This window comes from Leptidea sinapis, chromosome Z (assembly GCF_905404315.1).
Source record: "Leptidea sinapis chromosome Z, ilLepSina1.1, whole genome shotgun sequence".
NCBI lineage: Eukaryota > Metazoa > Arthropoda > Insecta > Lepidoptera > Pieridae > Leptidea > Leptidea sinapis.
Window position 1 is genome coordinate 15,036,023 of NC_066312.1, and position 288,358 is coordinate 15,324,380.

The 288,358-nt window shown below is 32.8% G+C and overlaps 6 protein-coding genes across 12 annotated transcripts; 2 read left to right on the forward strand and 4 right to left on the reverse strand.

Annotated features, from left to right (window-relative positions):
* Positions 1 to 28,630: 28,630 nt before the first annotated feature.
* On the reverse strand, positions 28,631 to 46,154 carry LOC126978994 (uncharacterized). Of its 3 annotated transcripts, XM_050828133.1 has the most exons (12): positions 45,999 to 46,154; positions 45,734 to 45,887; positions 42,608 to 42,727; positions 42,319 to 42,536; positions 41,881 to 42,086; positions 39,744 to 39,852; positions 38,922 to 39,142; positions 38,622 to 38,817; positions 37,778 to 37,867; positions 35,376 to 35,489; positions 34,864 to 35,055; positions 28,631 to 34,142 (listed from the first exon to the last, which is right to left on the reverse strand). In XM_050828133.1, exons 2-12 carry the CDS (start codon positions 45,806 to 45,808, stop codon positions 34,133 to 34,135), a joined length of 1,551 nt encoding a protein of 516 aa, XP_050684090.1. In that variant the 5' UTR covers positions 45,809 to 45,887; positions 45,999 to 46,154; the 3' UTR covers positions 28,631 to 34,132. The 3 variants fall into 3 exon arrangements, with proteins under 3 accessions (XP_050684090.1, XP_050684092.1, XP_050684091.1); XM_050828135.1 differs by having other exon boundaries at positions 42,608 to 42,768; positions 45,734 to 46,153; XM_050828134.1 differs by lacking the exon at positions 37,778 to 37,867 and having other exon boundaries at positions 45,734 to 46,153.
* A 2,429-nt stretch (positions 46,155 to 48,583) lies between these two features.
* LOC126978978 (deformed epidermal autoregulatory factor 1) lies at positions 48,584 to 58,572 on the forward strand. Of its 4 annotated transcripts, none has more exons than XM_050828115.1 (7): positions 48,584 to 49,353; positions 49,711 to 49,761; positions 52,361 to 52,549; positions 53,438 to 53,458; positions 53,622 to 53,839; positions 55,574 to 55,724; positions 56,820 to 58,572. In XM_050828115.1, the coding sequence occupies exons 1-7, from the start codon at positions 48,684 to 48,686 to the stop codon at positions 56,903 to 56,905; spliced, it is 1,386 nt and encodes a 461-aa protein (XP_050684072.1). In that variant the 5' UTR covers positions 48,584 to 48,683; the 3' UTR covers positions 56,906 to 58,572. The 4 variants fall into 4 exon arrangements, with proteins under 4 accessions (XP_050684072.1, XP_050684074.1, XP_050684073.1 ...); XM_050828117.1 differs by having other exon boundaries at positions 48,584 to 49,293; XM_050828116.1 differs by having other exon boundaries at positions 48,585 to 49,293; positions 49,711 to 49,767.
* A 524-nt stretch (positions 58,573 to 59,096) lies between these two features.
* LOC126978897 (laminin subunit alpha) lies at positions 59,097 to 123,626 on the reverse strand. 2 transcript variants are annotated; one of them, XM_050828018.1, is made up of 62 exons: positions 123,415 to 123,626; positions 119,098 to 119,244; positions 116,276 to 116,403; positions 114,985 to 115,093; positions 113,313 to 113,483; positions 112,666 to 112,882; positions 110,622 to 110,831; positions 109,575 to 109,768; positions 108,814 to 108,889; positions 107,323 to 107,460; positions 106,486 to 106,597; positions 105,641 to 105,816; positions 104,961 to 105,137; positions 103,859 to 103,981; positions 102,732 to 102,890; positions 102,005 to 102,258; positions 101,641 to 101,777; positions 100,845 to 100,983; positions 100,348 to 100,536; positions 99,356 to 99,718; positions 98,251 to 98,403; positions 97,960 to 98,134; positions 96,506 to 96,666; positions 96,089 to 96,248; positions 95,330 to 95,563; positions 94,798 to 94,960; positions 94,086 to 94,248; positions 92,878 to 93,000; positions 87,378 to 87,552; positions 86,384 to 86,687; positions 85,351 to 85,579; positions 84,051 to 84,178; positions 81,977 to 82,101; positions 81,407 to 81,580; positions 79,780 to 79,981; positions 79,304 to 79,383; positions 78,697 to 78,805; positions 78,321 to 78,435; positions 76,133 to 76,294; positions 75,558 to 75,777; positions 75,130 to 75,239; positions 73,687 to 73,808; positions 73,089 to 73,362; positions 72,740 to 72,901; positions 72,235 to 72,422; positions 71,769 to 71,965; positions 71,523 to 71,656; positions 71,036 to 71,233; positions 70,818 to 70,966; positions 70,078 to 70,356; positions 69,417 to 69,630; positions 68,871 to 69,194; positions 67,505 to 67,688; positions 67,119 to 67,257; positions 66,392 to 66,624; positions 65,432 to 65,524; positions 64,841 to 65,026; positions 62,805 to 62,977; positions 61,703 to 61,942; positions 60,788 to 60,949; positions 59,987 to 60,218; positions 59,097 to 59,513 (listed from the first exon to the last, which is right to left on the reverse strand). In XM_050828018.1, exons 1-62 carry the CDS (start codon positions 123,607 to 123,609, stop codon positions 59,251 to 59,253), a joined length of 11,025 nt encoding a protein of 3,674 aa, XP_050683975.1. In that variant the 5' UTR covers positions 123,610 to 123,626; the 3' UTR covers positions 59,097 to 59,250. The 2 variants fall into 2 exon arrangements, with proteins under 2 accessions (XP_050683975.1, XP_050683974.1); XM_050828017.1 differs by having other exon boundaries at positions 64,841 to 65,029.
* A 1,504-nt stretch (positions 123,627 to 125,130) lies between these two features.
* On the reverse strand, positions 125,131 to 139,579 carry LOC126978974 (transmembrane channel-like protein). Its single transcript, XM_050828110.1, has 13 exons — positions 139,563 to 139,579; positions 134,159 to 134,315; positions 133,328 to 133,499; positions 132,731 to 132,869; positions 132,414 to 132,518; positions 131,861 to 132,049; positions 131,551 to 131,783; positions 131,204 to 131,395; positions 130,885 to 131,133; positions 127,537 to 128,791; positions 126,845 to 127,441; positions 126,359 to 126,578; positions 125,131 to 125,777 (listed from the first exon to the last, which is right to left on the reverse strand). Exons 2-13 carry the CDS (start codon positions 134,232 to 134,234, stop codon positions 125,131 to 125,133), a joined length of 4,074 nt encoding a protein of 1,357 aa, XP_050684067.1. The 5' UTR covers positions 134,235 to 134,315; positions 139,563 to 139,579.
* Positions 139,580 to 148,337: 8,758 nt separating this feature from the next.
* LOC126978948 (laminin subunit gamma-1) lies at positions 148,338 to 171,259 on the forward strand. Its single transcript, XM_050828076.1, has 29 exons — positions 148,338 to 148,506; positions 154,376 to 154,494; positions 154,946 to 155,094; positions 155,171 to 155,288; positions 155,559 to 155,742; positions 156,129 to 156,334; positions 157,026 to 157,129; positions 158,094 to 158,279; positions 158,358 to 158,583; positions 159,007 to 159,221; positions 159,304 to 159,518; positions 159,651 to 160,014; positions 160,170 to 160,355; positions 161,004 to 161,201; positions 161,547 to 161,716; positions 161,953 to 162,077; positions 162,302 to 162,457; positions 163,195 to 163,315; positions 163,391 to 163,575; positions 163,706 to 163,823; positions 163,904 to 164,145; positions 164,222 to 164,426; positions 164,515 to 164,752; positions 164,868 to 165,070; positions 167,634 to 167,715; positions 168,514 to 168,602; positions 168,973 to 169,102; positions 169,189 to 169,282; positions 169,390 to 171,259. Exons 1-29 carry the CDS (start codon positions 148,342 to 148,344, stop codon positions 169,538 to 169,540), a joined length of 4,944 nt encoding a protein of 1,647 aa, XP_050684033.1. The 5' UTR covers positions 148,338 to 148,341; the 3' UTR covers positions 169,541 to 171,259.
* Positions 171,260 to 203,303: 32,044 nt separating this feature from the next.
* On the reverse strand, positions 203,304 to 262,220 carry LOC126978957 (inhibitory POU protein). The gene is made up of 4 exons (XM_050828087.1): positions 262,072 to 262,220; positions 222,365 to 222,421; positions 209,598 to 209,780; positions 203,304 to 204,286 (listed from the first exon to the last, which is right to left on the reverse strand). Exons 1-4 carry the CDS (start codon positions 262,192 to 262,194, stop codon positions 203,564 to 203,566), a joined length of 1,086 nt encoding a protein of 361 aa, XP_050684044.1. The 5' UTR covers positions 262,195 to 262,220; the 3' UTR covers positions 203,304 to 203,563.
* Between the last annotated feature and the right edge of the window lie 26,138 nt (positions 262,221 to 288,358).

Consider the following 288,358-nt stretch of genomic DNA (forward strand, 5'->3'; position numbering starts at 1 on the left):
GCAGGAGTAAATAATTTTCTTAACTCATCAATATTTATATATTTATTTATTGGAAAACAAACAGCTTAAGTTATACATAATATGTTGTAACACATAATTTATATTACACAAGCCAATAAAGTTTCCACTTAAATATAAACAAAGTAGGAGTGAACATAATACAAAATATAACGATTTGATAAACAATTAAACATAAGGCGAAAAAAGTACACAAAAATACAAATGAAACAAAATTTATCAAATTTATCGGTTGGACATATTTTAAGGATGTTTAAGATATTCTTTAATTTTTTTAGTAAATGTTCGATAGCTGCTATGAAAAATGTCAATAAGTGAATGTAATGAAGTGATAATGATAATAATTAATAATTAATAAAATAATAATAATAATTAATATAATAATAATTAATAATTCTTATGTCCAGTGACTATAATTATTATTATAAGTGTTGCATGCTCTTATAATAAAACAATTGCTAGTATAATTGGTTCTACGAACAGGGATAAAGAATGTATCTATAGAACGTGTATAACGTTTTGGATAGTTAAGTTTAATGTTACTTAAAATACGATTGGAATCATCTTTATATATATCTCGAAGCCAAACTTTATTTATAAGATTCACATTCAAATAGCTCATATGTAAGTGAAATACCTCTTCGAAATAATATATGCGCCCTACTTACACAAATAGGTATGTGGATATTTATACCTATTGGTGTGCATCGCCGCCAATCGAATAGCGGTTGAAAATTCTCATCCACTCGAATAGATCGCAATATTCTCTCCATTACTCTGCATTCTTCGAATATTTTTTGTAAAATTCACAAAGGACTTAGTCTTTTGTTGTGGCATTTGTAAGGTTCTGCGGTGTCCGTTATATTTTACAAAGACTTGTCATAAACTACTTTTTACCTTTTATGTTGTGCTGGAATATTTTTACAATATTTTAAACAGTTTTAATTTGGTACTCAAATATAACATGAAAGCAAATGATAAACAAACAGTCTGTATAATTAATTTTAGCTTACAATAGTATACTTTAAGATTTACGAAACAATTCTATACTACACAAAAGAATTCCTCCTTTTGTTAAATCTTATTTGATTTTTATACGACCTTAAAATTGTTAATGTTATTATAATTTATAGTAAATGGCAACCAAATATATATACAACTACCTGGTCTCCTCTGAAGTGTGTATATGCGTAATTTTAGCCAATATTAATGACACCATTATCACAAGCTAGCAACGAATATGTTAGAGCGTATAATATAGGACCCTAACACACATGAATTCCCGTCTATTGCATAAAGTTTATCTAGAAACACCGGTACTATTGGTATCTATGTGCATACAATGCATAAAATGGAGTCAAATATTAGATATTTGTATTGAGTAATTAAATTTTCGCAAACAAGAATTTTAAGCAAGTCAAAAAGTTTAAAAACGTGTTAATTCTTAATAAAGCTACATAAAAATATGAGCGACGTATCATTCGATTCGAACTACTAGAATAATGAATCTATTCTATTTTTAACATTTTGTGATTCAACAATCACAATCACAAACAAGTGTGAATCAACACAATTAATATTTAAGGATTTAAAAAACATGCCAAAACCTGCTCAAACCTTGGATAAATTAAATTTTATAAGAATTAACACGTTGTTAAAATTGTTGACTAACCTATTAATGTAGATGTATATATAATATTTTGTTTTCATTGAGACTATATTTCAAGTACAAAAAGCTCAATTCAAATTTAATTTAAATATTTTTTTCAAAATAGGATTTGAAACCACTTATTGAACATCAAAAAATACCACCCACCCCCTGAGAAGAACGATCACAAAAACTCAGCTGATACCTTCTTTTTTTAAATCACATTACATTATTATATTTATATTTAAATGGCCGGAGGGCTCACTCGATTATTAAATAATATCGATAATGTGATATTTATATGAATTGGGAAACGATTATTATCCTTATGTCCACGTCTGTGGACTGTTTATACGCCATCATAATCAAGAGAATCTTAAACACTCACAGTTGTGACGTTCTTCCTATTTAAGTTGCATCATTAATTTCATCCCGCACAAGCCCGAAAATAAACCTTAATCAGTTTACTCCCAGAAGACTCAATTTTGTACTTTAGCCACTTATCAAAACTATTTGTAATATCGCCGCTCTTCTGCAAAAGTCCTCGAAATTCTTGGCGTAGTATCGGAATACAGGGTCTGGAAATTGTCAATCCACGTTCGTCTAGAAAGACTAACGAACAGCAATTCATTTTTATATATAGGTATATAATCAATTAGTTTGATTTGCTTTTCTTTATTGATTTTATTTATTTGATTAGATTGATTAGATTTGCCAACAAATAAATTTATTAAAATTAATAGAAAGTAAAGGAAGATGGTATTATAAGCTTATAGAAACCTAAATGTGCTAATAATCTCAATAGATTGAAATGATTTAAAGACCAATAAAACCTATAAAGATTAAACAATCGATTTTTCATAATTTTTCATAATTATAATGGGTTAAGTAATAGTTTCTGAAAAGACCAGGGGTAAAATTTTTAGCATTCACTTTGCATATTAAAGACTTAAAATAAAAAAAAACACCCCGACATATTTCATTATTTTCACTTCAGCGTGATGATATAAACAATTTAGAGATAATTATAAAACCTTATTAATACAGAATTAACACAAATAAGTTTTAAAATTTCAAATTGGTCGCTTATTTAATGCTTTTAAAAAATGAGTTGCTCTTAAGTTTTCTCATTTTATAGTCATTAACCTAGTTTTGTCAACAAAGCCAGAAATCCTCGACATATTTACCGCATGTGAAAGTTGCATAACGTGTTACACTAACTTGCGTTTCCAACATCATTCAAAATAATAAAACAACGCATTTACAGGATGTGCTAATGGCTTTGAAATTACGCTGTCCTGAACAGCGCTGGTCATCTCAACGACAAAGATAAATTTCCACAAAAAGTACCTAAAGTTAGGTAAATCTTTAAGTTTCTTCCATTTCAGTTGTTGTATTAATTTTATGCTTTACTTTTTAGTAAATCTGTATTTGAAATTAGTTAAAATCATACTATATATGTTAGCTTGTCTTGCTACGTTAACTGAATTAAATGATTTAACGATGTTGACAATAATATCTTTTAAAGTTATCGCTTTTCCAAAAAACAAGTAAATAATGTTTAAATTAACAGTACAACCTATTAGTAGTGTCTATAGACAGTAGACGTTTACTGTGACCGTTTATTGCGTGCGAGGTTTTCGCACGGGTAAACTTGTGTTGCTATATTTTATATCCATTCATTACACTTTCATTCCATTTTGAAAGCCTTTACAGAACATGAATAAAGAACAATACATATTATTTAAAGATATAAGAGATAACACCATCATAAAAATACGTCGGACCGTAGATTACGTTCCCCTTTTGATAAACAAATTTATGTACATTCCACACGTGTTGCTTAAAACAAAAATCATTTATAAGGCTTACGACACTGTGTTTCCTCTGACGTTAAAATAAAGTACGAATGGAGGTAATCACTTACTATCAGATATCCCTTATATTTCAAGAATATTCAATTTCAAAATACAAATCCATTTCAGCACAATCTTTGTACGCTCATGTAACGTCAGTATAACTAGACTCCTATTCAATTTCAAACCGGGGAGTATCTGAAGTGTGAAACAGAATTTCGGAGTAAATCTAATCATGTGATAGTGGTGCAAATGTAGCGTTTGAAAGCTTGTTATCGTAATATTTGAACAGGGTTTCGGAAACTGGGAAGTTTGTAAGAAAGATCTTAGGTAAAATATAAGACATACCTACCCATCCAATTTTAATTTACAGGTTCACTAATAAGATGAGAACAATCTTATAAAAAGAACATGCAACATGTCAAAAAGTTTTATGGGTATCAGAGTAGAACCATTTTCAATAACTATAACCAGCTTATTGTTATTGAAAATATTTATCACTTTCGTCATAAATTTTTTCTGACTCGAAATATGTTAAGGCAATTTAAATGAACATTTCTTATTTGCGACATTAACGCAATACTGCCGTTCCGTTTAAGGTTCTATCCAGTATTCCAATAGGTATATTATAACAGAGATAAGTATTTACTTTTGTTTATTTTCACTATTCAATTCAGCTTTATATAATCAAACAGCTTTATTTAAGCTGCATTGATTTTAAACTTCTTAGAAAAGCTCTACTACAAAGTACTGCTACTACAAAGCTGTCGAATGAGCTTGAGCCATGGGTACCTTCCTTAAAGGCCGGAAACGCTCATGTGATTCCTCTGGTGTTGCAAGAGAATGTGGGCGGCGGTGATCACTTAACAACAGGTGACGATACGCTTGTTTCTCCTCTTTTCCATTAAAAAAAGCGCAAACAATAAAAAGTTTACCATCTAGCATTTCAGTAAGTAAATTAATAAGTAAAATATTATTCACTGAGTGCCAAATTAACAAAACACTTATAAAGATTATTACTATAACATGTGTGGTGCAACCATAGAATTCGTCTATACTTGCGTATATATTAACCCCCGTTCCCAATATTCAGTGGATCTCCGGTTGTGGCCTACTTGAGATAAAAATCGACTCTTGACTTTTCTATCGTCAGGTTAACTAAAATAATAATAAAAATAAAACTTTTACGCAAAATCTAATGTAGAAACATACACAATTACACGCAAAATCTAATGTTAAAACACACAGTTACAATTACACTCGTCTTAATCCTTTTAAAGTGTTATTATTTATTAAATGGAGTGCCTTATTATTTAAATGGAGGGAAACTAATTTATTACATTGCAGGAGTAAATAATTTTCTTAACTCATCAATATTTATATATTTATTTATTGGAAAACAAACAGCTTAAGTTATACATAATATGTTGTAACACATAATTTATATTACACAAGCCAATAAAGTTTCCACTTAAATATAAACAAAGTAGGAGTGAACATAATACAAAATATAACGATTTGATAAACAATTAAACATAAGGCGAAAAAAGTACACAAAAATACAAATGAAACAAAATTTATCAAATTTATCGGTTGGACATATTTTAAGGATGTTTAAGATATTCTTTAATTTTTTTAGTAAATGTTCGATAGCTGCTATGAAAAATGTCAATAAGTGAATGTAATGAAGTGATAATGATAATAATTAATAATTAATAAAATAATAATAATAATTAATATAATAATAATTAATAATTCTTATGTCCAGTGACTATAATTATTATTATAAGTGTTGCATGCTCTTATAATAAAACAATTGCTAGTATAATTGGTTCTACGAACAGGGATAAAGAATGTATCTATAGAACGTGTATAACGTTTTGGATAGTTAAGTTTAATGTTACTTAAAATACGATTGGAATCATCTTTATATATATCTCGAAGCCAAACTTTATTTATAAGATTCACATTCAAATAGCTCATATGTAAGTGAAATACCTCTTCGAAATAATATATGCGCCCTACTTACACAAATAGGTATGTGGATATTTATACCTATTGGTGTGCATCGCCGCCAATCGAATAGCGGTTGAAAATTCTCATCCACTCGAATAGATCGCAATATTCTCTCCATTACTCTGCATTCTTCGAATATTTTTTGTAAAATTCACAAAGGACTTAGTCTTTTGTTGTGGCATTTGTAAGGTTCTGCGGTGTCCGTTATATTTTACAAAGACTTGTCATAAACTACTTTTTACCTTTTATGTTGTGCTGGAATATTTTTACAATATTTTAAACAGTTTTAATTTGGTACTCAAATATAACATGAAAGCAAATGATAAACAAACAGTCTGTATAATTAATTTTAGCTTACAATAGTATACTTTAAGATTTACGAAACAATTCTATACTACACAAAAGAATTCCTCCTTTTGTTAAATCTTATTTGATTTTTATACGACCTTAAAATTGTTAATGTTATTATAATTTATAGTAAATGGCAACCAAATATATATACAACTACCTGGTCTCCTCTGAAGTGTGTATATGCGTAATTTTAGCCAATATTAATGACACCACTATCACAAGCTAGCAACGAATATGTTAGAGCGTATAATATAGGACCCTAACACACATGAATTCCCGTCTATTGCATAAAGTTTATCTAGAAACACCGGTACTATTGGTATCTATGTGCATACAATGCATAAAATGGAGTCAAATATTAGATATTTGTATTGAGTAATTAAATTTTCGCAAACAAGAATTTTAAGCAAGTCAAAAAGTTTAAAAACGTGTTAATTCTTAATAAAGCTACATAAAAATATGAGCGACGTATCATTCGATTCGAACTACTAGAATAATGAATCTATTCTATTTTTAACATTTTGTGATTCAACAATCACAATCACAAACAAGTGTGAATCAACACAATTAATATTTAAGGATTTAAAAAACATGCCAAAACCTGCTCAAACCTTGGATAAATTAAATTTTATAAGAATTAACACGTTGTTAAAATTGTTGACTAACCTATTAATGTAGATGTATATATAATATTTTGTTTTCATTGAGACTATATTTCAAGTACAAAAAGCTCAATTCAAATTTAATTTAAATATTTTTTTCAAAATAGGATTTGAAACCACTTATTGAACATCAAAAAATACCACCCACCCCCTGAGAAGAACGATCACAAAAACTCAGCTGATACCTTCTTTTTTTAAATCACATTACATTATTATATTTATATTTAAATGGCCGGAGGGCTCACTCGATTATTAAATAATATCGATAATGTGATATTTATATGAATTGGGAAACGATTATTATCCTTATGTCCACGTCTGTGGACTGTTTATACGCCATCATAATCAAGAGAATCTTAAACACTCACAGTTGTGACGTTCTTCCTATTTAAGTTGCATCATTAATTTCATCCCGCACAAGCCCGAAAATAAACCTTAATCAGTTTACTCCCAGAAGACTCAATTTTGTACTTTAGCCACTTATCAAAACTATTTGTAATATCGCCGCTCTTCTGCAAAAGTCCTCGAAATTCTTGGCGTAGTATCGGAATACAGGGTCTGGAAATTGTCAATCCACGTTCGTCTAGAAAGTAAATCCAAATTGGTTGCTAAGGCACTGGTATCATCAATAAAGCAAAACAATATTTAATTTTGATAAAATAATGTCTTAGGTTCTACAGGGTGTGCCGAACGGTGCTCTTAGCCAGTCTACTTAATATGAGATCCGAACCATATTGGAGTGCTCTGCTTCAGCTCTTGCGAGCTCATCAACCACTACTTTGCCTACGATTCCAGCATTTTCTGGAAATCTGAAAATCACTCTGTTCTTAAAGCCTGATTTTGAGTTTAGGCGGTCACTGCAGGTTTTGACTAATTTTATGTTGGCTCACATTTGCGCACTCTCATCTGTCTTCACACTGGTCTGTTGCAATCCAGTATCAAACCTGCTCGGATTAATGGAGATCCAGTACTCTAAGAACAGCTCGATGTCTTGGCGTTGCGTAGAGACTTCGTTTTAGTGGTCTTTTTTATCTCATTTATAACTGTTGTCTAATATAATACATAGGCTGCACTAAAATAATCGGGAATGGAATATTTCCACTGTTCGTGTCATATTAAAATCGATTAATTGAAAACTCCTTGGTATTAAAAATCGAATACCATTTATTTATTTAAAAAAAGATTCTCGGTCTTGTCACAAGGTCTTGTCAAACTTATTTAGTCGTTGAGAAAATGGAATTGACTCGAGAAAATTCTAAAGCGATGATTTATTATGACTTTCGACAAAAATCAGTGTGTTGACCGGATGATTTCGAAAAGCAATAAATACATTTTTAAATAGTAATGTTGTGTCACTTACTTGATTCCCGAAATTTTTTGTAGTTATATAATAGCTGTCTGACCTACGACCGATCGAATTCTACATTCACAGCAAACACTTAGAAACTTAATTGGGCGTTCCTCCATAGAGTGGTTTTCGCGGAATTTTCCACGCAATTTCTAAACAATGAATTGAATTGATCTTCCTGTCACGGTGTTTCCAGCACGATGGTACATTTCTTAACTACAGTTAAAGAATTATAAAATTGTAGCTTAATAAGAACTAAGTATAATATATAAAATTAATCAGGTAACAAACATATTACAGAATATAATAGACAATTGGATTAAGCATGTATTCATGTCTGTCGCTAGTCAGAACGTATCAATGCTTTTGGTTACTAGTATTCAATATAGAACTGGGCTCATACATTTACTCATTCAATGCAATTACTGGCGTTTGAATACTCGCTCTATTGAAATATATCAATTGAAATGAATTAAGCCTTGATTAATCAACTTAATTCTGATTGATACATCACAAAAAATCATATTTAAATTATTTTGCTGCTATTTTCTCATTTTAACAATGAAATAATTGCTATACTTTCAATAAGTCTTTAATCTTTTTGTTACTAAATTAAAACTATCTAAGCTGTCAAAGGATTTCTAATTAAGTATAAAGAATAATTGTATCATTCGATCACTGAGCTTAAAAAAAAAAAACAAAATTAGAATTCCAACAAAAGTGAAAAAACATACATGTTTTATGAATACATGTAATTGCATATCACGATAAGTTCTTTTCTGACCACGTACAGGGGAAAGAACTTAATTCTGAAAGAAATTTCCACTATAATCTAAATTTATATATAAACTGCTTCAATTAGTGTAATTAGAAAATTAATGGTTGAGCACGTCGGAGGGTGAATACAAACCGCTACTTCTTTTTAGTTAGAGTTCTTTTCGCGACTCTCCTGAGAGTTGTAATACTACATCAGCTATGTGGAACAATACACGCGACTGGATAACTTTTATGTTAAACGACTTTTGTTGACGACTTTACACAATTAGTGAGTTAGTCTGTTGGTTAGCCTGTTCATTGTAATAAATTAAAAATAAAAAGGAATACTGGAAATTTTTTGCCGAAAGGACCTACTAGCAGAATTCAAACTACATACTTAGTATAATCAAAATTATTAATCAATTTGGTAAGTAAAGTAAACCGTTACATCTTTTTTATGGAGGAGGAGGACAAAAGAGAGTACGGGTCACCTGATGTCAAGTGATCACTGTCACCCACATTTTTCTGAAACACCAGAGGAATCACGGGAGCGTTGCTGGCCTTTAAGGAAGGTGTACACGCTATTTTTAAGTTACCCATTTCGTATCGTCCTGTAACAACGCACAATGAAAGCTCATTCCACAGCTTGGTTGTACGTGGAAGAATGTTCCTTGAAAATGGCACTGTGGAGGAATGCTACACATCCAGATGGTGGGGATTATATTCTAGTTTCTACGTTGTCTTTAAAAAAAGATACGGCCATATAAGCCGCATAAAACGTACATTTCGAACCTCAAGTGAATCAAAATGTATCCCGTTGAGCTAAAACTATGAAATTTAGCAAGTAATTACAAGTAATTACTACAAGTATAGGAAAAAGTCTGAATAGATTTTTTATTATTTTATTTTAACCCTTGGTGAGCGAGTCCAACTGGCACTTGTCCGGTTATTTTTACTTACGTGACTGGACTATATGACGTTATATTAGCAATCAGCGTTGAATAGTTTATCCAGCATGTACGAGATTCGACAATTCATTTAATTTTCATTGAATCTTGCAATGTTTCAGTAGACGCCAGTTGATCAATATGTAATTGTGGTGTGTGTGGTACAGAACGACTGATTATCATGCAATGAAATAATGAATCAAGTGAATTAATTTTGGGACTATATCTTTTTGGTTTCATTTCACGTCAGCCCGGGATATTGACCCATAGAATTATCAATTCTGGATTTGTTATATTCATTATTAATCACATTACATATTTAAAGTTTAGCTATCACATATTATGCCCTTGCGTCTTTGGTGGCGCACCTAGACGCCACCACCAGAACTGGCATTTTAGCGAATATGACGAAGCATGCTTCGAGATCTAAACCAAATAAAAATTATAGAGTGCATATTTATCTCAACATTTATTTCTCACGAGTAGTTTTTGATGTCAGGTAAATCAAACGTCGCATCGGTAACAAAGGGAACGCTGTAGGAGAAGAAACGGCACAGTGTAATTCAAACTTCTTGAAGAAAGTAGAAATGATTGATAAAATTGGAGTGTTTGATTCACGCATGCTCTGCACCCATCTGAAAATCACTATAATCTTGAGGCCAAGCGTGTTTAAGCGATCACTGGTTTTGACTAATTGTGACAATGTCGAGCCTGCTTCTAGAGCTAACAGCGTTGGTTAATTATGACACTGAATTTATACTCTTTGGTTGAAGAAGCGTTTTTGATTTTATTTTTCGCACATTCCAGAATAACGTATACCTTTTGATTGATATGGAGAGCCAAAACTCTACAGGTCTGTACTGAATGTAACCCAAAGTCCTATAGATCCCACAGCCAATTTCAATTCCATTTTGGACCTATCTGTGAATTAAAGGATGATATTGTCCTTCCAGGCAGGCAGGCACAAGGCAGTTCTACAACATAATATTTGATAGTGGTGATTTGAAACCATTCGTGCCTAATATATTATCATGGTCTACATACATACATTGACAAATATATACATACAGGCAAAACGAATACAGAGCGTATAAAAAACAAAATTGACGAGGATTTGATATATAAGTAGAAAAATAAATAATTTTACATATAAAGTCTATGAAACTCAAATATAAATCTCAATAAGCAAAATTTAAACTTTGCAACCACAATTCCGTATTTCAATCACAAAAGATAATTAGTGTACTCGGTTTATTGAAATAATATTGCAATCAAAAGCTCTGAGCATGTAAATGTTGCGAGCATAAATTACATTTCAACTACGAAATACATTAACGTTGCTTTATGAAATACTTTTGCGATATGCTGCGCTATTTACCTACAATATTTTCCATGTAATATTTATATATCTATACCTACTACTAATAAATCTGTAGGCTCTGCTTGTTATTACTCTTTTATTGAAATATTGTGATTAATAAGTGTTTTATTACTCAATGATACCAAAATAATAATATATTTTTGGCTATTGATTGCTCTAATTAAACTACTTTAATATTTTTTTTTCTCCAACTACTTATTTAATTTAATAATAAATACTTAAAGTTTTACATTTGATAGAAAAAGCAAGGCGAACTTAGGTTCACTTAAATTAGGTTAGATTGTAATTAGTTACAACATATTGATCAGAAGAGAAATGGATGCTCAGGCAAAAGTTTGTTCTCGTCGTCTTATGTACGGAGCTCGCAAGGTGACATGATAATTAACTCAATATGTTTTGCAGTTTGACAAACTTGTTTGTAGCTTCGAATGTTAAAATAAATTTCAAAAAAACATCATCATATTTGTCAAAGTATGTAGCGTTATAAAGAAGATTCGTTTTGTAGTCACAAATCTTTAATATAACCAGAATAAGAACTAACTGATAATAACTAGTACTAAGAAATCAGTTCCTTGTATTCATAAATACAGTGTATAAAATAATATATTCGTACCTCGTACCAAACTTCCAAGTACACACAAGGGGTGCCAGCTTTCTTATTTATCACTCTTGTAATCCGTGCTTCACGATATTTACATGTTGAATGAAAGCGTATATTCATAGAAATTTATATGTTGTAGGCACATTGTGTATATCGAAAATGCCCCAAAATAATAATCAAATAGCACAGAATTGAATAAAGTGATAAGCAACAACTACCCCAATGGAAACGGAACCACAATTACATAGAACTTATTCTTCAAGAATTTTTAAATGAATAAATCAAATTAAAATCACTTTATTCATGTAGATCACGGAAATTGCACTTATGAATGTCAAAAAAATTAGCTACTTCGTAAAGGGTTGAGGGTTTATAAAAAATATAGGTACATGGGGCAAACTAAAAGTTTTGCACTTCTAGCTAATCGGAACTATTTGAATTTCAAATGCTATATTTTTTAAACGTTTCAACCTTCTTAATAATAAAAAACAATTGGCGGGAAATCATTTGTCAATTGTTTTTTATCACACATCAAAGTTCTACGTACGCAACGAAAATGGAATTAAGACGAAAAGATTTTAGAGCTATGGTATTTTTTTGGGAGAGAAGCACCTTGCTTGAGCACCGTGAGGCGATGGTTTGCTGGATTTGAGAGAAGTCGGGTTTTTTTACGTGACGAATTTCGTGAAAGGCGGCCTTCAACTGCCGTCAACGAAAATAGCGTGGCTACTGTTAAGCGGATAATAGAAGAAAACCCGCGGATTACCTATGAGACAATTCGAGGACTATTGGGGATTGGTATGAGCCAAATTCAGAAAATTTTACACGAAGAATTGAAAGTTCGGAAACTTTGTTGATCCCTCATGAACTGACAGCGGAACACAAGCGGGCTCGCGTGGTAGTGCTCACTGATGCTAATGAAGTACGACCACGGACATTCTAATGCTATTTATGGCATTATCCAGACAAAACGTGGATTTATTGTTTTCAACCCGAAAAAATACAGCAATCTTGTGATGGGTGTTTGAAAATGAGAACAGGCCAACAAAAGTGAGGCAGGCGAGAAACGTTACAAAATGATCGCCTTTTTTTTCTCAACTACGGGTACCATCTGCACAATTCCACTTGAAGATCAAAAGATTGTTATTGCCAAGTGGTATTCTACCATGTTTCTACCCAGGCTGTTAAAAAAAGTTCGCGAAAGACGACCAAAAAGTCGCGTTCTCCTTCATCATGACAACGCTTTTTCATACACGGCCAACAAAACTAAGTCATTTTTAGCTTCCGAAGAAGTACAACTCGTCACCCATCCTGCACATATCCCGACCTAGCACCCTTTGATATCTGTATTTTCCCCATAATCAAAGATTTGATGAGAGGTTTCACTTTTACCAGTTCCGAAGAGGCAGTGATAGCGTTCAATCCTCCTGTCTTAAAAAATGGTTCGATCGCATGAAAATGTGTTTAAACTGTAAAGGAGTGTATTTTGAAAAGTAATAAACACAATATTTTGGTAATAACATGTTGTTTTTTTAAGTTACGCAAAACTTTTAGTGTGACCTACGTATAATAATTTTTAAGAATATGAACAATAATCAAAAACAAGCAGGTTGCTTGTAGGTATATGAGATCGAGCGTACTTGCTTGTAATAAACTTTGATGTGACGTATTGTACGTCATTGTGACGTAGAGCTATTAATTAACCCTATACATGTCAGAACAAGTCTCACTATCCAGTGATTAATTCTGTCCAGTATAACCGCAACTGGTTAATCTCTGTGAGATTCGACAATCAATACATGAAATAATGAATCACCATAGCTTTGTTCGCCAAAGTTTGCAATTTCTCCCTCTCCAAGTTTGTTTCATACTACAGCTATAAGAATTTTAAAAAGAAATTTAATTTTTAAAATGAATTGCAAATATCAGTTTTACAAACGGAGTTTTGATTGTCTAAGAAAGAAATTGACTAAGAATGATTTAGCGTGATTCATCTATATATATAAAAATGAATTGCTGTTCGTTAGTCTCGCTAAAACTCGAGAACGGCTGGACCGATTTGGCTAATTTTGGTCTTGAATTATTTATGGAAGTCCAGAGGTTTAAAAGGTGAATAAATATGAAAATGCTTAGAATTAAATAAAAACAACAAATTTGTTTTTCCTTTGATGCGTACCCCGTCGAATTTATTGACGCAACGGTTTGACAGTTATGCTGTGAAACAATTTCATTACAACAACAGGGTGCATTTTTACGAAGCAATTCTTGATGTTATGAAATATTATTGACAAATTCATAAAAAAACATTATTTTATTTATTATATACAGAACAACGTCTGTCGGGTCAGCTAGTCTATATATATATAAAAATGAATTGCTGTTCGTTAGTCTCGCTAAAACTCGAGAACGGCTGGACCGATTTGGCTAATTTTGGTCTTGAATTATTTGTGGAAGTCCAGGGAAGGTTTAAAAGGTGTTCGGAATTAAATAAAAACAACAATTTTGTTTTTCCTTTGATTTGTCCCCCGTCGTCCGATATTTGTTTTGTTTGGACATATTTTCTATGAGAGAATTTACTTTAATTGACACACGGTTTGACAGTTCTGCTGTGAAACAATTCCATTACAACAACAGGGAGCATATTTTACGAAATAATTCTTGATGTTATGAAATATTGACAAATTCATAAAAAACATTATTTTATTTATTACTAGCTGATACCCCGCGACGTCGTTTGCGTACGTATTTTTACACCTTGGGTTCTATTACTGGACTTTTAGTAGGGATCCCTAATTTTTTTGAAAATGTTATATAGCCTATACACTCGGAGATAATGTAGCTTCCCAACAGTGAAACAATTATTCGAATCGGTTCAGTAGTTGCGGAGCCTATTCAATGCAAACAAACAAACAAACAATGGAATCTTTCCTCTTTATAATATTAGTATAGATATACAGAACAACATCTGTCGGGTCAACTAGTAGTTTATATAATCTAATATATAAAATTCTCATGTCGCGTGTTTGTAGTTAAACTCCTTCAAAACGGCTTGACAGATTCTCATGAAATTTTGAGTGCATATTGGGTAGGTCTGAGAATCGGAAAACATATATTTTCATCCCCCTAAATGTTAAGGGTGGTCCACGCCAATTTTTTTTTTATTTGTTTGATTATGAGTCAGCAATATAAAAAATACATACAACTTCAAATTTTCACCCATCTACGATCAACAGTTACTTTTGTATCGCGATTTTAATATCGGCATTACAACGTTTACTGGGTCAGCTAGTCTTAATATATATATTTCTTTTGTAACTGAACTATTCCTAAACGGCTGGACCGATTTTAATGAAACGTTCTGTGTGTCTTCAGGTGAATACAAGAATGGTTTAGATTCACAATTGAACTACCTACTAAACGGCTGGATGGCGATTTTGATGATTTTTTGTGTGTTCCAGTGAATTTGAGATTGGTTTAGATTCTCAATTCCGTCCATATAATATAATTCTCCTGCTCATATGTATGTTAGTGAACTTCTCCCAACGGCTGGATCGATTTTTCAAATTTAAGACGTGTGTACAGGACATCATCTGTCGGGTCCACTAGGATTATATAAAAACTAAATATTTCAACAATGGTCAAATTGCAATCATTTTCTATTTTAAATAACGTCATCATACTGATCTCAAATTACTAGAAATCGAACAACGATTGGAAGCACATAATATAGTATCTAAGTGCAGATGTAATTAAAATGAATTTTCCAATTAGTTTTCTTGTAACCTTGGTGCCTTCATTTAACAAATATACGATGCTCGCGGCAGTTAATTGTGACTTGCTTTCTAACCGAAACACTCAATAAGTCAATAGAACAGAGGGTACAAACGAATCACACCGCAAATATAAAAAGTAACCCGCTCTCGACACATAAAGTGAAATTTCGATTGCCCGGCGCAGCGCCACGTGTTCCAATATAATTAACAAAACAGTTCACCTATGTCAGGAAAGGAAAACTACCTTGTTAGTTTTATGTTTACTGACAGGGAAGAAATGTTGTGTAATGAAATAAGGAACTGTGAAATAAGACGAAATGTATCATTGTTTATAGTCTCTTTAGTTTGTTTTCTAGTAGTACACTTACCCCCTTATTCATAATGGTCTCCTAACTTAAAGCATTGCTAATTTTCACTCTGTCTTCTTCTATTGACCTAAGTCAGAATGAGAAAAAACACTCCTAAGCGGCTGTTTAAAGTTAGCGGACCATTATGAATAAGGGGGGTAGGTGTATATCATAGTAAATAAAACTGCTTATTTAGTTGATGAACTAAGTATTTTCATTTTCTTGAAATTTCATGATTATGTTTTATAAATTATGCTTCTCCAATCTTGTAATTTGAAAGATTTATTTTATAATACTTGTTGCTACTCTTCCAAAGAACGGGGCGCTTCAAATTTAGTGATCCTTATATTATGTTATTTTTAAAATAACTTTTGCATGCAGGAGCTACATGCTGTCGCAGACCACAAGACAGCAGGAATACGCAATGCGAATGAATACGCAGTCCGAATGAATTAGTAACATTATACGCTGCCTCGTGCGAGCTCGTAAATTTTTACGATGTGATGTCGCATCGCAGTTTTGCGTACAGGCTCGACGATTCTTAGTCATCTATTCAGTAATTATGAATCGAAATATAAGTTAAGAATTGTGAACAACTTGCAATAACCACAGGAAATAAAATGTTTTAATAAAAAAGATTAGTTTTAAAAATATAAGTATAGCTTATTATATTTTATAATATATAGAGGTGAGGAATATTTTTAACGTTAAAGCTTTAATACTTAATCACTTACTATAAGCATGGCACGCAGTTTCACGCCAACCATTGGCAGTACAATTAGAGCATTTTTAAATATATTACTGAGAGGTTTCACCACGCGATTTACAATAGTATTTTAAAGCGGGTTGATGACGCACCCTGAAAACTTGTGCAGTTTTTAGAATGAAGTATTTTTGGAGGGGGGGAGGGTTCTGCGGCGGTAGGTCCAAGGCTACCGCGATCCACCTGATTAGGTTATGAACGTAACAATGTCGACCAAATAGTGGCGGTATAACCACACACTTGATTGGGCGACTGAACAGAAGAGGCTTCAGCAACCTTGTGTATTAAATACCCCAGGTACAGTCGTGCAGTAAAGGGAAACTACAGCAAATAAATACTTATGACAACTACGACCGGTGTATTAAATACCCCCAGTACAGTCGTGCAGTAAAGGGAAACTACAGCAAATAAATACTTATGACAACTACGATCGGTGTATTAAATACCCCAGGTACAGTCGTGCAGTAAAGGGAAACTACAGCAAATAAATACTTATGACAACTACGACCGGTGTATTAAATACCCCCAGTACAGTCGTGCAGTAAAGGGAAACTACAGCAAATAAATACTTATGACAACTACGATCGGTGTATTAAATACCCCAGGTACAGTCGTGCAGTAAAGGGAAACTACAGCAAATAAATACTTATGACAACTACGATCGGTGTATTAAATACCCCAGGTACAGTCGTGCAGTAAAGGGAAACTACAGCAAATAAATACTTATGACAACTACGATCGGTGTATTAAATACCCCAGGTACAGTCGTGCAGTAAAGGGAAACTACAGCAAATAAATACTTATGACAACTACGATCGGTGTATTAAATACCCCCAGTACAGTCGTGCAGTAAAGGGAAACTACAGCAAATAAATACTTATGACAACTACGACCGGTGTATTAAATACCCCCAGTACAGTCGTGCAGTAAAGGGAAACTACAGCAAATAAATACTTATGACAACTACGATCGGTGTATTAAATACCCCAGGTACAGTCGTGCAGTAAAGGGAAACTACAGCAAATAAATACTTATGACAACTACGATCGGTGTATTAAATACCCCAGGTACAGTCGTGCAGTAAAGGGAAACTACAGCAAATAAATACTTATGACAACTACGACCGGTCTGTTAAGAGCGTATCGACAGATTGAAGAAATATTTTCATTGTTGTCTGCAATCGTATGAAGTTATCATCAATTAAAGCTATTATCATATTTCTGTGCATGCTAGTATCATATTCTGATCGACTCAATATTTAACTTTATTGGGATTTTTTAGCGTGGGTATATTAGTGATAAGTATCCGGTATTTTGTAATGATTTGCAAGAGAGAGTCTTCATTTCTAGTAAAAACAAAATAGTTCCTATATAAGGCCTCGATGAAGTCATCGATGATAAAAGATGGGGACCACCACCTACAAAGTTGACAGCTCTGTACTCACTTTAGGTAATATACACTGCAATATAGAATTTTGACATGAAGAATTTATTCCAAATTTGATTATTGAAAAAAAAATACCGATCGAATTGATAACCTCCTCCTTTTGGAAGTCGGTTAAAAATAAAAATAATCTAGAAGCATTCAAATTATAACAATTTTTAAAGAGAGACTTGTTACATGTTTTAATGTCATCTAATAAATCTTAAAGGTACCTTAATTCAAATTCATATTCAAATATTTTTATTTAAAAAAGGGATATGATATCACTTAATGAAAGTCAAAAACTACCAAACATTCCAAAAGGTATGCCTCACACCTGAGAAGAACGGGCGCCACAAACTCAGCGGGCTTCTTTTTTTTTCATAAAATATGGTTACAAAGTAACATCGTACAATTAAACTTATTATTTAATAGCATGAGAGCGGTTGCTCCATTCCCAATCTCTGGTTCTGGTACATTAAGAAAGTCATTTATGTTAAAGTAACCTTTACCACACAAAAGTTCTTAACAATTCCTTTGAGTTCCGTAATACATTTGTTTTAAACATTTTCTTAGCTCTTGTTGTAACTCTCTGTAGCTCCACAAAAGACTTACTAACTCGACTTAGCCGAGTAGTAGGCATTATAAGTTTATGTCTGTTCTTGGTGTTAACATTAACATTGCTGTTATTGCATGAAACGAAGATTTAAGTGCTGTCTAAAAACTATGTCGTTAATGATCAGTTCTATTCAAGATGATATAATTTTAATTAATATCTGATCTCATTATCAAAGATCAATGACAAGACAATTCGAGCATAGCTTGATTTTCTAGAATCCAGATACTTATAATACAATTAATCAGACAGAAACAGAACATTAATTAAATCTTAATTATATTATAAAGCTACTCCCAAGTGACTTGAAACTTTGTTCTATAATGAAACCTTCGATAATATTTGTAACAAAGACCTTTCCTTAGTCAAAGCAAAGATAATAAGTATTTTATGAAGCTAGGTTTAATATAAGAATGAAGGTAATTAAATCTTTGGACTTAACACAGAGTATAGATAGATACTTACGTGTAGATTTTATGATAAATCAAGGCTATATCATCAATTAATTCTGTATATTTATCTCAGTTTCTTATGTAGTTATATGACGATAAATCTTCTCTATACAATTAAACTAAAACTAAAACAATGTAGTCTACTAAAACTAAACAATACAATTTAAAGCAATCAGAAAGTTTAGTAGTGATGTCGATGTCTTGACAGATTGTGAAACCAAATAATAATTATGGAAAGAAATGGCTCGTACAAAATAAACTGCGTTCTCATTTGGATGTAGTTCCTGAAAAACGTTCGAAGCCACGAACACCACATTTTAAGGAATTCATGTTTAAAGTTTAATAAATATTAGTGTATTCCATACATGTGGGTTGGGTTACTAAGTCATGGTGTCATTTAAAGAGTGACAGTAGGGCTACCATTTTTTGTTAGTCCGTTAATATGAATCACATGACCTGTTATGTGTTATTAACTCAATTTCGACATGATTGTGGTTTGGAACGTTTTTCTGGAATTACGTCCAATTAGCAAACAGAAAAAATTAAAAGACATTCATGTTTACAAATGCCAAAGACTATCAATGGAGTAAGTATAAAAATGTATGCAGAAGATTTTTTTTATGAAAAAAAGGGACGAGACCACCGCTTAGGAGGAGTTCACTGTCAACACACGTACAGAAGAATTATATATATTAAAACTTAACATAGCATATTATATATTGAAGTATAGAACATTATTACATCCTCAGTATCTTAATATTTTAAACATTTATCACATACTAGCTGACCCGACAGACGTTGTTCTGTATATAAAATTAAATTTATTTTTTTACCTCCTGAAAAAGTTAAAAAGATATAAATTCTAGTAAGTTATTGATTTTAAATTATTCTTTCAATTTGATTTCTGAACTACGGGGGACTCATCAAAGGAAAAAAAATTGTTGTTTTTATTTAATTCCGAGCATTTTCATATTTATTCACCTCTTAAACCTTCTCTGTACTTCCACGAATAATTCAAGACCATAATTAGCCAAATCGGTCCAGCCGTTCTCGAGTTTTAGCGAGACTAACGAACAGAAATTCATTTTTATATATATATATATATATATATATATATATATACATAGATTAGTAACATAAAAATACACATTTTTAACTACTTGCAAGATGTACGAGCATGAATTACCAAATATAAATTTAATGGCCATTTTAGTTCTTTGTACGTTTCATTTAAATTTAAATACTCTGTTGAATATTATTGAAGTCACTTCAAAGCGCATTAGAACTGGCTGCTCACTTTAGTGATGGCTGACTTATTTCATTAGCTTTAGTGCACCTGGCAGCTTTCAACGTTTGACATAAATGGAAATGAATGAAGAATTTGCTATTTCATAAGTACACTCAACACATTCTTTATAACTGTAATAAAATTTAATTCTATTAGTATTATTTAAATTGTTGTAGAGCTATGATTTTATAGTTACTTTCCTGCAAGTTTATTAAAAAAAAAAAGCATAAAAAGGCATTTATTTTCTCAAAATTGGTTCCTTTAGAATTTATTTTGATGTCATTTCTTATACTACTAGATATTACTACCGCTTCGGAAACAAATGGCGCTCTGAGAGAGAAGAAGCGGCGCAAGAAACTCTCCCAACATTCTTTTTTTTGCGCTCTATTCAATAAAAATATACAATATTGTACAGTCATTTCTATCGCTATAAATTAATCACAATCTAGTCCCAGGCTGTCCGATTATTTAGATATTCAGCAGTAGAGTAATTGGATTTACGACAGAGCCATTTTTTTTATAAAACATTTAAATTTATTTATAGATTATCTATGCCTGAACAGTGGCTGAGACTTTATTGTAGAAGTGTATACATTTACCTTAAAGCTATGTATCTTATGTATATATTATTATTTCCAAAACTATTTTCATAACGCTTCTGCGTTACGATTGCGTAACTTATTTTTAGGCTTTTGTAAGAAAACCCATTTAGCATCACATTGTTATACCTCTGTCGGATAAATTTTGTTCATTTTGTTTTTGGTAACTTTTTCCGATATTTTAATAGTTATTCTGAATAAAGTCAAACTAATGAAATATCGTAACAATCGCTTTAGTGCAGTACTTTTTTTCAAAATTGTTTAACTAGCACGATTTTGGCACATTACCATAAATAGCGTAGAGTAAAAGTAGAGTTCGCAATGACAGAATCAACTAGTACACTAGTTGAAAGATAAGAATTGTTGAATTAAATTGAACCAAACTTATTTGTGGACCCCTCAGTTACTTGCTACTTTTCAACTCACTATAATATTTTCAGCTCACATATTATGTAGACTTTCTGCTAAAACCTAACGGAAGAGTATTTACAAATGTTCAGTGATTAATAATATATGTTCGATACCTGTGCCTTAGTTCGTGGCTTGTTAATTAACTGTCCGCCAATGCAGCTATAGAAATAAATTCTATGACGACGAGTTTCAATTTATATTTGCGATGTGGCATCATAATTGAAAAGAGCACACATAATGAATAACCATCGTATGTTACACCTAATTATTTCGTTCCAGTTAGGTTAACCAAATGGGAGCAGACCATGTATTAATTTAATAAAATGTGAAAATAATACAATGGTTGGATGTTTACTCAAATTTAACGTTAGGCCGTTATACACACGTTTCGCATAAATTCTCTTGCTGTTAGGCAACAGATGAAAATAGGTCAGGTTTTATTACTTTAGAGTGCGTGACAAGCTACGTCTTACACTCGCGATCTGTGTGTCAATTTGTGTTGGTGTGAGTGCATTGCTCAAAATAAAAGTTAACTGTCAACCTCTACTGTTTTCGACGTTTCCACAGCTGTCGAAGTCCATTTACGGCCGTTCAATAACCTATCTATTCTTAGTTTTACTTTACAGAGATAGACAAACCTATCCTTTATCTAACCTATCGACATAAAGAATTGTACTATAACTATATTGGACATAACTATGGATAGATAAGATCTTGTCATTAAACGGTGACAGCAATGTATCCGTAACTAGAGATACGTAATTGAAAACGGCCGTTAGACGTGTAAATGATCTAAGCAAATTCCATTTAAATAGTAATATATCGCTTATGTACGAATGCTTCTAATTTTAATCATACGATTACTATTCATACTACATATTCATCTAAGTGCAGTATGAGATAACGTACTTCTGAGTATAAGCAAAGACTATCTAATAGTACAGTATAAGCAAGTATGTACCTGAATAAAGGCAGGATCATAGGGTTGCAATATACTAGACAAATAAGGCTTGCAAGTGAGAAGAACATCTATAACGGTGAGATAGCAATAAAGAAAAAGTAAGCGAATCTATTGTTACTGTAACCAATATTGATTGACGATTCGTAAACAGTCAACCACGCTTGGCAGTAGCTCCTTAGTATTTTGAATATTAAACCACTACAAGCTGATATTGAAATATTAGCAATAAATGAGACGCAATAACAATGTGGAGCCACAAATATATGTCTGGTGTGTTCTAGACATATTATATTTGTGGCCCGACGTACATGTACACACTACCTACACAGTGTAATTGTCTTGGATTCTCAAATGACTGGAAATAGTTCACAATGATAAAATAATAAAAAAGTGTATTATCTTAAATTTTTATGTCGCGGTGTTTGTAGTTAAACTCCTTCGAAACAGCTTGACCGATTCTCATGAAATTTTGAGTGCATATTGGGTAGGTCTGAGAATCGGACATCTATTTTTCATCCCCCCAAATGTTAAGGGTGGTCCGCACATTTTTTTTAAATTTGTTTGATTATGAGTTAGCATTAAAAAATACATACAACTTCAAATTTTCACCCATCTACATTCAACAGTTACTTTTGTATCGCGATTTTAATATCGGCAAAACAACGTTTGCTGGGTCAGCTAGTTATTCTATAAATTCTAGTGTGAGCTAGTCGATCATAATTAATAAGTTACGCAAACAAAACAAAGCTTGTTTGAATTTCAAATACGGGCTGCCTATACGACTGTCAGTAGTTGCACATAGTTGTACATATTGGTAAATGTTTGATTACAACCCTATACCAATACTAAAGGCACAGTTTGCATAATATGTCTACTGTGCTAAAGGCATACAAGGCATTTATTTTCTCAAAATTGATTCCTTTAGAATTCTTTTTGATGTCATTTTTAATAACTACTAGATACTACTACCGCTTCGGAAACAAATGGCGCTCTGAGAGAGGAGAAGCGGGGCAAGAAACTCTCCCGGCATTCGTTTTTTTGCGCTCTTTTCAATAAAAATATACAATATTGTACAGTTATTTCTATCGCTATAAAATAATCACAATCTAGTCCCAGGTTGTCCGATCATTTAGATATTCAGCAGTGGAGTAATAGGATTTACGACAGAGTCATTTTTTTTGTAAAACATTTAAATTTATTTATAGATAATGCCTGAACAGTGGCTGGGACTTCATTATAGAAGTGTATACATTTACCCTTAAAGCTATTATGTATCTTATGAAGCCTACTAGAATTAGTTACAAGCAATCCCTTATTTCTAGTGTTCTAATAATGAAAATCAAATCAAAGGTTTGGAATATCAACCGTTGGCGAGCTAATTTGATACAAATATTTTGTTGCTGAACTTTGTACTATAGCATATAATTACAGTTTGAATTTTAAAGATGATTTCATTTTTCGGAATGTACTAACATCGTGAACTACCTGTTAACGTAAGTGAATAATAATAATAACTTGCGCTGCTTCATAGCTGTTTGTACTTTGTACCATACATCCAAATCATTTGATGGATCTTAGAAATTTGCATTTCGATGCAGTTTTTAATACCTTTCTTGTTTATATCCAATTAGGTCTTTGAAGTGATAACTTCATTAGGCACGTTGGGCACTTACGTGCTTTAATGACCGTAACGATAAAGATAATAAATATACATATTAATCGCGAAAACCACTGCGGTATCGCGTCCGCCTCCTCCTACCCACTTGTGTGAGCGCGAGCGACATACATTTCATGTAATTCACTCAATAGTGTGTAAGGTTATACAGTTAAAACACATCAGCTATACTGAGATTGTCGTTAGTGCTCTCTATCCCACGCCACTTTATAGGCCTGGGCCAAAATGTTCACTCAAACTTCACCAGTTAATCATATTCCATCGTGTTAGAGATATTATTAGCTGTAAGATAAATATCTGATATTATTGTGATAATAAATGTGTTACTTAATTAAGATAATAAATTGTATTTTGAGGAATTTTTTCTTCATTTTCACGTGTAGGTAACAAGTGTTTTAGATTTGCCGCCAATTCACAAAAACAAATGACAAATGAATGCAATATACTACATTAGGTTACCAAACAGTTCTAAAATTAAAATTCAAAATAAGTTTTCATTTGCAATGTTTCTAACTGGCCAATTCTAAACATGTTACCCACGTATAAGCTGTTTTCTAGAGTTATCACGAATCATCTCGAGCGCAGATTCGACGACTTCTAGTCTCCCGAACAAGTCGGATTCCGAAAAGGCTTTGGCACCATAGACCACATACATACGCTGCGGCAGATTAGGTATACAGAAGACGGAGGAGTACAACTCTTTGAGTTGTGGTTTCATCTATAGGGTCTACTTTACAATTGATAATCTGCTCAGCCCCGATATTTGCATATTAGGACATTGACTTGACATGTCGTAATTTATATCAGAAATGAGGGTTATCACTTTAAAACATAACAAATTGTTAAGATTTGCAAGATTTTCTACTAGCTTTAACCCTATTAGTTAGTGTTACACAGCTGCCATATGCAGATAATATATTCCTTGTCGTTTAGGCAGCGTTCGAATGTTTCCGTCCGACCCGTTTGACTACAAAAAAGGCTTTCTATTGGTAACAGAATTTTCAAAATTGGTTCAGTAGATCCAGAGATTACCGTCTAAAACCTTACAAACTCTAGCTCTTCATAATATTAGTATGTAGATATAAGTAGGATTGATTCATCATGATTTAAAACTAAAATAAACTTAGCAATATTACTAATATTATGGCTTTTAAACGTTTCACTACAAAACTAGTTAAGAAGTAAACAACATGCTTTATTTTGGGGGAAAATATACCCAAAGATTTCAGCACAACGCTTTAGTTACCGACACAATAAATCCCTGAAGCACCTGTTAGAGTGAAATATGACGGTAAACGAGCAACAAAGCGATTCGAACACATCCTGTAGGTACATGAAATAAATCCATCGCAAGGAATTTGTGGTTTATTTTTGTTATCGACTTTTAAAGATAATCATACTATATTTTTATGTAAGTACTGGCTCATTGCAATTTATAACCATGCCCGCAAAAATCTAAACAAACTAACATTTTAAATTTGCCTCTCAATATATTCTTGGTAATGTTATGTAGGTATGTACATAGACACATTATTGAAAATTTCAGAAACTGTCATAATCGTAATATTAACACCAGGAATAAACGTAAACTGATAAATAAAACTCTTTTCAAAAGATTTAAACGCATGTAATTAAAACTGTAGTTAACTCGAAGTTTCGGATCCTTTTCAGAGCACGTTTTAAGTGTTCTCAAATGTATTTTATTTTAATGTGCAAGACTCGCGTATAAAAAAAATACTATGTGTAACCTAAACTTATTCATCATCATCATCAGCCGAAAGACGTCCACTGCTGGACAAAGGTCTCCACCAAAGATTGAAACCAACAAATCAAGATTAAAACGACGCAGATGATTATACAAGAATAAAATGTAATTCCATTGCAAGTTAACTTTATAAAATATCTACCCGTTTTCTTGAATATAAGAAATATTTTTCAATCATACATAAAATAATGATAGAGCATAGCCATTGAATAGCTGACAAACAGCGTCTACAAAAACTTTACAGGCAATTGGGAGTAGTTTTAACGAGGCAATATCTTCTTTTTACGATGAACGATAATACCGTAACCTAGTTTGAATTAAGTTGAGACGTATTTACAGACCAATAAAATATATATTTGCGTTTACGATATTTTTGATACCTATGCGGTATTTTTTATAAAACAGAGTATAATACTAAAAAATACTTATAAATTAAATTGGAGTGTCTGTTTGTACTGTAAAACAAATTCTTCCAATTGTCGAGTCTGATTTTGACTATGCTGCAAAACGACTGGGCTATTTTACGGGACTTTCACTGGCAGATAGCTAATATTTTTAGACATAAGTATGTACGTCATTAAATAATATACCTTATATTTTTAACATTTGATAACAAGGTGCGTAAACAAGCAAAACTGATGTATTATCGACACGAGAACAGGCATTAAGTATACAATTATTGGTAATATGAGTAAAATATGTTTAAGTCAGCATATACCTTTTTTACGTGAGCCTTGGAAAAGCTTTTTTAAAAACAACTTTTTTTATTATGCGAGCATTTATTTAATTAAAATTAGTGCGAGTGTTGAGGATGGTTGCTCAGAGTGGACTGACTGGAGAGTGTGTGTCAAATAGAGGTGTATGGGATGCTGAGTAAGATGGATGGCAGAACGGATAAGAGGATTGAACTATAAGGAATGTTAATTACAGAATAAAGATATACAAGAATGACAGTCACGTAGACGAACGTCGTGTTCAGTCTGATTCATACCTATAAGATAAAGTGCTTAAATTAAAGAAGTTTTCACTTCAAAGGGTATGTGATTAAAACCACGTGACAGAAGTGAATACATACTTTTTCCCTTACTACACCAGAGGAATCACAGGAGTGATGCCGACCTTTAAGAAAAGTGTAAGCGCTTTTTTTGAAGGGACCCATGTCGTATCGTACCGAGAACACCGTACACGGAAGCTCATTCCACAGCTTTGTAATACGTGGAAGAAAGTTCCCCGAAAAACGCACTGTGGAGGAGCGCCACAATTACTATAAAACGAAAACGATTTTGTTGAGCTAAGTTTTAGGTAAGTAAAGTCTGAGCAAAGTCTAAGTACGCTCTATAGATCTCAGTCTAAGTTCTAAATCCTAATTTTATTTCATAATACTAGAGGTACCTTGTTTGAGAAATGTGTGAAACATTACCCCTTAACAGAACAACTTGACATAGCAGAGCGAGACAGCTGAGTTCCATTCAAAATCGAACAAAATAAAGTGGGATCAAAGATCAAATTAAAAGGGGATAGTTAAGGACACATCTGGTTTTATAGCACATATTGTGTGTCCGAAATTATCTCAGTAATAAAGCAGTATTATCTATATGATCGAGGATTGATACCTTTCAAGTGAGTAACTAACATAAATAATGTTGTTTTGTTATAGTCAGTAAGATTAAGTCATTTTTATTTGCGTTATCGTGTTAGATAAAATTGGTACTCACGTAGTTCTTAAACTGATCTAACACAACCAAACCTGTACCTAATCATACTTTATCAAATGCTAGGTAGTTTTTGACTTTCAATAGGTGATTCCATATCCTTTTACCACAACCGGAGTGGTTCCAATGATGAGAGTGAAAATGGCATCTCATGAAAATCTGCAATAACATAATTCAAAAGATGCGTTGCTTGCCTTTGGGTGAAAAATCCAGATCTTTCAGCTTAATATTACTCAGGGCCTAGTTTCAAGATCCACGTGAAGCTTAAATACATTCAAATAATTATTGTCTAGCAAAAGTATGACTATGGTGTATGACCACCACATGTAACAACCACCTAGTGGTTAGTATATAATATTAAACATTAGAAGGAAGGTTAGTCGAATGTATCGGTATATATAATCGGATATTAGTAAGTAAAGTAACGATACTAGATGTCATTCACTATTCACTAGGTACTATTTGTCAGTTTCAATATATGCAGATCTTTTTTGTAACACATTTTAATTTATGGATCACTAGAAGCGTCTATGTAAATACCTTATCTTCGTTTCATGTTAGTAATTTTGTCTATCACTAGATAGCATTTGTCAGAGTTCATTAATATGCCGACACACTCTTTGTTTCAAAATGCTAAATCTGTGGACCACTAGATGTCTCTATGTAAATACATCGTGTTCATTTCATGCTAGTAATATTGCCTATCACTAGATGACATTCCTTACCGTTTATTAATACGCCGACAGTCTTTGTTTCAAAATGCTTATCTGTGGACCACTAGATGTCTCTATGTAAATACATCGTGTTCATTTCATGCTAGTAATATTGCCTATCACTAGATGGCATTCGTTAGAATTCATTAATACGCCGACACAATCGGTTGCAAAATGCTTAATCTGTGGACCACTAGATGTCTCTACGCAAATATCTCAACAAATCTTTCTAAGACCACCCCCCTTCTCTTGCAACACCAGAGGAATCACAGGAGCATTTCTGGCATTTATGGAAAGTGTGCGCACTTTTTTTTGAAAATCCCCATGTCGTATCGTCCAGGAACCACCTCACAAGGAAGCTCACAGCTTGGTTGTACGTGGAAGAAAGTTCCTTGAAAACCGCACCGTGGAGGAAGAGCCCTATACACGTAAGACCTACTACTACATTTTACATTTTGATATTTTTATATGAAAACGTAGCAGCAGCCATAGCGTATAAGCTCGTAAATAATCTATATTTAAAGGTATTATTTAAATTAAACAAACATGTCTCTAGGTTAACATTTATTGAAAATGGAATGCCGAATAACGTATTCGTGGAAGATGTCTGACATACACATAATTCATTACAAGAAATAATCACTAATCCTATACCTATTGAAACATCTTAGAAGTTTGAAAGTAAACTAAATTAGTTCGGTCTAGTAAAGATCTAGTTATTCCTACATGGGGTATTAGCAATATTGTTTTCACCGGAAATTCAACTTAGTTGCTTGTAGCAACTTGTTATAAAACTGCGGAAGACAAGCATATCAGATAATTATTATCGTTATTAACTATTCATCGGATGATATGCATATCAGCAATTGGCATAGGGACGGCTTCTGGGCTGAAGTCGGTACCGGTGTCGGCGTAGGAATGTAAAGCGTGAAAATCAAGAAGCCCTAGCTAAAGAGGTCATCATATTCCAGATTCAGTTGTACGCACTTTACAAGCATACAAATGACCATTGACGGATACTGCAATAATGTGGGACAACCATGCTCACTGCATGGCACACGCAATTAAAATCCTGTAGAATAACCTCCCGACCAGTATCGGAGATAGTACTGGAGAAAATGAGGTAATTTGACTTAGAGAAAGAAATGATACTCTTTTATGGGCACCGGGGAAGAAACCCATAGAAGCATACGAATTGGCTGATAAGCTAGATAAAGAAAGCGTCTCTTCGTCGTATTCAACCGCAATCATACTTATAAAAAAAAATGGAAAATTTATATTATATATAACCTTGTTTTAAGGATTTTATTCCAAAATCCAAAGGATTGGTATCCTTAGGCAGGACTCTCATGAACGAGTAAATCGCGTGGGTAAATAGCAATTGTCCGTAGCCTAAAGCTAAAATTCATGTTGATATTTCTTACAGTTTTACTAATAGAAATTGCCTGTATTATAGGCTCTGCTATCTGCATTCAATAGATATTGGTATAAATAATATCCAAGCCCTAAAGCGAAATAGTAAAGTATTTCGCTCTGACTGAAGTGCGTGGACTAGTACCTACAGTCACCATCAGAAGTTGACCATCGTGACATCTTCTATGTTCACTTTCTACCTAAATATTTGGAGAGTAATTTTGGCATGAATTTAGAATGGGTAGGGGTTTCATGAGCTGACGACGCATGGATGAATCTAAGCACGCCATTACTCTTTATTGCTAGAGACCATTTTTTAATTTACCGACTTACAAAAGAAGGATGTCGAGAATGGACCCACATAATTAAAAAATTAAGGAAGCATCGTACAAGTACAAGTTTAAATTAATTATAAACTTAAGTTTATACGATGTTTATACAAAAATTATTGAGGCGCTAAGATATGGGAGTCAAAAGAAATAAGTTATTATAATTTATTAAAATATAAATCATCTTGCACTAACGGACCGTTTTGCGCAATTGACATCTACAGTTTTTTGACATGACAGTCCGACACCATCAAACTATTTACACCTACTGAAATCAGTAATTCAAAATAAGATTCAATAAGATTATTATCGTTTTTTGATACTAAAATAAGTAGGTTATCTTTAAAAGATTCGATACCTGCTTGAAAAATGAATGAATTGTGAATCTTCAATTATTAGATGCTGGCCAACCTTCCACATATAATATATTATCTTTTAGCAGACAGTAATTATGAATAGACATAAGATACAAATTATTCATTGAACAATAGATATTGATTAATAATTTTAGGTTATAATTTATTTTTAGCTATATCTTTTTTCTCCCACTTTTTTTGACTTACTACGATTTGCTTTTTTATTAGTTTTGTTAAGTTCTACAATTTTTTATAAGTTTCCATGATGTTCCCAAAATACGCACGTATTTTGGGACCCACTGAAAGAAGTGGCGTTATTGTGTATTTTTCTCGCTATCCTCCTTTCGCATACAAGAGGGTTACGCTACTCAATATATTGCTTACATTACTTTAAATACTACGGACAAAAGAAACACGTATTCCTATTCTAATCGACATCTACAACTACAAATATAATATTGCCTTCATTAATTATGGAAATAGGCAGGTTATAGAACTTAGTCTATCAGATTAGTTGGCCAAGTTTTGTAATAGATATTTATAATGCATATGATACCGGTAGACGTATACAATACAGCATGAGAAGTGAGATACTAACGCTATTCGAGGACGTGGTATTTGACGATCCTATATGAAGAAAAAAATCACATTAAAAATAATTATTAATTGACTACTAGTAAACTTAACCGAAAGCTAAGAAATTAATCACACGACGCATTACTCCCCGACCGGACGCACGCATTACACGCCAATCACGGGCGCGGATGTAGGGAGCGGGGAGCTGGGCGCACGGACTTGTCGGCGCTTGCGCTTAACTAACGAAAAGGTGCGGGTTTCTTCAAATGTATTCAAATTTCATTTATTTTAGGGAAAATTGTTAAAAAATTAAGAACCTTATTTTATTACATACAATATTGAGAACGAGAATCGAGGACCGAGTACTCTCTATTAATATCGTTGGTGTCTCACCAGTCATACTGTACATGAATCTTATCTAGTTATTAATAGCTTAAGAATGTTTAATCGTTTCTATTTACAAAATATATGTTTATCAAAGACTTTAAGAAGTTATTAGAGCAATGTTAATTTATACCATTATAATTAAAAAATAAGATGCTTTCATCTTACAATATTTATCGATTCACTTTATGATATGAAGCTGGATAAAATCCATAATATAATATTTTAAATTATACAACTATATATTTTATGAGATCATTGTTATCTTTAAAGATTGTAGTCTTAGAGAATAGCTATATTAGAGTAATTATTATAATTAATACTAATTCTAAAAGATGGATAAAAATAAATTCAATAATATTATTATGTATCAATATTATTAGGTTAATCAAATTTCTCTGGCGATGAACCATACCATAGAGAGATTATGACTGATGGACTGTCATCAATGGTCACGCAATAAATTACCTAATAAAAAAAATAGAGCATTTCTTTAAACTTACCTTAAATTATACACAACGTCAAATATTGCTATTCACTTATATTTTATTAATTGGCACATTTTACGCTAGCAGGGTAATCTCATTCAAGGATGATTCACAATGTACAAGTAAAGAATCAAATTGTCATAGGCTAGATAATGGCTACATAAAAATTCCGAATAAAAAAGATTGCGTTTCACAATCACTTCACTGCTATGCTTATGTACTAGATAACTTATCTGGCAGGTCAGTCTGTCAACCTCGCACTCATTAGTTCAGTTTTACGAAATGAAAATTAAAAAAAAAAACTATTTCTTATCTTATATCTTTAAACGAGCAATTCTTGTATATATATATATATATAATCTGAATCTCGGAAACGGCTCCAACGATTTTCATAAAATTAAGTATGCAGGGGATTTCGGGGGTGATAAATCGATCTAGCTAGGTTTCAATTTAAAAAAAATTGTTTTATCCATGTTTGAATGAGAAACAGCTACAATAACATTAGAATACAAAGGTAAATTTCGCCACTATATACAAGACTATTATAGCTCAGATGGGACATTGGGTGATCCGGAAAGCAGAAGACCCCGGTTCGAATCCAGATGTCCTATTAGTTTTTTTTTTGTTCAAGTTTTGTACATTCTTAAAAATCCGAGCAAGGCTCGGTCGTCCGGATATTAGGAAATAACGTATCACAGCTAGTGGCACAATTTTATCTCTAAATAGCACTTCTACCACTATTTTCACAATAAAATCCACCACCATGTAAACCGGCAGATTAATATTTTACCGTTATCAGAAACACGTGGGGCGCAAACACTAGTATTAACTGAAGCGCTTGCGTATTTCTTTGGGACTGTTTTTCATATTGTTGTGTCACACAGGGAGTGTCTACTAGTGACTGGGATCACATATGTAAACTTTTTTTCCTTTTAGCATCTAACCTTCACAATCCAATAGGAGCCATTATATAAATTGACATTATTTTGTGAAATGCTTGACACTGTCAGGCTATCCAGTACCCGGCAGAGAACTATGATATTTGCTACTAGATCCATCCGTAATTTAAATGGCGCTTGTCTGCTAAATAACACTATACATTGTGAAACGCAAATGATGTCTTTATTCGATAGATAAGTAGCCAGTAGCCTATTCGTAACTTTACTTGTACATTGTGAAACAGTCTACTAATACTACAATTATAATTAGTTACCGTTAAATAAAACTAGGAATTATGTAAACTAACAATTCAGAGAGTAAATACAAAAAAAATTAGTCTGGCCATAAATATACTGTTACAATTATTATGCTTACATTTACAATTTTGTTATATAATCTTATGATTTAAATAAATACTTTTAGAATAATTAAAACGCGTGTCCATTGTAACTGTATTTTACATTGGGTTTTTGCGTAAAAACTACATTTTTATTTTTATTTTATTTATCCTGACGTATCGTGACCTTGGCAGAGCACGTCTTCAGGGGGACAATATATCATTATGTAGTTTAGCGCAATTTTTTGCTTCAGTGGTGGTAAATGCTGTAGACATAATATAGTTCTTGGCAAAGTTTACCGACAAAGTCCTTTTTACACGAGCTGTAATCATTCGTACACGCGTTGTTATCCTCTTAAAACTATTTTATTTAAATGTGTAATACTCGCGTTAATAAAAACAAATACAATATTCTTATGATATCAAAGTAAAGTGGAATGATAAATGGAAACGAATTGGTGTGATAGCGTTATACAAAGTAGTTATGGGGCCAAATGAAATATCATTAAAATTTGGAGTACCTAAAACAATCCATAAGAATGGCAGAGAAGAATTTTCCCACAAAGTGAAGTACTGTCTGTTCTTACTGAGTACAAAAAGCTTTTTAGATGCCCATTTTGCCTTCCCTTCCAAGTGACCACGGAACTGAACTCTTTTCGAAGGTCGGGCCGAGTAAGCTGTTGAAGGAATGATCTCGAATCGAATGGAAATGAATAAGAGAGATTTTTAGTTGGTGAACGCTCAAAGTTATTTCTTCTTAGGATTAAAGTGTACTAAATTTTGCCGGCCACATTCAGAGATTCTCTCTCTTCTTCCTACTGTGGCTTCTGTGGAAGTTATTCCACAAAAGTGCCAATGTCCCGTTAAGGTAGACCCACATTCAGAGATACTGAACAGAATAGTCTGGTGCCGTTCTCGAGTTGTCTTTTTGTAATCCATGCTGTCATTTATCTCTGGTTGTATCTCACAGACCCGAACAAAACAGCGGTAAAGCTGCTATTTCACGTCAATTTTAAGTGGGAGACTGGTATTTCTCCGTGCCCAATTCGGTTGTGTCCCTTAGGACTCAGATAGCACTATCACTCCTAATTTAATGATATTTAATGTGAGAACTAATAGACCCTACGCTATAAATGTTTTACGGAATAGAGAGAAAATTGCAACAGCATTTATGGCAAGACAGATACATACAATACATGAAGATCTAGTGAACGAAGCGCAGTATTCATTTACACCACACTGAAATCAAAGGAATATAATATTATACTTGTTACAAATGACTTTTTTGTATTAAAAAAGGTACATAATATGTTATTGCACAAAGCTTGACTCAAGAGCTGTATTTATGGCTCTTTTTGATGGTTAGTGGCGGTTGATTAAACAAATTTTGTCAACACACTACTAGTTTTATTTCTTGTTATAGTTTTCATTGCACATACTTTTTACATCATCTCAGGAGTCAATGGGTGGAACCCTTACTCGTTTTGTTAGATTGAGACTGAATGAAATAACTTTAGTAAATGTATGAAGGTATTTTAGTAGGTATTACAGCCTGTCAATTATAAATTGTCATGTGGTAAAAACCGAAGAAAATAATTATTAAAATCATAATTAACTGTATCAGCATATTTAAACACAACTAAGATTCAAGCGAATTTCTCCTAATGTATTGAATACATATAGTTTTGTTCTAAGGTATTATAATATGTAGATAATATAACACACCAAAACTCCAAAAAATTTCCCCCATTTTAGCGACTTATTATTCTCGGAGTAGTGTACATTATCGACTGTCAAAATTATCAATCTAAATTTTACAGCATTTTCATATCATTTCATATAAAGTGATTTCGTGAATAATGAAGTATGAACATATATGACTTTTTAACATCTTTGATACTAATATTGTGATTCAAACATGTTTTACATAAGAAGCTACTTTAGACACTACGTTACTTACATTTTAGTTGATTTCTTATTTAATTTTTGGTATATAGAACCTTTTGCTAATCCAGCAGGCCCTTTTGCGAGGCTTGACGGGCCTCTAGCCAATGATACCGCAGAATTCGTCCGCAATTCGGGCCCCTCGGGTTTCACACTTTGACCGTTACGTAGTTTCGGATTTGGCCCATTCCACGTCATGTATTCTTCTCTGCAAATATTTAATCTTATATTAAACAGACATCGGAACGAATACAAAAACCACGCAGAAATAAATAAATGTTTTTAAGTTTGGGCATTTGATTTTCAAGACATACTTTAATCTTTTAAAAGTTTAAGGTAATAAAATATAATCATTTTAATAGCAATTGTATTTAATGTAAATGTTATTAATTATTTAAATTTCAAAAACATGGGTAATTAGTAATTATTTAGCGTTTCGAATTACATATAAGAATAACTTGTGACGTTGAAAACAGATATAATTCGACGGTGCGCGATGAGATATGCTCTTGTGATATTAAAACTTACAAAAGGATGCTGTCCTTAGGTCCTTGTCTTAACAATTGGTTTGGGCCACTGTTGGTTATTGAATACTGTGACTTGTACTTTGTCTCCACATTTTTGCTAGATTTAAGAATCGGTCTGCAACACACTTTGATGCTCAAAAATCATTAATTTGAAAAAAAAACAATATAATATATATATATATATATATATATATATATACATATATATTTAAATAAATATATTATACTCTGTTCTTCATCACTACATGCACAAATACTAATAAATACACATAATATCAAAACAGCCTATGCAACACCTACTTATGTTAAAACATATTGTTTAATATAATTAAAAACAACAATTCTTTTGGGACTAATTTAATAAAAAAAAGCATTAAAATTGCATTACGGATGGAACAAAAAACGAGGTGTCATTCTGGTAAAAATTTGAAGCAAATTGATCCGTTGACGACAACCAATTTTTTAATAGGTAGTGTTGACACCACGGTTATTTATACCCTCACTACATTTACTGAGAACACGGCCGTGCTCATCCGGGTTTAAGTGTGAAAGCCCACGGATATAATGTGAATGTTCTCCTGCAAAAACCATTCTTGGATTGTCCTGAACATGTCATGAGCATGTCATCTCATAAGAGTAGAATCTGAGCTTATGATCTAAAACAGAAAAACATGGGGTTGCAGAAAGTGCACCACACTTATATTCCATCGCTCTTGCAGCACATTATGTGTGTTGAACTTTTCGGCTGTCGTACACATAGGCCGATATTCTACATTCTTTTTTAATAAGGGACGAGACGAGCAGGACGTTCAGCTGATGGTAATTGAAACGCGCTGCCCATAACAAAGCAGTACCGCTCAGGATTCTTGAAAAACCCAAAAATTCTGAACGGCACCACAATTGCGCTCGTCACCTTGAGACATAAGATGTTAAGTCTCATTTACCCAGTAATTTCACTAGCTACGGCGCCCTTCTGACCGAAACACAATAATGTTTAAACATTACTGCTTTATATTTATATTATTTTACATTATATAGTAAATTAAAAACAAAATTGAAATAAACCATTTAAAAAACAATTACAATATTTACTCGTGTTGCTCAGGCTTTTTCAATGTATATTGACATTTACCTACATCCTTGATATACAAAAACAACTACTTGTGCACTAATCGTATTGGAGCCATCTAATATTAGAGCCAAATCAACTAAAACTCAAAAAATGGAAATGATTATTATTTGTGAATTTTATACAAAGGTTAATATAATATGATATAATAATATGATGAAATATATTTTGTTAATTACGAAAGGCAATAGCTGATATCTAGTATTGAGGACTATTCTTATACCAAAGGACTTTCCCAATAGAAAAAACAGATGCAATGACATGTATTACACGCGTACATCGATAAACTATTAAACTGTTTACAATAAATATAAAATATCAAAAAAAAATTTTTTTTTTCACCTTGATGAAAAGCTCGCTTTTAGTCCCTGGTACGAGGGTAAAGAGTGGCCGATTCTCTCCCGGCAAGACGACTTTTGTATCTCGTACCAGGGACTAGAAGCGACCTTTTTATCCAGGTGGGAAAAAAATCGTATACGCACCACGTGAGATAAGTAGTACATTGCCACCCGCAATTGTCAATATTCCGCTTGAGAATGACCTCTTTTTCTCCCAAGGTGCGTAATATAATATTATACATTACATAGTTACACATTTGTGACTAAAGCATTTTATATATAGCAAGTAATAACAAAACACACTGACAATGTTGTACCTAGTATATCATTAAAACTGAGTGAATAATATGAGCGCAATTAGTCATTCTATTTAAAGCGAATTATGAAAACTTAAAATTTGTGTGGGCAAATAAACTAAAGTTATCGGTGTGTCTTGCAATTACTACTCACTCTTTGACTTTTCGAGCAAAACACACATACAAAATCAATACAACCACATTTACAATCACTGGACATCTACAGAATATTCCTAGTAACAATATTTTTGTAGTCAAAATTAAGAATATATATTGTAATAGACGACAAGAAGCTAATTATAATGATATCAAAGGAAATCCTTAAAGGTTTAGCAGTATTTTCCTCTTCAAAAATACAAGAAGAGGATTTTTTTATTAATTCTATCGTTCGACAAGACATTATATGTATTTTAAAAATATACATTAATGTTTAAAACAAGGAATGTGTATATCATGACAAAAAATCTTTTATACAATCTGAATGAAAATATCGAATTTTACATACGTTACTGGACAACTAATGCTGTAAGTAAACAATTATAAACTAAAACAACATTTGAGTTGGGTTTTACATAATTATATATACTTAGTTAATTGTATTACGTGAACAAGTCAGCATGCAAGTGAATTGTGAACATACTTTAAGTGCTGAGTCCAAGTCTTGATACGGCGAGTGACAATCTCAGGAGGCACAGCTTTCGTCTCCAACTCCGTAGAACTCACGCACAAACTGACCGTACGGAATGTATGAGTGTAGATGATTCAAACATATGTTTATGATTTTTAAACTTTTTTTTCACTGTTATATTATAAAAATAAAATACAAATATCCAATGTTTTTTATCATAAACATGATGTCATTATTATGTCCTCATGCCCTTATTCCTGGCCTTTCAACACGATCTAGAAGCTGTAGTTCCAGAAAATACTAAATTTTAGATTCCAATGTTTATCATCAAGCTTGCATCGGGCAAGCACTCTCGGGCATATTAATTTTCGTACGAATTAAACTATGGATCGTTTCGATTTCGTACCAATTATGGAACCAAACTACTATTTCGTGTCGGCCAGAAGTCAATTGCTGTCTGCAAAGGCTTCCAGACATAAGGGTTTTAATGGTTAGTAAAAGTCAAGTATTAAAATGATTTTATTGTACATTTTGCGCAAATTAAAAGCGTATCTAGTACAAAAAATACTATCCACGCGCAAAATTCATTGTTACCGAATCATAATAAATGTATATATCATCCAGTTACATTTTTATCGTCTGCGCTACTTATATTACTGTTTTATTATTGCGAAAAATGTACAAAAGTGCATATGAGAAGCTAAAAAAGCTAAAGGTTATGTTAATGGGATTATTTTGTTATAATATAGAGTGGACTTAGTTAAAAATAATATAGTAATCCGCTACTAATTCGAATAAATATAATTCTGCTACTTAATATAGATAAATTCTCATGAGAGCTTCTCAACCAACTTACCCAAATTTTTCATTACTGTCTGGGCGTCTTGAATCCTTGTGATCAAAAGTTATAGTATTTTTTGGTAAGTTATTTTCTTGCACAACAGCTTTTAAAATTTGCTCAGCTCTCTCGTCATTGTAGTCGACACTATCCAACGCCATGATAATTACTTTTTCGGCAATCATATCAAATTTCTTTATTAGCTTTGATTTCACTAAAAATATAAATGACTCTTTTATATGTTTAACATACAGGCAGTGCTAATAAACTTGATCATGATTAAAAAAATATTTTTAAATAAATAGCAATAACACTTACAATTTTGCTTTTCTTCAGGTGTTTTTAAATTCGTTTTGGTTTCCTCTGCTGACTTGATTGATGTTTCTTTTTCCTTCTTATTTAAGTTTATTATTGTTTCTTTTTTAATAAAACCCATCGACATTAGCTCCTCACTTGCTTTTTGAACATTATTATCTTTATTTGCCAACACATCCAATATAAGAGTCTCTTCAGCTTTTTGGAAAACACTCTTGAGATATCTGGTTTAAAATACATACTTATTATAATAATACATTATTATACTAGCCCCTACACTTTAACCCCCTTATTTATAATGGTCAATGGCTAACTTTAAACAGCCGCTTAGGAGTGTTTTTTCTCATTCTGACTTAGGTCAATAGAAGAAGACAGAGCGAGAATTAGCAATGCTTTGACAGACTATTATGAATAAGGGGGATAGTCATTCCTTCTCTTAGTGCTAAGGAATACTTAGCTAAGTATACATTAATCTAGTAAGGAGAGTTTTATGCCAGAGATATCACCTGTGGTTTCCTTGGCTAAGCATATAGCTGAACTTTCATTATCGACAGGATATCAATTATCATTTGTGTTACCAGTATAATAAATAGGAATAAGACAGATTAATTTCTTAGCACATAAATTTATTCATAAACACTAATTTTTTATTATAAAAATGCTATTGCTATGAAATTAATGCTGTAGTAAGTATTAACTATTTAAGTATTGTTTAAATGACTATGAGTGCAGCTCTAAGAATACTTATTTAATGACATATTATAAAATTTAGTGTGAATCTTATTTTAAAAAACAGTTTATAGCAAAGAGTATGTAATAACTTACTTCAATTTCATTTTTGGTGATTGTTGTTTTACAGGGTGGAATTCAACTGATTTATTGGTACCAAAATAACTTGAAGCGCCAGATGATGGACGAAGTAAAAGAGGTGAACCTAAAATAAATATATACATATATCAATTCATGTTATTGTTTCTATACTGCAGCATCATAGAGATACATATATGGTTATTAATATTACATATGAAATATAAGTAACATTAACAAAGTAATTGTGTATGTAATAGGTCTGCATCTACAAATATAATATTAACAGACACTAATAAATAATCTTTCATATTAAAAAGGCATGTGTATGTCCCCTTGTGATTGCTTATTACAGTGTCTCTAAATAATTTATAAAAAGGGATAAAACCCATTTATTTTCTCAAAATTGATTCCTTTAGAATTATTTTTGATGTAATTTCTAATAACTACTAGATACTACTACCGCTTTGGAAACAAATGGCGCTCTGAGAGAGAAGAAACGGCGCAAGAAACTCTCCCAGCGTTCTTTTTTTGCGCTCTTTTCAATAAAATTATACAATATTGTACAATCATTTCTATCGCTATAAAATAATCACAATCTAGTCCCAGGCTGTCCGATCATTTAGATATTCAGCAGTTTAGTAATAGGAGTTACGACAGAGCCATTTTTTTATAAAACATTTAAATTTATTTTTAGATAATGCCTGAACAGTGGCTGGGACTTTATTATAGAAGTGTATACATTTACCCTTAAAGCTATTATGTATCTTATGAAGCCTACTAGTATTAGTTACAAGCAATTCCTTATTTCTAGTGTTATAATAATGAAAATCACTATTAAGAGCAAAAAGGTGATGATTTTCGTGAACGTATATTAAATTTTCATAAATGTACTGCGAATGAACAGTCATAATATTTTTTTTTTTTAATTTTTCTTTGAGAGACTGTCTATATAAGTTGAACCATCAGATAGTTTGATTAACAAAGATTCAATTTTTAAAATTGTTTACATAAAATTCTTCGGTGAAACATGCTCAAAATATTTTAGTAATAATAAATAGTAATTACTTTAAATAGATGTCCATAAAACTGGACATATTCTATTTCATTTTTGACTTGAGATGGCAAACTAACCTTTTTTTTTAATTGTTGCTTACTTACATGGGTCTTGTTTTTATTTGTATTGTATTTTTGTATTTTTCAAGTTTAATTACTTGATGTATGATGTTAATTGCTTATATACTTAAATGTCTCTTTAGTGAAAAGTGCTTTGTTCTTCAAAATTGTGGATTAAATGTTTCTTTTAATTTACTTAATTTGTTTTAAAATAAAAGTATCATATTTTTAACCGACTCCAAAAATGAGGAGGTTATCAATTCAATCGGTATTTTTTTTATGTATGTACACCGATTACTCTGATTATTTATGATCCGACGTACGTAATTTTTATTTTAGTTTTTATTTTATGAATATTTTTTATGAAAATATTAATTTATCTCAATGATATAAATGATTTTTGTGTACGGCTATAAAGTTAACATTCAGGTTGTTTATATATTATAATTACTAACTGACACTAAAAAGTAAAAAAAAAACTATGTTTAAAAAAATCGACTTCAAAAACTGAAAAGTATCAAATAACTAAAAATTTAATTTAATATACCTTTACCTTTAATATTAATAAAATAGTAAGAACCGACACTCGCCATGCGTGACTTTGAGAGTGATAGCTTCGTTACAGAATGAACAAAACAACCCAAGCGGACAGACACGCGTGGCCAGACAACCTTAATAATTACAATAAGTAAGCTGTTTATAGTATTAAGTTTAGGGCCTGGCACCGTCTCAAAACCTATCAATAGGTAGCACATAAATAATAGCATTTTATTAATATTAAAGGTAAAGGTGTATTTAATAAGTTTTTTAGTTATTTGATATGTTTCAATTTTTGAAGTCCGTTTTTTTAATCATAATTTTCTTTTTATGTTTTGGGATTTTCATGAAACTACTCAAAAAAATTGTTCTTTCCATATTATATAGTGCATAAGAGAAAGAAGATTGATCCTACTTAAATGAGGTATAAAATTGAGTCTATGTAAGTCTTTATTTAAATAAACGACTGTACAAAATCCAATACATGTATTTATATGTTTACCTTGAGGAGTTAAAGTTAATGTGGTGTGAGTTGATCCATGTAAAGAACCTGAAACACCTTTTGCAAGCTGCAAAGCAGAATATACTCCTAGTGCACCTTTGTGTAGACGAGCGGCTGATGGAGACATGGAGAGTGGCCCTGGCGTTGTGATTGGATGCTTCTCAACTTGCAAAGCACTTATTACAACAGCCTCACGGTTGTAGTATCTTAAGGAAAAGAAATATCATGAATGTACTACTATACACAAATAAACAATGTTATACTATACAAAAGCGTTATCATAACAGCATATATAAGAAATATAATAATAATTGTTAACTACATTATAATTTGTGGGCACTCAAGATCCTTAAGTATTAGAATAAGAATATATTTTGTACATGACTGTTTGCTGCCAAAATAAAATGTTCAAGTTGCCATATATTCATCAATACATACTTTTTGAGCAATATACGAATATGTGTTTCACTGACAGTAGGGAACATAGCACTTATTTTGGCTACCAAAGCATCCGTGTCTGAGTTGAGTGTGAGGGAGTCTTGAAATTTGTCATTTAAGTGAGAAACACGATTAGGTAGGGGACTCCCTCTTGGCGTAAAGCATAGTGCCCGACCCAACACTGGACTGTCATTAGGTGTGCAGTATGCTCTTGAATCCTGCAATAAATTAAACTTATATAATGATTTGCATTATGTAGTTTTATATCATCTATTTGTTTTTTACTTACAAGATGTGGTTTAAGTCCTTTTGGGTGAAACATCTTAGGGCTGGGCTGTGCTTGAAAAGCATGTTGTAGACGAACTGGAGAAGGAAATGGATGTACATGATACGGAGAGCCATGTGAAGTCTATTAGATCCAAATGTACAGACATGTATGGACAAAGTAGACTGTAAACAAGTGTTGAATTAAAAACCAACATCATGCTGTATTAGCAATGATGATTTTATACTATATATATCTAAAATACTGAGGTATTGAGTGTTGGTGGCGCAATGGCTCTGTGGGTTGGATCTCTTACGGGTTTGATCACTCCATATAATATCTTTTCAACTTGAATGCTTCGTAAAGTACAATATCACCTGTGAAGAAATATAAAGGCTGTGTATGAAACTAACCAAATTACACTGGAATCAAAGAAGACCTTTAGAGTCAATGTGTTTACACAAGCAAAAATGTGAAAGAAACAGTAGTTTACAGAAAATTTCCCATCAATACCTACCTATTAAACACTGAGACAATGCAGACAACAACAGTAATTGTGTGCTTACATGAAAGCTTCAGCAATGCGGGCAGTGTTAATGTTACTAGCGGAGTTTAACACATTCAGTGCGAGAGTCATATTGATGAACTAGCAGCTAGTGTGTTACAAGAACTATGTAGTTGGTAAGCGATCTACATATAGTGCGATACAAGACACTATTTTCTTGTAAGAGTGTTTTCGTTAAGTCTCTAAATTCATGAAAATCAAATATAAATGTTTTTTTATTCATTTATATAAGTAATTGTAATAAAAAATATTATAAGATTTATAGCCTATATCAAACACATACTAAAATTATCCTGTACCACACTGAAAAAATGGCTAAAACTTTTGTCCTGTATACAGGAATTAGTGAAGTTCAAGACATAATAAATAAAACAATCAATATCAATAGCCAACGGTTATATATTTTGGAAGTGTAGTAAAATAACTTATATGCTAAACATAATTATTAGGTAAGTAGGTACCCATCTAGTCCGAAAGTAATATAAAAATTAGGAATGGTTTTTGTTAAAACATTCAAGACACGGTGCTTTAGAACATTCAGCACAGCTGGTATTTACTTTTTTCACTGTTTTGTCTGCTTCACGACTGGCCATTTCTTCTCGAAGCTTCTTGTAGCAGCCAGAACACGACTTTCTGATTTGGTATTTTAATGAGAGTGTGGTATTTCTGGGCAGGTTCCTATGCCTCATCTTTGAAATTCATTTTGGTCAGTGACTTGATAATAGATTCTGTTAAATCTAACATGGTTTTTTGGAATTGTTTACAGCGTTATAAACTATCCATGCAATGAATATAAAAGTGGCAAATAATAAGCTCATCGTCAGCTTCCTGAACCATTTCGAGCCTCTTCGCAGTGAAGAATAATAAGACGTCATTTGGTCATTGTAATCAACACCTTTTTTGTTTAGATTGTACATAGAAACACAGTCTGGTTTCATTATAGCTTCTCCTGTACCTCTTCTCTTTTTACCTGTATCTATTATTTGAGCATCATGTTTTGTGTATGTTGTTAACATCATCACTGGTCTTTATCTACCCACTTTATAATCTTGACTCCTTTTCTATTCATTCCTTCCATGATGTTTCCATTTTTAATTTTCGCACTGGTAATTACTTTTGGCAGCCCTTTTCAATTCATCCGTGTTGTACCACAATACATTGTTTTCTTTTCAATCAGTTCTTCAGACAGACCGACAGATGTATAGAAATTAACAGCAATTACAATTCTGCCATTATTTTCTAATCCTTGAATTAACTTCATTACGATTTCATGAGCACGCGGTTTTCTGGTACTAACTGTAGGTAACTGTAACTGGTACTTATCCTTGGTATAAATGACAACTTAATGAGTATACCCTTCTGCGGTACACATTTTGTACAATTTAATTCCGTACTTATGAGCTTTATTTTTTATGTATTGCCTGAATTGCAATCTTCCTCCCCAAGCTACCATGCTTTCATCAATAACAAGGTATTTTCCAGGTGTCAAAACCTCTTTATTTTTTTTTTAAATCACCTCCAGAACATCCCAAACTTTATGTAATTTGTCACTTCGATCAATTTCAGTATGGCTAAAGTGCCAAAATTTAAGCATAAAAAATCTCTTGTTATTAACAATTATATGATGATGATGAATATATAATTCATTTCGATAGAATTTCTTTCTTGACCAATAACAACACAAACTAGGCACTTTGGTAAAGCCCATCGTAGTCGAAATACCCATAAATTTGCACATTTCCACATGGTTTGTAGGTACCCAACTTATAATTCTTGACCTTGACTTTAGATGTGCGTTTTTGATATGATTTTGAGCATATGTATTTGTCTCTTTTCATTTTGGTGCGAAAACTATCCTTATCAATATAAACGTCCTAATTCGTCAATAATCTAACACGAGATCCGCTTCTTGTAATGCACTGAATAACGAAATTTATTTTCTAGTGCGGTACAAGCTAAATATATCCTGTACTTCTTTTCACTATATTCTATTTCTACCCTCATCTAGCATCCTAAAAGTATAGTTAGTATTTTTTGTATTAGCAGGATATTGTATAGAAGTAGGTCTCGCACGGGGGAAAAACATATGAATCTATCTCCGCACCATATACAAGTGGTGTACAGGTCATATATATCTTGTAACACATCGAACATGTTAATATAAAATAATTTTGAATATGGTGTTTCCAATCATTAAAAAGCAAATACTAGTTGTTAGTTAGGTTACCACTCTAGTCATAAACATCTTAGGAGCCTTGCACTGTCAAAATCAGAAAAATGAGGTTGGTTAATTAAATTGCACAACAGATATATTTAATAGACACAAATATAAGATAGACAAAATAAAAGATTTTATAGAAACATATTAAGTTTAAGAATTAATCTAAATAATAATTGATTAAAATCCTCACATATGCACAGCATTGATCTTGGGTTTTTTAATGATTTTATGTTACATACTAAATTTATATTTATGTATTGTATCTAATACTACTCATATTAAAATATATAAATGCAAAATGATTTGAAAATAGTTACAATGTAATTGTAGTTATTCAATTAATTTCAGTATGTTTGCTTTTTACCTGTGGATTAATGCAATCCAAAGCTATATTGTGATGTGCAGCAACTTGTTTATGTTTGGTGCGTAGTTCTTCCATTCTGCCGACTTCTGAATTTTTATTGATTGTTTATGCGTATATTAGCGTAAAAAATACTTGCAATTGAACGTTTATTGTACTGAAACCATTTATATTATCGAAACCATTCATCAAAAAAATTATAAGAAATAAGAAAGTGCACTGTATATAAAATATTAGTAGACACGGACTTGATGATAACTCAACTCACAAAATACATACTAATGCATCAAGACTGGAACTTGTAAAAACTCAACTAACCGTGAGCCTGAAATCGAAAATCAACTCAGTAGTCACAAAATGTAGGCAATACGCAACATTGAACGTAGTGTTTAAATTCTCTTAGCAGAGAATCATAGAATAAATGGAATAGGTAGGTATATTTTACTCAACATTCTCCAAAGAATACATCACTCCACGGAGTGATTTTAATTAACAATCACTACAGAGTATCACTTCAATAAACAGTGTGTCCACTGCTATAGTTATTTTCAACAGCAAAAAATTTGGGACGAATAGAAAGCTAAATTAATACATTTATTGTTTTTTTGGATTTCATTTTCTGAAGATGATGCCATCTAAATGCTTATATTATGCCACCTATTCGTACAGTCTTCTGTAAGAGAGTCTGTTACTTGATGAAAGCTTTCCTACAGAGAAAAGTGTTCGATTTCTGTTTTGATATTTATTTTAAGATCATTAATTGTCCGCGGCTGGATTGCGAAAATTTTATCTGGGGACCCGGGTGGCCAGGAAAAGCCTCCAAAACGGGATATCAGTTTCTGGGGAAAAAATGTCTTATCACGGTAGCGCCATCTTGCTGAAACCACGTGTTCCTGTTAAAGTGTGAATATCTTTCAACGATAAGACGAAAATTAGATTTAATAACGTATACATACTGTTCCGAATTTACGGTTATTGAGGTACCATTTTGGTTCTCAAAAAAAATAGGGCCTCATTGGACCCCATTCTTTTAAATTGCGCACCGTATAGTCACTTTTGGACTGTGCAACTGTCTTTGATGTCTGATCTCATTATCTGTCATTTTGTTTGTCAACATCAACCTTCCAAATAAAAATGGGCTTTAACACTCAAGAAAATGTTGCTAAGCCGAATTGAGTAAGCATTCTTTTAGCGCATGTTTGTCGTAAAACGTAGTCGTTTTCCTTCCAAGCATGAACCACATGGATCTTGTAAGCACATTTTCTTTTTGATAGTAAAAGCACACTGTTAAATTTTTTATTTCAAGAGCTGATGCATGCTTTCGATAAGATCGCCGTGGATTTGCGATTACTGCATCACTTACTAGTTGCACGTTTTCTTGTGTTGAAACAGATGGAAAAGGTTCCATTTTTTTATATTGACGGTAGATCCTGTTTCCTGAAACTTTTTTATCCGTTTCTTAATCAAATTTATGTTTGGTGCAGCTCTTGCGTGACGGATATTGTAGTGAAAACAGAACTTGCGGCTGACTTCAGCGTACTATTTTCCACTCGTCCAATAAACTTCGATTACAAGAGCGCGATACAATGAACTTTCCCAGTGGACACCCTGTACTAAAGTAAAAGTAAAGAATATTTGATAGTACAAGTACAGATTTCTATTATTTAAATATTTTATAGGGGCTTACTTATGGCTAAGAATATGTAATATTACAAGTACGGAAGTCTCATTCCGTAAAATCAATTAAAGAAATAGGGACCCTTGCCCCCATACAATACGGTGTAATTCAGATCGCACAACGCTATTAACCTGCATTTTCATTCACCTAGAAGTGTCCTCTCTTTCCATAGCATGACACTTAGCTCTTCTGCCGACATTAGGGTTGTCTTCTTTACCTAAAACTGTACCTATCTATTGTATAAATAGTGTATGTAAGGCTAACTCTTATTAATAGCTCAGTTTTTCTTAAATAGTTTTACATAAATAGATATTATGTAATCGTAGTTTTAAATCAATATTACTGGAACGCCCCGACATAGTCATCATTTACCTTCAAAATTAGGAACTATTTAAATAGGTAGGTATCGATATACTTGCTTGAACAGAACCATGACGCGAGCTAGACTTGCATGTATGTATGTAAGTACGTAGCCCTTAGTCGCCGGTGCCTGTGCGCGTATAAGCACTTTCATATAAGAGGGCAGTGGAGTTATTATGTGCCCATTTGCGTCCAAAACCTTCTGTGTTAGCGGACAGATATAAGTTTCGACAGTGGCGTCAATTATATAATTAATCAATTGCAATGTCACGGAATTAAAATGGAAAAATATTGCTTATATGAATCAAGTCTAGATGATAACCTCAGGGATCAGTTGGTGTGCGGGTTAAGGAGTGAGATGATCTGCTAGACTTGCCGTACAACAGAGCCGTGACTTTAGCATTGTCATTAGTGGCCGCTGATCGAGACGCTCTTGAAGTTGATAAGAGAAGCACAGAATTAACGTAAGTAGTCAACAATGGAATTTTGACGGGTGTTATAGATGATAAATGGACAACATCTAGCCAGTGATTGTTCATACAAGGATTAGATATCCAGTTGGTGCCGAAAAACATTTAATGCGAGGATGTGCCCAATTAGAGAAAAATCAGTAACAGCGTTGGTGAATATAGTAGTAGTATTGTTATAAGTGTAGTTGTTGTTTAGCGCTTGCCCTTTCTATTTGTAATGACGTCACCGACGCTACTTCTGTAGTGTCTAAGTTGGTCACACGATATCGGGCTGTCAAGTCATCTGCACGCTTTTAAGACGCTAGTTTACATTCTTCATCTATGGTAACAAGAAAAGAAGTCTTGTACTTATATGCTCCTCTTTGGTGTACAAATCGCCGACGAAGGCGATGTCTCTAAAGTCTAATATCTGTGAAAGAAGCTTCGGAGTTCGGACAGCGTCGTTATGCCGGACATTACCGAAGTTACCGACGGCGATGCATTGTCGAGCGCGGCCGAGCGTGCTTCCGATCGTTCTGATGGCGGTACCGTTGCTTCAGCTAGCAGAAGGTCGACTCGCCTTAGTGATTCTTTTATCACTGTTCCTGTATCGTTACCTGTGGGTACCCTCGTGACAGGAACTACGTTTAATTTGATAACCTCTGACCAGTTGCCACATTTCAAGCCTATGCTATGTGTTGATAACGGATTTGTGTCGGGAAGTTCAATAACAGATGAAATTAAGAGTACAATTGGCACAACATCACCGCTTCTTGAAGATCAGAAAGATCAAGAATGTAATTCAAATGACAATTCGCCATTGTCAAGTAGCGGCCAGGGTCAATCATGGAACGACACGGCAAATATGCCCATACTGCCAGTGCGATGCAAAAATACGTCGGCAGAATTGCATAAGAACAAACTGGGTTCTGGTGGACGGGGTAAATGTATAAAATACAACGAGTCTTGGTATACACCTAGTGAATTTGAAGCTTTATGCGGAAGGGGGTCTAGCAAAGACTGGAAAAGATCAATAAGGTTTGGTGGAAGAAGTATACAGGCATTAATAGCAGAAGGTGTGTTGAAGCCCCATGCTACCAGCTGTACATGTGGTGCATGTTGTGATGATCAAACGGGTATGCTTTATAAAATATAAAAAGGCTTTTATAATTATTATTTATAAAACATTTGCTATTGTGTTTACATTGTGTGGTATTACTTTAAATGACAAATCATTAATTTCCATTAAGACAATAACTCACATCAGGGATGGAATTGTTTAGAATATAATTTGTAAGTTTTTTGAACTTGAACTTAAACTATGGTGCCTTAATCTGATTTTTATGTTTAACAATGCTTTGTTTGAATATTTTTATAACATATGAGACATTTATGAAATTATTAAAGTTATATTATGTATTTTATAATAATTCTATTATATAATTACTTTAATAAAAATTAAATATTTATTAAATTTTACTATTATTTTTCAGCTACAGGACCAGTCAGGCTATTCATACCATACAAAAGGAAAAAACGTGATGGTGAAGGTTTGGTTCTAAATTCATTTACTTAATGAAAATAGTTCAGTTAAATAGGGATATATGAAAAAGTATAAAATTTTACAGTAGCAAAATATATGTTTTGAATATTACAAGAAATTGTTTATTCTCTTGATATTTACATGTAGCTATTATACTAAAAATATATTTTATATAATATAATAGTCTAATATACCTAGCCATGTAATATACCTTGCCATAAATACTGAAACAAAGAAAAAATAATTTTCTATTGCAAATAACATTTACTACTCTTACTGTCTGTTAGTTTAATTCACTAGGATGCCGTAATCACTCGTCGTACCGATTTGCTGCGGCATATATTTGAGTTAATCAAGGTAAACTAAGTCTGTGTACAAAAACAAAACAAAATTAATCCAAACAAAAATGATAAAAATAATCTTTTGGAATTTGCTGCGTTATTTAAACATGAGGAATTAGCGAATTATTTGGTCACATGAGAATCTTGTGCTGATTTGCAAATTCAATAACTAAGAACCTTGCAGTTGAATCACTCTCAATTGATAGCAGTGTTACAATTAAAACTTATTGTGATTTGATCAATCAGCCCAATTTTTAATTAAATATAAATAGCGCGTGCTAATTTAGAATAATTTGTAAATCATGTTTGTTTTTAATTATAATAAATGAATCAAGTTGAAATTCAAAATTCTGTCTCAACAATAATATAGAAAATTTCGAAAGCTTTCTATGAGTTCAAATTTTTTTTTAATCGGTCCAGAAACAATTTAACACAGAAATCAATTGGAGTCACACAGTGGGAGCTCTGCTCAGCTTCACTCAATAAATATTAAACAATTTAAAATATAAAAAGCTTATTTGTGGTGGTCTACATTGGCTACAATACAGTCCTTTAAACTTTGAGGCCAGGTATCAATAGCAGCATGCACTCCTTCAATGGGGAAACTCTACACTGTCAATCATACAGACTGTTTTAGGGACTCCAATCATCATGGCATTTAGAGCAAGCCTTACTCTCTAAAACTGACCATGAATCGTAATTCAGCTGATGAAGTCCAAAATGTTTTACTAGCTTAATGACCCGGTGCCAATTTTTGCTGGAAGGACAATTTTTGCTTATTGAACATGGGGCTAAGGGTTAAGGGGATTCACTATGTTCTCAAAAATGGTATCTTGATAAACTTTTGCCAATGTTTTGATACCTTTTTCACAAAAGTATGGCTCAGTCACTTCTTGATAGCTATACCCCAAAGCATCACTGAAGTCAAATAGTGCCCACCTTGCACTCTGTCGACTAATTGAGAAGCTTCCTTAGAGCATTTAGCATAAATATGGTCTTTTTGTTTGTTAAAATGTTGCTCAATTGTAAAAAAATCTGTGACCTCCCTTTCCTTCCAGCTTCAGTATATGTATCGATTTCACCACTATAATCCTTTTTAAATTATCAGTTAAGAAATGACCAGTATGTCTCTTATAGGCTGCAAGTCTTGAGTCATCTTCTAAAATACGCAACATGGTTCTAGGTGCTATCTTCATCTTCCGAAAAATCCATAAAATCTTTTGCTTTCCTACAGGATTTCTTTGAATTCTTTCTCTAACTGCTTTGACCACCTATTTCTATCGTACCAACACTACATGGACGGCCAGATCTTATTCTGTCACAAACAGAGGAGGTCTCATAGTATCTATTAATAGGCTGGTGCACAAACATTTTACTAATACCAAGTGTAATCACACCAATTTGGTTCTCTTTATCACCATCCATTTTAATATCTGAAAATATTGTACATTTTATCGGTGCCAAAATGAGAAAAATTAAACAACAATCATATAAAAATGACAGATTACAAATTCAAATGTAATATTTTGTTTATTTTTAATTGTAACAGTATTTATGGCCAGACTAAGTAGTCTTAATAATTCTATAGTATGAAAATGGTGATTTCAATGATATGCTTTAAGAATTGAATATAATGAAATTTTTCAATTAATCAAAATATAAATACTAATTTTTATATTATATTAATATTATATATCTATAAATTAAGGAATTCACCTAAACTTGTAAAACTTAATATAACCAATATGAAACCTGTACACTGTACTGTGTGTGTTAGAGCTTGATGGATTTAATCATTACCACTCATACTCCCTTGCAACACTTAAGTGTCATACAAATGTTGCCTGCCTAATAAATGAGTGTATGTATATTTCCTTCAAAGATACCCATGTCATATGAAAAAGGCACTCTGCATAAAATGTTCTGAGCTGAAAGTGGGGTGTACCAGACCATAGACAAGAGCAATACTCCAGATTTAGCTGGTCCCTGCACCTTAAGTACAGCTTGTCTCAATTCCATGACATCTAAAATGAAGAAACAAGTTTCTTGTGGATCCATAAACAATACATGAGAAATCCCTGTGTGGTCAGTCTGCATGCTGCTACTGTACTGCATCCTCAGTACTAAATTTATCATAACACTGCATGTTTGAGATATGTATCATAATATCAGTAATACACGATGAACACCCTAGAGTCCACACAATAGAACTTTAGTTTCCTAAAAAAATACTTTCAAAATTATTTAATAACATTACAGGTGAGCCAAGTGTTGGTAATAAAAGAAAAAAAGTGAAATCTGAAAATGTAGTAGAGGAGCATGAGGTTGAAAATCACTCAAGTAATAGTAATTCAAAAGAAACTTGGCAGTCATTAGCTGATGGTCTTGAAACTAACTCAGATTATCACTTGCTAACTGAAACAGACCTTCCTGAAGATACAATCCCACGTAAGCATAGAATGTTAAAAATAAATAGGTAAAACTAAAATGTCTTCAATTAAATTAGTTCTGACGGCACTCTCTTATCACCACGGCGCCAATGAAGTGAATGTGAAGCAGTAATGTGTTAGCATTAATGTGTATCAGTCTGAAGGGCGCCATAGTTATTGAAATTATTGGGCAAATGAGATATTACATCATATTTTGTCTCAAATAATTTTAGTGCCAATCAGAATTTTTGGGTTTTTCAAGAATCCTGAGTGGCACTGCATTTTAATGGTCAGGGCGTATCCATTACTCGCCTTGTTCCTTATTGCCTTAATAAAATCTATGAGAAGGACTATGTTCCCGCCAGTAATGACTTCTACAGCATACTGCCTGCTACTGCCAATGTATTGTCCGTGTGTTGTGTATTCATCTGTTTTGTTCAGTACTAGGGTTGTTTTGTAAGTACCACTCAACATATTAACACTGTTGTGGATTGTTGATTCTGGATATCATGTATTCATTCTGTCACCGTTATTACCAAAAAAACATTATACTATGATTTTTTTGAGTAAATTACTTTTTATTAAACCATTCATTGAATTGTTACAGCTTAGAGATTAACATATTAATAAAAAAGAGTTTATATTCTTGCGGGGGCTTATATTTAATTAAACTTATTTTAACTGAATTTTATGCCATAGTATTCACTCAGCTTGATTTTAATTGAAAATCTTATAGAGTTGAATTGTACTTTGATCATATAAAATAAATATTATTATGATACTATATATAAACAGATGATTCAATGCATATATAATTTTGTAGTTGGTCAACTAAAATTGAATTGTGTGTATTTGCTCTATATGTTGTTTTAATTATTTTTCTTTTTCTTTGCATTCAATGGAATAGCTCCGGTTCTAAAGGAAATAGGTTAGTATTTTATCAACTTTATTATGCATAATTTGTATTTTGTAAAGAATTTTTTTTTCTAATTCATAATTTATTTATGAATTTAATTAGTAATTGTTTGATTACAATGAAATTCAGGAGTCTAAAGTTTAGTAATTAATCTTATGAAATAATTTAATTTTAGATGTGCCAGATACAGACTTAAATAGTATAGTAAAACGACTGGAACAAGTGAGCCAATCGCTAATAGTACTTACAAATGACGTGAGACAAATGTTTCTAAAACAGACTGGTGATATTGTGCATAGCAGGGCATCACCATCTCTTCCTGTTCATATGCACGGACAAATTGAGGCCCATCAAGCACCACTCCATGCTTCCGATGACACGGATGTAAAAAAGGTACTTAACCATTAGTTATTATTTGCGTATTCTGTGATTCAAAGAAGCATATGGGATGGTAGCAAATATAATAACCTTGTCTACTTGTATATAACATAATATAAACTCAGCGGCACAATTAACCGCCCACCCTTTTAAAGTGGAAAATTTTGATGTTATCGCAGTTGTAAATTATTGGGCATAAATAAGTCAAGTGTGAAAGAAATGTAGTGACGAAAAAATTACAAACTACCCACTTTACTTTGTTTTTTTTTACGCTTAAGTTGTGAATATGATAAATATCGAACCTCTCTCATTATCGTTATCGTTGCCATACTGCTTACATTGCTTCAGTGGCATTAAAAGTAAACAATTTTAGTTTGTTTTGGTTTCCTAACTTAAAGCTAGTGTTTGGACATCACAAACATGCCATTTGATGCTAATTCAGTGGCGAGAGCCGTCGCTCTTATCGACGAAGGGTTTAGTCAGCGTTACGTGGCGCGGAAGCTTGGTGTCGCACGTACCACCTTAAGGGATGCAGTGAAACGGTTTCGGGAAACTGGCTCTTATGAGCGAAGACCAGGACAGGGCCGAAAAAGATGCACCTCCGCTCGTGACGACCGATTTCTTGTGACCAATGTTCCTAGAAATCGGTTCACTACAGCTGTTGAGGCACGAAACCAACTTCGTGAGGTTAGCAATGTTCAAGTGAGTCAAAGAACAGTGAGAAGAAGACTAGGAGAGAATACCCTTGGAGCTTTTCGACCATCTCGAGTGCCACAATTGCTCGTAGGCCACCGGAGAGAAATGTATGTGTATGGAACAATGGAAGAATGTTATGTTTACTGACGAGACAAGAATATGCTTGCACGGTCCTGACGGTCGCCAGCGTGTATACAGACGCAAGAATGAAAGGTTTGCACCATGTACTGTTGTGGAAACAGTAGGTTACCAAGGTGGCTCTATCATGATATGGGGCGGCATTACTTACGAAGCACGCACCGACTTGGTTATCTTCGAAAGAGGTGGAATAAATGCTCAGAGGTATGTAACAGAAGTGTTGGAACCTCATGTAATGCCATTTGCTCCATTTATTGGCGAAGATTTTTTATTAATGCAGGACAACGCTCGCCCCCACGTTGCTAGAGTTGTTACCGCGTACCTGGATACCGTCGGCATTCGAAAATTAACATGACCATCACAGAGCCCAGATTTAAATCTTATTGAACACATGGGACAATTTAAAAAGACGTGTTTGAAGCCGCATACCAGCTCCAACCACCATAGATGAATTAAAACAATCCGTGATTCAGGAGTGGCAGAACATTCCACAACAACAGATCAAAGATGTCATCGACAGCATGCCAAACCGTTTGATGGAAGTTATGAGAGCTAGAGGTGGAAATACGCACTATTAGAATGCATTTATTCAGCCGATTTTTTTATTTTTAAGCCATTTCATCACATTTGTTAATTTACGGTCAAAGTGTTTTTCAGATTTTTTTATAAATAAACGTAAAAATTAAAAACAATATTATCTTTCATTTTACTTCAATATTAGGTATATTGAAGTAAATAATTATATACGTTATAAAATAACATTCACAAGTAAGGCCACAATTTTTTTTTAACCAAAATCGTAAAAAATCAAGGTGGGCGGTTAATTGTGCCGCTGAGTGTATTATATGGAAGGAAAAATTGTCATCCATTGATTTCTAAGTAAGTCTTCCAATCTGAAATAAGGTTTGTTTTCAGTGTGCTAATTGCAATCACGAAGCCATGTCCGAATGTTCCTTGTGTAGAAGAACACCATATTGTTCCGCTTTTTGCCAGAAAAAGGATTGGCCTACTCACCAAATTGAATGCCTGCGTAATGTGCCTACTCTTCAAGAGGATTCTTCACAGAGTCAGTCCATTATGCTAATTGTGGAAAGTCAGCAGCCATAGCTGTTACTTTTTTGGTTAATTTATAGTAAAATGTACCTTTTAAAAATATTTCTAAGCAATAAATGACGAAGCAATTAGAATTTAATGAAATAAAACATCAAATATTGAACATTATTAGTTGAATATATTCAACCTATGGTTATTAAATCACATACTGTAATATTTTTTTAAATATGCAGTCAATTTCGTCACACAATAATTATGGATTGGTAATTATAATTACTTTATCTCACTGATATTCTAACTATGTCTGTATTTTTATTCCCTGTTGTGATTCAAATGCAACATTGCATACAATAGACAGGGTGCGGCTGTTGTAGTTATTTTCTATGGCATACATTCTAACGAACTCTAACGAATAAATATCAAGAATTTTACACAATTTAAATATTAATCTTTTTAATACATTGTATTGCTTTATTAAGTAAGTAGTTATATTTGTACAAACAAGGAAAAGTTATTATGAATAATGTGATCAAGATATCAAAGAAAATCGGGTAAGGTCATAAATTATTTTATGTATAAACCACAAAGTAGACTTCATAAAATAGGATGTACAATTTGAAAGACATTAATTATAGTGTTTCAGTTTATTTTGGTACTTTGTACAAGTGATAGTTTTTTATTATATTCTATAGATTAAAAATAAGTGAAACCATTCATTAATACAGAGACTAAATATTTCTTGTTTTTCAAGTATGTAAACTTTACTGTTAATATCAAGAGTGAGAAGTAAATCTTTCAATTACATTTAAATGGTAAGCAATATTGATAGGCCTGTTAAATAATAAGATTTTACAAACACACAATAGTGTGGCATTGTTATATTTGTATAATTAGTATCGCTAGAAATTTAGAAATACAACAAAATATTAAATAATTTTTTTAAATTAATATTACTAATATTCATAAGAAAGGGCTAAGGCAAACAACCAAATATATTTATTGTTATTGTTACCTATTTTCATAAGTATTATAATTCCATAATTGTAAAGAAATTCTGATCATATAATATAGAAGTAATTGCAAAAGTTAACGTGTGTCTGCATTTCAGGTGCCATGAGATTCCACTCACTCGGTGGCAATCATCCACCTTTACCAATACCACTGACAACAGATGCTAGATTGACTCCCATGTAGAGAATAGGGACATATTAACGAGTAAAAATACCCACCACACCTACCTTAATATCCTATATAGGATATATAATGTACGCAATGTGATCTTACAAAAGATTTACGCCGCTGCATACAATTCCCCGAAAATTGTATTTCGAGCGGAAAATATATTGATTCGTAACAAAAAACTACTCTAGCACACAATAATTTTACATAGACAAGTGGGTATCGCGGCTAGTGCTGTGGTGTCGGAGGAAACTGGACACTGCCAGGGTAACAAACTTACTCTAGCGTGGACACAAATGAAAAGAGATAAACCTAACTAACCTCCTTCATAGGCCCAGAACCCTTATGTGGTGCCAGGGAGTCTCTTATTCGCAAATTCTTAAGAAATTAAGACAACTTTGAAACAATTGGTCATTGGAACTCGTTGCTATTTAACCTCTCTATATCTGATATGCAAACATGTCCCCCGCGTCCGCAGAAGCCACCTGTTAAGCTGTTTTGGCGCCAGACCCGACGCCGGCCACTTGAGACGCTATATCCACTTGTATTTACAATTGTCGAGGAATTATTATGCGGTTTATGTTATGGGTTGCTAGATAAACAAGCTTGGTTATGATAAACAAAAAACGTGACTTATAATAGATTCGTGCTGTGATATCGCTGCTATTTTAAAGTTGGACGAAAAATTGTGACTATTTTGATAAGCGCGTCAAAATAAAAATATTGCAATTGAATTCTTTGTATAATTTTTACTATAGTGGACACGTTATAATATGATATTATTATATCTTCATCTATCAAAAAAATATTTTTTTTAGTCTAAAAAAAACTTTCACAAAATAATGTTCCCGCTGTATGCTAGACAAAATAAGGCTAAAGCCAAATAAATACTAATATATTTGTCTTCAAAAGCGTTGCGCAGTACACCAGCTACGCAGCAACGCAGAGCCTTTTTTTTAGGAAATTTTCGGGGATTTAATGCTCTGTGAACGGCTCGATCACCTGGCGTTGCGTAGAGAAGCTTGATTATGTGTCTTCTACCGAATGTATTACGCCGAATCCCAACTTCGCACGACACACCTAAAAATAGAATATCATCCCGACGATGACATCCAGGTGAGGCTTCTACGTCCCCAAAAAGTAATAAGTCTCGCTATAGATTTAAACCTAAGTTCCTGGTACCTAAGAGCGTGTGCTCAAGCATAAATAGGCAAATTAATTATTAATATTAAACAAAAGCAATTAATTCCACGGATTTAAGTGCTTCAACACCAACTAAGGTATATTAAGCGGAATACGTTTAAGACTCGGGTTTAGCTTACTGTTTTTGGAAATATCCAAGAGCTTTTTGATCTAATTTCTACCGCGGCTATCAGGGAACTGAAACGAGATTGAAGTGTCATGGTCGTTATGATAGACATCTTCAAAAAAAAATCTTCCCAAAGAGGCTGGCAGATTGCTGTAGTTTCTACATATGCTGTAGATTTTGCAGTTACTTAAGTACAATTATTGTTGTAAGAGTTGCTATTATATGATCAAAGTTAATTTATTGTTTATTTATACTAAAAAATTGAGTCCAACGTGTACCATGTATGTAATGAAGAATTACTAGTTTAAGTTGTAAGTATTTTGTTAAGTTCACATCGGAATTGAATTCTTTTAATAAAAGAAAAAATTAAGAATTGAATTTGTTTTAATTCTTCTCAATTATAAATTATTATGATTAAAGTAAAACAAGTATATTTTGGTGTTATATAGCAATATTCGGTAAATACATACCTTTAAGTAGTTACAGCACTGTCTCACTCCCCGTGTAGGTATCGGAATCGTAAGTAGGTGCGGCGGCCTCTACAGAGTAGGCCATCCAGTAGGGAGTCACTGTGAGCTGTGATGCACGCGTGAGCTTTGATGTCACCAAATTACAGATCCGAGTGATATTTTAGAAATAGAGAAATATAAATAAAGTAAAGCATGTTAAAGGTCATTGCGATCCAAATTTAAAAAATAGCTTCCTAAAGACTTCCGTACTTGTACTATTATATATTCTTTGGTACTTTGTAGTTTATACAATTAGCGTTTAGTCATTGAGTCGTCACTCAGATATACAGTACTTAAAACACACTACAATTTTTTGACTTATGAATAAATTTACAAAAAATAACTTTAATTTTTAAATGGTTGCTGTCGTCATAAAATAAAAAACCAATACCAATTTATTATTTAATACAGCAATTATAATTCACAATTTTTGAGATTTATTTTTATTTGCACATAAACACTTCTTAATATAATGAAAAGGAGAGATTGAGGTTTAATGTATATTTTGTTGCGTTGTTAAGAAACGATATTCACACTGGAATTTAATTGTTGGGACACACACCTATGTGTGTGTTTCTTCCCGCGGCAGTGAGAGGTATCTGCACTAGTGTATCCTTCACGGTGATATTACGGATACATCCTGTGAATCCTCTGCGTGACCTGACTCCGCGAACCTTCCAAAGCGGCCGTTCGTGTCCGCCTATGTACAATGCGGAACGAGTATCCGTTGAAGCTGAGTGACCCAGACCAGCATCTGAGTAGTGGCCATCTACGCTGACAGATACTACGTGATGGGATTTAATAGCTGAAATATTATAAAAACTAATTTTTATTCGCTGGTATAATCTGAAATTTGGTTGCTCGATGAAAAACAATGATATTGCGAATATATTATTGGAGGATTCTTGTATATGAGGTAAGAAGAGATAAATCGGTATGAATTGTATTGACATTGTAATTCTCTGACCTTGTATGTATTGACGTATTAAATAAAACTACAATATTGATAATTTCTTGTAATAAATTGAGCTTAAAAAAATATTTATCAATGAAATTATATTTTGTATTTTTTTGCTCACTACACACTGCTTGCAACTAGCGAATTATTTATTACATTTACGTTACACATGCAACGCGAATTAAATTTTCCCATGTATAAAAAATACCCTATTTATAGAAATCTGGTCTTAAAAATATACATTACTTATGTTGCCCAGGGGCTATAACTATTTATTATTTTTAATATATTTGGAAAGCAATGTAATATTTTATGCTTACCGCGAATTTTATGCCATTTTCCATCGCAAAGTGAAACTTTGTTGCCCAATTTATAACTGGCATAGAAGGGGCCTTTGCCATTCTCTACGTTGACGACAACTTCATTCTCCAACAACTCGATTACCATAAAGTCTCGCTTCCCGTGGACACTCAGCAGTAGACCCGTGGTATTACGTGGTTTGATTTCCATCGAAATTGAAATTTCATATCCAACCTTAAAGCTTTCAAGTAGCTGAAAATATTATGTATATTTATAATCTGGTAAATTATATTAGCAGTAAACAGCTTACTTTATTAATGGTACTGGTAATTATTTTTGGGATAAACCAATAAGTTATCTCAAATGTTTAGTGTTAATTCCGCCAATATATATATTGGCGGAATTAACACTAAAGAAAACCTAAATCATTTGTATAATTATGGATTCCGCAAAGTAACGCCTAATTCAATAAATTTTCTCAAATGTTTGCTTTAAAATTTAAAATGTTTAAGGTTAGTTATCTATTTTATTAAAATTTTGTCAAGTCAACTTTTTGTAGCAAAAAGATAACAGTACATGTCTATTTAACCTTCATATTATCACAATGCTTTGCAAAATTTAAATAAATAATTTGTAAAAGCCTAGTTTTTCTAACAGATTGATGGCATTTATTATTATAGTGCGTGCAATGCAACGTCCTGGAAATACTTATGATTTTTGTTTGCGAAAAGAGGTTTAAATTTGCACGCCCATTGTTTCAAACTATTTTGTCGAATGTTACCATTTGTTGTTGAATCATCAAAATATATGAGACATTATACCTTCAAATAATTGCTGTGTCCATTGTGGGATGGTCCGAAGTAAACGCCGTTTTCAACATTATCAGTACAGCGAAGCGAATTCGATCTGAACATTATGTCTGTTACATGTTGTGCGTTCATCATCAATCCCTTGAGACATCCTTTGAATGGTTGGTAGAAACCCTGCGAGATATTTAAATACAAATTAAATACTAATATATACATGAGCATAGATGTATTCTACTAAAAAAATGTGAAAGAGGTAGCGCATAGTATCCGCGCTTGTTAGAGCAAGATGGGCTAGGCCATTCACATTTAATGATTGTTTCTATTCATTCTTTAAAAAATCGCGCTTTTTGGATATTTTCCTAGTAGTAGTAGATTAAGTAGACGATTGGTTACGCGTGCTTACCTATCTGGATGTAACCCACAAAATATAGAAAAACCTGCTTTATTACAAAGACGTAATTACGACTTCAATTATTTATCAGTTAAATGCAATATTTTAAAATTATAACAAAAGTTCTTTACACAAATAGATAAGAAAAATAATCAAGTTCTATCATAACAAAGAAAATAAAATTTGACGCTTGTTTTTGTGTATATTTCTTCTGTAGATTTGGATGACACAGCATCAAACATAAGCATGGCTAACATTTTAGGGATCCTATTTAAGCAATGTTCGCTTTACACCATATTATAACTAGCGAGCTTAAAAATATTATGTAAAAAGACCATTACGGAATTTAAACTTCATCATCTCAGTAGTATCATAAAATATGAGTAAAATCTTTGCTATCTTCAGCTTAATGTCAGTGCAGTATCCTCACCACTTGCCACCACATGAGGCTCTTGAAAGTTTTGCCTCCTATTAAAATAGAAAAATATATGGACGTTTGCGTAGAAGACAGTTTTTTTTCATATCAATATACTCACATTAAGGTTTTCACTGATTATATCGGTCAGATTTCCCAGTCCGCCGTAGTAATAAGGCGGTGTAAGTAAAGCGGGTGAAAAGCAAAATACGCTGGTTTCACCGATATGGTCAGAGTCAACGGTCAGCTTGCCGTGGCCCCCATTCCGGACTAGAGTGACCGTGTGCCAATCAGTGCCATTGTACGTTTGGGATGATGTCACTGTGCCGGTATCACCGCCGCAGTTGAATGCAAAATGCAGCTGAAATACATAATATGATGAATATTACTTATCTTTAATCGACATTATAAAAGAAGGTTATTAAATATCAAGTCGCATTTTTAAGTGAAAAGTGTAAATAGACTTTAAGGGATAATATTTTTAAACAAGATAACTAAAATTTTAAAATTAACATTGTCCTCTGCAACTTCGAGGCTGCTGCTAATAATAATTTTTAATTTTTTTAATACAACCTCAGGCCAATTTTGACCAATTTGGCGTTAACTATACTTTAAACCTATGTCTACCGTAATTTCGTTAGTATTCATTTCGTATCCAGATTCCTCGGGAACTCCTAAACACTTCGGAATCTAACATCAATCAAATCAAAACATCACCACGTTTATGTTTTGTAATATAATAATAATGGATAACTATATAAGAAATAACAAATAATTTTTTACGCTTTTGTTGTTTGGAAAGTTGTCTGATAGTTCAACTTAATGTCACGTTCAACATCCAAGAATACGGCAATTATTTGGCTGTATGCTCGTTTTCCCTCCTAATCCATAAAAGTATTGGTTACACTATATGTCGAACTGGCGATACTGCTGTGGGTCTACTAATCTATATATAAAAAAACCAAAATATAATAAAAAACATTGGTTAGGGGTGTGGGGTTCGAACCTACTAAACCTCTCTGGAACCAAAGCTTAAATCAGGCGTTTAAGACCGCGCGGCCAATCCGACGTGAAATCAGTTAGTAAATCAGTCAATTAATGATACAACTAAATCATTTGATTGTAATGCGACATTCGATAGATGAGCGAAAAATATTTGAGGCAATGTAATAAGTAGTTCCGACTTGGTGTAAAGTTTAAAAATGTGTTTATTAATAAATTACCTTTGCATCTTTCATATAAAGTGCGAGGAATTGATTTGGCGATCTATCAGCTTGCGCGTAGAATATCAAACCGCCATGTTGATCAAATGTTCGGAATGTTATCATGAGATCAAAGCCTTCCAATTGCCGGCCAGCCAATTTCGCATATTCTATGCGACTGTCGTTACGTGTTCCTGTATTATATATAAATAATTAGACATGATTCATTAGATTCTTTGAAATAATTTTCAAAATTTGATATCTGTATGAAATAAATATTTGACGCTCTGTTTGCTGTGAAAAAATTTCATTACAAGAAGAAACGAATTAATTATTGTAGTAATTGATCTTCTATAAATTTCGTAATTAACAAACGAAATTTTCAAATTTTGCTATGAAAATTTTGTATATATGCAATTGTTTAGGTGAAGCGAAACGCACAGGCTACTAAACATAAAACCTGTCACTTAATTAATCTGAAAGTCGAATTGCTTAAAACAAACTGAGGATTAAGTATTAATTTTTTTTTATGGAATAGGAGGACAAACGAGCGTACGGGTCACCTGGTGTTAAGTGATCACCGCCGCCCACACTCTCCTGCAACACCAGAGGAATCACAAGAGCGTTGCCGGCCTTTAAGGAAGGTGTACGCGCTTTTCTTGAAGGTACCCATGTCGTATCGTCCCGGAAACACCGCACAAGGAAGCTCATTCCACAGCTTCGTGGTACGAGGAAGAAAGCTCCTTGAAAACCGCACTGTGGAGGACCACCACACATCCAGATGGTGGGGATGATATCGTAACTTGTGGCGTGTCGTGCGAAGGTGAAATTCGGCGGCAGGAATCAGGTTGAACAGCTCTTCGGAACACTCCCCGTGATAAATGTGGTAGAAGACAGACAATGAAGCGACGTCTCTACGCAACGCCAAGTGATCCAGCCGTTCACAGAGTACTGGGTCCCCGACAATTCGAGCTGCTCTGCGTTGCACGCGGTCAAATGGATTGATACTGGGGTGCGCCAGACCAGAGATGACAGATAATAGATAATAGATTGATTTATAAAATTAAGTAACAATTCTTCATAGATATTTAATTTTATAGTTTTCTTTTAAACACGATATTATTAAGGAAATATAAGAAGGCAGTTTTCTGTCCAAACTGTACTTGAAGCATAGAGCTCTGGTACCTCAGAATGGTAGGTGTCTTCCCATTGTCGTTACAACGTTTGAAGCGAAGAGAGTACCCAGAAGATCGGACTTCTCCTTTGCCATATGGGCCAGGGAGTCATTCTTCCTGAAGTTACCCCGACTACCTTTCGACAACTCTCAGAACTTTCGTATTCCGGATAGTTGACTTGACTCGCAGATTTTGACGACGTACATAGATTTCACACGGGCGATTTGCCGCTTAAAGTATCTGGAGGCACAGTTTTATTTCCTCTTAGATCTTTGCAGTGTGGATCCTTTGTGTCCAACGCCGCAATCCGGTTGCGATACGCCTGTTGTTTGCTGTCAGCTGTTGTTGTAACAGACATATTGAACAAGAGCTGTGATCTGCCACCGATCGGTACAACAAAGCTTGGTATGACAAGATAAAGCCTCGTAGTATCATATCGGCTACTGCCATATGAAATCAGTATTTTGGTACTGACAAAAATATTGAAGTAAGATTTGATGTCTGAAAGCAATACCACAAAAAATTCTATAGCCGTAGCAGATAAGTTATTGAGGTAATAAGGTTTGAAAAAATTTGGATATAACGAAATAGTATATAATATTCTTTTTTGGAACAGTTCTTCATTTTACAATTTACTTCAGATGGTAACACCGCTAGCTTGACGTGGCTTGACATTTTTTCTTAATGTTGTTTGCACAAAATTTGATATTTTAGACGAACATAATATTAGCTACCAGGGTGTTAAAAGTATCTCTATTCTTTTATTATTTACTCATTTTGATAGTTGTGGCAATTTTTTTATTTTAAATACTCGATATTCGATCCATACCTTACGCGAAATGTTAAAAATAAAAAAAATATTGTGTCTACCAATATACTCACCAAACCTATAGCCTTCTTGTGGGTTGCCTATGTGATATTGTGGATCATAAGCCAGTAAACAGCCGGTTTCTGGTTGTGGAGGTGGCCTTGCAGTTGTTGGTGGGTTTGTGAATGGTAACCTAGTTGTTGTCTTTGGAAGCATGGTTGTCGCATTTGTTGTCTCCTCCGGTAGGTAAACCGCAGGTACTACTGCGCAAAATCGTTAAATTTATAAAATTCAAATATTATATAGTACCTAATTTAAAATAACATTCTGGTAAGAAAACATTTTTTTTGATGTACTGAAGTATTATCAATAACAGGTTTAAATTAATATGATTTCGTTTTATATTAGTGATTATCGTTTTTTAAGTATCAATACTATTAACGCTTCAAGCCTATCTGAAGACGAGGTGTGAGAAGGCTTCTTTTGAGAAGCCATGACTTTTATTGTTAGTTTTAGCTTTGAATCCATCGATTCCAATATTTGTAATAACTTATATACAGAATTGTATAGTTATTTCAAAAAAATATAAAATAAATTTATGATTCTTGCAATACGATGGGCGAAGTAATATAAACATACATGATAATGTATCACATATCACTCACCTCTCTCGGTTTGTTCGGGTTCAGGAAGTCGAACTGTGAACGTTGGTGTAGGTAGGACGTCTCCTCGAGCAGGAGATGGCCACACTGCTTGATCTATATGCGTAAAATTTAGTATTAGTTTATTTCATGCAACTAATAAGTTGTTTTTAGCAATACTATCGCTATACTTGATGATATAATATTAAAGCTTACATACTCGCATATCAATATGATTTTCTACTTTAAAGCCATGCTAATTTTCGTTATAACGCATCCCTATCACGTCTTCATACTACAAAAATCTTTGCTAAATCAAAGTTCATTTCATTAAGAGCGGATTGAAACCTCTTCTTTCTGTTTTTTATATTTTTTTAAAAAGAGTGTTTTTTATATTTGGATGTGCTGCCTGAGCCTATGTGCCTTAGCGTCAAAAGACGTCATCATTTAAATCCAGATGAAATGATCCAACTAATGGGCATATCGAAATCATGTATTCAACAGAGTTAGCTAAGACATGATGTTCTTGGTCATGTACTCGTGCTACTGAGGATCTGGCAAAACGGCACACGGGTAGATATCGTATTGAAGACAAGACATAAAGACAGGGTCGGTCTTCAAAGACTTGTGTCAAGGCTCCAGGAAGGCGACCAGCTTCTAGTAAGTGGTAAAACCGTGCATAGAAGGTTGCATGGCGTTATGATTCGAAGACGAACATGTTTTAGAAACTTCAGCTAGAAACATCCGCCCTCAACACCTTCAGGAGGGCAACTCATACCAAGCCAATCTGTTTGGCGGACTAACTCAGCTCGTTTGCATAAGGCGTAATGATTAAATATACCACAATGAACTTTTATTACCTATAGAAAAGGACAGTCAAAGATTTCAATTCATACACTATAAAAAACCTATCCGAAACCAATGCTATAAAAGTATTATTTGGGCATATGATGTGATCTGTGATTTTAATACGTGATCAATTACCTGGAGGAACTCCTCCCGTACTTATTGTAGTGCCGCATCTTCCAAAAGTGACGCTGTTATTACTGAAGGGCTCTAACAGGTTAAGCACACGTCCGTTGATAGTTGCGTCTGCAATGCAACCTTTGAAAGCCGCTTTGGAACCGACTTTTCCACCAACCACATACCCTGGCTGAACTCCACCAATGAATAAAACACCATCCAATATGTGCAACGGCGCCGGTGCAGTATCAGTGCTACAAATTTAGAATATTTTAATATTATTTTTATATTTATATAACCAAGTAATAATCGACGCAACCCATAGCCATATATCGAATTAGAAATCATTGTGTGCTTCTATAGACAAAAGTGCGTGTGTTTACGCAACTAAGGAGTTGTATTTTTCTGACAGCACAACAAAAATTGAAAAGTGTTGAATTACTTATCTAGAACGCAAATATTTTCAAACTCATGATAATTTAAAAATTGTTTTAAATACAATACTCTGATGTCTTACAGGTAACCTGTTGAAATGTATTCATAGTGTCACTTGCTAAATAAATATCTTTAATAAAGATTACACTTCACACTATACTAGATGTAGATTTATCAATAAACTTCAATATGATTTTTGTCTTAATGCGCCTTAAGAAGTTAACCTCTATGCTCACGATGTTTGGTCTCCCAATTGGTAAGGTGCTGTTATCAATGGTTGATTATAGCAAATATGTATTAACATAATTATTACCTGAAGTAGTCGAAATCATCAACAACAAGACGTAGTGCCTTAGTACTGTGTGTTACAGTTACAACGTGCCATTGTGAGTCATTGTACGTACTCAATCCTGTGTCCAATCTTTCCCTTTGACTCATAAGTACTAGACTACCTGTAGACATAATATAATAGTATGTAATATTTTGCGATTGATTATTGTAAGGCTGTGCCGTGCATATTTGTTAAATAAACAATTGTAACACTTGCAATAATAACTCAGTAAATTTTGCACTTTTACCAATCTTTATAGTCGCGAGAATGAAATTTAATTAAGCCTCGTACAGTTATATATAAACTATTGATAGCTATTAATTGTAGAACGAAAACAAAACGACATATTATTCAGATTTTTTTGATACCTTTGTTCAGGGACAACGATATGATATCTGGTGTAGTAGTAGTCTGCATCCGACTAAGGTACAGGAACAATAATCCATCTGGCATCGACGACTTAAACTTAAGTGTTAATTGTAAGTTTTCTGTCGTTATGTCCGTGAAACGTAAATAGCTATCCTCGCCGGTCAGTGAAACAAGTGATGCAAACTGAAAATTTATCATTAAAATAAGAGGGTGATATAAAATTAAGCAATCTATAACGAACACGAATTTTTATAACTATATTTTATTATTTAAAGTTAAACACAAAACTGAATACGAATCCTACACCATTGCTGGAAGAAATTCGGTACATAAAATGAGGCCTAATATAGACAAATCGACATCCGGTCATAACCATAATGTATCGCATATATTATGATATCTTCACTTAGGTATTAACTGTTATTAAAATATAAAATCACGTGAAAATCCAAATTTTTTATTTCTTTGCAAAGCTTATGTAGTGCTCCAACACAGCAGAAACTTTAGTTTAAATATAGGGCATATTTATGAGAGAAGGATGTTGTATTATGTCAATTAATAACATTACTAGACTGTTTGTACTAAGTTGTTTAATATGACGTATGTTTTGTTTGTTTTGGAAAAGAAACTAATTGTAAGTTATCCGAGTCGATTGGATTTTTGATTTCTTTGCAGTCGATACCCACAGCCTATATGGCTGTTTGCTGCATGGTGGCAGTTTAAAAATAAATGAATGCTTGTATTATATAAATTACTATTTGGTATATCATACAGCAACTCTTTCTATTTATTTCATTTAATATTTTGTAGGCAAATTTACCTTTATAGGGTTCTTAGATATAATTATTTTGAAAAAGCAATATTAGACCCCTATGCCAAAATGAAAAGATTAACGGCCATTGCCAATATACTATCTACAGATAGAGATAAATTACTATTTTCTGCTGTCAGTAATTAGCTGTCAATAATCTGAAGCTGTCCCAATATACCCGATAAGTCATTCTTATCGCCGGACGCGTGAATTGCAATTTCCATACAAACTTCTATCGCTGGTAAGCGATAGCGAGAGGTATCGTCGTCCCATTGACAGATAGCGTATACGGATAAGGTGAGTTACCGTCGATAAGTTTATTGTGACGGAAAAGTCAACGATAGTTACGATTCTTACCTCAAGAAAGAGATAGACTGAATATTGGGAACGGCCGTTAGAGTAGTAAGATCACTTATCCTGTCCCATACAAAAATCGGTTGTCAGTTCTCTTTATTCATCATATTCACTATTCACAGGATTTCATAGTTACTAAAACAGCCATTTTTGGTGTCTTTATTCCAAAGTATGTAACACAATTACGGTTGAATTATTACCTGACATCCGTATGCGATTCCCACAGACTCAACGTTGTCACTCAAGTCTATATTGATTCCATCAATGCTAATCTGCCTGATACAACCATCGAAGCCCTTATCTGTTACTTGTATAATATCCTTGTTATTACCACCAAAGTTCATTGTATCTAAGGAGAGAATTTCTTTTACTTCGGACGTCGACGTTCCCTTTATAACCTCGTTGTCGACTTTGAGTGAACATGCAGTTAAGTATCGGGCTGCATCCAGTCTGTGCCATTTTCCATCGTTGTAAGCTTTATTCGTACCAAGGATAACCATATCATCGGTATTACCGAGCGATACCTGAAATATTAATACTCCATTAATCATTATTATGAAAAATATGTATAGTTTTGCAACGAAACTATACAACAGAATAATAATAGAAATGAAGATTTCCAGTAGGACTCTTTCGCGTATCTTCAAAGAAGACGAGAATCTTGGTGCTTATGTTCAATAAACATTTTTTTTTCTAAAAGAAACTTATAGCCAGACTACTTTCACTTATACATTATAATAACGTACCTGCAAGTAGACACGTCCATCTTGCAGTTGTATAGAGAAGAAGTGTTTGTTTTCTCCCACAAGGTAGATAAGTCCATCAGGGGCGTATGTTTTGAAGAATAAGAATACTTGGTTCTTCTGCGTTCCTAAGTACCCGCGCCCTGGCATTGTCACATGAGACTTTCCATTGAATCTGTATTCTTGAGGACCCGATTGTGATGTTACCAATTTATCACTAAAAAAAAGGTTTGGAATCAATCAGTAGTTATTGAAATAATATTGAGGGAATAAAAGGTTGGCATTGATGTTAATGTTTTTTATACGTTCGTTGAAATATTTATCGTAAGTAAAAACGATAAGTGCTTGGTATGACAACTTTTTGTATAAATAATATTTTCAACAACAAGTGTTTGATTCACTTATAATTTATTAGGCTTGTGAGTCACGCGATGGTAACTGGCAATCATCACCTATCATCCATTTATATATAAAAAATAGGGAGCCCTTATGTTCGTGCGTCAATGACTGACATAATAATACAAAATATACAACTCGATAAAAGTTCGAAAAATCAAAAAGATATACATATTAGATATATTATTACAGTAGTTTAAAGAACTTTTTTTCATTTATTTCTATAACGTAATTGACTGACTTGATTATTAGATTTATCTTTACGTACCGTTGTCTGGCGCCCTTAAGATTGGCAGCGGTTATAAAATTCCATAGACCAACAGGAGAATCACCAATCATCAACTCTTCTATGTTTCCTTCAAATGCGGGGAAACTAACACCCTGCAGTGTCGCATCGGAAGGTACGCCACCAACGTACAGTTTAGACTTTTGTCGGTCTAGGTTGAAAATAGTATGCTGTCCAGGAAGTACTGCTTCCTTAACGTGAACTTTTTCAGTACCATTTTCTAGGCTTTCGCGGATAGAGAGCTTCACGTTACGCCCCACTCTAAAAATTAAATATATTAATGCTACCAATATACAACAAATACCAATGAACAAATAGTTAATATATTTTAAATTATTATACATGACAAATATGAGCATATACCTGTAAAGTAAGGTATATTATTCGTCTCTAAAAGGTAAATACATCCCAGTGTCATCGACGACATGCATCGATGGCCACTTTATACAGGTGGAAGATCGCTCGGCATCTTCGACAAGATACTGCATCTAATATCAAGGAAAGTATTCATAGGAATTTTTCGAGTTAATCCTAAGCCCCCACTGAACACCACATTAAATTATAAAATTATACCCCCACCACCTTGTGGCACTCTAAAAACGCACGAATTATAACTTCTGCCCAAGTACAGCCACTACATGGGATCAAATGCTGCTGGTTTTAATATAAAAATTCTTCATTCATAAAATAATCTGTCTCTAAACTGAATTATTTGTGCTTACCTATCAACAATTACTTGATACCATCTGTTATCCGCGACAAACTTATCGCTTCCTATTTTCGCGGGCTCTCTGCCTGATTCTGCGCTATCGCCGATATCCATAACTAAGTATGGATAGCCATTTTGTACACCAAGCACCATGAAATCATCCTACATTAAAAAAAGAGTTAAAATATTGACTTTTCATGTTGAAAAGCTTATGAATTTTATTTTACTTACAGATTTAGTTCTGCGAAGCATTGTGTCTTTAGGATTTCCAAGATAGAATAAGAATCCATTCTTTTCTTTGGTGCGGAAATAAGTAGATGCATGCGTTGATGTGGACATTTCATCCACCGTATCGGGTAATCTTGGTTGAAGAGTGGACCAGCGGTCAAAGGTTACCCCAACTGGTATACGGTTTGCTATTGTACGAGCCTACAACATGAATTTATTGTATATATTTAGCAGTGGTAACTTAAAATCAATAAATAGATATTAAATCAATAGATTTAATAACTATTTAATGTCAATATTATCTATCGAAAATCTTTGTATTTTCATACTCTTTGTCAATATTAGCTTGACCAGTATCTATTTTAGTATCCTTATATTAAAAAAAAAATCAGTGAAATTTATAACACTACAGAATGAACATGCCATATAAAAAAAATGTTAGGCTTGCTATCAAAGAATGTATTATCATCTACCATATTTTTTTACACACCTGTTCAACTAATTCACGAAGTTTCTTCAATTTTTCATCGGCTTCTTTGCGACGCTGCTCCAGACCGTCTTGTTGCATTTTTACAGTACGATACTTAGATTCAATAATCGGAGTTGCTTCTCCCATATTATTTACTGAAAACGATTTTAGGTCCTTCAATTCAATTCAAATTCATTACCCAATTTCCCTATACTTTCATATTTAGTCCCAAACCAACAATAATTGAAGTCAATCAATAATACTTACGTAAATTATCAATATTTAGGGTCATTTTCTGAGCATCATCAGCTAACTTGGGTAATGTTTGAGCCCATTCCTTGCTTGCTGCCAGGTCGCTTCCCAAGGCGGACATTATGCTTGCTGTCGACTTCACAGTTTCACCAACTTTATCTGCCTTATTGCTCTCCAATTCTAATGATGTTTGCGGCGCTTTAGGTAGAGCACTGAAATATATTTTTTTATAAGTACCTATTACAAATAGGATATGTGAATTATTGATTTCAATGACAATAAGTGTACCGTGTGGATTTCGAAATAATATAACCTTGAGAAATAGTCAAAATAATCTTAGAAATAATAATGCTCGGAATTCTAATATACGAAAAATAATATTCAAAGAAGTGAGGAAATATAAGTGAAGAAAATATTAGAAAAACGGTATAAGATACATCGAACTTGTTCTGGAGTTACTGAAAATTGTTGAAAATCTTACAGTTGTATTGCGTTATCCTCGTCATCAGCGTATGCAAGTATGTCTTGGGCATTCCTGAGCTTTTCTTCAGCTTGGGTCAAGTTCGGACGTAGCTTTTGTTCGGCCATCAAAAGGATTTTAGTGGCTCTCTCAGATAAAATGAGCGAACGATCTCGAGCTGGCACCGCTCGGTCATTCAATTCATTGTTCTGTAGTATGAAGAGTAAACATGTGTTATTTTGAAAAAAAAAATCTACTTATGTTAAACTAGTATTATAAAATGTTTCTAGACCTTATTCTGCTCTACATATTTTTATTGAAATAAAATTGAAATAAGTGTTTTTTTTTATGAAATAGAAGAACACACGGGTGATGTAAGTGATCACCTCCGTGAAACTAAAATATAAATAGCAACAGCAGTTTCTGTGATGACGGCGGCATGTTCTCTTTTGACTGCCCCCAAGATTCTGCGAACACACAATAGTGTCGTATCATATAATTTGAAATATTTAAAACAATAACTTACTATGGTGGTTGCATTCTTAACGGCATTCTCTGCATTGTCAGCTGCGAGTTTTGCGTCACCTATCTCCTGGACTATAGACGAGTAAGCAGACGCAGCGCTGTACGCATGTTGAGTGCGTGTATTGTTATTTTCTCTTTCAGCTAATGCGCGTAGACTGTCCGCCTGTTAATAAAAAAAAATGTCACCTTTAAATAACAAAATTATTTATATACGGTGTCTGAAAACGTTGTTAATGATTTGTGTGTGAATATATATTCTATATTGTACCCACAAAAAATGTATTGATTTAAATTTAGTTATTTCATTGAATTGTTTGGGACTTGAGACTCAGTAAAATATAAAAACTCACCCTACTCCTTAAATTACTTGCATGACTCAGAGCATCTTCTTTCAAGTTAATTAGTTCTGGTAAATTTTCATCCAGTTCAACAAGATTATCTGCCATGAGATCGTTAGTATTAGTAATGTCATTCAATACGTTTGAAGTATTCTGGACAAGACCACCCACAACTGCATTATAGAACGTAGCATTGTTAATATCAGTTGCGGCTTCAATGAGATCTTTCATAGCCGCGCTGTTCAATTTTGTAACAGACATCACTTTGTTTCCGAATTTAGATAACCTGTTAAATATCACATAAATAAATATACTAATTTGTCGTTTGATATTAATTAAAACTATAAATACTAAATCTACATTTTTCATTGCTAAATTGCCGAGCAATAAAATTTCCAACGCCCGTTTTTGTGCCTTATTGAATATTATTATATATATAATATTCAATTTGAATTGTTTTATTCAATTAGTCAGAATATATATTGTAAGTATGGTCATACTTTTGTCAACCATAAAAAAATCAGAATCTTAATCTTTATCATTATCATCTTTACCATCATTAGTTCTGTATATAAATAAATAGTCTTATTAAAAGCAATGACAAGTTTACCCATTCTTTTCATTCAATTTTTCAGCCTCATTTGCAGTATGTTGCGCTAAGTCTGTGTACTCTAGCATTTCGTCAAGGTTTTTCTTCAGTTCATTTGTTGCGTTCACTAATTTATCGAACTCCTAAAATCAAAGATTATATAAGATATCTCATCATGACGATACCTAATATCACTCATTTCATACTATTCATATTTGGCCAGAATAGTATATTAGTCTGTGTTTTATTTTAAGTTTATTTAAGGTCTACAAATGTACGTGAGGAATAAAAAAGCACCAGAGGAGATTTCTTTATTAATTTGTTCCCAATATTACGCTAAAATAAAAAAACAACCGAGTAACCAGATGCAAGAGTATCGAGGTTTTAGCCTCACTAGTCTGTGCTACTATATAATAAATATAACTACTATGTCCTGTCTATTGCCATTTTAGCTAAGATGCCTGCATTTTTTGTTTTACATTTAAATATACGACCTAAAAATGGACATTGCAAGTGATGGAAACGAGTGAAACTGGGAATCGAAAGAATAGACGATAAGCCGAAGAACGATGGGCATTTATCAACTATATCTAATATATAAAATTCTCGTGTCGTGGTGTTAAACTTTGAACTCCTCCGAAACGGCTTGACCGATTCTCATGAAATTTTGAGTGCATATTGGGTAGGTCTGAGAATCGGACAACATTTATTTTTCATCTCCCTAAATGTTAAGGGTGGTCCACCCGAACTTTTTTTTTAATTTTTTAAATATGTTTGATTATGAGTCAGATTAAAAAATACATACAACTTCAAATTTTCACCCATCTACGATCAACGGTTACTTTTGTATCGCGATTTTAATATCGGCAATACAACGTTTGTGGGTCAGCTAGTATTTCTATCTATACTTACTGGATTTCGGTGCATCGTGAGAGTTACCGGAAATAGTTTTGTCAGTACATTACTCTTTGTACGAAGCCCCCTTTGGGGCAATTTTAGTTTTAAGTTATTTAATTTTATTATGTACTGTCATGTATTATAATTTTATTGTATCTATATATTATTCAATTTATTGTAATGGTTTTTAAATGTCTAAAATAAATGACATATTATCATTATTATATTTATATCATTGAAGTCGCTGATAATCGATGTATGCAAACAGCGGCGAATGTGGAGAAATTAAAGAACAAATGAATGCTTTAACTGGAATAGAATCCTTCCCTTTTTATATTTTTAGTTTTATTGAACTTTTTTGTGCAGATTTGGAGAAATCACGCTAAGAATGATAAGAACAATAGCCACACTAATGGAACTCGATTAAAGAGTGGTCAAAAGTTATGCTGTAATTTTACCTCGTAATCTAAATGAGCAGAATATACCATCCATCACGTAGTGGAAGAGATTTTTTTTCTAGTTTCCCTAGAACTAAATGAATTATTATGTTTAATAATAAAAATATACCTTGACTTGTTCATTAACAGGTTCAACAAAAACATTCATTCTCTCAATTTGTTCAGTCGCATTTGAAAATGCACTCAATGACTGTTCTTCTTTCGGCTTCAAATTTTTAGCTATAAAGAAATATATACGTTAATATACTTGACACCATACACAAATATATAGTTTTATTATAAAATTTATTTACAAATACTTTCATTATTTATATTCGTAAGATATTTTAATTTGCAAACCAATCAGAAATTAAGAGTGAAAATCATAAAAATAATCTTGATATGGATTCGTATTTATCGAAGAAATAAAAATGTATTCAAAGACAGCTTGTAAATTCCGTGGAGTTAAGAAGTTATCTTTACCTATTCTTTCGTGAAATAATGTTACAAAAAAATTATTGTTATTGAACATATTAAAAAGATTTATGACATGATTACCAGCTATATCATTCCTTATTTGCGTAGCCTCTGTCAAAGCGCTGTCTACTTTAGGCTGTTGACTAAGCTCTAATCCTGTGGCAAGTTCAGAAACTTGCGCTACTATAACTTTTGCATTTTGACTGTTCTCCCTTACTAATTCCAAAACTTCATTGGAATCATCAGCTAGTTCTGCTGCTCTGTTTATTTGGTTGTCGCTATCAGTCGCCGCAAATTCGGCCTAAAAGAAAAAAACATGAATGCAATATAAATTTGAATAGATTTTTTTTTAACACCAGACGAATTACGTTGCCTACGTTGAAAAGTATAATATTGTCTATATTAATAACAAATAAAAACATACTCTATAACATAATTTCGATAACACATTGCGGGCAAGGATTGAACCGAGGACTCCGTGCTAATGTTCAACGGTTATACCTATTGCACGACCGAAGTTTAAAAAAAATATTTTATATAAATTTATCTTGTCAATTCAGATCAGATGTTGGTATGTAGAATTATGCCCTTTTAAAATTACAAATTAATTAATACGTTTTGTTGTAAAAAAACATTGTTGAAAAACTAGTACTTACGGATCGCAATAGATTTTTGGCACTGGTTTCTAAAATTTTGACAGCAGACGTAACCTCTTCCAGATCAACGCTCTTTAATTCAGCCACTTTAGGACGTAATTGTTCCGTTTGATCGGCTATGTAATTCAGCCGTTGCGTTGTGAAGAATGAATCTGCTTTATCCTGTTAAAATAAATATTTTATTAAAACTATTTTACTTCTTTCTTATTATTTTTTAGAGATTTATAATTTTTGAAGTTATACTTTTAGCGCGTTATGGAAAAATAATCAGAGAAAAATTATCGATGCGCGCGCACACCGTTACGTAAATTCGTAAACCTGACGTAAGGGGATCAACTAGCCCACACGCGTGGGTATAGAAAGTTGCGTGTAATATTATTCACGAAATTTTAAGATTTCGACGAATATAGACAAACTCAGGGTCAGAAGCGATATTAAAATATTTTAAATACGTTCAAATGAAATATGTGTTACTATACTTTGTTGATAAATGATTACTTCTCGGCATGACGCATAGGTAACAGTGAACACATTGCATGCATTCAGATTAACAGGAAATGTTCAATTCAGTATTGAGTTGTTGACTGTGATCTGATATTATTTTCTTTGCAGGCATGTTGTTACTTGGGCTTCAATTTGTAAGATGAATATTTAAGGTAACGCAAATAGATTTGATACGGTGGTACTACTGAAGTTCAAATTCATAAAATCAAAAATCATTTATTCAGTTGCGTCCGGAATTATTGACTCTACAATAGTAGGTATATATTTTCATAATCTGAAGTATAATGTACTTATACGTACTTATATGTACTTGTACGTACCACACGAAATGGTAAAGTACTCATTTCCATTCTTTGAATTCATGAAATATGTGCAGCCTCAGCTCTCTTGTTGGGTGATTCTAAATTTTCTTCCGTTGATATAAAATATACGCACGTGTTTTTGTTTATTTTTTTTTTTTGGGAAACAGGCGTGAGTCTTTATATGTAATATATTATACGTACTAAAAGACTGAGGGATGATTAACCGTTGATATAAAATAGAAATTCAAACTACTGTAGTTATGCTAATATAATTACTTTTGTACATTTTAAAATTTCATATAAGTGCCGACAATAATCAAACCATATTATTCATACCTCTGATAAATTCTTATCCCATTAAGTAAAATACAATTTAAATTTTGGTAGCTGTACCAAGCCTTTAACTTAAATGTCTACTGAAACACTATAAACAGTATGTATAAGCTGTAAAACAAATTAAAAAAAACACATTTCTTTCTAATTTAAAAAAATAATTTAATGTTATTTAAATAAACGTTATTCAACAAAATTATGCGGTACAATAATATTTTCATTGGTTGTATTTAATAATAATATTGTTGTTTCTACCGACGTAAAATGGCACGAGGAATAAAGAAACTACAACTTCTTGCGTGCGTATGTGCGTTATAAGTGTACACACTATTTTTAATAATAAATACATACATAGAATACGTATAGCGTACATATGAGAGTAGGTCCTACCGACTTGCATAATAAGGCTGACTAATGGCCCTTTCTCAATTACTTCGTAAATCGGGAGTAATGATTATAAAATGATGTTATTGTTACTCATACTTTTCAGCCAAATTAACTGTAATATTGTATAATATATTAACAGGCAGAATATAGATGTGTTTGCCTTGTCTACAGCACTGTACTTTCTTTTGGTTGCGTGGATATTATCTGTATTGAGAACACGATACTGATTATTATTTCATCAACTTTTTAAAATTGGGTGATTGTTGCCTTATGCCTATAACAAGGAGTTACATTGCCTAAACACAAGGCATGGAAACCAATAACACAACACCAATTGCAAAAATGACAAAATTCCGGGCGCTGTTCAAAATACATTTATTGTTAATTTTTTAGGTTCTACCAGTGCGTTTAAACAGATTACTGACTAAGCTAAGCTTATTTTCTGAATGGTACATTTAAGAGACGTGTTGTCTCTTAAGTAAGTAATATTAAGATTAAGTAAGATTTAGCTATCTATGGTCATGAACAATTATTATGAAATGAAATAAGCGATGGGAATTTATATACACCATAACAATAGAAATCTTTTACGACAAGTATACGGGAGTTCTTTGTAAATGTCATCAGTATATTATTCTATACTTTAAAATCAAAATACTAACCTTGAACTCGCTAGTTTCATTTGCTAACAAGTCTCGCATTTTATCCACTGAGTATAATAGAGCATCTGTGCAAGAGTCGCACTCCAAACAGCCTTCTTGTGGAATAAGAACCCATCTATTTGAGTGATGATAGAATTAATAACAGTGTTATAACAGTTAATGAATATAACGATTATTATCCACATACATGTAAAGTTAAGAGCAAAATTAGCTAATGGTAATAATATGTGATCAATGTACTCAATCTTATTAAATCCACTATTTAGTTAGTATTATTGATAAATGTTCTGATGATTACTGGGTATGTGCTAACAATCAGTTAAAGTATGGTGCACATTTACAACAAAGAAAATATCTTTAAATAATGTTGTATTACCTTTCTGGACAACGGTCACATTTCTCCCCTATTACTCCAGGTAAACATTCGCACTGACCAGTCGCATTACAAGTAAACCCAAGAGAGTAACCAGTGTTACAGTTGCAAACTGCAAGAAAAAACATTTATGACTTTAAACTTTACGGCCTTACAAATCAAAACAATCATAATTTTGCATTTTAGTAAACATAATTTGAAGGACTTCCCTTTTAAGTTCGCAAAACCTGTGTTAGAGAATGTTTTCAAATAGATATTTTACATATTATGATTGATTCATTCGAACTTGTAACGTTACCCGGGTTTATTTGCAACGCTGCTTGACATTTGGAAAACTTCAGATATGTCGGCTATATAGGTAGTCAACATTTTGCATATTATTGGTTTATTCTCAGGTACATCCTAGTGCATTTGTAAGGCCGTTAATGTATGTTTTCGTGTTTAATCCGACGTTATACATATATTCTAACAGGCCAATGAACCCACACAGGCACGTGAAGTGTGATTTGCCTTAGTTAAACCTCGGTTAATGTAATTAAAATTTAAAAATTTAAATATCAAAACAGGGGTTGTTTTAGATAAAACTTGTTTTCACATCAAAAATACATACGGTCACATCCTTCTTCTGTGTAATTCCAATAACCTGCCGCGCATTGATCGCAGTGTATTCCAGTTACACCTTTAGCGCATCTGAAATAATATATTATCTTTTGTTATTAAATTTATATAACAAATACACCACACCTCAAGCAATACAAATAAAAGTCTTTTGTTCATATAAATTAGATAAGAAGAGAAAGTAATTTTTATTATTAAAAAAATAACTGGAACTTGTTTGCCAATAAAATATTCCATTTCATAAATACAACACAAAGCTTAGAATTTTAATCTCATCTAGATTAAGTATTCATTCTAATTTAAATATTTTTTTTAAACCAAGATTACGACTTTGGTAATCAGTACTTCTTGATAGGACTGGTATTTTGACTTAGATTTGAAATTTAAACTAATGTCTCCAACCGTTTCTTTAGATACGAATGAGCAGCTCTGGAATGGCAATAGAGGATTTGTGACGGTCACCATTACCTGCATTTTCCAGTATTGTCGTCGCACTGTGCGGATTCCGAAGCCAACGCACAGTCACAAGGTGTACAGCCCTGTCCACTGCTAAGTCCGTAATAATTTGGTTCGCATTGATCGCAATAATCTCCAATAACACCGGGCCTACATACGCAGGTACCAGTCGTTGGATCGCATCGTTCCATACCAAATTCATCGCAATTGCATGCTGTAATAGAAGTTTTATTATATTGTTAAGTGTTGCAATTGAAATGCAATTTTTTATGATGAAATACCGGTGAGGGGAAATCACATAAAAGTTGACGCTATACCAGTCTCTGTCTCCAGTATCTTATATCCCATTTATGTCTAGTATCTATCTCTAATTGTGGAGTCGTCATTAATTGACGGTGAAATAATAGACGTCATTGGCTATAGGGATATCAGTATTGGATAACACATCATCTCCAAATATTATTCAGCCGTATTACGAAAATCGGCGTTGTACGAGGGATGTGTTTAATTTACGGTTCACAGAATCACCCCCTCGAAAACACTATTAAAAAATTTGAAAGCCAACACGTTACTTGATAATACACTACCAAATAGACTAATATCGTGCACGCAGTGAAGAAATTATTGTGGCAGTAGCTGAGAGTGTATGTATGGGATAACCACAAATAATCGATTCGGTGTCGTTTGCGTATTGACCTCATAAAAAATTTAACTCGTGCAAGAATTGAAGCCAATTGATCAACAAATCTATGGGCTCATGAAAACCTTGTAAAAATGAATCCAGTTTTGTTTAGTGATGAGGGACATTGCTATTACCAAGCCCGTGAAATAACGGCTTTATTGCGAGAAAATATAACGAACAATTTATTTGTGATTCAGATTGGTGAGTTGACCGCCTAGATCTTGTAACATCACCAAGATTATTCCTTTGGGACTATGTTAAATACCGTATAAAACATCTCTTATAGGAAAGGAATAATCATTAATAAATAATTGTAATGAACGTTAGCTCTGTTTACTCGTGTGTAATATGTAAGTTGTATAATATTGCCTATTTTAATTTAAATTATGTTTGACTACTTATAAAATCTTTAACTTGTAATATAAGGATTTCTTAGTATTAGATATATTATTACCTGCGTTATATTTTAATGTAGTCGTTATTATTTATTTATGTGTTTGCGGTAAACAATCTGTAAATATGTATTGTACATATTTCATACACATTCACAAAAATCTGATGAACTATTTCGATATCTAGTGTACATGTTTTCTTTTTTATCAGGTACCCACTGTGATTATATGAATATCTATAATGGCATGTAAACAGCAAAACCTCTTGTCTTCATCGGCCAAGCGACCCCTTGTTTGCGAAGCGTGGAGGACATATAAGAGGGCCGAACGCGCTTGACAAATCGTCAGCGTTATTTGCAATATTCGAAAAATATATTACAAATATATAAAATTTTAAGATGTAGTAATTTAAAGCAAGTTAAATTAAATAGTTTTTTTTCATAAACATACTTGTGACTCAGATTTCTTAGATCTAAGATGATTTAATATATTGCATCTTTGTAGAGTATAGAATATAGTGCGTGTTTGTAGCCTCTAGCTCGTATTGTATTAAATTAATTATTACCTGTGCAATTCTTCGAAAATATAGCGTCACCGAAGAATCCAGGTGCGCACAGGTTACACGCAGCTCCAGCCGTGTTGTTGACACATTTCAGGCAATCGCCTGTTATGCTGTCACAAGAGCTGGGGTCGTCGAAGTTAATGTTGCCAGAACAATTGCAAGGCTTGCAATAGTCACCTGCACGTCAATCATTCAAGTTTAATATTATATCTATATATTACTACAATATAAATATAAAAATTAACGTGTTTGTTGTACAGCACTATTTTAAAATTACCAAAATAAACTGGTATATCAGTTATCATTATAGACCAAAATTTTTTACCCAAAAATAAATTAAAAACTATGTCAAAATTTTGAAAATTATTAAACTAAATTACTATTTTAAATGTTATTCATTAAATAAAAAAAAATATTACTCAGGAATATTAGAACACATAATGCAACATTTTTAACGCCAATACTATATTAATATTTATTTAATATACATTTACATACAATTCAATTTCTGCTTCATACATATACAAGAAATAAGCGAACCATTTTCAGTTACATAAATGTAATAGATCTTACCAATGTTTTCCGGCACGCCATAGTAGCCTGCGGCACAGAATTCACATCTTGCTCCTCCATACCCAGGATTACATATACAAGAAATAAGCGAACCATTTTCACTCAAGTCACACCCGATGGCAAAACTAAAATAAATAAATCACGTTTCAAAAATGCGAAATATACTTTGATTAATATGCAACAACCAAACCAAGTAATATACTATGAAAACAACAATAGAATAAAAAAAAGTGATAATATCCGCACCATCTAGATGTGTCGTTTTATAGGAACTTTCTTCCATGTACGACCAAGCTACACAACTACAAGCAAGGAAGCGCGTACACGCGTAGAGCTGGCAACACTCTTATGATTCCTCTGGTGTTGCAAGAGAATGGGGGCGGTGATCACTTAACAATAGGTGACCCGTACCCTCGTTTCTCCTCTCTTCCGTAAAAAAATAACATACCATAATTACGACAGAATATTCAAATAATTCAGTTTACAACACAATCCATCTAGGAACTATGGATACGTACTAGGTATATTGTTATAGCCGTGATATTATATTAAAACGGTAGATTGTCAATCGACTTCATATCTTACAATTTAACGGCCTGGTATAAGTGACATTGTAATGTCACGGGTCAACGTTCACACTATCTATAGTGATACAATAACTCTAGGTATACGAGTATTACAAATGAAATAAGCAGTGTGAGATGTTTAGTTTTTTTATTTGACATCTTGGATTTCAAAAAAGATTCCAAATTCGTTCTCTGTGTCTCCAAAAAAAACTTGGAAATGATATCTATACTTTTGATATCATAATTTTTCATGGTTGCCATCTTGGACATCAAAAATAATCTCAAATTCGGTTTTCTGCGTCTCCGAGCTACTTGGAAATATCCATATTGCTGAAATCGTAATATTGCTAAGAAGCTAATCGCTAAGAACTAATTACGGTAAAAGAATCATAACTTACAAAGGAAATAAAATAACAACGAAATTCCAAATACTATACAAGACATTAAAAGTACCTACCGCATTATTTAAAAAAAAATCTATTATTATAAACAACACTACATAAATATATTAAATATAGTTCATTATAAGTAAATCTAATGAACCATTTTAATTTTATAGCTTTAAGTATTTTTAATATAAAAGTTACTAATAAGACAATTATAATGGTTAAAAAATCAGCACTATCTCAGGTAATAATAACATTCTTATTTGTACTGTTGTTCAAACCGTTAAAATTTTAGATTAATTTAACTGTTATATTAGTCGTTATCCACTACTAGTCCTTCTTATTCCGTATAAAAATAACTTATATTGATTTTGTTATATTGAGCTATTTTTATGTGCGTTCACTTTTGTAATTGTTCACTTTGTTTTGCATACATAGTCATAGTAACTTAAAGTAATATTATCTTGTATATTTATGTAAAATTCTCATGTAAGTTATTCTATGTTAAATGTAATGAGAATAAATGTCTTTAAACCCAACTTAACAAAGTACGTCCAGAAAAGCGTTAAGCCTAAAGTTTAAGTAAGCTAAGTAAGTTACTTAAGCATTCATCGCAAAAGTGACTATTATTATTATTTGTTTGATAATGCAAATAAAGAGCATGAAGGGCTCTGATTTATTATGATCAGGTGATCTACATGCATGCATCCATAATATACACAGCAGCAGAGAGGCACTATCCAATTATATTATAAACCATATTATATACCAGTGGGAGGCTCCATTGCGCAGGATGAGGGCTAGATTATGGGTACCACAACGGCGCCTATTTCTGCCGTAAAGCAGTAACGTGTAAGCATTACTGTGTTTCAATCTGAAGGTGCCGTAGCTAGTGAAATTAATGTCTCAAGTCTCTCTTAAGTCAATGTCTCTCTTAACATCTTATGTCTCAAGGTAACGAGCGCAGTTGTAGTGCCGCTCAGAATGTATGGGTTTTTCGAGAATCTTTAGCGGCATTGTATTGTAATGGGCAAGTATCAATTACCATCAGATGAACGTCCTGCTCGTCTCGTCCCATATTTTCATAAAAAAAAAATAGTTCCTATATTAAATTGTACTTACTTGTTAGAAACATACGGCATAGGGCAGGCGCATATCATACAATCGTGCGGTGTACCCACGGTCGCGTCACCATGATAGCCGAGTATACATTGTTCACAATGATCACCCATTGTATTTGCCGTACATTCCTGAAAACAATATATTTTTTATTCATACTGGTCAATTGTCGTGGAGTAGTGTTGGCCTAGCGTTTAACTATTTGGAGTCAAAAGCTTTTCTTCTTTTTGGTGGACACACCCAAAACACCGAAAAAGTTCAGAACCTAGACATAGGTACATGTCATTTGTGCGTGTTGATGCTGCTCGGATTTCACACACTTCGATAAAATAACTATTATTTCAGGTTTAGATAATTTATCGAATAAATTCCGCAGTCTTTAGGAGCCACCGTTAGCATGCGTGAGATATAAAGTTATTCATTTTGGTAGGAATAATTCACTTATAAATTGAGATTTTCCAAAAACAGTAATATTTTAATATACCAATGCAGATACAAATATTGTATTGTATATATTTAAATTAGCTTTCATTGCAATATCATTTTCATTGCACTATTACCCCAGCAAGATTTTACATAGTTGTATATGGTTTGCTTCATAACTGCCACCAAATATTCAAATACAATAGATATGAACAATTAACATTATATGAAAAAAGGAACAAATAACAATACAAATGTTAAAAAACAATAAAGAAAGAGATAAAACATGGAAGGATTAGTAAATAACTTAAAATGATAACAAACGAGGCAGCAGCGCGATACGCAAAAAGGAAAGTTCTCAGCAAACGTTCGGACACATGTTTCTAACACTGATATGACTAAGAAGATTTACTTCAAAAGGTTCGAGCGATTAGTTTAAAAAATTGCAGGTTAAGTCATATCATGTGAATATTAGCGTGTTTTAATAATAGCTATATTTAAATTCAAATATTTTTATTCAAAATACGATTGTAAATCACTTATTGAACGCCAAAAACCCATATTATGTATCAAATTAAAAAAAGTTTTGTTTTTATATAGCGGAAACTGCGTCAACTATAGTTATACGTTATTTTTGTCGTCAAATTAAAATAAGTGACTCTCAAGTTGCACTTTATTTAAAAAAAATATTGTTTTAATCTCAGAAGTCTGTAAATTATTACTTAATCTTATACAACTATACTGCATATCCAAAATATTGACTACATTTTGCATGTTCTTGGTTTATTTTTAGGCATAAGTTTATACTTAGGTATAACTTTATACCAAGTTTATTTGTAAGGCCGATAAATGTGTAATAGTAACTGCACGGATCACCTACCAAGCAAACTCCTGTATTAACATCACATTCCCTGGAGTGTCCGTTACATTGGCATGGAACACAAAAGCCTGCGTGAGGTCCTGAGCTGAGTCGGTAGTAACCCTCGGCGCATTGTTCGCACGAAAAGCCGCGGTAGGCTTTAGGACATTGGCACTCTTCTACTGACATCGCTCTTCTGTTACTACCGCCGTATTCTTCTACACCTATATCTAAGGTCACATCCATCAACCTGTTAAAATATAAACATATTATATATTGAAGAAATAAAATTAGTAATGGAAAAATAAGAAGAAAAACAAAAATAGTAGATGCACAGAAAAGAATAAGGCTCCTTAAATGGCACTGGGCAGGACATATAGGACGAAGCGCTTAGCAGAGTGGGTACCACGAGAGGAAAAAAGGGAGACCACGTTCTCTTACGTGGTCTCCTTTTCTCCTTTTTTTTCTATGGAGAGACATCTTCAACAACAGATGTGGATCCCATTGGATGCGGACGGCACGACAAAGAGATGTTTGGAAGGATTTAGGAGAGGCCTACGCTACAGAAGCGACTACTACTTTTAAATACTAATAAAATTAAACTACCACAATAACCTATTAAATTAATTAAAAATCACAAATGTATATAGTTCAAACTAGAGTTCGATGAAAAATATTAAATGTAGTAGAAAAATAAAGGCTATTTTTATTTTATTTTATATATTGAAGAAATATTTGTATTAAATGTATACTCACAAAATTAAAAAAAAAAAAAATTAAAAATAGTTCCCAAATCTTGTTATATTAAACTAACTCAACTGAATTTAAATTATTCAAACATTATCAAATTAATTAGCTTTTAAAGTCGTAAAAATGTAAAATTTGTGTATTCTCGTAAGCGTTATAAAATTATAAAAAGTGTGCACTTTGGTTCGTTTCAAATACCGGTTGCGAGATTAGTCGACCCATTAGGCTGTTATTGGTGAAAACGCAGCAGCAGAAGCAAAACGAATGCAACAGCACTATGTCATAAGATGTAATAATTATTAATTACCTTGTAGTAACAGCCTCCTGCCAATATGTAGCTCTGATGTAGATGTTTGTTATATTAACCAGAACGTTCATAAACTGATCCCGAGTGATAGTCGACCCGTCTAAGTATGTAAACTCATCTTCTGAAATTCTGACACTGTGGATCCAGTTTTCCAATGAAGGTGGCTGTTCCACACTTGTGTGTACTATGTAGCCGTTTGAGCTTTCAATGATGACATCCGCGGCTGCTATGGCATGTCCATCTTCTCGTGTTGTATAGAATATGGAATATGTGAGGTATCCACCGTACGAAGTCAGGCGTTTACCTATTAAAAATAAGTTACTAAAAAAACATAATATAATAATTTTAATTAATAGATACCGCCAGTTACGTCATCCGCGTAGACGCAGCGCAAAATCTATGCCTGCATCTAGTGTGAGAATATGTCGATTGTAGCCTATAATATGTTGTACCGACCTTAATCTTCATGCGAAATTTGAATTAAATCTATTCAGTCGTTTTTGCGTTTTGCCCGGGCATACAAACACACAAACGGAAGAACAGAACTAAAAATTAACTTAAAAAAAGTATATAGATATTTCAAAAATTCTAGATAATTTATTACAATATTTTCATGAACAAAAAGACGATCATAGATTTGTGTCTGTTTGTTTGGGCATGCTTATCTTGGTAACAGCTAACCAAGCAAAAACCAGCTTTGAAAGCGATAAAATAAACGTAAAACTTTATTGTTCATTCCGATTGATCCACAAAAAAAATTGTCACGCGTCTCCCACGAGGTAAATATAAATTAACCAACAAACGACTTTTCATGCATGATAACCTTGATCAGATGAGCTATTGATAAAAAAAGGATTTGGGTAGCCAAAAGAAGTAATTACTAATTTACTAATTCACTCAGTTAAAACTCTCCGTGACACGTTACTTAACAACAGTAAAAAATACAGACATTTTTAAATACAAAGGTTTTTTTAAGTTCTATATAATAGCTTACCTAGATAATAGTCTGGAGCTCCAAAATAAACAACTTTCTGTCCACCATCACTACTTGCCAAGTCAGCACCAATTACTGAATCGTTCAAAACAGTAGGCGCTATTGTGATTGGGAATATGTTCAAAGTACGATTGTATTCAATATTAACCAAGTACCATTCGCTCATGCCGTTGATCTACAAACAGAGTGATATAAATATAAAAAAGAAAATATCAATTCAAAATTAGCAAGCCTTACGCCTGATATTACAACTGTATTATTTTTGGCACTAAGTACACGGTTTTGAATACTTAACGAAACCTAAAAATTAAAATGTTTGTGAAAATAAGCTATTTATACATTAAATAGCCAATGAAATGTAACCATTTTATTCTATATAGTTTATTAGTTTAAATTAAGAACAACACTCCCAAATTTATGAGCTTTGGATAAATTTTTACACCTTTTAGTATCAATCAATATATTTTTGTCTTTTAAAGATGTGTAAACGATTGTCAAATCACTCACAAAAAATGTTCCCGATAGATAAAATTAATAAACTCACTATTCACTGAAACACATTATATAGGAACTAGTTAATTAAACAGAAAACAGACAGTACTTCTGCTTCCGTTACCGTAGTTAAAGCACTGTCTTTTATAAACATTAACGACTTATTATTACAGATATAAAAGGCTTTAAACTGTTTTATTTGTTAAAAAATAATATTCACTTACTAAAACCCAGTAAAACATAATGAGAAATCAATACTGAAATAATAATATACAGAATAGTATAAAGAACCGCAACTATAAATGCGAGCATTGTCGAGCGCGGTTATGCTCAGAGTGAAGTGATTGAGGTACTAAATATTAAAACAAAAACAATGTGAACGATGTTGTTGATAATACCAAAATAGATGTTGGTCATCGATGGAAAGAAACCGGCGAAACTGCTGCAACAACGCATATCGCCGGCAGCGGCCACGAAACGAATATCAATGGATACGGCATGTCTGGGCTTTTTAACTTATAAGTATACTAGCTGATCCAGCAAACGTTGTATTGCCGATATTAAAATCACGATACAAAAGTAAATACAAAAAAAAATGCAAATTTTAAGTTGTATGTATTTTTTAATGCTGAATCATAATCAAAAAAATTAAAAAAAAAATGTCAAAAAAAATTTAAATTAAAATGGGCGTGGACCACCCTTAACATTTAGGGGGATGATGTTTTCCGATTCTCAGACCTACCCAATATGCACACAAAATTTCATGAGAATCGGTCAAGCTGTTTCGAAGCAGTTTAACTACAAACACCGCGACATGAGAATTTTATATATTAGATTGATAAAAAATTGTTTTTATGTAGCGTATACTAATGTATACACTACATAAAAACAATTTTTTATATATATAATATTTTATATTTGTAGCATTAGCTAGGTATGATACTTATTATATTAAATAATATATGTATTTAGTCATACATATTTATCACATATATTATATTCAAAAATTTACGTTTTATGTTAATAATTTGGTTAATGAACAGTTATTAGAACTATGTTTGTAATGAATCGGTGTTACGAAGTTTAATCAAAATCAGCTTGGGGTCGTGTCGTTGACATGGCAGTATGTTTTACCTCAATATGTATACATATCTATATTTTATCTGATACGCACATGCTTAAAGGTATTTGATAAAATTTTCAGCCTCTGCTTTGTTTAGTATTACTTAGCGATTTTAAGCGTTTTCCACTTGTATCTTCTTATTGTTCAGAACAACAGAACACAGTCGTTTTCTTAAGCTTTTCGGCGCTTCTCTGCCATAATTTGGTATCTTATAGGTATCACTATAGAACCATAAAACATTATATTATGAGGCCATTCTTTACTGTATACAACCTCTCTATTGATTTGTAGTTTTACATTTTGTTTAGGATAACGCAAAATACCGCATCTATTCGGACATTTCATTATGACTCCTTGATGTTTATACACTTGCATACAATATAATACATGCAATGATATTAATATGATAAAATTGAGAATAATTATCACAGCTTTGTCTTTGAGACAATTTTTGGGTGTGTTTTAGTACATATGACGGTTGAAAACATAAATATCATTTGAGTTTTGATGTAACTTAATAATATTATTGCACAATATTTCCTTTCTGTGTACTTACTAAGTAGAAAGCACGTAGGCAGGGATTTGCGCATGACCTTCGGACTCTCAATGCATCTTGCTACTTATCTCAGTTGTTTTTGATTTATGTACTTACTTCCACAATATGCGTTGCAAGCTTTTACACCATAATGAATAATCAACACTTCACAAACGTACACTGGTTACAATTATAATAGGATTCTTGTTTCAAGTAATTTTTAATTCTTTTAATTTGATTCAAGTTTGCACTTTTACCACTGAACAAACCCAATTTGTCGTATCACCGCTATTCGACTAGGTACACCTTCCTGTAAGCCTCGCCTAGTATCGAATCTTGAGCTATTGACAATTCCAAGGTCATCTGGATGGCAACGCCAAAATGGGTTCGAAGAAGTTGGGCATAATAAATAGAGTACGGCAAATCTTCAGTACTCTGTGAATGACTCCATCACTTGTTACTGCGTAGAGACGTCGCTTTATTGTGTGTCTGTTAGCGTATCTATCAAAGGGAGTGTTCCGAAGAACTGTTTGACCTGATTTCTGCCGCCAAATTTTCTCCTTCTTTCTTCCACGTATGACCAAACCGCGAAATGAGCTCCCTTTTGCGGTTTTTCCGGGGCGATACGACATGGGTACCTTCAAAAAAAGAGCGTACACCTTCCTTAAAGGCTGGTAACGCTCTTGTGATTCCTCCGGTGGTTTAAGAATATGTAGGCGGTGGTCATCACTCAATATTAAGTGAACGGCACGCCCGGTAGTCCTTCTCTTCCATTAAAAATTCTTAGAAATATGTTTTAAAGCAATAGACAAAACGTTTATTTCTAATGTTTATGAGATAGGTCAATTTTTAAAAATATTGTCGGAAGTTAAAAACTTAAATATTATTATTTTATGTTTTTATGTATTTTGTGATTACTGGTTATTTATAACTTATTTATATTAATATTAGTTTAAATGGTAAATTTAATATACCCGTTATAAAACAATGGACTCCTCCATAATCACATGGGATCTAGAAAATTAGTCGTCGAAGTGTGGACTGAGGATATATATTTTAAAAATTTCACCTAAATATTAACGACATTATTTTCAACCATTTGACGTATTTTTAAATACGCTCAGGTTAGCTTAGTGTGTATATTTACGGGTGCTGCTTGTGGTACCAGGTTGACCAATAGTTAATAAATCATTGTATTTGTTGGATGCGATTACTAATTATGACAGTAATCACGATCATCATGTTCACAAAGCATCTTTACACAAACAATGAATTCAAGCTATAATGGTTGATGCATCCAATATACGATAATTCATATATATACATTATTCTTTATTACTTTTTATGAAATATTTGATATTTTTTATACATTATTCATATATTGGATGCAGCACCTTACAAACAACAAAATTATGTATATTACAGCCATTGTAAAAGACTCTATTTGTTCTATCCATTTATTCAAATTTTATTTGTATACTCTATTTGATTGAAAAGGGTGCCGTTAAGTTTCTTGTATGTTATTTTCACGAGCTCTACTTTTTCCGAACATGCTATTAAAGTATAATCAGTAATTCAAATTACTTAAATATTTTTAATGAAGCTTCAAAAGCGGTTAGTTTAAGTCTAATTGAATTATCTTTATTTGACTTTCACTTTGTTAATTTTGTGTTGATTTGAATTTGTGAACACTTATTAAGAACCGATAACGATGCCTGTCCAAATTTTTAATACCAGGATGGTTATATTAATATCAATAAAATATTTATAGTAATTGACGTCAAGCTCTGAAAGCTTTTAAGCAGTGATAATTTTTTTTTGCTACGCATACTATTGTAATTTAATATTATCGCTAAATTAGGTCTAGATATTCTAGGTCATAGTCTGATTTTCTATTTGAAATAGACGCATATCCACTATAGCTAGGGTTGCCATTTCTGAAATCTGGCAACCAGGACAAGAAGCGTGAAAACCCCGAATTTGGAGCCTAAAACCCGGACATGTCAACTTTTTTTTTAAGTTATTCCGTAAAATAAAAATAGTTTTGATTGTTGTATTCAACTTGTTATTTGTTTTCATACAATAATAAACTAAATTAAGTCTTTTGAGAAACGAAACTTATTAGTCTTACAAATTTTATTTACTTTAAATAAAAAAATAATTTCATTGCAATGTATGTTGGAGGTGACCAACATTATAATTCATACATTACTTAGTTCACTTAATTCTACTTAATATAATTAGTAAATAATTTAATAATAATAATAATTAATTTAATATAATTAAGTAGAATTAAGTGAACTAAAAGATTTCTAAAGAATTTCTAAATTATTGATATGCAGAAGGAACAGTGTAGGAGATACCAGACAGCCTTGGTGCACTCCCGCGTTCTCGGGCTTTGGGTTCGAGCAATAACCGTCGAAAACGACCTGTGTACTGCGCCCAGTGAGGAACCTGGAGGGCCACTTCCACAAACTCTCGGGAGCCCAAATGATGGAAGTTTTGAGCGAAGTGCCTTGTGTCATACCAGCCTTTGCAATATCCAGACTAACTGCCAGGCCTTCTCCCTTGCTTTCGATAGCCGCCGCTATTTGGTCGGTATACCAGAAGATCGCCTGCCGACTGACCCTGGCGAAAGCCGTACTGACGGTCGTTGATCATCTGGTGACCTTCTTGGAATGCCTAGAGCTGGTGGTTAATTATGCTCTCCGTGATTTTGGGGAGCAGGGAGGTAATAGCTATAGACCTGTAATTTGCCGGATCCGAGCTGCCTTTTTTTCCGTCTGTTCTTTTTGGATCGGATGGACAAGGGCTGACTTCCATGAGTCAGGGACTACGCCTTTTGAATATGAGTGCCCGAATAAACGCTTATAGATATACAAAATAAAATCTATTTAAAGTGTTAAGAAACTATTACGAAACTATAAACGTTTTCGGTATTTATTACTATTTTGTGATAGCCTTTAAAATATCTGCTGCTTACCTTAAAAGAAATTCATAAAAATAAATACAGTTTATATCTATGAAATTATTTTTTTTAAATCACTAACGTTCCTGTCTTCAATAAAATATTTCTATCTTAATCCACTATTTTGTGGTGTTGGAGAGTCGGTTGTTTGCGAAAATCGTGGATCGCGCCTTTACAACTTTTAAATCCGGACTACAATTGAAACCACGCCCGGACGCTCCCCGGACGCCTTCTGAACTAGGACAAATCCGGGGAAACCCAGACGAATGGCAACCCTAACTATAGCAAATGTCATGGCGACTAAAGGTCGGGGAGAGCATTGCGATATGCTATTTATAGCTGATAAGAAAATAATTAATTATTATAAAGATTTATTACTCACCTCAGCCCAGTAAAGATAAGAGCTACTGCATCTGGTTGTTTTTCCAAAACAGTAACATTTAGTACATCCGTCAGGATTGTCCAGTTGTAGATTGAAGTACTCTTCCTTGCATGTGTTGCAAGCCTGTTTAGAATTAACATTTTTCGCCTCAATGCTATGATTTATGTAAAATAAATTACGATACTATTGTAACTAACTCGAATAACTAAACTCATGAAATGTAACCGATTATATATATAAATCTGTGACCAAAATTTATAAACGATGCGGGACTCGAACTCGCAACTCGGATTGCGTCCGAGAGCTCTTACCAACTGAGCCACGCACGATTCGTAATTTTAATACCTACGGCGCCCTTCAGACCGAAACACAAGAAATGTGTACACATTACTGCTGCATAGCAGAAATAGGTACTATTGCCCATAATCTAGCCGGCATCCTGTGCAAAGGAGCCTCCCACTGATAAGTTAAAGTATAAAAGTGGAATATCAAGTCAATATCGAATATTAATTTGAAACTTTTGATAGATCGCTATTTATCTATTTAACAATAACAATAGCTTTAACCGGCGGAGATTTGACGGTTACGGTTAACAGTTAAAGTTATGACTTCATCTAAACAACTTCAAATGGTGCAACTAATTTTATGCTTAAATAAGTCACGGGTATACATATAACATAATTCTGAAATACTTATCGTTATATTATTTTATTCAATTTACACACTAAAATGACTGGACTAAAAATTTGTCGGCACTTTTTACTGGCAGATAGATAGGGTTGATACCAGCAGCAGAATCCCACCACCGGACATTACGATAAAATGCTAAATGCGTCGCATAGACACTTTGTAGAATCAATAGCCGGTTGCTGGTTTCCGGAACCAATACGACTTAGGGACCTTCAAGAACAGAGCATACTCCCACCTTGAAAGCCGGCAATGTATCTCTTGTCCTCTCGTGTTGCGGATGTCCATAGGACACTTGCCCGTTTGCTCTCTATTATATATATATATATATATAAGAGATAGCGCATGTCACAAGGAATAACTTAATATTTTAATATTAACATACAAAAATTTTATCGGTGATATTGTTAACAAAATATGATTCAGGTCAGATTAATATAAAATTAAATAAACGATTTTACTGGTTTTCTGAGGTAGAGGATTATATTATTTGAATATGTTAATTTAAAAAAAGAACTAACCTGACCCCTGACATTTTTCTTACAATAACACTGCGCCGTGTCCTGATCGCAGACGTCATCGGTCGTCCCATAAGGATCACAAGTACACGGGAAACATTCAGGAAACGCGTAGTGGCCGGGAACGCAGTGGTCGCAAATACGACCAATTACATTTTCCTTGCAACTGAGAAATATTATTTTAAACTTAATTCATTTGCACTTCACACCTTATGCTCATATTCATTTTTTTTATGAAATTAAGGCACGAGACGAACAGGACGTCAAGTTGATGGTAATTGATACTCCCTGCCCGTTAAAATCCAGTACCGCTCAGGATTATTGAAAAACCCAAAAATTCTGAGCGGCACTACCTTGACCGTCACCTTGAGACATAAGATGTTAAGTCTCATTTGCCCAGTAATTTCACTAAATATATAGGTAAATATCTGAGAAATTGTAAATTAATATAAGTGATTGTTCTTTCGTCGTACTTCTCATCTGAGGCATTCTTTTTGCAATGGGTGGTAGTTTTTGATATTCAAAAAGTGATATCACATCCTTGCTTTGAATAAAAATATCTTAATCTGAATTTAAATAAGTATAGGTACCTAATAATATGAACGAAACCCTCGCTGGGCGAGTCCACTTATCCGGTTTTTTGAAATGGAAAAGTTTAATAAACTTTGAGATCACTTTATGTAATTTTGAAATATGGTCTACATTTAAAACTCACGCGCAATTTCCATTATCAGCTTCGCATTGCAACTGGTTGTCGACAACACCTCGAGCGTTGCAATTGCAATCATCACAACCACGATGTACGTCAAAGTTGAATGTGTACGGCTTGCAACGATCGCAGTTCTCACCCTCAACGTTCTTGGGACAAATACATTCACCTAAACCATTAACAAGTTTGTTATTTTTCAAGTGATATCCCTCACTTATGGGATTAAATATACAAATTGTACCAAAATTCATGGACGATGCGGGACTAACGCGCCTTTCAGGATTCGTCTGAGCGCTCCTACGCGCATCCCGTCTAACATTGTCCAATGGACAGTTGGCTCGAAATTTCGAAATTTGTATAGTTAACAAGTTAGAATTTGATGAATTTGAAAAGGAAAGCTTTTCGAATTCAAATGAAAATAAAAAATAGCCTGTCTTTGGGAAATTCTTAGTGCAATTGTTTATTACAACTATTTAAATTTTTTAAGAAAACCATATATTGAAATATTTAAAAAATATATAATATACTGAAAACTTACCATTGTCATCGCATATTGCTGTAGATGGACAGTGGCAGGGCCTACAATTTGGGAAACCATAGAATCCTGTACGACAACTACTGCAAGTTCTACCGATAACATTGGGCTTGCAAGGACATTGGCCTCCAAACGTGTTGCATTCCAGTTCAGTGGATCCCATGAAGTCGCACAAGCATGCCAGTGCACCACTGTTGTACTCAGATGTGATTGAAAACATTGCATCGCGACAGAAACCTATAATAATGCAAATATTAGCCACAGTTTCCAGTCTCTCTTATTCCATATTCATTAGGTTCTAAATAACCTACATACACAAATCGCATGGTTCAAATTCTATGTATTTAATAGTTCACCAGTGCCGGGTATACATATCGTACATACGTACGTTTTATTGGTAGTAGTGGTCGCCCAGAGATAAAATTTTTCAGAGACCATAATTCATTTAATTTTTAAGTTTCAACTTACATAATTAAGTTTATTTGTCAAAGACTGCACCCCTATAATGTATGTGTGTGTATGTTATGTGTCATTCAAACATATTGTGTGCAATATTTATTTATAAGGCATTTTATATTGCTCTTCTGCTCCATATAAACTTTAACTGTGTTAAATTACACGTTAATCCGTTTGCGCATTTTTATAAAAAGGTATTTTTAAAGGTATTTTTATAAAAAGTTACGATATTACGAAAGTTATTATACTAAACTTTTGTTTTATGTATTAATATATAGATTAAGTTATACTGAAAAAAAATTATACCTGTTTCATTCGAGTTAATGTAATAATGATTGACAGCGCAATTCTCGATAAAATCACGTGTCGAATCCACCATATTTGCTTCTTTCAATACACTATCAACAAAGTCCTGTTTTGCTACGACAAGTACGTAGTCAAACCATACTCCCCTACTGTTATTGCCCTGAAAAGATAATTAAATTCATACATACCCGCCAAAATATATAATAGAGATCACATTTACGATAAAAGAAGCTTGAACTTGAAAGGGATGTTGAATAAAGATCAATAAACACATCAAAAAAGTGTATAACAAAACCATGGAAAAACAATTGGTGGTCTTAGTTAATATTTGAGACACGGGATGCGCGCGCTAATTTCATGAACAGGGAGACTGCTCTTTTTATAAAATATCGTTGGGTAATATCGATATATGCATACCTTAAAAGTAATTGTGAAGTTTTCGTTCATAGTAAACTGTGTATTTCCGTCCTTAAGTTTGATAAGTGATCTACATCCTGAGTTTGAAGGACAATGCTCTATTTGTAATTGTGCGTCGTAATTTTGGCCGTCTGCCACTAACACAACATCTATATTGCTTTCTGTAAATTAAAAAAGTGATTATATTAAGTAAGTCACTTACCCATTATTAATTTCATTCTAAATATTGTAAACATATATGTATACAATCAAAGATATTAACAAATGAACATCGTAATAAAAATTTCCGCAACCTAACTTGCTAAAAACTTTTCTTGATATCTAGATTTTTTTTTAAATAATAAGTACTTTTTTACGTCACAAAAAAATGCGTAGAAATAATTTAATTAAGTATGTTGTAAAGATTATATTATAGTATTACTAGCTGACCCAGCAAACGTTGTATTGCCGATATTAAAATCGCGATACAAAAGTAACTGTAGATGGGTGAAAATTTTAAGCATAATCAAACAAAAAAAAAATGTCATAAAAATTAAAAAAAAAAATATTTGGCGTGGACCACCCCTAACATTTAGGGGGATGAAAAATAGATGTTGTTCGATTCTCAGACCTACCCAATATGCACTCAAAATTTCATGAGAATCGGTCAAGCCGTTTCGAAGGAGCTTAACTACAAACACCGCGACATGAGAATTTTATATTTTAGATCTAGCATTATTGAATTTATAAAGATTATGTGGATATCATTTTTAAATGTATAATTATTATTAGAGTCCTTTGTCCACGTTCACGGTCGACTTCAATAAATTTGGATTTAACGGCACCATACGGGTATAAGTATAATACATTATTAGCACAGATTGTGCTAGGGTAATATATATATATATTTCATTTAAGATATTCTAGCAAATGCCCAATTCATTGACTATGTTTGAGAGCTACATATATCAGTGTTATAAATATCCACCCCAGTTTATAACAACGAAAGATCTCTTAAAATTAAACAAAAACAAAAAAAAATGTCTTCCAATTGTCAACAAACAAAACAGTCGAAGGGACACGCAGGAAGTAAAACTTCTTACTTGTGTTATAGTAAGTATAATTTTATTAGAGATTATGTTTACATACAATTAGAATACAGAACTGTAATACGTATTAATACAGTAATATTTTTAGTTCAGCTTAGTTTTACGTGAAATAATCATTATTCTCACCATATTATAAAAAACTGATAAATATATAGGCGAGGCGAATGGTAAACAAAATAAGAAAAATGAATAGTTAAGATTTGACTTTCAAATATAAAATGAGTTACTAGAAGTTTTTTTCAGTATCCACTCTATGTCATGCATACTTACTTTAGTATATTTGTATTATTATATTTTATCCCACACCAAAACTTTCCTGTTCCAAAATAAATTTTCTAAAGCTAAAAAATAATAGTGTTTTCTTACCCGGATTATTGGGTTGGTAATAATGTACAACAAATATATAATCGCCCGGGGCGGGAACCTTGTTTTCCAAAGTGATGGCTTCAGAATTTGCACTCAAATACACCACTACCGTAGAGTTATCCAGGATTGGAGGGCGCGTTTCCCTATCACCACCTAATCCCGATTCAATTTCGAACTAAAAATATATATACATACTTAATCCGAACATTTATAAAAAATATAAAATCTTCAATCCAATGACATAATAAACATATTGGTAACATATTAATTTATTAGATTCATAATCCTTACCTTCTTAGAGTCGACAGCTGCAGAAAAAACAGCCGGGACACATTTTTTATCCCGTCGTAAACAATATGGCCGTGGCTTTATATAATCTAAATGCCATTCACTCTCGGGTATTGCTACAATTGACTTTATACCCGCTAATGTTCCGATTTCACCCTACAATTTTAAACAATTAATTAATTATTTAGCTTGTTAAAAATATAAAATTATTCATGATATCTAAGGATTATACAGTCTACATCCTACAATATTTCCGGTATCACAGCTGATATATTAAAAAAGAAGAAACTCAGAAAAATTGAATTTATAAATAGAATGTTCCTTATTTGTGACGTCAGATCGAGCTTATACTTGGAATAATACCAATCAAAACTACAAACAACTGACAAGACGTCACGCAGCCGTTAGTAGTAGTTACACTATATTTTTATAATAGCATTCAGTCTTCATCTATACATGTAAATAAAATTGGTGTGTCTGTTTGTAATATTGAAATAATCGTGTTTTACTACATGTATATGAATATATATACGGTACACACACCAAACCTTCCAGCCAGCCTTTTCCAGCCTTTAAGGAAGGTGTACGCGCTTTTTTTGAAGGTACCCACGTCGTATCGTCACGGAAACACGGCTCAAGGAAGCTCATTCCACAGCTTTGCAGAACATGGAAGAATGTTTCTTGTAAGCCACGCTTTGGTGGACCGCCACACATTTAGATGGTGGTGATGATATCCTCATTTGTGGCGTGTCGTGGGAAGGTGGAATTTAGTGGCAGGATTTAGGTAAAACAGCTCTACAGAACCATCTCCGTGATGAATGCTATAGAGCCGTTCACAGAGTACTGAGTCCCCGACAATTTGAGCTACTCTGTGTTGCACGCGGTCAAATGGATCGAGTTCAGACTGGGGTGTGCCAGACCAGAGATGACAGCAATACTCCATATGTGTCAGGACCTGCGCTTTGTAAGGCGCTAGAATGTGGGCTGGTTTGAAGTATTGCCGTGCTTTATTTATGACACCCAGCAAACATTCAAACGATATCGAAAACGTAACAAAAAAGATATATTAGACACCGATACGGAGAACCAGTTAATTTTGAATACTTACATATAAGAAAATGACGTTGTTTGGATCTTCAACACTGAATACATTAATTTTAGACTCACTGTCTAATAAAACTTGCCGACAGGGTGATGTAAACGGACAATCATTCAAGTTAGCCATAGCGATTGACTCCGCTTTATCGCCTGATATAAACTTAATAGAGACTATGCCTTTGGGTATAAAATTATATGAATCATTGTTAATGTTCTGTAATATCGAAATAGAATTGTTGTTAGTCGGTGTTACGTATTCTATGAGGAGTACATTGTTCCCACTCGGATCGATTTTCATATTATACTGAAGTTCACTCTGGGCGCCGTTCAGGAGAGGTATCTCATTCGTAGATGCGTCATATTCTTTCAATTGCTGAAAAATAAAATATTAATTTACTTTTTGTTTTAAATTCAGACATTAAATAAATCCATTTTGTATAAAAGGTCTTCAAGGGACGACAAATCCTTTCAATACACTCGGCAATTTCTGAAAGATCTGCATGGTACATCCATATACATACAGTGCATGAGAGGCGTATAAAATATCATGGATATGCAGAAGAAACAGGGTAAAAGGTAGCACAGCTTTGGGGAGCCCCAGCGTTCACGGGCTTCGGGTTGAGCAATATCCGTCCACAACAACCAGTATGCCTGCGCCCAGTGAGGAAACTGGTGGTCCACTTGAATAAACTCCCGGGAAGCCCAAATGATGGAAGTTTGCTTAAAACCGCCCTGTGCCATCTTGGTGAAAGTCATATTTTCGGTTGTTGATTTATTAGTGACCCTCTAGGTAGACCAAAAGCTGGTAATTAAAAATTCCCTCTATGATTTAGCAAATTAAAGCAATAGGTCTGCAGTTAGCCGGACCTGAGCTTTTAGCTTTTAAAAGGGATCGGATGGACAAGGGCTTTTGAGAGTGAGTGCTAAAATATATGTATCCGCACTGGATTCAATTTCAGAAATGCAAACAAATATACAAACACGGGTTAAGAAGATACTTACCTCTATATCATTTAAATATTCACTGATAGGTGTGATTAAAGTTGTTACGTTGGCGACTGGTCTTCCGTTTAAGTTTGGGTAGGCAAAGTGGCGGCACAGGTTCTTATCTCCAACCACACAGGGCTTGTCAACAAGTTTCGTCAGTACTGTGGCTTCATAATATGCTTCAGGTATCAAAACGAAGTAATCCTAAATAAAAATATTTAAAATGAAATTATTTTTGTAAATAAATCAAAGCTCAAGTTTATAATTTCATGATGTTCCTCACAACAAAACCTTTGATTGAATTTTCGTTCACAAATATTTCGAGCATGTTTTCAGGACTTCATCATAGTTCCTTCAAGTTTTACTAGAAGACATGTTTTTTAGTAACATGAGCGACAGTAATCACTATAAATAATCACCTTAAAAATCATCGCATGCGCTTTCATTTACTCCTAAATCGTATATCGTATTATAAAAATATATTGTATGTATATTGTTTGAAAAATTCTTACTAGCATAATTTCCTTAGTAGTTTTTATGGTGACAGTCCAAATTCCAGCATTCATCACAAATGGCGCCGGTGCGTTTCCTTTTTCTAATTGAACCGTTATCATTTGGGGTAGTACTGTTGGTCGCAAATATACATTGAACCTAAAGCCAAAATACTTTTAATTAATAAAAAAGTTTCAGAAGCAACACAGTCCAAGATGAAACCATATTATGAAGTTTGGATGAAATAAATGATGTAGTACTACCCGGTTACATTATCTCTGGACCAGACGTCGATGACGTCACATCGTCGCTTTCTTACGGTGTGCAAAACAAGCAATACTAGGACATTATTATTAATAAATAAACTACGTTATATTATTTTTCCAGTATTATTGATTAATGTATAGGTGTTGTGTTGTGTAGCTGATTATTATTACAATAATGATGAAAAATGAATGAAAGAATCTAGGTTAAGTAAGAAAAGTATTTATTTTTCTCGCAGTACTATTATAGCGACACAACATTTTAACATTTATATTAACAGATTACCAATTACAATTCAATTAAAAAAATATCAGTAGAGCTTCTAAGTAATTGTTTAAACATTTGAGTCTGCATAGCTTAGACTACATCTCCAAAATGGTTAAAATTATTATGACGAGGCTATCTCAATAGTTTATATAGTAGAAGTAACTTTAGTTTAAGATAATTAATTCCGATTACTATTGGAGATACATATATAAATATAGACAGAGTAAAAGTTCAATCTTAAATTTTTACAATAAACATATTATAATATTTATAATTATTAAATACCTTTGTTGAGTATCAACTACACTCTCTGGTGTAATGACGATGCTCGCAGTAACCGCGTCTTTGAGTGGGTTCGCATACTTAAGTATAATTCGATACAGCGATGATTTTCCGATGTGTACGACGTTGATCACTTCATTCTGTCAAGATGTTTTTTTTACACAATAATAAATAATCTAGATTTTTTTAAAAAACAATGCAGTCTGTTTTGATCAATGTGTATAATAAATTGAAAAAAAAAACATTTAGTAATTTTGCAGAAGAAATCAATTTCATCACTATCATTCAATTAGAAGATCATTAATGATTCTCAAAATGCAGAAAATATAACACAGTGAATAAGAAAATATTACATCAATTATAATACCTGTAGTGGTGAAAACACAACGTATCCTTTCCAGGAGTACCCTGGAAACACTTCCTCTGAGTTTCTGTATCGAACGGGTCCAGACTGGGTCAAACCTTCTTCAACTTCATACTGGAACTGGTGCAGAGTTGGGAAGTAATGTGCCCGGATGGGTCGGTCGCATCGTCTGCCTTCCACTCGGGAGTGACATCTACATTGACCAGTGTTTTTGTCACAGTTGTTGTCGATAGAGCCACCAATATCACAGTCGCAGGCTAAATAAACAAATTTGTTTAGTTTAGTCCAATAATCGCATTCCGCTGTCTATTTGTATAACCGCAAATTCCTAAGCTACGCAACTAATCCTGAGCGGTTTTAATCATCAGATTATTTCTTACGGAAGGTATTTGTAACTACACCTTATTCGCTTTTGATTGTAATCGAGTCTAATGGCAAATAGACATATTTATATTATAGGCAATAACTTTAACTTTAACATAATATCAAAGTTATTATTTTTTCCTTGTAATACGAGTATAATACCAATCCTGTTGTCTTTATCGAATATATATCAAACATGAATTTATTTTCGTAGCGGCTTTAGGGGGTTCGTTTAAAATCGAAACCACACTTTGTTAAGAAAATATCATTCTATGTTCATATGTATCGTATAGTTGCGTGCAATTGCATATAACTTTAAAAAGGTATCTGATAGACTAAAAATATATATATTTTATTATAATTTCACCTGTACATCCAAAGGCGTCATTTGCCTGCAAACTATAAAATCCATCTTCACATTCGTCGCACTGTCGTTGTCCAACGTGCATCTTGCACGTACATTGGCCACTTCGAGTGTCACAAGCGCCCAGCCCGCCCAACGTGCCAGCCAAATTGCATTTACATTCTTCAAGAAAAAAAATATCCATGATAATATTATATATATATATATATGTTTATCGGCGTTTTATAAAAGGCATTTTTTTCTAAGAATTGATTCCTTTAATTTTAATTTTTTTTAATGTCATTTTTTTTTTTTGCGCTCTTTTAAATAAAACATACAATATTGTACTGTCATTGTTATAGTTATTAAATAATCATAATCTAGGCCCAGGCTGTCCGATTACTTAGATATTCAGCTGTGGAGTAGTAGGACTTACGACAGAGCCATTTATTAATAAAACATTTTAATTTATCTATAGGTAATGTCTGAACAGCGACTGGGACTTCATCATAAATGTGTATACCTTTACCTTTAACTTTTTTACATTTGTAATGTTCGTTAACTTACGTTACTTAAATAGCATGATAAATCTTCGCTAGTTCATCAAGTTACCACATAATGAGCAAATACTCAATTCATAATACAACACCAACTTGAAAATATTTAAATATGCCTTTAGAATATCATTTAAAACACTGAATGATTTATGTATTAAATAATGTGAGTTAAATTGAAGATTACATACCTTGTTTAATGCCTACAAGTATTTAAATTAAATTAAACCATTTCAGTCTATTTTTCATAACGTTCTCTTTGATATCTAGTACTAAGATAGCACGTTTTAATTTGAAAATGGAATGTTAAATTAACGAAAAAATACATTGTCACCGGCCATAGTTTGACCGTATAAATGGTTAATGGGTGATTTAAAAAAATTTACGATATTGAATCCTGGTTTGGTTCTAAGGTCAAAGTATGAAAATATTGTATTCTTTGGTGCTTGATTACTTTATTTCAATTCAAATGTTTTATTAAAAATAGACTTATAAATCAAAAAACTGCCTCAAGGTTTAAGTTAATATGGAATTTTGTAAAGGGTAAAAACACGGTGAAAAACTCTTTAAAAATTCATAGTTACATAATAATACTACCTTCACATCCCTTGGGATTGTACTCTTGAAGATTCCAGAACAAAGCTTTACAGTCATTACAAATACGACCTTGGACTCGATCTTTACACTGACAAAGTTCGCCAGCTGGTACTGAACCGCAACCTAAAAATAAAAACATTTAACATATTGCGGTGGGGGTAAAATGGTATACTTCTTCCTCGGTGGTAGTACAATAAAACAAAGTAAACTTGGATACGTTATATTTTTTTTCACACGTAAGTTGCACCAGGATTAATTAATATTGATCATAAAATCCTTGGGGCAAATATCTTTGAATGGAGTTGTCCCTGTAATAAACTAGTGGAGAGATTGGTTGCAGGGTAGTGTGAACTCATTGACTGGGGTTCTACTGAGTTTGAAGACAGTCAATAGTTAGTCACTTTCTCAGCAGTGGAACAAGTGCCTAATAACCAGTAATTAGATAATGAGCTAGCTTCTTTGTTGGATATTATTTGTGATTGTAATATCAGCTTATCGTACTAAGTATTGTTATTAAGTATCGCCTACTTAAATGTTATTGTTCATTAATAATCCGAGTTTACTTCCACTACTTCTCGGAAAGGGCCTCCATATTAAATGTGAATACCATGCAAAAGCTGTCTCATTTATTTCGTACTAATGTGAGATTATAAATACCAAATAAAGTAATATTCATAATACACCAGATGATAGAGTGAAGTGGATTTTTTTTGAAATAAAAGGGACGAGACGAGCATGACGTTCAGCTGATGGAAATTGATATGCCGTGCCCATTTGCCCACTTGTAAAACTGGTGGTGCCGGGAACCTAAGAGAATGAGGGCGCATTGGAGCGCATAAACATTGGTATGAGTATATAGTAGGAAGATTTTGCGATCAGCAATAAAATATAAAGATAGAAAAATCGTAGTGTTCGAAATGATAACGACATCATACATATAAACTTAAAATATTTGAAAAGAAAATATCAGAATGTACACATAATTACTTATAATGATACATTCTTGCAAAATACACGGCCATATCGACGACACAGGCTCATGCTGATTTTATGTCTGTTTAAATGTAGGCACGCTGTATGAAAAATAAAATAAAACACTTACCAGCAAAAGATGCAATAACTCCTCGAGGATCACAGTTACATTCTTCACAGGCTGGATAGTTGTAAAAGTGTTCCTTGCACTTATCACATTTTGAGCCATCAAAGTTCGGTTTGCAATTACACTGGCCGTTGTCATCACACGTTGAGCCAATCATTCCAGATTCATCACAATTACAGGCTAGAATAAATAAAAAAAAAATACTCTGAGAATTTAATTTACTAACATAGCACTTTTGAACTTTTAATATGCTACGTATCTGTTGAGTAGTGTAAACATATAGTAAAATCATAAGTGGACCATGTCTTTATATATATCATAAACAGTTTGTGTTTCTTCCATTCCAATTGCTGTGAACCAATTGTTTGTGAAAACAAAAAGTTAAGTTAGTTGAAACATTAATGCGAAATGTACTGAATGGTTAAGTATATGCAATGACCTAGTTAAAACTTAGAAAATATGCTCCAATTTATTCCAAATTGCCATTTTTGGCACTTTCTAGTGAGCAAACCCATGTTTTAACGTGAATAGCTTTTGAACCCAACAATTTATTTTCTTTAGACATCATTGTGATATACTAAAGTTTTCTGTAGCTTTATTAAGGTTTGTTTATTTTTATTGAAGCACAAAGATAATGTGCATCAAATATTAAATATCTTAAATTCTAAAGAGGAAGAACTTACGTAAACATTCAGGAAATTTGTAGTATCCAGGTGAACATTGATCGCATTGTTTTCCTCCGAAATTAGAGAGACAATTACATTTTCCATCCGCTGAGCAGGATGTCGATGTAGAACCAGTCGGCGAACAGTTACAAGGAACGCATGTGCGATCACGACCTTTCAATTCCATGTAATATCTATAAAGGGATTACAATGTTAAGTTATATTTATAAACTTCATCATTCATCATCAGCCCGACGATGACTTCCAAAGACTCAACGATCAATCTTGGGCGCTCTTGATTCAACGGTCCCCCGCAACCTTTATTGAATCATCAGACCATGATACACGTAACTTGTACTTCGTCTTGGTATCTGTATGGCTCCTGAATAGAATTGAATTACCCCATCTCTATCTATACCGTGGGCTTCGTAAGAGCAAGCAGCGTTTCCTGCTTAATGAATACCACCGTTCTGCAGTGATCAACTCGCATGCCATGCAAGACATCGTACCATCACAAGTGTTACTCTTGCTTGGTTACAGTTTGCTTAAACTTAAGTTTTCTTAAATTGTATTGTATTTTAGTAGGAAGTTCTTGTATGAAGATGGAAGCAAAAGAACTAAATTTGCCTAGTATTATTTTGTGTAAACACTCAAAAACATCAAAACTGACGACTTTCTTGTTATTTATTATTTGAGATTAAGTTTCTTTGAATATTGCAAACTGGGGTGTTCAAAACTTTAGGTTAAAGAAAAACTGAAAATGATGCTTATCTGATTTGAGTGTTCGTTTCATTCATACGCAATAGCGACATAGTACTTTTATAATTGCAACAAAGTTAAAAATCATGAAACAGTTCACTTACCCTGAAATGCATTGGTCGCACCGGGACCCACCAAAACCAACCTTACATATACATTGTCCAGTTACGTCATCACAAATGCTGGGTTCAGTTCCGCTCGTATCACAATTACAGTCTGTAACGAACAGCCGTAATGATTTGAACAAGAATTCATACATTTTAATTAATCATTTTTTACGAGGAAATTCTGTGAAATGCTGTCTTTATACTTTATGTAAATTAATTCTTCTTACCAAAGAACGATGATTCAAATCTCCAAAAACAAAGTACAGCTTCAAAAAGTAATGATGAAAGTGAAATATATTTAAAAAACATTGTCAACGTTACTTATTTCAATGGTTAGAGGATTTAATACTGCCACTTATAATGAGAAATAAATATTAATTGTTTTCAAGGTGTTTTGAACTATAAATTAATCTTCATTTATAATTAATTATAACTTATCAAAATTCTTCAAATTATTATCAAAAAACAAAATAAAATATAATGATATTAATTACTTTCTAAGAAATCATAGTATGCAGTAACTAAATGCAACACGAAAGAGTAGCCATATTTGTACATTTTTTACTTATTTTATATTGTATTTCACTATACCTTAAAAATATCCGTTTTGCTCTGATTTATTAATTATATATTAGACAATATTATTTAAAATGAAAATGAGAAATGCCGTAACTAGAATAAAATAAATGATTAAAGAAATAAAAACAGATTTATATCATTGAAAATTCGCTGTTTCTTTAGAAGCGATGATACACAACACGTACGTGGTTAAATCACGCCTATAAGGTTTCAATCTATTTCCTATTCAATATAAACCCTTAACAAGTTACTTACGTTTACATGTAGGGTAGTTATAGTATCCTGCATCACACTGATTGCATGTACGTCCACTGTATTTACTTTTACAGGTACAGTTTCCGCTTTCTTTGTCACAAACTTGAGATACTGATCCAACCGAGTTGCATTCACAATCTGAAAACAAGCGGTATCTAATATGTTAAAAATAATATAAAACTTCATTATTTGTATCTGGTGCGGTGATACAACACAATGAACTGTAAATTATTGTAACATATAACAGATTAATGTCAATATTATTCCCCTCACCAAATTTCTAGTTCATTCCGACGTTGCTAACGGCCGTTCCCAATATTCAGTCTATCTCTTACTTGAGATAAAAATCGTAACTATCGTTGATTTATCTGTCCCAATAAACTTATCGACGGTAACTCACCTTATCCGTACACGCTGTCTGTCAATGGGACGATGTATAAGTTACCAGCGATAGAAGTTTGTATGGAAATTGCAATTCACGCGTCCCAATATAAGGCGATAAGAATCACTTATCGGGTATATTGGGACAGCTTCAGATTATGGACAGCTCATTACTGACAGTAGAAGGTAGTAATTTATCTCTATCTGTAGATAGTATATTGGGGACGGCCGTAAGAATAATTGTGCAGTAACAAGAACTAGTCTCGTAGGGATGAATGCGTAATAAATCTGCCAATGCGCAAACAGGTATCTGTTTGCAAATTGTCTACCATAGTACAGCGAAATGGTGGACCATAATAAATTAACATTTGTTATAGTGAATCTCAATGTATATTTAAGAAAAAATAACAAAATACACTTTTTGTGTCTTACAATTGCATTATTTTAATTGATCAATAAAAACTTAGAGAATCTATTCTCCTAGATAGAGTCTCTTCCTACTAGACAACCGATGAAAACAGGCCAGGTTTATTACTTTAGTGTCCGTGCCAAGCTACGTCTCACACTCGTAATTTTAATGTCATTTTGTGATAGTGTGCGTGAATTGCTCAGAATAGAGGTTAACTGTCAACCACAATTTTTTTTCGACGTTTTCACAGCTGTTACAGTCCCTCTAGACGCATAAATAATTCGAACGCTTCGAACATACTATGTTCTAACACAGGCGTAGTCATCGATCACATAATATTTATTAACTTACGGGCGTGTCATGAAAGAGAATGAAATTTTAAGATGTGCGCGCATCACTGTAACACAAAAGTAACAGGTTGAAGTTGGTTCGTAAAAATTACTGACGATTGCGTCATTCGTTATTTTTTTTTTTTGGTTTCTTCGTCCGTTATTAGGACAAGAGCCTGCAAGAGCAGGCGCTTTTGATAGCTATATGTAAAATACTCTTTAATTGTAATGCGCTTTCTGTAACAATTTCATTAACTAATGTGCTTAATTAGATACAGCCCGCTGATGAAGGAAGGTGCCATATTAGCAGTTCTCTCATTGGATAGCCGTCGGGTACCGTACCTATAGAAATAATTAATAAAAATTACTCACTTTTGCATTCCGGAGAATAGTATCCATCGGCACATATTTCACACGAATTGCCAGCGTAGTTATATTTACATGGACACTGCGGAGGCAAAATTTATATCATTATATTTGGATTAATATTAATGTCATGAACAAAGTTGAGATATTTTGTCGTTGGAGTGCAATAAATACTTTTTTTTTATGGAATAGGAGGACAAACGAGCGTACGGGTCACCTGATGTTAAGTGATCACCGCCGCCCACATTCTCTTGCAACACCAGATGAATCACAAGAGCGTTGCCGGCCTTTAAGGAAGGTGTACGCGCTTTTTTTGAAGGTACCCATGTCGTATCAATGATATAAAATAATATATAAAAAAATAATAAAAATAATAATAAAATTATATTAAATAATAAACTTATATATTATGTGCAATAAATACTTGCCAGTAAAGTGAATGTGAAGAATACAAAACTGCTTCATATTCAAAATTAAAGTTCTTTTAATAATCTTGGCTTGGTTAATTTTACTGTCAGATATGACCTGGATGGCTTTTAAGTTATAGTTAGATTTAAAAAATTCTTACCGTCGTAAACTACATTTTCATTAAGTGAAATTATTTTTTTAAATAAATTTATTTTTAAATTTAAAATTCCACCAGTACGTCTTTTACCATATTATTTTAAATAAATAAGAAATTCTAGAACGTTGATGACCAATTGGACTAAGTGATGTAAGGCTTTATGAAAACCCATGCATTATATTAGGCCTTATTAAATACTTACCACGCCATCAGTGGGTGTACAGTGTTGACCATCTGTGCCATTTAAGTTACATACACAAGGCTTGCAGTTAGGATAGTCAAAATATCCGTATGCGCAGGAGTCGCAATTGGGAGGATTGAACTCTACTCTGCATTCACAGCGACCAGTTTCCTCTTCACAGTTTCCGGTAGAATAGCTCAAATCACAGTTGCAAGCTGAGAAAAAAGTTTTTTAGAGTTCACGTTATGGTTCGCAACGCAAATTACAGTGTTAAGTGGCACTACGATGGCACTTGTCTCCTTGAGACATAAGATCTTAAGTCTTAGAAGCTCAGTAATTTCACTAGCTACGGGATTCTTTAAAACGAAATACTGGAATAGTGCTTGCATGCAATTGCTTAGCGGCAGAATAAGGTGCTAAACTGTGTTCACAGCCAATAGGCCAGAAGATTGTGATAAAACCCGGGCCGATGCAGAATAGTTCAATTATAGGCTTGCAATGTATCTCCTATTTGAAGTATTTAATGGAATGGGAGGATAAATGAGCGTACTGGTCGCCTCATAGTAAATGTCCATCTCAATCTAGGTATATTGCCGGCGGCCTTTTTGGCGGTCGTACGGACTTTTTCTTAAGGTACCCATGTCAAATTGACCTTGAAGCTGAAGAGTAGTTTCGTTACCACAACAAGGCGTAATATAATAAAATATTTTTTTTTAGATTTTTATTTGCAATGCAGGTAATATAAATGTTTTGTGGCATGGGATATAATTTGCTTTATTATTTTATATTTCAGACAATCATGCAAGTTATTATATGGATGCAAAACATAATTACAGTCCATCTTTCAATTTTATATATGTATAGGAATCATAAACAATGGCGTATAGGTAATGTTTAAGCCGTAAAATCTATAAATTACCTATTTATAGATTTTACGGAGTTCAATGATAACTAGAGTTATTTACGAGTGCTACTTGACCGGGGGTAAGAAACTGCCAATATACTAACACTTGCTTGACAATAAATTTTAAAGAAAGTTAGGTTTTTAATATAACTCAATTTCATTACGTTTGCAAACATCGATTTCATCCCACATCTTCCCTGAGGGCCGGTAGAAAGTCGCTTTGCATTTGTTACAATTAATCCCTTCGGTATTGTGTTGACAATTTTTACAAACGCCACCTCCTTCGTAACGGCCATGGATATCCAGCGATAACCTTTTTTCATCTATCTCAGGATCGTAAGTACATTCAGTTGTATGGTTGTGACAATTGCAAGCTGAAACAGAAAGATTTTGTTTTAGTTAGTTTATTAAGCATATAATGTTAAGAATTAAATATCTTTGAAGAATAAGGCTACATGCTTTAGCTTAAGTATGTTATGAAATATATAATTATAGATAATATTTTGAAAAGCCGGCTTAAATCGACAGGTATACAGATAAACAATGCAAATTATGTCATGTTAATTGATTTTATACTCCCACGCATCTGGAAAAAATAGTAAAATAATTTAGAAAAAATTGGCTGACACTAATAGATTTCAATATGAATAATATTGTTTTTAATCCTTGCTGTAAGTTCTTGTCAATATCGCATCCAAAAAAATACTTTATAGAATTTTTGGCTATTCATCTGTATGTTTGTCCAGGTAAAATACAAAAACTACACAATAGATTCAATTGTAGTTCTGCATGAATTTAATAAGAGGACGGGTATTATTACGCTAGATACACGCTTACAGGGGGTAATTCATAATAGTCTGCTAACGTAAAGCATTGCTAATTCTCGTTCTGTCTTCTTCTATTGACCTAAGTCAGAATGAGAAAAAACACTCCTTAGTGGCTGTTTTAAGTTAGCGGACCATTATGAATAAGGGGTTTAGTATTTTCGCTGCTATGTAGAGTCCACACGGATTACGTCGCTTGTAGCAGCTATTGTAATATAATGAATGCTATTAAGCAATTTTTTTTTAAAAATACATCAAATTTTATTATCCATTTAATTTTGGAAGTAATTGAGCAAGAACTTATTTTAAATGTAGTATTTACAATAAGATTTGTTAAATATAGATCATAATTTATATTTATATAGTTTATTCCTTATCATGAAAGATTGGATAATTAAAACTCTTTAAACTTTGAACATGATTCATGGATTGTATGCTACATACATACGATTACAAAATAGTTTGATATATATTTTACAGCCACTGTAAAATACTCTATTAATTGAAAACAGTGGCCGTAGGTTTTTTTGTATATTCTCACGAACTCTACTTTTTCCGAACATATTATGGCAGATTGATGAAGTAATTGAAAAAACAATTATAGTGACGATTCAAAAGTGCTTATTTTAAGCCTAATTGAATAAAGTTTATTTGACTTTGACTTTGATACACAATGAAAAATGGCGTTGTAAGTTTTTAATCTCGTTGGGATATGGGAGCCATAAACCACTATCGTTCTTTTTGCATGTGGCTTTTGTTATATGATTAATTAATAATATATATGTACACTTTATTTATGTTTATTGACATAACAATACATTTATCTATATTTATGTTTATAAGAATTTAGAAAAAAGTTACTAATACAGATTTTCTTCAATCAAATGGTAGATATTTTATAACGTCATTTTATTGAAAGGAAAGTCAGAAATTGATAAATGTTCGAGTGAAGTGTTGTTACTTTAATTATATCGATAGTTTACACTGTTTTTTAGTTCACTTTATATTTCGTTTCATTTTATGGCCTTTTGGTATTCGTTACATAATACATTTCAGTAATTTTCTTCATAGCTGGTTACCAGCTTTAGACCAAAACTAGATATTTTGTAATTATCATGTTTGTAGAATGCCTGTTTAGTATTATACTCTAGATTAATATGACTTTATAATTTGATTTCTTTATTTAGAAATACTCTGCTTAATATATTCTTGATCATTGGTTGATTATAAATCTGATTTAACGTTAAATCTTTATTAGTTAGTTGACCACATAATACTTATGCTGAAGGTATTCGTCAACGTATTAACAGTTATAGTTACCGGTTGTTAGTACAGCTATAAATATATATGTCATCATAATATATAATATAAAAATTCGGCATACGTTCACAAGCAAATCGATCCCAATTCTGCGAGATTCGCCACTTCTTCTGTTCAAAACCGGGGCAGCACTGCGCGCATTGGGGACCACATGTGTTATGTTGGCATCGACACACTAAAATGCTGGCGTCACTTTCTGGTACAGCTGGGTCGCAGTTATCCGCATGACCATTACACATACAACGACCTCCAATACTGATGTCTTTAATACTGTAGAAGTACTGCGAATAAATATTAATATTACGGTAAAGAAACGTAATAATCAAAAACTGTAAATACTCATAAAACAGTCTCTGCATAAAAACACACGACAAAATTGGAAATTTATCAAGGCGAGGCGATATAGACAAGGTCGTTATAATAAGAAATTCAACTTAAATCATTAAGCGAATCTCCTTTAATTGACTTGAGCCGACATTACCCCAAGCGTTACTTGGCCGAGGGTGATGGCTAAAGCTCATTCAAGACTCTGAAAAGAATGGCCAGTGCGTCTTTTTTTATGGAAATGAGTAAACGCCGCGCAAATATGCTCGCTCTTTAGATTGGTTGTACGTGAAGAAAGTTCCTTGAAAAGCGCACTGTAGAGGAACACCAGTTCTTAGCAAAAGCCTTAAGAAGTTTTCAGTTTAAAAAGAAATTTCAATTAAGTACCCTTCTTGTTACTGTGGGATCCTGCCTCGCTACTGACATAAGGTGTCCGTATAAGTTCTTCGTCCTCATCAAACGGAGTCTGACATTAGTAGCTCTTGTCCATTCTTGTAGCACGGATGAGTTAAAGTATTTGTTAGCCGATGGGCGATAGTTCAGTAATGAGATCGGAATCTAAAACAAAATAACAGTACACTATCAAAGTTGCATTTAGTATTTGACGATAGAGTTTTTTTGATGCGTCATTTTGCAATATTTTATTGTAATTATATTAGTTTGTAAAACGATCAAGCTGTAAATGTTGACTTAAAAGATTAGCAATGAGTTTCTTGCTACTTCTTCTCATTAAAGGTCAAGCTTTTCTGAAGTGGTGGTAAATATTAAGAAGAAAAAAAATTAACATTCATAAATGTCCTTTCCTTAACCTATATGAATAAAGTGATATTGATTTGATTTTAAATTGTCAAGGTGACCTTTAAAATGTATTCATAAGGTTTTGTCAAGCTCCTTTTCTGTAAAAATAATGAAATAATATGAATACTAGAAATATTTTTAAAATTAAATTAAAAAAAAAAATTGTCATATTAGCTAAATTGTTCATAGTTTTTGTTGGTGTTCAAGAGCAATTTCACGGTATCACACACATACATTTCATTTATATTTATTACTAGCTGACTCGGCAGACTTCGCTCTGCCTCACCCGATAAATAAAAGACCTAAACTAAACTTTTGTATAAAATAAACAACAAAGGGAATCCTTTTTTTATTAAAACAAATAAAATAAATGCTCGGTACGAATGAAATTTTATTCTTATTTTCGATTAATTACACACGATATTCCTTACTTACAAAAGAGAGTTTTCCTGAAATGCTGGCTATTTATAAAGTTTCAATTTGATATTGATAGAAACACACAGTTATGATACAGTCTGTTAATCAATTCAAAGATTTCTGATAAACTTTTTGTTTTGTTTTGTTTTGTTGGTGCCGTTAGGTTCAGAAATTTTATTTTCGGACTAAACTTAAGATTTATCAATACATAAAAATAATCTGATATATATAGTTAACAACTGTAGCTAATCTACGTTAAAATTAAGTTTATTATTTACCTCCTGAGAAAGTTTGAAAGATTTAAAAATTCTAATTAGTTATTAATTTTAAACGATTATTTTAATTTCATTTCTGAACGACGGGGGACACACATCAAAGAAAATATCAAAATCTTTGTTTTTATTTCCATCACTTTTGATATTACAATTAACAATAAAGACATGTGAATAATTAGTATTATATAATAAATATTGTAAATTTAGTAATTTAAGTTATTGAAAATTTACTGGAGAAATTAACACTAAAGAAAACTCAAATCATTTAGATATTTAAGTTATTTGCAGTGAGTGTATAAAATAAAAATTAACTATTTTTATTATCTCTTAGCAATAACAAAATATTTTAATGTAATTAATAATATATTATGTATGCAAAAGTCGATGTATTGTCTTAGTAATTGCAAACAGGGTTGTTAATTAGTTAATGGTTGTTGATAATCATTAGAATACTGTATAAAGCTGCTATAATCATGTCTGTAACTTGAAAGGGGCACATTATCTTTGCCAAATTACAATTATAGATATATATATACATATATAGCATAGCATACCATCTCAAAACTTACCTCTCCACCTTCAAGTGGTACTATTTTTGAATATTCCATACTACATATGACAGAGTCATCTCTTCTTATAGGCTGTAAACTTTCCTTTCCGAAAAATTGAATACAATCCCTGAAAAGTTATTCCTTCTAAATTATCTCTTAGTTGTATAAGAAATGACACATATACGCAACTTTATTATTTAAACTAAAATAATCTCCAAATCCGTCAACTCTCTCGTCAAAAAGAAACATTACCGATTTCTAATATGCATCACTACATATTATAAAAACAAAGTTCTCCGCTGCACCTGTCCGTATGTCTGTTCGGGATAATCTCATAAATTACTGCACCGATTTTCATGCTAATATCACAAACAGATAGCGTGGTTCTCGAGGAAGGTTTAAGTATATGATTTGTTAAGTTTTTTTTTAAACTTGTGTATATATTATCGATATTTGTTGGAGGTGTCGGAAAAAGTAAGCCTTCTGGGAGCTTTCAACGACAACGCTGTCTAAAAGCCTTAGAGATATAACTAAATAATGTATGGTGGATTTGTGAAATTAATAAAGGTCTACAGAAAAGTATTCGATGGTATCATATGTCTTAGGAAATAATAGGGATATACACTGTACCTGTAACTGCAAATAATATTAATGTAAGATATATATTAATATTATTTACATACATACATCATTATTCTATAGTATTTTTGTCAATTAGCAAAAAAGTGACCAAAGTTAATGAAATAGTTTGAAAATCTTCTTATATGTAAAACATATTTAATAACTTAGTACACGATATACCATCGGATAGTAATTTAATTGACTTTATACCTAACTCCAAGGAAATATAGTTAAACCAGCCCAAGACGCATATACATTTGGTAAGACTTGGAGTAAAGAAGCCAAGGCCTGACCGACAACCCGTTTCGGGTAATTAATTACCTAAATGGGATATCCGGTGAATAAATTCCAATTGATATTAAGAAAAAATGGGTAGAAATGGTCGAAGCATTGCCATTATAGACTATAACTGTGGTGAGCTCAGTGGTATTATTATATGTGTAATATGTATTAGATTCTAAATTGACAACGATATACCAAAGAGTATTTCATCTATGATAATTTTATTAAATTATAAACTGGCTACTTTATTTCCAAAACGATACGACCTAATGACCTTCAAGTCTACGGCAAGCTCCCATCTCAAAGGTCTAGTATCGCGGATACCCATGGTCAGCTGGTTTTTTACTTTCCATCATCTTGCCTTCAGCACTTACCCGCCCCTTCCCCTTATAAAAAAAAAACTTACTGTGGTGAGTCAGAGAAATATTGCCAAGGTTTGAAAGTTTTTCCGTAATCTGTAGATTTTTCTAGCGCCCAAAGTCCAGGTCGCGGAGAATTTCCCATACGCACAAACACGTATGCCACATGGAATTCCTGATAAATAAAAAAAGATACTTAATATCTAACTATTTATAAATACATCAATTATTTTTACAATATAGCTACATCTTTTTTCGCCTTGAATATTAAGCAATGCGTAATGACTTAATACACAATAAATACTAGTTCTAATAATCTTAATTTTCTAAACTATGCATATCTATACAACAGTCACAAAAACAACCTGCAGGTAGTGGTACTCATTGTTTACACACAAACTTGGTAAAATGTAAAGACAATTCATATAGGCACAGCTGATATACAGATGCACATCATAATTTCATTATCCGGCTAATTATGTGTATACAAGTAATTTCACGTTGTTTAAAATTTCGTTCTTGTACCATGTCAAATCCCAAAAATAATTTCTTAAGTAGTGTAAAAATGAAGCTTAAAGTTATTGTTATCAAACCATGTATGTCTTCATTTACCCAATTACATATAGTATTAATTATCAGAATATTTAATCGTGAATACAGGTAGGTATTACAGTATTAAAGGTAGTTATTAGTTTTCATTTTCTGCACTTCTCCCTTATGTAAAGTTTCATTATACTAACTGACAACGTTCTTAAAAAGGGGATCAAAAGGTATCGCATCACGTATGAATATAAAGATAAGACAAATTTGCTAGCAGCAGTATTTAAATATTTATACACAAGAATAGCTAATTCGCAGAACTTAATTGTTTGAATTTTCATTGTAATAGTCAACCCACACTATCCGGCCCTCTTTTAAATGTGCATTGATTATAATGTTGACTATTTTGTCTCATAATAAAAATATCATTAGTGTCTGTAGAACAGGGATAACAATAACCCCCATTGTTACTTATGATCATGTCATTTTTATGTATATAACATGAGTATGACATGCCAAGAAATACATATCTTAAAATAAGTTTTAACGATAATCTTTGTTATTTTATTGCGACGTATGGATCTCAACGCTTTGATCATATATCTATATATATAATCTCTATATAATCTCTCTGATTGCAGATGTTAATATGCGGTTCCTTTTTTTCTTCTCATCACGTGAAACTCTTGCCAGTTTACTCTCGATGTAAAATATTACGTTCACAATTTGGTATTTTATTGCCTCAATTAATTACGTCATTCTATCATGGGCTTCGTTATCTTAAATTATATGGATGACTTAAGTTTTTGAAGAATTCCTGACACTATTGGTAAATAGGATCGTTAATGTATAGCTTAAAACACTTCAGCACTTTGGCAACTTGTCTTCTTAAGATTTTAGATACATGTTTGGTCTTTTTTTGATTAAATTCTGATGGCCAAATACTTTAACTTCCTAACACTAAGTTAAAAATTAAATTAACTTAAATAAGCTTGCATTTATGTAAATCGCATGGCACTATCATAACAAGTCGCTTTAATTGCAAGTCTAAATTCTCTAGTGTTCAATTTTAAAATAACATGTGACATCACTTATTGAAAGTCAAAACCTTCCACCCATTCCAAAACGAATGCCTCAGACCTGTGAAGAACGGGCGCCACAAACTCAGCGGGATTTTATTTTTCATCGAAAGAATATGCTTACAAAGTAATATTGTTCAATTAAACTTATTATTTATTAGCCTGAGGGCGGTCGCTCCACTCCCAATCTGTGATATCATTAAGAAAGTAATTTATGTTATAGTAACCTTGACCACGTTCCTTTCGAAATTGATTAGGGCTATATTCCACTGGGACATCATGGTAGCGCAACCAACCACCGTGGTGTTTGTAAGCTATCAAACTCCATATAAACACCATGGTCAAGACGCGTCCGAGCTGGCAGCGCAACCAATTTGGTGGCCACACCGACACCAGGTGAGTAACTTTCTATAGAGCTGTTTATAATTTTCGACTAGTTGCTCCACAGTGGTGTCCCGTCGAAATATAGCCCTCATATTATTCGGTCGATTGTCAAACAATTATGTCATATTCAATATCTATCGACATCTTTCTGTTTTAGTTTTGTAGAAATTTAAGATTCTCTTATTTAACCGCTGCTTTCAGTTGAATGATAAACTATCAATCCACCAGAAAAACATATTATTTAAATTTAAATTTTCTATGAAATTCGCACAGATAACAAAAATTGTCTAAAAATATCCCATCGAAAATTATTATTATCATGACTATGTTCAACGATGTAACCGTATCTTATTCCATAAGATGTCCCATACTTAGATGCAGTGACGTGTTGTCAGGTCAATGGCCTTTCAGCAATTTAACTATTTTAGGAAATGGGAGCAGTAATATGGCTGTTGGGTGAACTGAAGTATTATCACGCCATTTCAACGTTCCCGTATACTATTATACATTTCCGCTTAAACACAATATGTGCTATTAATTATTATTAAAATTAATAAATAAATTTAAAACTTTGACTGTACCTTACCTTTGTCACTACAAAATTACATGACAGGGAGAAGTTCATTTAACTTAGTGTAACTTTACATTTCGTATTTTAATGAGACAGAATAAGTAAGTTTTCGTCTCGTCGATGACTTAAATATAGTAATATAAACTAGTATCTAGATAGGTAGATTTGAATTATATAGATACATAAAAAATGTATGTTATTGATACAATAGTCATACACTTGCAAATGCATAAAAATGTACAACTAATACATATAAGCAATTATATAAGTAATAGGTAAAAGTCAGTAAAATTACCTGTCCAAGATCGATGGTTAAATTAACTTCATTATACTTCATTCCCCTTGATAATGGAGGACTCTGCCACCATGTCTCCATTCCGTCCACTGCAAACTCAGGGGGGTGCCGTTTGGCCTCTTTTGTAACGTCACATATATCGCATATCTGTGTAAAGATAAAGATTAAATTAAACCTTTTGTGAACCTCTGTATATAAGTAATATACATAGAAAGAAGAGTAAAAAAAAATCTATTATACGACGTATAACATCAATTGAATGGTTAAGTTCGCTTTTTTCCCTGTTTTAACTGCGCTACATTGCTTAGCTATATTGTTTTAATATTGATATAGTGTTATTTGTTTTAAAAGTAATCCGTGTAATTGTTTAAAAAAAAGTAATTTTTGTCCAACAAAAGCTTAAACAAAATTTCTGCGTATTTTCGGCCTTTGAAGAATAGATGTGCAGACCCTTATGTAGACCTAATTCTGGTAGTCATCCATGTGATGCTTATCATTAAAAATCGGAATCAAACTATGATAACTTTTAGATCATTTTATATCATTTTATAAATAACACTAGCTGACCCAGCAAACGTTGTAGTACCGTAACGTAGTAGTTGTAATGCTGACTCATAATCAAACAAATTTAAAAAAAATTTGGCGTGGACCACCCTTAACATTTAGGGGGATGAAAAATAAATGTTGTCCGATTCCCAGACCTACCCATTATGCACTCAAAATTTCATTACAATCGGTCAAGCCGTTTCGAAGGAGTTTAATTACAAACAACGCGACAGCAGAATTTTATATATTAGATAGAATAAAGTAAAATTCATTGTCAAGATTTGACATACCAACGAACGAACTGGCAGGGCAAGATAAATAAAACTTGAAATTAAATATTAAGAATTTTTCCATAACTTTAATTTATATCAAAATATATGGAAATTTGTGGGTGAAGTAATAACAATCACGTAAGCTCCTGAAGATATCTTATTATAGATCTTATTATCTATCTATTAAAAAAAGCGAAAAGTACATAAAAGAATAAACATTATTTTATAGAACTGTTGAAAAAGACAAACAATCCTAAAGATATAAGAGAGTTTGGTTAAAGTAAATCGTTCGAGAAAGTCATGGTTTTATTTTGGTTTTATTACATTTTAAAATACATGACTAAATAGTTCACTTGTATTAAAGTTGTAGAAAATTTCATTCTAAAAAAATATATAGTACTTAATAACTTTTCGACTCGAACTTCATTATCCGCGTTGGGCACTTTGTGATAGGGGAAAATCTGATGGCTTACCGATCGTCACCGCGTATTGGCAGTCTCTACAACTGCACATTTTTTTGAGTATCCGCTCAATTTCCATTAAAAAAAAGAAATGGAAATGGGATAGTTCTGCGTTCACTTCGTGTTTTCATAAAAAATGGAAATGTTGTGACATAACATTTCAAAAATTATTAGATAGTTTATACGTCTATATAGAACCTCTTGCTTTTAGGCAACGCACGCCAACAGGCCACGTCTATTACTTTAGTGTGCATGAAAGACACTTGTTTAAGTGTGCGTGCGTTGTTGAAAATAGAGGCCAAAAGTTCACCGCCATTTTTAGCAACGCACGTTTTTTACATAAGGGTCTACACAACTCAACAGAATGGTAAAAACAAATAAAATAAGACCTCTTTTCTTATAGTATTTATGGGAATGCCAGATGACATTGAAGATTTTTCAAATATTTTTTTAGTCTTTAACATATTTTTTTACTAAAGAAAGTTTGTAGGGACGACTTATACTATAAAGTGCATTTTGTCTTAGGTAAGGGATTTGTAGTATATTAATTGACTTTTTATTACGTCTTCGAGGGTTCCAAAGAAAGAGAGAAAGTTGAAAGATAATTTAGTATTAACTGATATTTTGATGACTTTTCGGATTAAGTGCACATTTCGCATTCCGCATCGTCCATAAATTTTGATGTAAAATAAATTTGTATGACACCTAGTTTCTTTGTAAAAAGCTTACAAAGTACATAACTGAAATCAAGGCAACGTTGGCATGAAACTAATGAGGCATTGTTTAGTACTCAACATTAAGATAGGAAGAATTATATGTATTATATACTCAAAGAATTATACCATAAAATGTAACATAACATGTGACTCAGTCATTGATAGTTTACTTCACTGACACCTATGTTCTATTAACCATATATTTTGCATAATATTATAGCCATTAATTATTAAATCTGTCGTATGTATATTGTCAAAGGTTGTCAAACAGTGTAATGTCACTATAGTGATATTATAAAATATTACAAATGAAGTCGAGCGTTCTGATTGGTAATTTTTTTTTCAAACGCAATTTGCAAAACAATAATATTAAAAACATTGGAGCGGGTAAGTATCCAATTTTCTATGTGAATTTATCTTTGAAATAGTAGTGAACAAGGGCCGATTCGGTTCTGGCTTCGCCAGCCGCTGCCGCGGCCCGCTGCGCTCGGCTCGTGCGTTTGATTAACAGTTTTAATTTGTTACTAGTGAACAAGGACATATTCACTTAGGTATCAATTAGTTGATTACACTAATGCATAACTAAACATAATGACTATATAATATATACAAGAAACAGACCAATCAGAGACGGCCTCATAAACAAACGACCAGTAAAATAGTCAACATATCCATTGCCTTAAAATATCACTATACCCGTGACATTACAATGTCACTAAAACCAGTCCGTTAAATTGTAAAAAATGAAGTCGATTAAAAATCTTCCGGTAAAATATAATATACTTCTTACCTAACTAGTGAAATTATAACATCACGGCATACCTATCCGTTGATCCCAATTGAAACGCATAAAATTATTTGAACATTTGCAATAGCCAACAATTGAATGAGTAACTATAATATACAAAAAAAACAGGAAATATTTTTCTAGAAATCGTAAAATCCATGATGGAACATCTTTAAAAGTATAATCCCTAACAAACGATGCAAAATCCCATAATTCGTTCATTCACAACTTGCAATATGTATGGGGTATGGCATGTGTCTACACAAAATACAAAAAATGCAGGGCCTTTATTGTGCGGCATTTGGTGAAACAAAGGAGACCCGAATTCGACGAGATGAGCATTTGGCTATCACGTGTACACAAAAACCCACGATAACTGCCGAACTAAGACGAAAATCGACGAAACCATCAATTAAGGCCCATTTTATTCTTTTCGATATAAACTTTAAACTTGTAATTTGTTTCGTCAGTAAAATGGATCAAATTGCTAATAATTCCCGTAACGCTGATATTGCAACATTAACAGCTCTATTTACATTTGACTTAGATGTATCAATGATTAATATTATGATAGCTAGTTATGAAATTTACTAAATATGATTAACTGAAGCGAAATTCTTTTTACGTTTTACAATTTTGTAGTAGAATGTAATAACCATTATTCATAAAGTGGGAACATAGCAAATGTACATTAAAATATATCATAGCGCGATCATAACATTGTGACCTTTGAACTTATTATCAAAACTACTACAACGTATTATTAGGCATACGTAATAAGTGGTTTTAATTGTTGACTAATTTAATTTTACGAATATAGTATATTATTTTTATAATGTATGTATCATGATAGTCAATTTTAATCAGTAATAAGCATCTTCAAATAATTAATGTGTTTCGTTTTCATTAAATATATTGAGTAACGGAGACATCGAACTTCTTATCACAGGGATGCTGGGGCAACAGGACGCATGATAAGCTCCTATCGTGGTCTCTCTTATCTCTTGGGTAACTAATATTATTACACTATAAGTTGAATCATAAAATGTTTTATGAATAAATTTTTATACTTATAAAGTCAAACGTTTACGAATGAAGCAGTATTACCCTACGATTAGAATATTAAATACCCTAGAACTGAATAAAACCAATTCCTTTGGTTGAATTCAGCAATGTATGCAAAAAAACTTCTTCAGTTGTTGTTTGATTAATTTGACAGAGAGAGCATGACACGTATGTATATGTTATATTGTTGAGATATAGTATTATTAAAAAAATATTTTTCGGATAGAAATGTACACTTGATTTCATAATTCACGAATACAGTAATAAAACGTAATATAGCAATGCTGCATTCATTTAAAAATATTTAAAGTTACGCCAAATAAAGCATTTATTTCATCAAGAACTTGAAATATATTATGTATGTTATTGTAAATATATATATAAAATAAATTAAATATGATTGTTTTCAATATTCATATGATATTGTATTTAGTAGATTATATTTTGGTGTATGAATGAAAAATGTTTACCTGTCCTTGGATAACATGTTCATCGTGGTCTACGTTTGCACCGGCGAGCTTACAGTAGAGTTCAGGGCCTTCATCTCCACAAGTTGCCGTGGCTGTGATCTTCTTTCCAAGCGCTAAGTTAAAATATGGTGGCGTAAGTATTTCGGCTCGCACGACGCTTGCACATAACAAAAAAAGCGCGGAGACACGCGCCATATTGCGTGCGCGCTGTCCGCCCGACGAATGAGAATGACGATTAACGACACGAGATAGTAAACTAGGACTCCGAGAAGGGTGGTGAGATTATATTTTATATCGAATTCAGAGAAAATATAATACTCGCAGGAACCAGTTTTTGTATTTTAATTCATTGTTTTGGATACTATCTCTCAGCGTAAGATTATCCCTTCCTCTCAGCAATACTATAGAATTCGATAATTAATGCAAAATTGTACTAGGGTATTTGAACAATATGACTCTATATAATCTGTAAAGTATTTATTTCAAAGTATATTATATATTAATATACATTTTTTTCCCACTATTATATATAATGCGCTCTTAGAAAGAAGGGAATTCTACTTAAAATATCTAATAGATGGTCATTTTCTATAGACATGTAATAGCATCGTGACTCGAAAACGACAAAAGGTAATCAAGCATATTTTGTCTAATATCTGTAAAAAGGGTTTTGTCTTGAGTTTCTTTGCAAGACCAGCGCTGATCATATCACCTGTCGGTATGACCAGTATAAGAGGTGAAATCCACTTCCGCATGTTAATATAAATTATTAAATAAGTCTACTTGTATACTCTAAGTTGCAGAATAAATGTTTTTTTTCTTTCTTTCTTTTAGACTTATATAGATATCTGTACAATCCAACTGAATCTATAGATTATTTCTAATGACCCAGCAGCATCTTCAGTTTAATCATCTGACCATGACTGGATCATGAGATAGTAAAAGATTCAAAAGAAAGAAAGAATTCTTCCAATATAATTACATGTAATGGTAACATTTGCTATGTTAATTCAAGCATCTCTACTGTTGACATTGTCATTAGTTTGGGAGTTTTTCCACAGTAAGGTAAATTCGATTCTAAAGTCTCAATAATTTTTAAGAACATAGTGTAATTACCTACGAGTTCGATAAATTTACTCTGTTTATTAGAAGCTCACTTCACTCTACGTTACAGTTCGTGGTGTAACTACCTGTAATTCAAAATATATTGGCGTTTTTGGGATCGTACCAAAGTAGTATTAGATCGAGTGAAGATGTAACAAAGTTTCCTGTTTTACTGGTTGTAATAGTAGCTTTCGAACATCTTCTTTCATTCTTCCTTCGAAGTATGATTAATAGTTGATTCATAAAAGCGGCTAGCACCTTTTAGCACTACAATAACAGGCAAATAGCAACAGACGGATCGTTACTAAATTTACATTTTCTAATCTGTGTAATTTAAGCTAGGATAGGAGAATCGAGTTCATTTGTGTACACAACGATTCCCAGCAGTTTTTATAAAAATTGATAATCGTTGCTATAAAATGTTCAAGTAATTAACGTGCTTTCTTTACATACTGATATTTAATTCTTTCTACGTGACTGAATACAATAACCTGTATTTTTTATTATTACTTAGTTAAAATTGTATGAGAAAATTAACAAGGAAATTATCCAAATATACAGTATTAAATAAACAACATCACATTGTATCATAATTTATTTATTGAAATGTCTTTACAGAGAGTTTTGATATTTATGACCAGCATCCTTCTCGTCTTTATTAAATTTTACAGTGTCGAAACTATTTTGTCTCTGTAATGATTTAAGGTCGGTGGTACTTCTGTAGTGGGAGAGGGATTTTCTGTCTTTTGGTGATTTATTGTTTGCATGACTCTTTAAACTCTTCTCGTTGCTTTGTTGTGGTTTTGAATTTGTCTGTAATATGTCCTCGTCGCTTTCAGTAGTACTGATAGTTATTACAGGTATTACTGATCCTATTGAATCAGAATTTCCGTTTTTAACAAGTTTTTTAACGTGAGCATTTGTTACTTTAGTATCCTGAGTTGATTTTGTTTTAAGAACAGCATCGTATGTATCACTAATTTTGTAACTGGCGTCTTTATTTTGTTTCAGTGCAATATTTTCAGAAGGAATTTTGGACGTCAAATTGATTTTCGTTTCATTTTCTAGAGTGGAATTCATCTTTTGGTCATTTATTGTGGTAATATCTTTTATTTTTAAAATGTCTTTCGGCAAAGATTCATGAAAATCTGTATCTGTTTCATAATTTTCTGTATTTGCTGTGCACGAAACCTCATGTAACTCCTGATCACATTTTTTCTTATCTAATGCCAAACTAACAATCTTAGCCAATATGCCACCTGCAAATTATTTTGGTAGATTAGTACAAAATTAAAATATTTTCTTACTACTGTACCTGTATTCTCCACATAGTAGTATAATGCAATAAATTACTACCACAGTAAAAAACACCAATTTTACATAACATTAGAACTAATAATTATTTTACATTATGTAAAGAAGCCCTTTGGTATTATTATCCTTTCAAATGAACTTATGGCCTAAGTGATCAATACCAGAAAACTCATGGTACATGATTCTTTGAAGATATACATGTTGCATCGTTTGGAAACAGCACTTGTAGAAATCATACTGTGATTTTTGTGGTAGGTACATGATTTTCAACACGTTGTTTGCTTGTAAACGCGACAGTTTTGAACTTAATTTGATATTTTCGACTCATTCATAAGGGTGGATGATTACAGGGAGGAACGAGTAAACGATTTTCTACTTTCCAAAAATGAAAATAACCTGCTGTTGAGTTGATAATGTTAAGGAAACGCGAATAAATTTGTAAAATATATGACTTAGTTTAATTTAGGTTCAATTGTTACTATAATACGAAGTTTCTTAAATATCTAGTAAACATGTAAGTTCAAACCTTTTTTCTTGGCTATCTGTTTTGTGTCTTTTCCAATGTTTCCTACAATAGCTTTTTTGTCATCTGAATCAATAGATTTGCTAATGGGTAGAGACGGTAGAGCTTTTTTCCATCTACCAAAAGGGGTATTGTCTATTGAAGATGAACCTGGCCGACGCCTTGTGTCAGCTAATTGAAACATTTTTCGTCTTTCTTCGGTTCTTTCACGTCGTAATTGAATCTTAAATTAAAACATAAACATTAGGCACGCTCACATTTTAAAGAACACAAATAAAAATCAAAAATTTAATTAACTATGTTGTTACATTTTTATTTGATGGACTAGATAAAACTTATTATGATATGACAACTTTCGAATAAATATTTAAACCGTATATAAAAAAAATTCATGGAATCAATATTGACTTATCTTATAAACGTATGATAGCAATTTAAAATATAATTTACTAAGCTTTGTTAAATAGTAAACATAATGCCGAAGTTTACCTTTAAATCGTTGTTAGCTTCTCTTAGGGAATTTGTTAGTGATGTTAAATAATAGATAATTAGAATTAATAAGACAAGTAAGGGAATCACGATGGCAGGTGATGCAATATATTCTAGTGTAAAGTTAAGACTTTTGGGAAGAATTTTATAAATATTGGTAGTTATAATTTTATAAATTTTGTCGTATTCTGAAAAAGGGCCACAATGCCACGATGGTTTAACCCAAACTATAGTATAACCAACGGGAAGGACGCAAAGAAATAGCATAGTGAGTAAAAGGGCCAAATAAAAATTATTGCTTTTCGAAACTCTAAACACAACTTCATGGGGAACGTTACAAGTCATAACAGCCCATGATCGAAGATACATCATTATCATTAACTTGAAGACATTAAGAATTACAAGGCCGGGCGAAAAAAACATTCCCATCCAAACCATTCCTTGGTTATTAATGAGATGTAAAATATTTTCAGCTATTTTAAAATCGCCATATTCAGGAAATTTCTTTTCTAAATCCCAACACCAACATCGATTCAAGTATCGAACAAACAAGGCGCGGAAGAAATCCATAAAAAGAGTACCAAGTAGAACGAATACCTGTAACACAAATATTTTTTTTTAAATAGAGTTGATAATTATAATGCTAACGATATTATGAAATAAATCAAAGTCAGATGAACGTTTAAACTTACTAAGTCCATCATTGTCAGTTTAATCAACTCCTGTCCAAACATTGTTTCCCAACAAAGCTTCAGTAATCTTTTTCTCGTAGTGTTTGTTAAGTTGTACATCTTTTTATGATAATATTTATTGTAATAAACAGTATCAGTAAATGATTTTATCGCCCCGGTATTATCATCTTGTGTTTCTTTGATCTTGCATTCTCTAACAAAACACTTTATTTCACTTATTTTGCAGTTGATTAAAAAGAACATTTGTGTAATATTTAAATCCCCACATTTAAATGTGCAGTTAAAATAGATATTTGGGCAAATTGTTGTTTTTTCATTAGCATTTGATTTACTTGTTAATGGATAAGATGGCGTTGTGTCGGAGTATAGTGTATTATTATCATTCCAAGTATTTTCATCGTAGGAATAAGTTTCCATAGAATTCGTACCACTTAACATTGTACTTGATTTAAAATCCAAGTTGTCAACAACTATTCTATCGGAATTATCATCTGCATACTTTGTATTTGGAGTAGCGTCAGTAGGACTTGTTATATCTAAACTATTACTGGATGATAAAAGTATTTCGTTTTCAAATGGATTCGTAGATAGCTTTGTATCAATATTATCTGAGTCAGTTATAGTGTTCACTGTTATCGACCAAGCATTATCTAAATTTGTGGTACTATCTGTTATTTTTATAGTTTCTTGAAAAAACGAGCTTTGTTCTGAAGAACCGTCAGTCATTGTCTCTAAAGTCGTAGACAATGATAATGTGCTATCATAATAATTAGAATCGTAAAAACTATAGTCTTCTTCGGACTTTGCTTCTTCTATTTCTTCATCGTAATTCTGTCTACTTAAGTTTCTTATACGTTCCCATTCGACTTGGTCGCTGTTATATAAAATGTTATCACTGTTTTCTATTACAAGATTCTCTGCTTTTAAATACATAACTCCTTTTTCTTTCATTTTTTGTGAATTATATTTTGTCTTAGTATCACGAAGATAGGATTTTGTGATGTCTACAAAGTTAAATTCTTCGGATAAATCCATTGATGATTGAATTAGTTTACATGGGAGGCATGGGATAATTTTTTCTGTACATGAAGAAGAAACATTTGCTATTAAATGATCTTGATACATCTTTGTCATATGGCTCGCATTCATATCTAGGGTTGGTTGAAGCGATTCTAATTCCTTACTCATATCCCCAATTTTACTGAATAATGCAAATATTAATGAGTACAAATTAAGTAAATTCAACAACATTATTCTGAAATGAAAAAAGACCATAAAATATGTTATATTCAAACATCAGTTATACCATCTTAGACTTAGACTAGCAAAACTCTTGATAGAAATACCAACACTGCCTATATCATAGACCATAAAAGATCAGGGCGATCGCATGCTGTCAGAACTACCAAACCGTTTATGTTACTAACGTAAAAATTTGCCGAAAAGATATAACATGACATATGGGACATATTATATATTTTAAAAAGACTTAAGTAATGTAGTTTTTCTCAAGTCAAATACGACTGCGGAATTGGCGATTGCTCAAAATATCAAGATCTAGTATGTCGAATAGCGGTAATTTGACAAATAAGGTTTTTATTGGTAATCGCACAAACTTGAGTCTTCTTGGAGTAAAATTGAACGAAGTTCATTCTGCCCATTCCACGACCTTTCAAGAGAGGATTCAACAGTGGATTCAACAGTGGATTCTTATGAGTTAGACTACTACCAGCATGGAAGGTATATGTGCTATATCTAGCACTGCCATCAATGCATGATTGAGGCGTCCAATATATCACTGACATATCATTCAGAAGAAATAGCACTGAAAATAGGTAAGGGCCTCGTGATACACGTTTACGGGCTAAGGGTCTGAGAAACAACATCCTGTATGCTATGTCCAGTGAGAAAGCTAGTGATTCACTTCTAAAAAACCCTCAGAAAGCTCCATAGATGGATGTTTAGAGATTGACACTTTGTGCCAAACACGATTGAAGGCCTTCGAAACTACCCTCTTCCATGCTTTAAATGGCCATCATCGATCTTTGGGTAAGGTTTACCGGAAAATCGCCAACTGATCAACCTGTTCACTTTCAACGGTGAGGCGTACTGAGCACGAGAAATAACCTCTGACCAGCTCGAGTTCTTATCGTCTTCAGAAAACGGAGGTCACCGAGCAGTTTTCTGTCTAAGTTTATATTTCAGGGATAGAGCTCTGACACCGTGGAATGGTATGGCGGTACTTTTCCATTATAGCTAACAGTCAAGTTAGAGGCAAAAAAGTGCCCAATTTTGTCGTATGTGCAATAGTACCACTGTCTATGTGCAACGCCGGCAGGAATGACCGGCTGAAATACCAAAAGCATCTTCAGACAACGCCCATAACTTGTGTTGGGCTAATAACATGAAAAATACGCTGCGTCGCTTGGAAAAACAGCTTAACTTCGCCATCTCAAGATGCTGGTAGAAGACGTTGAAGTTGGAATGGATTCCTAAATGTTGCAAAAATCCACATGGTGTTGTTGGATCGTTTGTACTTAGCAATAACATTACATTGCACAGGCCACGCGTCTGAATACGACGCGTGGCCTGTGCAAGAACACCTAGGAAGAGATTCTCTATCTTTGACAGAGCCGGTAGCCTCCTGGGGTAAAATCTCTTTGAGGTTCTATCTATTTCATGAGAAACGTAGCGCATTGCTGGGTCGCTACTTCACGCTGGTTTTCAGTCCAAGCGTGGTACTGGTCTGGTCAAGTCTGGTCCGTTTAAACTATCGTCGTGGGATGGCAGCGTGCCTCTTCCGCCTTATATGTCACAATCTAAACACCTCTTCAAAATCAGCGTAACGAACAGCTCAAGTGCAGAAAGCTGTTTAGTCGGGAATAAAACGGCCATTTATGTTATCCTGAAATGTGCAGGAATGGCCAACCAAGGGCAAATATTTTCGAAAATAATCGCTCCTCAATATCTGTGAACATCCCAGGATGGTTCTTAGCTTCTGGAAGATTCTAAACTGGTTCAAATGACCAGCTGTAGACTCAACTCTACTAGACTAGACTCAACTTTACGCCAAATGGATCCAAGCAATAGTTTTCATTCTGAAAAAAGAGCCCCATACCATAAAATATAATACCTACCTTACTATTATACTATATTAAGCATGGAAACAGTGCCCAAAACCAGGGCTACCAGGCTATTTAAATACAGAATTATTTTCTACATGGGATTCAATAAATACGTACACAATTTATTAAGATTAAATCACTTCATAAATAGACGCATTTTGATTTGTACCAGAACTAATGGCCGAACTAATAAATATAATACAAATAAGATAACTAAATTTACCTTGCTAGTTGTAATCTTAGCTGCTTTCGGGGATGATAGTGTTCAAGAAACCCCAATAGCTCAAAGAATATAGGAAATGAAATTGAAATAACTGTAACAACTGTTGTTGTTTCATTCTCCCGCCACCAACTCCTTCTTTTTATATTATCATCAGATCGAGACACTACGGTAACAACTGCATACGCAGAAACTATTAGAAGTACCAAAACGCAAATATTAACAGTTACGCGCAAGGTAATTATACGCCAGCTAGAAAAATATAAATATAATTTTATATTATTATGAAAATGATCATATTTATAATTAAATTGCTCCATACTTTCTCAAGTTTTTCTTTTTTTCTGCCTCTTCAAGTAAGGCCTCTTTAAATCCTAGAATAACTGATGCAATTCGGTTATGAGCGGTTTCAGCATTACCGATCATGAAGTCCCAGCCAGTGAATAGTTTCCATGAAAAAATACATTCATCTTCTTTTTCTGACAATTTGGACATTCTAGAGTTCTCCGCCATTCTATAAAAATTTTATTTGTTTATTATAATCCTGTTGCATTGTTATTAATTTAGTTAAAGTAATACATCCTTCATCAAAAGAAAAGGCAGAAATCGTTCTAAAATTAATAGCTTAAAGGACGTTGCACTGTCACATAAAATCTAAATATATCTTACTTCCTTAGTATGGCGACGAAACTATAAACATACACGACTAAACCAGTGAGAAAATAAGCTAGTGGCATTTTGTATTCTGATCGTTCTACATTGCTATAATATCCATAGAAAATGGGCGAATACTTTAGTATCCCTTCGAATTCCCATAAAGTTAAAAGATTCGTCGCGTTACGTCTTTCATGTTCCATTATTATTTTTCTTTCACCATCTTGAGAAGGATTCGCCGTGAGGTACTGAAACATTATGATTGCATTTTATATGGCAAAAAAAACAATTAGTATTTTTATCAGACTGTAAGATTAGCACTTACTTCTGGGACTATCACAAAAACGAGTAAAATAAATCCAATAACCAAGTTGACCCAAAACAACCACCTCAGAAATGTGAAATATGACGCCACAACTGATCCGAAATGAGATTCAATTTCCTTGATGCGCAATTCCCATGGTATGAGCAAATTAGACGTATTTGCGGCTTCGCGTTTCATTTGATGCCATTTCTGTTAAGAATATAATAATAAGAACCTATATAAAAGGTATAGTAAAGGTAAAGACAAATGTATACATATACATTATTAATATCGGTTATAAAAGAAGTAAGACATCATTATTATCATCATCATTCGCTGGAAGTCGTCCACTGCTGGACAAAGGCCTCCCCAAAGATCTCCACGACGATTGTTCCTGCGCTGCCCTCATCCAATGTATTCCGACGATCTTGACCAGATCGTCGCGTCAATCCATCTTGTGGGCGGCCTACCAACACTGCGTCTTCCGTTACGACGGTAAGTAAGGCATATTTTTATACAGCTATCAATATTTTGATGTGGTAAAGGTTTATAAATAAGATCTATTCTGACTTACGGTTGTTATGAGAATGCTAAACCTTGCATATATATCTCTAGTACTTTTAGATTGGGCAAGGCGTTCCTGTAGTTGTCCTTCATGTCGTTTTATATACGCTTTAGCCTGTAAGTAAAATAATGTTTATTCGAGAGTATTTATTCCTTAATACTTAATAATGTTTAATTCTAATAATTAATGAATTCGCATGGATATTTTGTACTTCAGTCGAGAATCAGTTCGAACAAAGTTGAGGTTGTATCATCCACAAAATTGATTCATGATCCAATCTCAATTTTGTCAATAGTACCTAAATTTAATAGAATTATATAAGATACCTGATGTACTATTTTAAGTTTTCTTCTCATCCCGAGAGGCTGCTGCTTTACAGACCCCAAAACTTCTTTGTGCAGATGAATGTTTTCAAAAATCTGCTCTTGTGTAACCACAGGCTGCTCCTCAATTGAGATCGCTGTGCTGTCAGTAAAACATCGAATATAATAAAAAAAAAGTATTGTAAAATTAATGTATACAGGTAATTATATGGAAATTCCCACAGAGATCTTTTTATGGCCAGTGAGTACAACAAAGATTTCAATGAGGTGACTAGACAGTATTTATTAAAGAAGGGTAAATAAGTATTTTTGGCTTACAAATTAAGATACGAGGCTGTGAATAATTAAATTTGAATTTTACATGTATGATAGTCGTTGGTGTTAATAAAACAAAGCTCACTTTATGGAGCGTAAATCATGGTATTGTTATAAAGCTGATAAAATTGTTCATTAAAACTGAAAAAGAAAACAAATGATAAAATAATAGATATTAGAAAACATGGCGCAGCATGCCTTATAACGTAACTATAATATTAAACTTCTATCGAACAGTTTTATTTCATTTCATTAATATGTATATAATTCATTCAAATAACTTACTCTCCTGAACTGGTCGTAAAGACTGAAGATCGCCTCCTAGGCCTTGTTTCTTCGGGAAGAAATGGTGAGGAGGATCGTCTCTGGCGACCTTTCCGTGATCGACGTACACTTGCCCTACGTTGGCGTAAGACGGCACTAAGACTGACAGAGTAATCCTCATCATCCGATCCATCTAAAATATTCAATTGTTGAATAAATTATTTGAAGTTTAGATCGCTCATCAGTGAAGAAACAATATGAACATCTGGGATTTGTTATTTCTTTATCAATTTATTATCAATCTATGGAGACCATAGGTAATCTATGGTTTGTCTATACAGTCTGTTTCAGCAGTTTTTAACACTTCTGGAATAATCACAGCGAAAGTTGTAGAAATAATGTAATCTTATTCGAATATAGTTGAACATTAGTATACAAATATTATTAACTCAATCCCAATAACATATCATATAATAGTATGGTTCTTTTATTGAGTAATCTATTGATAGAGAAATAGCTCGCTTAATCCTGATTAATATATACTATTTTTTGCAGTTGATTTGATGTGACCCTTTCTTGATATATTTTATATTTGCTATCATTATATATATAGATTTAGAGTCTTATAAATTATACCAATTTACTTAAGACGTTTTTATAACTATGCTCCTGTAGTAAAGTCTTCAGATGAGCTGTCAAGGCTCGTATGCTTTGGGCCGTTGTAATTTATTTCTAAGCATTATTACGAATTTTAAATGAAAGATTGTCATTAAAAGGGAAAATAATTTGCACTTGCTTGTGACTCAATTCACAATAACAATACGAATATTGCGTTATCACGTAATTCAATACCTCCAGTAGCTGATGAGAATTTCACTTCATTGTTCGTAGTTGCTTCTGATGGCAGAATATGAGGCCCACCGGACATAGTAGGGCTTGGGTCGGCCCAAGTTACCGATAGACGGTCGACGGAAAGTTGCGGAGACGACAGAGGCCGGTTGCAGTTAAACTTAAAAAAAAAACAATGTTATTTACAGAAATCAACAGTTGTGAAAACACACAAACATATATGTTTAAAACATAAAATAATGTTGATAAAAAATTTGGCAATGAATATACATTCAGATTTTATTCAAGAACGTAAAATATAGATGTTAACTTAGTAAAACATACTTGAAACTCATAATAACCAACTAGTTAGCTATTAACCAAAAAGCCTTGGAAGGGAAATGGGAAGAAAATTAAGCCCAAAGAAGAAAAAGTCATTAGGCCATTTTTGCCCACTACATTAAAATGCGGATATCACAGGAGATTTAATCTATTTTTTGCTAAACAATATCTACTTCTTCAATATTGTATGTTAGAACTGATTGATACTGACTGCACAGGTAAGGAGCACCTTCACAATAGCACGACAATAATACTACTGTGCCGATTGAGAATCAAGGGGCAGCTCGCACCGTTATGGACTGACCAATAAATTAAACAATTTATTGCCCTATTTAGGTTTGTGTAGTCGTTTCCGATTAATTGTTCTACGTCACGATAATGAAAGCCCAATAATTTGTTCTGTTGTTGTGGCTTTTGTTTTTAATAAGTAATTCGGTGTCATTTTAAAATACTAGTATAATATATAAGTAGGCGATAGGGAATGAAATGATTTATATTCCAATATGTACAAAAAAATAACGTTTAAATATGTGTTTGAAAATTAAATTATATATTATGCAATTAATAAAATTACCTTCAAACAATACTTTATAATTATATTAATTTGTACTTATATTTACAGGCAATTAAAGGTCAGCAATAGAAGTCTAGAATTTATTATAGCTCTCTTCTTGAACATGTATTGTATATAAGATATTCCGGGAAATTTATATAAACAAATCATGGTGAAATGCTAGTTTTGCATTAATCATTATACAAAAAAGCTTTTATATTAAGTTTGTTATGTTAAACAAGATTCCACACCCAATTTAGTGCCGTGACAGAACACCGTCAGTCAGACTATCGCGTAAATGAATGCCAGCCAATTATTGCCGTTAATTAAAGATTTTTTAGGGTTGGCAACGTACAATAATTAAAATGCTATTCGTTCGAAAACATTGAATTTGAGGAGAATGCGCGTCCACTGCAATGAACCACAAAAAAGTAATGTGTATTTAATCGACAAACTAATAATAATTCCTAATCACACAGTGACACACTTTATTCTTAATTTTTTAGCATCGGAGAAAAACCTAAAAGTGAATTTATTATATCGACCGTACCATGGGTTATGATTTTTGTGAATTCTATTTGTGATAACTATTTTTTTTTTAACAACTCACATGCAAAGAGGTGTATGAGACAGCGATTAATACTCACTCACAGAGACACACTTTATGCTTAATTTTCTTAGCTTCGGAGGAAAACCTAAAGCGGAAGATATTATAGCGACCGTACCGTAGTTTATGATTTTCGTTGAATTCTGTTTGTGATAGCTTTTTATTCTTTTTTTTGACAACTCACATGCGAAGAGGTGTATTAGACAGCAATTGATATTCACGGACAGATTATTCACAAAACAAAAATTTTCATAACTTACTTTGATATTTATAGACAGCCCTACTGTTTTGATTCCATTAACGCGATTCCACAACAGACGCGGTGGTGAAATACTGTTACTTATAATTAAGAAGTGATTTTACCTGTGAACTTATTCTCTATGGACCTTTGTTCTTTTAGTAGCACGTCATGTCTAAATCTTTCAACTATGAGTATCGTATCATAATTTTAGTTTAAATAAAGGTGATGTTATATTAAATCGTTTGTTTTGTGATGATAAATATTTTTATTTGATTGAAGTATGAAGAAGGTTATTTAAACTGCGGTATAACTTCGGAAAAATAAAATTACTGGTAATATAAAAAAAATTGTGTGATCACGGAGAAAAAATTGTAGTCGATAGAAGCTATATCTGGAGAGCGGATGATGTCACAGGATTTATAAAATTTACTTACTTGTTGAGTGGCTTGATGGAATGAATGATATTGGTTTACTAGTCGGGGCTGTCTCATCACGAGTTTCGCCATCAATGTTCGAAGTTTTGGGCAATAGTTATCTGCTATTATGCTTATCGAACTTGAGGAACCTCTAGTGAATTATATCATGAAAGTGACCACCAAATAGATACCATCATCCCCACCTTGTGGATGTTTGGTGATCCTGCACAATGCAGTTTTCAAGGAACTTTCTTCCAGGTACAACCAAGCTGTGGAATGAGCTTCCTTGTACGATGTTTTGATTCAAGGATGATACGACATGGAAAATTCCAAAAAAAGCGTGTACACCTTTCTAAAAGGCTGGCACCGCTCCTGTGGTTCCTCGGGTGTTGTAAGAGAATGTGGACGGTGGTGATCACTTTATATCAGTACGCTCCTCCTCTTACATACAAAAATCAATCACTGTTCTACGTGTAGGCTTCGTTTTAGAGCAATGTTACGGAGTTTCATCTGGAATCAGCCTTTGTGATGTCCGTTTAAGTATCATACTATCATGCTTTAATTCGTGAATCTTTCTGTATACAGAAACTGATCTATCAGTCGGGGCGAAGATTTATTCATTCACGCAAAATTGATTCGTTTAGAATTCTTTTTGATGTCATTCTTAATATACTAGATACTACTACCGCTTCGGAAAGAAATGGCGCTCTGAGAGAGAAGAAGAGGCGCAATATTCTCTCCCAGTTTAAAAAATAAAGTAAATTAAACGATACCGATTTGTTTCAAATGTGTCAATATTGTAAGTATGCTAACATCGAACAATGACGCTACTACCTTGGTAATTTGGTGCGAATAGGCTTTCTACCTCCGTATTTAATTCAGAATTGATTAAATAGACAACGCACGATGCGTTCATAAGCCGTATCCTCTCCAAACACAGCACTGATATAAATAGCTGTTTATGCTGTGTTAATTTCACGTCTATTCAAAAATTACTTTAATTAAGTGCATCTTTACATTTAGAGCCAAATAAAATAAATGGATTGGTGTACGCTGCGCTCCAGTGCTAGATACTGCAGTAGTCGCAAAGTGAGGCAACTAATTCTACGCACAAGAGGGCGTATTCGAGCCAGTCGCAGACAATGTGTCACGTTGACGTGCCATATGTTCTGTTACACTTTGCTAATAATTGGAACTAAATAATAAAGAAAGAGAAGAAGAGAAAAAATAAAAATGACACTGGGATCACATTTCACCAGTAAGTATTTTGTATTTTGTTAATTTCAATGTAAAATAACACGGAGCGTATGTTACAAAATTTGAAAGATGCCATTGAGTGTCAAGGTGGCACGCACACAAGCATCTAACAGTTGCCATAATAAAAAAGCTATTGTTTTTAGGTAGTGCGGTATCTAGTAGGAGCGCAGCGGAGACCAATCTTTAATCGAAGTATGAAAACAGTTTCGCACTTAAATTTGCACCATTCTTGGTATTATTTGAATCAAAAATAGCTAGTAAGCCAATATGGCATTATTACACTTATTAACTCCTATCATAATCTAATATATAAAATTCTCATGTCGGGGTGTTTGTAGTTAAACTCCTTCGAAGCGGCTTGACCGATTCTCATGAAATTTTGAGTGCATATTGGGTAGGTCTGAGAATCGGACAACATCTATTTTTCATCCCCGTAAATGTTAAGTCATTGAGTCAGCATTAAAAAATACATACAACTTCAAATTTTCACCCATCTACGATCAACAGTTACTTTTGTATCGCGATTTTAATATCGGCAATACAACGTTTGCTGGGTCAGCCAGTATTATATAGAGTTGATTCACCGTATTAACGAAGATTAAAAAAAATACATAATATGTATACCAATTATTTTTATATAATAGTAAAATAATGCCAACCAACATTGGTCAAGAATGGCTCCTTGTATTATAATAAAGTTCGCAATTGATTGCCGTATCATTGACAATCTGAATCAATTGAAACAAATACAAAACTTTATTGTATAATACTAGCCGTTCCCGCCAGCTTCACTGGTCGAATTTTAAAAGAAAGAAACGTTGGAATTTGATAAATTAGTAGCCGTAAACCATTTAAGATAAAGTTCGCATCGAATGGTGGTAGTATCATGTCGATACGATCAGTGGTTTAGGCGTGAATGAGCCTCAAAGATCATTTTCATTATATATATATACTAGCTGCCCCGACAGACGTTGTTCTGTAGATAATAAAAAAATACTGTTTTATAGCTAGCTAACTAAACTTTAAATTTAAATAATATTATATGTCTTCCGACGACCTTATTGTACACGGTAAAACTCAAATGAGTTTATGTATGTACAATAATTGTGTTACCTATAATATGTTATTTGTTAATAAGAAATAAAAAATAAATAAATAAATAAATAGGAAATTGTCAACAATATTTCAAAACATCAAGAATTCTTTCTCTTGTTTTAATGAAATTGTTTCACAGCGGAACTGTCAACTTGTGCGTCACTAAATTCTCTCATAGACAATACGTCCATACAAAACAAATATTGAAAATAAAAATAATTATGGGTCCCAAATCGAAATGAAAACTATCCTATCTCTCAAGTTGGACCAAACTGCACTCCATGAAGTAATCCCCATTAAAATCCGTTCATTGGTTTAGGAGTCCATCGTGGACAAACAACGTGTCACGTAATTTATATATATTAAGATATATACAAGATAGATAGATGAAGATTATTATTGTCTTTACTATAGAGCTGCATATTCTAATTACTTGGTTTAAGCAAATATTGACCAAGCACATAATGAATATTAAATTGCATGTGACAACTGCAGTCAATTAGTTTTATTAATTTAATGTGTAGCGATGAAAGAATGACAAGTTAATAGAAAATGAGTTATAACCTTTCTTTGTGCAATGCGAAGTTGACATAATATAATAAGGCAATTAAGGTTAATTTATCAGAGCCATGACTTAAGTCGATTACTAATATATTATAACACGAGTTAATTATATTATTCAACCATATTTTGAGTATATTTTTTTAACCTTTTAAGATCAAAAATCTATCTCATTACATTTAACATTGCTAGTATTCATTACGAGTACTAATAATGACTGAGTTATTTATTAGATCTACACTGTTAATTAATATCAATACTTTGTGCTGCAGAAGAGCTATTATAAGCTGCAGAATTCGTGCTATTTATAACCTAGGTACTAAAGAATCGTTGAGAGCAAAATTTAAAGAAATTACCTGCGGTGAAAGTTCTGAATCAGCATTAAGTCTGCAGCGTGGTTCAAGCTTTAGTATTCCTTTTTCTTTGACCTATTAGAATTAAAAAAACAGAAAAACTCAATCATTTCTATTAATATGTCAATATCGCTAAAACAAGGCGGTGTATATGCCGAAATGATCATAATATAAACTATATTTATATTTTATAACGGTCATAATTGCCCAAATATAGTGAGATGTTTCAGATGAAATGAATTTATATTCAACGAGTAGACAGAGCTCTCCATTATAATGCTACTTCAGCATTCTGTCTCTTCCTTAATATTAGTACTTACAAATAACTTTCCAGATAACAATTGAAGTTGAGGAGAGTGTTATCGAGTATTGTACCCTTTCTTAAAATAGTTTGCGATAATGCATTGATATAAGGTTCTTCAGAATCGCCAGCAAGTGCAAATAACTTTGGAGAAACTGGGGTCGTCATAAGCGTGGTGACAGGAGATATAATGGAGTATGAGTCTCATCTCTGGTTTGGTGCACCCCAGAGTTCAGTTCAGACTTCAGTTCGAACCAGCTCGTATCCTGTAGTACTCTTTCTGAACAGCTCCAGCTACAGCTACAGACACAGCGTAGAGACGTCGCTTCATTATGTTTATCACGGGGAGTGTTCTGAATAACTGCTTGCCCTTACACTGGCCACCAAATTCTACTATCATACCTCATTCCATATACTTGAATATCTCAAAATATAGAATATTAATATATAAAAGGATATGTGCCGCGGTCATCACTTGCCATCAGGCAACGTACGCTCATTTGTTCTCATAACTTAGTTAGTACTTAATGGGAGTCATGCAAAGTCAAAGTATAAAGAACCTAGTCAGTTATATATATTATGTATAGTTGTTCTTATTTGTATTAGCAAAAGAAAAAAGAATGTTATTTGGCTTTGGTCTAGAACTCTCTATCTGACAGCATATGCCTAAAATTCCTTCTACAGACCCTAAACATAGCAGCGTGTTCACAGAATTTGTGTTCTAGCAGTATTGTAATAGTTTTTTAGTAGTATTTTAATCTAAGTTGTGTTAAGTCTTTCTTTTTTATAAATTCATCTACCCTGCTCTATAGCATATTTACTTATATATAATTATAATTTATACATATATAAAATCCTAAAAGATTCCACTTAATTTTTTGCTTTAAAGCTATTACTAAATATACTTAAAAACTACAAAAATAGTTTTTCCCAGATAAATAAATGAAGTGAATTTTGACAAAACAACTGACATATGAAATCATAAATTAATTGCATTCAGTTCAAGTAAAATAATCATAAAGGTAATTAAAATAAAAATTAATATAAAAGAAAAGAGTTACGGTATAAAATACCTTGATATCCATGGTGATTTAATACTGGTAACCACCAACACTGGTTGACAGCAACTGTTGAACGTATCCGTTGTCGCGTGTTTCACGCTCCTTTGGGAAAACATCGCAACTCAATTTTACTTAGTTTAGCATAATAAGAAATACTTTTTATTATAAAATAACAATCAGGCACTTTTTAAGGCATTAACGAATAGATAATCTAATTTTAATATCCCGTTTTCATGAACCTTCTATATTTAAAAAAAAAACTGAAATTAATGATCCCACCAAAGCATAAAGACCACTTTATATAATAAAACTGGAACATTAATGTGTTAATTATATCTTCTGCATATGTCTTATAATATGTCGTAAGCCAAACCTGTTCGCCTAATTTTTGAAGAACTCAAGAATCTCGGATGTTTTTGCTGATCTAAAAATTATTATGTGTAGTTCGGGTACCCTATATTTAATATAGGATAGTAATTGCTATTTGATTTATTTCTCAGTTTTAGTGATTATCTATTAAGACACAAGACATTAATATCAAAAATTACTTAATTATCATCATCTTTTATATAATATTTATTCATTATTGCTTCCAAACGGACTGAAAATTCTAAAACACTAAGATAAATAATTAAATGTGTTTAATAATTTAAATAGGACTTTTTTAACATTATGCTAACATGTTAAATAATCACAAGCACAATTTTTATTAATGTTATACACGTAAATTTCAGATTTGTCGTTTTGTGTGGAGAGTGTCACTAATTAGAGCAGAAAGCTGCGTCGAGGTGGGCTATTAAAAAGGGTGAAACAACACAGGTCACATCACACCCCCAACAGCCTATAAGTATAATTAACTACAGTTAAAAGTAAAACATTATTCACGCAATACCCATAGATATATATTATTGAACTGGCTTTTCCATCACCCGTTCAATTTGTTAAAAAAAGTAGAATAGTAAATTTAAAATTTATTTATATTTGTAACTGTGTTTGTTCCATCCATATTCAGTTTTAAATTAACGGTAACTACTTCGCTTTGTTTATAAATTGAAGTGAGCATGAAAATCACCTTTGAAATACGCGACATGGTTCTAAGAGATCTTAGACTTTGCTCAGACTAACGTAAAACTTAGCTGAGAGTGATAAAATGCAAACATGACTTTTACATTGGGCTGTCATAGCTTAAACTCAGCACAATTTCAGCTGTCAAATGACTTTAAAAACGAAATGAAAGATTATGCTTATCTTACACTCAACTTAAGTTTTACGTAAGTATTGTCTGAGCAAAGTCTAAGTACACTTTATAGATCTCAAACTCAGTGCTATAATCATTACCTGCGATATTAATATGATATCCTATAAATTCATTGCTATTATAAGATAATCCTTATGCTTTAAGATAAGATTTCTTTGAATTCTTTTTTTCACTGCTTTGATGGCCGGCTTAGTACCTATGCATTCGGTTATCTTTATCACCCCACTCTATTTTTATATCAAAAGACAGAGCATTACTTTATTATGATGGGCTGGGGGCATAAATCAGGTGAGGTGAGCGTCTGCCTCGTTTCTTCACATCTAAATATCAAAATCAAAGACAAAATACATAAATATGTATTTTATATTGCACTACTTTATTTTTAAAGAACACAAACACAGTAGAATGGGTTTTAGATCGTCGGTTGTGAGAGTGACAAACTGATCAACTTCCGCAAAATAGGTGCTGTTCCTAAAGAACCTTCCGAATATGTAACTCTTAACGTTTATGTATTTATTTATATTCGTGGTCGCCATAGGTCAAAATTAGACCATACTTCATTAAATTATTAAGTTTGATAATTTATAAGAGTTTATTTGTCAAAGATTATAGGTACCTCTATAACATTATATGTGTTTCATTCAAATTGTAGTGTAATATTTAATTTATTAAAAAAACGTATTTATAAAGCATTTTAGTGCTTAAAAAAATAGTTTTATGTACTTCTTCTCCATATTAACTTTAGCAATTTCAAATTACATTTCCAATCCAGCATGATTTTTTGAAAAAGGGGAAATATTTTCTATTTACTACGTATTAATATATAATTATATTTCATATTATTAAAAAAACCATATTTTTGTGAATATCATTATCATCATCTTTCTTGCATAATATATTACCAATTTAAAATGTGTACGCATGAAATTCTTTTTCACAAGGCATTCCAAACTTACTTCAAAGGTTTGACTGTATCTTTCTGTGCTTACTTATTAATAATAAGCTTTTTAATAAGCTTTTTTTATGAGCTTCATACGTTAGCATGCAACGGAATCTTTGAACATGATTAATACCCCCTTCATCGTCGGATTAACTTGAAATTTGGAATACTTATTAAGGACCGATGACAAATCGGTTCTAAGGGTGCTTTTCAGGATATTATCAAAATAACCTTTCTACTCATATCTGTACATAAAATATTTATAATTATTGATACCTTATATAAAATATTTTTTTCTTACACTATTTTTAATTCATATTTATTAAGATTTATTTTCTATTTTTAAGTGGGATTTTCTATAAAATTATATTTTTTTAGTGTTTTTTTAAACTATTATTTATTTTTAATTGAACAAGTGTGATATATCAACACTGGTAAATCTTTGCTTAGAACAGTCGTAAAATTGAGGACAAGATTAAAGCTGTCATCTCTGCCGCAAGTTCTTTGACCTCACTTATCGCTCGAATGTGCCGACATGTGTTCAGAGCAATGTGATTCTGAAGCCTAAATACCGTGATAAAGAGTTGTTGTAATAGACACTTCATGATCTTTCTTTTATGAACAGTTTCGCTGATTTTTAACACACTATACCTAGAAGGAACATGTCTGCTGTGAAATTAATTAAGCTGTATTTGTGGCTATACAAAGTATTTTTAACTATTATTCCTGACTTTATCAATATTTCTTATTTTTAATTTTAATTAGCTTTATCTATTTTGTATTGTTTTTATGTATGTAAAAACTTTAAATATAAATGTTATGTATGAGAGCTATTGTGATATATGATTGTGACAGTATCTATAAAAATTAATAGATTTATCACTGACCGTTTAAATAACCTTTTAATCGTTGGCATAGTTATGATGAGATAAAATTGTTATTTTTTAAAGAAAATAACGGACGAGACGAGCAGGACATTCAGCTGATGGTGTTTGGTACGCCCTGACCACCTATGCAGTGCCACTAAGGATTCTTGAAAAATCTAAAAATTCTGAGCGGCACTACAATTGCGCTCGTCACCTTGAGACATAAGATGTTAAGTCTCATTTGCCCAGTAATTTCACTAGCTTTTTAACGTTTACATATTACTGCTTCATGGCAGAAATAGGCACCGTGGTACCCATAATCTATCCGGCTTCTTGTGCAAGGGAGCCTCCCACTGGTTAAATTGTTATTTAACGTTGCAATAGTATTAGTTGCTTAAGTTAGCATTTTGCAAAATTAATAAATTAATTTACTAATTAGTTTTATGACAACTAAAATATTGAAGAAACACAAATTTAGCGTTTAATACAACTAAGAATTATACAATGCTCCTGATATTAGATTGCTTCATAAGTATAATGCATTCTTGATTGCATTTTGCAACATTATAACTAAGAAATTTAAGTGACACAATTAACTGCTTAAACATACGTCATACTTACACATTTGATAAAATTCAAGCAATAGTAAACAAATTGAGAATCGGTTGGATAAGATAAAATAAATAAGAACAACGCCATGTTTGGTTGTATCTTTAGAGATCAAATTTAAATTTGTGGCGTATGGTGAAATTTAGCGGCAAAAATGATGGTTTCTTGCTTTCTATATGTCGAAAACCATCTAGCTACAGAAACATCGCAGCACCAAAAGGGTTTTTGGTTGTATCATCGTGCAGTCTAGCCCCTCCTACGATAATTATTTAAAATTGTGCATTCATCCCTTATGAGCAACCTGTTTTGCTACAAGACTGTAGTAACTGCATAGTTCCTCGTTAGTAGCTTCATTAATTTGCATGTTCAACGGCAACTTGAATGCTAAAAGAGCTAATCAACAGTCTTCTACCAAAACATCTGCTGTACCTGATGAAGCAAGTACAAGTGCTATTCCATTTTGCATTCGAATCGCTGCCAAAATCAATGAGAACAAAAACTATATTTCCTTTCGATGTTCTAACTCAAATCTGGATTAATTGCGTCGTGCATTGGTTGATTGTCATTCCTAATTGTATTGATTACTAGCTGACCCAGCAAAGTTGTATTGCCATATAAAGTTATAAGAAAAAGATAATTTTGGGGTATAAAAAATAGATGACGATCGATTCTCAGACCTACCAAATATTAAATTGTACATAAAATCTACCAACTATAGGCAGCTAAAATAAAGTTTTTTTTACCACCGGAGAACGATATAAAGATTATTAGTTATTCATTTTCAATTATTCTTTTGATTTGATTTGTGGACGACGGGGGACACATCAAAGGAAAAACAAAATTGTTGTTTTTATTTAATTCCGTACATTTTCGTATTTATTCACCTTTTAAAACTTCTCTGGACTTCCACGAATAATTCAAGACCAAAATTAGCCAAATCGATCCAGCCGTTCTCGAGTTTTAGCGAGACTAACGAACAGCAATTCATTTATATATATATATATATATATATATATATATATATATATAGATAGATTTGTTGTTGTAAGTTAAGTTGTCTGTGATTCGGAAACAAGCATTCATATTCATCATTTAAATGTTTTCATCTACCGAGATTCAAACCCAGGATTTCTAGCTCAGTAGGCAGAGTCCCTAAGCACTAGGCTTTATGGATCGTCATACTTATGTACTTTGATACATTTATAGAAAACCACGAAGTTATAATTTGTTTTTTAAAAACCACAGGTATATACGATACCTTTCGTTTTTTTTTCGTTCCTTTAGCATATTATAATGGTCCGCGCTATTTAATGTATTCTGTATTAATCCCTGGTAATATTATAAATGGGAATGTAGGTTTGTCTGTTCCGCTTTTACGCCGAGAGTACAGAGATAGACAAGAGCTTGGGAAAGGACATAGGTTAACTTTTATCTCGAAAAAAAAAAGGCTTGGCGAGGTGAGAGTAAGTGTGTAAGTTTGTGTGGAAAAGAACGCCATGAAACTTTATATTTAAACATTAGATAAAAAATAAATAAGTATTTGTTTTAGCGTTTTTAAGATTTACACCTGTGTGTGAAATGGGGGAGATGAAAAAGGGGGATAAAAGTTCTATGGTTTGTAGTAAAAATGTATTAACCACAGCAGTTTCTATGAGTATTATTGGCAAAGAGAATTTATATTTAAAAATAAAATTGCTGCCCAAAGTAACTATTTCACGCGGACGAAGTCGCGGGTAAAAGCTAGTATAATTTACGACGCTACTGACGAAGCAGTCGGATTTTATACATAATTTCATAGATATAATTTTTTTTTGCTGAACGCTATTCTTATATAAGAACAATAATTGAGTGTTACATTATACTCCATAAATGAGTCAAATGGCAGTGAACGTTCAGTCAAAAGACGTCCAACGATTTCAAAGAATAGCCATTGCAGAATGGCAGACAGACAGAAGTTTCTAGAATAAGGCCCGTATTTAAATTTCTCTTATTACCATAATGGAGAAGACACATACAATTGCATTGTATCTATATGTTGCAGAACGAAAAAATAAAAATTAAAAAAAATATTAATCAGGCTTTATTTTACACAATCCCTAAGAACTCTTTCTTTTATTATTAAATAAATTATGTAATGGACCATACAATTAATAACATTTCTTATGTTGCCTGGACGCCTCAGGACCTCGAAACACCATGCAATGTATGTAACTATAATAATATACTTACCTTTTAAAATTTTATAATTTTATATAACTATTCAATTCATTTAATAAATTATTCGATATTCAACTCTTTCGTACACAGATGTTGTAAATTTGTCATGACTTACAGCGTATGTAGTTAAGATTTTGGTTGGCTGTGTATTTGAGAGGACTTAATCACCAAAAATGCAGGCTTTGTGGAAGTGAGATGGGAGGCTGTGTAAAAGGGAGGCAACATATGAATGACCTAATGTTCCCGGTATATGAATATGCATGCTTGGCTTCTCTAGAGTACCCTCAGCTCAAGAAAATGAAGGCCGTCATTTAAAAGTGTTAATTAAATAAGTGTTAATTTAAAGTGTTAGTTAATTTTTTTAATGTTTAAGCAAAGAATATGAATACTATAAGTTTTGATATGGTAATATTTTAAAGTCTCCATATTATGATTAGATATGATATTCTTGTAAAATCTGAATATTGATTATGAAAAAACATGCATAAAACAAATATTAAAATCATTACAGTATTTTTAAATTCAAATAATTACATACGAATACTTTTATAATCATATAAATATTATCAGTTTTAAAATGAAAGCGATAGGTACCCAAGTGAACTTTGTTTCACTTTAATAGGTCACTTTGTAATTGTGTATAATATCTAACAATAGTACACACAATTGCGATTATTACTTAAATTGTGGTATCCTGAGAACTCCTTTTGAATGACTGCACATGGTTGCAATTTCGCCGAAAACAAAAGCTCTGGACCTTTTCAGATTCATCTACAAAAAAGTGGTTGCTGTGAGGTGGAGGCCATCGAGCCGGGCTAAGAATTAGTTCCGCCATTTTGTCAAAGAACACTTTAACAGATCCGCTATTTGTATAATATACTTTTTCTTTTTCAAACGTTGTATACTAACTTAACTTTTTTAAATTAAGATATTCACAATGATTTACGTCATTCAGGTTCAAATAAATGAATTCATATTATTTTGTTTTGCGTTTTAGCAAATTTATAATTTATGTTAAATCTATACAAATAAAACTAGCTGATCCGGCACACGATCAATATACAATAATAAAAAAAACCTCTTTATTTGTGCGCGATCATCACCGAAAAACTGCAGGAAGGTTCAATTAAGTCTATTAGTTTTATTCCATAGACTCTTGGCCCTTGACGAAAAAATATTGGGATATCTTCATTTTACATAATTTTATTACAGTTTTAAGAATCAACGATTTTTTTAATCACTATGTACCCAGTGATATGTGTTGGGTTGGGACGAAGTCGTGGGTTCAGCTTCTATTATAATATGTTAAAAGTATATATCATAGTTTAAATTCTAATGAATTTAATTATTAATAATTTTATAAAAATACTTAAATTGACAATATTATATTAAGTTAAAATTAGTATGCATTAAAGATTAAAATGTTTAATCGTCATAATGAAGTACATTTTTAATAGCGTATCTGTTTTTAACAACGTCTGTGGCGTAGTGTTGTGAAACAAGACGAGCGTCAGTGCTCCGTCGCCTAGCATGCGCGTCGACGCAAGCCACACGCGCTCTTACAAAATGGCGCGGTCCTTTATTTATATACACTTTCTAACGTTTATGGCGATGTCAATGGCACAGGATTACTACACTCCTAGGATAGGAGCACAGAAACTAGCTTCGTGTTATAACAGCGAAAGACAGCCTCAAGTAAGTATAAACATTATGTGTCAAGCTTTAAAAACTTTTGGAGTTCGTGCTAATTTAGCACAAATTATGCTGTATTTGGTACAAAATATTAACTGTGCCATCGTAAAGTGAACCGTTAGATTTGTAAACATAGTAATTACTTATTTAATAAGTTGTTACTACTCAAATTAGTTAATGTGAAAGGTAAAATATTATTCATAGTACTTTAAGATTAAGTCTAATTGTTATTTGTATACGTTGCGAAGGCACACTTTCCAGTAGATACTAACTGAATGAAACATTAAAAAAATAACAAAAATACTCTTTGCTAAGCATGTCTTTAAATATGAATGTAGAAAGGTGTACGTACCAACAATATATTTATGTTTTAATTTATTTTATTTCACTTTAAATAGTACAGGCTAAGAATAGTCACGATTATAAAATTACTCACAGAAACACAGAGAGATGCTTCATCTTTTCTCAAGCAATTAGAATCGCAATCAAATTATAATGACTCTACATTGAATACCAATTAAAGAGTCCTAGATTAAAATTAAGTTATAAGTATGAAATAAGTTTATAGTTGCTACTTTATTTTCATGATAAACAAAGATAATCTAAAGGTTATCAAATATTAATGATAGAATAATTAAATAGTTTAATGTCTGTTAATAATATTATGAGTTCGTTTACTCAGAGAGGCCTAATGTGTTGTTATCAGGGGCCAGCGGAATGAGTTTATCACCACATCCGTTAAACACATCACATTATATTTAGCCAATAAAAGCATGGTTTTATCATGATAGATACATGTATCGCAAAGCTTAATTTCGTAAATTTCTAGCTACTCACTATGATTATCTATCCGAAAGCGGAGGAGATACAGAGCAAACATTATGAAGTTATTTATTAAAAATCAACGAAAAAGGTAATTCTTAAAGAAAATCTAATTCACTTCAAGTCAAAGTCAATTAAACTTTATTCAATTAGGCTTAAACCAAGCGCTTTTTAATCCTCACTACTATAAATATTTCTTTTGAATTACTGAATCTACCATATGTTCGGAAAGAGTAGAGCTCGTGAGAAGAACATACACAAAACTTGATGGCCACTACTGTCAATCAATAGAGTAATTTATAATGGCTGTAATATACAAAATTCTTATTATTCATAATGTAAATAGTACGTACTATGCATAATAATAAAATAAGCATTAATCAGTTTAATTCTATGTACCTTGCAGAAATAAAACGTTATAAAAATATAAGTTGAATACATGCTACCTACAGAATACTTCCTAATCACATCAACTGTTCTGTATGTATGTAGCATGTCTAGCAGGGCAACATTTCTGCTATTCTACTTTTAATTTAATTTATACAAATCAAAATTCTTTAAATGGCTATTTGTTACATTCAATTGCCTTCCACATTTTTTTGGGTTGATGGTTGCCATATTAAGTTTATTAAAAGTACTTTAGAAACAGAACTTTACTTCACAGAGCATAAATCTATTGTAGATCGAAAGTGGAGTGACAATTGATAACAAAGTTTTTGTTGGTAGCATATCGCAACCACTACAACTGTATCTAGCAACTGTTACTTACCAGCACGAGGCTGAGATAAACCAACAATCTCGGGTTATCAAAGGTTAGGTACCCATTGAGGGAAAAAATTCAAACTAAAAATTATTGTATCGTATTTCTTCAATTCATATGTTTGTTTCAAAGACTAGATAATATGGTTATTATTCAATAATGTTTGTTAAATGTGTAACTTCATTGAAGTTTATGTAAATTCAAGTACTTTGGAAAATATTTAATAAGTCGTTTTTAAAGTTTATCGAATCACGATAAGAAGACTGAAGTCAGAAAATCGAAATTAGCTGTTGTGTAAATTATGCACTTACAAAAATATTACCTGCGTCATTAGTAATAACTAAACTTTTACTTACGTACTTAGGTACTGAAACTAAATATGTAATTATATATTCCAAGGTACATGCAATGTCTGACTAGCAAAGGAGGACTTAATCGGCTTAAAAAAAGTTTGGTTAAGTCAGTGCAAGTTAGTAGAACGATTGTTATATGGTTCTTTACCGGTAGGTGGCGGTAAAATAAAAGTCGTTAAAACTATGGCAATAGGTGGCGTAAAGATCGTAATTCAACAATATCTCAATTAAAAAAAATACATTTATTTATTTATTTATATGATAGCATTTTTCATGCTTAATAATACACTGGAACTTAGTATAGATAGTTATTAGGAAAAACCATCTCTAAATAGATTCCACTTTTGGCTTGGATTGTAACAGTTTTATGTTGCAAAATTGACCTATTGCAGTCCATCGACAGTAGAGCACTTTGAATTACATGAAAGTCTAAATCAGTCCATTTATTCCGGACTTTCGGAAAAAATAGGCAGACCGAGTTAGTTATCTGAAAATTTATGCATTTAATTAAGACTTTTCTATTAACATCGTAAAAATCTCTTTTATTTTATTTGTGTGAATATGTTTACTTGTCAGTTTCTTTCTCCTCCGGATACATACTGCTTAAGATACCTACGAGGGAAATAAAAATTAATTACTAAAGTAACGTACAATAGCCATTTTAATCATCAAAACTAGTTCGACAGTTGAAGTAAATCTTTACATAGCATTGACGGTATATTAACAAATAAATACTGTTCAAAACAAACAACAGTCTACAATTTGAAAAGCTACTAAGTGCGAATTGCACTATACGTTTCTGATTGCAGTTAAAAGAAAACTCAAAGGAGAAATATGAGTGATCCATAGGAAAGACTTACAATAAAATAATGCAAGAAAGATATAAGAGATATACATCCAGTGTGACTAAAAGAGACACACATATACTGGTTGAGCGCTGACTTTTCACACAAAGATACGTGATCTGATGATTAGTCGTGAATTTTGATATATGTGCGGTGCGTAAGTTCGAACTAATAAATGAAGAGCCGTTTTTACCTTCAGTTATACTGCGAAATCTAATGAACCTAATGGAATATGTGCGTGTGGTGTCGCACCAGAATAGTAACATCCCATCTCCTCCCGCGGGTATCCTAAGAGGCGACTAAAGGATACAAGGAACTGAGGATGGGCAGCAGTATCTTTCGAAGAGAGCACCACCATCTACTGCGATCGCCAACCCGCATGCCAAGCGTGGTGATTACTGCAAAACCTCGTGAAAACTGGAAGTGATCACCGCATAGTAAGAGGCACATTGAATATCGATCTAAAACTGGAGCGGTCTCGACTGGTGAAGTTTACGCTCCGACCCGCACCCATCCAGAACCAAAACCGGAAAACTTTCAACTCGAATTGCAAAACCGCTTGGAATGACTCGGTGACTGCGTTGACATGGGCGAGTATAATAGTAGTTTCGTAGCAGCTGTTCAAACGGCTGGGTCTAAGTTCTTCAAGGCCAACCGTTCAAAAAGAACCGGAAAATCCCAGACTCTACCTTCAAATTGATAGATTTATGACGCCAAACAGCAGACGATATCGTCATCACGGCAGAGACCATGAAAGACTTAAGCCATATGCTCTATGGTCTCAATATAGCTTCCCAAGGAGTAGGTCTCAGAATGAATATGGACAAGATGAAGATCATGTCAAATGTCTACGTCTCACCTACTCCCTTAACAATTGGGAATTATACTCTCGAAATTGTCGACGAGTACGTCTACCTCGGACAAACAATCCAATTAGGCAGATCCAATTTCGCGAAAGAGGTCACTCGTTGAATCCAACTTGGATGGGTAAACTACGACAGTGTCTGAAGACACTGAAGGTTTTTAAGCAGTTTGTGTTGCCAATGATGACTTACGGTACGCAGACGTGCACTAATTGCCTGATGGAAAAGCTCATGGTCGCTCAGAGTGCAATGGAGAGGGCTATGCTCAGAGTTTCCCTGCGAGATCAAATAAGAAATGAGGAGATCTGTAGGAAAACCAAAGTCAGCGACATAGCCCAAATGATTGGGAAACTGAAGTGGCAGTGTAGAAGGCATATAGTTCGACGGATAGATAGTTGGTCGAGCAGTAAATTTCTCGAATGGTGACCACGCACCGGAAGATCCAGTGTTGGTAGGGCCTCCACAAGATGGACCGGTAATCTGGTCAAGACAAATGGTTACAAGTCTGGGCAGCGCAGGACCGATTGTCTTGCGGATCATTGGGGGAGGTCTTTGTCCAGCAGTGGACGTCTTCCGGCTGATGATGATGATCGCCTGGAAATACCTCGCAAGGAAGCTTATTTTACAACTAGGTTGTACATGGGAGAAAGTTCCTTGAAAACAACACTGTAGAAGAAACCCCAACACATTCAGATGGTAAAGATGTTATCCGAGTTTGTGGTGTGTCGTGTGAAGGCCTGATCGATGATGACGACGTCAGCAGGAATCAGTTGAAACAGCTCTTAGGAACACTCCCCGTGTTAAATGTGGTAAGAGGCACAATGAAGCGACGTCACCCTACCAATGTACATACCTACATGATATTATTATTTTGTTTAGGCATACAGCATAGCATACGTTCCAATAAATTATTAGGTATCTCAATTTATTGCAAATAATAAATTACTTTCTATCAAGTAAATATTCGTGCCTATACCTTCTTCATAAAATGTTCACGTCTATCTAGTTAGTAGCCCTAGCCGGGTAGGTAGGGCGCACCCCGATAGTTCGTCCTTGTCTGCTACCTACTCAACCAGGATCTCACTTCACCTTAAAGAAAAACACATCCAAATTTTTATGTAGTTAATGGTTGAAATCGTTAAAGTTGAAATGAATTAATAAAAATATCAAAAAGCGTTTCGAGAACTTCAGTCCTTCCTCCCACTTCTACCAAATATTTAAGTCGGGATATGACTCATTGATAATAATGCTGAAATTGTGTTCCCGTTTCCGTCAAAAGCATTCTATACAATTAAAATATATCAGTGACTGCAATAAGGTTCAAAATGATGGATACTGTTAGCCCAGTCTACACGGGGCATCCACCCGAAGAGAATATTGGACATGCTTCTACCTAGCGATGTAAGTGTACGCACTGCATCTGCAACTTATTTATAGAATAACTATTTTAGTGTGGAACTATAAATTTGCTTCCGTATTAGAGAGTAGAAAATCCGGGTTACAATGATTTCTCGTAATTCACAAACTACGGTCTTGTTAAAACCAACAGAATTATTTTCTCTCTTGACCTTAGCTATATTTGAAATTAAATATAACGAAAGAAATGATTTGAAAAAAACGATAAACTTAAAACCTACTCTAATTTATAAGAAAACTTTAACTAAACAGATGATCTTCACGAAGAGCTTACGAAAAATTTTATTTAAATGAGTCAAAGTATACCTTATATCCTGTTGATGCTAGTCTTTGTACAGTCAACAGAGGTTCATCGTCATATTTAAACATTTTACACAAAACCTGCACATATTATGTAAAACATCTCATAAATACTCAGTCAACAGTAAAACCGTATTTAAATAAATTCACTTTCGTGTCGGGAATTTGTAAATAAATATATATATATATATATATATATATGTATATATATATATAAGAGATTTCCACGTATATAGTCACTCATCACGATATCTCTGGAACCATAAGGCGAAATTTGGTAGGAATACTCCTTTCGTCGAGTACAGGTCAGCTAACAACGGATTTTACGATAATCCACCCACAAGATTTTTTTTTATTATGAACAGTCTGAAACGTCTGTCGGGTCAGCTAGTTAAGTATATGTATGTAGTGACAAAAATATAATATTACAAAATATTTCCAAATGTTCAATATATTCAAATTTATACTGTTATTATTTAACAATATTTAATATTTTGTATTGACGCTTTTCAGAGATGTATACCGGAGTTTGAAAACGCCGCATACTTAGTTCAAATGGAAGCAACGAACACATGTGGTGATAACGGTGAAAAGGTATACTGTATTCAGACTTCGGCCGGGACATCCTCTAGGTTAGTTATCAGTAATAACTAACTTTTAAGAAATGTATCACGAAAGTCAAAAGAATTAAAAGTTTTTGTGGTAAAAGTTACTATAACATATTTTTTTTCTTTTCTTTTTCTTAAAAATACCACAGATCGGGAATGGACCTATCACCCTCAGGCTATTAAATAATAAATTTTATTGTACGATTTTACATAGTTATGATATTTTTATTAAAAAAAGAAGTCCGCTGAGTTTCTTGCGCCCTTCTCAGGTCTGAGGCATACTTTTTCGAGTAGTAATTTTTGTATTTCAATAAGTGATATTATACCCTATTTCGAATAAAAATATTTAAATTTGAATTTAATCACTGTAGAATAAAATCAATTCATAATTATAATTTAAACCACATGGTACTGTTATCATAACAACAGTTATAAGGGCATTGATATCCATTAATTTATGTTTCGGGATTTACAGGTCCTGCGACACTTGTCAGCCTGGACAATTCTCGAGTGAATATTTAACTGACTTACATTATGAACAAGACAACCTTACGTGGTGGCAATCAGAAACTATGAAAGAAGGAATAAAATATCCCAATCGAGTCAATTTGACTTTACATTTGGGTATGTACTACAATATTAATATACTTTAAATAATTTGATAATTGTTGTGAGTTTTTATAATTTTTTTTATTTGCAGGGAAAGCTTACGACATAACCTATGTCAGAATTGTATTCTATTCTCCGCGACCACAAAGTTTTGCTATTTACAAAAAATACAGTGAAGATTCTGATTGGGAACCGTTTCAATATTTTAGGTGAGATCTATTTCATACATCAAGAACCCCGATAAATTTTTTCTTGATGAAATAAAAAAAATATTATAATAATTAATTTGCTAAAGCCAAACATAATAAAAGCTCCTAAGATTCCTGGGGTATTGCAAAACACATGTCTTCTTTGCAAAATATTAATCGAAGTATAATAGTTGTAATGGAAACACGAAGTGGCCACAGAGCTGTTTAACAGAATGTTAACAGTCGAATCCTATCCCATTATTATATAATATATTATTTTATTGTTTACAGTGCTTCATGTCGTGATACATACGGCGTGACAGAACAAAAAGCTGCCGAGTTGGGTGCAGAAACACGAGCGCTCTGTACCAGTGAATATTCTGACATTTCTCCTCTTTCCGGGGGTAATGTGCTCTTTTCGACGCTCGAGGGTAGACCTTCGGCATATACTTTCGATAACAGTCAGGAACTACAGGTAAACTTGGAAGATCTGCTATCTACATATATATAATATCTCCAGTTAATACATTATTTGGTCAAAATATTAGCTATAACCAAACTGTCCAGTTTGGAAACTTCGGTCATTGTACGTAATATAAGTTAGGAGATATTAGCGTTTAAGGCTTAGGCAACGCTTTGAACTAAAAGCCCGACTCATCTGTGTCACGGTCAAAAGACGAGCACGCTCTGTTCTGTCAGTAGATGTGATCAAAATGTAGAGGATATATTATATTATTTAAATATAAATTTAAGTAAAAAAATTGTCATTTTCAATCCTATGTTTGAATGTTTAAGATATCCGAAGAGCAAGTACAGTTAGAAAATATTTGTAACTTGTTCGATTAACGTTTTTGTTTTAAGGAATGGGTGACAGCGACAGATATTCGTATTTCGCTCGATCGTCTCAATACGTTTGGGGATGAAATATTCGGTGACACTCAAGTCCTACAATCTTACTGGTACGCTATAGCAGATGTTGCGGTTGGAGCTCGTTGTAAATGTAATGGGCACGCTTCAGCTTGTGTCTTACAAGAGCTACCAGATGGTTCGAAAGCAAGATTTTGCAGGTAATCCTTTATATTTTATAAGAGACGATGGATGATAATTGGGATAATGTGGGTGGGAGATAAGGTGGAAACATAAAAAGTTGACCTAGAAGTACATTTCACGATTAGAATAGGAGGAAGGAATGTACTGAAAATGGGCGTGGTGAAGAACTCGAGAGTGCTAAAAATAAGCTTGCAAGTAGGTAGGTATATGTAGAAAGATTTTATTAAAGAATTATGTCATGGCTGCAAATCATATCATTTTCATACACATCCAAAAAAATCATATTACATATGGTTAAAATTTTAATTTAACTATATTTTCAATTTAGCAACTAATAAAAATGGTAAACTCTATCAAACCATAGCTTAAATAGCTTAAAAATTATTATGTGGATAAAATAAAATATTTTTTTTAGAAAAGATACAAAAAAACATAGCGGCGGGTAACCGCCGTAAGTAAGTAAGGGACATTTACTCAAATTTCTTACTTATTGCATTACTCTGGCAGATTTGTGTAATTGCTTAGGAAAACCTACTTCGTTGCTGTAAGAAAACATGCCCGGTGGTGACTCGATTGATTACCTTCCTTTTCTATAAAAAGGCTTACGATAGCTATTTATTATTAGAATATAAATTCACGAGTTCATTAAACATTACTAAGCCAAGACATAAATCATTATATAAATGAATTGGTCAAAAACTTTTTCAGATGCGAACATAATACTGCTGGTCGTGACTGTGAAAAGTGTTTAGATTTCTACAACGATGCGCCTTGGGGACGAGCCTCACCAACCAATGTCCACGAATGCAAGGGTATGTGTTCATAATATTATTCGTATAATTATAAGTAATTTGCACTATATTGGGCCCTAGTTCAATTACAGACTTCTATGTGTAAGCGAAAACGTAAAATATTACGCTAGATTATCAATTGTGTGCTTATTTAAATGAATACATTACAATCATAAACCTTCACTAGCACTGTTATCATCAAAAATACAAATAAATAATATATGTTTCTAATATGTGTTTCTAAATGATCTCTGCGAAATCATTCATATGTTCATTAATCATGTAATTTATAAAAAAAAAAAAACAATCAAGGAGACAATTTTACTACCAACTTGATTAGTTGTATGCAACTGCAATATTTTTTCACTTCTGTTTTTGCATGATAAATGGAGATATTTTTCAAACGTTTATCACAATCCACAAAAATGTCAAATCTACCTGAAACTTAAATATATTAGTAGTTCTATGTAGGTTCCCAAATAATATATAATATTACAGTAATTGTTGTGTTATATAGTAATCTTATTTGTATTATTTCACTTAGTGTGTTCATTATTTTTACTGCTATGTTAATTATGTTTGAAATCACACAAATAAAACAAATTTTGAAATGAACAATTGTAAGGCATTAAAAGAAACTGTCAAGTGGGCGAATAGACTCCTTGAAAGGTGTTTGTCTTGTTCAGCTTATGAGGAAATATAGGCAGTTAATTTTTCTTCCATGTATCAAATAAAGTAAATAAGTGAGCACCTGGTGAGAGCACCCACCGCTCAAAGTGCTAACATTAAACTCTGATAATTTCATAATAATTATTCTATTAAAATATTTTCCAAATATAATAGATTTGTAAATAACTTTATAGGCGAAGTTAGAATACAGTGTTTGCAAAAAAGCTGTGCGAATAAATTATTTTGAATAACAATTCCATATTAAAAAGTTATATAAATATTTATGCAATTTAGCACAATTTTATTATATTTGCAGCTTGTAATTGCAACGGTTTTTCGAACAAATGCTTCTTTGATAAGGACCTATATGAACGCACAGGCCATGGTGGCCACTGTATTGATTGTGCTGAAAATAGAGATGGTGCTAACTGTGAACGATGCAAAGAAAACTTTTATCAAGGAACAGAAGACATTTGCTTGCCATGCAACTGTAACCCGACAGGTACCTAACAAAATTTCAGGTCTTGTTTGCTGTTTGGTGAAGTGAGTACAGTGGAGCTCAATTTTCTTTATGCTGTAGGTTCAAGAAGCCTCCAATGCAATGCAAAAGGAAAATGTCAATGTAAGCCTGGCGTTACGGGTGATAAATGTGATACATGCTCTCCCAATCACTACGAGTTCACAAACCAAGGGTGCAAACCATGCGGATGTAATGAATCTGGTTCTTATGGAAACAATCCCCATTGTGACTCTTCCACTGGAATATGCTTGTGCAAACAAAATGTTGAAGGAAAACAATGCAGAGAGTAAGATAATCTTTAAATTTTTTTTTCTTATACATGAATTTTATAATTGTATTGTAACTATGTGCTAATAATTGTATACATAATTTTATATTTTTATTTACCAGTACATTATTATACTATATATAATGGGTATATTACATAGTTGATTTATTGAGTACCATATTAGTTACATAATATATGTTACTAAGTATAAATTGGTACCAAAGTAAGTTACTTTAATTTTCTAGTATTCCAGCCTCACACTAGGATTCCCTGTGTCGTAAGGTCCAGTCTCTTCCCTTACATTAAAAAAAATAAATAGAATTCGCGCACGTATGTGTATGTGTGTGTTATAATTGTATATATTAGACTAAAATAATATTATTTCCTATACTGTATTTGTTACGCTCGAATTTTTTAGTATATTATCAACACTGATTACAGATGTAAGCCTGGTTTCTTCAATTTAGATCTAGAAAATGAATTTGGATGCACGCCGTGCTTTTGTTTCGGACATTCGTCCCAGTGTAGTTCAGCTCCAAAGTATCAGGCACACGAACTGAGTGCACACTTCATAAGAGACGCAGAAAAATGGTCAGCTGAAACTAATGAACGGCAACCAGCCACCTTACAGTTTAATGCTAATACACAAAATATAGGTCAGCATCGATAATTTTATATTATACTTACATTAGTTATGCAGATTCATATATAATATGTAAACCTGACGTATAATTTTAGCCGTTACATCAAAGGGTTCCGAACTGGTGTATTTTGTGGCTTCAAATCAATTTCTGGGAGATCAAAGACCTTCATACAATCACGACTTAAAGTTCACACTACGCTTAGCTGAGAGTAGAGGCTATCCGTCGTCTCAAGATATTGTTCTAGAAGGTGCACATAGTTCAGTATCAGTTAATATTTACGCCCAGAATAATCCAGAACCTTCAGACCAGGTATTGCAAGATCTTAATATTTCATGCTTAGCGAAATCTGTAATTTCTCTGCCATTTGCGATAAATTTACTACAAAAAATTCTGCCAATTTTCTAGGGAATTTTTCTGTTACATTTATTATCCTTGTTTCAGGAAAAAGAATATAAATTTAGACTTCATGAAGACCCCAAATACGGATGGACGCCTACACTTTCCAATTTTGAATATATGTCGATACTTCAAAATTTGACAGCAATTAAAATAAGAGGAACATACAATAAGGGCGGTCACGGCTACCTTATGAGTTTCAAACTAGACACAGCCAAAATTGGACGAGAGAAGGGTTCCGCTGCGGCTAGCTGGGTTGAGAAGTGTACTTGTCCAAAAGCATACGTCGGGGATTATTGTGAGGAATGTGCCCCTGGTTACAAACATGAACCAGCTAATGGTGGCCCATACTCCACTTGTATACCTTGCGAATGTAATGGACATGCTCATATATGTGATACAGCTACTGGTAAGTAAAAATATACAACAAAATCACTACAGTGTAAAATGTATTTTGATTTAAGAATAATTAAAAAAAATATAAAACAAAATCACAACGTTGTAAATTGTGTTTTGAATTAAGAATAATTTTGAACAATAATGTTTCGTGAATTTTTTTTTCAGGTTTTTGTATTTGTAAGCACAACACGACTGGTAGTAACTGTGAACTTTGTGCCAAGGGTTTCTATGGAAATGCTATCGCTGGAACACCTGAAGACTGCAAACCATGTCCCTGTCCAAAAGACAGTGGCTGTATTCAATTAATGGATCAAAGTATTGTTTGTACGGATTGCCCCGTCGGATATGCAGGTGAGACATGATTAATAATTAAATAATTATTTATTTTGTGCATTAATACAACTATAAAGAATGAATTGTATGGTACTAAAAATAGTTAAATACGTGATGCAGATAAAAAAATAAAGCTTTTAATATTAAAGGAATTTCGTAAAAAGATCCTTAAAGTGAAGGATATTTACAATAAAAAAATTCCGACTCCGGCACTCTATCTTTATTTATTAAAATAAAAAAAAAAACTCCTAAATTGGTGTCCGCGCGGCGCATCTTTTTGAACTTATTAACTAGACTAACCGCCAGTTGCATAAAGCATCCTTAAAGTTAATGTTTCATTAAATATAATAGCGTCACTTTCATCTTCATTTTGACATTCAAAGATAGCATGTGATATATTTTCACGAGTATGCACGGGGAAACAATAAAATAGTAAAATGTTGTTATATTTGCTTTATATTTCTCTAAACTTAGTGCTTAGACTATTAATTGAATAAAATATATCAATAATTGCTTCCTTCAATCACAATAATATGTCTAGTAGCTAATCAAAATGTTACCTATGTATCAAATGATAATTGGCTATCATATATATATACATGTTAACATGTTATACAGAAGGCTAAATCAGTCCAGTTGTTACTTATTAAATATAATTTTTTTCAGGGCCAAGATGTCAAGTTTGTGCTGATGGACATTTTGGTGATCCAACTGGCCAATTTGGACCCAAAAAGGATTGTGATGAGTGCCAATGCAATGGCAATGTAGACCCCAATGCAGTTGGTAACTGCAACAGAACTACCGGAGAATGTCTAAAATGTATCTACAATACGGCTGGAGAACACTGCGATAAATGTCTAGCTGGTAATTGTTCTATTTTAACATTCTTATTAAGGATAAAGGTAATAAGTAAAACAAAAACAACTATATTTTTTATAGTAATATATAGTCTATGTAAAATGCACATTGCGCTGTTTTGTTGGCTTCTTTATAGAATCTTTAAGCACACACAGACCCCCACACAGACACACACACACACAATCACACGTGGTTTTGACTAGGTTTTTTATTTTCATCATTTGGCAATTTTGTTTATTGATTATTATTCAACCATATTCCATTGGAACAAAAATGATAAACATCTAAGTTATATCAATAAACTTGCTATTATTTAAGACATATTTCAAAACTTTATCCGTTCTTGTTTAGGTTACTATGGAGATGCCTTAGATCAAACGAAAAAGGGAGATTGTAAGCCGTGTGAGTGTCATGAAGCAGGAACAATTGAGGGCCCAGAGGGTCAACCTCTGTGCGATGGACTGATCGGATTCTGTTCTTGTAGACCTCATGTCATTGGCAAAAATTGTGATAAATGTGAAGTATGTTATTATTTTCTAATTGATTAATAATTGGTACTTAACGCGAGTATCGCACTCTTCGATCAAATACTTCACAAAGTAGTAAGAGTCGTTGAGTTTTAATTTTATTATATTTTATTAAAGTTTTACTTAACTTTCCTTACAAATATTATAGTAAAAAAATTTAATGTTATAAATTTATGTTACTAGAATTTTAGAAATATTTCCATAAAAATACATGTAGTTACATTTCGTAGGATGGATACTACAACATTAATTCTGGAGAAGGATGTAAAGCTTGCGACTGTAACATGGAGGGGTCTTTTAATACATCATGTAACCCCACCACTGGACAATGTTACTGTAAACCTGGAATAAATGGGTAAGTAAATTATAATTATTGTGCTCTAACGAATCAAATATCGTTGTGTATATAATAAACACACGGTTAGCCTTAGCCAAGTTGAGCAATAAATTGCCAGTTCCGAATTTTGGACAGATTTAATTAATTACACAAAATTGTTTACAAGATTTTCCTTTATGTCTAGATACAGTAAATGTAATTAAAATGACTTAATGAATAACTTTAAAATTTATTTTTTTCAGTATACACTGTGACAGGTGTATGGAATATCATTACGGTTTCTCTACCCAAGGTTGCCACGATTGTGACTGCGACGAGTGGGGTTCTACTAACTACCAGTGTGATAAGTTTGGTCAATGTTCTTGTCAAGAAAACGTAGAAGGACGTAGATGTGACAGGTATAATCAAAGAAAAATCTCTCGTAATCACCAAAATGCTTTCCTAGGTGAAACTTAAGCTGGATTCGGATGTTTTTCTCAGATCTGAGGCATACTTTTTCGAATAGGTGGTAGTTTTTGACTTGTAGTAAGTGATTTTACATCCTATTTTGAATAAAAATATTTGAATTTGAATTTCGATTATATAATACTTGCTGACCCGACAGAAGATGTTCCATTCCATGGAGCTTGGGCGACAGCGTCCGCTAACCAACAAGTGACTCGTACACACGTTTTCTTCCAATCCCAAGAGTTCTGTGATTCTATTTGGTTGCAGAAAGTAATAAATACAGAATGAATGACGTAAAACTTCAATCAGGTGTTGCGGAAAAAATATCTAACTGCCAATATTGGTCACATTTCCATCAAATTAGATCCTCATTTAAAATAGTTGAATGTTTGTATCTTATATAATTACTGTGAATTACAACATACTTAATTGAACACTCTGTTTTAAATGCATTAAATATATGATTACCATGACTGTAATCTCGCTTTCAATTTAATTACTTTACCGAAAATCTCAACAATCTAGTTGTGGAAGAATGACCCCCCAATGTTGAGGCGACGGTAACAAGAATGGAATTATTTATTCATACCTGGGAGATATATTCCAATGTTCTATATATATGTGTATTTTAGAATCTGTAATTTCATCAATTTTCAGTATCTTAAATGAGTTATATTTATGTTAATAGATGTATGGAAAATAAGCGACGTCGAGCTGATGGGCAGGGTTGTGAAGATTGCCCTCCATGCTATAATCTGGTACAAGAGGCTGTTGACCAACATAGAAAAGAATTGAAGGAGTTGGATAATGTGAGTGTTTTAAATTTAGCATAGACATAGATTATTATTACCGATTTCTTCTATGACTATATTATATCTTAACAGATACTGGCCAAAATTTCAAAGTCACCGACAGTTGTTGAAAATGCCGATTTTGATGATGAACTGCAACGAATAAGAAGTGAAATCGATCGACTTGCTCTAGAAGCTCAGACAGAACTAGGAAATGGATCAGGAAAAAATCTAACAAAAAATTTGGAAGATCTTGCAGATCGGCTATTTGATATACGGTAATACTTTTATTACTACACTTTTTATTAGTATAATACTAATTGCATTGTGCGAGGATGTCTTATTTATTAGTTATTATTGACATAAATATTTATTATAATTTTTTATTTGATGAGATTATTTTTTTAGAAATATGCTGCATAAGATTGAAGATGAAAGCTATGAAGGTAATGAATCTGTGGAAAGAAGTAAAGGTAATGTATCAAAAGCTGAAGATACTATAGAGGCAGCACAAAAAGAGATTAGTGTAAGTAAAATGAATAGAAAAAAAATTAATAGGCAGTAAATGTAAAATTAAACTAAATAACCATTCCACAAACATTTTAGAGTGCATTTGAATATCTTGATGGAGAAGGTGCAGCGGCACTTGCTAATGCGAGAAACAGATCAGATCAATTTGGTAAACAATCAGTGGACATGTCAGCTTTAGCAAAAGAATCCCGTTTATTAGCAGAAAAATTAGAAAATGAAGCGAAGAATATAAGAAATATTGCAGAAAAAGCTTTCAATACTTCAATAGCTGCCTACGATATTGCTAAAGAAGGTATTACCAAGCAAGCGAGTATAAGGTAAGGTATTATAATATTATCTAAATTACTTTTTAAATACTAATGAGGCTATTATATCTAAAAAATATATTTCCAGTACTGAAGTGCAAATGTTAGCGAATGAACTTAACGCAGCCGCAGGTAAATTAAGCAGTATGTCAGAATTAGCAGATCAAGCGTTGAAGAGAGCCAAAAATGTTTATGAAGAAGCTTTAGGTCTCTATGCAGAGGTTAATACTACATTGTTGCCTGATATTAAACTAAATAAACTACAACGTGACTCACTTGAGATGAATAAAACTGTAAGTAATTAATTATATGTAGACATTAAAAAGTATATTATATGTTTAATTATTTACTATATATTACATTTATAATTTTTTTTAATAGATAGATGAAAAGTCGGCAGAGCTGGAACAACTTATTTTGAATAATGAAAAAATGCTAGAATCTATTGATAATCAAATTACCCGAGGAAATGACCTTCTTAGTCAGGGTCGATTTAGACAAGATGATTTAAATGAGCTTCTGGCTGCGTTAGACGTGTTACAAGAACAAGCAAGGAATGATGTTGAACTTACAAAAGCAACATTAAAAGATGCGAATGAAATTTATCAAACATTAAAGGGTAAGTAAGACCAGTTTACGGGATCCAAAACAATTAAATAACATGATTAATAATAATTATTTTTATTTCGTTGTAATTAATTGTATTAAATATTAACTTATACTTTTAATTAAAGAATTTAGTGATCAAGTGACGGAATCTAGACAACTTGCTGAACAAGCAGCTTTAGATGTACCAGGAGTACAAAAGAAAGTCGCTAATGCTGAAGAAAACATTTCCAGTATTATAGAAGAGTTAAATGTAGCAAGTGATAAAGCTAAAGAAGCTAGAGATCTTGCGCAGCAGGCACAAAAGGAATACGCTGATAAGGCCTCTGAGGTAAAAATATTTTTTATACATTAAATGGTCTTATGTATATGTATAATTATTAATTATATTATATTAATTATAACTATAACATTTATAAGTATATAAATAAACGTTGTTCTGTATGTATGTAGTATGCACCCTGTTGTTGCAATGAAATTGTTTCACAGCAGAAATGTCAAACTGTGCGTCGATAAATTCTCTCATACGTCAAATTGCTTTAGTTTGTAAATTTTCTCCCAGAATGACAACAGCCACTCCATGAATATAGAATATAGTAGGTGAATTAAATCTCCTTGTGTGTCACCAGCAGGTGTTTTGTCAGCTCGAATAAAAATATTATGGCTGTTCCTTTCTAAGCGTATGTACTTCATTGTCACTCACTAAAGAACGCAATTTTGACATAGCAATAGCTCTAGTCATCATTGCGGTAAGCACGTCTACCTCACGTGTTCGCACGTTTGATTGACTGCGACGATCTAAGTCAAGCCGTCTTCTCCATCGTTAATTGTAATTAATCAAAGTGAAAAAAAGTTCTCGTGCACTTAGAAGTAGTGTCACAAAAGATCAACAAAATAAATAGTAGTTAAAAAAGTAAAAACACGTTTTTTAGTTTGGTTAATTCATAAAAGCGTGTTTTTTAAGTTTTAAAAACGATTATCTGCAGTTCTGAATTAAAAATTCTCTTTGGTATTCGAAAATTGCCTAATATTAGATAAATTGGTTAACGATAGTGATTTAAATTTAAAATAACATCAATTCTTGCCGCATAGACGATAGATGAAAATTATATGAATTGACAAAAATCTTATTTTGCAAAATAAAAAATCGAATAAATTTATCAAATTAATGTATTGTCATCGGTCTTCGATAAATCTACGAAGTTTGAATGAAATCTGCCCGTTTAAAGTGGGTCAAAATCGCGCCCAAATGAGTCGGTTACAAACAAACATACATACAGGTGAAGCTAACAAAAAGACAGATAAAACTTAAGATACATCAATGTACATAATAGTTGGTTGTCACATGCCAAATATTATGGTTGCGTTCAGAAATTTAATTTATATAAATTTATTTAAATATAATCTGATAGATAGTGAACAACTGTAGTTATAGACCAGTGCCGAAGCCTTTGAAAATGATAAAAAGAGAAACAAAATAATAGTAGGATGAAACCCATTGGTAAAGGACGAGAATATAACAAAAATTAAGGGAAAAATAAATTACGGGCGATCTGAGGTCGGGAAGTGGAAAAGGGGGAGTGTTTTATGGTAAAAAACGGTTTATCTCGATTTCCGGCAAAACTACAAGTCCTATGGCAAAAAGTTAATTGGCAATGTTGTAGGTAATAAAGAGATCTACAACTTTTGTAATTACACTTTTTTACATAACCTCCAAATGCACCTGAACTTCCTGAATGCACCTGAGCCTTTCAGTATTTCCGGGCCAACGGTACACTCGCACCCTTCTTGTATCAGGCCTAAACCCGAATCGCGACTCATCGGAAAACATAATTTTATCCATGGATCCATGTTCTGCGTTCTCTACACCATTCATTTCGACGAGCGCGATTCCCGTGACGTATCGGTGAGCACCTAATTGGGCGTCGTGCTCGTAGGCTGTACTCATGCAGTCGCTTTCGCTCAGGTTGGGGACTTACATCAACACCACTTGAATTTTGTAGCCTCAAACTTATCTCTCGAGCGGTTAACATCGGCTGGCGTCTTGCAGTCAGTTGTATGTACCGGTCTTGTCGAGTGGTTGTACTCCTTTTACGGCCTGAATGCTGTTCAGCGGGTTCCCTTGTATTATTGCAGATCTGCCAAAGACGACAAATGACACTTCTATGAACGCCAAAATGCCGAGATACCTGAGATTGATTACTTCCCGCTTGCAACAACCCTACAGCTCTTTGTATTTGATTTGCCGTCAAATGACGTCGCTCCGTGACGTAAAGAATATGTAACAATTAAATTTCGTCACTAACTTTATTTAAATGGTTGGTAAAATTATAAAATCAATACTAAAAGCAGCAATAAAAACGCTCGTAAATTCAAACAAATTTCCTTTTATTAATTTTATAAAAAAACAAAACATGATCGATTTTTTTTCGCAACCAGCCAGTATGTTATCAATACAGAAAAAGGTTACATACCTATGCACTTTGAGTGAATAAAGACTTAGAAATTAATTAATATAAATGGTAAAGTTGTAATATCATGCATGTTGCTTAGACTTTTTTGATGTGAGTATGTAGAAAAGCGACCTCCTTCCGTCCTCGGGAAACACGCTATTTGATAGAAGAAAAAATAGAGAGTAGTAGTTTATTAGTTCAGTTAATTGGTAGGCTAAATTAAATGTAGGTATTGTTTAGCTTTCGTCAAATACGTTTTCGTTTAGGTTTTTTATTTCGTGATAGGCTTAACATTCACAAGGGCGAAAAAGCGCATAAGGCACGTCTGTTCAGCACGTCATCTTATTGTTAAATAATAAATAAAGCAAAGCCAAAGAGAATTTCAACACTACAAAGCTACACATTTGTTACATAATGATTATTGAACAAAAATAATTTTAGGCAGCCCACGACATAAGAAAAAAGGCATCATCGTCGAGAACAGAAGCCGGAAAACTAAGAGACGAAGCAGAAAAGTTGTCAAGTAAGTCTCTAATTTTATAAAAATAAAATTGAATAGCATAATGGCTTTTTAAGTAGTACAAGCCTTGGAAATGTAGTGATAGACCACAGGGTATTTAATGAATAAACTTAAAAAGAGATTCCCGATGAGTTTCTTGCTCCCGATCTTACGTCTGAGTAGTAGATTTTGAAAAAATGATTTAAGAATCTTATTTTTTACAATAATATTTGAATATGAATTACAAAATAATTAAAATTGATCGCATACTTAAATTATAAAATTTAAATTTAATTAAATTCCTGTATCCCTTAGCTGGGGCAGGGAATCCACAGTGCATCTCCATCGCGATCGGTCCTGAGCATCTCTCTTAATTTCACTCCATGTCTTTCCGATGTCCTTCGCTTCGTCCATGACAGTCCGCCGTGTCCGTTTTGCGTTTTCCTTGAGGGTTCTAATCTAGGGCTTGCCTCGGTATATGGTTGGGATCCCTCCGGAGTGTGTGACCTATCCAGCTCCATTTGCGGCGTTTAATTTGTTGGTCGATTGGGACTTCATGACAGCGTTGCCAAAGATGATCGTTGGAAATTTTGTCGGGCCAGTCAATACCGAGGATATTTCGAAGGCATCGGTTAACGAAGACCGGAAGTTGATGAGAGATGGGTTTGGTGACCTTCCACGTCTCACACCCTTACATGAATACGGTCTTCACGTTAGACCGGAATATTTTGAGCATAAATCGGATCGGAGCTGTGCGAAGGTTGCTCGTGCTTTACTCAACTCTACTATACTCAAATTAAATATATTTAAAATGTTATCCAGCAAGGGTAAAAGGAACAGCAACACAAATAGAAGAGTTGGAGAAGCAGGCGGAAGAAAACATGCAATTAACACGTGACGCAAAAATGAAGGTTTGTTTTAATAATATTTTGATAGTGTTTGCTTTTCAAAAAGTAGATACATAATATACTTAGTATTTATAATATTATCTGGATGAGCATATTTGTTCACTTTTTGATGATTTTTAATACGACAGTAGATTACAATACCCAAAACATTTATTATACGACAAGGTCGTAATAAATGTTTTATTGCTTTAACCATACAGATAAATGTACAGATTTATAATATTTCCATCTATAGAATGTACTTATGGGAAAATTCCACCTGACCTTTATATCAGTATATATATATGAGTAGTAGGTAGGCAGAGCTGTTATAATTTATAAAAAATAACCTTTATTTAGCATCTCTTTCTTATTATGCATTATGTTGAATTAGGTTGGTCAAGCTAATACAGATGCAAGGGAGGCTGAAAAACAAGTAACAAAGGGTTTGGAGGATTTAAAAATTATTGTAGAAGAGTTGCAAAACCTACCAACGCTAGACGATCAAGCTCTGGATAGATTACGTAAGTGTACAACGATTGCAAAAAGAAATCATTTCCTTTTTAGTAAATAATTAAAAAAAAAACAAATGAACAATCTTTTTTTACAGAGGAGAGCCTAGATCAAGCTGAGAAGGCCCTACAAGAGGAAAATTTAGATGGAAAAATAAAGCTCTTAACGGAAGCCAAGAACAATCACCAAAGGTACGACACCACCAAGAAAATTTTTAGTCACGACAAAGCATGCTAATGACATTTCTGTTTCACTTTTTCTTCATTAATAACATTAAATTATTATTTTTTAATAATAGATGGATTAAGAAGTATCAAGACGAACATGATCATCTACGTACTGAAGTTGACAACATTCAGGATATTCTGAAACAACTACCTGATGGATGTTTTAAAAGAATAGTTCTGGAACCAACGGAAGGGCCAAGTAGACCAATTAACATCAGTTAAATTTAATTGTCACCTATGAATAATATATATTATAGTCGAAATGCCATAGAGAAGTAACTTATTGCGTTATACAACTTTGCTTTCAAGAATGAAATGTTTGGTGATAGAGCTATAACTACGGGCATAAATTATACAATAGTAACAAAAAGTATTTTTAGCGGAATTATTGTGCAAACAGAAAAACCAAATACCAAGACGTGTCTTGTTAAGTACATTGATATTTTACACTATGATATGCTTGTTCGATGTTTGAATACCCACTTAGTCGTAAGTTAGAGTAGTTTCGACAGTAACCGTGTGACTTATAAGTGTGCCTTTTACCGAATATATAATATTTTTATTATCCAATTAAGTACTTAAGTGTGTATTGATTAATAAGAGATAATGAAGTAAGTCGTATTTGAATTTTCAATGCCAATTTAGAATTTTAGCTGAATAGTTTGCGGTGACAATATTTAATGTTCTTAATAGTTTGAATGCCTATGGAGATAGTAATGTGTAGCTTTGCTAGCTGTGAATATATTTATTATTAATCCGTAAAACCATTTTTTTTGTCTAAACCTGGAAATTAATAGTTTCCCATACAATACTGTACTTGGTATATAATAGTATCATCATCATCAGCCGGAAGACGTCCACTGCTAGACAAAGGCCTCCCCCAAGGATTTCTACGACGATCGGCCCAGCCCTTCCCTCATCCGACGTATTCCGGCGATCTTGACCAGATCGTCGGTCCATCTTGTGGGGGGCCTACCAACACTGCGTCTTCCGGTACGTGGTCGCCATTCGAGGACTTAGCTGCCCCAACGGCCATCTGTCCGTCGAACTATGTGCCCTGCCCACTGCCACTTCAGTTTCGCAATCGTTTGGACTATGTCGGTAACTTTGGTTCTCCTACTATAATAGTATACTAGACTATTATTAGATACTTTAAAATTCATAAAATAGAAAGCTACATTTAAAAAGAAATAATATTTAAAAGTTAATTAAGAGTATACAAAACTTTTTGTTTTCCATATAGGTACTCAGTATGTCCACTAGTGGATTACGTGGATTTTTGGATGAATAATACATTCGTTATCTCTTTAGCCCTTCTTATATACCTAAATTACAAAACCTTTTTAATGGGCCAATTTATGGTATTATTAATTTCAAATATTTTTATAATGTCTTTTCTTGAAGTATCTATCTAGCGCCTGCCTACGTAACCTTCTTTGGTATAAAAAAAATTAAATTCGATTTTAATATAACGGTGAAGTAACTTGACAAAACTTGACAATCAAAAATCTTACATTTATTTTAAGAGGATCATTATGAATTTTGCAACGATGTTTTATTTTACGATCAGGATGTATTATTAAGATGTGTACTTGCTACTTAGATATTTGTCTAGTTGTGTAGTTTAATTTTGGCATTTATCTGCATTTTCGTATATCTAACAGTTAGAGGCTATACCTTTAATTGGTAACAATATTTACCTACTTCAATTTCCGTTGTGCCATATTATCCAGTTAATGGTACATTTTGTAAATATTTTTATATAGAATATTATTAATGTTTATCTTTTAGTCTGTTTGAATGAATAACAGTTTATAATAAGTCTTGCCAATATATAAAATCTTCTTACATCAACACTTCCACTATCTTCAAATTTCGCCAAAGAAATTGATAAAAAAATATTTCTAGATATTATTTATTTGTAATAAATATAACATGAGATTCTGTTATTTTATTTATATAACCTTAAAATATAGGACATATTATTGAGGGCGGGAAACATGGTTATAGTAGAGTTTAATAGTTATTTATTATACATAAAGCCAATACTTCCTAATATTATAATTTATCTATGTTTTTCTTATATTGGAATTGGGATTGCATATTTTGCAATAAACCAAAAACAAACTGAGTACTCCTGCTACTGCAGGAGGTGGAGAAAATATCCGCTATCCTGCATATTCCAAGTATGGATACAATGGTCTGCTAACTTTACTTTTCAATGTGCTAACAGAAAAAAATATCGCTATAACACTTAACTATAATTAATTTTGTGTTTGCCTAAATTTTTAGTAAAGGGGAGTCCGGTAGACTATAGTTGGATATAAAGCTCATTTGACTATTTAAGTATAAGAAAACTGTTACCTACCTCTAACCTACCTTTTTGAAGTTATACTTCTTTAGGCGCGTTATGAAAAAAATATGAGAGTGAAATTTTAAGATGTGCGCACATCACTGTAACACAAAAGTAACAGGTTGAAGTTTACGTCATTTGTTATTTCTTTTTGGTTTCTTCTCCATTATTAGGACAGGAAAAAGGGTTCAAGCATACAGCCGTATACATTATTTAATAATTAATTGTCAAAGCCATCTTTGCAAGATTTTTACACAATTTTTCGTTCTAAAAAGGTCGAATAGGACGAGTAGGTAGATTTGCTTCGTTAGGCCAAAGAAGTTTAACTTATTGCGTGCATACATAAGTACACACACCCTTTTTTTAGCATAAGAAGAGGCAGACGGGCAAGTGTGACACACTTGATCGAAGGCTTTTGCTATATCCATAATGACCGCTAGCACCTGTCTCTTCGACTCGACCGCTTGCGCCCATTTATAGATCACCAACTGGTGTTTCTCTAGGTATCCCAAGAGTTGGTGTTTGATTATCGACTCCAAATTTTGGAGAAATGGAGTGGTAGTTTTACCGATACGAGTATACCTACACTTTTCATAGGAATCGTGCACGAAAGTCACCATTCATTATGATCAACTTTCATTTCATTTCATTACTGGGCCTACGCTTGGAGAACAGGGGATGACTGAAAATGCGGGTTAGACGGTGCCAATTGAGCAGTACATTTTTGCAACACTATCTGGGTAATACTATCGTTTTTATCGTTTGATTTACGAATGTCCAAGGTATAATTCACCTTAAGAATGGCGATATAACGATTTACCTCTGGTGTATTTAAGTCCGTACTACGGAATAAGAGGTTGTTATGGTCGTCCCGAGTCGAGTTGGACGCGAAAATAGGAGCTCAGTGAACAATGCTCAGGAGATCAGCTTTCTCTTTCCCGTCATACCCTAATGAGTCATAGTCTCTGTGCAGTGGCGAAATTGCTGTTGTTTGTTGCAGGTGCCAATGTTTTCGACTTCTCTTCAGAAATAACTCTTTTAAGGGACCTGGAAGTATGATTTTAGTATTTTATAAGTTCGCTCGTGATTTTTATCCTTAGAAACTATCGCATTGATCCAAGCTTTATAGCTTGCGGCAAGAGGCTATTTTGCAGGAGCGGTCAAACCATGGATGAGTGCTTATCGGTGAAAGCCCTAAGGAGCACAAAAAAATTGAAGTTCCATATATTTCAGTACCACATCAACATCAATAGCGGCATCTGAATCATACAGTGTAAAAGAAATCTGACTCGACTGTAGAATTATAAAAAATGCAACTCATCCCAGTCTACCAACCTGCAGTGCCACATGCGGTGGCAAACTAAAAACGGAGCCCTGTTAGTTAACTTAGCAACGGACCAGGAAAGAATGAATCTACATGTTGATTACGTTCTTTTCGAAATAATAACGAATAATGTTCCAAAAAAAACTATTCTGTTCGAAGTTTTTACATCTCTAGAAGTAAATCGCATTCTCAGACCTTTCTTTTCGAAACATGTTTCGACACTTCACGAGGCATCCTCGTGAGATGTTGACTCATCGAATTCTCACACGAAGCTGGATTGAATAAGCTGAACCGCTGTTTTATACCTTCATCGCACAGTTTGGCAGACTGTGATTGGTCGGCTGTTGTGACATATTACCTCCAGGGGGATATTTACGCAAAACCTTATGTAAAAATACACTTAAAATAACAAGCGTTTTAATCCTTTAAAAAGTATTTTATTTAAATTTGACACGTGTCTTGCCTTTCTGGATGAATTGCGATTAAGTAAATATATTTTGAACCTCCATCTTATGGCAAGAATGGGATGACCGATAAAAAGAAAAAAAAAGAAAGTACATTAATATACTCTTCTTCCCTTCTTTTCACGTCAAACTGAGTGATCTGGAATAACTCCCAAAACACATCTCACACTTAACATCACTCGATGTTAAGTGATTACGGCCGCCCCTCTTCTCTTGAAACACTAGAGGAATCATGGGAGCGTTGTCAGTCTTTAAGGACGGTGTACGCGCTTTTTTGAGGGTACTAATGTCGTATCGTCCCAGAAAAACCGCACAAGGAAACTCATTCCACAGCTTGGTGGTACATGGAAGAAAGTTCCTTGAAAACTGTACTGTGTAGAAACGGCACAATTCCAGATGGTGGGTATGATATTCTAATTTGTGGCGTGTCGTGCGAAGGCGGCATTAAACAGGTCAAAGAACTCTTTGGAACACTCCCTCTGATAGATGTCGTAGAAGACACACAATGATGATGTTTCTACGCAACGCCAGGTGATCAATAAATACTACCGTGTACTAAACTGCAACCGTTACCTGAAATACTGAGCGCATTTCGAGTTTTATTTCTGCGGTGCGTCAGACTAGAGGTGACAGTAATACTCCATATGTCGCCGGACTGCGCTCTGTAAAGTGTTAGAATGTGGGCCGGCTTGAAGTGACGCCGTGCTCTTATTATGAAACCCAGCTTTTTTTAGCAGCCAATTTCGCTTTGCCATCCAGATGACTACAAAATCGGCAATGGCTCGAGTCCCAGTATTCTAATACTAGGCAAGGCATTAAGGCAGGTGCCTTCGAAGAGCAGTGATATGACAAATGGCCTTTTTTAAATGGTTAACCCGCAAACTTGAACTTCTGGGGGTTAAATTGGACACGCTTCATTTACCCTATTCTGCGACCTGCGATAGAAAACACAAGTATATTCCAGCAATGGTGGACAATTTTGTGGTGTTTGATATATCCAACATATCATTAATATACCGAAGGAACAGTATAGAAGATAGCACTCAGCCTTGGAGAACTCCAGTGTTCACGGGCTTTGGGTTCGAGCAATAACCGTCGACAACGACCTCTATGCTGCGCTCAATAAAAAAAGCTGGAGGTCCACTTGCATTAACTTTCGTAAAGCGAAAATGCTGGATATTTTGAGACGAGCTTTTGCCATACACGTTCCTTCTTCATATCTAGGCTAACTGCCAGACCTTCTCCCTTGCTTTAGACCGACAATTGCGAAAGCTGTACTGTCGATTGTTGATCAACTGGCGACCCTCTAGGTATACCAAGACCTGGCGGTCTATTATGTTCTCCATGATATCTGCGACTCTGCGTGGTGTACGGCGTTTAAATTGGAGTGGAATCCCTTGATGTTGCAAAAGACCACATTAAGCGTGGCGCGGGGTGGAGTGGTGTTACTGCCACGTTTGTCATGCGCGGTTCTGCGCCCTTCTCAGAATACGGGTGGCCCGAGCGAAAATTAACGGGGAGGGAAAAATATCTGGTAGAGCCGGTACCCTCCTGGGGAAAAATCTCTTTGAAAACCACTGACATATTCTGGTGGAGGGACAGGGGGGTTGGGTTCTCGACAATGACCTATGTCATAATAGCGGAACTAGGCCCCTAATTCACGCCTTTATTTTGTACGAGTGTGGTAATTAGCCCAGACGATTCTGGCCCATTCATGCTGACGTCATAAGACGGCAGCGTGACTCTCCTACTTCTAAAAGCCCTTAGGCGCCTCTTACTATACCATTCAGCGAGGAACTGCCCTATCCTTTTTACACCCCGCACATGGCGGACATATCCTGACATTAATAAGAGTTTCCAAGGGGGCGCAATTTTACACGAACGAAGTCGTGGGCTAGAAGCTAGTATTTTTATTAATGCAATTTTGCTGTTATTTTCATTATGTATTTGAATTTCTTTATATGACCATTGAAACAGCCAAAAAATGGAATAAGTTTCTTTTTAAATTTTTGAGTAATTTTGGAAATATATTTAAAAATTTAATTATATAGGTATTGTTACAGAAGACATCAAGTCACAATTAGGTTGAAATCTATAAGCAAAAAAAGGGTGTTTGTAACAGTGTACACAAGTAAGAAGTGAAACATACAAGGAATAAGTATCTGTAGTAACTATATAAAACCATTGATATTAGCAAGTATTAATTATTATGACTGTGATTCTAGTAGACATTATTTTAATAGGTAAGTACCTATTTTCAGTTTGAAGTTCTATTCAATCAATGGAAAAACTATATTTAATGTACTGTATTGTAACAAACTGGAAAATACCATTTATGAGAAGTATACCCAAATAAAATATTCTTCTATTTTAAGAAACGCGAAAGCAATGGTCATCTAATATATAAAATTCTCATGTCGCGGTGTTTGTAGTTAAACACCTTCGAAATGGCTTGACCGATTCTCATGAAATTTTCAGTGCATATTGGGTAGGTCTGAGAATCTGACAACATCTATTTTTCATCCCCCTAAATGTTAAGTGTGGTCCACGCCAATATTTTTTTTTAATTTATGACATTTTTTTAAATTTGTTTGCTTATGAGTCAGCATTAAAAAATACATTCATTTTCACCCATCTACGATCAACAGTTACTTTTTTATCGCGATTTTAATATCGGCATTACAACGTGTGCTACGTCAGCTAGTTATTTATATATTTCTTTGCGCATTATTTTGATTTTGCTTTATCTCCTAAAGTATTTATTTAATTGGCTTGATGTAAAGGAAAAAAATAATCTTCATGATTTTCTCAAGCCATTTAAAATGATAAGGATTAATACCGTAGTTGTGTAAATAGATTTCCTATCACCGCTTTATAATTATTGCCTATTTATAAAAGTATTAAAAAAGATATTCTATGTTTTCCAAGATAGAGTTTTTCTATTGTGTACTTTTACTGTAATTGTGTAATTTTAACCAATATATACAAAAACTTAACAAATTATATACTTAAATCTTCCTCAAGAACCACTTTTCCACTAATAAAAACAGCATGAAAATCAGTGTAAGTAGGTTTTGAGTTTATCGAGAACAGATAGACAGTTTAAATTAATAATATGAAGTGATTATAAACATCATAATAATCATAACCATCAAAGTCGATCGTAACAGAAAAGTGTGAAGATTTCTATTCTTTTAAATTCTGCCATATAGAAGTTACACTTCAATAAAAATCAAGTGTCTGTTTATCATGTCGAAATAATAGTTAATAGTTAGCTTTTTAAAGTTTTTTTTTTTGTTTATTCTGAATTATATTTCTTATGGAATTGTGATCAAAATTTATGATTTTATTCAAGATACCACTTAACAAATATACGCCGGGGTTTCACGTCAATTAATATAATAAGGATGAAAAAAGCAGAATACAAATACATTTATTAAATTATAAAACAAAATTTGTCTGAAGTATAAAGAAAAAGGCGGTAATAAAGTCCGCAAAAATCCAGTAATAAAGAACAGTTTTATTGCAATAGATTCATATGTGGTATGTAAGTACAAATAATATACAACTGTAACAGAATACCACGCGGGAAATCATTTTTGTGGAGTGGCGGCGGCCATAACAATGTGAATATAGTCGAGTATGTAGCGCGGCTGTAACGTACCTATGTCTAACATGTGTGTACAACAAAAGGGTGTGAATTCTTAAGAAAAGGGTGACTATCAATCTGAACTTTTAATGTTATTTAAGTTACTCATACATATAAGACAGTAATGTTATTTAAGTTACTCATACATAGACAGACAACCTGTATAGCCGAGTGGTTAGCGATCCTACCTACTAAGCTAGCGGTCCCGGGTTCGAATCCCGGTAGGTGCAAGCATTTATATGATGAATATGGATGTTTCTTTCCGAGTCATGGATGTTTAAAATGTATTTATGTATGTTTATATGTATGTTATATGCATTTATGTATGTTTAAGTAAGTATATTGTATTAAATATATCATTGTCTTGTAACCCATAACACAGGCTATATATGCTTAACTTGGGGCAAGATAATTTGTGTAAAAAGTGTGTCAATATTATATACGACAGTATATTTCATATTTTATTAATATAATACGAGTGATATTGAGACAAAGTTTCAACAAAAACCTATTGAGGCGATACGATTGGTCAAATAAAATAAACAATTCTTAATTACGATTTAAACACTATCTAGCGTTCCAAATACATTAAACATAGAAGTTAAGTATATTATACACGTTTTTTTTTCGCTGTTATATTAAGTTATTACTAATTAGCTGTATTTTTAAAATTAAACTTGTTAAATGAACGTCAAATCAACAATTACAAATAAAAAATCATGTCATCAATATAATATTGCCACACTTTAACACAATTAATTATCTTGCCCCAAACTAGGCCTAGCCTGTACTATGGGTACAAGATAACGATATATTTAATACAATTTACCTACTTAAGCATAGATAAATACATATTAACATCCATGACTCGGATTTCGATTCGAACCTGGGACCTCTAGCTTGTATCCATATTCTTTCTCACTGTCTACGTCTACCGTTCCATCCAGCAGTTCAATAAATACATTGAGAAAGTAAGAGATACGAGTCTACTTCTCTTTATTTTCACTTTTCAATTGAGTCTAGTAACAGCTGTTTTGAAGCTGTATTTTTAAAAACAAGCTCAATTAGTAAGCTATAGTTGATTAACAAAAAAATAAAGCTTCACTCAAAAATAATGAAAATGGTAATGAATTTTAAGTTTAGTTTTTTTTTATTTTCAAGGCTTACCATGAGGTGAATTCTTATTAATTGTATGTTATTCCAACTTATCGATTTGAACACAGAATGAAATTAAAATGGAGCATTCACACTAGTGTGTAATTTTTGATTATTTGTTCATATACATCAATACATACACATGTTTTAGGTTTCCATACGTCAGAGTTCTATGCTCTGGAACCTTGACATCTAATTCGAATCCAATCATATTAGAGAGCCATTGCTTTTTTATCGAAAAGAATTGTTTTTTTTATTGAATTGAAAACTTTTGAAATTTTTCATTCACATCTTCCACGCACAACGTAACATATTTTTAAAAAACTCACGAGAGATCGGGATACGTATTTAACGCGAACGAAAGAAGAACGTGGAAGATAGTAGTTAAATTATAAAAACGAAGACGGTAACTTACAAATTTCCATATAACATTGTTAAAGTCTGTCTGTTTTCATAACCAAGATAATTAATACGAAATTTTCAAATATTTTCGTATAGTTATGTTTTTAACCAGCATTTCCATTTAAAGTATCATTTTAATACGTTTTTGAATATTTTCTTAGTTAAATTATAAAAACGAAGATGGTAACTTACTTCCATATAAAATTGTTAAAGTCTATCTGTTTTAAAAACCATGATAATTAATAAAAAAAAATCAAATATTTTCGTATAGTTATATTTTTAACCAGCATTTTAATTTTTTGACAGCTACCTCACAACTTTATATTCGCCAATTTCAATAAGGGATCATTTTGGATTTTTTTTATTTGAAAGGGTTATTCCTATTTTAGAATCGGATCTGAATGTGGATTCTATATGTGATTATTGGATCTCTTAAAATATTATAAGTATAGTTAGCGCGAGTTGAATACAGTCGTGGCTTGGGGTAAAGAACGGGTGCATTTCCCCCGTTCAATTTGGTGGATTAATTACTTTTCGAATTATGCGCATATAATGTTAATTTATGTAATATGTTATTTTGATTTCTATATTAAAATCCAAGCAGAACCGTAAAACAAACGACGCCTAATTATTCTCATTTTGGTACGTTGTTGCAAAACAAGGTTTTAAAAAAATTATTGCTAGAAGCGAAACTGTGATGAGGCAACACTTAAAATATGGACGCTCTACTCGGGCGATATGCAAACTGTACAAGTCCCGCGAGCCACTGAATTTATTGCGAGCATTCCACTGAATTTTCTTTTGTTTTTTAAAAGTAACGTCCCTTATATATGCCCTCAAAAGAGTATATTACCAAAGAAAGACATATATTTACAGTTTAAATGATGCATATCGTAACGAAGTATAAGATTAATAATTAGTTACTAAGTTGATAAGTAATTACAAAGTTTGTTTTGCTGATTGGTCTTTCTATTCATATTGAAAGAGACCGATACAAAAGCATAACGATTTTATTATAATTCGTGCGTTTGAAATACATTCAAGAAAATAAGGTGGAAGCCAAATATAATCCTTACACATGAAGGGCTGTATGGACGGACTACTTAATTTATCACTATGATGAGATTTACCTGAGATCTTATTATAGATAATACATATCTACACATACATAACTGATAACAAAAAGAGAATGGACTAATTGTCATCACTACTGTCTTACATTGGGCAAACCAAATGTAATATCTCAAGCCGACTTAAAGAACACATAACAGTCCTAACCACTACATTCGGTTCGATCAAACAAAAGTTTTGGTAAAAGAGAATAGATTTCTCCTAAGACTGGTACGTGAAGCCATCGAAATAAAAAAAACATCCCAAATTTAATCTAACACCTGGGATCCAATAATCTCTAAATTAAAACCCATAGCTACACATACCAAAAAAGAAGTGGAAACTTTCAGTCAATTTTGCCAAAAATCATCTGTCTACAGCAAATACCACCTCCGAGGAAATTAATGGCGCTAAAGTTCATAATGACAACTAGGACAAATACTATCTTTGACTCATTTCATTTTTTGTCCCCCTGAAATCAAGATCTGGAAAGGTCTTGAAACGTCGGTCTAACTAAAATAAAAATGTTACTTTTACGCAAAAATCTACAGTACGACAGTTACACGCGTTTTAATCCTTTAAAAGTGTTCTATTTAAATGTCATCACTACCCATTTAAAAAGGCTAATAATAGTATATTAAATCCTCGGTCTTGCTAAAGTTTTTTTTAATTTAAAGTATACTTATCTGCATGCTTATTAAATCCTACTAATATTATAAATGTGAAAGTTTGTATGTCTGGATGTATGTTTGAACTTCTTTAACGCAAAATCTGCTGAATAGATTGTGATGAAACTTTACAATAATATAGCCAACACACCAGAATAACATAGGCTATAATTTATAAGACTATAGTGTGAATTTTACAAAATATAAAAGAAGTGTGATTGTTACTAATGAATACAACTAGCGCCATCTCTTATCAACTAGCAAGCACAAGATCAATAATAAAATCTAGATGGCAAAACAACGTTTGCCGGGTCAGCTAGTTTGTCCAATAGAGGAGACCACTATAAATTAAAGGCATATAATGTAACTATATACTTTATCGACGCAATAAACAAATATCAAATAGTTTGACCTGATTCCTGCCGCCGAATTCCACTTTCGCAAGACACGCATAGATTAGGATATCATCATCACCATCTGGATGTGTGGTGTTCCTCAATAGTGCGGTTCTTAAAGAATTTTCTTCCACATACAACTAAGATGTAGAAGGAGCTTTCTTGTGTGGTGTTTTAACAATATGACAAGGATATTTAAAAAAAGCGCGTATACCTTTCTAGAAGGCTAGCAACACTCCTGTTACACCTCTGGTTTTGTAAGAGAATGCTGGCGGTGGTAAACAATTAACACACTCGTTTGTCCTGCTCTTTCCATAAGTTATTCCACCTCATATTGAAACTCTATAAGATCTGTCAGTCTCGTCTTCATTTCACCCTAAAAAGTCAAATTCGTAGTAGCCAGTTCATCGAATAGATTACTGCAGACTATCGAAAACGAATTCTCCTTGTACTTAGAAAGCGCTAAATTAAACAGGATGTACTTTTTGGATAATTAGTGTAAGCAAAGATTCACAGTAATCTTGTTTCTCGGAACCGTTTTACTCAAGCCATTACCGAATTGGTGATCGATTTTGAATTTCAATAAGTTGTTAAACTTGTCAATTTAAATATTTAATTTTATATTGACCGAAGTGACATTCAGCGGTAGAAAAACGTCTTTCGGAGTTAGTATAGTATTAGTATGCATACATACAAACTTCACACATATTGTGTTAGTCCTAAATTAGGTATATTAAGATTAGCCTGCACTATAGGTGCCAGACAACGACATGTTATAACACAATATATATATTTAAACTTACATAAATAAATAATATAAACATCCATCACTCTGAAACCAATATTGATATCGTCTCTTGCTCAGTTAAACCTGATGCGCCAAATTTACAAGAACGCACAATAATACAGGCCAGCTGTATTGTGTATGTTTTATGACTGAGTCTTCAATACTAAAAGACACGGAATGAAATAGAAATATTTAAGAAATGTTAGACACGACGCGGATGACATCATCATTACTTTAGATGAAAATTTATAGGTTTTTGCCGCATAGTCACAGTAGTACACATGTACTAGTACGGAAACTACCTACAAACGTTCGAAATGACACACTCACACAAACGTGCACATCGACGAGGCCCCTAAGCAGTTTTCGCGGTCAATACGAGTCGAGTGTCACGTTGTTGTTTGTTTCCGCGATCTTTTAAAAAATGCCAGCGTATTGCGTGGTATACGGCTATTTAAACTCTTTTTTTTAACTATAAAGTAATATAGTATATAAGAATGATTTAATGCTATATTATTGTTATAATTATTAGGTATTCGAATTATCAGTCCGTGAGATCGATTATAATAAATTTCGTGAACATAATTCACAATTTACACTAAGATGGCGGCTGCAATATTTATTATATTTTTTTTATTAGTGTGGTTTAATGCTTTTCTATATTGTTTTTTGTATATTTATTTATTTATTTTGGACAAAAATACCTACATGTGTTTTGTCATGGTTTTCGTGAGTGTTGAAACCAATACCAGCTAGTGCTGCCAAAATTAAAAAATTCAAGATGAAAAATTCAAAGGCGGCTGCAAAAAATTATCAAGTTATTCGTCACGCGTGTCATTTTCATGGTTTTCAAGGGTGCTAAAATAGATAGTGGTGTCAGAATGTAAATCCAAGATGGTCGCTGCATGAAATTGACAATTTTTGCATCATGGGTGTTGTTTTCATGGTTTTTGAGGATGTTAAAACTGAGAGTGCTGTCTAAATGTAAATCCTAGTTACAGGAAATTATCAACTGTTATATCATGGGTGTTGTTTTCATGATTCTCGAGGATGTTGAAGCCAGTTGAAGTTAATACTGGACTTAAAAGAAACGAAGACTGAAATAAAACTCTGTGTTCACCGACACTCCCGAAAATCTCAAAAATGATACCCATATTGATTTTATTGAAAATGTCACATGCGCCATCTTGGATATTGAAATCAGTGTCATATTTTGTAATTCCACTCCCGAAATTCTCGACATTCATATCTTTTATATACATAACAGTCATCATGTAGCAGTTGCGGTTATACAAAAATAAAAATAAATTTTATTAGTTAAAATAAACAATTAATTTAAATAAATTAAATTTAGGATTATTAAGTGAAATTTTAATTTGATTAAAATTTATTTTTGTGAATTTTAAAATTTTATAAAAAACTAGGATTAGATACCCTGTATCACCTGATAATGTAAAATTGTATTATACACTGTATAGCTATCATACATATCAGACACTATACATAAAAATCTTACGCTTATTACTTTTTACGCTCTGCAACGCCCCATAAGGAACTTCGTTCCAATACTCCTTTTTTAAAGTCGGTTAAAAAATAACCTGACAACCCTAGTTCTTCAATGGAGTGTACGCACATATAGGTAAGTATTTTATCATCAAGGCTTATTTTCCGTACTGATACATATGTCTACTGTGGCATAGTCGTTTTGACTCTCTGTAGAAGTAAAAAAGACCCAACAACGTCCTTTTCGATAGCTGTAATTTTGTGCCTCTAAAGTCTTAACTTATATTTAACATAATAAATAAATCAAATCAAATCGATCAAATCAAAACCACTTTATTCATGTGGGTCAAGGAAATGACACTTATGAATATCAAAAGTTTTTCTTCTATATGTTCACCACCACTTTGGAAATGTTGAGCTTTAATGAGAAGAAGTGGAAAGAAACTTATTGCCACTATTTTAAATCAACATTTGCAGCTTCATCGTTTTACGAATATTTTCAATTACAATATACGTAAAGCGATACAACAAAAAAACTCAAACATCAAATACTCAATGGCTTACCTATTGTAAGTAAAAAAAATGTACATTAATACGTAAAAACAAGAGTTATTGAGTACTGGAGATACATCAATCCATACACACCGTATAAATAAAAAGGTATTTTACGAGCATTTTATAAGCGATTATAAAAAATTTAATAACTTTAATCTTAAAAACATGAAGCAGAGTACGGAGCATTAAAGTTCTAATGGTGATTAGAGATTATCAATCATCAAATAAGCACTTATTCCATTTGGCTTTCAATAAATTATCAATTTAATACGTTTTTGAATATTTTCTTAGTTCTGTTTAGCTTACTTTCTTTTGCTTTAACTAAAATCACCACCAACAAAAACACCAAACATTGCTAACAAAACAAATATAGTGAGAGTAAATTGGCTAAATATCTCACTGTCTAGGGGAACGGAGTTTTCGAAATACGAAGGTAAACTAAAACTAAATAAGTGACCGAAAAATTGGTTGGAATTACAGTGGACCCTACAACCACCCATTCCATGAATATAGAAAGGGGAGACTGATTTCATGACGCGTTGCTCGTTTGGAGTGGAAAAACTGGGATAATCCGAAAAGTTTCCTTAATTAGTTTGTGGCTTATTTAGTTACCTACCGCGTAGAATAAAAACAAAGTTCGAATAATTAGGAATTACTTGTATTCAATTGTTTCAATATTTGAATACGGGGACTGACATTTAAAACAGTAAATAAAAAATGAGAGTGGGACTCACCTAGAATGTGATGAATTCTGCTATTTTTTTCATTTAGAGACCCATTTGTTGACGGGCATTTCGTATTGGTAGTTTTGGCATACAGAAGAAGATACAATTAATATTATTATACTTGCGATTCGCTCTTGATTGATATAAAGATTTTGACTTATAATTATTATTATTGTATGATATTTATTGCCTTTGGATGATCCTAAGGTGAATATGGAAGAATAATGAATATAAATTCCTTTCGTCTGAAGAATCTATTCAGTTCAGGCATCGCTTTGATGTTACTTTTAATTAGATTAACAGTAACCTCTTTGGTCAATGCGAGTGTTACACATTTAAATTATATACTTTTTAAAGGATAAAAATGTGTGTAATTGTAACTGTATTTACATTAGGTTTTTGCGCAAAAGTAACATCTTTATTATACTTATAACTATAATTAATTATAAAGGTGACGAAACTTTTCAGAGCACCATTTCAGCGGAACACGTTTGAATCCCTTGTATTATAATACTAGCTGACCCGACAGAAGTTGTTCTGTTCATAATAAAAAAACTCTTGCGGATGTAATTTTGGAAAATCCATTCTTAGCTGACCTCTACTCGGTTAAAAGAATATTCCTACCAAATTTCAAGTCTTTAGCTCTAACGGTTCCAGAGATATCGTGATGAGTGACTATATACGTGGAAATCTCTTATATATATGTATAGATTTTATTTAAATCAGATTTATATAAATGATGGCCAACGGAAGGTATAGATCTCGTTGTGCTATAACTAATAGGTAATAATTTGCCGTAAGTACCTAGGTACACACTTCTTTACCAAATTGTCAAAAGGTGTAAAGATCTTGGGCACAGTGTCCAATGTGTCTTGGGTGTTCGTTGCTACACATAACACACATATACATATGTATAATTAGGATATCTTAACCCTCTTAAAGTTTCTTAATATTAACCATTCATCTTCCTTCAGGCTAAGCTTTATACACACATTTAACAAGTTACACCTCACTCTTCGTGGCAGTAATATGTTGAAACCAAATATTGGCTACAATGGTAATGGTAATTGTAGGTAAGCTACAATTAATGATTATATAATTTTACTAATAAAAACATATAATTAATTAAAATAGTTGAGTTTCTGATTCATCACAAACAAAAAATACGTACAAATTCAAATTCAAGTATATTTATTCAAAATAGGACATAAAATCACTTATTGAAAGTCAAAAATTACCACCCATTCGAAAAAAGTATGCCTCAGACCTAGAAACTCAGCGAGCTTCTTTTTTTTATAAAAATATGGTGAGGCAGTGTAAATGCGTACAATGAATTTATTTGAAAATTCTTTTGAAATACCTTTGTTTTTTTTATCATTTCCTGGGATCTTATTGTAAAAGCATACACAATGCCCCTCAAAAGACTTACAAAGTCGACTTAGCCCAGTAGTAGGCATTATAAGTTGATGTTTGTTCGTGGTGTTAATATTATTGTTATGACAGTTTCTAGCAAATTCACTGATGTGCCTATGGACATAAATAAGACTATCAAGAATATATTGAGAGGCAACAGTCAAGATGCTTTCTTATTTAAATTTACCTAAAATAACTCCTTTCCTCTTAATATGATATTAGTTAAGGTGTAACCTACATTTCTTATTTTAGCTGTAGAAAAGCCTGTGACTTTGTCCGCCAACATTTCTATTATCCTAACTTTTTTGTTTGTGATCGGATTGGAATGAAATATTCACTAAAAGGTGACATGCGAAATCCTCATTCTAATCGGTTAAGTTGATTCTGAGATTAGCTTAAACATACAAACAGGCAAAGCTGTTATCACACAAAAATTCTAAAAACAATTTTGGCCTCTGTTACATAAGATATTATATTATTCTATTAGATTTAATTTTGCCTTGAAATAATATTTAATGTACAGGCATACCATTTTGTTATATTATACACTAATCTGTAATAAGTTTCATTTAATACTTTTCTGCTATCTTATCAGTCCGCAACAAACTTTAGGTTTTTGACTCTAACTCGCAAAATTAAAAATGTTACCTCAGATTAAGGATTGGTCATAAGATTAATAGTTTTTTTATTACGGTAACTATTAGATGCTTATGTGCGTGGCATCTTGACACTCAATGGCATCTTTCTAATTAAAAAAATAAATTAATTAAAAAAATATAAAATACTCACTGATGATATTATTGGACCGCAGAGTCTTTCTTTTTATTGTAGTATTATTTTCAGTTTTACTACACAACACGCCCATTTTGTTTCAATTATTAACTAAGTTTAACTGAGACTGGCTCGAGTACGCCCACTTGGGCGGAGTATTAGTTGCCGCACTTTGCGACTACGCCTGCGGTATCTAATTCAAGTGCAGCGGAGACCAATCCATTATCTATGGAACTTATGGATTTTAGTTGCCTTGAGATTCATATAATCACCAGTTAAGTCAGTTATTCAATAACGAGCACAGATTAGTCTTTAACTGTTGGTACTGAAAGAATTCAAATGGTTTCTCGAGCCTAATGAGTATTTCATTATCATGAAGCGGTAATGATGAATATCAGATAAGCACGAAGGAAGCCAATCTCTTACCATAACTTTTCTATAGGTAAAGTTTGCTTTAGGGCATTCATGATGTGTTTAACCTGGAGTAAGCCATTGCAGTGTTGATTGCGACTATAGTATTGAATCCACATTTCATGGAACGTCAGAATTCAGACCAAAATCGCCCTACACTGGTTCAACTTGGTGAGACAAACAAGGAGGCGGGCCCCTCTCTCTGTAGGTCAGTTTATTCACTAGGCCGTATTGATGTAAAGCAGTCAATACTATGTGCCTTTTCACATGCATACGGTTACGGCACGGTCGCCATGCCATGTTAAGTAAGTATGAGCCACAACGACAGCTTTCACATAGCACGGCGACCGTGCCGTGACCGTGTCTCGCCCGTGCTTATCCATTACAAACACGGTACTGTACTGACGCGGCAACCGTTTTAACAGTAATGTATGTCTGCACTCTGCAGTCTAGTACCTCGATAATACTGCGATTACCCCAGGCCGCCGCCGGGCAACCGTGTGTAAACCGTGAAAGAAGAAAATGGGTGAAAGAGCTTGCACGGCACGAACTGTTGAAACTGTGTGTATGCATGCAATTGTTGTAATTAGGCATTAATTTACTCCCTTTATTATGAGATGCATGAGGATGTGTCCATTTATACTTTTTGAGCGTTATAACCCGTTAAAATTGAAATGATCAAACTATGAATTTTTTTAGTTTGAATAATCTAGCTATTATGAGAAAAATGTTTCACTCTAAATATTAGTACCAAAAAGACCCGTAAACCTTTATTATTAAATAAGTAATGAAAATATTGACCAAATTCTCTTTATATGGCAGCTAATAACAGCAAAAACTACTTGAGTACCGTTTTCTGTTTATGAAAAACAATTTAAATTGGTTATATTAAATTTAAATTAGTAAAGCCATGCATAAATTTAAAAATTACACTCAATTGGACATCGCACGGAGCCATCTAAATGTAAAGCATAAAAAAATTAATTAGCAACGCAAACCAGTAGGGAAAACTTCACTGAGTTGCCTTCAAGTGCCGTAAAAGATGGTAATATTTAATACTTTTTTACTTCTTACGCAATAAAATTTGTCCCTGTGTGGGAATTCTTTTACTTCTGAGGCGGAGTCGAATATGAAGGGGAATTTTTAATTACTTTTAACCTGAAATTAGGTCCATAAAATAATTCTGTTCACATTTTTATATCTTGTTATAAACTCGAGTTTGATTAAACTAAACTTGTCGTTATAGATCAACCAACGATAATTTTGTAAGATTAGTATTTTAAATTCTCAAGTGCTGTAAGTTCATTGCTATTCTGGTATTATAAGTCTTGTGAGTAAAAGTGTTCATGAAGGTATAACAAAAAAAATACCTAGATCGTTGTGTATATAAATTAAATATCTACACACACAAATACGAGTTCAACTGGTTAGAATGTTAAAAATAAAATAACAATATTTAAAAAAACATGCTTTTTTAAATTTTTCTTACTTGACAGAATTTTCTTTTATATTTGTATTTGCGGTTACAAACTAAAAAGAATTACAATATTTTTTTCTTCTCGGTCTTTTCATTTGATAACCATTTGAGGGGATTCCTTAAAGTGAGCCAACCGTGAGCGAAGTAGTCATATTGTGGTAAATAAAATAATTCTTCATTAATTTATCTTCGAATGATAATATTCTCTTTTATTTACGTTAACTTATAAAAGCATCATAAAATGGCTACAAAATAAGTGCGCAAAATTCTCGAAAATTAAATCTATAAATCTTTGTTATTGTATCATTGTTATAATATGAGACTCAGTTAAAATTGATTCAGCATCTTCAAAGACAGCCAAACAAAAAGATGAACTTTTTTAATAATTTTGTTTTTTGATAAGTATAGATATCATATACGGATTATGCAAAAAAGCTAAAAAAATCTACTATAATTTATATACAAATAATAAAATAGTGTTCAAAGAATATACTTCACATTGACTTTAGAGAATAAAAATATGTATTGTGACAGCTTGCCACAACGGATCAGTGAATAACACTTTTCCATTCCAAACTGTTCACAAACAGTACAGTGAAATTAATTATAATAATAAGCCGCAATACTCGCAGACTCCCACTAGTACTCATTTGAAACCTTAGCAAGAACAGTTTTCAACGTTACTGTTATAAAATTAGAAAACCAAAAGTCTACTTCTTATGACCTCATTACAAAATATGTTCGTATAATAATATATATCTTCATAGAGATGGTACTATTGTTCATCTTAGCCCGTCCGCTACGCCAGCTATTATCTTCTTGTTAGCTTTGTAAGATTGTTTCTGACATCTAGGTTATATTATATCAGAAAATTACCTCACTATTGAATAGATATCCTTTTGTTTTACAATTTTATAAGAAATATAAGATCTTGGTAAACCGACGGGTTTAACTAGTGCTGGGTTGGAATTATCCTTACTATATTTTAAGATTCACTTGTGAAGCAACTTGTTAAGATCTACACATTTGTTAGTTTGTAAATTTAGTGCTTTTACGAAATACTTTTGAATGATATAGCATAATATCAATACAATTTGTACTTGATGTCCGACTGCTCATAACGCCCTATCTCTGAAACAAGTAACAATCACATATATAAAGATATCTAGAACACAAATATATGAAACTGAATTTCAAAACAATTTTTTTACCAAACTAAGTAATATATTGTCTTTTACTAAAGCTTAATTAAACAGTTATTGAAGAACTAAAATATTACAATAAGTATCCCATTTGTCGAATTGTGTTAATAAACAGCTTATAACAAATAAACTTTCATAAGTTACTACGCCTATTGGCTTCTCATAGTCATGATAAATTTCATGAAAAGGAAATTTTACACGTTATTTATTGCTTCACCTGTATGTATGTTTGTTTTGTAACCGATTTATTGGGGGGCTATTTTGACCCACTTTAAATTCAAACTTCGTAGATTTATCGAGGACCGATGACAATACATTAATTTGATAAAATTATTCCAATTTTCAATTTGCAAAGTAAGAGTTTTGTAAATTTATATAATTTTCAACTATCGTCGAAAAGGCAGGAATTGACGTTCATTTTTAATTTCGACCATTATCTTTAACCGATTTATCTAATATTAGGAATTTTTGGAATACCAAAGAAAATTTTGTGCTTCTAGGGGTTTTTTTTAGTTTTTTTTATAAAATATAATACATTATTTTATATCAATAACGTGCTGCATGTCATATGAAAACATACTATACTGCTACTTGAGCTAATTTTATGTGTGTATTGAATATCTAATTTGAAGATAAAAATTACATACGAATGACTCTAACAATTTTGATGCAAATCCATTAATTAAAATATATTGTGTGTGTCTTTGAATGTGCGACTATTATTTCAATCTTTAACATGCAACTATTATTTGGAATAAGGATAATATATGATATATATATATATATATAAGGATATATCATAATAGAATAATATTAAAACAAAAACTACAAATCAAATATTGTAATTAGCTTTACACTAATCCCAACTTAAATCAAAAATAATTTACAGTGTTTATTTGATAATATATGTGGGTGCGGAACAGTATTTCTTCGGACATTACATTTAACAATAACGGTGATTTAGTGACACCCTACTGAAATTTAGGGTTCCCCAGGTTGCATGGACACCCCAGGAGGTTTGAATTGATTTATTTATAGCCTTCCGTGAGTGTTCCGATGCTGTATCTGCTATATCACTTACGGCAATTGCTTCGAATTGCACTTTTTATGAGAGCATAACAGATCTATCAAATATCGTAGTACGTAGTGTTCAAATAAATCATGTTTTTTTCTTTATCATTCGTTTTACTATCTAAATATAAGTCTTTACTGTTTATGATTCTACAAATATTCATATATACTTGAAGTTGTAAGACGTTCACTACAACTAGATATTAAATGTAGATATTTATAATGAAAATGTATACAATATACTAGCTTTTACCTGTGACTTCGTGCGCTTGCAATAGTTACTTTGGATAGAAATTTTTATTTTTTAATACTCACTGTGCAAATAATAAACAACAAACTGCTGTGGTTAAAACATTTTGAAAAGCTACCGACTATAATACTTTCATCCCCCTTTTCATCCCCACACACGTATAAATTTTAAAAATACTAGATCAAATATATATTTATTTCTTATCAATACCTAAATACAAATCAGTGTGTTATCTGCGATAATGACGAACTTTCATACTAATTTCCACCCCCTATTTCAAGCCTTTTATTCGCGATAAAAGATATATTTAGCCTATGTCCTTACCCAAGCTCTTGTCTATGTCTGCGCTGAATTTCATCAAAAATGGTTCAGTGGTTTAGGCGTAAAAGCGTAACAAACAAACTTCCATTCACATTTATATTTATTTATTGTATGAAAATAACTTAATTTTAAATTAGTGATATGTGCAATGTATAGGGAGTACATTTATAGAAATGTAAGTCTGCAATGGCAAAAGTTTGTTCCTGTGTTTTTTGAAATTACTGCGTCACAAAAGTTCAGGCAGCATGACAAATTCAAGTTCTTGTTCTTCTTTGTCATAATTTTAAATAAATAGTTTTTAATGATGATCTTAAGTCCGCAAAGTTTCAAAAAAATAGTTTGACACGAGTTATGCCTAATACATACATAAGGTATCCATCGTCGTCAACACATGTCAACACACAAGCCCATACACACCTGGATTGTCTATAGATGTGAATGTAATCCCAAAGAAATATATTCAATTCTTAAATTCAGAAATTATTTATATCTTTTAATTACCATAAGGTGTACTTATAAACAAATAGACCACTCTATCATATACGCAATCACATGTTCATAATACAGACCAATTTCTCATTTTATATAATTTCAATGTCTTTGATTTTATTACTTCTGATTACCATGTGTAGCAAAAATTTATCAGATCAGCTTTCATGCCTTGACTAACCAGCTAATAAATAAATGTTGCATGCACCTTGGGTAGAAAAGGACACAGGCTGAGATATCCTCAGACTTTACTCACGTAAAACTTACTTTGGGTAGGAAAGGACACAGGCTCAGATCGTACTCAGACTTTACTCACGTTAAATTTACCATGGGTAGGGAAGGACACAGGCTGAGATATACTCAGACTTTACTCACGTAAAACTTACCTTGGGTAGGAAAGGACACAGGTTAAGATCTACTCAGACTTAATTCACGTAAAACTTACTTTGGGTAGGAAAGGACACAGGCTGAGATATACTCAGACTTTACTCACGTAAAACTTACTTTGGGTAGGAAAGGACACACGCTGAGATCGTACTCAGACTTTACTCACGTAAAACTTACCTTGGGTAGGAAAGGACACAGGTTAAGATCTACTCAGACTTAATTCACGTAAAACTTACTTTGGGTAGGAAAGGACACAGGCTGAGATATACTCAGACTTTACTCACGTAAAACTTACCTTGGGTAGGAAAGGACACAGGTTAAGATCTACTCAGACTTAATTCACGTAAAACTTACTTTGGGTAGGAAAGGACACAGGCTGAGATATACTCAGACTTTACTCACGTAAAACTTACTTTGGGTAGGAAAGGACACACGCTGAGATCGTACTCAGACTTTACTCACGTAAAACTTACTTTGGGTAGGAAAGGACACACGCTGAGATCGTACTCAGACTTTACTCACGTAAAACTTACCTTGGGTAGGAAAGGACACAGGTTAAGATCTACTCAGACTTAATTCACGTAAAACTTACTTTGGGTAGGAAAGGACACAGGCTGAGATATACTCAGACTTTACCCACGTAAAACTTACTTTGGGTAGGAAAGGACACACGCTGAGATCGTACTCAGACTTTACTCACGTAAAACTTACCTTGGGTAGGAAAGGACACAGGTTAAGATCTACTCAGACTTAATTCACGTAAAACTTACTTTGGGTAGGAAAGGACACAGGCTGAGATATACTCAGACTTTACTCACGTAAAACTTACTTTGGGTAGGAAAGAACACACGCTGAGATCGTACTCAGACTTTACTCACGTAAAACTTACCTTGGGTAGGAAAGGACACAGGTAAAGATCTACTCAGACTTAATTCACGTAAAACTTACTTTGGGTAGGAAAGGACACAGGCTGAGATATACTCAGACTTTACTCACGTAAAACTTACTTTGGGTAGGAAAGGAAACAGGCTGAGATATACTCAGACTTTACTCACGTAAAACTTACCTTGGGTAGGAAAGGACACAGGCTGAGATATACTCAGACTTTACTCATGTAAAACTTACTTTGGGTAGGAAAGGACACACGCTGAGATCGTACTCAGACTTTACTCACGTAAAACTTACCTTGGGTAGGAAAGGACACAGGTAAAGATCTACTCAGACTTAATTCACGTAAAACTTACTTTGGGTAGGAAAGGACACAGGCTGAGATATACTCAGACTTTACTCACGTAAAACTTACTTTGGGTAGGAAAGGAAACAGGCTGAGATATACTCAGACTTTACTCACGTAAAACTTACTTTGGGTAGGAAAGGACACAGGCTGAGATCGTACTCAGACTTTACTCACGTAAAACTTACCTTGGGTAGGAAAGGACACAGGTTAAGATCTACTCAGACTTTACTCACGTAAAACTTACTTTGGGTAGGAAAGGACACAGGCTGAGATATAGTCAGACTTTACTCACGTCAAACTTACTTTGTGTAGGAAAGGACACAGGCTGAGATCGTACCCAGACTTTACTCACGTAAAACTTAGCTGAGTTCAGGCTTAGCGCAATCTTTGATTTGGTATTTATTGTCATGTGACAGCTGAGATAATGTTGAGCTTAAGTTAAGACAGCCAAGTACAAAGATCAAGCACATTATCGATTATAATGAAACAAACTATACAATAGAAAGTATTCTAAATTATAACAATATCCAAAACTTATTTGATTATTATTTTTATTGGAATAAATGGAATATTAATTTTTTATGCGAAATGCTGCTTTTTAAATTATTTAGTATAATTAACGGAACTCATTCTTATATGCGTGACAGCAAAAACAGTTGTTGTGATGACGCAACGAACTGTTCAACTTCTTTTTGTTCGGCTTATCGTTTGAGTTTTGCCTAAGTCCTCGTTATGGTGGACTTAAGCTTAAGCTTAGCTTACACTCAAAGTCATGTTTACAGATACGCACTTTGACATAATGCTCTAGATTAGTCTGAGCAAAGTCTGAGTACGATCTATAAATCTCAGCCACAGTGTACATTTTATACCGAAATTCTTATGATTTCCTGATGATGCGCGTTTGCAAACCCATTCAGTAATTACTGAACATTTACGTTTTATTTAAAATTTGTGCTTATTTGTGAAATTTGTGTTAGCGTGATTATTAAGGTGAGGTCGAGACAATATATGAGATATATTATCACGCAGATATCATGCATATTCATAGATTCAGGTATTATATTTTTGCCGCCATAGAGCGTCCACAAAAACGGCGTCGTAGACACCAGCTACTATAAAACATGGTCAGGTAAAGTCTGATTCAAATATTTGAAGTGAAATATGATGAAGACTTTAGTTTAGATTTTATCTTGCTTCCCTCTCAATTATCTCTGAATCTACACAACAATAGTTATCTATCTATCAACTGGCTGGAGAACTGGAGGTTTGATACATATTTGAAACAGAAACTTTTTATGAACTTGGAACAGAATATTTAACGACACAGCTTGTTATAAGACCTGACTATCAATGCTATCGAGTAACAAATTAATGGTTTGAAGCGCGCTGGAAATATTGTAATTATTTTGGTATCTAATACATATTTCTAATGTAAATTTTAAAAGAGCTCGATACGATTATTGTTATATTTGATCCTGTTGAATTACATAATATGTCTAATTGCTACATTTATATTGAGTATTGGAAACATAATTTCAATAAGTTATGTTATAAAAAAAATATTTTTGTTTTCTATACATTTCAGCAATAATATTTTAAAGTATATCAAATTTAAAGGTACTCAGGATGGAATTTGCATATTTACGTGTTTGCTTTTTGTAGTTTTAATCAAATTGATAGTTATTATAATAATTAGTAACATTTGTACATAGTATAATGAAGGAATAATATTTTAATATAATTACGAGGTGTACAGTTAAGTCTTTGAATATAAAAGCATGTGTACAAGGCCTTCAGCTATACCTATATACATATACATTCGGAGTAAATCAGTCCAAGCATGAGCAAACACTCATCCAATTAGAACGTTAACCAAACAGTTAGATTAGCCAAATATTGTTTGTGTTACACAATACAAGACCAATCTCTATATATCCAATATTAGCAACAACCATTGAACTAGGGGAGTACGCGCCTCTGGCAAGGCTTATTCAAACAATATGCGTCCTACCCTTGACTCTAAGAGTAGAAATTTGCCTATGCTAAAAATATGTTGATATTTCATCATATATTCATAGAAATACGAAATTTGAAAGGTTTCAAAGGAACTATTTTATAATATAAGATTGCATGTTACTACTAAACTAAGCTTATTTTTTTATGACAATAAGAGACGATACGAGCAGCACGTTCACCTGATAGTAATTGATACGTCCTGTCTACTACAATTTAGTGCAGCTCAAGATTCTTGAAAATCCCAAATTCTGATCGGCTACACAATTGCGCTCGTCTCCTTGAGACATAAGATGTTAAGTCTCATTTGCCCAGTAATTTCACTAGCTACGGCGCCTTTCAGACCGAAACATAATAATGTTAACACATTACTGCTTAACGGTAGAAATAGGCGCCGTTGTGGTACCCATAATGTAGCCGGCATCCTGTCCCACTCCCCTTTTCAACGCAAACAAAAACTGATTTTATTATTTATTTATTTAAATTAGGATCCGTACGATTTTTATAAAATACTAGCTGACCCAACAGACGTTGTTCTGTATAATATAACAAATAAAATAATGTTTTTTTTTTATGAATTTGTTTATACCATAACATCAAGAATTATTTCTTAAAATCATTTGAAAATATTCTTTCAATTTGTTTTCTGAACGACGGGGGACACATCAAAGGAAAAATTTATATGTTTATATTTTTTTTTCGAGAATTTTCATATTTATTCACCTTTTAAACCTTCCCTGGACTTCCACAAATTATTCAAGACCAAAATAAGCCAAATCGGCCCAGCAGAGACTAACGAACAGCAATTTATTATATATATAGTGTCGACCATGCGGCTGTATTTATAGGACCCGGCGCACGTGCTAATCCACGTGTTTTGAAATGCGGCCGTGTTTATGAGGCTCGGTGCACTTGCACGTGTTTTCAATTCGTGTTGTAGTATATGCGCCGATAGGTATATTATGTTTTAAAAGAATACAACTGATTGGTGTCTACTATACTAAATTGAATTGTGAAAATTGGTAGAATAAAATATAATAGACACTAATTTATTTGAACTGTTGACAGTACCTCTACCATGAGTTAGCAATAGTATCGTGCGTTCACTTACTACGGTCAATAGCGAGTAAACGTGAATCGAATAGTTTTCGGTGAAATTCGTTCCATGAGCTACAAGCACTCCCTGGCGTGCGCTCGATATCGAGTGTAGTTTTCGTGTCGTCATTGTGATATTAAACAGCAAGTAACTAACTTCACACCTAAAGTAGCCGTCTCTTCCTAACTTTACTTGAATACATGACAGAGAAAAATAGCAAGCCTTTGTTCCCAAGCCGATTATGATATAACCTTACCGAGTAAAGACGTCATAAACCAGGAGAAAAATATAGAGCAATACTGTTTTCCTTATTCTGTAATGATTATATTTTGTAAAAGTGACGCTAACATCGGTGTTGTTGTTGACAGTTGACACATTGACGGCTGCCTAAGTTATGTAGTATTATTAGTTTTAAGACGTAGACTGAGAAAACACAGTTACTTCGTTTTAAAACAATAATAAGAGTTGTACATTTAAATTTAACCTTTTGTTCAAGTGATACCCTTTCTGAAGATTTTAAGTCCGTGAATCGTCTTACTTAATATATAATACTTAGCATAAATCTTTAAAAGCTTCTTTTTAATTCTGTATTCATTTATATAATTATTTTTACTTATATGTTCAAGTGGGTTTCCAAAGCGCACGCTAACTTGGAAACTTCCTTGCTTCCGCCGTTCGTTTTCATTTGTTGCCGCCGTTAACAAATTCTATGCTAAATAACGTCTGCCCGATATTATTTAGATATTTATTTATTTATCAATTTTACACTCTCACAAACCAATAGACTAGTGACTGACTTAACTACTATCGTAATAGTATTTCTCGACAGCATCTGTCAAATTAGTTACTCATGGTACCGATTTTTTATGGACACATCCCAAAAAGTTACTCGCTAGCGATAAGATTACGATAGGTTTATTACTTTATGACTCATACTACCTAAATAAGTTCTACAGGTAACCGCCAGAGGCGTTGTTTAATTTTTCATACATATTTTTTACGCAGTAGCAGCGAGTAGGATCTCTGCAAACTCATGGTATAGATCTTTGTTTTCAATTTACCTGACGTTACCTTGCTAACATAATTTTATGGTGGTTATTGTATTCCTAACTGCTTATTCATAAGAAAACGGTTATCGAAAGTAAAAGAAAAGCTATAATAGTTAAAACATATTTTAGGCCTTATTATTCATAATCGTTTGTAGATAAAAATTTATCGTTTATGTTACCATTTCGGAGAAAAAACCGTAACTAAAGCTATTTTATCGAGGTTTTGTCTCTTAAAATAAACAAACCACAGTGTAAATAAATTGTCAAAAATCATTTATTTATTCGTTTATTAAACTTTATTTGTTAATGTCACATGACGGTTTTTACTTTATTTTTAATTATTATGGCCGATTTAACGAACGTATTATTAATTCGGTTAAAGCGACTAATAGATTGGTTGGTTATAAGCTCGTATTATCGAGTTCCACACAGTATAAAAAAAAATCAGCGGAGATAATTGAAACTGTTCGAACAGTCCAAATCGGATGCACTTTTGAAGTTTGTACTAGATAACTAATTGGTACTTAATTGAGAGCATCAGATTCGCTTTGTCTTCTTTAGTTATATTAATTAGCACGATCCCATTAAGTGTGTTGTTTTAAAAATATTAAAGAGCCCCATGTGACCCAGGCTTAATGTTGGCAGCAATTTGACAGAATTCAAATTTTAAGAAATAAGTTCAGTATAACCCTCCGATTATCTACTTTTTTGCACAAATTTTAGCCGAACATTGGCTGTTCATAATGTGCTCAATTCAGTAAGTTTTTCGCCTAATTATTTGGAAAACTCAGAAAAACGCGTTTTTTCAGAGATTACATAGCTTAGCTTGTTCCCGAAAATTCCCCTGTAGTAGAGCAGTTTCCGAAGTATGGTAGATATAGATAAAAATAGGTATATATACACCTATATATACAAGAATTTGTACGATTAAGATATTACTAGAGATATATGTATGTATATATAGATAAAATTATATGACTTATTACATCTAGTATGCTTGCTTTGCAAAATTCTTAAGTTATATTCTTATATACCATGATATTTTATTGTATCATTAGAACCGCTATCGCTCTCCATAGTCCTACCGGTTCGATCTTTACCCGGCATGTAATAATATGTTTTCGGTTTTCGAATTCACATCTACAGTTAGGGTCCAACCCTTAAGGTCGGCCACACTCTTCTGACTCCCTGAATTGCAATATGGGCCGTGGTGATCTCACACCATCAGGTAAACCGTGTAGAAACTCGCTTAACCTCTACTTCAATAAAAAAAAAGATAACTACAGACTTTCTTTCGCTTTAGCATTTGCACTTCTACCCACATTTGAAATTCTCTTATGGAAAATAAAATAGGAAAATAAGATTTTCACAAATCAGTTTTTTTTAAAGATACTGAAGGGAATTTATCCAAGTGCTTAATAATAAATAACGAAACTATTAGGTTTGGGAAAATAGCGACCATTACATTCGTAACACTAACTTTGTGCTGCTCTCACTGACACTGCATTAAGTCCATAAAGGTAGATTTTTTTTCTGCTTGCGTTACGTCATTTTTCTTATCTTTGTATTACAATTTTAAAATGTCTTTTTGTTGAAATTTGAGCTCCAAAACACAAAATCGTTGAACTGCTTCCAAAACGTTGCAAGGCTCTAGTGATTCCTATGGTCTTGCAGGAAAATATTTGAGAAAATGGTCATTTATTGACAAAAATTATTAGATATCATTTATTAAAAATATATTTATTAAAAATAGGTTAGGAAGTGTTAAGTGTTGTAATAAGAAGTAGCATTATGAATTTTGGAGGAAAAATCTAGTTAGGATATTTTATCTTCAAGACTGAGTAACACAGACGGTTCGTTTTGTTTGTCAAAAGGAATAGTTATTTATGCAACTGTTGTGTAATAAGGGGCATTAAAACACGAATGTGGATTTATCACACGAGGCGAAGCCTAGTGTGATAATAGTATCACATGAGTGTTTTAATACCTAATAATTATCAACAGTTGCATACAAGACTTTATCTACACCCAAAATATGAATCCTCTATAAGATTCTGAAACAGTTAGCTTACTGCTAACATTAAAACAGCCAGTCCTAGTAGTAACCTAATATCATCCATTACTATATATAAATAAAATAAGTATTAATGAAACAATTATTTATTTTAGTAGTAATTTACATTTTGTATAGTGCAATACTTAAAATTCACTTGAATATTATGTTCTTTTGGAAATTAATCGCTCATTTTTTGTAAACAAAACTATAAAAATATCGAATAAAAATGGCGGGGATTCGAATGACCTACCTTTTTTTACGGCGCGCGACGTTGTGGTGGTGTGGAACGCGCGTAAATCAAAATGTTCTTTTTTTTTAAATTCATATAGATGCCACGCATCGAGCAATAAGAATATGGCTGTCTGTTAAAACTCTTTGAGCATGAAGGGAATGAAAAAAAAATAGGAGTGTTGTTATGAAATTCAGTACAACATTACAACACTCTTTTGGGTGATGTAATGGTTATTGTAACATTGGGTTTTTTAATGTTGGCAATAAGCTAACTGTTTCAGAATCTTTAATAGAGGATTTAAAGCATGGGTGTAGATAAAATTATTTATCCGCTTACAATATTTGGTAAAATTAAGATTGAACGTCTTTAAGGTGGCCGAATGGAGGAGGAACATACAACTTTCAAGTGGAGGTGCATAATCATAGACTTAGGAGAGTCATATATGTATAGCGTATAGACGATCTGACAGCCCCATAATACGTAACCAATTTTGATTTCTCAATGACTTCCAGTGGTTAATAACTATTATTAGGAGCTTACGAATTCACAATCAAAGTCGGTTACAGTAACAATACATTCGCTTATCTTTTCTTTCTCGCTGTATCTCCGTTAGAGATGTTCTTCTCTCTCGGACGCATTTTTGTCTATACGACATTATATTGTAAGTCTATAATACATAATAAGAGGCGGGATTGTCTAAGTAAAAATTTAGTTTAGTATGAAACGTGCAGTGATTTGACATAAGTTTGAAATAGTAGTAATTACAGTATGGCGATTGGCGACGAAGTATAATCCGGCTAAGTTTGAAAGCGAACAGTTGCTTTAAACGGAGTGGATATCGGATGTCCCCGTTTTTTACAAGATTATAGCCGTCATCTGTCAACCTATCAATGACTGAACGTTTTATACAATGAAGCGAATCGCTTTTATCTTAGAGTTTCGCTAGGGTTCAGTCGCGATTAGCTACTTTCTGTGACATGACGTCTCGACCGTAACGATAAACATTACACCCATTATTACTATATTTAGAAAAAAATAATAGCTGCATGTGAATATGACATTTATTTCAAGTGTCTTCTAGCGCTGAAAAGTTGATATGCTTCAGCAGGTATGACAAAATAATTTAGTTATTCTTATTATAGAGTAATTTAGTTACTAACATTAAATACAGAAAAACTCATTTATTATAAGTCAACTCAGACAAGTAATCTAACTGATGTATTACGGCGGTTCCCAATATACTATCTACAGATAGAGATGAATTACTACCTTCTACTGTCAGTAATTAGCTGTCAATAATCTGAAGCTGTCCCAATATACCCGATAAGTCATTCTTATCGCCTTATATTGGGACGCGTGAATTGCAATTTCCATACAAACTTCTATCGCTAGTAAGTCGTCGTCCCATTGACAGACAGCGTGTACGGATAAGGTGAATTACCGTCGATAAGTTTATTGGGACAGAAAAGTTAACGATAGTTACGATTTTTATCTCAAGTAAGAGATAGAGTGCAAGTCTAGCTAGTATTGGGTACTTTTGTGTATCATATATTAATTTAACTTGGACGATGTGAGTGCAATAAAGGAGAACTTCCTGCCATACACTTAAGCCTAATAAAAAACAATGACTTAATAAGTTAAGTACACTCACTTAACTTAAGTACATTAAGATATTAATAAAACAAACATTACTAATAGTCCTATTTTATTGTTTATTGGTTTTGTGAAACAACTTCCCCATGCCTTATTAATAATACAATTAATAATAACTAAACTGTAAGAGAAACAACTAGGGACTACATAGTTTTTCTTCGTCTAGTTTGTTATAAACAATGGGATTGTTGTGTATTAATATAAATACAATATATATGTACAAATTGTTTAAAATAACGTAGTTTGTAAAATCAGCAAGTAATTCTTTCAAAGAAATATCAAGATAATTTTAAAAAGTAACGAAAACTGTTTGGCCCCTTAAAAGGCATTTAATATTATGAGTGTGGTCCTGCCCTCATGTAAAATTTATTTTAAACTTGAAACTTATATAAACATTAGAAATTCTAGAAGTGCAAAAACAATATTTTGCAAAAATGAAAAACTTTCATTGATGTTTTACTGTAGTTGTTGTAGTATGTTTTATAATATTGTATAAAAATTACTTTACACTAAATAATATACTTACGTTGTCATAAAAAAAAATATCATTTTGTTAAATTGCTTGAAACGGGATTAGTTTAAGCAATTTCAGGAACTCAATTCAGTATGTAAACAAACCATAAAAATTATGAGGTTGATTTGTGAATATGCAGTTAGATATGGTTTTCAATCAATTCTTTTTATTAAGAATAGCTGTATATAATACTAATTATTACGTAATAACTATGCAAAACTATTCATATTCCTAGCAGTAACATTGCACATTTTTCTTAAGTATATATATGTACATTTAAGTATTAAAACATTATGTATTTATAATTCGCAATTATCTTTGTGCTTATTTACTAATTTCTAAAGTATTTTTTTGAATACAAATATCTTTTCATGTAGGAAATGGGAATGACTTATAGATTTAATTTCAAGTACCTATTGTATGTAAAATTAATGTGTTTTAATTATAATTATTTGGAACTCATTGGTGTCAAACGAATTTATTTACTTACAACAAAATTATTGCTACATACTAATGAGTGAAATGTGTTTTATCTACTTATTTACAATTAAGCTTTAATTCTATTTTGGCTAAAGTTTTCTAATAATGCTTATTCTAAATGTTGTGCCGTGCTATTTTAAGGAATTTTACCAGTAGGTAAATATTTTAGTTGCAACAAATATTAAATAAACATACATTATTCAATGTGCTGAGACCACTTTTTCGAAAGTTTCTATTAAAATATTGTTTTAATATTATTAAAAAAAGTTATGTGCATTACCTCAATATTAACAATAATAAAATCGTTGATAATGACTAGATGGTTAAAATGATTTAATTTTTAACAACAAATTAACATTTTACATTATATTTAACTCTTTTCAAAAATAATCGAAAATCTATAGACAATAAGTTTTATATTTTTCTCTAGCCATAGTCTAGTCTAATTGTACAATTTGTTTTCTTCTTCGATGTACCTACAAACTGGACACCTAAATAATTTTCCTAAAGTATCCACTTCGATTCTGCGATACGCAGTATTGAAATTACTAACATTAAACACAGAATATTGTTTATTTATTTGCAAGGCACATTCTTTTATAAATCCTGATTTCCAAATTTCCGTGTAAATTCTTGAGATCAAAATTAAAAAAGTATTGCTAATTATAACAAAACGAGTATTTATTAACACATTAAAAGCGACTTCAATAAGTTATCGTTATGATATGTATTTTAAATATGTTCTCGTAGATAATAATAAGGTACCCTGTGTTTTAAAAATATAAAAGAATTACGTCGAAAATCTATTTAAAAATATTATACATTATCTACAAGAATAATAAAATAACATAAAATGGGTAAACACAACAGGTGGACATGAGATCATATATAATTGCTCTTGACAGGATACTTCACACGCAGGTCAAAGATCAATGGCCATTCCTTCCCTGGCCAGACTCTCCACAATGCGGCTAACTGCTCAATATCCATACCCAGCACCTGGATATAGAAGAGCGGCGCCGCCACCCGACGGTCAGTGTTGCGCAGCAAATTTCATACGTTTCTGCTTTTGTCTTTGATTACAAAACCAAACCCGAACTACGTTCTTTTTCAAATCTAGTTTTTCTGCAATAGCTGCAATTTTTTCGCCTGAAGGCCTTGGTTGTACTGCAAAATACGCTTCAAGGCTTCTTTTCTCTGGAGCCGCGATTGATGTCCTCTTACGCTTTTTCTCGCCTGCAGGTAACACGCTAGGAGCGTCTGGATCACGTCGTTTATTTTTGGCTTGGGCCTCGGCTTCCTCAAGCCAAGCTTGTAATATAGGTTTAAGTGCAATCATGTTATTGTGGCTTAATGTTAAACTTTCAAATCGGCATATAGTACTTTGAGAGAGGGCTCCAACTCCAGGCAGCTTTAAATTTGCTAGTGCTTTTCCAACATCAGCCTGCGTTACGCCAAGTTTTATTCTTCTCTGTTTAAACCTCTCCGCAAACGCTTCAAGTTCCCGTGGATCAGTATCGGTATCTGGATGTAAAGCAGCTGCTGGATGAACTAAGTGGGCTGGTGGGGCATGACCTAAGCCACCGCCATGATGATGATGGTTCATAACATGGTTCATTGCACCATATCCATGTAGCTGATGATGTGGTGGAGCTCCTTCACCCATCGGAGCTAATGTTGTCATCGATGTTGCGGTACCTGGCTCAAGCATATCCAAACCGTCCATTCCATGATGACCCATCTGTGAAAAGAATGGCTTTTGTAATTCGTTTTATGACGCTGTCTAAATTTAAACGATTCAAGGGTTTGTTAGATGTACTTATAATAAACTGTATTGACATATGCCATGTTAATTTCTGTATTCATAACAAATTGATCGTTTTATGTCAAATACAAAAGTGGGGACTGCAACAATGGATCCTCTCGCGGGCGATATGGAAACATAAACAGTCATCTTTGTGCACAGATTTGCACTCATTCTTTATGAGTGCAAACACTTGTTTTTGCATAGGGGTGAGTCTGTTGTGACGTTGATTGGATGTGAGTGTTTTGCCAATATGCTTACGTTGTTGACCGTCATTGTGACTAAAATGAAAGTTTCAAGTATTCATACTAATAATGAATACGTACAATGATTGTGTTACTATAAAACCTCTTTACTGGGCGTTAATTTCAGTGACTCTTTTGTAAATAATTTTTTAAATGTTATTTGTGTATGTTTGATTATTATTTTTAAATGTATTAACGAATTTACTGAACAAATTGTGAAAAAATGTGTACAATAATTGTAAAATGTGTACAACTACCTTGCTATATATAGGTAAATGTATATAACATAGATAGTAGGTACAATATATATTTTTAATGTATTACTGTAGTATGTATACGTATATATATATCTTTGATTATATTATTTCTATTTTATTGTATGAATATATTCACAATTACTATTTCATATAAATTTAATTTTTAATCTTTATTATTAAGCGCAGAACTAATATGTGATAACATTATAAAATAAAAATCAGCGGAACACGTGGTCTAGAATACGTGTATTATAATTTTGAGAACCCATTGTCTACTCATGTTTTTGTATTTCTGTTTGTGATTTTCTAATAAAAAATATAAATATTTAAAATTAAATAAATGAATTCAAATGAATGTTGAACACATTGTCATCATTGATGAAACCTAACCAATTTAGAATCAGAAATCTTAAATAATGCGATGTTAACGTATTTCCAAATGTAAGGGATGTCTATTAATTTATAAACACATTGACGTTAATGTGAGTACTACTGCTAAGTATCGCTTTACTTAATTTTGTTATATTAAGCCTCAGATAATGCGGCCTATTTCGAATACAAAATCCGTTGAATTTCTTCATATGTTTTCGAATGGGTAGATTTTGACATCAATAAGGGATTTAAAAGAAATTGAAATGTAAATCAAACTCAAACTATTTGAATTTGAACAAAATTCAAATTTGCACAAAGAGTATTTAATAGTTTAAGTTAAATCATGATTTTTATCACTATACAAGCAAAAATGTTTTACTCTCATTAAACTTTTTATACTTTTTCCCAATAACAGAGCACACGAAACGAAGGCCATAAGTCTTGCTAACAATTTTCGACTATCTAGGGTGGAATACTTGGCGCCATAGGTACGTCCTGGCATTAATTCCTTGGGGAACAGTAGATCACTATTACACGGATACAACGTCGAGTTTGCACTATAAGTTACCCAAATAGACTTTCTAACTTTGTCAACCATACATTTTTTGGGTTTGTTTCTACATTTTATTGACCTGGGTAAAAGAGGTTTCATGCACGTGATAATTAAATCAGCAGATTCTACATAAAATTCTCGCTATAAATAAAATCTTTGTTAACTGACATTTTTAGCGCTATATATGTAATATTTGTTTCTTTTGTAAAATGCTAAGTGAAGAAGAAGAAGTGCTAAGATATAATGGATTTCTTCAATAGGATGTTAGATATCGATATATCAATGGCATTCGAGTAAATTCCAAAATGACTTGCTGCAAGTGTTGACTACTAGAGTTGTCATACATGACTTTCATGATGTCATAAATGATACTAAGATAATTTATACATCTAGATAAAGTCGCTTGCTGTTCGGCAACTCATGAGAAAAGGGCAGGTTTAAAAACTTTAATGTGTGGGACAAGCTACGTCTTACACTCGCAATTTGAAAATAGAGGTTAACAGTTCACCACTATTCGTTTCGACGTTTTCACAGCTATCACAGTCTATGTTTGTTTCGAATAGAAGAAGCTTATTTAGCAGTATTTTAAATGGACAGCTGGCGTAGTGACGGTTACCCTATGATAATCTAGATTTATTTACTCAATTGGCTGTAATAGATTTAAGAAAGGGCGCGCTATCTTTTAACTTCCATTGTCTATCATAACATTGAAATTGGAACGGGAACGACAAATAGGTAATCAATTAGTAAGTATTATTATATTAGTATTACGAATAAATAATTTCTAGCAAATAATTATTACACCTCCAATAATGCCCAAATATATATTTTAAATATATCTTATTTTTTTATCATTGATATCATCGTCTTATGAAGTGTAGCGAAACGAAAGTTATATATTTTACCTTAACAGGGGTGATAGACTTAGCAAGGCACAATTGAATATCAAATCTCTATGAAATTCTGCCAAAATTTATGAAACAACCGATCAAATATTTTTAAAATTGAAAAAATAATCTTTGGATCAGACACCATGTAGAATTGAAACATGGATTATTTTTTTATACACACTTTGTATGTACAAAATACAAAAAAAAATATATTTTTCAATAACTTTTTTACAAATTTTCTTTATAGATCATATTTTACAATATAGTTATACTTTTAAAATAACAGAGCAACAAAAAATTACCCGGCCGGTTTAATATCAATGTCTCAACAAGTTTTTTCATACTTTGACTAAGTTTTAAGTGTGTTAATGTGATCGACCCTCGCTTCGTTTTCCCAAGTGGTTTCTATGACAATTGCTTGCTACAGTAAAAATACTCATATGTCCTGTATTCCCTCGTGTACGTAATTTCTTTCCCCTTTCACTTTATTTTTAATCTTTGCTTAGTGTTTATGATGTGTATCAGCAGTGAATTTTGTTATTTAATTGTTGTAAGCACCTATGTTATAATTATCAATTAGCATAAATATTTTTTTACCAATTATTTATTTATTATATCGAAGACCGATATAGCCGAATGGCTAGTCTAGCCCAGCCTACTAAGCTCGAGGTATGAAGGGTATGAAGCCCGGTAGGTGCAATCGTTTATATGATGCATATGGATGTTTGTTCCGAGTCATGGATGTATATATGTATTTATGTATGTTTAAGTATGTATATTGTATTAAATATATCATTGTCTTGTACCCATAATAAAGGCTATCCCTAGTATGAGGCAAGATAATTTGTGTAAATCAATATTTATTTAAATTTAGAAATAATATTTTTTCGTGCTTGACACAATGTGTCTTTAGTCTTTGATGTTCTTTTCATTTGAAAAGCTTATAAGTTGCTAGATTTATAAGGGGTTTTCAATGTGTTCATTATATTAATATTTTCTCGGCAGGAACCTCTTAAAAAATTGCTAAAAAAATAAATTAATCACTTGAAGCATCGCCTATGCTTATAACAATATTTGTATATTTATGATTCTGATCGCATAATTGTTCTACAATGTTCTAATAGTTAATAGTTGTATACTGTATTTAAACTTATTAAAATAAACAGATTAAAATATATTTTAAACAAACTTTTACGCATGCCACTCAGGCTGCAGATGTTGTGAAGATTAAAGGCGTTTGAGACCCCAAACGACTGCGGTGTTTGGGTGGTATAAAGTACACATTATGGGGGTTGCGAGCTACCCCAACAAAGAGGGATTGGAAAGGAAAGCGTGTCAAAGAACTGAAAAGATATCGACATAATATCCTATTCATACATAAAACTTATATAAGAATAATTAGGTACTAATATTTTGTTTCATGGCCAAATATATTATTATATTTGTTAAATATGATAAAAATACAATATTTTCGGGATTAGCTTCGAATGTCAGAATTTTTATTAATTTGAAATAATATTGTTTTAGGTAGTAAAAGGTATAACAGCGATCATTTATAATTTTAGGTACAAATACAATTTAAGTACTACTAACCAAATTGATATAGTCCTCTTTACATAATGATTTCAATATTATCTAACTCAGAATTAACTGTCTTGACCTTTAAACTAAGTATTTAAAGAAATTGTTTTTAATCGGCATATTATTTTAATATATTATTCTAATTATCAGTAGGAACACTATTATTTAACTATTATTTGTAACGATTTACTATACTGAGGAACAATAATTTAAAAAAATTCAGTAAATGTTGGTTATGATTACAGAACAGATTTCGACTAAATGCATGTGAAAGTTTTAAAGTCGTGTTATAGGAAATGAAACGAATAATTAGTTTCTATGTATTTGCTAATCTCCGAAACGGCTGGATTGGTTTTGACGGGCCTTTCACTGGGAGATCGCTAGTTATTTTAATAAAAAATTGGCTACCTTTTATTCAAAAAAATAAATTCATGCTAATCAGATAATATCCATGATAACAGTATCCAATGACTAGACTGCCACACAATTCGTTTCGTGTAAATCATATTATTTGTAAATAGACACGATATTATGGTATTATGCACAATAAATATACAACTATTACAATGTATATTAAAGTCATCCCCTTAAATTATTGTGTGAATAGTTACCATATTATGTACAGTACAAGTTTCCGAACACAATCTACAACATTACATCGAATAGTGCATAAAATTACCTCATTTTTATAGCAGGGCGCATATATATCTTACATCTTACAGCCCTCACTTTTACCCCAAGTCAGCTTGCTCCCAGAGGAGTCAGCCCTTGCTGTTACCGACGTAGGAAGGCTAAAAGATTTTCGAAGGTGTATTGAGCATAGAGAAATGCATTTACTTTTATTATTATTATTTATGCCAGGGTAAAGGCGTAGAGCGTTCCAATTTAACAACAATTTTATGATTGTACCTTATTTTTATGTTCTTGAAATTCGATTGATATGATTAGTTTGGATTGCCTTCAGGCAGGTTAGGGATATTTTATGGATATTATGTAGTGTAACTTTTATTGAAGGAACACTGAATTCCTTTTCTTTTTGATGCAGACTTCACACACATAGATTGCACCGTAAAATCAACTCATTTTGTGAAAAAACAATGTTACGGAGTCTTACTATAATACAAATGCTAACACACTTGCAAAAGTATAATACATTATAAAAAACTGCATTCAAATCGTTGAAGCTGTTTCTGTAAATAGTCAAAATTTCTGTGATCAGTTTAGCTCTCGGTTATCAAATTAGTTTTTTTCTTTTTTTGAATGTGCGTCCGTAAGTGCTAACGATTTTATAACATGTAGGTTTTGTTTAATCAAAGTATGGAATTGATATAACTCACAGAAAGATAAAGTTTGAAACTTGAATACCTGATGTGGCCTTGTATTGTGTGGCGGAGGTCCTCCAACACCATGATGGTAGACCATGTCATGCTTGAGCTGAGGCAACGGTGGACCAGGCTGGGGGCCTGACTGATGCTTACTGATGTCCACTGCTGCCAGGGCTTCTGCCCTGCTTAGAAGGCCATCATTCAACCCGCTGAATATATCACCCTGGTTAAAACAATTTAATTAGCAAAAATTCGCACGTCAACATTTCTCTGGAAATATGTGAATTCATTTAACGATCATAAATGTACTTATATATTACAAGAATTTTTATCATATTATTATTATTATATTTTTATATTATTCCATATGTGGTAGCTTTTAATTGACTTTATGTTTATTCACAAGCTTAAACAGTTTTGTGTTTGTTGCTATAAGCGTCCCTAATAAAAAAAAAATAGATATTGTAACTACTACATTTACCAATCATTTTCTAGAAAAGCTTTAAACCCTGACTTTGTTATTCTAGCTCCGCATTGTGGAGCGCACCAAAAGTGCACTATTCACACGAGCATCGTATTATGCACTTGGTGCCTAACAAGAAGCTATTAGCTTGCATCTTCTAAATTAAGGTTACAAAATATTACCGGTAGGTGATAACAATAGTTATTATTTATAAGTAATATTGCCAAACCATAGATCGTCAGATATGGATATTCTGTAACCAAACTCAATACAACCAACCATGCTCACCAAACAAATCTTCCATTGTCAAGCATTTGAGTGGCAAACCTACTTTACCCGTTACATATCTGAGCGCAATGGCTCAATCTCATTCAATAATTAGAAAATAAAGTGCTCACTGAGATTTTTTGATCAGATTAATTTTTTTAAAGGTTTACCAAAATAAACACATCAAAAAAGGCTAAGCAACATGCATGATATTACAAATTTACCTCATATTAATTAATTTCTAAGTCTTTATTCACTCAAAGTGCATAGGTATGTAAACCTTTTTCTTATTGATGACATACATGGCTGGTTGTACAAAAAATCGATTATGTTTAGTTTTTAAGGGATTAAATTAAATGAATGGGAATTTGTTTGAATTTAAGTAGGTTTTTATTGCTACGCTTAGTCTTGATTTTATAATTTTACCTACAATTTAAATAAAGTTAGCGAAAAAAATTGAATTGTTAGATATTCTTTACGTCATGGAGCGACGTCATTTGACGGCAAATGAATTGCAAAGAGCTGTAGGGATGTTGCAAGCGGGAAGTAATCAATCTCAGGTATCTCGGCGTTTTGGCATTTATAGAAGTGTTATTTGTCGTCTTTGGCAGTGCTACAGTAATACAAGGGAACCCGCTAAACAGCATTCATGTCGTAAAAGGAGTACAACCACTCGGCAAGACTGGTACATACAACTGACTGCAAGACGCCAGCCGATGTTGTCCGCTCGAGAGATAAGTTTGAGGCTACAAAATTCATGTGGTATCCCCAAACTGTGCGAAATTAGGTGCCCACCGATACGTCACAGAAATCGCGCTCGTCGAAATGAATGGTGTAGAGAACGTAGAACAAGGACCCAGGAACAATGGGATAAAATTATGTTTTCCGATGAGTCGTGATTCGGGTTTAGGCCTGTTACAAGAAGGGTGCGAGTGTACTATCGGCCTGGAAATACTGAAAGGCTCAGATGCATTCAGGAAGTTCATCCATACAGCGGCTCAACAGTTATGTTATAGGCGGGTATTATGAAGAACAGGCGAACTGAGCTCATTTTTGTAAATGGAAACATTAACGCTGAAAATTACGTTGAGGATATTTTGAGGCCTTATGTCCATACATTTACACAAACCTTTAGCTCCGATTTTACATTAATGCATTACAATGCGCGTTCACATACAGCTCGGCAAACCAGTCAATACTTAGCAACGGAGAAGGTCCGGGTATTGCCCTGGCCTGCACAATCGCCACACCTCAACCCCATCGAGCACGCATGGGACATGCTCCAGAGACGTGTTTTAAAAGGACTTGAACGGAGTGAGAACAACCCAACAGCTGAAGGATTTGCTACAATTCTATTGGGAGCGAATATCGCAAGATGACATAAACAGTCTCATTAATTCAATGAAAAATCGTTGTCGACAAGTTCTGAATAGCAGACGAGGCCATACTTTGTATTAAATTATCCTATTCTTTCACAATAAATTCATTTTCATTAGAAATTTCATTTTGTATAAAAAATGTTGAGTTGCTTGTGTGCCTTATTTTCTGCAGTATATTCTAATATTGTTAATTTTTATTATTAAAAGAACTTATAAAGACAACAGCTGTTATTTTTACATCATAGGACTCTAAAAATATTTTAAAAGAAAATACAACGTTATAATGTGAAAAACCATCCTAAAATTTAAATTAGTACATGTTGCTTAGACTTTTCTGATGTGTGTATATGACGTTTTGCATAAAAACAATGAAAAAAAAGGAATAAAATCATTTAAAACCTCAACACATATAACGAAAAATAAACTTTTAAAATGTAAACCTCATAATAAAGTAATGCTTATAATACTTTAACTGAATTTATTATGAACGTCATTAATAATCCGAAACAGGCAAGTTATGAATTCAACAAAATAACATTATAAAATTAACGCTTAACACTAGAGGAGCTAGTTCAAAGGGCAGCACTAATTCGCGAGACGTAATACGTAGTCCGCATCAAATAGTCATGGAGGATCAACCAACAGCCCGCGGACAGGGGTTTTTCCCGGATTATTTTAAATTATTTATGACTGACTCTGACCTCGTGTTACCGAGCAGTTATTTGGTACGCCTTAGACACCTTGGACAGATGCCTTGCGCGAGCTCTGACTCACAATCAGGTTGAACAATTTATTTCCCGCTAACCGAACGCTTCCTAACAACTTCCTTTCGAGGTAGCTATAGTTCAGAATTTCTGCCGACGATGTGTGTTTTATGGAGTTTACACATAAAGGCAAAAAGAGCGTAATATGAAAGATTGAAATTATTGCTAGTAATTTATAATAATATTAAACAGTGCTATTTTAAATTAATGTGTAATTTTGTATTTTATAAAGGCATGAAGTAATGTTTACCAAACCATAGTATTATAATCAGGAGTGTGCATATCATACAGGCAATAAGGCAGTGCCTACCTCATTATAAACCGAAATAATTATAGCACTAAGGATAAAGTTAATTTATTTTAATTTGGTTCCGTTATTTTATAACCAAACTTCTATTGAACACTGACTAATAAATATATTCCTAACGCTAGATAGCTACGGTACGTAATCCTTGCATATTCCAAAGCTCAACTACGTCTAGTTAGATTCACAGTGCCTACCTTTCTAGAAAACTAATGCACGCAGGTAGGCTAGTGCGTTAATCAGGGGATTATAATGTTTTACTTGAAATACATTTGTAGCTTTAATAATGTCAACTAATAACTAAGCTATCCAAGAATCAAGGGAACGCTACAGAACGCGCAACGCTGTATAGCGTAGCGCACATATGACCTGCTCCGAAAACGGCTTGTTTCACTCTAGTTAAGAGAATCAATTGTCTTAACCGTAGTCAATAAATTATGGCAGGTAGTGTTATATTGCTTTGCTTTATATTAGGTTATATTATTATTGACGGTAGGCAGATACTTTAATACCGAAAATACTCTGTATAAAACTATACTACGTGATTTCTACTTCAATACGTGAAAGGTATCAAAGAAATTTATAAGAACTCCCATGCAAACATAAAATTTTGAAGGAGTTTGAGATATAGATAGAAAAATTGGTGTAAAAACCATTAAATATTTGCAGATGACCTGATTCTGTCGAGTAAAACATCGGAAACTCTTCAAGTTATGATTTAACAGCAAGCAGGTGCAAATAAACACGTTGGCCTCACAATTAATTCGGAAAATCGACTACAAGAACAAAACCGAGCTAACGACACCCTTAGTGTATGAAATACTTGAACAATAATTTTGACAAAATATGTGGAATACTTATATAACTTCATATTTCAAAAAACTAAACAGAGTGATGTTTAGAAAATACTGACCTGACAGACGTTGTTCTGTGCATGATAAATAAAACACAGATTTTTTATAAATTTTTCAGTAATATTTCATAACACCATGAATTATTTTGTAAAATATGCTCCCTGACAATGACGTTCTATATTATGTAAAGAATGTAATAACGTTCTATACATATAGACAATGCACATCATACAAAATCAAAGCCGAAATATGGCACATGCCACAAATAAAACCATAATAACCTTCGACTGCTATATCTTTACATTTCTGCGTTTACTCCAGTTGTTTAAAACATTATTGGCCAATAGGCAGCAATGTAAGCACTATTTCAGTTTCAGCTGCGTATTTTGAATTTAGAATCCGATTTGGACAGTGACATCAATGGAGAAGCAGTTAGGTATTTTTTAATCCAGACAAAAACGTGGGTTGCTATAAGTTTTACGTTCGTCAGTCCGTCCCATTTTCCGATCAAGATCTGTGCAGTCGGGGTTTTTTTACGTTGTTAATCAAAAATAACACTCATATTATAAGGGGGAAAGTTTGTTTGTTTATTTATTGGCTTGAGTTTATATTTCTTACTTCTTTACGTTCTAAAGGGATTAGGATTAATAAGTTAAACTGGTTATTTAAATGTTGAGTTCCTTGAATTAAATTAAATTTGTCGTTTAGACTTAGATATCACTTCCAGGGTAACTTTTTGGTATATGTAGCGTAAGCGGACATCAATATTTGTTTGTATGACAGCTTTTGTCAAATTTTAAATCTAGTTAAATCCAAAAAACTTCAATCCTTTAGTGGTGATATATAAATATGCTTATTTAGTTTGTAAATTTCTTCACATCTCTCTCTTGCTACCAACTGGCGCCAATTTTCTTTCATTATCTCGTGTACGGGAAAGCTGAAAAATATTAGCTTTTACATATTTACGATGCAAATAAGTATCAATTATCACTAGGTAACGATACTTCCATGAAAACGTGTAAATAACACTAGTATGTAAGCGTTCATGTTCTTGTAAGCCGTTCACATTACACAAAATACAATATTGCAGATCATTGTTCACTAGGCCTTCAAAAAAATTAACAAATAAACACCCGACTTCAAAACCATTATTCCAAACCAATAGATATAATTTACACTAAAAAGTATAAAAATAATTGCGTATTTTTATACAATCTAATTAATAGATCTAATTCTAGTAACATAGAACATGGAAGCACCAGCTTTCAAATAAAAAAATAATTATAAAAATGGGTTTACCAGTCGAAAGTAACAAACATAAAAAAAAACATACCGATGAATTGAGAACCTTCACCTTTTTTGAAGTCGGTTAAAAAGAGCAACTCTATTGTTTTCATTTCTGACTGTGTGACTGACCTTTCATCTGTCTCATTCTGACAAGCGGGTCTTGTCTGGGGACTTGTCAATAATTAATAACATGTTCAATGAAAAAATATTCGTTTTATTAAATTACTCAAGCTTTTTGCATATCATAAGTCATACCATCTTTTTTTGAGTCTTTAATGTATTATTTAAGCACTTTTTATAGCACACATAAGGCTTGTTGATTGACACACAGTTTACACACGACTAAATAGAAAAGTGTGCTTACATTGTCTTTAAGCACACTTTTGCCCTTCCACTGACTGCGAATGATATGTCCATATGTATAGAACGTCATTGATAGAATGTCATTGTTCCCTCTTGTTAACTATGATGAAATAGTTTCATAGCAGAACTGTCAAACCGTGCGTCAATAAATTCTCTCATTGAAAATATGTCCATACAAACCAAATATTGGAAATTAAAATAATTATAGGTCCCAAATCGAAATAAAACTATCCTATGTCTCAAGTTGGACTAAACTGCACTCCATTATTTATTGAGATTACCTATTTGTTAAGATAACCTTTAAAGTAAGGCATATACGCCTATCCAAATCAATACATTGAAGCACAAGTGAAATTCATTCACGCAAATTTACTATACATTATGACAAAAATAATCGCATTAAAACACATATTGACACAAAAACAATTTTCAATATTAAGTTAGATTATGACAATTAGCAGTCCATATATACACAATAACACACGTTCATTGTTACTAATTTACTTGAGAGTCAGGACCCCAAATGAGAAACACTTAAAAGTGTCACAACCTCATCAATGCAAATTCACTCAACATTTCAAGTGTGAATTAATGTCAAACTTAATCCCCAGTACAAAAGGACAATTGAGCGTGAGAATAAAAGTTTGCGCCTACCCTTCATGAATCATTAGCATCGCGTTACAGAAGCTTGGTTGGTGCGCACTGCGGGATCCGGGACACGGCACTCCAATAATTGTAATTGCTAAACAAATCAGCCCTTTCTACGACACAAGCAGATGACGTAAGTTACTCGCGCAAACTGAGTTGTTGGGCGTTCAATACTAATTTGATTTTAGATTTTGTTGCTCAGATTAATTTAATAGTGTTAAATTTAAGAACATACGTAACTTGTATGATTTATTTTCATATTAAAAATACATTAAGTGTAACGAAATGATTTTATATTGAAGTACATATTTTTTTTGTTTTTTGCACTGACCTAGAGTACTACGTTCAATACTTATTTGATTTTAGAATTTGTTGCAGAGATTAATTTTATATTGTTAAATTAAAGAACAGAAGTAACAATTATTTAGGATTTTTTAATATTAAAAATACATTAAGTATAACTAAATTATAATTATATTGAAACACATAATATTTTTTGTTTCTCCCCATACCTTAGGGCTACTATGTATTTATATATATGTCAATGTTGTCTTGTGAATATTGATGTAAGGACTTCAAAAAGGCATATTTATGGAAGCCTTTTATTTTCTAAGTCCTTATTCAAAAATACAAAACAATTAATTAGTTTAATTTGATACATAATGTACCTATGCAACAACAGTTGTGAACTCCATGTGCTTAAAACAGTAGAACAGACAGGAGCATTAAGCTAAGCTGTCTCCGACAATCCCAACACTACTGAAATAATCCATTACTATTATTACTCATCAACGTTCTCATTTTAGGGTTAACTGGCGACATTTCGTGATCCCCTGATACATCTCTGCCTCATAACGTCGGTATCAAATGTCACAGAGATGTAAAAGCCGACATAGGGGGGCCTTTGCACAAAGTTGGGCGGCTGGAGCTTACGTACTTGTCTGCCTAAGCGCTTTGATAATTTAAATTATTTATTGAACAAGTGAGCAAGTGTCTAATTATAAGCTTTTTTTGAGGGTCAGTCGTTATATTGTTCATGCTAATTAAATAATAACTAACGTACTACAAAGCTGTGAAATGAACTTCCTTGTGTGGTGTTTGTAATGAAATATTGTCTAATGATATATTGACAAATAAATAAAAATCAGTATTTTATTTATTATGAACAGTACAACGTCTGTCGGTTCAGCTAGTATATTATAATTTTTATGCTTACGTATATTGGTTCTATGAACATTAAAAAAGTTCACTAAAGAGTAATAAATAAATGTTCTGTGCAAGTTGAAGTTACATACCTAATTTAATATCAAAACGCGTATTGGGTCAGGTAGCAATTAATATTATAAAGTTCAGACTGTTGTAAAAAAAAAATTAAAGTATTTTCTTTGATTAACGCGAGTATTACACATTTAAATAAAATACTTTTTAAAGGATTAAAACACGTGTAATTGTAACTGTGTTTTTCAATAGGTTTTGCGTAAAAGTTTTCTATTATTATTTTAGTTAACCCGATGTTTCAAGACCTTTGCAGAGCTCGTCAAGTCAAGTCAAGATAGTATTTGTCAAAGTTGTCATTGAAGTTTAGTTTTATTGCCTCGGAGGAGAGGTTTTTGGCAAAATTTACTGCCAGATTTCCGCTTTGTTTTGTCTGTGTCCTCTTATTTTTTGAAAAACCCAAAACTTTTTTTATAACTTTAAAAGCTCTAGTGGTTTTGCTAGCTCATTTGTAGTCTTCATCATCAGTTACCGTATCATCGAATGCTATTTTCTTGAATCTCTACTTAAAATACTCTTGAGTTACTACTTGACCTATGTAGTAACTCATTCAATCGAAAACAAAATTCGAATCTTAGTTAAAAATGAAAATAAAAACAGCAACAAAGATACTTAATATATAAACGGTTGTATGCAGTGGCAGTTTTAAACTCACGAGCGTAATACGACAGCCTATTAATTTAAAATGAGTAAAACTGATTCGTACGTGCTATCGGAAAAGACAATGTTAATTATTGAACTTTTCGTGCAAAGTAATAAAATCCACGCCAGTTTCCATTAAGCCAAATAATACTTCGTGATTGCTTCGACACATTTATTTTCGAATAATATAATTCGACCCTTGTAGCAATACATGTTGATGACATATCACGACATTGAAACTATGACACCATTTATTAAGTTGATTATTTCAATAACGGTTATATTTTGGTGATATTTTTAGATACACAATGGAAGTGAAATCTTCTTTAGCCGCGTACTTTTTTTAATGTGTAAGCATTATTGCGTTTCGGTCCGAAAGGCTCCGTAGCTAGTGAAATTACTGGGCAAATGAGACTTAACACCATGTCTCAAGGTGACGAACGCGATTGTGATGCCGCTCTTAATTTTGGATACAATCAAGAATGTAGTGAAAAAGCGACAAAATAAAAAAAAATCTCAATTGTAGAGACTGCTGATATAAGTGAAAACTTACATCTTTTAGTATTAAAATTTTGAATTTCATAATATTTAAAAACAATAAAATTATTAATTTCAATTCTTATACATTAGTCCAGTAATTTTACTAGCTACAGCGCCTTTTAAACTGAAACAAATTAATGCACATTACTGATTCAGGGCTAGAAAAGAGCGCCGCTTTAGTACTTAAGTAGCTCGTTTATTGTACAAAGCAGCCCTCCACTTATGATAGATTCCTGAATGTTAGTAATGCTATGCAATAAAACTAAAATATTACTATCTAATTATATTTTAGTTTCCTTCCATCGCATCTGTGACCTGCGATGACTAGGATGACGTCGAGAAAAATACAGAGACGAACTGGATGAAAGTACGCCTAGACTGGGCTAAATGATGCACTTTGAAGTAAGTGTACACCAAACTGGCTGAGAATGGCTAAGAGAGAGAGATATATGGAGAGAGAGAGAAAGGGAATTATACCTTTAAAGCAAAGCTTTTACACGGACCTTCGGGCCGCTGGTGGGCTCTTTTCCATCAGATTTTAGCATTGCACGGTAGCGTCAGATTTAAAAGTCGTATCGCTCCTCAAAATCAAAACGTATACAGTTTCAGTGCTACTTATTTAAAAAACTATGAATTTTTTAATAGACACAGTATTAAATACCTTAGTGTTATTTAAATTTCTTCACGAAGCTGTGAAATAGATTTATTATTATTAAGTAAAAATTGGTACTCATTCTGGTGATAATTCTCATTATATTTTGTTGCCGTGTCAATAACTTTTATTTAACGGTGGCTCGTAGCCGTGACGGAATTTATTAGTTAAACTTTTATATCAGTCGAAATAACATAGGTATACTTCCTTTTTATGGCAAAAAATTAATACGAGAAGATGGTCAAACAAATGCAAAATAATGTCAAGCGTCATTGTCTACTAATAACAGTGTCGTAACCGCAGTAACATAAATCACAATACTAAGCCATCGAAGGTAAACTATATCTGCAAATAAAAATTGTGATACACAATATTATTTTAATATTTCAGAAATGTAAGGTAAACGGAAGGAGTTTTTACAGCTACTTATACATCCATGTTGTTCTCATGGGTATGACAATTACTTACCTACAACTCAAACAATCTTGACAAAAATTGACATTTCACAAGATGGCGGCCGAATTTGGCCACGAGCCTAATATTCCCTGTATGTGATGTGATATTTGTAAAAGGCATTTTTTTTTTCAAGAAAGTCATTTACTTTCTCAAAATTTACAATTCTTTTTGATATTATTTAGTTTGAAATTGTCAATTGATGTCGGACTTCAGCTTTGGTCCATTGCGTTAAGATTTTTGTTTGTCACAGGTTGGAATGAAAACGAACATAAAATCTAATTTTATGGGATAGTAGAACAAAATAATCTACTGGTATTCGTATTGTATACGCTCTTTGAACACATGTATTAAGTGCGAGGCATCGTTCAATCAGGGACATTTTTTAAGAAAATCAAAAACAGCTAGAAAATAAAAATTAATTTTTAATAAAACTGATTTGAAACCAGTTTTTTAATTTTGCTTAAGATTTATATAAAGTAGTTAAGCATTTTAAGATTAGCTAAGCATTAGCAACACAACTTAGGTGCACCGGAAGACATAGCTAGTAATCTATGATATGCATATTGAAATTTTTAAATATAATATAGGAATGTAACCTCAACAACATTGTTAACTAGCCCAGTAAATTGCAAAATAAATGATAATTCTTTATTTCTTTCATTCAGATCAAATTTTTAATATAATATAAGTTCTTACTAAATGCCATATACAATATTAGTTTAATATCGGTGAAAATTCGTATTCATGTAATATATACAATATCTGTCTTATTAATAAACGAAATGTTAAGTTAATTATGTAATTTTGTAGTGACATAGGTTTTAAATGTGGAATAATTTTACTTCGCATTTATTAACACAGCTTGGTAATAATTTCATTTAAATGATTAAAAATTATATCCACTATATTCACCATTATGTAGCTTTATCCTGGTTGCATGATACGGTGTTTGCCTAAGGTTTAATTGATGGAAGTGATCACCCCAAATAGAATTTGCCGACCGATTCTATTTTAAGTCTGGGCTTTAGGGAATTCACAATACGGAACTGAAACACGCAATCCATTATGTGGCTGGCTTTCAGTTCGTTTTCGGGTAGATTTATATTTGTTGCCTTGTTTAGGCAGTTTACACAATTATAGTAATTATTACCAACAACTCGACCATTGCAAATTTTTAATCATTGTAAAAATATTTCGTTTACTTAGTTACTACTTTAAATAACTTTGTCGTTCAAACTCTTTTCAAATATAATGGGTATTGTATAGCCATTATAAAGGGCTATTAACACTAAGAAATAAGGAAAATACACAGAATGAAATAAACACAAACTCACACGACACCCGCACAGACATAGCAAAGGAACAGTTTCACCATCTAATGTAATTTAAAATGTTATATTTGATTCAACTGTGTGACTTTAAGATTACCAAATTGAGAAATAAATAAATACACAAATGACTGGTCCACGACGCGATATTGAAATATCGAGAAACTCGAGAATACTTAAATGCCCGTTAATCATTATTATTCATTAGCGTTTAAAATCATATAAATTTAAATAATTATTTATAAAACCAAATAAATATTGCAAAAAAGGTTAAATTAACTAATTCAAATTTAATAATTCCTCTGTTGGCCGCAATAAGTTTTACAACGAAAGGAAAAGAGTACGTTTGCACAGGATGCCGGCTAGATTACGGGTACCACACCGATGCCTATTTCTGCCGGGAAGCAGTAATGTGTAAACTTTACTGTGTTTCGGTCTGAAGGGCGCAATAGCTAGTGAAATTACTTGATAAATGACACTTAACATCTTATGTCTCAAGGTGACGAGAGCAATTGTTGTGCCGCTCAGAATTTTTCGGGTTTTTCAAGAATCCTGAGCGGCACTGTATTGTAATGGGAATGGCGTATCAATTTCCATCAGCGGAACGTCTTGCTCGTCTGGTTCCTTATTTTCATTAAAAAAAAACGTCTAAATAGAGCATCTTGCTGCTAGAAAACCGATGAAAACATGCTAGGTTTATAGCTTTAGTGTGCGTGACAAGCTAGATCTTAGACTCGCAATTTGTATGTCACTTTGTGATAGTGTGCGTGCATTGCTCAAAATAGATGTTAATTGTTAACCTCATTTTTTTTATATAATCTACTGGTGCAAGATGCAAGTATGCGAACTCGTGGGCCGATGCAAAAACAATAGTATCACATGTTTGCAGTTATCCATGGAACACATAGGTCACAATTTTAATAGAGGCTGTATTAGTAAGTGCATTTTCACCCTTAGCATTTCGTTAACATTTCGACATGCTAAGTAAACTTCACATACCTCACAATTTTGTACTAATTTATGTACATGTCATAATACAATCAAAAGTATCATAAATTAGAATATATTTATATACATTTCATAAAAATTATGTTTATTTATGTCTTAAAAGCATAAGAAAAAGAGCTACATAAAATATTGCGTAAAACAACCTTATAATTTGTATGCTATGTACAATCCTTACTGTTTTATTATAAATGTGAATGTAAGTTTGTTTGTTAAGCTTTCACGCCTAAACCACTGAACCGATTTTGATAAAGTTTCATACAGAAATAGACTAGAGCTTGGAAAAGGACATAGGCTACTTTTTTTTATTGCGAAAAAACAAATGAAGCGGTTGAAATAGGGGATGGAAGTTTATAAGGGAATTCGTCATTTTCAGAGATAAATCCATAATACTTGATAAGTAGTATCCGCTGTATCATAGAAGAGCGCCACCACCAGCGGAAAGAGCATTTGCAAAGCATCCCAAAGAGTTAAAATGCTACCCAAAGTAACTATTTCACGACAAAGTCGCGAGTAAAAGCTAGCATAATATAAAGTACCGATAACTAAACCAAAGGGTTGTAGTATTGAATTAACTTACGTTATGTCTTGGTGACCAGGAGTTGCACATCAATGATGCATCTTCTAGGATTCGACTCTGTAAATAAAAGCTTAGGTTTGTCAAAGTATACATAGCAGGTGCATTCTTATTTTAAAACAAAGTAAATTAATGAAACAAATTCTATTAAATTTAGAAATTCTAAATTTTTCTTTCATTTTTTATACTCACATCGGTATATGTAAGGTACGGTGATTATCCTTTTTTTTCTACGAATAATAATCATATGCTACAGGATTTTCTATATTTTAGGTTAATTATTATCGATCGTGATAGTATTTCAATAAACCATAGTAAAATGCGCGCGTATAACATTTCACGCGCCTTCCCCATGAATTATTCGAATAATAGTTTAATGACACTACTTACTACTACACTACTACACTCTAGTCTTCAGTAACTATTATTTATTATTGTGATGTAATTTGAAGTATAACAAGTACTAAACATATTGAACATTGTGGATCCCTAACATATTCAATAGATTGGCGGAGAAGAATTTTCCCCATGGAGAAAGTGCGTTGATTTGATAACTGGCCTTACAATTCCTAGGATTATATCAGAACCAATGTAGATCATTCATTTCACTCTAATGCTGTAACTATCATCATTATAATATTAATGTCTAAAGTAACGGACACTATAGTGATAAGTATTTTTAACCAAAATCAAAAAAGGAGGAGCTTCTCAATTCGCCTGTTAGTTTTCACCTAAGAACTTTCGACTGGGTGCTTCCCGTGTGGTCCTATTGTCCCTTTCCAAAAATAACAATAATCGTATCTAGAATTAGATTAATTAATTAGATTGTATAAAAATACGCAATTACTTTTTTACTTTTTAGTGCATATTAAACAGATTGTTGTGTGGCGAGATTCATGGACAAAAGATGTACAGTAGAAACGACAAATTGGGAAGGACCATCTGGCAAAAGAAAAAGAGGCCGCCCAAGAAACAGATGGGTAGATGACATAATTAAAATAGCAGAAAAAGAATAAAGAGGAAAAGCAAAGAGGAGGGATACATGGAATAAGCTGGAGGAGGCCGATACCCGCAGTGGGGTTCCAATTACATAACTTTTATATTTATATTATAGGCGTAGTGTTAAGATAATATTATTTTGTTTTTGAAGTCGGTTGGATTTTTCTTAAAAAAAAATTATACAATAAAAAAGAAACCGATCGATCTCTTCCATGTAACAAATTTTATGACTAGATTGGGCATGGGGATTTCTAAATAAATGTCTAGTTTTTAAATACCCGCGTTATTAAATATTATCAAAAGAATAAAGCATTCTAAGATATTCTTATTTTTCTGTTTCTGTAACATCGTTCAAAGCAACAAAAGTGTGATAATTGTACTCGGCATAATTATTAAGTCAAAAACATTACATCATTATTTCTCGCCTTTAGTGCAGTAACAATTGTAAGTGCTTTCTTTATACCGTTGCCAACAACTGTATCACTGCTAAGTGAATGCAAACAGTACAGGGAAGTAGGACACACGGTCACGTTGGATTTAACATTTTACAACTGAACAACATAAAGGTTAAATATCACGGTTAAATAAATGATAATACCTACTATAATATTCTAAACTACTGGCAATTGAACGAAGCCTGTAATTTTCTTTAACGCATTCGAACAGGCACAAATTGTTCTGATTGTAATTGCATGAAAATTACGAAACGAACTTTAACTAACTGAATTAATTGGTAATATATATCCTACATATATGGCCAATTACAAAACACTAGGCTTAAAAGCTGTTAATTTTGCAATCAATTTATTTATATATACCACCTATCTTTTCTGGTATTGTATTTAAGTAGAACAAAAATAAAAAGTGTGCTATAAAGTTGAGTATTATTAAGGCAATACAATTATTGTTGAGTAGTGTCGGAAAAAAATTGTCTTCTCTCCACTCATTGTATCACAACCTGCTTCTACAAGTATTTAGTTTCTTGGTTTTTTTTCGACGTTCAGCTGATGGTGATTGATACGCCCTGCCCATTACAATGCAGTGCCACTCAGGATTCTTGAAAAACCCTAAAAATTCTGTATGGCACTAAGACTGCGCTCGTCACCTTGAGACATAAGATGTTAAGTCTCATTTGCGCAGTAATTTCACTAGCTACGGCGCCCTTCAGACTGAAACACAGTAATGCTTACACGTTACTGCTTCTCGGCAGATAAAGGCGCCGTTGTGGTACCCATAATCTAGTCGGCATCCTGTGCAAAGGAGCCTGCCACTGGTAAAACTGGTCCCACTGGTCTCTTAGTTATACGTGAGCGCTGCAGAACTGCTCCAAATGTTGAAAATTCAGTACACTGTATATGGCTGGATTCCTTAGTATTGCATGGAGACCTAACGCTTGTCTGTTTGTCTTCAATTGTATTGTATTGTATCCATTATCTTTCTTTCTTTCCGGGGTGTCCAGGCCAATACAACCACTAGATCGTTACTTGCTCATGAAATTTATTGGTGTTCCAAGAGATACCCGTATACACTTTTTCTGTACTTTACATATAATAAAATTTTGTAATAACTATTTTGGAAAACTAGTATTATTTATTTTCCCGACTATTTCATTCAATTATTTTACTACATTCAATCGTAAGCCTTAATTGAAAATTTGAGATTGATGATACTTTAATCTATTTCCTGACTTTGGCGTCCAAAAAACTTATCAATGTATATCGATTCGAAGATATCTTCTTGAATTCATCTATGCGTTGCCGTATTGGTATTTTTAGTTTGCTATTTGTATTTAATGTGGCAGATAAGCGTTTTCATATATATATATATATATATAATCATCATACTTCAGCTACCACGGCTCTTGTAACTTTTATGTGTACTGAATCACAACCAATGGACGAGAATTAAATAAATTTCAATATATATATAGTGTTAAAAAAATATTTCTCTCTAATTGTATAATAATAATTTCACAAGATTTCAAAGTACGAGGACTAATTATTTTTAAAGATTTTTTTTACTACATCAACGAATAATAACTTTTTGCATGCGTACAGAAATGCACACACTTTTTTTATTTCCATTGTTTTTGTGAATTCAACAACTTTATAACATTTTGTTAGTTCAGTGTTCCATTTCACAAGTCGGCAACCATTTGAGAATATGAAAGTCCAGAGGTGGCTGTGACATCTTCCGCACGACTCCACTTCTAGTCTCATAAATAATTAATTCTTAGCCCTTTGCCGCGCCTGTTAAATGGCGTGACTAAATAAGGGTGGGCCGGCCCTGCTTCCACCCTTCCCTCTCTCTCGCAACTTTTAATACAGGACGTTTGTTTCTGGATAATTTTGAGTGCTACGATAATACTCCTGTTTTCATTTGACGTTCAGGAAAGGGTATCTTCCACAAAAATATTGTTATTCCTTTACACTTCAATTAATCAATAATAATCAGTAACTTTATTCTATATAATAATAATAATATTGACAAACTCTTACACAAATTATCTTGCCCCAAACTAGGCATAGCCTGTACAAGACAACGATAATATACATAATACGGGTTACAAGACAATGATATATTTAATACAATATACTTACTTAAACATATATAAATTCATATAAACATGCATAAATACATTTAAACATCCATAACTCGGAAACAAACATCCATATTCATCATATAAATGATTGCACCTACCGGGGTTCGAACCGAAATAATATGTTTAGAAGAAGAGGAATATTTCTAAACCCATAATAATGTATAGTTTTAGTTTGGTTTATTGTGCTAAATTCGTGTATCAGAAACCTAAACTATTTTAAATTTTTCTGTATCTTTGAGCAATCATTTTAGATATGTATATAAGATTAACATTTCTTAGTACATATAGTATCAATAATTATTTTGTATTTATACTTTCTAAAAAGATAAATATTTTCAATTTATTTTGGCAAATAGTTAATATTATGTTCAATTATTTGTGCTTTTGAATAAGAATAGAATTAGGTATTAAAAAGCTGCTAGAGCTGAGAGAGTAAATAAAATAAACAGAATAAGGAAATCCGGTTTAAAGTTAATATTCCACATGAGTTTTAAGTAAATAAAATTAAACCAATACATAATGAACAAATTGCCAAAATATAGGGTTTTATTAATATTTTTTTATAAAAATAAGGGACGAGACGAGCAGGAGGTACAGCTGATGGTAATGGATACGCCCTGCCCTTTACAATGCAGTGCCGCTCAGGATTCTTGAAAAACCCCATAAATTCTGAGCGGCACTACAACTGCCATCGGCGCCCTTCAGACCGAAACACAGTAATGCTAACACATTACTGCTTCACGGTAGAAATAGGCGCCGATGGCAGTTATTAGTATTATTAAAAATTATATTCAACATGAGTATTAATTAAATAAAATTAAACCAATACATAATGAACAAATTGGCCAAAATATAGAGTTTTTTTAGTATTTTCAGTTTACACAGACATCTGCGCATTACGGCGGCACGAACACCAACTAACAACACCAGATAACGATTTTTAATAGCATATCGATTACGTTACTTGATAACATAGTTTGTCGCCATTACTGAAATAATGTTTGGTGTACGAAATATTAGCGTCAACATGTATCGTAGCGTAAGTATGTAAGATGTCATCGTTTTTACAATTAACAATTTACATCTTACCTTAGCTTTACAAATTATGAATGGGGAAATAGATACCTAAAAGTGATGAGAGTAAATTCATTGTAACCTACAAATATTTTTAATATGTAATCTAATTATTAAGCATTTTTTTCTTTTATAGCACTAGAATTAACTGTACCGAATGTTCGTTCAAGGCAGGTGTGAAACGTAACAATATACACTTTATCGGTGTATCTTTTACTATCGGTGTATTTGCTTTATTATATTTCAGTTAGAAAGTCGTGGGTGCCGGTGAGATTTCAAGTACTTTAGACTTTCGAACGAGAAGTAGAAGAAGAGAAGAAGAAGAAGAGAAGAATGTTGCGATTGTTACGATTGGGGCTTATATCGCATAATGGAACAACTTAGGTAGTTCTGTTCTGAAGACTTTATATGAATGATGAAGCATGGGCTTACAATCACACTAGTGATGTGAAAACTTTAACTCAAAATTGTAACAACTTACAAAACTTCAAGGTTTTTTGCATTCGAATAGGAGCGAGTTTATAATTTTTATTATTATTATTTATTTATACTATTAATCATTTACAGAAAGAATCTTAAAAGCTAACAAAGTCCCGCTAAACTGTTCTGCAGGATCAAGTCTCTTGTAATACTTATAAGAAATCAAAGCTTATAAGAACATTGATTTTATACAAGTGTAATTAACAAATATTGATAAAAATATAATAGAATATCGAATGTTATCTAATATTTGTATAGTTTTTGGGGATTGTTATTTAATGAAAATATTGGAATGGGGTTTGAAAGAAAATAGTAGTAATGGAGCTGTCGGTCATTTCAAGACACTTCAAAGGCATCAGTAGTATGTTTGAATATCGTAATATAGTAAAATATACCAACATTCTCTGTCCAAGACCATAAAAATCGGGGTGCCTTTGCCCTTTAAGAACTAAATAGGCTTTAATGCCGTTAAAAACGAAATTGGCCGAAACTGTAAAAGGAAACTAAAAATTTTATCGCGTTAAATGAAGAATTCTGCTAGGACGCGTTCATGAAAGACGTATTGAAGCTTGATGATTATCATCGATACAATAAATTAATCTTTGTCAACGGGCACGCCAAACTAAGAGACATTTTGTAGACAACAGCTATGAATTATAAGTTTTTTAAATGTAGATTGCCTTTAAGTACGGAACAAAATGGCCTAATTATCATTATAAATAAATGAAATGATTTTTATCTGCAGTGCAAATATAACAATTTAACATCAACCTTCTTGATAATGTATTATTTGGTTTATTTGATTTTACTGATAATCGACGACCGATCCTAGATTAAATCTTAGTCATAACTCATAATCATACAAAATATGTTTCTGCAGAAGAAGATTAAGTTTATTTGAAACAATGAAATTTTAAACTAGGTTAAATCAATTATTCTCTCTTCATGCATCACCCATTAAGGATGCAAGTAACTAAGACGGTATCGTTTATTAATGAATATATTATTAGTTGACAGTATCATTTTCGACCTACTTCACTAGATGCACTTACGTACTTACCGTAAGTTGTGAGATTATATTAAATTGTAGTAGGTAGTACAAGTAGTAACTTGTGTTGTATGTGCATTAACTTTTGTTGTAGACTTCGTCTTTTTAAGACAAAATAGAGTATGTGTATTTAAAAAAATAGTTTACGTTTGTTACTGTGCGGACCTGTTAGACGTATGATGTGTCAAGTGTGGGAAGGCACTCATTACATTCTAGTGCGGCAATGAGAATTAACTGACTGTGCAGTGCAGTGCATATTTTGTGTTACTAATTCTTAAAAAGCATATGGACACTGTAATTTTTGATTTTGTAACCTTTTAAAAAAAATTAAATGCAGTTATCAAAACTTATATATAAGTGTGTAGCCTCTGTCAGCGATTATATTGTGATAAGCGTCGACTTTTACGCATAATTTACGTATCAATGACACCAATTCTGTTTATATGATCTGTATGTATATCTATTATTTTATATCTTTAAACGAGCAATTCTTGTATTTTTGTTCAACGATTTTAGTGAAATTTAGTATTCAGGTAACTAGTTTCGGGGGCGAGAAATCTTAAGCGAGAAAAATTTAGTTCTGTCCGTGTTTTAATGAGAAACAGCTACATTAACATTAGAATACAAATTTAAATTTCGCCACTATATACAAGACTATAATAACTCAGATGGGACATTGGGTGATCCGGAAAGCAGAAGACCCCGATTTGAATCCAGATGTCCTATTAGTTTTATTTTTTGTTCAAGTTTTGTACATTCTTCAAAACTCGCAAATCTCGGTTGTACGGATATTAAGTAACTTATGTGTAGTATGCTCATGCGCAGGAAAAATTAAAAGACTTTATATGATGACTGTACAATTTGAATTTTACTGCTCAATATTCATAGATGACACTTACAGCTGCTACAAAAGTCAAAAATTAAAAGCGATGCTATCGCTGTTTATGTATCATTTACAAGACGAAAATTAAATGAAATCTATATTTTATACTAAAACAAATTAAACTAATGCGTCGTTATGCCTGAACGTAAAAAAAAACTAAAATAGAATGGAATTTAATGCACCAATAGACGTGTTAACATGCATATAATTGAAAAAAAAAAAAACTTTGATAATTTGCTACAGTATGTTTTCATATCAACAATGAACAATTATCTTCTTTTCTACGCTTCAACAATTTACGGCTTTCGAAAATACATTTTTCTTGACAAAGAAGTCCTTGATTTCAGCAAATTTAAATATAAATAAATTACCGAACAAATACATCATCTACTGTGTAATTAATCCGGAAAGGCCAAATAATAATACTAAAAAATATGTAATAGTTCAATGCCGAAGAGAGAAAGTGTCCAAATATATAAATAACAAAGAATCTGCCGAATGAGTTGAATGAACCTAATTTCATACGGCTTACTTTAAAAAACGCGGAAGTAAATCTTAACTGCTATCACTGCAATTATTCTAATTGAAAATAATGGTGAGTCATTGCGAACACCTGAAACGTTTCACACGAACTTTTAACTGTAAAAATGTAGCAAATTAGACCAAGAACTCCAGTACTCTCTCTCTCATTTCCCACAATTACACCGACATAATCGGATTTGAAGTACAAAACAACTCTGAACAATCCAGCCTAAATCATGAAAGAATGAGCCTTAAATTTGTCGGAGAGTTTTAATGCTTTGTCAGAGCGAGACGTGGATAGGAAGTAATTGAAGTACGAATGAGACGAGAAGGTGAAGATTATGGTAATGACGATAAAAATACCCAATGAGGGTGGCGGTACTTAGAAGCAATTTAAAGATATTGTATTTAATGTTTCGAAGAGGAGTGTGAGGGCGTCATCATGGCTTAGGGAGAACGAAGGGCTGTATAAAATACTCGAATACGATCTGGATTTCAGAATTGAAAATAATTTGGGGTGGACTGTATTTGAAAATTCACGTGCAATTTTCGTTTTGAAACGAAAGGCTTCAATCATTATAATTATTAGACATAGAACAGTATTACAGGCGTACAAGGAAGAGAATATTTAGTGATAATTTTGAGGGTATTAGTGCAATAGATGTCATGGAATGATTTTACACGTCTTGCCTATGGTGATTAGCTTTATACCTATTCATTGAAATTTGGTTTGATTGATATGACATTTCGTATTTTATTTAGTTCTGTCGATAAAAAATGAAAAAAATTGTTTGACTTAAAAAAATGTCTACGCAGGCAGACAGACAGAACACTGATAATGGACTTTTGCTAATGAAATAGAAGTTTTAAATTTAATATATGATTACTCACACCCTCACAAATATTTAGAACTTTGGGTTTTATAAATGACATTCATAAAACGCATTTAAAATTAGTTATTTGTGAGGAAATAGTTTAAAGTCTTTTGTTGTGAATTCAGAAACTGCATTCCAAAGTTGGTTAATTTTAAATTAAAACCTAGTGGAATAATAGTATTGAATGAGAGTTTTAAGATGCCAAAAAAATCAAAAGTCTGAAGTTATACCCTATAAGCTAGTTAGCCCGACGTTCCTCTGTGAAGTGAAAAGTGAAGTTATAAATGTACAGTAGCTACTAAAGTAACTACCAATGATTTTGTCATATTACGGCGCGACTAGTATACTTTAGTTATTTCCATAGTATGGAAATAACTAAAGTATACTAGTCGGTATGTATGTGGTATATTGCTATGGGGTAATACAATATTTGTGCTGCAGAAGAGGGCTATTCGCGCTATTTATAACCTAGGTTCTAGAGAATCATTGAGAGCAAAATTCAAAGAAATTAACATCTTGACTGTTGCTTCTCAATATATTCTTGATAATGTAATGTATGTTCATAGGCACATAAGTGAATATGCTAGAAACTGTCATAACCATAATGTTAACACCAGGAACAGACATAAACTGATGATGCCTACTACTCGGCTTAGTCGAGTTAGTAAGTGTTTTCTGGGGCGATGTATATGCTTTTACAACAAGATCCCAGAAAATGTTCAAAACAAAGGTTTTACTATAACATAAATGACTTTCTTAATGATACCACAGATTGGGAATGGAGCGACCGCCCTCAGGCTATTAAATAATAAGTTTAATTGTACAATGTTTCTTTGTAAATGTTACTTTAATTGTAAAACATATTTTTGATGAAAAAAAAAGCCCGCTGAGTTTGTTGCGCCCATTCTTCTCAGGCCTGAGGCATTCACTTGGAATGGGTGGTAGTTTTTTTTGACTTTCAATAAGTGATTTCACATCCTATTTTGAATAAAAATATTTGAATTTGAATTTGAATATATAAGCTACAAATTGAACTGGTACTCTAATAATTTATCGCTTTTTAAGCCTGGCATGTGTAACTGTGTATGTTACGGAATATTTCCATGTTCATCTCAATTCTTCATTCGTATAGACCGATGACAATTTAATAATTTTGTAACTTAATTTTGTAAAAAATTTGTGTATTTTGAGTATTTAAGTAAGCAACATATACTTTCTAGATAAAAAGAACTCGAAAAAAAAGTCTATTTATATATTAAACCTTCATAGTCGGTGACCTTTTTTTTGGCTTTAGCTGGAAAAAACTTGAAAAACAGAAATGATCCTTTTCAAAATGACAATTTTACCATACATTTCATGTTTCTGTTTTTAATTCAATACGACCCCGAGGAACTACATTAGGGACAGTTGTGAGAAGAAGACTTGCAGAAGCAAATCTGAAACCCCGACGACCAGTGAGTGGCCCCAAACTCGAGCGAGATAGCATCGAGTAGCTAGACTGGGTCTTGAATTTCAATCACTGATGAGTCTCGATTATCACCTTAAACTTCTGATGGTGGTGAAGTATATCGATCTGGTGAGCGATACCTTCAAGCCTGCTTCTCAGAGAGAGTCCAGTACGATGGAGGTAGTGTATATTTATGGCCTCATATATCTTCAGAAGTTCGTACAGGGTTAGTGGCGATAAAAATCGCACACTGACTTGGGAATGATATGCCCCAGTGATTCTTATGATTATTTAGCAAATATGGTAATGGCCGGGCGAACAGGATCAGATCGTGCAAGAGTATATTCACGAGGTCGTTATCAGCGTGATGGGTTGGCCATCAAGAAGTCCTGATCTCAACGCCTATTACCCTAAGGGCACTTAAACAGTACAGAAGACCCTGATAGAAGAACGGGGAAATATTCCCCAACTTCGGGTACGAAACCTCGTGTTCAGTATGCCAGTGCCCAAAGCATTTACCAGTTATTAAATTAAATAAAATGTAAAACATACTTCAATAACTCAAGTTGAGTAACTCGAGTTGGCACTAAGCTCAAAATAGTTCAAAATGGCTATTTTATTATATTATATTTTTTGTAAGTCAAAACTGTAATAAATGTATCGTTTAAAATTTTTAATTTTAATTGTGTAGTACGTAGTTCTGCAGGTCGAGTAATTTTTAAAGGCTATAACTTTTTAAGTCTCAAAATAGAATCCAATGAAATTGAAGTCGTAATAAATGTTAGTTTTACCTACGTATAAGATTTGTTAAAATACAATAACAAAATACTACAGATATAACTTATTATAACATTTCTTAAATCATGAAAAGTGTTTGAACTACATAAACTAGAGAAAATATTTTAGGACCTAGATAGGAACATTGATTCAGCTGACTGGCGACGTCACATACACACATCAAGCCTTGGTAGGTATTATCTCAAATCAATTCGACGTACAAATAATGTTACCTATTACGAACACACATCATATTAAGTATTATTTTATGTGTGTAATACGGAGGCAATATTGCGGTGTCGTTTGGTATGTATTCAATTTATATAACTACGGACACCCCAAGTGGGAGGTGAAGCATCAAATAACACGTTACATTAGCGCCTGGCTGTAACAGTAACCGTTAAACGGTAATTGTTATTGCCTATGGCTTTGTTACTTAGGAGCCAAGATTTTAAGGGGCCAGCTGTAACTTCCTTATTCGCTTAATTGAAACCAGCGATTAAGCGCTTACCCCAAGAAAAGCTTCTAGAACAAACACTAAAAATAATAAAAGTCCATTAAAGAGCGTGCTCATAAACATGGGAACATTTTCAGGTGTACAGTTGGGAAAAATTACTTTAAGCGTAGTAATTTTTATGAAAATTTATGGTGACATATATATTATTTAGAATGATTTAGTAAAGCTATGTGTCTGGTGGAATGATTTAGATAATATTATCTATATTACAGCTCAATATATACATAATACTCGTTGTAATATTTATGGTATAAACGTTAGTTGAATCACATAACGTTAAATATAAATAAATGAAGAAAGAATATTTATGATGATTAAGATTTAAAGAGACAGCTAGTAATTATTTTCGGTGCAATATTTGAAAAAATGAGCATTCAGTGAAGACTGCCTACAGAAGTGAGAATTTAGTACTTTTTTTTATATGAAAATAAGTGACGAGACGAGCAGGACGTTCAGCTGATGGTAATTGATACGCCATGCCTATGTGCAGTGCCACTCAGGTTTCTTGAAAATTACAATTGCGCTCGTCACCTTGAGACATAAGATATTAAACCTCATTTGCCCAGTAATTTCACTAGCTACGGCGCCCTTCAAACCGAAATACAGTAATGTTTACACATTACTGCTTCACGGTTGAAATAAGCGCTGAGCCGTTGTGGTACCCATAATCTAGCTGGAATCCTGTGCAAAGGAGCTAATTTTGGTATCTAAAATGAGAATACCATAATTGTAATAACTTGCTGAGCTTAAGTAGCTTCTGAGTTTTATAGCTCCCTCAGGCTATTAAATAATAAGTCTTATTGTTACGATATTACATTGTTATAATTTTTTTTATTTTGATGAAGCCCACTGAGCTTCTTGTGCCTGTTCTTCTCAGGTCTGAGGCATACTTTTTTGAATGGGTAGTAGTTTTTGACTTTCAAATAAGAGATATCATATCCTAATTTGAATAAAAATATTTAAATTTGAATATTGAATTTATGTTTGCTGGAGATTTTACTCTCGATGATTTTTAGCAGAGTTTAGATTAAGTTTTAAAGTCTTTATACTGTTAAAAAGGCATAAAAGGCATTTATTTTCTTTTTGATATAATTTCTAATATACTAGACACTACCAGCGCTTCGGAAACAAATGGCGCTCAGAGAGAGATGAACGCGGCGCAAGAATCTCTCCCAGCATTTTTTTTTGCGCGCTTCTTAATCAAATATACAATATTGAACTGTCATTGCTATTGCTATAAAATAATCATAATCTAGTCCCAGGCTGTCGGATCACTTAGATATTTTAACGGGACGTCCTTTAACAGTGACTACTGAAGATAACATCAGCTCTATGCGACGCATGATCGAGGAAGAAAAGAGAGTGACCTATCAGCAGATACGGGCAAGTCTAGGCATTGGTATGAGTCAAGTTCAAAAAAAATTACACGAACATTTAGGCGTCAGGCAGCTTTATACCAGATGGATTTCCCATACTTTAACCGACGACCAGAAACCGCTTCGCATGGGCTGGTGTCGCCAAGTCAAGTTAGATAAGTTCAACGGCGGTGACTCAAATGCTGTATTTGACATCGTCACAGGTGATGAAAGCTGGATATATTGCAAGTTCCAGGCTGTCGGATTACTTAGATATTCAGCTGTTTAGTAGTAGGATTTACGACAGAGCCATTTTTTTATAAAAAATTTAAACATGTCTTATATGGCAAATAATAAAGCCCGAATGAATAGTTATTGTAATGAGGTACAAAAGCGTTACAATCCAGAGAATAAAAATAAATACAAATAGAAATTGAATGGAATACGAATGAAATACTATAGAGACTTCTATATTCTCCGCAACTCGACGTCTTACGTAAACAACATTCAAGTGAACATAGTGGCGGGCGACCGCTAGTGAATTAGAATCATATTAGAGCAATTCGAAGGAAATCTAAACTAAGGTGAATAGTGAATAATAGATCCCGTTACAATCATTTTCAACCACTTGTAAGTTGGTGAGGTGCCTGATCGTGAAAAGTATAAATTATACACGATCTTTAATAATCATCATGATATAGGTAGCCTTAAGGCTAAATGTATACACTTTTATAATAAAGTCCCAGCCACTGTTCAGGAATTATCTAGAAAAAAAATTAATTTGAAATTAAAAAATGGCTCTGTCGTAAATCCTACTAGGACTCCACAGCTGAATATCTAAGTGATCCGACAGCCTGGGATTAGATTATGATTATTTTATAGCAATAGCAATGACAGTACAATATTGTATAATTATTTGATTATGAAGCGCGCAAAAAAAATGCTGGGAGAGTTTCTTGCGCCGCTTCTTCTCTCTGAGAGCGCCATTTGTAGTAGATAGTAGTGTCTACTATATTACAAATGACATCATAAAGAATTCTAAAGAAATCAATTTTGAGAAAAGAATAAAGGCCTTTTATGTCATTTTATGTATTACTTGAAGTTAAGACATAATATATGATGAAGTCTAAATTCATCGGAAATGATGACTTTAGATGATTTTATAATATGTAGTAATAAAATGAAAAGAATTAAAATGATAGGATATTATATTTCCGCTTTATAATTGCCAATTATTATAGTATTAAAATGGATATAGAAAGTTTACCTTAAGAGATCCTTATATATTAGTTGTCCCGAACTTTTCGGTACAACTAATTTATAAGATACAAAATTTCATCATACATTATTTTGTTGTATCTAGAAAGGGTTTAGACAGCGTGTTCGTTGAAAGCTCCGAGACGGCTATTTTTTTTCCGACATCTCCAAGAAATATCGTTAAGGTACAAAAAATATATGCACAAACATAACAAATTATATACTTAAACCTTCCTCGGGAACCACGCCATCTATTGGCGAAAACAGCATGAGAATCGGTGCAGTAGTTTTTGAATTTATCGCGAATAGATAGACAGACGCACCGGAGCACATTGTTTTATAATATGTAGTGATATATTATATAGATAGGGTGTTCCCATCATGACATTGCCTTTGTAAGTAAATCGAATAAAGATTTGAAGTATACTTAATAATAAAAAAAAAATGTATTACATTTTCACGCATACACTTTGTATTTTATTTTTACTCATAAAATTTTGTAAGGAAGCAGGAATATACTTCAGTTGTTGCATATAACCAATTTAATTTAAAAATCCTCTTTAGCGTAATATACTTGATGTTAACAGGCATTAGAGGCATTTATTTTAACAAAATTGATTCCCTTAGAATTTGTTCATGTCATTTCTAATATTACTACCGCTTCGGACACAAATGGCGCTCTGAAAGAGATCAAGCAGTGCAAAAAACTCACCGAGCATTACATTTTTGCGTTTACTTTAAAGATTTAAATTTTTATGATCATAATAACATACATATTCAAAAATAGATCGTAAGTAGCTGCATAAGCTGTGTCGCAGCCATTTACACCCACCTCGGGACAATAGGGGCATTAGTTATGTTTTAAGGTTAGTAACATATTGAATAGTTATTTTTAAGTTGTCTTATTTTAGAAGCTAAGAATTGTTTTTTTGTAATCCAATTGAGGAAGTTCTGCATCTTCTAATTTCATCATTCGATATTAAAAACGGCATGGGCAACAGATTTTTTTAGTACTTTCTTACATCTTTCAAAACAAATCTAGGTTTTCAAGAAACACACTATTTGAATTTGAATTATATAATATATTACAAAATTCTCATCGTAGCCGAAACTTAAATCAAAATCATTTTTAATTCATAACTATATTTAATTATTTCAGACGATTGTAAATCCCAATCAATCCGATTATTATTATTACTATCCGTCATTAACGTATAAATGTAACAATCAGAAATTGACGTAAAAAGAAAAAAAATCATGTAAAAGAACGTAGTAACTTATTACGGATATCAAACACAGACGTCGCTCTAACGGCCGTTCCCAATATTCAGTCTATCTCCGGTTGTGGCCTACTTGAGATAAAAATCGTAACTATTGTTGACTTTTCTGTCCCAATAAACTTATCGAGGGTAACTCACCTTACCCGTACACACTGTCTGTCAATGGGAGAACGTATAGCCTACCAGCGATAAGTTCAGTATGGAAATCGCAATGCACGCGTCCCAATATAAGGCGATAAGAATGACTTATCGGGTATATTGGGACAGCTTCAGATTATTGACAGCTAATTACTGACAGTAGAAGGTAGTAATTTATCTCTATCTGTAGACAGTATATTGGGAAAGGCCGTAAGTTAGCGATATGTGATTAAACATCACACCGTCTGCGTCCTTCGACATAATATTTTTTTGAAATTAGAACAACTTTCTCCCAAGAAAAGTACGTGAAGTCATTTTAATTAAACAACATTCAAATTTCAAAAGAGAAGATTGATACACATACTTATTTGTAATATAATAAAATAAGATAATTTATGCGGCAAGGTACCTAAGTTCAAATGATTGATTGTCATGCATAATTATACCTACCACAAGTTATACAAACAAATTCATTCACTCTAATGTAACCAAACTATCAATGGAGGAGGTTAGGTCCTCAAGCATTTTTCTGCCACTGATAACGTTAGTGTTGACAGACACACAATGGTATCCATACATCTTCTATTAACTTATAAAAAGTCAAACTAAACGGATGTCTGATTAAGTTGTGTCAATCTCCTCTCCCTAGTTTTCATATTTTTTTGTCTCATATTTAATTATATAAGTAATTACATTTGTGCATGTCCTTTATAGTCTAACAGTATCTATATTTTATATATTATAGTTCCAGGTATAAAATTAAAAAAAATGTTCTTTGTACTCACTACCATTAAAATTAGAAAACAAGCTACAGTAGAATAGTATAGAAATTGTGACAAAAACTTATCAAAAACAAATTCAAAGAATAGATAAAAAGCGAAAAATATTCAATGTAGATTATTATGAACAAAATGTTAATTTTAATCGTAGCATTATCATCCTTCGTATTAACCCTATCTTACCGCGCTTGAGCCTCGGAGCAAAGGAAAAGGTGAATACAGGCGAAATGCGGTCTACGAATTTCAGCGGGGCGTTCCTGATCAATAGAAGGCGGAGTCTCCGTTTTGATGCTGCGTATTCGTGTGCGCTCTACTCCAGCGTAATTGATTGACACAGACGGACTGACAGCCAGACAAGCCGCGTTTTGGCGGCTTTTTATTGTGCCCTTTGAGGGGAGACTGGAGCCACGGTCCGAATGTAACGGTAATTAATTTTAGAAAGCTCCCAGTGTTCGATTAGCTGGAAATCGATACCAGTACACTCGTGGAACTATACATAATGATCACTTATCAAATATAAATTACTTATAAGAGATATCTGTATATATGTAAGTGAAATAAATTCCTTAATATATTTTTATTTCAGACTATATTATTTAAAACTGGGAAACAAGTTAAGTATTACCGACATCTCAACCTTTATCGTCTAAGCGCTATCTCGAATAACTACAAGTATATTTTTCTACAATAACAACTTTCAACTTCAACAGCTTTCTTATACTTTATTTCAAAATATTGGGTTTGAAATAGCTAACACATGACATTATTTTTGTATGAAACCTCAGATGTACATTGTTTGAAATATGTATTGATATCCAACTACATTATGTTTTGCACTATCGATATTATATTCTATAATCTTCTTTAGTGCATAGGGCATTGGTATATAAATTGATATATATACCGAGTATACAATAAAAAATATACTCTATTCATAACTACTATGGAACTTTACAAAAGCTCAACAAAATTATAAGTTTACGAACAGTTTAAAAAATTAAGGGAAATGTTATTTTAATAAATCTACCTTTGGTCTTAAAAAATAGTTTTTTTTTTATTTCAATCTGAATTAATTAATAAATTAAGATTTTTAATTCATTTGCTTCAACCTTCCAAAGCCTCAATATTTATTCCAATTCCATATTATATTAATTTCCGGTTGCAGAACTTGATTACACATCGTGGAAAATCATAACAGATGCACCGCGGTAATACAAAACTCATAAAAACATTAGGGGTTGAAGTAATGACGCCGATAATTATCTAACTACCCGCAATACACTTGACATGTTTGTGAATGAGCGCCGGAAGTCAGGGTGAATCCCGCGGTCACGTGACCTCACCCGTCCGCCATATTGTTTAACTATAAACTTCCGTTTCCTAAAAGTACAGATTTCCTAAACATAATATTTAAAATAGCAAAAATTCTCAAGTACCCGAGGAGAGAGTTTTACTATGTAAAAAATTTAAATTATTCAAGATTAGATTTTAATATGATTATATTTTTTTTTATATCATAAATATAATTATGAGAAATATTCGCATAAATAATCATATACGAACATCGTTATCTTTATAACCTGTAGCTATAATATTTATATATATATTACGTTATAAAATCCAATAGATAAGTGTAAAAGAGGATTTAAGCAAATCCTTGACCGGATCGAGCCCCGACATTTATGAAAAGAACGCTTTGAGAGAGAGTAGAGCAAAATCCACCTAAGCCTCCGATCGAGAAAACCTCAGCACGTTTTATCAAAGAAAATATTTTCTTGGATGTCGTGTAAGTTTCTCCTGTGCACAAAAACATATTTTCGTCTCTAGTCGTAAACTGTGTCTTAACATATCTACATACGGTTGACATTAAAAAGATCTTACAATACGTGTGTGAAACTTTGTCTGGTAAGTCGATGTAGGGGACATCAGTGAGCTTGCTGTCACCGACTATCAATATCTGTTGTAAATTGACGTATAGGGTAGCAGAGGCCGTCTCAAATCGATAAATTGTGTTCGGTTCCTACTTAGAAAAGTTTCGACAAGTTTATTGGATTTATTGACATAATGTCGTCTCTAACTTACCCGATGAAGATCGCGAAATCGTGGTTAGAATTTATCTGCATGTTTCATTAGCTCTTAATCTAAATAGGCTGGCGTTTAAATATATTATTAATGAATAGACGAATAGATATAAATTTAAAACATAAACATGTTTTAATAAAATTCAGCCCACATTCCTCATGTTATATTACAGTATGTAATAAAACTTTTTTTAGTTATGAGATTAGCTTTATAGTTTTAACCTTATAATTTAAGTGGTATTTTGTCGAAAATCAAAACCTTGTATAACATAGCAACCCTGTTTAGTTTTAATAATATTTAAATAATGAAGCTACGTATTGACAGATTCAATTTATAGTCACATAATATAATAAAGAGAATATTTTCAGAATTTATAGGTGACCTAAATACAAAAATAGAATTCAATTTGTTATAAATCACAATGTTGTTAACCACTGCGATAGAAGTAGGTGGTGAGATCGCGTGTTTTATAACGGAAACGGTAGTGTCCCTAAACAGTCACGGAGCGGTATGTATACCAGCACGTGCTACTAATTACTACCACTCAAGTATTAATCGTAGCTTTAAATCAAGTACAAGTGGTGAGGGATGGATGATACAATCAAATTAAGTTATGGTATAACTTATAATATAACTATATTATAAAACTAAATCTTCTGTTGGTTTTTGGATTACCTTCTTACCAATATAGTATAGTAGCCCCTTTGCTGTAGATTTTATAGAAAGCTTGACCAAACCAGTAAAGTTACTATTATAATTTTTTTTATATTATTGATGATTTTTTATAGTTTTGATTGTACGATATAATCACATCCCAGATACTACTATAGTACTGCTTTTATGCGTCAAAGATATATTTGGTGACAGTACATCCTCGGACGAACATATACATTTTTATTCATGGAAAAAACTTAACTACAAACATTTAAGCCATTAAATACTCATCTGTGCATTAATGCCTCAATTTTTTTTTAATATTATTCCCCATCACTTAACATTATCCACAGTCTAAAAAGTTACCAACAGAAAAATTAATAAAATAACTATTAGCTGCTTTTAGTTTTTCCAACCACTTCGTTCTTTAACAATAAAGAGTCCCTTGAGATGTTTTTTAAATTATAATAACACAGTGCAGCTACTAACTCAAATCTTGTTTATTCCCAAAAAAAATATTTGAAGGTTAATTTTTAAATGAATATGTAAATAACTGCTGTTAGTTATTTACTTAAACGGATCATAACATGGTATGTTAGACAATCAATGCGTTTAAGTTAATAAAGGAACAAATCAAGTTAATAAGAGATCAATTAAAGTAATTTAAATGTTTATTTATATTTATAGCATTAAGAAACTAGTGTACAATATAATAGTTTTTTTAAGATTTTTTAAGATTGGAGTAAACAGTTACAATAAAATAATTATGAAATGTATGGTGAATGGTCATAATACACGAGTATGAAAAATAAATAATATTATGAAATACCATAACACCACCACCATAGATAATTTATACGTCCAGATAGAGTCTCTTGTAGACAACCGATGAAAACAGACCAGGTTTATTACTTTAGTGTGATAACTAGCTACGTCTTGTATTTGACTTTGTGTTAGTGTGCGTGCATTGCTCGAAATAGAGCTAAACGGTCACCCTCAAAGTTTTTCGACGTAAATACAGCAGCCACAGTCTATCTAGACTAGAATTTAATATTGCTATGCTAGCAACAATTACTAAGGCAGTGTTTATTTCAAGCCTTATTTATTTTGCTAATTAACTATCAACATTCATATTTCCTGTCTACCTTATTTATCGACCTCGCTATAGTTTATTATTATTTTGCTTTAGCATTCTCTTTGGTAGTTTTAGATAACCATAAAGGTATTATTAAGTGCTAAAACTATACCTGCCTATGCAAGAGAAAGTACGTGACTGGACGTGGGAAATAAACATGTGGTCGCCGGCCAAGCAAAACATCGACAATAATAGCCCAAAATGACACCGCCAATTTACTACCAGCATACCGCACGAATCGATACGATAGCAAAAGGGTTGTTATCCTTAGAGCTCTAACTATGTTTCCTTTACTTCTTTTGATTCGGTTTTTATTAACAAACAATACTATAATTTTAATCATTTATGGAAAATTATGAAGTATATTAAATTAATTGATTTGGTCTATACAGAAGTGAATTGATATTTGTTGAATGCTATTGCTTTTATGAAATATTTGATATTATTTAAACACGATTCATATATGGGATGCAGCACCTTATAAAAGAATTTGTTATTTTTTTGTTTACAGCCATTGTAAAATACTCTATTTACTTGAAAAGAGTGGCCGTTGAATTTCTTGTATGGTTTTATTTATATTGACTATTCAAAAGCGCTTAGTTTAAGCCTAATTGAATAAAGTTTATTTTATTTTGACTTTGAATCCTTATTGGCAGATCTGATTAGGAGACTTTTTGCCGTTTTTATTGTGGATTCCAATCCCGAACTTGTTTCAGTTCTTATATGATGAGAAGCCATTCGCAGGTGTGTTTTGTTTGATTGGGTTAAGATGTAATCGAGAAAATGGCGTAGGCAGTATATGAAAAAAAACACTACTAATAATATACGAAAAGTCTTTTATAAGCAGAGTATGCATATGTATAAAGGCCTGTTAATGTTTGAAGAAGACATAGATAGCTTACCCATATCGTCTAGTTTAAGGACACCTCACTAGAGCCACCTGACCAGCATTAGTTCAGTCGTTGTCGACAGCTGGTCCACTATTAAGCACTGCGTGAATAGCCTACCAGCGAGACATACCCGTGATACTACCAAAGCTTAGAACTGGCTTACATTTTATGGTGAGTACTGGTTTAAATCGGTTTGTATTTATTATTTCGAATGGAGTGTAAATTTTTAGGAAATTTCTTTATAAGTGTTATTACATTGTTAGTGTCTAAGAAATGAAGTAAAAGAATTACGTACATTACTAATATTCCAATTTTGCCCTATCAACTGACTCTGTATGCCGTTCTAAGCCAGTTTATTTATCAAGACCTTTTCCTTTAACCTGAGCGCATTTCCTTACAACTTCACATAAACAACAGAAACTGCGCGAAGTGAAGCGATGTGGCTCGGATGCTGGGTTGGTCTAATGGTTATGGAGTTTATTGTGTAAAGAGGGAAAGGGAACCACCCTGTAAATTTAAAAAAGAACTGTTTTTTTTTAAGAATAACATACTTTAACTTATTATTTCCTAGTACATGCTTGTTTGGTAATGTTAACAATTCATATTAACATTTAGCATTAGACCTATGTCAGTACTTTAAGTCTTCTGTACCTAATATTGCCATAAAAATGTAGCAAATAAAAAAAATCTTTTGCAAATTACATTTATCACTTTTACATAAATATAAAACAATTTAATATATAAAAAGCTTATTCGGAGTGGTCTCCATTGGCTGCAATACAGTCCTTTAAACGTTATTCAACATCCAAATTATCATGGCGTTTAGAGCAAGCCGTACTCTCTAATACTGACGATAAATCATAATCTAGCGGATAAAGATCGCCACTAGACAACGGCCAGTCTTCAGCTCAGATGAAATCCGAAACGTTCGTTTCCAAGCACTGCGTAGACCGAGCTTTGTGACCCGGTGCCGAGTCTTGCTGGAAGAACCATTTTTAATTATTGAACATGGTGTTGTTAAGGGCCTTCACTAACGTTTCAAAAATAGTATCTTGATATACTTGTGCCGATGTTTTGATACCTTTTTCACAAAAGTATGGCTTGGTCACTCCTTCATAGCTAATACTCCACCAAACCATCACTGAAGTCGGATAGTGCTCACGATGCATCTGTCGACTACTTGGGAACCTTACTTAGAGCTTTGAGCATAAATACATTTTGTTTGTTAAAATGTTGATCAATTGTAATTAAATTCTCATCCATAAACAAAAATTTTCTGTGACCTCCCTTTGCGTACTGCTTCAGTAGTTGTTTCGATTTTACCACCCTATTTTTAAATTATCAGTCAAGAAACGATCAGTAAATCTCTTATAGGCTGCAAGTCCTAAGTCATCTTTTTAAATGCGTGACATGGTTATAGGTACTATCTTCATTCCCGCGGTAAAATTTTTGCTTTCGGACAGGATTTCTTCTAATTCTTTCCCTTACTGCTTTGACCACCTGTTTGGTACGAACACAACATGGACGGCCAGATCTTCTTCTGTCACAAACAGAGGAGGTCTCATTGTACCTATTAATAGCCCGGTACACAAACATTTTACTAATACCAAGCGTATGGGATTTTTAAAAGTTGCATTTGGTTCCATACCTACTTTGTGTTATGCAATCACTGCGATTCGGTTCTCTTTATCACCCACTCCACTTTTATATCGCAAAATATTGTACAATGTATTGGTGCCAAAATGAGTAAGCTCAATGAACTGAACGTAGTGTTTAAATTCTCTTTGCAATGAAAAATCATATAAAAATGACCGATTCCAAATTCAAATGTAATATTTTGTTTATTTTGAATTGTAAGAGTATTTATGGCCAGGGTAAGTATAGTAATAATTTTATATGAAAATTGTATTTAATGACTGTTTGGTGAAAATTTGGTTTTGTAAGTTTTCTTATTACTTTACTTTTCTCCTTCTCTTTTTAATTGGTTGATTACAGGTAAGAACTACGTTAAAAGGCATAAAAGGCAAAAAAAAAGCATAAAAAAATTTCTCAAAATTGATTCCTTTAGAATTATTTTTGATGTCATTTCTTATACTACTAGATACTACTACCGCTTCGGAAACAAATGGCGCCCTGAGAGAGAAGAAGCGGCGTAAGAAACTCTCCCAGCATTCTTTTTTTGCGCTCTTTTCAATAAAATATACAATATTGTATAGTCATTTCTATCGCTATAAAATAATCACAATCTAGTCCCAGGCTGTCCGATCATTTAGATATTCAGCAGTGGAGTAATAGGATTTACGGCAGAGCCATTTTTTTATAAAACATTTAAATTTATTTATAGATAATGCCTGAACAGCGGCTGGGACTTTATTATAGAAGTGTATACATTTACCCTTAAAGCTATTATATCTTATGAAGCCTACTAGAATTAGTTACAAGCAATCCCTTATTTCTAGTGCTATAATAATGAAAATCACTATTAAGAGCAAAATGGTGACAATTTTTGTGAACATATATAAAATTTTCATAAATGTACTGACAATGAACAGTCATAATATTTATTTCTTTAAATTATTATTTTATCCTCACACGTGTTTTCAACATCGCTTCGTATCGGTTTTGCATAGATTATTTATATGTCTGGATAGACTGTGACTGCTGTGAAAACGCCGAAAAAACTGAGGTTAATAGTTAACCTCTATTTTGAGCATTGTACGCACATTATCACAGTGACATACAAATCGCGTGTATTAGACGTTACTTGTCTTGCACATAAAATTAATAAACTTAAGAAACTCTTGCGAGATAATCTAGACGTACATACGACATACAGATGAATAGACAACCTCCTCTTGTATTTTAAAGTCGGTCGAAAATTAAAGGTGATGTATTTAAAGTACTCTATTGTTATTCAGGTTTATATAAGGAACGGCTGGCTTTTATTTCTGTTCCAACTGATGCCAAGACTAAATAAGAACTTGAGGTCAACCTTGAAGTAAACTATAATTAACTTTGTTATATAAAAATGTACTTATATTAGTGCGATGTATAGTAAATATAAATACATTTCGTGCTGTAAGTGAGTTTCGAACGATAGAAATACCTTCGTGGTGTTTTGCACACCACTGAGGCATTCTGAAAACTAAAAAACAACGTTTCATTTCATTTTTCATATTACGTCCTACAAAACGACATTTTGAATTATCATAAAATTTTGTAATGGTATATATCTGAATCATTCAATATTTGTGTAAATTATTCCAGCTTATCAATCACATTTCGTATTATTTAAATAACTAAATATATGTTTTTTATTCATATACAAAAACAATAAAAATTATAAATTACTTTATAATATACTAGCTGACCCGGCAAACGTTGTTTTGCCATATAAAGTATAATTCACGCGGTAGTTTTATAAATAATAGCCTGTGTTATTCTGGCTTGTAAGCTATATTATTGTAAAGTTTCATCAAAATCCATTCAGTAGTTTTTGCGTTAAAGAAGTACAAACATACATCCAGACATACAAACTTTCACATTTATAATATTAATAGGATTTTAATGTGAAACTGCCCTTATAAAAGAGTTGTTTTCAATATAATATTTATCTAATATATTTTATATTCTAATTCATGGAGATAACATAATTTATTAACCATAGTATTGCGTTCAATGTAGGCGATGGGGCTGACATGTTATGAATCCCATGACGGGCCAATCGTAAAAAATGATTTACCCCATAAAATATTCCAATATGATGATAGTCGAGTACATCGACCACCGTGATTTCCGGCCATCAAACACTACGAGGGCATATATTTGATACGCCTCATGTTCACACTTAAGATAAAGATGTTAAATGTGTTTGTCCGTCTTTATATTGTGCGCAATTAACACACAGGCAAATCAAAGTGCGCAACTGACGCACAGTGGGTTCTGTAAATTAAAGGCTTTTGGTCAAACGATAAATTATAAAACAATGAAGTGGTAATGTAATATTTTTAATAATATTTTTTTTAATTTTATTCTCATAAAAGTACTTTGGGGCTTAGTTACTCTCCAAAAACCAAGAAGTCAATGGAAAGTATATTACTTATTTCAATTTACCTGAGGTCAAGTTAAATGTTAATTAGGGTTATTTTTAATTTTAGATTTTGTTGATTTCTTTTACAACTACAAGGGACTGCATATATAGTAGTTGATAGTAATAAAACGGACAGACAAACAACGAAGTGATCCATTGAAAGATTAACGTCATTGAGTTTCAAGATCAATGAATATTTTATACATTATTTTTATATTAAATAATAAATATAATATAAAAGTTATTTTATTTAATTTAATGCATTCCTACCCATTCTAAATTTATAAACAAATGATTTATTTAATACTAGCTGGCCCAGCAAACGTCGTATTGCCATATAATATATTTAAAAAAAAATCAATTATTAAAATTTTGGGGGTATAATAAAGAGATGCAACCGATTCTCAGACCTAAGAAATATATCGTACTAGAGTTATTGTTTTCGATTGCCATCTTGCAACCCTATAACTGATTTGTGGTCGGAACAGAATAATATAAAAATCGCAATACAAAAATAGTTGTAGATCGAAGAAGGGCGAAAATTTGAAATTGTATCTATTTTTTAATACTGAATCATAATAAAATTAAATTAAAAAAATGTCAAAAAAACAAAACCTACCCTTAACATTTAGGGGGATGAAAAACAGATGTTGTTCGATTCTCAGACCTACCCAATATGCACACAAAATTTAATGAGAATCTGTCGAGCCGTTTCGGAGGAGTTTATATTTATGAGGAGAATTTTATATATTAGATAATATTCATTTTGATATGAAAATAATATTATTATTATCAACCCTGAGTACAAGATAGAAATCTCAAGGCCGAAGAAACAATCAAAGAATTTATTATTAAAAAGTCGCGTTATATTTCACACGTTGAGAGATTTCAATTTGTAAAATATTAATCAAATAGTTAGCGCCCGAAATCAATTCACACTTGGCTGGTTCATTTATTAACTATCTTAAACCACTTATTTTGTTTTTAATATGTGTACAAATTTTTCATAGGGAAATTTTATCACACACTTTCAATTACCTTTAGCAATACTAACTAAATTTTAACTATTTTAACTACAATATATTTTTCTGTTTCATGATAATAATAAGAAGTTATAGTTATTTTGTTAAATGTTTTTTGAAAACGAACCTGATATTGTATAGTATACTGATATGTAGATGACTTGCAGCATCCTACATTTGACTTCGCCGACGCATGATTTAATATTCAAATATTTTTATTCAATTCAAAAAAATATGCCTCAGGCCCGAGGAGAAAGGGCGCATGAAACTCAGCGAGCTTCTTTTTTTATTCATAAAAATATGGTTACAAGGTAATATCGTATAATAAAACTTATTATTTAATAGCCTGAGAGCGGTCACTCCGTTCCCAATCTGTAGTATCATTAAGAAAGTCATCTATGTTAAAGTAAGCTTTACCACACAAACATTTTTAAAAATCCTCTTGAATTTCGTAATACATTTGTTTTGAACATTAGAGTAGTAGGCGTTATAAGTTTATGCATGTTCCTGGTGTTAACATTAGTGTAATCACAGTCTCTAGTAAATTCATTTATGTGCCTATGTACATACATTACATTATCAATAACATATTGAGAAGCAACGTTAATATGTTTATTTCTTTAAATTATGCACTCAATGATTCTTTAGGACCTAGGTTATAAATAATTGCTAGGTAAAACATACTTTATAAAGTTATTTATATAATATGATTAAACCTTATAAAACCAATGATAATAAAATCCTGTTTTAGGGATAAATGGCATAAGTATGAACCGCTTCGGTGGCGAGCTTATTATGTCTGCAAAAAAAATAGCCATCAAGTGGCTAGCAGATATTTATGTCGTATTTCTTTTTTTAGTGTAGAAATACACTGAAAAACAATTATTGAAAGGAACAAAACGAATGTTCATTTCATAGACTAGGAAAGCATTGTCAACGTCAATCAACTTCAAACAACGTCAAAACACAAGAAGCGGTGTTATTGCATGTACCTGTAGCAGTTGAGTTAAAAGTGCTTTTTCGGTACGGCCAACCTAATTACAAAAACCATTTCTGTGCCTAGAAATCAATCGATTACAAAATAAATACCAAAAGACAAATATACACAAAATTCAAATGCCTGAATCCTTTAAATCATTAATTAAATGTATTAAGTACCCGTCTACCTAAAGGTTAGATAAAATAAGAATTTGACCTTAACCTTCAAGTATTTCACTACACAAACCAAAATTTAATTTTATTTATAACAATCAATTTTCTACCAAAAACAAACCAAAAATGTGACATTGATCTATTGAAACCTTATTTTTAGTGTTTAAAAATAAGCTTTTAAAGTTATAAATTTTATTTTTTCATGATTTATTATCAGCTGTTACTAGTAGTCCACATGACACTAATAAAAACTTCACTAAGGTAAGGATACTATTAAAACATATATATTTATGACTGTGTATAAATTAATTGGTAAATTTTGCTGTGATTAATCGTGTTCCCTTATGGAGGCTACAAACCTTCAGTTTTAACAGAACATGAAATGAAATATTTCAAAATATTCAGTTGAAAAGAATGTATAAAATGAAATATCACTGTGACCCAATTTCGCAAATTTACCAGAACGTGCGTTACATATCCGAGCGTGACCTAGAGTCCATAGGATTAACAGATATATTAGATCGTTACCCATTTTCTCTAGATCCAGTTTAGCGAGCATTCGGTCAGCCCCGCGCCTGTGAGCTATATTCCTCCCTCCCGGCTTTGCTGAAAAAGCAAGCTTTTAGGGCTATCAGTACAGAGGAGGCTTTTAGTCTATACACCCGAGCCCGACATATGGGCCCCGTGTCGGATTCTAAATACGTAAATGTATTTCCTCCTCTCGAAAAAAAATCCGAGCGTGACATCATAGTCTCCCTCAATGCCTAAAAAACATAGTAGTCAGCACGTATATAGAGGTTTTCACTTCAAAGAATAATATAAAAGTTTCTCGGAAAAAAGGTTCGTTGGAAGTTGGTACAGAAAATAAAATTTAAAAGTTTCAGTCTTGCGCTTTGCTCGATAGGCAGCCATATAATATACCTAGTATGCAAAATGTTATATCCATAGAACTCGAGAGAGCTAATATTACCTTCAGGTACAGTGAAACCTTATTATAGCGAGTAACAATAGAAGCACAACCTGTATTCATAGCACAGTGTATATCCCTCCCGTGGGCATCAAGTTAATTTCAAGTTTAGGAAGCACTACGCGGCGTTATGCTCTCACTTAATAAAATACCAACGTCTTGAAGCTTAACTGGTTTTGGAAACTACTCTACGGAGGAAACTTTGAATGTTTCAACTTGTTCGGAGACATTCTGCCAAAGTCTAATTACTTGCAGTACCATAATCTTAATGTACCTTTATTAATTGCATAGACAATATGTTCATTAGAATAGAAAATTAAATATTACTACAAAATTGTTGTTTTTTATTTTGTTTGACATTTATTTTGTTTCAAAGAGTAACTGGCATTTTTCGTTCAGTCCCAGTTTTCTGTGTAATAGAAATACTAAAAAATGAATATTTACTGAATAGCGACCACTTGATTGTTTGTGGAACAGTAACGTGGAAAAGATCTTCAATAAGTAATGCATAACTTACGAACTACGCCGAAATAGTAAATCTTATTACTAATGATAAAGGTTACAAAATAAACTTAAAGAATTATGGTATCATACAATAGGAAAGCCAATTCAAACACTGAACTTACTTTCGTAGCCAGAGTGGGTCTGGCGGTTTAACGCTGTACAATACGGTAGGTAGCGCCCTGAATATTTAACTTGTAGTTAGCGACACATTCCGAGTTAACTCGTGGTGCAGTTAACTCATAATTGAGTGTGCAACGTTAACCGAATTGTTAGTTTGCTACTCGCCGACTTGGGTAGGTACTTATTTTGTTCACATTAAACTTTTCTTCCTAAGCCATATTATTCTAGAAAAAACATTATGCGATAATTAATGATATTAATTCTTCCAAATGTAGGTACTTAACATGACTTGGATAACGATATAGAGCTGCTCAAATTATCGGAGATTTAGTACTCTGTGAATGATCGCTTGGCGTTCCGTAGAGACGCTGCATTATTATATTTTCTACCGCATTTATCACGGGTAGACTTACAAAGAGCTATTTGGTAGGGATACCTATAACTAAATTCTACAGTCACACTTCATATACTAACTTAAATGGCACACTCAACAGCAGTGGTTCTAGCAGTACTTCCCTATCTATTTTTCAATCAATATTGAATACATTAATTAGACTTCATAGTTTAATAGATTCAATTAAAATATTTTACTCTTATGATAACTAAATAGCAACCATACAAGTGTGTTATTAAAAATGTCTCGATACAATTTATGTGTGATCTCGGATAAAGAATCTCAGAAATGACAAAATTGTTAATACAATTGAGTAAAAGAGAGAAATCATTAAATTTTTTACATTAATGGAATGAATATATTTTTGTTTCTCAAATAAATGCGTTAGCAAATATCCAAATTATTTTGTAGTGACACACCACTTAAGAAAGTTCTTACAATCGTCTTCAAACAAATGTAAATAATACTAAAAATTGTGTTGAGATATTCGTCTGAAGCGGATCCGATCTATATTAACATATTTCAAAGGCTTCAATAAATGCATTTGCTTTTTTATTATTATCGTAATTTTTCCTTTTATGAACGTAGACGTTTCTATATGTCCCATAACAATCGTCGGTGGCCGCTCACCCTCGTCTATGTTTTGTTTGCAGTCGGTCATGAGAGGCATCGTCTATCCCTGCTTCTCTCGTACATTCACCTATAAGTCCGTCGCACTGCACCGGTGCTTCTCGCCTCCATGAATAAAATAAGATAGTACCGACTCCCTCCACCTGTCTCGCTCTTTATTGCCAAATTCTCACTAAGCCAAAACGAGACGGTGATGAATATTGGAAGCAGAAATGCAATAAAACCATGCGCCTATACAAGAGATTTGCGTCTATATGGAAATATATAGCTGTAGAGGTATACTAGGTGGAGGCTTTGTTTTATTTGTCGAGCAGACGTTTGGCGCACGTGTTAATATCCGTTTAATTTCGGTTAATGACGTTACTTATTTCATTTACATCTTTATGTAAAGAATCTACGGCGTGCATTAGGGCTTAAATGTTTATTCTCATAATTTATTTTTTTAACGTAGCTTCACTTTGAATTTTCTTTTTAACTTTTCTTTAAAATTTTACATAACTAGCGAGAATTTAGATAAGATTAGATATTCATTAGAGAATAGAGATTACTATTCAAACTATTCCTTAACTTAATTTTGTCACAACTAAATTCTACTATACGTAATTATCCACATATCCAATAAATTTAAGTTAAAAATACAGAATTTTTAATTTTAAACAACCTATAAAGAGTATATAAAATTATTTTCAACGAAATGTTCCTTAAATCGCCATAGGATGAATACTTAAACTATATTTAAATGAAACACTTTATTAAAGTTTCTTGTTTTTGTTAAAGTATTTTTTATTTTGGTTTATTACTATTTTTAATTAGTATATAATACACATATACTTCTCAAAATTTAATTTATTCTTCTATCGCACGTGTGTCTGTTTATGATTCTTCTAAGGTTACAAGTCAATGTAATAAAATCATTGCATTGTCGATACGTGTTCAAAAAACATCGAGGATTACTTGCGGTTGTATGATATTAAAAATACAAAAACCTCTTTTATAGGTAGGTATGCAATCAATTGAAAGTGTAACTTCTAATTAATATTATTAATGATTAAATATATATTTTTAACATAAAGTTTCTTAATCAATTTATTTATTTCATTGTCATTTTGTTTTTAATCACTCATAATTCCACATGTATCGTCGTAAAGTAGGAATAAAAACGTGAAATAATCCATACAAATATTATAAATGTGAATGTTAGTTTGTTTGTTACGATTTCACCACTTAACCACTGAACCGATTTTGATCAAATTTAGTACAGAGATAGACAACAAGTTGGAAAAGAACATAGGCTACTTTTTAATGCGGAAAATAAGGTTGAAGTGGTTGAAATAGGGGATGGAAGTTTGTATGGAAGTTGGTGACTATCGGAGATAAAACCATTGGTTTTGTATTTGATAATAAAAAAAATTGTATTAGTGTTTTTGAAATTTCGACATGTGTGGGTTTGAAAGCAGTTAAGGTTCATATGGAATTTCAAACAGTCACTCTTTCATGTCTAGCTATTGGATTTTGATTATATTTAGTACAAAAAAGGAACGCTCAAAAGTTACAGCAGTACTTTAAGGAGAATTTTTTTTTCTATAGGAAACTAGACAGCTTAATATCAAACCCGCAAAATCTTTATGTTTTGTGTGCAAAGGAAGGAAAAACAAAATAATGTCGTTTATAAGAATGTATTAAAATAAGCAATTTATAGGTAGCCACGGCAGTTTGTATGTGTATTATATGCAAAGTATTCATAAAAATAAAAAATGCTGCACAAACTACCTATTCCCCGCGGACGAAGTCGCGGGTAAAAGCTAGTATGGCCATACATATGCATACATTTTACTATCCTATTTGAATATTAGGTCAAAGTAATGAAAATATATTATGATTATAAGTTTTGATGCAGGAGCAGATTTAAATGATTTAAAATGATTTTTAAAGGTTTCTAAAAAACTTATTTTAAATTTCATTTACTCTTACTAATAGTTTTAATAGTAAAAATTTCTTCTTGTAGTGCGTTTGGTAATAAATGATTAGACTGAATTTTTCCGATGAACGCCAATAATATCACGATTTTGCGACACCATTACGTCATCAAATCTCTCTAGTATAGTATGAAGTGTTATCTATGTTGGATATCAGTGTTGAAGTATTGCAGTCATTATTGCATTAGTTACTATGGAAAAAAGGCCATTTATAGTCGTTTATAATTAGTCCATCTATATTTTGGTCAATAAATAGTCTACAAAAAAGGTCTATCGTAAGTCTACAGCATTAGTACTATGGCCTGTTATTGTGGGATTTTGCCGCAGATATTGACTGCATATTTGTATTGCAGAGTGCTGTCCGCGTAACTGCCTACTGCCCATGTAAATCGCTAAAATATAAATTCAAGAAGATAAAAATAATGAGTGTTTTATACAGTAATGTCAAATATTGATACAAAATAATTTAAATATATTTGAATAAAGACATATAATATCATTATTGTACTATTTATTACTCCTATCATGATCAAGCTCCATGATGTATTCTTACGATAAATATAATTATATATATATATATAAAATACATTATTTAGAGATCGAACTTATAAAAGATATTATAACCGTATAGATAAAGAAATAATAAAATGAAAGAAATAATAAAATATTTATGATTGTTTAATCACTTACCTCCTTATTGATAATAGTCTGCTAACTTAAAGCATTGCTAATTATCACTCTGTCTTCTTCTATTGACCTAAGTCAGAATGAGAAAAAACACTCCTTAGCGGCTGTTTTAAGTTAGCGGACCATTATGAAAAAGGGGGATGGTATATAAGGCATATATATTTCTATCTCTGTATATAAGTAAAAAGGGGCTTAATAACAATTTGTGGAATTAAGCTCTTGCAGTTTGGGTTCAATGTTGAATGTAGTAGAATAGAATTAAAATTTAATAAATAAATTTAAATTGGTAACAAAACTAACTTAACTTATGTATGGGTAAATAAAGTTATGTCAATGTTTACAATGAAATATAAGAAATGGGTATGAAATAAAAATACAAGAAAAAAAATAAAAAATATTCACAATATCTTAATATCAATGTGATATCTACCGCTGCAGACTTTGTGTTGATAGCCATTAAAATAATTATTTGGCACCGAGATCGAACGAGTCTGAGCAAAATCTAAGGCTTTCTGTAGCAATAACGATAATCAAATGGAGATAACTCAGTGTTAGCTGTACTGGCGTGGCACCAATTAACACTAGTTTTCAGAAGCCCCTACATTTAACTCCTGGAGTAGCAGCTGACTGTCGTTTCAATAATTTATAGATAATGTTAATGTAAAATAAATATAGTTAAAACAGTGAAAGAAAAAAGAAAACAGTACATAATATGTCCCTTTAAATATTTTTTTTTCATATTTAATAATTGTATGTGTTTTATACTTATATTTAAGTTATAATGTCAAATTAAGTACCATTTCATGCAGCATAAATTTTATGAATCACCCTACGCATATGTTTTAGTTTTAAATCTGATTTTTTTTTGTACTATTACAAGGATTTCTTATTCGCACGTAAGAACACATTGTTATGCGGTTGACCGTAACAGCGAAATATTTTTTTTAATTGAAATGACACGAATAACAAACAATCTATACGAAGAAGTAGAGATTGGATCATAAAGTGATGAGTGAAGTAAGAACGATCGGCCTTCGACCTAATATTTAATATAAAGGAAAAGAATCTTTAATAAGAATAAATTAAAACAAAACTGAAATTATGTTATTTCTTCGGTTATCAATTGGAAGGATAGTCCCGGTTACTTTGGCTCAAAAAACAGTGGCACTAAACTCGTTGATATGACAATCGCTGAGTTGATAATGGCAGTAAGTGCATCGAATCAAATAAAATATCGAAAATAAATCGATGAAACAGTTTAATCCATGCACAAGAAATAATTACAGATTTCTCCCGCGAAAATGACTCAGTGGCAATTCTAACTTTCTAATATATATAAATCATTATTAGTATTAATTTTTCCAAATTGGAAGAAAAAACAGAACTGTAATTTGACGTGGGCAACAGTTTCTATTAAATCCTATTAATTGACAATAGTCTATCCAAATTCATAATAATTTTAATGTATAGTAGAAAAGAGTCGAAAAAAATCTGAATATTACTGAAAAACAAAAAACTACAGCACACTACCTACCATCACACAAAACGGCAAAATTAAAAATCAAATCTGTTTGTAACTAAACAAATATTTTGATTCTATAATAAAAAGGTAGAAAAATGTGCTACCACAAGTATGCATAATGCCATCCCTCAAATAAAATATATTTTATTGTATCTTTAAGCAATTGGTATACTTAACGGGATTTCATTCCCCTTTAAATGGCGATCCGTACAATTTCTGCACCACTATGAATGCATTTTATATCCTTGTTTTATCTCTTTTTAAAATCCCGCCCGACCAGGATCCGACCGTACTCACTGGGCTTACCGAACTGATTAGCCGGTACAGTTTGTAAGCTCTGCCCTACGGAATAGTTTTATTTGCGCTATTTTAAAGTGTCAGAAATGCTTCCATGCTTTATAAGCACATATAGACAAACAAATCGTCCAAGAGAGAACATCTCTAACGGAGATAGAAAAGGAAATGGAATCTCTTGAGTCCTGTAAACGATTTTGATTGACAAATCGTAAATAGTTCTACTAATTTACGCTACAGCCACGCTATACGTTGGTTCGACTATATATATATTCTTATTATATATTGTCTATTCAACCTCTAACCCACACTTAGACAAATATTATTGGTAAGGCACAATTAGTACTGTCAGGTCGTCTTTACATTTATTTACTTACTTTTTACGTAAGTATTAAAAAAATTTGATTGAGCTTAAATTCTATTAATGTATGAATAGTAAAATTCCACTGTTAATAAAGTATTTCATACAAAAGTTTTGATTAAATCCTCCTTCATGCATTGCATTGGAATTTTTTATTCTGAGGAGAATACTTAAATTAATTAAAGATATTTTTTGACTTGACGAGACGAGCAATGTAGTAAGTTGATGGTAACTGATAAGCACTGTCAATTACAATACAGTGCCGCTCAGTATTTTTGAATAACGGTATCAAAATCATCTGAATGTTTTCCAATTGCCATCGTCACTTTGAAACACAAGATGTTAATGTACTAATCAAGTAATTTCACTAACAGCCTTTCAAAGTCAAAGTCAAATAAACTTTATTAAATAAGGCTTAACTAAGCGCTTTTGAATCGTCAATAGAAATATTTCTTACTGACTTACTGAATCTACCATATGTTCGGAAAAAATAGAGCTCGTGAGAAGAACATTTTTTTCTTTTATGAAAATAAGGGACGAGACGAGCAGGACGTTCAGCTGATGGTAATTTATACGTCCTGCCCATTACAATTCAGTGCGGCTCAGGATTCTTGGAAAACCCCAAAAATTCTGAGCGGCACTACAACTGCGCTCGTCACCTTGAGACATAAGATGTTAAGTCTCACTTGCCCAGTAATTTCACTAGCTATATATATATATAATCTAGCCGGCTTTTCAATCAAATAGTAGAGTGGATGTAATGAACATAACAAATTAGTTTGTAAGGTGCTGTATCAAATATATGAATCGTGCTTAAATAATATCAAATATTTCATAAAAAGTTTTAAAGAATAAAAGAAATGTATAAATATAAATTATCGTATACTGGATGCATCAACCTTTACAGCTAAATTTATTGTTTGTATAATGAACTTGGAATGGAATACAAATACTATTAGAACACTACTACTTGGTTCCAGAAAAACGCGCTTCTGATCCTCAAAAAAAAATTGGACCTTAACGTATTTATAGGCTAACTATTCTATAGTATTGTAGAGTGATTTTAAGGGTAAGATATAGCTTAATATAAAAAACGAACAATGTGAATCGAATTTGATCACCAAAACTTCAGTTCCTTCGTACAAGATAGGACACTATATTTACTTTACTTAATTACTTTAGATTGTCCTGGTATTGTGACGGTTTACACTTACTTGTACAAAAGCGGATGTTTAAAAGACTTTATAAATTGCTGCATTATAAAAATAAAAACTTCAAAATATTGAATAGAAGAGTTATTAGCACTTTATAGTTACCTAATGTGGCAAATAATTTAGTTTAAAAATATATACGGAAAGTAAAATTAGTTTGAAAATAGTTAAGAGAAAAGAGCAAAGTACTTGGAGTGCACGGCTAAATATTTTACATACTTTGCCCTATATTTTTAAAGAAATAACTTATGCGGCTGTTTATAGAATCTAATATTAAAGTAAACACGTTTTAATATTGTATTATTTAACATTATTGAACTCAAAATATGTGTATTAAATTAATTACGTAAGTAATAATGACTCGATTTTTCGGTGTACTTCTTTTTTGTTTATAAAAAGCTATATCCGAAATCGGATTATTGTTAAACACGCAGACAAAGTTCATCAACTTGTTTAGTTTGCCATCGCAAAAGCCTGAAAATATTTAAGAAAAACCTTTCTTTTTATATAGACCATCATGATGCCATGTACAAAAATGTTCACAAAAAACAAATTCTTCAAATAGTCTATAATATCCGTTGTAAATGTGAATCTTTACGATATAAAGGCGTGTATGGCGTGTTGTTGAAACTTTATAATTGACTGTAATTGCAAAATTGATATCCCCTTTTACGAATATCCGGGGTATATTAAATTAAAAATCGGTTGAACACCCATAGCGTCCCTAAGTAATAATTATAACAGCAGTGGAAAGGTTTTATTTATTAACTATACTATGCGTAAGATTATTCAGTATTAATTTCCCTACAAAATTTTATAAAGGACGGCATTTCAAAAATATTACAACGAAAGTAAATCAGATAAGATTATATTGTTTTGAAAAAAGGTAATACTTCTTTTGGCGCATTAAAAAATACTAATCAAATATTACTAGGCGATTATTATCTGTGTGGGAATACAGATGTTATGTGTTACATGTATTGGTATAATTAAATAAATATCTATTTATTTTACTTATAACGTATCCAGATTTTTATTGATTAAAATATAAATAAATATACATATTTGTGATTTTGAGTATATAAATAATTAAATCATGAGTCTTTCTAGTATATCACACCGTGAGGGAACCCATTACTAAGACTTCATCTGTCTGCCTGTCATCGGAATGTATCACAATAATTATACAGCTGACATTTTGAATGTTTTTTTTTAAATATGTATAACAAAAATAATACGAACCGAGATAGCGAGTTTCAAAGTGGCTGCTTAATGTCTGTTTTACAAAAGTGTTTAAAAGTACAAAGTGTTTTTTGATACTAATTTATTTTTAGTTATTTACTTTATTCTTTTGAGTATTTGTTTAATTTATGTTTATTATAAAAGATTAAAACTTAAAATAAACATTGTAGTTTTAAAGTTATTCTGATTCCAAATTTAAATTAAGAATACATTTGTCAGTTACCTAGTATTAACAGGTTTTCCAAAAAAATCAGAATTGTAATCTCTTCATTCGTTCAATAAAACCGTTAATATAACAACTCATATTCAAACTTTAATAAGTAATAAAGATCTCAGAACACATCATTGAAGTACTTAGATGAATTACAAGATCGTAATAACTTTTATGCCCACTGTTTGCATAATAAACTTTAAAGCCAGTCAATATATTTTAAAAATTGTTATATCCTGGGTAATATGTATTAAATGCATCACAGCAGTATATTTGAGCTAATCAATTAAGGTCGTTGTTTCTATAAATACTTTATTTATAATATTAAAGTTGTATGATCATTTTAATAATTATTAAAGATGAAGCTCGTTTGGCCCTACAGTATATCAATAGATAAAACACCAGTTGTTATCGAACGAGAAACAATATGACTTGTTTGTAGTTGAGTTAATATTTTTATTGAATCATTATATTGTGACATTCATATAAGTTAAAAGCAATTAATCCTTGTCTAAACAAAAACGGATTTCTTACTGTTTAGTAAGGATGTAACGCTAATCCAATGATACTAATACTCGGAAATATTTTCGTTTTACAGTTTCTATGTAAGCGTTCCAACGATGCGTGAAGCTAAAATGCAACCTGTAAAATAAATTCCGGTTAAAGAATATGAGCTAATCTGTCGATAGTATTCAGTAATGCATTTTGTTATATTTATATGTATATTACCTACAGGTAAACAAGTGAACAATTTTAATTAGGTTTGCTTTTTGGGAACACGACCAATCAATTGAAAAGTATTTAATATATTATTGGCTATAGCTATCCAGGGATGACGGGCTGAAACTATTTTGTATAGATAATAATATGTATAAAATAATTATATTTTTTAGAATGTCCCATATTTAAATAAAGTATTCATTTTAAAATTTTGGACTATTAACATTTCAGAATTATTATTTAAAAAAACAGTCATAATTACAAGCGTTTTAAATGTATGTGTTTTCTATATAATTTATGTTAAAAGTATTTAAACCAATTGAGTAAAAAGTAAAGTATCTCTTCAGATAATTATTATTAATAATAACATATTATATATTTTTCTAAGTAATATTAATATACATATTTTAAAAATATTCTATATTTCATGTTTCACATCAATAATATTCATCAATATTACATGTGAGGTGTAAAGTTATTTAGTTATTATAATAATCTATATGATTATTTAAAAAATATTCATTATTATTTAAATTATTAATAATATTTAAAAGATTTAGCATGATTCAGATATTGATAAGTTCCCCAAGACATGGGCTTTAAAAAGCCGACGCTTAAAATTTTATTGAATTAACAGGGATACTAAAAAATCCTTGATTTATCATAAGTCTGCTGATAATATTACTTATTGTGTAATAATTAATAATATAAATTGTAACAAATGAACTTATTTAATTAAACTTAATTCTGTTGTTTTTGGGAATTATTAAGGAAAATCCTAATAATAATTGTGATAAACATAATCGATATAGTAATTTAAATATGATAATAATATATAAAATAATAAGTATACAGTAATAATTATAAGTATTGATTCCTACGAGATATAATAGTCCGACGGCAGTCTTAACGACGGGTGCTACGGACTACGTAAGGCGATTGGCGACGGCGGGAGGGCGGCCTACGCCGTAGTAGGTTTCCGTCGGCTTTATATACTATATGTTCTGTAGCACATGTGAAAATATTGATGAATTGATATTATGTAGATATTCAGGATAATAAACCGTTTGTATGATTGAGAACAACTTTAATTAAAGACACATAGACGTAACAAAAACTTTTTAAGAATAAACATTAAATAAAATATTAAATTATATAAATTGGTTATCGATAGGGAATTCTATAGTTATTATATATAATTTGTTAACAATAATTTTAATATAGTGAATACAATGAATTAAATTATCGATTGCTTGGAATAGTACTTATATGATATTCCCACATTAACTAGTACATTAACTGACTCATATAGGTAGGACCGGAAATCGTAAAGTAATCTTATTAATTTAGTTTTTTTTGTTGGTTTAGAATAGCAATTATTGTTGTTATTTGTATAATATAATTAGTTTTAACAGCAATTTAAAATATAATAAATACTTATCATTAGAAAGTGCAACCACAAAAAGAACCGAATTGAATTTGTAGCATTCAATGAATTGGAAGTTTTTAAATGTTTTAATATTTTAACGTTTAGTATACAAAATAAAAAAACGATACTGAATACTATCAACAGATTTATGTGAAATTCGCTAAATAACAAACAGAAGAAAATGGAGCTCCATAGATCGCATAGCAGCAAGCATACATTAGACATAAACGCACAGCAATACAGATCCCTGAAAAGAAATCATGTTTTGTTGCAATTTAGACCCTATTTGTTTGAGTTAGACATGTATTTTGTATAACCTAAAACTGTTATGATATTTTGTGTTTGGCGGACTATATTTTTACGGAACAAGAAAGCGAGACTCACCGATGGATTAGGCACACAGCGCCGTGGATCGGTGGTTCGGTAGGTGGGACTGTACCGACCGGGGAAACAGCCCGGGGGTGCCATGAGGCCCCCACCGGACTTCATCTTCTCCGGGGAGTACATGGCACATGACCCCCACGGATCGTCCTCTAACTTCAACACCTTTGAAGGTGAGTGATACTGACGGTCGAAAATTTTGCCGGCTTTCTCGTACTTTGGGGTTGAAACAGGCGACGCGTCGCCACGGCCGCTCGCTACGCCGGGTGATAACCGACTGTGCTGGGTATAGAGTGACGTCACGAGCCACGCCTTCGCCCCTCCACAAACCCTCCTACAACGACACCTCGCCCCTCTCACGCATGTTTACGTCGCCGCCGGCGGCTTCACGATTAAATGAATTATTTAATTGGTCCATTCACTTCTCATGTCTGTTACCTTTTCACGCTTTAACTCAGAAAGGTTGACAGACCGCGCATGAAACGATTGGCATAGTCCTTAATTATGTTTAAACTATTGTAACACGAATTCTAAATCATTTCACTGTCCATCAAATTGCATCTATATTGGGCGAACTTCTCTGTGCGTGTAATAAGTATTAATAAAATGCTATTAATAACGTTTATCAACAATTCCCAAAACTTTTGGAGTTATAATGGTTCGTTCTTCAACTCAAAAACTGGATCGTTGGTGCCACGCCACGGTTTAGTCAAAATAATTTGTTTCAGTAAAATAATGAGCTTTCCACACAGTTATACTATAGGAAGCTTATCTGAATGCTTGTAAAGTTGCATATTTTCCTTGCCATGTTTTTCTGTATATACTTATATGTCTGTATTTTTGATATATTATATTTCATCTTAATCACGTGTTTATTATAACATGTTGTTTATAAAATGTACATATTTATTCACAACACAATAATGCTAATGTATATTTTAATATAATTACATGGATAATATGTGTTTTTTTTTTTTAATTTTAGATCACACAGTATTGGTTTTCCACGAAAGAAATTAATATAATATAACGTCTTGAAGATTTATGACACGCCGTTTTATGAGTTTTTTTTTTGTTGGACCAAAACATAGCTTGTGTTTTTTAAAATAATAACTTAGATATTTGTATAAAACTTATTAAAATATTGTTGATGCACTTTGGTATGAATGTGAAACTAATTATACACAGGGTAAACAAAACTAGCCTTTGAATCAATATTAGAAACCAGGTCATGGCTGAATACATATTATAATAACTACATTGTACTTTCTTTTATCGTGTAAAATACGCGTAAGTTAAGTGGTTTAAATCTGTCTTATGTGCTATGTGTCACAAGTTTTGATCACATTGAATTCTGTTGCACACTCAATGCTCACAATTAATTTAACGTGGTAATAACTTTTTAATATTCTTAATTTAGTTGCAAAAACACATGCACATACATTTAGAAATTCTACTTCTTTAGGCGCGTTATGAAAAAATTATGAGAGTGAAATTTTAAAATGCGCGCGCATTACTGTAACATAAAAGTAACAGGGTGAAGTTGGTTCCTAAAATTTTCTGACGTTTGCGCAATTCATTATTTTTTTTTTTTTGGTTTCTTCGTCCATTATTAAGATAGACAAAGGATTCAATTAATTGTCAAAGCTATCGTTGCAACAGCACGAGGAATAAAGAAATTTAAGGATTTTTGATTTGTTAGGCTAAAGAAGTGTAACTTCTTGCGTGCATTCATAAGTACACACATAGTTTTTTATGGATATCACTAAATATAATATTTTTAATACAGGAGCGAAGACCCAACTGAGTGCAATATTAGTATAAAATAGCCTATTGGCGCACATCCATAGTCAAATCAAACCGTAGATTGAAGTAGTGTGGAAAATATAATAAAGAGGGTAAAAGGCGGAGAAAATAAAGGAGTTTGAGGATGCATCGATATATAGAAGGATTTGGATTAACAAAAGCTCGAGAAACCGGAGTTGCCAACAAGTAAATTGTCACTACCTTCCAAATCAGCGGTATGTAAATGACCCAGACTAAGGCTGGGATCTGTAGATCGTATTAGGATTTTGCTCAGACTTTACTTACGTAAAATTTTGCTGAGTGTGATAAAACGCGAACTTGACTGTTGCATTGGGGTGTCTTGGCTTAAGCTAGGCATAATATCAGCTTTTGACTATAAAAACGAAATGAATGCTAAGTTTACACTCAGCTAAATTTTACGTACTAAAGTCTAAGCCATGTAAGATAACCTCTATATATCCCAGCCTAAGTATTTTCCGGGCATACGGGACTCTGTCAGCATCGACAGTATATTTTCTTTAATACTTATAGAACAAAAGATTCTTAACCCTTTACGCCATGTTTCACCAGAGAGAGTAGAGTGGAATGCATAAGCAGATTTGCCACCTTCAGTGTAATGGATGACAAGACAGATAATATTTGTAACATGATGGATAAAAGAGATGACGTGAAGTTAAAGGATATTTAGTGATAGTTTTCAGAAGAAACTATTGAGGTCACAAGGAAATGAGACCGTCAATGAGATATTTAAATGATACCTTTTCTATTTATTAGCCTGTGTAAATTGATGCATAGACTGTTCTCACTAACACGTGTGTTTTTTTAGATATAAAAAAAATGTCGTTTGAGTATTTTCGTTGTATTACTTTGCATATAATTTTTTTTGTAAATAAATATTTAATTAAAATTGGAATGAGTTTCTTACTATTTCACATTATAGCTCAGCTTTTCTGAAGTAGTAGAAAAAGGTATATTTTGTGTAATTTTACCTGTGTAAGTTTTTGACATAATGAATAAATAAATAACTTGTGAGTTTAAATTATCGGATGAATGTAGATTGAACTTATAGTAAACAAATAGGGAAGTGTTGTTAAAAGTCAGTAAATTCCACGATTAGAATGTACTGATGAACATTGCTAACAATAAGAGAGTCTATGAATATCATCCAGAGAGGATATCCATTTCTCGGCAAAGAATATGTAATAGTATAAGTACAAAAGTAAAAAGAGCGGTCGCTCCATTTCCAATCTATGGTATCATTAAGAAAGTCATTTATGTTATAGTAACACATCACCTAAATTATTCTCTCAATATCATAAAAAAACGTCAAACGTCAGTCCCCAAAAGGAATCGAATCCGCGACATTACCTATTTTAACAAGGCAGAGATTCATAACAATCCACCAACAAGCACAGTTACTTTGATACCCATTAATAAAAATTACGAATACACTCAGTGTATACTCAATTAGCAGTGAAAACACAAAAAAGGAAATTTGAAAGGGTTTCGGTCCACGGGGAGTCACAGTGATGATACATTACGTGCATGAGCGCAATTAGCACAGATCATAGCCCTGCAACGTGCAAACCGACGGATACGTATGTCAAAACAAGAACAACCCTTCACGTAATTATTTGGCCTCGGCCGGCAGATGGCGGGAGTTTAATTTTTCGATTTCGGACGGGCCTACATTATGCATGACGCTTTTATCGCTCACCGTGGCTCCTTCGGGAGTTACTATAATATTGTGGATCAAGTTACATGAGAGAGCGAGTACTCTATGGGTACCAACTTTTAGGCATGTTAATTACGAGTTATTATGAGTCAGATTCATATGAAATATATCTGAAGTAATCAATAAGCCCTGTAAAAGTCTTTACACGTCTAAAATTCAGTAGTTTTGTATAAGTTAGCCACGAAAAAACTTTAAAATGATGTAGATATTTTTTTTTTACTTAACTTAGTGTTTCGTTAAGTTTTATTAGATGTTCGGAAATCGTTATCGTAGCTCGGATCCATTAAGGGAGTGAAATATATCAGAGAAAAATTTACTAAACTTATATAATACATATACAATAATAATACATATTGTAAATGTTATTAGTTTATGATTAAACAACCAAAAGAATATCAGTATTAGCTCACCTTGATAAAGTTCTCACTTTCGTCGTGTAGTATTAACCTTATACAGTTTTTTACACTTTAATTTACCTCATACAACAATTAATCTAGAATGATCAAGTCCATACATACAGAATATGTATTCATACACAGATAGAGTTTCTGAGAATTTAAGACATCTCATGAACATTCTAGAAAGGTCAACTGTACTACATACATGCATCCTAGCCGTGCTCTTTCGTGGTACTACTTTAAAGCCATGGTTACGATGCCTGATATATTGGCTGCATCACCAAATCCGTTCGATAGTACTACATTCATTTCATTCCGTTTGGTTGCCCTCTCTTGCAACTCCACCAACCACATGATCGTTGCCTTTACTTTAATTATTAAGTCGTGTGGAAATTATCATAAATAAATTTAAGTAAGTATATATGTATTAATATATTGTTGGCGTGTGCCCATAGTACAGGGTATACCTAGTTTGGGGCGTTATAATTTGTGTAAAAAGTCAAAGTCAAAGTAAAAAAAATCTTTATTCACTGTAAAACTTTATAAGTTATTTAGTGCAAGTCAGGATGAAGTACAAAAGTTACAATAGCATTCAAATAAGTATAACAATATTCATTAACAAAATTTAGAACAGTAATTCCAACTATCTTTATCATTCAAATAATCTTTCACATTATTTCAATTTCAATAGGCCTTAGATGTTAATTTATTTTTTACGACACATTTAAATTTTTTAATAGGAAGTTTTTTAATTTCATTTGGGAGTTTATTATAAAATATAACACAATCCACTTTAAAAGATTTAGCAATTTTACGGAGCCTAGTAGATAGAAATGCGTTAAAAGTGTCTTAATATTACTAAATGATTGAAATTACAGAGATACGTATAGTTTATACATATACAGTATAATTTCATTGGCTACTGCAGCGTCACAAGTTCACCATACCTTGCAACAGGCTTAAAATCCAAAAGAAACTGATACAGCAACCACTGACAAGTACTGTCAGTTGTTCTAATTTTATTTTCAAGTGCCTCGTAGTTTCTAAGCTTTCCTTACTCTTCGTAACAAATAGGTCTTTCTAAATAACGTATATTTCAGTGTTGCTTCATAACAATCGCTCAACATTGAGGAGAGTTGAATAACAACGAGATTATTAGTTGATAATATTTATTTTAAACGTGTTTTTTTATATAATTTTGTTGTTTTGAATATATTTTTAATAGTGTAGTAATATTTAAAATAAAGATTAAAAGTTAAGCTGAACTCATTTGTATCCGAAAACCAAAATAAATACAAAACGGAGTTATCATAATTGAGATTAGCGTTCGCTTTTAATACAACGTTAATTATGGTTTTAATTGAGGGTATGCGAATAATATATTTTCTCGTTTTCATGAGCGCTGAACTCATACTCGGTACGGTCAACACATTCATTATATTTAATTTGGCGTAAAAAAAATTTTAGATGCGATTATTTACATGATATTAATCACAAAAAACCTATTCTTTTTTCTTTTATTCCAGCTGTTTTCCGAAACGCTGGACTTTGAGCGGACATTCCCTGTCTGGTAGGTCTTTTTATAGTGCATACCTGTGACTACTTCTATTCTAGATAATGATATAAGGTTTCACGGAAAAGAAAACAAAATTCCTTTCGAAGGTCAGACTGTAAATGGTGCAATGAACATGGATCTCAGCTGAGAGAGTGGTTCAATGATTTCATATAAATAAAAATTAAATTGCGTTATCCATATAATTGTTGCTTTTGCTGTCCCAAAATCTATATAGATTTTGAAATATATAAATAGATCAACCTAAATTATAAGAAGCGTCATGCAACAATTAGTTTTTGCAAAATATACTCATAATGAGATTATCTGGAGAGGCAACATTTGCAAGGAAATAAAATTAGCAATTGTAGAGGCTACCGATAGAAGTGAAAACTTACAAGTTTTAGTATTAAAATTTGAAATTTCATAATATTTAAAAATAATTAAATTATTCATTTCAATTAATTTTTAAGACTTATTTTCATTAATGATCTAGAAGTACTTCCCTTTCCCGTAACCATTCTGTTATCTACAGACTTTGTAATCGCTACCGTGAGATTCTCACGAGAGCTTGTCAAGGTCAAATAGCAAGTGTGTTCAGTTCACCAAGTGTAGTAATAAAAAAATAAGGTAAAAATGGAATTAAATTAATTTTATGCCTAGCTGTAGTTTAAACAATGAAAAAGAAAATAATCTTGGCTCTATAATCGTTTGGACCAGTATATTATAATAACATTCTTCCACGGAAAAACCACACACTTTGAAATGAACTTAATTTCGCAGTATTTCCAGGTTAATATTAATAATTAATTATTTATATACCCGATATTTCTGCGTTGTCCTCGCTGTTAAAAGGACGGCGCTGCCCGCCTTAAAGGACTTCATACTTATACTGACACTATATTCATCACTTTCCTTGAGTTGAAAGACATCCTGGATAAATATCCTATATAACCCAATTTCGGCGAATCCATCCTAGATAACACGACGATCGGACTAGCGCTGCCCTCTTCAAACCCAATCCGGCGATCTTGACCAGATCATCGGTCCATCTGCGAGGGTGGCTACCAACACGACGACGCTAAAATAATCGTTTGCATATGATAAGTAATAAATATGAAAGTCAAAAGTATGCCTCAAACCCAATGACATTCTATAGAACGTCATTGCTCAGACCTGAGAAATCAAAAATACATCGCCCATAAAAGAGTTACTAACTCGACTTAGCCGAGTAGTTGGCATTAAGTTTGTTTGTTTCTGGTGTTATTATAATATATTATATTCATAGAATATTAAGATAATATTATATTATGGTTCCAAGTAATCAACCAACTCACTTATGTGTTAACATAACATTATCAAGAACAAAATTGAGAAGCAACATGTTTATTTCTTTAAAACACATGACATTTAAAAGATTTTAAATATAGGGCAAAGTTGAGACCGAATATTACATACGTCTACACGTCAACGAAGTTTATAAGCAATGTATTTGTCACTGAGATTATTTTAACAGCTTAGTTATTAAAGAGATGTTTAAATCATTGATAAAACATTTAGAGTAGTTATCAAAAATAATATGAATAACTTTAATTTGAAATTTTAATACCAGCGTATAAAATGAATTATCTAATTTTCTGACCTTACCATATTTCGCTTTCGAAAGCTCGGGCGCTTCCTGTGTAAGGGTGAAAGGCCACATCCGCCGGAAGCTAAATCCCCACTCCATGCAAAAGCTACAATTGATGTACAGAGCTGGCCAAAAATATGTTTACCGTGACATATTTTACAATTATACAACACTTATGCAAATATTTTCAAATAGATTTGATGTAGATACAACAAAACAAACTCATTTTCTTTCGATTGATTAACCTAGTAAACACAAACGCTCTTCAGTATATAGGTTCAAACAAATTTATTCTTATAACGATGAATACTAGACACTAACATGAGAACAATATACCAGTGAAAAACGTACAAAATAGTTTGTACTTTTTATGAAAATAAGGGACAAGACGAGCAGGACGTTCAGCTGATGGTAAATGATTCGCCCTGCATATTACAATGCAGTGCCGCTCAGTATTTCCCCCAAAAATTCTGAATGGCACTACAACTCCGCTTGTCACATTGAGACATAAGATGTTAAGTCTCATTTATACAGTAATTTCACTAGCTACGGTACCCTTCAGAGCGAAACAAAATAATATTTACACCTATTACTGCTTCACGGCATAAATAGGCGCCGTTGTGGTACCCATAATCTAGCAGGCATCCTGTGCAAAGGAGCCTTCCACTGATAAGTAACACTTAATAACTCATCTATTGAAATGATTCTAAGTAAATATACGTATATACATACAAATGTTTAAATAAAAATATGCTTTCAGTTGATTCTTTGAATTATAAGGGTAATTTGGTAACTTAAATATAAATCGACAGCTCATATTGAATAAGCTAAATAACCTTATTTTATTATACAATTGTGCTGCATCATAGGTTTCGTACTGCTTGTGTACAATAACTCCTTCTTTTTTGCATAACTTATAAACTTGGTCGGTAAGTGTATACTTTGTTTGTTTCATAATGGTCCCGGGTACGAATCCCTGTAGGTGCAAGCATTTATATGATGAATATGGATGTTTTTTTCCAAGTCATGGATGTTTAAATGTATTTGTGTATGTTTATATGAATTTATGTATGTTTAAGTAAGTATATTGTATTAAATATATCATTGTCTTGTAACCCATAACACAGGCTATATATGCTTAACTTGGGGCAAGATAATTTGTGTAAAAAGTGTATCAATATATTAAATATATTATAAAAGAAAAAATAAAGCTGAATGATTACTCGTCATTTTTCTTATTAGAAAAGAAATACTATCTACACTGACCATTAGCACCCATTAATTCTGATACAAGTAATAATGGTTTTATTGACGTATGTAATATGATGGTAGTGGGAAGCTATGTCACTGTGGCATAAAAAAACTAAGATAGATCTTCTGATTTCATATTTTAATAATGGAATTCAAAAAGTCGATGTGAATCGCAGAAGATCTCCTAGGATTCCTCTCAATATGGAGGTACAAAAAAACTCTATTCTTGGACTGTTTCTGTTCCAGTTTTAAATAAGAATCTTCCTAACTGAGAACAAAAAATAAGGTAGTATGGTTTGAAGACACTCTACTCATATTCAATGTGAAAAAAAACAAATTACCCTATTACTATTAATTAGTTAAAGTAAAAGACATCGTGCACTGGTTTATCGCCAAAAAACAATAAATCAAGTAATATGTATCGCATGCCTTCTACTCTGAACACATGTTCTGCTGAGATGACGCTGCTGCTAACGCATATATTCCTTCACTTCTTATTAAACGGAGTAGTTCCAGAATAATAAAAGCCATCCATTTTGTAGTTCCATCCGATCCCTAAAAAGTATCAGAGCTTGGATTTCACATTCTTTTAGGTCTTTTACATTACACACAAATGCAGAAGACTAAAACTTAAACTTTTCAAAAATCACTCTTATCCTACTGATGAAAATTGCATGAAATCCGCTCCACAGTGTTTAAGCTAATCTCGCTTAGGCATACATATATTATAACATTATAATATAGTATAAATTTCCAAATATAGAACCTTTCAGAACCAAAAAGTATGCTTTAAAATAAATCACATTTTATCTTTTTAAAACTAAGCTAAAAGATTACTGCTGTATAATAATAGGCTCAAATTCCATTTTTCTAGATTAAAAGTATAGTATTGTAAAATTATATTATTAAATTTGAGAGATGTATAAACTAATCTATTTGCTATGTGATACGTGCGGCGGTCGGCACGCGTGCGTTCTCAAGAGACTAACTGACATTCGTTTTACGTTTTATTTGATGGGCACTGGACGTCCCAGAACTTTAGTTAAAGTTGATAGATATAAATTTAACCTCCTTCTATATATTTTACTTTAAACTTAAACAAACTCTACGAAAATAAGCGGCACATTTTTACTGCTACTAATAAGTAGTAATAACTACCATAAAATTACAATTTGATCACAATTCATTCAATTATTCATCAATAGTGCCTTACTCACTCAGAACTCCGCGGAGAAGTTTCGAATAACGCAGAGGATCATGAAGTGGTCATCAATGTTTGGAATCATTCTGCGCGACCGCAAATCAAATTCACAGCGAAGAAAAAGTGGATCTGGGTGCAATAATGCAATGACTCATTTAGCGCAGTGCTTACACTGCGACTGACACTGAGCTAGGGGGTCTTGGCTTCGAATACCGGTAGGTGCAAATGTTATAAAGAAGAAAATCCACACCACAAGCTGTTGTGTGTTGCAAGTCAATTAAGAAATTAATTCTGAATATGGAATGTGAATATTGAGATTAATTTCTCAAACGATTTTTCTTTTGGATCGGCAATTTGCCGGATAACATCAAGCAATTCCATTGTTCACCATTTAACAGTTGACTTCATTATATTCTTCTACCACAACTATCACGGAGAGTGTTGCGAAGAGTGTGTGTTTGACCTGATTCCAGCCACCGAATTCCACCTTCGCACGACACGACAAATTTCTAATTTATGGCATGACGTGCGCCTTATTCCATCATTTCATCCCCACCATCTAAATGTTTGGCGATACTCCACAGTGCGGTTTTCAAGGAACTTTCTTCCACGTGCAACTAAGCTGTGGAATGAGCTTACTTGTGCGGTGTTTCCAGGATGATACGACATTGGTTGTTTCAAAAAAAGTACGCGGCGGTGATCACTTAACCAGGTGCGCTCGGTTGGCCTCCTCTTCCATAAAAAAGTACCACCGACACCAACGGTGATGTAGATCTAAAGTGCTCAATCGAATTAACTTTTGTAACGAAAATTTCCACCGAGAGCTTTCAATTGAGCAGTAAAATAATAATGGTTTCCCCTCGTAGAAGCCACGTGACCGGTAATCATACAAATTGGGATACGCACATTTAAACTCACTACCGCGTGTAGTGCCGATGAAATGAACACAAATTGCTATCTATAGCTCGAACTAATACAATTTGATAACATGTTATTTGTAATAAAGAAATTCAGTTGCTTTATCAGATTAACATTCAATCTTATTAAGTACTTTTGCAATTTCCTTTAATGTTGAGACTTATGTCTAATTTTATTGAGTGTACTTATAACAAATTTCTAAGGATATATTTTCAGGTTTTGATCTGGATTCATGGATTGTTTAAATATCTAATTAAAACGTTTTAATTATTATCTTAATATATATAAATCCAGTGTCCTGATGTTTGATTCCAGTAAACTCCTAAACTATCGTACGGGTTTTAAATGGGGATCACTGCATGGAGTGCAGTTTAGTACAACTTGAGGTAAAGGATAGCTTTTAATCCGATTTGGGACCTATAATTATTTTTATTTCCAATATACAAAAGTATGAACATAATATTTTGTATGAGAGAATTTATTGACGCATGGTTTGACAATTCTGCTGTGAAACAATTACATTATAACAACATATTTAACGAAATAATTATTGATGTTATGAAATATTATGAACAAATTCATAAACAACAGTATTTAATTTATTATGTACAGAACAACGTATGTCGGGTCAGCTAGTTGCTTTTTAGAAAACATAGTTGAAAAACAAAATGTACATTGATAATAAGCGGATAAATGACGCCTTGATAGGATTTTTAGTCAGTCATCAACAAATGGTCATCAACGAATGGTCATCAAACAACCGTACACTTGCAATAAAATTGTGAAATAACAATTAAATAAACAACATATTGACTTCACCAATTTCGTACAATTACCTTAATAAAATTAATAATAAGAAAGCAAAGTACTCTATAAGTGTCGTTTCCATAATAGTATACATACTGGCCTTGGAATTGCATTTACTGGCTTTTGAGGAGAGAGCGCACTCTTAGCTTATAGATCCCTAAGCTTCCAGCTCGTAGCTAATTCCACAAAGTGTAAGAAAATTCTTGAATTCGCGTGGTCGTGGCATGTGAGACTTAAACGTGGTTCGGCTTAAATTCTGTATTTCAATGTGTTGTACGGTACAATTTGAATGCTAGTTTTATTTCAGATATTTTTCTAATATTTATTAATTGTATGAATATAAGTATATCCTTCCACCTATGTACACAGTTGCACGATCAGAGACTTGGATTTAGGAGGAATATTCCTTTTGTCGAGTAGAAGTCAGCTAACATTATTTCTTTTAGATTAGACAAAGTTAAATTGATTTGAGTTTTTTTATTATGAACAGAATCACGTCTGTTGGGTCAGCTAGTATTGAATATTTATCAATTAATAAATTAACGAATTTTCCAAATATAAATTTGAAAACATATAACGGCACTTGTTGCTCGTATTATAATATATAGCAATAAATTACGATTTATTCATTTAATAATATATAACTCAATGTAAAACCTTCAGAGATTGTTGGTTGCTATAATAATATTTATTTCGGGCTATTAAGTCCGTTACAAATTAAAATACGAGTGAATGTAAAAGCATAAACTATTTTGTGGTTCAACGTCCGTCCTGTACTGGTTATGATAGACAGGCGACACGTGTCTGCACAAATATTACCGGAGATAACAGTCGTGAGCGGAAGTGAGGTTTTCAAAAATATTTTTACATTTACCGAATAAGAAAATAGTTCACGTACATTTGTAGAAAAATAATAAAACGTTTTGTCACCGCTGTCCTTAGTTTGATATGTTTGGAACGCAATGCATGTAAAATGTCAGTATATCAAAAGAATTATTATTGTTGGTTGAATTTCAATATCATATTTATATCAATTTATATTTACAAATATACAAAAAAAAACCGTTGATTAGTAGAAACTATAAGATGAACAATGAGTTCCGTAAATTATTTATCAATTTAAAATGTATTTTATATCATCACAGTTTATAACAATGATGGGTACTTCTAGTAGGACCTTCATCCAGATATATTTTCCAACAGGATGCCGGCTAGATTATAGGTACCACAACGGCGCCTATTTCTGCCGTAAAGCAGTAGTGTTTCTGTCTGAAGAGGGCCGTAGGTAGTGAAATTACTGGGCAAATTAGACGAGCGACGAGTCTCAAGATGACGAGCGCAATTTTTGTGTTTTTCAAGAATCCTGAACGGCACGGCATTGTAATGGGCAAGGCGTATCAATTACCATTAATGAACTTACTTAGATCAACGTAACGTTTATGCTTAAATCTATTGGACAGTCCGCGAGTTTAATATCCTCGACTGATATCTTTCACGTGGCAATATTAGCTTTCAATCAAGTTTTTACTTAATTTCATTTGCACTAATCCCTAATTTATATGTGATAATAAAAACAGAATAATAATATTTTCGTATAACTCCTAATAAAATAATCTGCCAATGTAAGTACCGTCAACACCGACCCAGCCGGTTCTGAGATTAGCGACGTTAACAGAAAGACAAAGATTTTACCAATTATTTTTCTGGTAAAAGTATAATGTAAATAGTTAAGTTAAAACCTATTGTTTTGATTAAACAAAAATACTCTGGGACCTGGGACTAGATTGTGAATATTTTATAGCGATAGAAATGATTGTACAATATTGTATATTTTTATTGAAAAGAGCGCAAAAACAGAATGCTGGGAGAGTTTCTTGCGCCGCTTCTTCTCTCTCAGAGCGCCATTTGTTTCCGAAACGGTAGCAGTATCTAGTAGTTATTAGAAATGACATCAAAAAGAATTCTAAAGGAATCAATTTTGAGAAAATAAATGCCTTTTATGCGTTTATGCCTTTTACACTTACATTTAAATTAGTAAAATGTAAGTTTCTGTTTGTTAATAGTTATTGCAACTGTTGTGTAATAAGGGGTATTAAGACACGTATGTGGGTTGATATTAGTATCAGATGGGTGTTTTAATACCTAATTATCAACAGTTGCATATAAAACTTTATATACACCCATAATATGAATCCTCACTAAATTTCATTATAAAACTCGTTTGGATGATGTAATGGTTATTAGGACATTGGGTGTTTTAATGTTGACAATAAGCTAACTGTTTTAGAATCATTAATAGAGGATTTAAAGCATGAGTGTAGTTATATAAATGTATTAATAGACAATTAAATGAAAATTCAATAAGTAACTTCAATTTTGAATATTGTGTTAGATCTCAATAATTTATTATAGCGGCCGGTTTTTATAATCCAAGGTTGATATCTTTATCTATTTTCAGCCTTTGGCATTTAAATAACCAATCCATTGTATGTTTTGTTTTTTTTTAAATATGTATAGGATGACTTATTGATATTTGGTTGGTATTTATATCTATACTAATAAATGGAGAGCCGGATAATATGTTGGTGAATACATATCCGGAACCTATATTTTTTTTAATTAGAAATACCTACTTATTCGCAATACAAATAATTCAGTCAATGACATTTCATTACATCTGTATAAATGTATATATATACTTAGTCTTGCTATAAATACTTTCAGTATTCGTTATGCCTTACATCATTACGATTATATATATTATCAATACATATAGACAGACTGTGACAGCTGTGAAAACGTCGAAAAAAAATATGTGAACAGTTAACCTCTATTTAGAGCAATGCGCGGTGTGTTAACACAAAGTTACAGACAAATCGCGAGTGTAAGACATAGCTTGTTTCGCATAGTAAAGTCATAAACCTCGCCTGTTTTCATCGGTTGTCTAGCAGCAAGAGGCACTATTACACCTATAAATTATTTAAGGTTTTCTTAAAGTTGCCAAACATTTATTAACGTATGATAAAAAAAATGGTAAAAAGTATCGTCAAAAAAATTTTGACAAAAAATGTGACATAGCATGCAATAGCTGAAGAAATCACCGGCACGCGTTAGTCACGCGTCAAAATGTTAGGGTTCGAACCTCATAAAGTAATCTAGTTGTTGTTTTTGGACTTGTATCACACAAATTCTACCCCACACTTAGTATGAATTAACATGCTTCGTTTTATGTTGATCGACTAAATTGAGTATACTCTCGGCGCGTTCGATAGAAGACGCACCCTTGTTACATTAAGGCCTTCAGACGGAGATTACATATCATAAAATTATAAATTGAAAAAAAATATGTATCTTTACATAGCTAAACGTAACCCTTAAAACTTAAACCCTCAGTTTTTAAAGTGAAACTCTTATTATATTGCCTCAATTTTTATTCATCCATCTACAGTTACATTTTACCAGTGGGAGGCTCCTTTGCACAGGATGCCGGCTAGATTATGGCTACCATAACGGCGCCCTTTTCAGCAGTGAAGCAGTAATGTGATAGCATTACTGTGTTTCAGCCTGAAGGGCGCCGCAGCTAGTAAAATTACTGGGTAAATGAGACCTAACATCTAATGTCTCAACGTGACGAGCGCAATTGTAGTGTCGCTCAGAATTTTTTGGCTTTTTAAGAGTGGCTCTGCATTGTTATAGGCAGCGTGAATCAATCACCAGTCTCGTCCCTCAACGACATAAAAAAAATTACAGCCGGATTTTTGATCATTGATTTCAACTATTGCCTTCACGTCAGGTTGGTCGAGTAAAAGTGTAAGGTGCCAGATTGCTCTGGTTCCCGAGAAGGAGGAATGGTTTTTTAGTACATTATATTTTTTATATTATGAATAAAAAACCTTCACTTGCATTATGGTTACATAAAACTGCACTATTGCTATTCAGATTTTTTTTTATATTTCTTACACATACTAGAAGATTTTTTTTAAATACATTGAGAATACAATTTTAATCTCTTGATTTTTCATTAGAAAGTATTCTGAAGATTAAGATTCTGAGATGTTACCATTTAGAACGAGCTTACTTCAGCGAAGGGAATTTTAAAAGGATCAAGGTTCCGCTATAACGTCGGCTTAGTATTCAGTGGTTGTTTTACGTTCTCGTGAAGGTCAAAATATTTTCTCTTTTAGTTTAAATGAAAAACGTCGGAACTTGGATGAATGTGTAAATACATTATCTCGATAAGATAAAATTAAAATTTTTAGAATAAGAATATAAAGTCGTAATGCTAGATATTACTTACACCCTCAACCTTTGTAACTAATTACTATTGACTGATACTATTCAAAGTTAATAAAGGATTAAGGATTTAGTGCCATTCAGAATTTTTGGGGTTTTTCAAGAATCCTGAGCGGTACTGCATTGTAATGGGAAGGGTGTATCAATTATCATCAGCTGAACGTCCTGTTCGTCTTGTTTTAATGAAAATAAGGGAAAATATCTTTCATTACCTACTCAGGACACCATAAATATATATATATTTAGGTACGTAACAGAAAAATGATATCATACTTACGCTAGTTTTGTTGATGTTTTATTGCCCGAAAATATTATAAATCACCACCAAATGACAATCGTTCCGCCGGTGTATCCTCAACCACCGTCACAGGAACGTAACAAAATGGCGTCATCGAAGCGGTGGGCATACAATTTGTATGATCACGCGTCCACAGCAGGAGGAGCCGTTCCCAGTACCAGAAAGTATCTCGATACTGATATTAAAATATGCCAGCTTATCACCACAAAAGGACAAACGAGCGTACGGGTCACCTGGTCCTAAAGTGATCTATTTTTTTCAACATTATTTTTTATATAAGGACTATTTACTCGTATTTATTGTACTTTGAGTATCCTATGTATGCCAATCTTTATATCCTCCAGCTTTCAGATAACTCAACAAAAATTATCATAGGCACAAAACTGAGAACCGTGCCTCCCAAGGAAAATCACCTTGGAAACTAATCAAAAGCCCGGGAATAATTTAGTGTAATAAAGCCATAGAAATTCCCGCTGTGAAAACTGTTGCCTCATCGCGTTGAAAGTAAAAGTCCTGTGGATCCATATTTCCAAGAGGTAAGGAAAAAGAATACTTTATACGGCGAGTGAGATACGGCGAGATTAGTATACTTTAGTTATTTTCATAGTATTATGTCCTATGGTATACTGTTATGGGGCAGTGCGGCCGATATTAATACCATATTTGTGCTGCAGAAGAGGGCTATTCGCGCGATTTATAACCTAGGTCCTTAAGAATCGTTAAAGAGAAAAATTTAAAGAAATATATATTTTGACTGTTGCTTCTCAACACATTTTTGATAATGTTCTGTATTTCATTTCATAAGTTCATAAGCACATAAGCACATTGAGGAATTTTCTAGAAACTGTGACATTCATAATGTTAACACGAGGAACAAACATAAACTTGTTATGCCTACTACTCGGTTAGGTCGAGTTAGTAAGTCTTTTGTTGGGCGATGTATATGCCTCTACAATATGATCCCAGAAAATGTACAAAACAAATGTATTGCGAAATTTAAAAGAATAGTTAAAAAACTTTTGTGTGGGAAAGGTTACTATAGCATAAACGATTTTCTTTATTGACACCACGGACTGGGAATAAAGCGAACACCCTTGGGCTCTTTAATTATAAATGATTATTGTACGATATCACATTGTAATCCATATTTTTATATTAAAAAAAAAGCCCGCTGAGTTTCTTGCGCCCATTCTTCTCAGGTCTGAGGCAGTCTCTTTTTTGAATGGGTGGTTGTTTTTGACGTTCAATAAGTGATTTTGAATCTTATTGTGAATAAAAATATTTGAATTTGAATTTGAATCCCTGTAAAAAAAACCACTGCCACATATCCAGCATACGACCTATATAGCCGAGTGGTTAGCGACTCTACCTACTAAACTAGAGTCCCCGGGTTCGAATCCCGGCAGGCGCAAATATTTATATGATGAATATTCATATTTGTTTCCGAGTCATGGATGCTTATATGTATTTATGTATGTTTAAGTAAGTCTTGCAACACATAGCACAGGCTCTGTCTAATTTGGGGCAAGATAATTTGTGTAAGTGTGTCAATATTATTATTATATTATCATTGTAGAAGCAGTTGTTCCAGTCTGCAGAGGGATGTTTTGATTGGCCGCCTTGCAACACATTTATCACTTCTTCAGGGAGTGTAAACCAAACCTAATAATATGGTGGATACGTTGCCAGTTTTGTTCAACCAGCCGACGTATAATAGGTAAATATACTCTAATTTGAGATATTTTACCTTTTAGAGAGATTTGTAATATGATGTATGTAAGTTGAAATAAAAAATAATTGCAGAAACCTAAAAAGAATGATATTTTTCTAAAAATGGTTGAGGGAGGCGATGGCTGGCTCATACGTCATGCTTGTGAACGGGCGCTACTTGTGGTGGCAGGATGATCCTGTTACCGGAGGCTCGGCTGCAAATGTACCTTTATTTATTTACGGTGTGTGTGGATGATGCAGCTACTGTACTCAATAACTTTTGTTTTGTCTTACTTTTTTGACTTACTCGTATAAGGCATTGACTATTTGACGTTTAAATATTTTTTTTTTATTTTTTTTTATTAAGATGTATGTTTATATGATTTATGTTTGATGCATCACTTTACATATTAATTTGTTGTTGAATTTAATTGTAAGATGATAAAAATGTATGTAAATCTTGATTTATAAAAGTGGCAATGAGATTCTTGCTACTTCTTCTCATTAGCTCAACCCTTTCCGAAGTAGCAGGAGATTCAATAAAAAAAAATTTTTTGACATTCATAAGTGTCATTTCCATGACCTACATGAATAAAGTGATTTTGATTTGATTTGAAAACTTTTATTGTGGCCTTGTATGTATGATGTTATCATTTTCAACATTGAAATCTTTCAGATAGTCGTATTGGTGATTGCAAAATTTCCAATTCTTTGGTTCAGAGGAATTAAATCAAGTTTGCCCTGTACTTTCCACGGGGCGTAATAATAATAGGGGAGTCCCAGGCCCAGAGCCGGAGAATATCTCCCCGTGCACTCTCGCTCGGGCTGCCCTTCGAATTCTGGGGTGGGCACAGAAACACGCATGACCGAGGACAAACGAGGCAGTAACACCATGGCACCCCGCTCCACGCTCAACTTGGACTTTTGCAATATCAGGGGAATTCACTCCAATTTAAACGCCGTCCACCACCTTGAGACGGCGCAGCCGGCCTTGTGTTTCCCTACGGAGACGCAGATATCTCGACCTAGCGATACGTCATATTTAACGTACCCCGGGTACAAAATTGAGCACAATTTTTTGCCTCATGCCGGGGTATGTGTGTACGTTAGGGAGTATATCTGCTGTCGCCGCCTCGGCAATTTTGAGTGTAGGGACTTGTCTACTCTCTGGCTCCGCGTAGATTTAGAGAATCGCGTCCGCATCTATGCGTGTGTACAGGTCCCATAGTGGTAACGCAGAAACCGATCATTTCATGGGTTGCGTTCAAGTGGCAATTGATGACTTGCTTGCACAGATCCCCTCCGCTGAAATCGTAGTCTTGGGTGATTTCAACGGGCACAATGCCGAATGGCTTGGATCACGTACCACAGACTACGCAGGGCGATCTGTGCATAATTTTGCATTGGCGCATGGTCTGTCCCAATTGGTTGAGTCGCCAACGCGGCTCCCTGATGTGGATAGCCACATGCCGTCCTTATTAGATCTTCTGCTGACTACACATCCCGATGCTTGCCAGGTCTTTATCGACGCCCCTCTCGAAACGTCCGACCATTGTCTGGACAGGAGTGTAGTGCCTATCCGACGCCAACGTCGCAGACCACCAGCGACCCGCCGCGTTTGGCACTACAAGTCAGCAGATTGGGATAGGTTGCGTTCCTTTTTTGCATCCTACCCTTGGGGCAAGGTTTGTTTCCCTTCGGATGATCCTAGTGCCTGCGCCGTTGCAGTAGCCGATGTGATACTACAGGGCATGGATATTTTTATGCCAAGCTCTGAAGTAAGGATCGGTGGCAGATCACAGCCCTGGTTCGATGCGTCAATTAAAGCAGCATCTGACTGCAAAAAACAGGCGTATCGAACTTGGGTTGCGGCGCTGGGCACAAAGATCTGAACTGCAAAATTCTTAAGAGGAAATATAACCGTGCCTCCAGATTTTTCAAGTGGCAAATCGCCCGTGCGATATCGAAGCACGTCGTCAAAATCGGCCAGCAGCTATCCAGTTACCCGACCGGAACACGCGAGCTCTGGTCGTTGTCGAAAAGCTGGTCTTGGTAACTTCAACCAGCCGTCCTTGCCGCCGTTGCACATGTGGAAAACCCTGGTCCATACGGCAAAAGAGAAAGCCGATCTCCTATGCACTCTTTTTTGCCTCCAACTCGACTCTTGACGACAACGGACCGACCATCCTGCGGTGCCAGAGCTCTATGCCTGAAGTACAGTTCAGACAGAAAACTGTTAGGTGAGCTCTGTTTTCGTTGGACGTCAGGAAGTCGAGCGGGCCGGATGGCATTTCCCCAATCATGCTTAGAACGTGTGCCCCTGAGTGGACGCTGGTGCTAACGCGTTTATTCCGGCACTATTATTCAAAAGGCGTAGTCCCTGACTCATGGAACTTAACCCTTGTCGATCCGATCCAAAAAAAAGGAGACAGTTCGGATCCGGCAAACTACAGGCCTATTGCTATTACCTCCCTGCTCTCCAAAATCATGAAGAGCATAACCGCCAGCTCTTGGTATACCTAGAGGGTCATCAGTTGATCAACGGCCGACAGTACGGCTTTCGCCATGGTCGGTCAGCAGGTGATCTTCTGGTATACCTAACACATAGATGGGCGGCGGCTAATGAAAGCAAGGGGGAAGGCCTGCCAGTTAGCCTGGATATAGCGAAGGCCTTTGATCGTGTATGGCACAAGGCGCTCCTCACGAAACTTCCATCATTTGGGCTTCCCGAGAGCTTGTACAAGTGGACCTCCCTCTTTCTCACTGCGTGCAGCATACAAGTCGTTGTCGACGGATATTGCTCGAACCCGAAGCCATTGAATGCTGGAGTGCCCCAAGGCTGTGTGCTATCTCCTACGCTGTTTCTTCTGCATATCAATGATATGTTGGACACCTCCAACACAGACTGGTGTGGTGGACGACAGCACTGGTGATGCCGTATATACGGGCCATGCAGGTCTCTCCCGGGAAATCGTCGACCAGTGCCGGGAGAAACTTGTGTCTTCTATCGAGTCCTCTCTCGAGAAAGTCGAGGAATTCGGTAAATTTAACCCCTAGAAGACTCAAATTTGCGCGTTTACCACTAAAAAAAACCGTAACCTAAATTTGTCGTATCACCGCTCTTCGACAACACTTCCCTTAAAACCTCGCCTAGTATCGGAATACTGAGTCTCGAAATCTCGAGCGATTGCCAATTTCGTGGCCATCTGGAGGGCAAAGAAAAATTGGCTTTGAAGAAGCTGGGAGTCATCAATAGAGCACGACAATACTTCAAGCCGGCCCACATTCTAGCGCTCTACAAAGCGCAGGTCCGGCCACACATGGAGTATTGCTGTCATCTCTGGTCTGGTGCACCTCAGTATCAGCTCGATCCATTTGACCGCGTGCAACGCAGTGCACCTCGAATTGTCGGGGACTAAGTGCTCTGTAAACGGCTGGATCACTTGGCGTTGCGTAAAGCCGTCGCTTCAATGTGTGTCTTCTACCTCATTTATCACGGGGATTGTTTCGAAGAGCTGTTTCACCTGATTCCTGCCGCTGAAATCCACCTTCGAGAGACACGCCACAAATTAGGATATCATCCCCACTATCAGGATGTGTGTATACCTCCACAGTGCGGTTTTCAAGAAGGTTTCTTCCACGTACTACAAAGTAGTGGATTGAGCTTCTTTGTGCAGTGTTTCTGGGACGATATAACATGGGTACCATCAAAAAAAATGCGTACACCTTCCTCAAAAGCCGACAATGTGCCTGTGATTCCTCTGGTGTTGCAAGAGAATGTGGGCGGCGGTGATCATTTAACACTAGGTGACCACTGTACGCTCGTTCGTCCTGATTTTCCATAAAAAATACGAGAATCAATTTTGGTCGGTAATGAAAATTTCAATAAGCAGTTCAGCAACAAACTTAGTTCATGTGCTTGATAAAAAATATTTAATCTGGAGAAAAATCTAAGGGGAATACTGGATAAAAAGACAGTATTGCCGAATTGTTATCCATAGGGCTTAATTATGTCTTTGTGTCGGTGGAGACAGAGAATAATTCATGAGATAAAACCTAAGGGAAACCTTGCAAGATTTGCGTGGGTTTAGTTAAAATTTTGGTTACAATCGTTTCGTATATCATTTTGAATAAAGCGCTCTGTGTGAAAGTTGCGGTCTTGTTTTCAATAAAGGACAAAATACGTTCACCACACTTTTTACTTTTATCGACTTATAAAAACGAGAATATTCTCCATTCGCGCGTATCTTTTTGTGTTAAAAGAATGTATATATAGAAAAAAAACAAAAAGTATATATATTTTCGTTAGTATAACCAGCGAAATATAATAAAGTGTTTCTATTAGAAGAAAATAATCTGGTTATGGAATCGGAATGAATACACGCACCATTTTTCTGCTACTTGGAATTATTTTCATGAGACAATATGATGTCGCAAGTTATAGATGCACTATTTAAATTTGCTAGTTGATTGCCCCTTTTTACCTTAAGGCCGCTATCCCAAGATTTTGTCAAAATAGCGCATAATTGAAACCATTTCTTAACGTTTTATATAAAACTTATATTTTTACAAAAAATAATCATATATCTATCCATTTATTATTTCTTTACATTTCTATTTTTTATAGACAGTGCGAGAAAATTTCAATAAAATAAAATTTTTACAGTTGGAGCCATGCTAATCATTCAATCGAGATAAAATTTGTAGGATAATTTATTAATTATGTATACTAATACTATTTTACATGACATAGTTTTGTTAGTTTTGTAATGGAAATTGTATTATGTCTGTAATTAATTAAAAATGCTTCTAGTTCTGAATTAATACTATGGCGATCTTGTGCGAGAGAAGTGACCTAACTCCGCTCGAACCCTCAAGGCCTTTGGCTTGGGCCCCAGCCTTAAGTTGCTTTATTAGGCATCTAGCAAAAGACACAAAAAAACAAATTTCAATACAATTTTGTAAAAAGGAAATTGCAAGGTTTAAAAAAAATACAAAGTGATACCGGCAATAAGTACTTAACAATTACTCTACAAACATTCTACTTATAAGAATTTAAATGGTGCCGACTAATCTGAGACAAATTATTTTGTATTAATCATATTATCCTGGAGTTTTAAGATAACTTTAGGATTAGGTTTTCTGTATATTATATGAGTGCTGTAATTTGTAGTAGCTATTATGTAAATTGTGGCGCCAATTTCACAAGAAGATTTACTTATTGTTTTTATTAACAAAATATATATTTTATAAGTTATTATTTGTTAGAAACTTAAATAATTTGTTGTTATGAAATATGAGAAATTTAGTAAAGTATTTTTCTAGTGTAGACACAAACATTATTTAAATATATAAGAAGCGTAACAACGCATATATCTTAAGGTAAACAGACTCGCGCCTACCGGGAATACCTTTACGTTACAATTGGAAAACAAATAGCAAATATATCGTTGGATCTCCATGCCGTAAACTTAAGCCATTTCCCCTCTCTGTTCCAGTGATTTCTTCTTAATATTTTATTTACGAGATTAAGCCGGCTTCGAAGGCGGCGCATCGTTAGAGCGTCTTTTGTCCATTACGCCACTTTATGATACTATTTTGCACAACAACTTCCCCGAGCAAAGAGAATTGTTGACATTTCCACAGTTCAGGTACACTTTTAAAGCGCTTTTATTTTTTCCAAACCAAGGTCCAAAAGGTCAACTATAAATCTTTACCGAACCTATCATCATGTACTTAATCAAATGGTATTTTAATTACATAATATGAAAAATTATTACACTATTTGGTTTTATAGCCAACCAAACCATGAATATTCTAACTTTTCAGACATTTACGGCCTTACAAATAAACTTCGTATAAAGTTATACCTGAGATAAACCAACTGTTTTAAAAATGTTTTCAAATACACATTTTGCTTATGATTGGTTTATTTGGACGTATGACGTTTTCCACGTTTATTTTCAAAGCTGCTTGAGATTCGGGAAGCTTCATAATTATCATTCTTTTAATAGTGTAGTCAAAGATATAGTCAATATTTTGCATATTCTTGGTTTATTCTCAGTTATAACTTTACATCGTGTTTATTTGTAAAGCCATTATTGTCGCGTTCATAATAAAGAGTTTACCTATTTTATCTAACGTTACCTTTAAAAATCACAGAGAATAATAATAAACAGTAACATTGTTGCACCTAGCCCGGTCGGTGTTGCTTTGCATTATTTTGCTTTCTAATCCATAATAACAAATCTAAATCTAAACTTGGAAAATTAATTTTTTCTTCAACTTGGCAACCCAAATTCTTATTCAATTATTTCTATTCGAAATAGGATTTGAATTCACTCATTGGATGTCAAAAGCTATCAACCGTTAGAAAATTTATGCCCTAGACCTAAGAATAGACGCAAGAAACTCAGCACGTTTTTTTTATAAAACTTCGTAACAATAAAATAAATTGTTTAAATAACCCGAGGGCGGTCCCCTCCCAATTAGTCCATTAAAAGTCATTTATGCTATAATCAAAGTCAAAGTCAAATAAAGTTAAGGCTCATTTGCCCAGTAATTCTTACTACACAAACGTCTCAAATCATGTTGTAAATATACATCGCTCAACAAAATTGACTTACCATTTCGACTTAACAGAGTTTTAGGCACAATAACTTTGTTTGTTTCTGGTTTCAACATTCGCTTGTGTGACTTAAAAATAGAGTACAAAATATATAGACTACGTCCGAGAGAACCATCTCAAATAAACAGTTTTAAGAAAACAAATATTCGAGTTGCTCGATTGAAATTTAAAATCCTCCAACGTTCGTTTGAGACATTGTAGCGTCCGTTCCTTCCTGAATTTCACAAAATGGCTTAGAGACGTGATAGACCTGTTTCGGTTGCTCTCTCATGTCAGCTTACCGCCAGGTATTTTGTATTCGGTGGCGTAAATACAAAACAACTTTCATGATCACTGGTCGGTTATTCTGTTGAATAAACATAAAAAATATAATATTTGTGCTGTAGGTGTTGCTGTCCTTCGGTTATTATTCGGATTATTGAGGTATTTTGCAAAAATTTTATAAGCAAATGTAATACAGAATTTTTGTGGCGGAAATGCTGCCTGTATTCTTGCTACACTTCCTCGAATTTTGATTTTGTGATGTCAGTAGATGTTCGTGCTTCTCGGAAGGATACTGCTGCCCATCCTCCGTTCTTTGTATCCCTTAGACGCCTTCTACGATACCCGCGGGAGGGACGCACATCTTTGAGAGAGGCCTGGTCAAGCAGTGGACGTCTTCCTGACAATGATGATGTAGAGGGTAGAGTGTAGTTTTTAAATTTAAAAACTTCAAAAACCATTCCAATAAGTTACCTGGTCAGTCATGTCTGAATTCTCGGATTATCACTACAATAAAAATTTTAAAAAGTGAATATAAATTAAATGCCTGTTTGTAGTTTCCTTTTCAACTAATCTCATAAGCATCTGAATTTATTTTAATGTGTTTAAGTCGTAATATAAAACTCTTATTTTGCGAAATGTTTTATTACGATGGAATATCATCACTGTGACGAAATTCACTATACAATAGTTGTTCATATTAATATAATCACGTAACACTAACTGTAAAGTACGAAATAATAATTTAACGTAGGATCTACAATCAAATTACAGCAGGTGTTTATCACATAACTTTAAAAGCAACCAAACAATCGATGATCAAGTCACAATGAACGTCAACAATACAAATAATGATTATCAAAAAACGCCCTCAGAAAATAGGGTAGCACAAATAGAATTGAAATAACAATAAAATTAGACTCGAACACCAACAACATTCCGCCCAGCCGCTTAGATAGGGTCCAGGATCAAGTCCGCATAGTGGCAAATGGGCCTGCAAACCATCTACAGCGCACCCAACTCTGTGACACTCAATTTTGCATCACATTTATAGAAATATGACCTTTACACAAAAGCAATAAGAATTGAAATAGCACAAACGTAAACCTCGCTTAACAATGCTAGTTCAATTGACAGAACAGAATATATTCTACAAATTCAGATGCAGTTGTATTGTTAGATTTGCGCAACTTTGGATTCAATATCCGTGTTAATAAGGTCGTGATTATTCGAGTTAGATCAAGTATAATGCCAGACCAGAATAATTTGGGGTGTATAATCGATTATGTTATATTATATCACGTTACACATGGGATCATAACCGAGCACTCGGAGGGATCATGTCAATAATGTGTCACAAATATGTTACTATTGTTCGAGAGCTTTGAGTAACATTTGATTTCGTAAATTTCTAGAGGAACATCTCGTATGAAAAACATGACTGTGGTCCGCTCAGATGGAAGTAACGGATAATTACAATGCATTGCTAAGTTACAATAGCCATAAATGTGCTTCTTCCTTGAGAGCAACAGTCGTAAAATACGTGAATTGTTTCACTATTGTTAAGCCTCTTTAAAAACATATAAATATTCATCATAACAATTTGCACCCACTGAACTAATGAACAGTTCCCCACCCTATAAGTCAGGGACATTAATTACAAACAGTAAGTGGTTTTCATATTTTGCTATATCTTTTGTCGTATAGTGATTCGACTACGACGACTTACGATTCCACTCATATTGGGAGCATGATGCCTATTGTCATGCGTAATCTAGTAATTTTTAACAAGTATAATTATT

Excerpts from the sequence above, each read along its gene's own strand:
- LOC126978994 (XM_050828133.1), bottom strand. The coding sequence starts at position 45,808 with ATGGAAGAACTACGCACCAAACATAAACAAGTTGCTGCACATCACAAT. Across the intron at positions 42,087-42,318 it reads ATTCGTATATTGCTCAAAAA|ATACTACAACCGTGAGGCTG; the intron begins GTATGTATTGAT and ends CTTTTCCTTAAG. Across the intron at positions 37,868-38,621 it reads GACAGTAATGAAAAATTTGG|TTTGTGCGTGAGTTCTACGG; the intron begins GTAAGTTGGTTG and ends CCGTACGGTCAG.
- LOC126978978 (XM_050828114.1), top strand. The coding sequence starts at position 48,684 with ATGCCGGACATTACCGAAGTTACCGACGGCGATGCATTGTCGAGCGCG. Across the intron at positions 49,768-52,360 it reads GAAAAAACGTGATGGTGAAG|GTGAGCCAAGTGTTGGTAAT; the intron begins GTTTGGTTCTAA and ends ATAACATTACAG. Across the intron at positions 53,840-55,573 it reads ATGACACGGATGTAAAAAAG|TGTGCTAATTGCAATCACGA; the intron begins GTACTTAACCAT and ends GTTTGTTTTCAG.
- LOC126978897 (XM_050828017.1), bottom strand. The coding sequence starts at position 123,609 with ATGGCGCGTGTCTCCGCGCTTTTTTTGTTATGTGCAAGCGTCGTGCGA. Across the intron at positions 102,891-103,858 it reads CAATCCCAAGGGATGTGAAG|AATGTAAATGCAATTTGGCT; the intron begins GTAGTATTATTA and ends TTTTTCTTGAAG. Across the intron at positions 94,249-94,797 it reads GCTGATAATGGAAATTGCGC|TTGCAAGGAAAATGTAATTG; the intron begins GTGAGTTTTAAA and ends AATATTTCTCAG.
- LOC126978974 (XM_050828110.1), bottom strand. The coding sequence starts at position 134,234 with ATGTCCGGTGGGCCTCATATTCTGCCATCAGAAGCAACTACGAACAAT. Across the intron at positions 132,870-133,327 it reads TTTACGACCAGTTCAGGAGA|CACAGCGATCTCAATTGAGG; the intron begins GTAAGTTATTTG and ends TTTTACTGACAG. Across the intron at positions 127,442-127,536 it reads AACTGACAATGATGGACTTA|GTATTCGTTCTACTTGGTAC; the intron begins GTAAGTTTAAAC and ends TTTGTGTTACAG.
- LOC126978948 (XM_050828076.1), top strand. The coding sequence starts at position 148,342 with ATGCGCGTCGACGCAAGCCACACGCGCTCTTACAAAATGGCGCGGTCC. Across the intron at positions 160,356-161,003 it reads TTGCCCCGTCGGATATGCAG|GGCCAAGATGTCAAGTTTGT; the intron begins GTGAGACATGAT and ends AATTTTTTTCAG. Across the intron at positions 161,202-161,546 it reads CTGCGATAAATGTCTAGCTG|GTTACTATGGAGATGCCTTA; the intron begins GTAATTGTTCTA and ends GTTCTTGTTTAG.
- LOC126978957 (XM_050828087.1), bottom strand. The coding sequence starts at position 262,194 with ATGTACTCCCCGGAGAAGATGAAGTCCGGTGGGGGCCTCATGGCACCC. Across the intron at positions 222,422-262,071 it reads GCTGTGTGCCTAATCCATCG|AGTCGAATCCTAGAAGATGC; the intron begins GTGAGTCTCGCT and ends TTTTATTTACAG. Across the intron at positions 204,287-209,597 it reads ACAATACAAGGCCACATCAG|CCATTCTTTTCACAGATGGG; the intron begins GTATTCAAGTTT and ends GAATTACAAAAG.